The following is a 288,358-nucleotide window of genomic DNA, read 5'->3' on the forward strand; positions in this document are numbered from 1 at the left end:
CCCCAAATCTAACAGTCTGGGGGAGGGGCATCTCCAGGAAGCTCTGATTTGGGGAAGGAATCTTCACCTACTCAGCTCAGGATGGGGTTTGGCTCTTTGAAGACCTCTGGCATGGCACTCTCCAAACAATTTGGGATCTGCTAGATTTTAGAAAATTTTAGAATGCAGACTTGGTTCATTGAGTATGTTGGGGAGGGAAGAACTTTATGCACATGGGAAAAAATGAGGTTTTTTTTTAAATAAAAGGCTTTGTTTTATGTGAGGCAGCTAAGAAATTGAAAAATTCCCACACCAGAGAAAAAAAGACAGTCACCTTTTTTTTTTCCTAATAAAGACCCTTGTCTTTGGAAGCCAAGACTTTCCAGCAAACAGTGTACCAGACTTTCCAAGGAAACAAACAAATCAAAAAGTACCCAGCTATTCCAGGCCAGCAGGAAAGAATTGCTCTCTGGATCTGGAGAGAGAAGATGCAACCTGTGGCCACATTTAAGCTGAGCCCAGGAGGAATAACTAAAATAACAGAACCAGAGGCCTATGTGCTGGCCCCAGGGAGTACTCACTGATCTCTGCCTTCATTTTCCTGCAAAGGGAATAGAGCAATTGGTATTTGTTTGCTTCTCAGAAGAGCATTCTCTGATGGAAGCCAAAGGATTGAAAGCCCTTCTTCCTTCGAAATACTTGGAAAAAAGAGTGGTCTTTCTAGGGCAGAAAGTCAGAGAACATCTTTCTTGCCCTACATGGAGAATCATTCTTCTATCTTTTTGTTATCTCTTTATAATATCCCCTCCACCACACCTAATGATGGTGCCTCGTACCCAGGAAGTACTCAATTTCAAAACGGTTTGAAATAAGAAGCAAACTTGATAATCATAACACTGTTATCCTCAAAATATCTTACCAGACATTAATTACTTTATACTCACAACACCCCTGTGAGGTAGGTAAGCAAAATTCTTCCAATTTCACAGGGAGAGACACTGGCCCCAGAGTCATTTGATGAGGACAGAGTCCCAGATTGTTTTACTTTCAGTGACATGATCTGTTCAGAAGAACATGTCTCTCCTTTCTCTGACCCTTTCATTTTAAAAAGATGTTTAACTTTGTCACTCTATAACAATCAGTTTCTTCTGTTGGAAAAGAATATGCTTTGCTGATTCAGCCGCAGAAAGTTAGAAGTACTGACTAGCTGATCACTCAGGTTTTCCTTCCACACACTTCTGAAACCCCTCCTCTTCCTTATCATCCCACCATCCCCTGAAGCTCACTGCTTCCTGTGGTTCCACATGTCCATCTTCTACGTTCTCATTCACAAATGCTGTGCAGTCCATCCACAAGCCAGAAGGTGGCCGATGAAAGTGAAGTTGTGGCTGAGGTCTCTGTGTTCCTTCCTTTAGTCACCATCAGAAATACCATGTGGGAATAAATAACCCCAGCAGGGTTTGGTCTTGCCACACACAGACAAAATCAAACAGGAGTTGCCACTGACTTCCAGACTATGACCTGGTCCCTTGCACTGTCACAACATTAACCTTGTAGACCAGAGTCAGAGCAGGTGGGACAGGGTTCTGGCCAGGGTCCCACATTTTAAGGGCAGGAGCTTTAGGCAGCAGCAACTAGGACTTGCCCTTGTAAGCATTTTGGGACATTCTCAGGAGGTGACTTTTTTTTCCTTTCCTTTTTTTTCTTTTTTGTTGAGAATTTCTAGATCAGAATACACCTGGCTAGGGTCAGGATGACTGATCCTCAAGAGGTGAAACTTCTAGAATTTTCCTTTCCAAGAATGTTCTAAGAGCCAATGGAAAATCAGTGTCATAGCTGGTACTCCTGAGTTCTAGTATCCTTGGTGGCTTCCACCTGCCCTCACTCTGGGTTAGGTCTTAAGAAGAACATAGAAGTTCCTAGGATGGATATATTTTCTTGCCCAAAGTATATCTTGGTAGTTGAGATGATAACAGTCAAACCATAGTAAAAAAGGGGGAAAAAAGGAAAGAATAAGAAGTTCAACTTAAGTTTTCCAATTCAAATTAGGAAGGGAAAAAATACTCCAATTTAGAACAAAAAATCTGTGATACATTCCCCAGCCTTGTTTGTCTCTGACTCTCTGCCTGCAGGCCCCACTCAAAGCACACCAGGGGTGATGAAGACCCATCACTGGGACCTGCACATTTTTGGCTGATGGGATAGTTGTTTAGAAAGCAAAGTTTTGTTTTCCATACTCTGCAGAGAAGGAAAGAGAAGGTGAGTCCTTTCAATGAGGTGAGCCTCAAGGTTTAGAACAAAGGCAAGAGATATTTCTTAAAGGGCTTTTGATCACCATAAAACCATCTTCAACATTCCCCACTTAGCCCGTCTCTTGTCTGCCCAAAGCTCAGTGAATATCAGTTTTCAGACTGATACTCCCATGTATTCTCATTCCTTTAGGGAAAATTAACATCAGGAGATTTGGTTTAAGAATTACAAGTGGCCGGCTTGAGCCAGGTGACTGGGGTCCCCTGACCGGGGTGCCATTGTACTGGGTTCACAGTGCTGTGAAGTATCTAAAGATTACAGTGCGGTAAGACTTCTCCCTGTCCACATGTCCTTCCTGCTCACTGTGGACTTCCAGGTATTGGTGCCCAGAAACCCCCTCTCCTTCCATGGTTCTACTTCCCAAGGAATGAGGTCAGCCCTCTTCCTATGAGACACTGTCACTACAGGCAACACTGACTGAATCCTCGCAGCATCCCTGAGCAGGAGAGAAAGCATGGGTTGCCTGCTTTCCCTCCACTTTACAGATGGAGAAACCAAGGCACCGAGAGGTGAAGTGAGTTATCCATGATCACAGTGGGGCCCCTGAATCAGCCTATGGTGTTTCCTGATCTTTCTGGGTCAAAGAAAAGTATCTAGGAGGTGTGCAGCTAAAATAAGTCCCCAAGCCTATTTTAGCATGGGGACCCCAGAGCTACACTGAGAATGGAACAGAGGAGGTCATCTAATAGATGAGTGCCCATGTATATCTGCCATGATAGATGGCCAAAGGTCACTTAAAGACAGATGTTCACCGGGTTACCAATTGGCATTATACCAAAGGGAAATCATAAATATCTTCATCCTCCTTGGTTTGTGGTTGATTTTTAATCGTCTTCCCTGGAGCCAAGAGCATAGAATTGCAGACTGACTTCATTTTGGGGTGGAGTCTTGGGATGCAGCAAGGGCAGCATCTCCTACTGGGACCTACACACTGTGAGGGACAGTCTGGGTCAGGTGTCCCTAGGTCCTGCCTGCTCATGTCCGCTGTGGTCTATTCTTAGCCCTTGACACAAGTGCTGGCCTAGGGAATGGGATCTCCTGCAGTGGTCCGTCTGCTACCCTCAGGAGTTGTCATTAATAGTACTCACGACCTTTGTCTCCAGAACACTCCAACCCAGTCCTGCCAGCCACTGCAAAGGAAGGCACAGGGAGCAAGAAGAAGCAGATGGTGCCAGGAGAGTCAAGTAAGGCAGAGGAGAAAGCTGCAGCCAGATCAAGGCAGTGTCTTTTGATATTTGGCCAATAGCACAAGATGCAGAGTTTCAAGCAAGCAGGAAACCAAACCTTTAAGACAGCTAAAGATGGGTGAGGGCAAGACGAGTGTTGCTGTTGCAAGAATTCAGAGTAAGATCATCTTTTTCCTTGGGAGGGGCCCAGACAAAAAAGCCTTTGAGAGAGCAGAGTGCCTTTTCACATTTTTACTTGCTTTAAAGGTGGGTCAGGCACATGTTGATTCAGGATACTCAGGGACGGTCCTCTTGCAATCTTGAGGGTTTGTAACCTGCAGTCAGGTACAACTACCGTTATTGTGTTCCAAGGCTGGGCTATGGGTCAGCATGGAAGGTTGCTTTTGTGACTTGGGATGAGGAGAAAGGGGCCTAGACTTGAACCTGGAGGAAGCTCCCATAGCACTTGTTCATTCACATCTGACCTTAACAAGAAGAGCCAAAGTCGAGTGAAGCTCATTTCCTATAGGATGCCTATGCTGGATGTTAGAGTACACCCAGAATACCCTAATCAGAGTACCCTATCGAGCTGTTTGAGCTGCAATGAATGGAATTGCAACCTGGCAGGCTGGTCCAGTGCCTAAAGGGGTCAGTCACTTGGGGTCTTCCCCTTCATATTCTTTCTCAGGACTCCCTGCAGTTCCCCCACATCTCCCTGGCAGTTTTCCAGCTGACACTGGGACTGTCACTTGGATCTAGGTGAAATTATAAAGAGCTTTAAAGTCTTCTAATTTATATCCCATGGGCCTTGCCAAACAAATCTGGTAGTGTTATTTTAATAGTTTTTTGTTTGGCAAAGAAAATGCCAGTCTCTGGGCCAAATGTATGCTAGCAGACCATCCCCAGCCTACTCCATCTGAGAGCCAGGACAGGAGAGGAGATCTGTAGAATTCTCTCCAGTCTCTCTCACCTTTGGATCAGACATTGTTTCTCTATACCAGCAGCCATTAGCCTCACAGATGGCCTCTTGCTCTGTTCCTTGGAAAGGGATATAGAAATTTTTGCTGAGGTCTGGAAGCATCAAGGCTTGGGGTTTGAGGTGGGGCACAGAATAGACAGGGAAAAGGAAAGTGTGAGCTTTCTATTGGCCCATAGGAACCCTGAGGCTGTTTGGAAGAAGTAGGGCATGTCTCAATCAGAGCTGCTCCAAAGGAGATCAGCATCCAGGTGGTGGAAGAATGGGAGAAATGTTGAAATTTGATGTCCTTTAAAATAACGCAAATTTTTCTGAGAATCAGGTTTGTATTGACTCAGGGCTTGAGCATTTGGCATGAGATGCTACAGGACCAGGGGAGTCACCCGCCTGGCCAGACACTCTGCCTTCTCTTAGCCATTGTGGTACTCAAGGGGCCATGGCTGGTTGGGGTGGGGGTGGAGACTACAGAGTACTGAGTGATTCTGTGCCTGTGGATGAGGGCATGGGCGTCCTCAGGAGGTAGGGAACATGCAACACGTGCAGTAAAGAGAGATGGGACCTGACTCCATGGTACCCCATTTGGCCTCCAGTCTGCTTGGGGTGTGATTGTTTCTCACAGCATCCGGGTTCCCAACTTGTTAGAGACAAGTCTGAGCAGGGTGACACCTTCCAGAGACAGAGTGGAGGAGTGTGTGAGAAACTCGGGGGCAAGTGAGGTCAGTGGGGCAGATCTGACTGATTTAGACCCTCTTAGCTCCTCCTTCCCCTATTATAGCCTTAAGAGAAATGAAGCTTCCATTTGGGATGTCACAGGCTGTGGCAATGAGCTCAGTGAACACCTCCCCCAAAAAGTTATCTAAGCAGGCTGAGGTTCCTCTTCATACAGAGGCTGAGAGAGAGGCAGACCTACATAAGCCTGAAGAATCGATGCTACCAAAACCAGTCCCAATATGGTGATATAACCTATTTCTTAGAACAAAAGGGAGAGCCAAATGTTTTATGTGGTTAGAGGAATGAAATATGAGAGTTTGTGGGCATACTCAAAGGGGGAGAACAATGAGGAAAGAAAAGAGGGTAGTTTTATTCTATAGCTTCTATACCAATAGGTGTACCTTCCATCAGAACTAAATATTAGGAATTGAGTCTTTGTCATCAGGGGTTCCTGGGAAAGAAATAGGTCAAGAGATTTCTTTTTAAAAAACACAGTGGACTGAGTACACTGGGAGTCAGTATGGTCAGAACGACCATAAAAGGGGAGGTTGTTGGGGATCCAGGCAGATGGCAGACTCTAAGCAAATTCCTAGGGGATGAGACCACCATGCCTCATTGGGTGCAGTTGCCCCACTATAGAGCACTCTTAAGAATATGGGTTCTCAGGATTCATGTCATCCGGACAGGCAGACAGACTTCCCAGATGGGCTTGAAGCACTGAGCATGAGTTCAGAGTCTATAGTAATGTCAGGATCAACCAGCAGTCTCTGAAGGAGAAGGACAATGTGGGAAGAGAAGATACCAGGAGGGGTTGAAGCCTAGGATAAGAGGAGAGAGTGCTTTCCTGGTGACTGGGAAGAGGGAGAGGTTATAAGATGAGGAAGACGCAGTGACAAAGGAAAACTCTGGTCTGTTCACTGACTGCTCCTTTTCCCGCCTCTGTGGCTTTCCTTGCCCACAGGCCCATTTACAACTGCATTACTGAGGAAGGTAAAGCATGATGGACGGCTGGGGAGAAGAGGTGGGGTTGCCATTGAAGAAAGAACAGCGCCCCAACCCAGGCAGGAGGAAAGGGCTGGAGAAATGCTGTGGGGTCACCTTTCCTCCCAGTGGCTGCTGCCTCCCTGAGCAGGAAGCTGTCCTCCCAACTCTGGGTACTCCTGGTCAACAATACCCGCAGTTTTCTTCTTAAGTTTTGTGTAAACATGAACACATGTGCAAGCATACAAGCACATGTGTGTGCTAAATATGGAATAGTAAAATAGAGGTGGAGAGTTCAAACCTGTGATGGGGTGGAAGCACAAAAGAAATAAAATGGACATGCATCCAAGAATAGACAAACAAGCTGAAGTGGCAGAGGTCCCCAGGGGACAGCTTCAGGGAGCTGTTCCAGTAAAGCACAGAGCCCCAGCGCTGGAGCAGACAAGAGCTGGGACCCCAGTCAGTCAAAGCAGATGCACCCCCCACCCCCACCCCTACTGCGCGGCCTCACCTTCCTTGACTTCAGCAGAGTAAGGATAGGCAAGGAGTGACAAGGAGATGCTGAGGAACTCAGCCCTGTCCAGGCAAACTCTCGAGGAGCTGAGGTGGCCCATGGGCCTGTCCCCTGCTGGGCAGAGGCAGCCGGTGGTCTTTACCATGGCCTGGTGTGCTCTGCTCTGTCCTGCTTTCTAGCATGGGGATCCCCGTCAGGGTGGGGCAAGGCCACTGCAAAAGTGACATAGCACATGAATCAAGGAGGTCTGAACAAAGGAGAGAGAGTGTGTGGCTTTACAACTGATAAATAGTTTTAAAAATCAAGATGAACAACGAAGGTGGTGGGAAGGAGAAGCCTCTTTAAATAATAACTTTTTTTAAAAACTCCACAAACATAAAAAAAAATTTCCTCAGTTTTTGAACTTCTTTTAAGAACAGTTCAATGTGAGGTCTTGCACCCTAAATGGTTATATCTGGAATTTTTTTTTTAAAAATCGCAACTACACACAACAAAGACTAACAGATTTACTTAAAAATATTGTGTGTGTGCATATATATATACTCATACATATATGTATATATATATATATATATATATCTTTTTGTGGAGATATTTTTCTTTTTTGCGATTTTTTTCTTTTCCTTTTTTTTTTTTTTTTTTTTGTGCCCAAGTAGAGATACAATGGTATTAAAACAATGCCCTAGAACACAAAAAGTTCTTAAGGAAACAATACTTTGAAAAATAAGCATGGTACAAATGATAGAACATACACCTCCAGAAATTCAAACTTGGTACAACGAGAAAATAAACAGTTGAATCAAATCCTCACCCACACAACATTGTCTGGAAGAGCTGTCTGTGCTTCTAGTGGGGACCCACTCTCCAGAAGGACTTCCACGCAGGCAGCACTGTCCCCCACCTCCCCGCCCAGCCCCTCGGGCACCCTCCATCAGCCATCAAGGGCGTCTGTCTCACATTAGTTTTGTGTATTTCTGGCAAGACCTTGCAGAAGGGACACACACATACATACATGTGCTATGGGGGCACACACACACACACACACACACACACACAATTTCCCACTCAACCCAGATGCACCAAGTGAGCTGAATGATTTTCAGCCAACCACAATGACAGAAGCACCAAACAGTCTTTGAAATGGGTTGGTTATTACAATTTGACTTTTTTTATATGTGTGTATATATATATATATATATATATTCTAGTTTTCCTCTTTTTGTTATTAAAAAAAAGCACAAATGAAAAAAATGAATTCTTTCCAGATCAATTTAAGGCTTCCCACGGAATGGAAACACAAGAGGCCTTACACACTGATCCATGTGAAACACATACACCATTCGCAGCCTTAAAGTGATGGAAAAGATCATTGTTGCCAGTCACCAATTAAGTATTGTGCCTTTAAATTGATGTCATTCTTTTTGCTACTATGCTGAGTTTTATTATTACTGATTCTCTTTGATGGAATATATGGAATTCTCCTTTATTTGCTTTTAGAATTTACCAAATTGCGAAGGTGCCTTTTTGTTTTGTTCTGTTTTGCTTTTCACAGGGAAACACATGTAATTCTTGCTAGTTGAATGCTAAAATGGCACATAGTTAGCCTTCAAGTAGCTGTTCCAGCCATTTGAAATTCAAACAGCCCTTTAGCTCCTAAAAGGCTCTGTGAAGTAGGAAGGGGCAGGAGAGGAAGAAGAGAAACTGAAGGACAGGGAGGTTTCTATGCTTTTGCTTTGGGTAAATTTGTTTTTGTCAATACAAATAATCAGATAGGAAGAATGATGCTTTGTATTGTATTTGTTGGTTGTTTTTTGTTTCATTGGTAGATTTGTTTCATTTGATTATTTAATTTTCCCTCTCCTGGTGCAAAAGTCACCAGAGAGGTTTGCATGAGAAAGTGTGACAGTACTTAATGAAACTCAGCACCTAAGGGCGTAAGGCAGTTGAAGGTTTGTTTGTTTGTGTTTGTTTTGTTTTGTTTTGTTTTGTTCTTTCAATCAGCACCAATCCCATAAATGATCTATACTTGGTGTAAGGTATAAAACTTTTTTTCTTCTGGAGAGGAGACAACTCCTTCTCCACCCTATGAACCATAGTGTGGGATTTTTCAATACTGTTTCTTATGTGTAAAAAACAAAAGAAAGATTTTCTTTTTGTTTTTACTTACAAAACATAGAGAATATCTTTGTATACATACAGCGACTGGAAAGAAAGCTTATCTGAAGGGGATGTGACTTATTGATTTGTTTTTTTTTTTGTAGTGTTAGTGTTGGTGTTGGTGTTGGTGTTGGTGGTGGTGGTGGTGGTGGTGGTGGTGGTGGTGGTTCTGTGTATTGGGGGAAGGGAGGGTTATATTTCTTGCAAGCGGCGTTAACCGCAACCAAACTTAAGGTCCCCTTCTCAACTTGGATCAAAATCCTCTAGAGCGAAGACTCATACTGCAGCAACTCATAGAGAAGCGGCCCATCTCGATAACGAATGCCCACTGCCGTGGGGGTGACGTACTGCAGGATGTTAATAGTCCTCCTCAGCCTCCTGTCTACAAAGTGAGCATCCCAGGCAGGGTACCGTTTTCTTGGCATGTCAATCTTTATGAGGGGTCCTTCTGGGTGGTAAGGACGCCCCGACGGGGTCAAGGGCCCCATGGGTCTCACTTGGAACACGGGCAGGCAAGTGTCAGCCGTGAGATCCTCCTGTTGTTCCGTCACGGCTCTGGTGGGCGTGACCTGGGTCCCCCGGTACCCAGGGGTCTGAGGTGCCATGGGCTCAACATCGGGGGGCAAAGGGATGCCCCAGAGCAGCTCGGCACAACAGGAGCTGGCAAAGACCTTAACCCGAGGCCCCATGGGATGCAACACGCCATAGTATAAGAGCATCAGCGCGATCCCAGCCACGAAACTAACAAAGACACAACACAGTGCTGGCACCGCATAGGAGTCAGTGGTCTCGGGGTTTCTGTAAAAATACCAAAGCAACGTCAAGGCAGCATTCTCAGTCAAGACTATTGCATAGTATGCAAACATTCGATATCGAGTCCGCCCTTCCTTGACGTTAAACCAGCAGAAAATGTACACAATCCCTACCACCATGTTGAAGAGGATCTCCTCCCACTTGGACATGCAGAAGTCTGTCCCGCCATGGATGATCCAGAAGGCCATGGCGCACCAATGCACCACCACGAAGATCCCGAAGTATAGCTGGAAGATGGAAGCAAAAAGGGCAAAAGAGATAACTCGGGATGAGATGGTGAAGAGGCGCCAGAAGAGGTGGATGAGGGCCCCTCTGTAGCTCATGCTCTTCTTGTCGTCCCTGGAGTCCCGCAGCAGCTTGTGATAGGAGGCTAGCACCCAAGCCAGGGACATCAGGGAAGTCACAGAGGAGACACCTGCCGGAAAGACACAAACCCACACAGTCAAAACCTTGGACATCAACCGTGGGGCACAGAAGGGCTGCCAGATGAGGACACGCCCACACACACCGCAATCTAAAGGAGGAGGGAGAAAGAAACACAAAATCAGGAACAAGACTTGAGTCCCAGCTGCTCCCTCCGCTGATAGCTTGGGTGTCCGGCATGGATTTCAATAGCTCTATTTGGAGTTTCCAGAGCTCTGAGGCTCAGGAATGAAGCAGAGGCACTGGGGTTGGCCTGGGGTTGAGAACTGGGGTGACAACTGTGATTGGCAGGCCCATAGATGCTCTACTTTAGGGTGAACCTGTTGCCAGCATTGGTGTTCCTGCCTCCAGTAGCCTGTGTGAGGGATTGCTGGAGATGATGGCTCTGGCTCCTTCCTCAATGGTTCTCCTCTGTGAGGAGGCCAAACCACTCTTGTGCCTTTTCCTGAACCTTCTTCCATTTGGCTTCTCCTCCCTCTGCTACCAAAGGCCACCCTGGGTGTCCTGCTCACTCAGCCAGCAGTGTCTGAGGCTCCTGCTTACCCTTGGACTCTGCACATACTCTCATTGCTTTCTCCAAAGACCCCTGCTCAAAGTCCTCTGAAGCCTCCTGTTGAGAGACTGTCCTCCTCTGGCTTCCCTTGGGCAACCCAGCTACTACTGTGGGGCCACCTCATCCTCTTCCTGGATTGGCCAGGTGTGCAGGGCCTCTGCACCTCATCCCTTGCACTTCCCCCAATGGACAAGATGTGGAAAGTTTGAACATGTCTCACCGCAAGTGCAACTTGAATCACTGTACAGCAACTTTCTTTCTAACTCTGCCAACCTGATGTTTGTAACTAAATCAATAGTTACTGGATTCTCTCCAGTCCATCCAGAAACAGGTTGTCATTAAGCTGAGAGTTGCCATACAATCTTTCATTGTCCCTCAACTCCTATGCACAGCGCCACTCAGTCTTCCTAGCACCTCTTTTATTGGTCCTTTCACCTAAAATTCAAAACTAAATGCAAGCAAAGACTTGAATGCTGTCTCACTGACTATCTCCTTACCAAATTGTCTACACTCCTCCCAACACAATTCCCCTATGACAGTCTTCCAGGTTGAAATCAATATGACCCATTCACTTTTTTTCTTAAGTGAAAGGGTGAGATTCAGGTGCTCCATTCATTCCACCCCCCCCCACCACCACACACACACACATGCTTGTCTTTCCCTAGGGCCCCTGTCCACCTCCCCTACAATGATCCAAACCTCAAGAAGGAGTCAAAGACCTGACAGTTGACTGTCCACAAATTCATGCTCCCTAACCCATCTCCCTAGTCCCGTCCTTCCGTCATCTCAAGTCTCAGCTTGCAGAACAATACATGCAGTAACAGATCCAGCATGTTGGCGTGTGCATAGAAATACCTGGACGATTGACTGGCACAGTGAGCATGTGGGGTTTTTGTTTGTTTGTTTTGTGGTACTAGGGTTTGAACTTAGGGCCTACACTTGAACCAGCTCTTTTTAGTCATTTTTTTTTTTCGAGATAGAGCAATTTACTGGGCTGGCTTCGAACCATGATCCTCCTGATCTTTGCCTCCGGGTTAGCTGGAATTATGGGCCATGAGCCACGGGTGCCAGGCCATGTGTTGCTTTTGTAAAAACAACAGAGATCCAAAACAAACAGGAGAGATGAGACACAGCCACAGTTTCTCAGTGGAAACCAATCTGGAAAACTACTCATGAGCAGCAATAGTAATTTTCCTCTCGCTTCTCTGGAAAGAACATGTCCTCTCTCCTGGGTCTCACAGGCTTTGCCTGGTGTGTGGGCTAAGAGTTTTGAGCCCAGCTGTGATCCTGCTGTTTGGTTGGGGCAGGGAGAGGAATGGTCCTCTTACTAGAGGCATGATTTAGGTTGTGGGTTTCTGGAGAACAGGAAACATCTAGTCACATCTTGGCAGCCTGAGCCAGGCTTATTCTCAACTCTGGGACAATCTCAGGGAGTTCCTTCAAATACCCTTGTGTCTCCACTGCTGCCCAGTGAACTTTTTTTTTTTTGTAGTACTGGGAATTGAACTCAGGGCATTGCACTTGCTAAGCAAGCACTCAAGCACTGGAATCATACTCCCTAGTCCTTCTGTTTTTTTTAAGATAGAGTCTTGATAACTTTGGGCAGGCTTTGAACCTCAATCCTGTCTCTGCCTCTTCAGTAGCTGATATTATAGGTATGTAGCACTGCAGCAGGCCCTTGAACTTATTTCTTGATGTTTTTTTGGTACATCTGCTATGAACTGTCAAGCGCTGGCCATAAGAGAAGTTTTATGGAAGCTGAATGGAAAGAAAGCTTGATTTTAGGGTTCTTTATTTGTTTTTCTGAGACAGGGTCTGACTATGTAACTGGCCTGGAACTCTCAATCCTCCTGCCTCAGCCTCCCAAGTGTTAGAATTACAGGCATGCACCACCACACTCAGACTTTGGTTCCTTCTAATCAAACAAAATCTATGACTGTCCCTATTATTTTCCACTCAGGAAAGCAGGAGTGATAAACTCATAAAGCAAGAAAAAGCAGCGTAGCTTTTGCAGAGTGTGGACTCATTTGGCTTATTCTGAGCATGGTTTTGAGTAGAATGGATGCTGGCGTGAGACAGCCTTCACTGTTCTAACTTCATTGTTCTGTGGGTTGTGGCATTAGCCCCACTCATGTCAATACAAAGAAACAGGAATTGAAATGTACATGGATCACCAGTAGCAGAGCCTATGTGTTCCCCTTCCTTTTCCCCTCTCGTCCATCTCTGTGCTGTACCACCCTTCAGGGAGGTGTTCCTGGAGCTGGTCTCATCTCAGCTGACCAGGCATGGCCTTGGTTCTTGGTTGGGGCCTCTGGGCTTTCTCTACGGAGCATTTCAGGCAGGAATAGTCCCCAAATGTTGTCAGACATTGCTGCTGCACTCCAGGAGGAAACAGTCCCACGCAAGAGGGATGCAGTGCCTTCCAGCCATGCTGACGGGTAGCCCTGGTCCCACCGCTCTGACTTGGTGAAGTAAGGAATTGCCGCAGAGTGTATCGAAGGGGAGCTTCCCAGACCACAGACCTCAACTGCTTGTTCCACGAAAAGCACAGGTACCAGGGTTTGGTGGCTTGCTCCAGAACACCCTGAGAATCACTGACCATTCAAACTTGGGCACAGGGGCCATGTTCTTTCTGACTTATGGTGCTGACTGAGGAACTTACTAGCTGGGCCTGGTAGCATCCATGGTTCCCCTCCCACTTACAGCTCCATCACTTTGTGCATTCTCCAGACCAAGCTGGACATTGTTAAGTGCTTCATGCTGGTCAGTGACCAGTTCCAGGCAGTGACCTTCACAGCTTACTCGCTTCCCTGATACTGACCAGGAGGGGAGCTTGTAGCTGTCCGTGTGAACAAAGCTGGGACCAGTCAAGTCAACTAGGAAATGGCTAGGCTGGAGCTTCCTGAGGACAATTAGCCTGGGAAAAGGGGAGGGAGGACTCCAGGCTCTGCTCACCAATCTTGGCTATAACAGCCGCTCATGGCTCCCCTCATGGCTCATTGAGGGGAGCAGGATCATCAGGAAGGTCCCAATTTAATGGATATATTCAATGATCACTACCACATGAAGTTTTGCCAATTGAGGAACAAAGCAAAAATGTGAATGTGGGTGTCCCAACAAGAGAGAAGCACAGTGACAGGGTGTTGGGGAAGGGTGGGACTCAACTCCAGATGGAACAAGTAAAGAGGAAGATACAGGAGATCCCATGCAGGAAGGGGAAGCAGGGTGCCCGGCCATCAGGAGAGGCTGAGATCTGGCAGGTATGGCTGTCACCCAGGAATGGCCAATGGGCCTGTGAACAGGAGCATGATACACCCTGGGAAAGGATCCAACGGAAAAGAGAATAGCCAGAACGCCTCTGGGGAAGAATGCACATGGGGCAGAAAGCTTGAGGAGCACCCGGGGATGGCCACCCAGCACCTTTGAGTGGGAGGGAATAGCCGGCTACAGAGTTTTGGTTTGGGCTTGTCATCATCAGCCCTTCCTATCCTCTGCCACAGAGTGCTGTGTCCAGTGCATGCAGAGTCACACAATGGAAGATCGTTTAAAGAAGAGGGAGGTGAGGGGGTGCTGAGGGCAGAGCAAAGGCCTTGGTGGACAAGTGGCTGCATAGAGACCTCTAGCCCCTTTTCCAGCTCCTTTCTATCAGCATGGAACCATGCCCTGGTCTCCCCAGCTCATGGAGAACGGCTCTCTGGCCCCACCTCCTCTCCTGATGTTGTTTCCTCTTCTCCTACCTCTCTGAGGGCAGGCTGGTAGCTCCCTTTACCTCCCATGCCTTTTCTTCCCCCATCCCAAACCCGGTCACAGGCTCTCACTGAGGGCTCAGCCAGTCCCTGAAAGGACTAGGGAGGACTGGCTCTAGGCCCTCCCAACCCTGTGAGGCACACGGTATTGGGCTCTGCTCTGTCCACCATTGTACCCTACAGTTAGCTTTGCCCCTTCTCTTCCTGCCCTCTGGCCACCAGCTCTTGAGCTCTCTATGGCAGTCTTCTCATTTTGAGCTTCTCATCCTCGATTTACAGAGGAGGGGAGTGAGACAGAAGCAAAGAGATTCAGATTGCTAACAGCCACACACTGACATTGCAAATCCATCTAATTTATTTGGTTTCCTATCCCAAAAGACCGGTCTCCTAGAGGTCACAAAACCAAGGCACATGCTTAAAGGCCAGTTACGGTGGCTGTGCCTGAAATCCCAGCTACTCAGGAGACAGAGATGGAAGGAATTCTCTGTTTGGGGCAAACCAAGGCAAAAAGTTAGCCAGATTCTGTCAAGGAACAAGTTGGATGTGATGGTGTGTGCCCATAACCCCAGCTGTGTGAGAGACAGAGGTGGGAGGATCGAGACTAAGGCCAATCTGGGAAAAGTTAGTAAGAGACCCTACTTGAAAAATAAAGTAATAAAGGACTGGGGGCATGACTCTTTGTTCTATTTCATAGAAGTATATAAAGTCCATAAACCATATACCCTCACCTTAATCTCCTTCATCCACCTCCCCCCCCAGTATACACACACACACACACACACACACACACACACACACACACACACACACTACTTATTTTACAGTCCTGTTTTTTGTTATTAATATTTAAGTTGATGTTCAAAGGGGTGTGTTAATGTATCCCTGCTGTGGGTATACCTTACTTTGGTCCATTTCTCTGCCTTACCCCTTTACCCCCCACCCATTTTCAACAGCTTTCAATACTCATCCTTACATCTTCTACCTTCACATCTTGTTTTAAGGTATTACTATGCTCTGTCGTTCTCTTCTCTTTTCCCTCTTTCCCCGAGTTCCACAGAGTAGTTCCACTGTTACAATCATGTTCTACATTTGAGTTTGTATATGATCATGCTGGTTTTTGTGTATATGTTTATCTTTTGGATCTATCTTCCATGAATGAGAGAAAACATACTGCCTTTGTCTTTCTAAGCCTGGCTCATTTCCTATACGTATATATATTTTTTAAAAAACCCAGACTTTTCTTGGAAATGTTCCCAGAAAAAGATAAGGCAGCTGTGCCCACCATCTCACCAAGTTTCACCAGCTGTCTCCTTCCTTGCTCCACCCAGGTGACATGGAGAAGCCCACTGTTCCAAAGGTGGGTAACTCTACGAAGGGAAGTAAGCATCATGGGTGGCTTCCATGAACCAGGCTCAAAGATGTGCAGTAAGTTGGCCAAGGTCACACACCCAGTAAGCTAGAGAGTGAAAACTGATACCTGGGACTTTTGTCATTCCCCAGAGTCACAATGTGTGTGGCTGCAGCTACCAATGGTTGAAATTTCAGGAATCCTGTGGGCTAGTTGATGTCATGTCACATGGAGGCTTGAAGTCACCATGTGGGAATATTTACACCACAGGAATTGTTAACAATACTTAGCAAGATTCCATCCAGTCCTGCTAAGGGCTGGTTGTTACACATTTATCAGCACACACCAGTCAGAATCAACCATCTTTCTCAGAGAACTCGGGGCATCTATGCAAATTAGAAGGGTTGGCTCAGAGGGGCTGACCTTCACAATCCCCATGACACACTTCTGGCCAAACCAGATGTGCTCTTTACCCACAATGCACCACCTGGCGTCAGTCAGGATTACATTGCTTAAGGCAAATAGGAAAACACCAATAAAGCAACCTCAGGTGTAAACTCTCACCAGATGTGGATTCGCAAGGAAGTGATCTCAGATCTGGCAGCGCCCTCTCAGTGCCCACCATCCTTCACAAGCACCTACAGCTTCGTTTTCTTCCCATTTCTGAATCTGGAGAAGTGTGGTTCCCTGTAAGGCGGCTTTTACATGGGGCAATCAACAGCACCTTGCACACTTCCAGCATGGCCCTTGGGAAGGATCAGAATGAACAAGACTGTCATCTGCAGCCAGAACCTTCAGGACTGATGTGCCTGTGTGGCTGAGGAGGGTGGGGTTGGCACAGGAGGAGGAGTGGGGTGTCTCGAGAAGGCTGAAATCTGAGGCATCATGTCATTACCTGGCTGAAGGAAATGCTCTTTAAAATAAATAAAGGAGAAAGCCCAGGGCAGTCCGAATTTAAATCTGACCTCACAGGGTGGTTTATATTGCAGAGCATCAGGTCTTTCCTGTTTATATGTGATACCTCACTTTTAGCTGGGAACCATGCATATCATGCCATCTGCTAATTTCTAGTAAGTTTTCAATGGTAATAGCACCTCCCAAGCTAGGCACTTGGCCTAAATTAATGCAATCATTCTTCCCTACATCTCTCTGAAGCAGTAGGCTGATTTTAAGATGAGGAAAGTGAGACCTGGGTGTGGTGGTTCAAGCCTGTAATTCCAGCTACTTGGGAGGCAGAGTTCAGGAAAATCAATATTCAAGTCTGGCCTGGGCAAAAACCTGAGACCCTATCTGAAAAACAAACCAAAAAGCAAAAAGGGATGGGGTATGGTTCAACTGGTAGAACACCTGCCTAGCAAGTGTGAGGCCCTGAGTTCAAACCCCAGTACTGCCCTCCCCGCAAAAATATGAGGAAACTGACACTCACAGGCTAAGTAACTCTTCTATACAAGGTAGTTAGGAAGTTGCAGAAGTAGGGTTTGAACACAGACCTGCTTGAATCCAAGATTCAAATTCTTTTTTAATTATATCTCACCATCCTGACCCACAAAATCATGGATTAGCATTCCAATTTATACATGAGTTTCCCATCAATCTGGCCATTACCTATTAGCCATCTGATCGGCTCTGTGAGTGATGACAAAGTCAAGTTTATGGGCCTGCAAAGTGGAGGACCCACTCCTCAGGGGCCCTGTCTGAGTGTTCCAGCAATGTAGGACATAGCTGTTCCATCTTTCTTGTCTGGATTTTTGGAATGGACCCCGTGACTGGTCTCCCTGAATTTGCATTTGTCCTAACACTGTTCACACTACAGCAGCCAAAGTGACTGAGTTGCAATACGTCCTTCCTTGTGGCTTCCCATTGCTCCTAGACTGTTGTTGCCTTTCATAGGGGATGACATGTTTATCTTCCCTTTTGAACTCTGGTACCTGTGACTTGCTAGGACCAGTGACACATGAGCAGAGTGACAAGTGACCCTACCAGACTGAAGGACACACAGGGTCTTGCTCAAGAAGAGGCTGCTGTACAGAGCCCTGAAGCCCAGGCTTAAGAGCAGAAGTGGGCAGGCCTCCACATTGCTGAGCAGCCCCTGCCCTGACTACGGGTCACGCTTCTCCAGAACAAGCAGAGGTCCTTAGATGCCTATGGGGCCTCAGAGTTATGCGTGCAACCTGGCAGTTCTCTGCCTCCACCTCTCAGTAGTCCATCTCCACCATGCTAGAATCTAAGCTCCTCCCATGGCATGGGCTCTTCAATCATGTCCTTTTGCCCTGTCACATCAGCCCCTCCCACATGCTCCAGGTACATTACTGCCCCAGGGCATTGGCACTTGCTAGTCTCCTACCTGAAGTGTTCTTCTCCAATATTCATACATTTGTACCTACATGTCACCTCTCTGAGACCTTTACTCAAAGAGCAGCTTCTAAGGCAAGCCACTCCCAACTACCACCCTTAAACCACAACCTCTACCCTCAAAACGTGGTCCTGGCCCCCTTCCTTTACTTTTCAGCCAAGCATTTCCCACTACCTGGACTTGCTCATTTACTCACTTGTTACTTTGGGGTTTTTTAGTCACTATGTTTCCAGATAAGAGTTAGCACTCCAAGCTCAGGAAGGACTGTGGTGTGGTCCTTCTGGAATTCTGTGCAAACCTGTGTGGGGACTTTATTCTTGGAGGAGTCCATAGCTGTCCTTTGATTCTGCAGTGGGTGCCCAGGAGAAGGGACGGACCCCCATCGATAGTTCAGGACTTCAGCTGCTCTCTCACTGTGGAGAGAAGGGAGGTCCCTGGGAGCCACCCTGTGTGCCTTTGTCCTTTGGGGAGGAAACCATAGAAGCAGAAGGCAGAGAAGCAAAGGAACTAAGATGAATTGAATGATGGCTTCCAGTGCATCTGATATGATGCCAAGACTCTGCAGGTGGTCTCACCCAATCCTGACCATAAGCTCATCAGAATGCCTACAAGTGACTCCACTTTGTAGAGAAGCTAATTGAGGCCAGAGAGTCAAAGAATTTGCCTAAAATTACTATACTAAGTCTGTCTTTTCACTCGGATGCTTTGACCTCTGAGGCCCTGATGGCCCTAAAGGAACAAGTCAATTCCTAGAGACACGCAATTTGCCTGTGAGCAAAGATTTCACACTGAACACCAACTCCGCAGAGCCCAGCCCAGCCATCTTCTCCACCCAGCTCTCACCCTCTGGGTCCCTAGTGACAGGCCCCAATCAACCCAGACAGAGACAGCTGCTATGCTCCAAGGCTCAGGGAATTATGCACACCAGCCAACTCCTAGCTGTTCACCCTGCCTCTGCCTGCCTTCCCTCCAAACCACGATAAAGTCTCTTGCCTACACTTCTTCCCCTCCCCTCTGCCTCCCCATTCACTCTTTTCCATGCATGCCTCGTGGTATCGTGCACCCCCTCCTCCCAGATCTGTGAGTCTTAAACTATCTTTTCTTTTTAAATAAATTATTTATTAGGATATATTCATTATATGAGGGGATTCGTAGTGACAATTCTGATTAGGCTTATATTGTACGTTATTTACATTGCCCCCATCGTCTCTCCCTCTCAGCCCCCTTCCCACCCCACATAAAGCAATTGCAAGAGGTTTTTTTAGTTCTGTTTCATATAGGTATATGAAGTCCATCAACCATATACTGTCACCTTAATCTCCTTCATTTACCCTTCCCCACCTACTAGTACCCCCCCACACACTGTGCCTGTTTTTCAGTCCTGATTTTCCATTATTAATAGTTAAGTTGACATTCAGAGGGGTGTCTCAATGTATGCCCTCTGTGCGTGTGCTTTACTTTGATCTGTTCAATCCCTTCAAATACTCTCCCTTACCCCTTTACCTCCCACCCCACATTGTTCAACGGTTTTCAGTACACATCCGTATATCCTCTACCTTCACATCTTACGGTATGTGATATCACTGATGCTCTGTCATTCTCTTTTCCTTTCCCTCTTTCCCCAAGTTCCATAGAACACGTTACAGACATGTTCTACAGCCGAGTTTGTATATGATCGTGTTTGTTTTTGTGTATATGACTAACCTATTTTTTCAATGACAGTTGTCTCCACGTCTGTTGTCCCCACCTACCTAGATAATAAGGAAAGCTGTGTTTCAAGGCAGTTGAATGAACAAGCAGTTGGAAAGGGGAAATTCAAATCCACTACACACAACTCCAGTGTCCCAAATGCCTTAGGCTAAAATGTGAAAACCATCCCGTACTTCCTTCTGCAGCAGGCTCAAGTTCAAGTTCATATTCGTGATGCCCAGGGCCCCTGTCTGGGCTCAGGACGAGTAGTCAAGCTGCTCAGAAAGGCAGGAGAGCAGAGTGTTTGTGAGTGCTCCACAGTAACCTGCCTGAAATGTCCTACCAGGCCTCATGCCCACCACCTGGACTGTAAAAAGGCCGTAGTGATCAAAAGCCCTATTATAGATGCTGTGAGGATGGGAAGAGAAATGGGTATAGCAGGGCTTAGCTCAGCACCTGAGCAAAGAGCAGTGCCCAGATGCGTGGGTGCAAATAGTCACACAAGCCCACGTACATGTGCCACATGGTCTCCAGTCTCTCGTCCTTGCTCATGCTGCTTCCATTACCTAGAGCAATTTTCCCTGCCCTCTTTCTCGGACATCTCCTGCTCATTCTCCAGGCGTTGCATTCTCCAGGATACCCCTGCCCCAGGGTACACACCGGAGACCACGTCTGAACTTATACCTGAGTATTTCTCCTGATTGCAGCTACTGCATAGACACACTTTTTGGGGACCGTCTCCCTCCCACCCCCTTAACTGTGATTCCCTTTGGACACAACTAACATTTATTCTTGAGGGTAGAGAAGCTGTCTTATTCATTCCGGTAAATAAGACCCATGCTTGCAGAGTAGTCACCCAACAAATAATTCTTGAGCAAATGCCTTACAGATGCCTTTTCCCAAGCAACAGCACAAATACAAGTCCTGGTAACGATGCTGTGGGTGCCAGACCACAGGAGGCTGTAAATGCACCCTGTGTCTGCTGTCTGCCCAGGAATTCTCCCAGGCTAGCAGAATACAGTTGCTTAGGTTTTTCAGTTATAGCTACCTTCCCCACCATGCTTATTTCCTATGGCTGCTGTAACAAATGGTCACACATTTTTTGGCTGAAAACACTGAAATTTATCATCTAGTGATTCTGGAAGTCAATGACTGGGCTTTGCATGGGCAGCAGAGCTGGCTGCCTGCTGGAGGCTCCAGGAAGGAATCTGTTTCCTTGCTTCTCCAGCTTCTGCTGCTGCCTGCATCCTTTGGCTCATAGCCTCTTTCTCCATCTTCAAAGCCAGCAGTGCGGCATCTTCGAGTCCTTCTTTGGGCTTTCATTGCCACATTCCCTTCTGTTCTCTGATCTCCTCCCTCTTTTGGATCAAGTCAAACTTGATAATCATAATAATCTCCCCATCTCAAAACCACATCTGTAAAAGTTCTTTTGGCATATATAGTGACAGCTACAGATTTGGGTTTAGGAGGTAGATATCTTAGGGAACCATATTCAACCAACACCATCCACCATCACCCACTTAACAACTAGGCAATCATCCTCAGCTGGGTGATTTTTTTACCACCACCCCCACTCCTGGGAGTAAGGGGCAATATCTGGAGACATTTTTTGTTCTCATAACTCAGGGTTAAGAGACCACTGGCACTGGTAGGTGAAGGCCAGAGATGCTGCCTACAGCACACAGGACAGCCCCACATGATTAGAACCACGTGGCTCCAGATATAACCATGCTGAGGCTGAGATCCCTTGCCATTGAAGCCTGCCTATTTTCCTCCATCTCTGTCAAGTTAAACAAGTTGCACCTGGCTGTGTCTAACAGCTGAGGGTTTGGGTTTTTCAGGAAGCAACCTGAGAAGTGGTGGACAGCCTGAAAGAGGCAGGGACATCAGGAAGCCATGAGCTACTATCTTTCCGGCTCCGATAGGTGGTCAGTTCTAAAGAAACTGCCATTGCCCAGTCTTAAGTACTGGCCCCAAATGCTGCCAGGACAGCAGGAGAAGATGGGAAATACTGCTGGGTCTTCTGGACATTGGATCTCATCTAAATAGCCCACAGAAGCCAAGACAGTCACTCAGGGAACATGGTGAACCTCAGGGAGGGACCAGCCCTCCCCTCAAATAGCTGCAATACCAGCATTTAAAGGACCCAACAGGAGCAAAGCTAGCTCTAGCCTCCCTTTCCCTTGTCTCTTCCTTCTAAGATGCTATTAGAGATATCAAAATACCATCTTCATAGCCAGCTGGAGAAAGGTAAGCCTTAGAGATTCTAGAACAAATGTCAACTATTCACTGCCATGGCACAAGGCTGGTGAGCACCTGGGTCCTGGTTGGCCTGGGTAAAATGTCCTGGAAGAGACAAGGGTTCTGCTATGACAGACCTGACTTGTGTCCTGCTGTGTGGTCTTCGGCAAGGGAACTGCTGATCCTCAGTTTATCATTTGTGAACCAGGGGTTAGAAATACAGACTTTGAGCATGCAATGAATTATGAATGCAAAGTGTGTAGGCACATCTTTGGTTATGTGCATATATATGTGTGTATATGTATATAAATACATATACACTCTATATATACACACATCATAGCATGCACACATGTATAGATCATGGAGTGTAAATATATACTCTCTATATATACTCAATGTATTCGAAGTTACATTATTCAAATATCAATTTATTTATTGCTAGTTTCCACTAAAACAGAAGTCCCGAGAGGCCAGACAGAGGCCCTGCTGCTCTGCCCAGCACAGCCCAGAGAATTCCTCCCCCCACCTTCCCACATCCTCATGAGCAGATAATGGGCAGCGATTATCCCCAACTTAGAAAGGTAAGAACACAGCCTAGAGAAGCTGGGCGCCATCCTTGCTTGGAGCCTGAGTCCTTGGAACTGTAGGCCCAGAAGGGACCACCCTGAAGGGGTCTGTGAAGAGCCACTCTGTGCCAGACCCCAAGGTAGGACTAAGCTGCCTGCTACCTGGGGGCCCTCTGGTGCCAGGCATGCTGGAGTGACCCCTTTCCTTTCTGCCTCCTGCTGCTCCTCAGACACATCCTCTGCCCCTGGTTTCCCTCCTCCTGCAACACTTTCTTCCTTATGTCTACCAGCCTACACCCTCTGCACTTCTTGCTCCAAGGTGAATTTGCAGGTGCATCCCTCAGCACCCCATTGAAAGCTGATGCAGTTCTGCTACTCTTCCCATGGCTCCTTCCAGCTTTATTGTTCTTTGTTACTTGTCATGCTCTGCTATAGAAACTAAGTGTCTGCTTTGTTTAGCACCCATTTCCCTCTACGAGAACTGTATCCTCCGTGAGGGCGGGGACTCTGCTTTGTTTCTTTCTGTATCTGTCCCCAGCTCCTATATCCATGCTAGCACATAAAAAGTGATTAATTAGTAGTTCTAAAGAAATAAAGGGTCCAATTGCAGTCACCACTCAGACTTCTGAACCTGCTGTTCTCAGTGGAAATCACCTTGGCCACCTATGCTGGCTCAGGAAGCTTGCATCAATGTCCCTCTTTGTCCCAGTATTTCATGCACAAACATTTCCAAATGACCAACTGCTATTTCATCTGAATCAGCTATGATGAAATCAAGTTTTGATTGATTTGTAGTTTTGTCGTCCTTAAGACCCTACCAGTCCCCAGCTGCCAGCGGAAGCCTGATTCCTGCTGGACTGGACCAGGGAATGGGCTAGACCTCTGTTTAAAATTGCTGCCAGTTCTGTTTAGCAGTGCAGTGTTTTCACTGTGATGGAACAGGAAGGCATCTGGCACTAGGAAGGACCAACAGCTGGAGCTGCCTAGCTAGGGAATCCTATGGGTTGACACCAACCAGATTCCTGGTGGCATCGACTCAAAAGAAGAAAAGGAAACAGTTGGAGAGAAGCCATTCTGGGAGAAATGAGAGAGGTCTGTCTGCATGCTGGTTGGAGCAAGACAGCCAGAAGTCAGGAGAAGGGGACAGAAAAGGGCCTGCAGGACACTGAAAATCTCCCCCTTTATTTATCTGCTTGGGGCCAAGACAAAGAAGTGTTGTGGGCAGCCTGGAAGGTGAGGTGAAACACGGGCAGATCTGTGCACCACTTGTCCAGAAGCCCAGAATGATCCTGGGGCTAGCCATCCACAGGCCAGCACAGCAAATCAGAGAGAAGGGCTTAGTTCAAAGGGGGCTCATCAGGCAGTGCTGGGCACTGGCAAGGGGTATTGGGCACAGAAATTTGCCATGACTCTGGATGAAGTGATTCATTATCCAGTGCTGTTTGATGTGGTGAATTGGATGTTCCAGTGGTTGTTCTTGTTCATGAGGAAACAAAGTGGGAGATTCAGGGCTCTGGTGGAGACACAGACACATGACCTTCAACTCTCACAACCAGATCAACGCTTTCCAGGTGGCAGCTTCACCCCATGTTAACCAAGACCCCAAGGGATGAAAGCAATGGTTTGAATGTTTGTCCCTCCCACCCCAAAGTTCAGGTGCTAGAAACTTAATCTTCAGATTTATATGTGAATGTACATGGAGGTGGAGCCTCCATGATAAGGTCATGAAAGCAGGGCTCCATGATGGCATGAGTGACTTTATAAGAATAGGAAGAGAGACCCAAGCTGGCATACTTGCTCTGTCTTGCTATGTGATGCCTTCAGCTCATTATAATGGCACAAGAAGAAGCTACTCACCAGATGCCAACACCATGCTCTTGGACTTCCTGACCTCCAGAACTGTGAGCCAAATAAACTTGTATTCTTTGTGTCTTTTAAATGTATCCTTGTATATTTTGTTATAGCAACAGAAAGTGGACTCAGAAAATGAAGTAATTGCCTTTTGTGACCTAGACTCAGAGGCGATAGCCAGTGTCCATGTGAGCAGGTCTGGAAGAAACCAGAGAGAATTTCTCGCATAAGAAAAAAGTCCCCAAGAAGACAGGAAAGAAGAGCAATGGCTGCTGATCCAATAGCCAGAAGCCAGGCTCAGCCTTTCCTCCACGTGTGGATCAGCGTGGGGAAGATCTGCCCTCCACCTGGGGAAGGCCTGCCAGGGAGACAGAGCAGTGCATGCTGGGCTTCCTTCAGGATGCTCTTCATCTGAATAAGGGAAGAGAGAAGTGCTGGTGGGGCCGGCAGCTGAAGAGAAAGAATTGGAACTTAATGGGAGCAGTGAGAGAGAAGGAACACTGCCTGGCTGAGTGGCTCAGGTGCCTCTGGGCAAAGCTTTGCTAGAAGCAGCAGCAAAGGTGGAGTTCCGGTACGAGGCACTAAAGTGCTTTTGATGTGAAAGGAGCCTGCAGGTGAAGTTAAGAAAGGAGACACCATCAGGGAGGTTGAGAGCAGAGGCAGAAAGACTCCAGTTGCATCTCAGACTCTCCATTTGTTTAAAGGAAAATCAACATGGAAATACAAGTTCAATAGTGTCTTAAGCTTCTTTGTCTTAGTAAAGTTGCTTGTTTTAACACAAATTTGGTCCTGTGGTTATTAATGGCTAGGTGGGGGGCTGGGAATACCCTGGGCAAGACACAATGTTTGTGCCACCTCCTCTATATGCCACACTATCATCTCAATGGCAGACCCAGGTGGCAAGAAGCAGTAGAGTCATTTGTGATATCCTTCCTTGCTGTGTGACCTAAGGCCACTTCCTTTCCTCTCTGTGCTTCACTTCTTGTATGTTAAACAAGAGGAGTGGGCTTGAATCATCCCACCTCTATTCAGAGTCCCAGGGCTCCTGCAATGTACTGGGCACAGAGTGTCACTTAAGAAAGTGTAACAAGGGCTGGGGAGGGCGCTCATATGGTGGAGCACCTGCCTAGCAAGTATGAGGTCCTGAATTCAAATCCCAGTACCACTGAGAAAGAGAGAGAGAGAGAGAGAGAGAGAGAGAGACTGCTATGAGCACCTTCAAGAGAGCAACTTGTCCTGGGAAGAAGCACATCCTTGGTGTGTCCCCCGAATAGGGTTGCTCTGCACTGCACCAACTGGCCCCATTCTGGGGGTCACAGGTCACTCTACCTTCAAGTTCCAGACTCCTAGCTTACTTAGAGGACTGAGGGGACACATGCAGCTCTTAGGGTGTCTGGCTCTTGTCTCAGGGGCACCCTGCTTCCTCAGGGCCATAGAACTCAAAGAAGACCCAAGGAGCTGGTACCAACTGGAAGTGCTGGGCACTGGGTTCAATGCTAAACCTCTCACTAATTGGTTGGTCACCTTGGATGAGTCCTCCAGTCTCTCTAGGCTTCAGCTTCCTCATGGATAAAATAAAAGTGTTGGGCAACATAATTGCTGGAAGTCTGGTGTCCCTCACAAACAGTCTGTGACTTTACATAAGGCCTCAGAAGACGCTGGATTCTTGCTCGCTCTCTCTCTCACCTCAGCATTTTCAGAGTTTTCAAGGCCAAATGATGGAGCAAGTTTAGGCACTGCCACTTGTCCAGCTATTTCTCCACACTAGGGTTTCTGAAGTCTTTGGGTTTGAACAAACCTTTTTGAGTCTCTAGGGTTGGAAGACAAGTAACCCCTGAGAAACAGACAGGCAAGAGGACATGACTCGTGTGTCACAGGTGGGGGTCTTGGGGAGCTGGGAGGAACCCCAGGTCTCAGACTTATTCCTTCCCTCTGGCTAGGTCAAGCTTAGCTCTGGAGCAAGATGGCAGGTCTTCTCCCACAGTCCCTGAGAGGTGGCTCAGCAAGACACTAAAGACTGAGCACATGTGCAAAATGTCACACTGCGGCACAGACTCAAGACAAGAGGCAGAAGCATCATCTTTAGGTCTAGCCAGTGATATGGCATCGGGGTCATGCTCACATGCACACAGGTGCCGACAGGTGCACCTCCATCTCCCTCCTTGCACAGCTCACACAGTCTGTCTCTGCAACACTCAGCTACAATGTCCTTGCTGCCATGCACACTTGGGAGCTAGACTGCCTAGGGAGACATGGACAACAGGTGGCCTTGTGTGGTACCTAACCTCAGTTTCATCATCCATAGAATGGGAGTAATAAAAACTGTCCACTTCACAAGACCGCTAAGGGCTTCAATGGGTTAATTAACCCACACAAACCTCTTACGTTATCTCCTATGCAGAAATCTTAATTAGCATTATTGGCATAACTATTGTTATCATCACCACACTCTGACACATCCCAAGCCTGAGGTCCCCAAAGCCACTCCCTGCCCACCCTTCAAGTGCTCTCAGGCCTCTGTCCATCAATACTTGTAGTCCTGTTGCCCAATCTTTTCCTCTGGGCAAGTTCCTATTCGCCCATCAAGGCCTAGATCTAATGTCACCTCCTCTGTGGTGCCCCCAAAACAGTTGCTCCTTCTCTGTTCACTCAAAACACCTGTACATGTATCTGTTACAAAATCTAAACCCAGAGTACCAGACCCCTAACTCTTTTTTTTTTTCCAGGTGCTTTTAAAACTTATGTTTTATTTTATTTATTTTTTTTTCATTTTTCTTTTATTATTCATATGTGCATACAAGGCTTGGTTCATTTCTCCCCCCTGCCCCCACACCCTCCCTTACCACCCACTCCACCCCCTCCCGCTCCCCCCCCCCAATACCCAGCAGAAACTATTTTGCCCTTATCTCTAATTTTGTTGTAGAGAGAGTATAAGCAATAATAGGAAGGAACAAGGGGTTTTGCTGGTTGAGATAGGGATAGCTATACAGGGCATTGACTCACATTGATTTCCTGTGCGTGGGTGTTACCTTCTAGGTTAATTCTTTTTGATCTAACCTTTTCTCTAGTTCCTGGTCCCCTTTTCCTATTGGCCTCAGTTGCTTTAAGGTATCTGCTTTAGTTTCTCTGCATTAAGGGCAACAAATGCTAGCTAGTTTTTTAGGTGTCTTACCTATCCTCACCCCTCCCTTGTGTGCTCTCGCTTTTATCATGTGCTCAAAGTCCAATCCCCTTGTTGTGTTTGCCCTTGATCTAATGTCCACATATGAGCAGACCCCTAACTCTTGACGGAGGTGTTTTTGTACTTTCCCAAGCTTGAGCTTGTGGGGCCCAGTAGGCCCTTCCTCTGAGCCCTGCCTTCACAGCCAAGCTCTAACCATTCTGGGTCCTTTTGCTTTTGGGAACCACCTCAGGGTCTTTGAACATGCTATTCCCATTGCCTGGAAGTCCATTTCATTGTTTATAATCATCCTAAATGGCAGCTTTCAGGAGGGGCTTTCTCTAACCTCTGCCTCATGGGGGCTTGCACCATCCCACCCCATCCTCAGTTAGCCTTGGCTTCAGCCATGCCTCAATACCATGCTAATTTGCAATGTGCCTTGGATGTGTGTGTGTGTGTGTGTCTTATTAGACTGCCCAAAAGTAGTTGTTATTCCCACTTTACGGGAAACACAGTTAGGAAATGAAGTTGCCCCATGTTGTAATGTCCATATATGGTGGAGGTGGAAGTTGTGCACAGCTCTGTCTGCCTTTCCCACTACACCAGGCTGATCCTGCCCCAGTGCAGAACATCAGCAAAGTCTCAGCAGGCACAAAACTCCTGGTGGTCAGGTAAATTCAACATGTCAGAACCTTATGCTCCTGTATCTTTTTCTAAGCTTTTAAGCCACCTGATTTAAGGAAAACCTGCAAAAATGTTCAAATGACTTAAGCATGGTATTGTATTATTATTTTACTAGAACCTGTATTTGTGGGAAAATTGGATACAAAGTCCATCTTGCAGGATAACTATCATTCTGAAAACCCAGCAATTAGTGAGGACTAGAGGGCAGAGAGATGGAGAGAGGGTGAAGAGGTGGGAGAGGTTGGCACAGGGCAAGATGGATGGGAAACTTGAGCAGTAAAACCACAGTAATCATAACGTTAGTGATGGTTCTAAGCCTATGGTATTAGTGGTAAAGAATGGGTAGGAGTTATCGCAAGACCCCCAATGCAGAGTAAACCTGTCCCCCAGCTGCCTTGCTATCCCAGGTCATGTGTGCTTCTGTGAGCCTCTAGGCCGAGTCGCTTCAGCCATTTCTCTGCTTGAGTTCGCCTAACGAAGAGAAACTCACTCACTGCCTTCCGAGACGGTCTTTCTATTGCTGGATGGAGTGTCTTGCACCTGCTGAGTTAATAAAAGTCTCCCTGCAGCTTGCCCTGCTCTTTAGGACGATTCTTATTTCCCACGGCTCTTCAAATGTTGGGATCCACCTATTCCAAGTCTTCTCAAACTAAAGATCTCATCTTCCCCAGGGAGTGGCCATTTCTGGCCCCTTCTCATCCTAGACCCTCTCCTGCTGCGTGGGGCCGCTAGGACTCACAGGCCAGGGTAGATGATTCCAATGAAAGTGCCTGGTCCCGAGGGCACAGGAGACGGATGGGGGCGTGGCCTAACGGGGGCGTGGTCTCGCGGGGTGTGGCTTGGCGGGGGCGTGGTCGGGGCGCGGCCGGGGCGGGCACTCACAGGGCAGCGTCTCAGCACTGTTCTTCTGGATCATTATGCAGAGCTGTAGCACCAGTTGCGGGGCGCTCTCCAGAAAGGTCTCCAGGAGGCGCAGCATGTTGACGTCTGCATATTCGTACATCATAGCCCAATAGAAGCGTCGCTGGTGTTCCTTCTGCCGCTGGCTCTGAATCCCCAGGTACATGGTGCGGATATACCTGTCGGGAGACACGGGACAGAACACAGAAGTGTCGGTGGGGGCGAGAGCTGCTGCAGAAGGACCCCAGCGGTTCTCCTAAAACCCAGATCCCCTCCCCGTCCCACCCCTCTTGGCGCGGAAGCTCCCAAAGACTTGGATGGGGCTCGGGGTTCTCCCAGCCCAAGGACACGGTGCTGAGGCATGAGATTCATCTGACCCTCTGGGGGACTCTAAGCAAGTCCTCCCGGTCTTGGCCTTCATTTGCTTATATGGAAAATGAGGGAGTGGGGTCAGATTGTCTCCCACCGCCTGCAGGTTAAGTAGGGGAGCTCAGAGAGGTCGGTAGGCGACCTTATGTTCCGGGGAACATTTTGGCAGGGTTGTCACCGCAATGGCTCCGGAGAGGAAGGAGGCTGACATTTATGACGCTCCTCCTAAGTGCCACACACTGGCTGGCTATACCCAGGTGGTGAGTAAATAGGTGCAAGTCTCAGGTATGGCAGACAGGGACCAGCTGGGCCTTCCAAAGATCACCTCTGCTGCGCAGCTGGATGAAGGAGCCAGTGGGAGTGAGCCCCAGGCCACTGCCCACCAAGGTCTGTGAGTCTGCCTCTACACCAGGGAAACCCAGAGCCCCTACGGCAGCCTCTGACCCTAGGCAATGGAATCCACTGAGCCTTCTCTTGGGGCGACACCCAGGAGGGAAAAGGGCCAAAGGTCAGCCTTACAAATGGTGGGACCTTGAACTACCTATTTCAGTTCCATGTCCTTGTACGTCCTCTTCATCGTGAGTACCATGTAGGGTGAGTAGGATTAGTGAGATGCCACACATAGTGGGCACTCACCCTGGGTGAGCCACACTTTCACCTGAACTTTCTGAACCTGGGTCTCTGAGCCCCAGACCAAGGAGGATTCAGAATACCATCTAAACCCAGCCACGGACTCTGAGGCAGGGCAGGGTCGGGGTGGAGGCAGGGTCCAGCCACAAGCAAAGGTCAGAATGTAGGGCTTTGTGGACCCAGTTAAGGTCTAGCACAGGAACCATGGTCAATGGGAGAGAAGCTGACCATCCATTGGGAGTGAATGTTCTACACACATTACCGCGGCTTCTGAAATGGACAGCCTGAAGCATAAAGATGGAGCACATAGTTGACACCCTACTGAGGCCCAGCTGTCCTCAAGCATTTCCAAGTGCCACTTGGGGCTGCTGGACAGGTCCTCTCAGTCCCCATCACTGCTGCCTGCTCCCCCTTGCCTGTATCAACACAGGAGCCTCTTGACTGGCACACAATGCCATTCCTGCCTCCTAAGAACCCCTCTTCACCCGACAACCAAAGTGCTCTTCAAAGGTCCTAAGTGTGGCCGTGCTACTCCCCTTCTGCCAGAGCTGCACAGCTTCTCACGTGTTTAGAATAATCCAAAGCCGTCCTTGCACTCAAAGTCCTGCCACTTCTCTAACTTTGCCTGCTGTTCTCTCACCCCTCTTCTGCGTCTGTCTTTCCTGTCTCTGGCAGGAACACATGAGCTCTGAGAACAGGGGCCCTGTTGATGGCACCCTGCCACAACTGAGTGCCTAGTGCAGTGTCTGACTCATACTAGGACCTTCAGTTAGCACTTGTCTTGGGAGCAAGTAGACACAGGAGGAGGCCTGTCCTCCACAGCTGAGGAGTCCAGACAGAACAGTCCTGTCACAACATGTCAAAGACAGACTCTAGACATATTGGCAGCAGATTTGTGAACTGCAGCAAAAGGTAAAGCACTGAGAGGGGCTCTGTGTTCCCAGGAGAGAGCTGGGACCTTGCCTGAGGACTGCAAGGATGGGTGCAGGTGCTTTAGAGGCTGAGATCTGAAAGAATATATTTGTATCAGAATTTAAAATTGCCAAGTCACGCTCCCCCAGCCCCAATTGCAAAAAGGTGGGCCTCACCCAGAAACACTAGGCATGTACTGAAACCCTTGATGGATGAGAGGTCCAGGACCCCTTCAAGATACCCCAGGATATATGCCCACTCAGTCATGGGTGTGGATCCCCACAAGCATGACAACAACAGTGGGCCCCCATTGGACGTTGGGAGAATAGCGCCATGGCTTTCCTTCTAGATTCCTGACAGCCTATAGGGGAGTCTTGGGGGACTGTATCCTGAGGAGCTCCACTGGGGATGCAGGGCGATACACCTCATTTCTCCCCACATACACACGTGGAGTGAGTAGAGACACAACCCTACTGAGAGGTAAGGGAGGAGGCTTTGCAGTGTCTGCTCTTCCGGGGACATGGAGAGAGGTTCAGGTGCACCAGACCATGCAGATTCAGCCAGAACGCCTGCCAGGAGAAGCCAACCTCATCCTCCTGTGAGCCAGGTGGAGGGTGTGGTAAGAAACCAGTGGAAAGGACAAAGCCAGAGACCAGAGACCATCCCCGCAAGACTAGCAACAGATGCTAGAGTCTAAAGCACACCAGATTACGCCAGGAATCAGGTTCAGATGCCATGCCTCCTGGGCACCAGGGCATGCAGCCTCCACCCAAGAGTAAGAGCTAAGTCAGAGTCCAGTGCAGGACTCCCTTCTTGATGACTCAGCGCGTCTCTCTGCTTCCATCCTTCAGTCCTAGGCCTCCAGCTGACTGACCCAAGCCAGCCTGCACTTTGTAGGAGAGGACTCAATGCCAGAGATAGGCTGACCGGCCTCAGTCACTAAAGGATGAGGGGCAGAGCAGGGTCTAGAACCAGGCTCTCTGACTCCCTGACCTTGCTTGTCACCCCACAGCAGTGTGAAGTCCCTCCCCTTGTGCCAAAGGGTTCTTTGGGGACACTGATTGCTGCCTTTTGTCCCCAAGGAACTGAGATGCTGCCTTCCCTGAATGTTCCCAGGGCTGCCTCCTCAAGACCTTAGGAGTTGCTGGGAAACAGGCTGTTGGGTACCCTGGGGGCGCTGCTCCTGTCCTCTCCTCTCCTTGCTCTCCATCCCAGGTTCCTGCATGTGGAATCCAGAGTTAGTTTGATGACCTCAGAGGCCACCCCAGCCAGCTGCTGCTTGCTGGGCTTCCAAGCCCTGTGCAGGCAGCCTTGGCCAGTGGCCACACGAGGGCGCCAGACCCCAAGCGTCGTTGCAGGAAGCTAGTGCACTCCGGTGATCTCATACCTACAGGCGTCCTCTTCTGCGACAGTGTGGGGTGCAGGGCGGTGGGCGAGCCCCCTGCGGGCCCAGATGTGCGGGGTCCCCAGGGGAAGGCACGGAGTCTGTAGGAAACACGCTGGTTGCTGTGCCTCCAAACTCCCATGTTCTCTCTCCCCTTCCATGACAGGCTCCAGAAAGCTTGCCTTGCCCCAAGAAGGTAGGTTAGGGAACACTGCCAACTCGCTCCTGCCAGATTTGCCTCCACGTCTTGTGTCACCTCCTGTCACAGCATCAGGTCATGCAATGCACGATGTAAAGGTAGGCTGCCAGCTGTCACAGAGCGAGGATTCAGGGAAGCAGGCCCTGGTCTTCTGCCTGTAGGACTGTGTGACCTTGGGCAGGTCCCTTACCAAGGCTGGGTCCTGGCTGTTCACCCATCTCAGGAAAAGCCAAGTGGGGCTTTCTAAGCTCCTGGCAGCATTTTATAACTTCATCGTTCTTCTAGGGAGTGACGTCACAGAGTACCAAGTGTGGCACTCGTATGCCAGGCACTGTTCTGAGCATTTTGCCTTTTTTTTTTTCCTTTTTTTTTTTTTTTTTTTTTCCGGTGCTGGGGACCGAACTCAGGGCCTTACACTTGCCAGGCAAGCGCTCTTCCACTGAGCTAAATCTCCAACCCCTGTTCTGAGCATTTTGTGTTCAAAAGGCAGCGGTATTAACTCACTCAATCCTCAGACACACACCCCTCTCCCAATGAGGAAAATGCACATTAGTCTCATTTCACAGATGGCAGAGCAAAGCAATGAGGTAGAAATGTGTTCCTCAGTTTACCCAGCTCTCTAAGTGACTGAGCAGGGCTTCACGCCAGGCAGGCAGCCAGTGCCCTGGACTCCTGCCTAAACACCTCTCAGGTAGACGATGTGTCTTGCTTTCTGTGACCCAACAGTGGAGAAGCACAGAGTTTGTTCTGTCCCAAACACATACCCCCCAGTTCTTCCATGTGCTGTGTCACCTTGAGGAACAGTTAACTTCTCTGAGCCCTAGCTTCCTCATTATAAGGCTACTAGTCCTGACCAGGGCCCCAAGAGATATTGAGCACATGAATGCATGCCATCTTGTCCTCTCCAAGGGACCTTTAAATGAGAGAATGCCATGAGTAAAGACCTAAGTACAAGGACAACTATGCAGGTGGTAGCCAGTCCTGCTCCCCCGGGCTCTCACCTCCTTGCTCCCCTCAGTTCCTTGTGCTCACTTCCTCCCTGTACCTTGAAAGCCATGCAATCATTGGAAGCTCCTCTGCCTGTGTCCAGGACCTCTCTCTAGTCCTCCAAGCACATTTTCATCTTTACACCACCACTTTGAAGAGACATAGTTGTCATGATCTTTTTTCTGTTGGCTCAGTGGAGACTCAGAGAGGCTGAGTGAACTCCCCAAAATCACACAGCCAGTCATGGTTTAGGCTAATCGGGGCAGGTCTTGCCTAGACTAGGTTAGTCCACTGGATTTTAGTGAGAGCTCTGCCCAGGACTGGCTAGGATGGAACAGATGAGTGCAGCAAAGGGCACTCACTTTTTGTGATAGTCTCAGAATGGCTTTTTGAAACCTCTGATTGTAGAGAACAGCCCACTTTCAAACCCCTGAACAGGGCTGAGTCCAGGTTTTAGGGAGCTCGAAGCTTAAGAGAACCCTTCTTTAAGAAAAATAGTAAATTCATCAACCTTCAAAGGATAGACAGCATCAACTCTACTCACTCTTTGCTGGTAAACAAAAAAGGAAGGAACCTCCCCATTCATTTTATGAGGCTGGTATTACTCTGATACAAAAGGCAACCAACCTCTGTATAAATAAGAAAATAAAACTACACAATACCCCTCATTAACAAAGACACAAAAAAATTAGCAGATCAAATCCAATATTATATGGAAAGAATAGTACCAAAGCCAAGGCTTGCTCAATATTCAAAAGTGTTACCTATGATATTAACAAACCCACACATCACATAAATTGATGCAGAAAAAAAAAAGCAGTTGACAGAATTCAACAACTCTTCAGGATAAAAACTCTCTGCAAACTAAACTTAGAAGGAGACTTCCTTGACCCAATGTCGATACAGGGCATTTACAGTACTCCACAGGTAACATCACACTTAAGGATAAAAAGGACTGAAGGGTTTTGTCTTATGATCAGGAGCAAAGCTAGATATGGTGTCTACTCTCTCTACTCCTAGTCTATGTCAAACTCTTCTAGCCAGTGTAGCCTGTCCCTATTTGGAAATGACACGATTACCTAGACTGAAAATCCTACGGAATCTGAAAAACATTCACAGACCTTGTTAGTAAATATAGCAGCATCTTAACATGTAAAAACCAATAGCATTTCTATAAACCAGTAATAGGTAAAAACTGAAATTTAAAAACATGTCCCATTTAAATTAGCTCTAAGAAATTAAATCCTTAGAAACAGGCCTAATAAAGCAGGCAAGATTTGTATGCTGACAAGGCAAACTGCTAATAAAAGAAAATTTTAAAGTCTAATTAACTGAGAGAAATACCATGTTCATGGATTGTATGTAGTTAAAATGAGAATTGCACCTAAATTGACCAATAGATGTAATTCCAATAAAAATCCAAGCAGGACGTTTTGCAAATACACAGATGCAGATTCTAAAACTTATATGGAAAGTTAAAGGACCTAGAATAGCCAAAAACAACTTGAAGAAGAAGAAGAAATTTGAAGAACTCACACTATCTGATTTTGGACCTACCATAAATCCATATTAAGACAGTGTAGTATCAGCAAAGAGAGAGAAACATGGACCGCTGGCATGGAACAGAGTCCAGAAACAGATCCACATAAATGTGGCCTGTTGATTTTTTATAATGGTGGAAAGGAAATTCAATGGACAAATGATATCCTTCCTTCTGGTGTGGGAATGATGAGTCAATCATGCATATGCAACAATTAACTTAAAATGTAGGGTAGGTTGCATTGTAAAGCTGACATTAAGAAGCAAATGTTTGTGACATTGCTTTAGGCAGAGTTCTTATATATGACATGAAAAGCATGATCCATAAAAGAAAAATTCCCAAGTTAAACTTCATGAAAATAAAGTTCTCTTGCTTCGTAAATGACATTGTTAAGGGAATAAAAAGACAAGCTACACACTGGGAGAAAATGTTTACAAATCGCATAGCTGACAAAGAATTTATACCCAAAATTTATAAAGAACTCTCAAAACTCGTCAGTAAGAAAATAATCAGCTCATTAAAAAAAAAATGGGCAAAAGATTGGAATGGATATTTCACCAAAGAAGATAAACACTGGCAAGTAAGCCCGGGGAGAAAGGCTCAATTGTGTAAAATAGGGAACCCCATGAAAATCACAATTAAACACACACGGTGAGGTAGCGCTTGGTGCCAACTGAAATGATTTTAAAACAGACCCTGTCAAGTGGTGAAGAGAATCCAGAGCACCTGGGCGCTCATAGATTGCAGGTGGAAAGCATACGACTCCGCCTCTCTCACAGGTGGCTGCCAGTCCTTCAAAAAGTTAGACATGCTCTCCCCACAGACCCGGGATCCCATTCCTGGGTGTTTCTTCTAGAAACAAAAACTTAGGTCCACACAAAGGTTTGGGCAATTCTAGTCATAACTGCCACTTCCCTTTGGCACATACAGTGGAGTACAACTCAGGAACAGTAAGGAACACACTCTCCATATGAAGACGGGGTAGTCTCAAAAGCATTCTGTGGAAGGAATTAAACCCGTAGCCACAGCGGTGTACAATGTGACCCCACTTTCATGGTATCTGGAAAGGCAGGGGACAGGGACAGAGGACAGATGGGTAGCTGTAGGAGCTGGAGCCAGGGATCAGCTTAAAGCTGGGGGCGGGGGGTGAGGGGTCCTGTGAGGCCTTTATGGTGGTGGTTATGTTATCTTTATGTGCAAGAAAATGCAAAGACCTCTACGAACACAAAAAGGTCAATTTTACTTTATGTCAGTGTTCATTTTAAAACTTTTTACAAAAAATAATTTAAAAAAATACAAAATTACAAATATAAATTAAGCAAAAGGACCCTGAAAATGAGGGGCTCTAAAGCTTAAGCTTAGTCAGGGTGACAGTAAGTCTGATTGTCCCTGGATGCCACAAGGGGGCCTCTCCCTACTGCTCTCAGGCCTTCTTACTGCAGGCTTCCCACAGGCCTCACTCCTGGTCCTACTGAGCGCAGGGCTTCACAGCTTCTGCACCCAGGGAACAGGAAACAGCCACCACAGGCAAGAAGGAAGGTGGGGAATGAGGTAGAGGGAGGCTTCCTGCCCACCAGCCCCTCGTGCTCCTCTCCCACCTGACCAAAGTCTCTTTGGGTCTGGCCCCGGGGTCTGGCCACAGAGGAGACAACTTCTTTGGAATCTGGAGAGACGGCTGGGTAGGGAATAAATGGGTAGGGGCTATAACGATTTAAGGAAGAAATGGCCCCACGGCCCTATGCTAAAGTCTCAGGCCCCTAGGGCCAAACCAGCTCTAAGAGGGGGGCCCCTGTGCTGTGTGGACAGCTGACATGAACTAAGTGGCCTCACCACTCACCCAGTACAGGCCTCCTCAGGAGCCCAATTCTGTGAGCTCTGGGTTACTCAGAGGATGCCAAAGTCTCCAGCCTGGCATTGGTCTTTAAGCTTCCCTAGGTAACCAGGTGCCTGGATTTCCTGCTCTAACCCAAGTTCAACCAGCTATCTGCTTCTCGCCAGAGGCCTTGCCCACCCTCAGGTCTCTAAGCACCCAGGCCCACAAAGCTCTAAGGAAGACATCACACCTTCTTGGGCTGAGAATGATCAGGTGTCTTCGGCAGGGCCAGTCCTGGCTGCTCGGCCCTGCCTTCTTCCTGGGCCTTGGAGGCCAGAAGCAAGAGCTCCCCACCTCCTTCAAGGGTGACCCCCTGGTTCCCTGCATGCCAGAGCACAATGGTCCTCAACCTGTTGGCGCCCAGAAAGTACCTAGGTACTGCAATAAGTCCTGAGAGTACAGGTGCCTCCAACAAGCAGTGACTCTTGCCAGCATGTGACTCAGCGTGCACTTTTTCAGGGAGGGCCTGTCTGCACAGCAGCGTGCCTGGCTCCTGGTAGGCTCTGGTACCATATCACAGGGGGTCACATCCTGGTCAGCTGGTCTTGCAGTGAACATACAGTAAGTCACATAAGCATATGATGCACCTGACTTGCCAAACCTCACGCTTAGTGCCACTTACCGCACTGTGGAGGGTGGGCTGTCTCCCCAGTGCTCGTGTGGCTGACTGGGAGCTGCCACTACCCAGATCCACCAGGGGAGAGGATGCTACTGCATAGCCTTAGCCAGGGAAAGACCAGGTTCAAAACTCCAAGCACAGTGTCTACTGATTGCTGATCGATTTCACACCACGATAAAGTCAAAACATTGTAAATTGAACTGTCGTTAAATCTGGACTGTTTGTAGATAAAGGAAGGAAGAAATGAGGGGAGAAAGAGGGAGGGGGAAACAGGCAGAGAGACAAGGAAGGAGAGGGGGAGGGGAAGGACAGCAGGGAACAGAGGAAGGAAGGAAAAGAGAGCGAGGGGGAGGGAGGAAGGAAAAATGAGGACAGACAGGGAGGGAGGAACCTGAGATGAGAGGGGGCCTCAGGGGGCAGGAGATGAAAGGTGCAGCCCCAGGCCTGCCTTCCTCCTCTGCCAACTTCACATTTCCTTGCAGAGAGTGGATGCTCCTGACTCAGGACCTGCAGCTGCCACTGCGAGAAGACCTACAGCTTTCCCTCCAAAGCCCATGGGCCAGTCAGGTGGACATGTGACCTAAGTGGCAGGCCCTAAATTCCACCTGCAATCCCCAAGTGGCAGAGCAAGACCCTGTAGGAAGCTGAGTTCTGCAGAGGAGCCACCTGCATTTCTCCTCATCTGGGTACTTACACACAGGATCCTGTGAACAGAGCTGGTACAAAACCGCACTGAGAGTCCCTGCCCTCTTCACGGGGTTCCCGGGGTCCTGCCAGTCACTGGCTTCCCAGCCCCAAAAACATCTCAGTCAGAACACAGGGGACTTTGTAACCTAAGAGGTCACACGCTTCCCCTTTTGCAATAGGTAAGCATGCCACTTTGTTTCCAAGCTGCCTGGTGCTCCAGCCCAAGGATTCTCTCCAATGGAAAGCAATCCGAAGAACCCATTCCTTCAGCTCCCCAGGTCATTGGCTCCTACCTGTCCTTTGGGGGCCTGGACTACCATGCAGTTGGCTCTGTATGGACAGGGTATGAGGGCTGGAGTGGGCAAGGTCACAATTCTGGTCCTGGCTGCCACAGTGACTGGGTCACCAGGCCAGACCTCACACACCAACCAAGGTGGTAGGCTGGATGACTCTCAGGGTTGGATCTCAGTGGCTTGGGGACCGTGCCTCAGGCAGTCCAAAACCCTCCTACCCTCTCCTCCTAGAGAAGAACTGCCTGCACCACCTCCATGGCCGGCATCATGACCCCTCTTTGGAGATTGGGAAACTGAGGTAAAAGGAACTGCTTAGGTCATCAGCTGGTGTTGGTGACCTGTGCACCATGCCATCACCAAGGATCTCTGTGAGCCCGATGTCTGTGTCTCCCCTGAGGATCCCTAAGCCCCTGAGGATGGGTCCTCGCCTGGCACTCCTCCCATGAATCCCTTGCCCCTGCCAACATCCAGCGCACAGGAATTGACCAAGGTGGCAGAGCCAGGCTCCACTTCCAGCCTCCTGACTCAGAGTCTTCAGTCTGGTGGCTCCTTAGTCTTCTGAGAGCTATGGAGGCTATGGGGACACCAGGCTGCTGGAGCTCCTGCAAGACGCCTTCTGGGCTGACAGTCGGAGACCACCTGGCATCACCCACAACCCTGTGGGCGCCCCAAGGAGGCCTTCAGGCCACAGCAACACAAAGACCCCCAGTGACAGTCCAATGATGCCATCCCCAGCAGCAGAGCCTGTGGGGCTGTGCTCTGATCCTTTCATGGCAAGAACTGTTCAAGCTCTTCCCAGAAAGATTTGGAAAGCTGACCTCAAAGGCAGGACAGGATTTTTCTCTGAAGCTAATGATAGTCACCACCTGCAGGGCACCTTTCTGTTATAAAAATGCCTTTATGCTTTGTTGCATTTGAATACAGGCAGCCAGGTGTCTGGGGCCACCCAAAGATCCCTAACCTTATGCTGGATGGGTGTGCATACACCGACTCTCTCTCACACACCACACGTACACACCCCCCCAACACTATGCACACACTTTGCACATGTGCTGCTACACACAAAGTCCACACACTCACACGGTCACACTACATAGACAGGCCATGTCCTACACAGCACACCAACTACCAAATATACATCCATGTGTCACACATTTGCATCCACCTGTATAGACACCTATAGACACCTGGTCACATCTGCGGACCCTGCCTCCAGAACCACCTGGATTACAGATCTGTCTGTCCCCTACTGCTCCCCAGTGGTACCCTCTTCTGGCCATTCACTGTCACAGCGGCTTCCACCATGAGGAGAAGGGACAGATGAGAAAAGTCAAACTCTTATCAAATTGCTGGGCCCCTTTCCACAGTTGTAGACCCCTCAGAGAGAAGAGTGGGTGGGGCCTCTTGCTCACTAGTCAAGGAGAAATTGAGGATCAGGGCTTCCAGATTCAATGACACACTGCCCCCACTATCAAAGACAGAGCTGAGCTAGTTGCCATCAAAGCACTGAGTGCTTCCTGATGTCCTGACTTGCAGAGTTTGCTGCCTGCCATCCCTGGCCCCACCATTCCACTTCCCTTACCTGTGCTGGGTGACTTGGAGCCCTGGCTGGTCACAGCACAGAGGTGCTGTGATGTTTATTGGCTGTATCCTCATCTGGTGGTCCCCTCCTACAGGTGGAGGAGTTGCCTTCCTGTGTAGCCTGTCCATTTGTGACCTCATTCCAGGTCTAGAAGGTACTGCACATGGTTCACTGCACAGCCGTGTGTAGTGGTAGTAAGAGAGAATGGCCCAAAAGAGGGGACGGAAGGTTTGGCGGCCCACAGGTGTCATGGCTCAGGTAGTGACCTTGTGTGTCTGTGGATCTTCACCATTCCCATTTTACAGGTAAGGAAACTGAGATCTAGCCTAGATCTAGTCCCCTTGCTGGTCCCAATGTCCCCATACCCTGGAGTGTGGGCCTCTGCCAACAAGTCCTACCTGCCTTCCCACCCCTCTCCCATGCCTGCTTGCTGCTCCAATGGCTATCCATCCCCAGACCTTCCTGGACATGCTCCTCCTGGGGGTTGACTCCTCCTGTCCCCTCTGTCAGGGGACCCTCCTTGTGCTTTACCCCTACTCAGGTTCCTGCCCCTTGTCCTTGAGACACTGGGGATTCAGTGTACTAGAAGCTCCCATTTATTGGGTTCTTCCTATGTGCCCAGCACAATGAAAGTACTCTACATGTACTAACTCAGGTACCCTCCTGAAAGCCCTAGAATGACCTCCAATCAAGAAACCAAGGCAAGGGGACGTCAAGGAGATAACTGCCAGTACACACACAGGCAGGCCAACTCAAGACTGTGCTTCTAGCCTGATGCAGTATATTCTCCTGCTTTTGTTCTCTCTCTCATTCTCTCCTCCCATTCCTCATTTACCCTTTTAAACAACCCTATAGATTAGAAAATCCACCAGCCCCACATTATAGGTTAGGAAACTGAGGCTCAAGAGGGGTTTAGTGGCATGTCATGCTACAAAGCCAGACGTAAGCCTCTGTCTGCTATGTCACATGCCTGTGTCCTACCCTGGAGGTCTCTCTCTTCTGCTGTCACATCTCTTTGCCCCCACCTCCCACTTTATACCCACCCTGTCCCAGACCCAATTACAAATACAGACGCCTCTCCAACTAGATTTTAACCTCCAGGAGAAGCGTCTGTATACCCAGGGCCCACTGTGATAGACATCCAATCAGAGTGTGCTAGAGTGAGCCTCACCCCCACTCTGGTGGGCAGCTGGTTTCACTTGATCACAAGATGGCAGCAGCCCCAGCTTCAAGAACGTGAGACACGCGTCCCCAGACGTAGACAGCCATAGCAGGGTAAGAGCTCAGCCAGAGCAGGAAAAATGTGTGGCACTCTTGAGGACTTAGCAACCAGCTATGAGGAGACTGGCTTTCTCCCCTCTCTGGGCAGCTTAAGAAGATGGAAGCCAGTCTACTGTGTTGTCATGTACCCCGGCTCAGAGGGCAGGGAATGGAGTCATCAGCCTCTCCATGGCTCTCCCAGCTCTGGCAGTTTATCACATGCTGAGAACCATGGACCCAACACCCAACCTCCTCAAAAGCACCCAAAAGGTCTAGATGGCTTGTGGGCCCGCATAATCAGGAATAGTCACCAGTGTGGCTCCAATAAGAGGCCACAGGCCCCAAGACTATGAGCTTTTTCTGACTATGAGAATGGATTCTAGAACTTCCATGACCTAGCTGGCCCTGGAGGACTTTCTCTCCACACACCAAACTCTCCATCTGAGATGCTGTCAGCACAGAGGGAAGGTGGAGGGGCCAGCTGCCAGCTCCGTCCCTGGGAGCAGCACATCTAATCGAAGCTATTTTTAGTCTTTCTGTCCTGAGTCCTGACATCAGCTGAGAGATGGTAGTGGGCTCAGGGCACGTGGTATGTATGACAAAGCAGCCATATAGTGACATTTCCTCCCCAGGGCTTGGGAGCAGCGGAGAGCACCTTGAAGCTTCAGTAGGTGTGGCGCAGTCGTCTTTCTGGATGTAGAGTCTGGATCATGGGGTGAGCTGAGCCCTGGAGCAGGCCAGACATCCTTAAACATCCCAGGCTCAGGAGGTATAACTTGGTTGAGCACGGCCCCATCCCACCTTGCTCCAGCCTCATTTCCCACCAGCACAGTGGGGTCACACTGCTGTCCCGTTCTGCAGCTGTTCTAAAAACCTTGAGTAAAGACAGGTGCCTGTGGCTCACACCTGTAAACCTAACTACTCATGAGACAGAAATCAGGAGGATCATGATTCAAAGTCAGCCCAAGCAAATAGTTTCTGAGACTCTATCTCAAAAATAACACAGAAAAGGGGTGGCAGAGGAGCTTAAGGGGTAAGAGCACCTGCCTAGCAAGCATGAGACCCTGAGATCAAACCCCAGTACCACCACCACACACACACAAACCCTTGAGTAAAAGGAACCTAGAGCCAGGTATGGTGGTGCATATTGTAATCCCAGTTACTCAGGAGATGGAGACAGGATGATTACGGTTTGTGGACAGTCTAGACAGGTGAGGAGGTTCTATCCGAAAACAAACCAAAAGCAAAAGGATCGGGGGGGTGTGAAGTGATAGAATGTTTGCCTACAAGCATGAGGCCCTGGGTTCAATTCCCAGTATTGCAACAACAAAAAGGCCCCAAATGCCTTGGCAAATCCACATGTAAGAGAAGTGCCTTTTGTTCCCCCACTATAGCTCCTAGGACAGAAAGCAAGTTTGGATTTCTTATTTGTGTGTGCCTAGTAGGAGGCACTTAACAGGTGTTCAATGGTCCTGTAATGAATGACTGAATGAACAAATCCGGCAACTCAGAAGTTCCAATGTTCACATTGCAAGTTCCTTGGCAGCTGAGGAAGCCCCACCCTTTCCCATGCTCCCTACCAGGAGCAGCTCATGGGTGCTTCTCTCGTTCCTTCCTTCCCTCTCTCATCCTTATGCCTCACTCTTGCCCCATGGAGTCCCTGGTCCTGAGTGGCAACGGTGACAGTTTTGATTCCCCCTCCTGCTAGCAACTTCTCCATGCCTCCCCTCCCCCGCAGTGACACAAGCCAATCTCAGGGGCTTTGCGCCTGGTCTGTGAGTTGTCATGCCCACGTGGGAAAGGCCTCTTCACCTGCATGCAGTCCCGGGCTAAGGACTCTCACAATAGAGTGGCCCTGCTACGTCTGCTGAAGTGAGTTCTCATAGATCCAGGCAGCCCACTAGCTGTCCATGACACTGGGGACATGGGCTCTGCATGTCTGAGGGCAAACACCAACGCTATCAAGAGCACTTCACATCTTCCTGAGGGACGTGGTCCTGGGTAAAGTCCCCTGCACATTGTCAGGGGTTTGAATTACGAAACAAACCTATGAACAAGAGCTGCCCAGTTCAGGGGCCAGAGGGAACCCTGGGCACCAACGGGAAAATGTGATGGAACCTTGTCCTAAGTCTCAGAGGCAGCCTGTGGCTGGAACATTCTAGTGTCCCTTGCCAACCCATACTGCATCTGCCATTAATAAATTTCCCTGAAATGCTGAAGTTGGTCTTTCATCTGGCTTGGCTCTTCTCAGGGTAATGCACCCTATGGGTTATTTTCCCCGTGGACTATGCTGTCCTTCCGTTTGCCTCAAAAGTGCCCCTTTCACACCCTTCTGAACACCCTATCGCAGTGTCCCAGGCCTGATCTAATCTAAGCCAGGCATCCAACAGACACAATTGAGCACCTGCTGCATGCCAGACAGTGTTCACAGACCAGTGAAGAAGTGCCACTCACCAGGAGCTGGACTCAGAGGAGGCTTCTCCTTCCAAAGTCAGCACACCGAATACATGTAAAGGGGTCTGGAGCTGAGTGTCCAGGAGGTGTAAGAGCCTGGAGCAGCTAAGAGAGAGGGGACATTCCAGGAAGATGGTCACAGAACAGCAAACAGTCTGCAGGTCTGTGTGGAGAGGGGAGAGAGAGTGAGGGAGGTAGGCTGGAAAGGAAGGGTCCTGGGGTCACCAGGAGGCCAGGGAGCAGGGGACTGAGGTACATGTTGGAACGTTCGCTGGCTGCAGCAGGAGCGTGGACTGAGGCAGGGAGACAGCACCCCAGTGACTGCCAGTGAGGACAGTGTGCCAAGGGGGTGGTGCTGGTGGTGGGAGTCACAGCTCTGAGCTGCAGAGGAAAAAATGAAAGCAGAGCTGAGGGCGGTTCAGTGGCCAGATAGGGGGCCATCACTCATTGAGGGGACCCAAGAGGAACAGGGAGACAGCAGATGTGATCCCCCAGAACATGGTCGTGCCAGGACCCCTGTGACGGAATGTGAGATATGGAGTGGAGATCGAGGCTGGAGGTGCAGACCAGAGAGTCAAGAAGGCCCACGTGGTAAAGCCAGAGGTGTGGCTGGGGCTATTCAGGGAGATGTGTGGAAAGCAAGCAGTGCCGGGGCCTCCTACAGCACAGAGCATGGGCAGGAAGTGCCGGAGTCAACCCAGGACCCATGTCCTCCTCAGGGCTCGGGCCTCTTGCTCTTATAGCCAGGAGAGCACACCTGTACATGGACAAGTTACCTGAGAAGAAGAAAGCCAGGCCTCCTGTGTGCCAGGCACAGAGCCAGGGCCTTGACTAGCCCCGCCCCAAAGGAACAAACCCCAGTGGGAGACACCATTTGTTCTCTGCTCCAGTGACGTAACTATGCCTATTGGTACCCTATTTTACAGATGAGGAAAACCAAGGCAAATGGTGCTAACTCACCCCAGGTCATAGACTCAAAGACCAGAGCCTACAGACTGTGCTGTCCCCCAAGCACAAGGGACTCTTCTGGCACAGAGGCGGGGTCTCCTAAGCAAGTGGTGGGGGACAAGGAAGAGATGAAGTCCAGGCAGCATCTCAGACTCTGAGCAGAGATAATTCTACACACCATGGCCCCAGACCCAGTCCAGCCCTCCAGGCCTCCCAGGTTCACAGGCCAAGTTCAGAGCTTCCCTATGCCCTCTCCTATCTCTTCCTAATGACAAATCACTCCCAGGGCTGGCCATGCAGTCTGTTGAGATCAGGGACCCTTGCCTCCCATTCTCTCTATCCCTGGAGTGGAGGAATGCAGGTGTGAGTAGGATGGATGGGCAGAGAGGGCAAAAGGTGAGAGGAGGAGCAGATTAGGGACAGAGCAAGTGGACCCCACCCTCTGTGCTCCTCTCCCCAGCCTTGTCTAGGGCCACACTGAGTCCACGTGGTAGGATAGCCTCCCTGCCCAGACCCAAGCTCAGGGGCCTCCTCTCCCCAGGGGCCCAGATAGGAGATGGCACCTCCCTAGCTGCTTTCTGGGTAGGGAGGCTGCTGCGCCTGGACCTCGGGGCCAGGTCCTCTCTGCCATGCCATGGACCAGCCCTGAGATGCCAACAGCTGCATCCACACCTTGGGCCTCCATCACCTTGTCCGTAAAGGGAGGGTGAGATCTACCCAGGATTCTTCTGCCTTCTTATGGGAGCAAATGAAGAAGACAGCAGACCCCACGCACTCCTAGAATGGAATGACAGCAGGACAGAAGGACAGCCAGGCTCCTCCTCAGACAGAGAGTGCTCAATAATTCATCCATCCACACCTCAGCATATTCTGAAAACCTGAGATGTGAGCGTATCGATACCACTGGCAAGCTCCGTTGGCAAGCCCTGCCAACCTCTGCTGGCTCGCCAAACTGTCCCCTCCCAAGGTCACCCAGGAGTCATTGTGGGACTGGCTGAGGCCAGCAACTCTCTACGAGTTTCTTAAACTGTCCCATCACAGCTACCATCCCGTGCCATTCACCACCTGAGACACCTGAGGTCCAAAGACAGCATGTTACTGCCCAAGGTCACACAGCGAGGATGTGGGAATTGGAATCCATGTCCAGGACAGAAACCCAGCACCCTCCCTCTGTCTCCCCGAGCTAAGTGTCACATAGAGTCACATCCATCAGCTTCCCCAGAGTAGTAATCCTGGGCCAGTGCCTCATAGCAGGTGGCTGGAAGTCTGGATGGCTGTCTGTTGGAACTTGGGTTCCAAGTGGAACAGAAAACAAGCAGAGGCATAAATACTGAGATGGCATCCTACTAAGATGGGGAAGGGATGGAGGGGGAGTGTGGGGCAGGGGAGCCCTGAAGAGGTGAGCAAAGGTAGCAAGAGGCTAAGCAGGGGGTAGGGGAAAGGCAGTCAACAGCTTGGAGAGCGGCCAGACTTGAGGATAAGAGCAAGAACAATGCCAGGCCAACTGCAGGGCGGGCAGGGTGGAAACAGAGCCAGCTGGGCTGTGGTGTGTTATGGCTGCAGTCTCAAGTAGCAGTAGAGGCCAGTTAGGCCTTGACCTGCATGGCCTCTCTCTGAGTTTTTGTCCCTGGGTCTCCCACTGTTTGCCCTGGCCTCACTGTTCTCACCTGTCAAAAGGGAAGGCAGCTCTCCACATTTCATGCCAACAGTGATGGATGGACCTTTGGGACCAGAATCTGATGGGCCCTCTGAGGGAAAGTTGCAGCTGTTTGATATCCAGACTCCCCTGCTCAGCCACTCCATCTAAGAGCTCAAAGACTTCCATTTGGCTACAGCCCAGCAGGTGTGAAATTGGGTCACATAGGACCCATTCCAGCCCTTGTGTGGTGGCATTCATGGGTGGGAGGGAGGAACAAGGTTTTTTTCCTGACCCAGCCTGAGCTGGGCATGGTGAGTCTGGAGCCCAAGAGGAGATAGGAGTAAGGAGCAGCCATCAGGTCCCTGCATCAAGAAGAGTGTCCTGCAAAAGGGAAAGGCTAAGTGGGAGGTGACAGGAGAGGTTCCTTGCCCTCCTTAGGGTTCAGCAGGGTAAGACTGGGCCAGCAGGTAGGGGCTCGGAAGGAGAAGGGTCAGAGATAAAAGTGTCCCTTTCCCTGAGCACAGCACAGGTTCTGCCACATGATCTTCTCCCAAGTCCTTGCCAGACTTTTCCGCGCCTCATCCCCACCCACCTTCAGAGCAGTCTTGGAGCCCCAGTCCAGGAGGCAGGGCCCGAGTTCACCCACAGGGCTCGCTGGGAACCTGCCTTCTCAGAAGGGAGCAGGCAGTGGGGTAGGAAGACACCCATAAATCCCCAATATAACAGCAAGCTCATGCATTATCCACACAGCCCATGAACCACCCACGGAGCACTAATAAAATAAATAAATCAGAATCTCGTATTTTTAGCATGCTGTGACATTCTGAAGTGTTATTTCCTTACATTAGGATATTTGAATCTTGCAGGAATTCTGTGCATTTGGAACTGTTTGTCTCATTTTACAGGTGGGCAAAGAATCTGGGAGATTGAATTCCCTCCTCCCCTTCTTTAGAAATGGCTGTATCAATTCACCCTTTACGATGCATAATTCAGCAGTTTTAGTGCATTTGTGAAGTTGTGACCCATCACATGGTCTCCTTCCAGAACACTTGCATCTCCAAAAAACATGAAATCCTGAGCCCAGGGCCTAAAATGGCAGCTCACTTCTGCAATCCCAGCTCTCTAGGAGGCAGAGATAGGAGGATTGTGGTCAGAGGCAAGCCAGACAAAAATACGAGACCCTATCTGAAAAACAAACTAAAGCAAAGAGGGTTGGGGGTGTGGATCAAGTGGTAGAGCACCTGGTCTAACAAGGGCAAGGCCCTGACATCAAATCCCAGTACCACATGCACACGACACGCACACATGCACGCGCACATACACACACGCACACTCCTGACTCCATCAGCAGTCAGTTGCGTTCTTCTCTCTTACCACAGCCCCTGGCAGCACTCATCGACTTCCTGTCTCTATAGTTTAGCAATCTGGATAGTTCATACAAATAAAATATGTGCTTTTTTTATGCCTGGCTTTTCACTTAGCACAATGTTTTCAAGGTTCATCCATGGGTATCAGTATTTTATTCCTTTTTAATGCTGAATAATATTACATTATAAGTATATACCACACGTGACTCATCCATTCTTCAGCGGACAGACATTTGAATTTCCTCCACGTCTTGGCTATCACGAATGATGCTGCTATGATACTCACGCATACATTTTTGTGCGGTGGGTGGGTGTGTTTCTGTGTTTCCTGGTTATTTCCCTAGTTGTGGAGTTGCTGATTCACATTGGTAACTCTGTTTAACATTTTGAGGAACTTCCACACGTTTTCATATTGGCTGTGCCATTTTCATTCCACCAATAAGGGATGAAGGCTCCATTTTTTCCATATCCTCACCAAACCTTACTATTGTTTTTTTTTTTTCATCATTTTAACCGTCTAGTGGATGTGAGGTAATATCTCTCTGTGGCTTTGATGCATGTTTCCCTAATAATGGAGGACATTACGCATCTTTTCGTGTGCTTTTTAGCCATTGTAGATTGTGGAGAAATGTGTATTTGGAGAATCGTGTACTCAAATCTTTTGCCCATTCATTAATTGACTTATTTCTGTATGATTGGTGCAGTTTTCTATTCTAGATACAAGTCTCTAATCAAATATGCTTTGTAAATAATGCCTATCATTCTGGGGGTTGAATTTTCACCTTCCTAATTGTATCCTTTGGGGCACAAAAGGTTTTAGTTTTGATTCATTTAATTTGCATATTTATTGTTTTGTCACTTGTGTTTTATCTAATAAGGTTTTGGCTAACCTAAGGTCATGAAAATTTACTCCATGTTTTCTTCTAAGGGTTTTATAGGCTTCACTTTTACTTCACTTCAGTCCACGGTTCATTGTGAGCTGATCTCAGCGTCTGCTGCCGGGTAAGGACTCGCGTGTCCATCCACCCACGTGGGAATTTCCTTGAGTACTTGAGCTCCACTGGCTTACGTGTCTCTTCTTACATCAGCATCACAATGTTTTGAATACTTCACCTGTCACTGATCTTTGCAAATGGGTCGCAGATCCTTCCAACTCTTACCTTTTTCCAGGATTGTCTCTGCCTGTTTTAGCTAGCATTTATGGAGTGAAGACTCCGTCGAAAGTGTGCCACGTGCATTCATTGACTTCACACGACCTGTGAGAATGCTCTCTCATGGTCCCATTTTACAGGTGAGGAAACTGAGATACAAAGAAGTCAAGTAGCTTTGCCTGAGGTCCCACAGGTAGTCAGCAGCAGAGCTGGGAAGAGGTTCTGCTTCTCCTGAGAGACGTCATGGAAAATGCCAGAAACATGGGAAGGAGCCATGAAGACAGAAGAAACTGGGGTACAGAGAAGCCTGTCTAAGGCTCATGGTGATAGGCAAGATGAGATCCGGGTCTACAGATCATTGCACTCGCAGGGCCATGGCCTCTTTCAGGCAGCCCTGGATGTTCCTTTCAATGGGACATTGCCTTGACAAAATGCGGGGAGGAACATGGTAGCCATCCTACCCCACCCCCACATTCCCCCAGCTTCCGTGACCACAGGGTGAGAGGCGGGGCCAGGTCCATCAGGGCATCTAAGGTCACCAAGTGCCGCTGGCTGTGACACGAGGTCAGACCCCACCTAGGTCTGTGGACCTCCTCCCATGGAACAGGCTTAGGCCCCACACCAGAGGGAGGAGGCCCAGGACTGGGACCTCACTGTTCCTACCTCCTGCACCCAGCACCCATCCTCGGGGCTCATCTCTCTTCCCCAGAGTTGAAGTCCAGGAGGACTTTGCAATGCCACCCTAGGCCACGGCAGCTTGGGGTGAACCTGGGGACTTCCGCATGTACCCCCGTTTGGGTTCGGGTCTCCCTCAGCAACTTCATTGCACAAAGGTTTCCTGGATTGCCTTGGGGTCCTCCTCTAGGGAGGAGCCCTCCCTACTTGCCAGCCCCACAAGAAGGCTCTGGGGTCAGGCAGCCGACAGTCCCCAGCTCCTGGCAGGAGAGCACCCCACTTTTGTCCAGTTCTTGGACCCCTCAGATTTCTCTTCAGCTCCATAAGTCCCCCCACTGCTCAAGCCAGTCGTGACTCCTTCCCCACCCCCCACTCCCTGGGCATTTTGGTGCCTTCCTTGGCAACCCGTTCCTGACATGACACCTGTCATGTCACTTGTCCCACCACCATGTCCCTGTCATTTCTTGGTTTGGGTTTCTGATTTGTTTTTCTTCTGCCTCTTGCACAAGACTACAAGCTCTTAATGAGCGGACTGGTGTACCACGACTACCTTTCAGCTGAGATCCAGCTACTTTCTAAGCGAATGAGTGCCAGGCCCCATGGAAAGCACTGGAAGAGTCCCCCATAGGTTGACCTCTTCTTTCTGTAGTTTTCTGCAAATTATAGCTGCCTAGTTTCTGCCACCTGTAGGACATCTATTGGGCCAGCCTGGAGCCTACAGTCCTATTCTCAGCCCTTCTCCTTCCACACAGCCTATGCTCTTCAGTCCCTCCTGCCACAGAGCAGAAAAATGGACCAAGCTAATTCTCACTAAGATGGTAATGACTAACAGTATCATCCCACCAAACAGGAGAAAGAAATGCTCAAGACAGAAGAACCAAGGTTGACTGGCGCACCACCCACAGCAATCTGACCCCACCATCCTCCTCTACAGCAAAGACCACTCCTACCTCACTTGCACACAAATCACCTTTCTGTTCTTAAAATTTTGTCTGACTGGCCACCAAATCTCACAAAGATGTCCCAAGAGCATGTCTTTCCCCCAAGCAGATAGAAGAACAAGCAACTGTGTCTCATGGTACCTTCCCATGTGCTGTTCCCTGTGTGTTTCTGATGTAGAGGAGGCAAGTGTTCACTTCCACTTCACAGATGAGGACACGGAGGCCAAGAGAGGTCAAACGTCTCTGAATTTCACCCATGAAACTTCTGAGGCCCTGCCCAGCAGCCCAGCTGGCCTCTCTGGAGTCCCTAAGACCAGCCCTAAGCCAGGTGACCTGGTTCCCTGCGCCTGCTCACTCTCCCCAGCTTCGTCCTTTCTAGTCGCCCTGGAGTGTTGGGTCATCCCATTCACTTAAAAGTCACCCCCAGAAACATCTGCCCAGTCATGGACTGAATTGTGTCAGTCCCCAGCCCTCCTCACATTCATACATGGAAGCCTTCACCCCCAGACGCTCAGAACGTGACTGTGTGTGGAGATACGGCTTCACAGAGGTGATTAAGGTAAACTGGGTCATTGGAGTGGCCCTCATCTAGTATGACTGATGTCCTTATGTAAAGAGATTAGACACACACAGAGATTAAAGGACAACTGTGTGAGGACACAAGAAGGAGGCCTTCTGCAAGCCAAGGATAATTGTTAGAGGAAACCCATCCTACCAGCACCTTGATCTGTGCTGGTAAGGTCTCCAGAACTGTGAGACAACAAACTTTTGTTGGTGACACCTGTCAGCCCATGTTCCTTCATTATCAGCTGAGCACATTAATAGCCCTAGGACCATCCATAGAGAAAGGGGTCCTCCAACGATTCATCCAGCAAGCGGTCACTGCACAACCTCTGGGCCTTGTGGTCACTGCCCACCATTCCTTTGACAAACACCAAGTGAGGTCATACAGCACCTCCCTCTGCACAGAGTGACAGAGGTTGGAGGGAGAACGGGCAGGGACCAGCTTTTCCCTTCACAGATGAAGCCGTCAATCAGAGGCATGAGTAGAATGTGTCTGATGGGACTGGTTCCCAGCTCTCCTGCCTGCATTTGTCACGACACCCTGTTGCCTCCCCAAGGGTCCACTACTGAGGCCAGGTAACACCCCGGGGAAGAGGCAGAAAGCAGAACTGGGCCACTTCACTCCTGTACTGGGCTGACCCTCAAAAGCCAACACAGTTGCTGTTTGAGTTTGATGGGGTTATGTCTCAAACTCATTGGAAGTAGAAAATACCACAAGTTGAAAATTCATTTATTACACCTGACTGCCTTGCACCTGAACTTTACAGTTTAGCAACACAGCACACTGCAAAATGCTGGTTGTGTCTCCTGTTGATTGCGGAGCTGCCTGGGAGCAACGCTCGCTGCTGCTTCCCAGCATCACGAGAAAAGACCATACTGCCTCTTACTTGCTGGAGGAAGACATGAATTTAAAATTCAAAGTAAAATTTCTACCTAATTCTTATTGCTCTAGCACCATCATAAACTAGAAAACTCATAAGCCAAACCACCATCAGTCAAGAGCACCATACTCAGAGCCTCACTCTGTCCCCTGAGGACCAGACGACATTCCTTGTTCCAAGCTCACTGGCCTCATTTCCCCTCACTTTCTGCCCACCTGAGAGGTACTGGTGGCTTCCCATGCCTCTACCCTGGACCCTGGGCTCATCCTCTCTACCTGGAGTACCAGTTCAATCCCTCCCCCCACAAAGCAGGGAGTAAGCCTGCCCCACAGTCTTGGAGAGAGAGGTCCCCAAGAGGCTGAGAGCTCACCCAAGGCTGGAGAGGGTGAAGGACCACCATTACCAGAGAGCTCAGCCAACTCTCACAGAAGGGAACACTGCAAGCAGCATGCTCGGATGGCACCAGGGGGCACCTCTCCTGCTACAGCAAGGTACAGCCCACCAGGCAGCTCCAGGAACCAGCAGTCCATGGCCACACAGGCTCTGCAGGGGAACTGGCGCATAGGCTCTTCAGAAACCCAGCAGATGCCAGCAGGGGCATGTGAGCCAGTGACTTCACAGGTGGTGCCAGGGACCACAGCAAAGGGCTGACTGCCACTCTGCACCTGGGCAGCAGCCGTGGATGGAGAAGGGACCGGACCAGGTCTGAGGATTTCTGTGCCTTCAGCTTCCAGACACAGGAAAGATGGATCCTATCTGTGTCCTCTTGGAAGGAAGGAACACCTGGCTGCAGGTCCTCCTCTCCCTGGTCCCACAAGCAAGTCCCTCGCTGAGGAGCTTTGGGCCTGGGCTTCACAGCGTGACCCCTGACCACTCAGCTCTTTGGCATTGCTGGGCTTTCTGTGACTGGGGGCAAAGGGCTGGCCTCCTGCAGCCTTTGCAGCCACACAGGCAAGTCTGGGTACAGATGGTGCCATCTCCAACAGGAAAGAAGACACACAGACATGGCAGGACACACGGACAGTTCGCCTGCTAGCAAGCACCAACACACCACCTTGATGCCCAGTCTCTGTCAGCACCTGTTCCTGCGCCTCCTGGCCTCCCTGCCATCACAGCAAGGAGTGGGCTCAGCAGAGGGGATCCTCACCCCATCCCAGCACAGGTCTCTAAGCAAAACAAACCGGACAGCAGGAAACCTGTGCAGTCCCCAGATCTGGAACTAAAAACAAAATTAGGGACCAACACAGGTACGCCAAATCTAAAAATGACCCTCAATGTGGTTATTTTTAAAAACGGGACCAAAGTGTCAAGAAAACTACTTTTTTTTATTTTTATTTTATTCATATGTGCATACAATGTTTGGGTCATTTCTCCGCCCTCCCCCCGCCCCCTCCCTCTCCCCCCCCTCAATACCCAGCAGAAACTATTTTGCCCTTATCTCTAATTTTGTTGTAGAGAGAGTATAAGCAATGATAGGAAGGAACAGGGTTTTTGCTGGTTGAGATAAGGATAGCTGTACAGGGCATTGACTCACATTGATTTCCTGTGCATGGGTGTTACCTTCTAGGTTAATTCTTTTTGATCTAACCTTTTCTCTAGTTCCTGGTCCCCTTCTCCTATTGGCCTCAGTTGCTTTAAGGTATCCGCTTTAGTTTCTCTGCGTTGAGGGCAACAAATGCTATCTAGTTTTTTAGCTGTCTTACCTATCCTCACCCCTCCCTTGTGTGCTCTCGCTTTTATCATGTGCTCAAAGTCCAATCCCCTTGTTGTGTTTGCCCTTGATCTAATGTCCACATATGAGGGAGAACATACGATTTTTGGTCTTTTGGGCCAGGCTAACCTCACTCAGAATGATATTCTCCAATTCCATCCATTTACCAGCGAATGATAACATTTCATTCTTCTTCATGGCTGCATAAAATTCAATTGTGTATAGATACCACATTTTCTTAATCCATTCGTCAGTGCTGGGGCATCTTGGCTGTTTCCATAACTTGGCTATTGTGAATAGTGCCGCAATAAACATGGGTGTGCAGGTGCCTCTGGAGTAACCTGTGTCACCTTCTTTTGGGTATATCCCCAAGAGTGGTATTGCTGGATCATATGGCAAGTCAATGTTTAGCTTTTTAAGTAGCCTCCAAATTTTTTTCCAGAGTGGTTGTACTAGTCTACATTCCCACCAACAGTGTAAGAGGGTTCCTTTTTTCCCGCATCCTCGCCAACACCTGTTGTTGGTGGTGTTGCTGATGATGGCTGTTCTAACAGGGGTGAGGTGGAATCTTAGCGTGGTTTTAATTTGCATTTCCTTTATTGCTAGAGATGGTGAGCATTTTTTCATGTGTTTTCTGGCCATTTGAATTTCTTCTTTTGAGAAAGTTCTGTTTAGTTCACTTGCCCATTTCTTTATTGGTTCATTAGTTTTGGGAGAATTTAGTTTTTTAAGTTCTCTATATATTCTGGTTATCAGTCCTTTGTCTGATGTGTAGCTGGCAAATGTTTTCTCCCACTCTGTGGGTGTTCTCTTCAGTTTAGAGACCATTTCTTTTGATGAACAGAAGATTTTTAGTTTTATGAGGTCCCATTTATCTATGCTATCTCTTAGTTGCCGTGCTGCTGGGGTTCCACTGAGAAAGTTCTCACCTATACCTACTAACTCCAGAGTATTTCCTACACTTTCCTGTATCAACTTTAGAGTTTGTGGTCTGATATTAAGATCCTTGATCCATTTTGAGTTAATATTGGTATAGGGTGATATCCATGGATCTAGTTTCAGTTTTTTGCAGACTACTAACCGGTTTTCCCAGCAGTTTTTGTTGAAGAGGCTGCTACTTCTCCATCGTATATTTTTAGCTCCTTTGTCAAAGACAAGTTGGTTATAGTTGTGTGGCTTCATATCTGGGTCCTTTATTCTGTTCCACTGGTCTTCATGTCTGTTTTTGTGCCAGTACCATGCTGTTTTTATTGTTATTGCTTTGTAATATAGTTTGAAGTCGGGTATTGTGATACCTCCAGCATTGTTCTTTTGACTGAGTATTGCCTTGGCTATTCGTGGCCTCTTGTGTTTCCATATAAATTTAACAGTAGATTTTTCAATCTCTTTAATGAATGTCATTGGAATTTTTATGGAAATTGCATTAAACATGTAGATTACTTTTGGGAGTATCAACATTTTTACTATGTTGATTCTACCAATCCATGAGCATGGGAGATCTCTCCACTTTCTATAGTCTTCCTCAGTCTCTTTCTTCAGAAGTGTATAGTTTTCCTTGTAGAGGTCTTTCACATCTTTTTTAGGTTTACACCTAGGTATTTGATTTGTTTTGAGGCTATTGTAAATGGAATTGTTTTCATACATTCTTTTTCCATTTGCTCATTGTTAGTGTATAGAAATGCTAATGATTTTTCTATGTTGATTTTATATCGTGCTACCTTGCTGTAGCTATTGATGATGTCTAGAAGCTTCTGAGAAGAGTTTTTTGGGTCTTTAAGGTATAGGATCATGTCTTCTGCAAATAGGGATATTTTGACAGTTTCTTTACCTATTTGTATTCCTTTTATTCCTTCTTCTTGCCTAATTCCTCTGGCTAGGAATTCCAGTACTATGTTGAATAGGAGTGGAGATAGTGGGCATCCTTGTCTGGTTCCTGATTTTAGAGGGAATGGTTTCAGTTTTTCTCCGTTAAGTATAATGCTGGCTGTAGGTTTGTCATATATAGCTTTTATAATTTGAGGAACTTTCCTTCTGTTCCTAGTTTTCTTAGAGCTTTTATCATGAAATGGTGTTGGATCTTATCAAAGGCTTTTTCTGCATCTATTGAGATGATCAAGTGGTTTTTGTCTTTGCTTCTGTTAATGTGGTTTATTACATTTATTGATTTTCGTATGTTGAACCACCCCTGCATTCCTGGGATGAAGCCTACTTGTTCGTGGTGAATAATCTTTTTGATGTGTTGTTGAATTCGGTTTGCCATTATTTTGTTGAGGAGTTTTGCATCAATGTTCATTAAGGAGATTGGCCTATATTTCTCCTTTTTGGAGGTGTCTTTGCCTGGTTTTGGGATAAGTGTAATACTGGCTTCATAAAATGTGTTTGGCTGTTTTCCTTCCCTTTCTATTTCGTGGAACAGTTTAAGGAGGGTTGGTATCAGTTCTTCTTTAAAGGTCTGATAGAATTCAGCAGAGAATCCATCAGGTCCTGGACTTTTCTTTTTGGGGAGACGATTGATGCTTCAATTTCATTTTGTGTTATAGATCTATTCAGGTGATTAATTTCCTCTTGGTTCAGTTTTGGATGATCATATGTATCTAGAAATCTGTCCATTTCTTTAAGATTTTCAAATTTATTTGAATATAGGTTCTCAAAGTAGTCTCTGATGATTTCCTGGACTTCCATGGTGTTTGTTATTATCTCCCCTTTTGCATTCCTGATTCTACTAAGTTGGATTTCTTCTCTCCTCATTTTAGTCAGGTTTGCCAGGGGTCTATTGATCTTGTTTATTTTTTCAAAGAACCAACTTTTTGTTTCATTAATTCTTTGTATGGTTTTTTTGGTTTCTATTTTATCGATTTCAGCTCTTATTTTTATTATTTCTCTCCTATTTGTTTGGGGGTTTGCTTGTTCTTGTTTTTCTAGGAGTTTGAGATGTATCATTAGGTCATTGATTTGGGATCTTTCAGTCTTTTTAATATATGCACTCATGGCTATAAACTTTCCTCTCAGGACTGCCTTTGCTATGTCCCATAGGTTCTGGTAGGTTGTGTTTTCATTTTCATTGATTTCCAGGAACTTTTTAATTTCCTCTTTTATTTCATCAATGACCTATTGTTCATTAATAATGAGTTATTCAGTTTCCAGCTGTTTGCATGTTTTTTGTCTTTATTTTTGTTGTTGAGTTCTAGTTTTATTGCATTGTGATCGGATAGAATGCATGGTATAATTTCTGTTTTCTTATATTTGCTGAGGCTTGCTTTGTGCTCTAGGATATGATCTATTTTGGAGAAGGTTCCATGGGCTGCTGAGAAGAATGTATATTGTGTAGAAGTTGGATGAAATGTTCTGTAGACATCAAGTAGGTTCATTTGCTCTATTGTATATTTTAGATCTAGGATTTCTTTATTGATTTTTTGTTTGGATGACCTATCTATTGATGATAATGGGGTGTTAAAGTCTCCCACAACCACTGTGTTGGCGTTTATATATGCTTTTAGGTCTTTCAGGGTATATTTGATGAAATTGGGTGCGTTGACATTGGGTACATACAGGTTGATGAGTATTATTTCCTTTTGGTCTATTTCCCCTTTTATTAGTATGGAATGTCCTTCTTTATCTCGTTTGATCAATGTAGGTTTGAAGTCTACTTTGTCAGAGATAAGTATTGCTACTCCTGCCTGTTTTCGGGGGCCATTGGCTTGGTAAATCTTCTTCCAGCCTTTCATCCTAAGCCTATGCTATTTCTGTCGATGAGATGAGTCTCCTGTAAGCAACAAATTTGTTGGATCTTCCTTTTTAATCCATTTCATCAAACGGTGCCTTTTGATGGGTGAATTAAGTCCATTAACATTAAGTGTTAGTACTGATAGGTGTGTGGTGATTCTTGTCATTTAGTTGTCATAGTTGTTTGAAGGTTTGATTGTGTGTACCTAAGTTTAGGTTACTCTCTTCTTGCTTTTTCTTTTCCTGTGGTTTGGTGCTGCCTGTCTTTTCATGGTTAAGTTGGGTTTCACTTTCTGTGTGCAGAATCCCTTGAAGAATCTTTTGTACTGGTGGCTTTGTGGTCACATATTGTTTTAGTTTCTGCTTATCATGGAAGACTTTTATTGCTCCATCTATTTTGAATGATAGCTTTGCTGGGTAGAGTATCCTGGGGTTGAAGTTATTTTCATTCAGTGCCCGGAAGATCTCATCCCAAGCTCTTCTTGCTTTTAATGTTTCTGTTGAGAAGTCTGCTGTGATTTTGATGGGTTTACCTTTGTATGTTACTTGTTTTTTCTCTCTTACAGCCTTCAATATTCTTTCCTTAGTTTTGAACTTGTTGTTTTAATGATGATATGTCGTGGGGTAGTTCTATTTTAATCTGGTCTGTTTGGTGTTCTGGAGGCCTCTTGCATCTGTATGGGAATAGATTTCTCTAGATTTGGGAAATTTTCCGTTATTATTTTGTTGAATATATTACGCATTCCCTTTGCTTGCACCTCTTCTCTTTCTTCAATGCCATGATTCTCAGGTTTGGTCTTTTGATGGAGTCGGTGAGTTCTTGCATTTTCTTTTCACAGGTCTTGAGTTGTTTAACTAATAGTTCTTCAGTTTTTCCTTTAATTACCATTTCATCTTCGAGTTCTGAGAGTCTGTCTTCTGTTTGTTCTATTCTGCTGGATTGGCCTTCCATTTTGTTTTGCAATTCTGTTTCGTTCTTTTAAGAGAACTACTTTTTAAAAGATGTTTTCTAAGTTTACTGGACCGAAACAAAAAAGATGCCCATGGTGATTTGGAAAGTGTGTTGCCATTGGCTTGCTTGTATGCTGTGTTGCCCTGGGTAAGTCACTTGCCCTCTCTGGGTCTCAGTTTTTTACTCATTTTTGTCAGGCTAGAAAATCTAAATGGCTCATTTTGCTGTTTACCTAATCCCTGAATCTCAAAATAGCCTGCAAACTGGCTCTGCAGCCCTTCCATGACGTTCCAGAACTGTCTGGATGGTGCCCAAGCCAAGTCATCTGGAAAAGGAATATGCCATGCACACCATCTGTGAGGAACCTAGAAACAGAGGCTCAAACCCTGGGACTCGGGAACCTGCAGGCCCTTGGCACGGATGTAAATTATGTGATTAGGACATTCTCTCAGTTTGCACTGCGCTTCCTTTGGTTAAATCCAAAGTGACAATGAGCTGCCTAGAGGGGGCCCTTCTGGGAAGCCATGAATTGTATATCCTCAGGTCTGGCTGTCACAACTAGGTGGCAGGTTCAGGGACTTCTGTCACTGTGGAAGTGGCATCCCAATGACACTTGGGGGGTTAGGTCACAGAGATGGGGGTGGAGTACCTGTGACGCCCCCAAGCCAAGCTTTTTCTACAGAGAATGAGCCAGACTGCAAGACTGGGCTCAGCCAGCCCTGGTGTCACACGCCATGGACATTTTCACCTGCATCTCTCAGCTTTGGAACAGAGTCACTTGCTCCTGCCTCCCAGGCCACAGGGAGGCCCAAGATCATCCCTGGATGAGAAAGTGTGTGTTTCAAGAGCCCTGCAGAAACAGCAAGGCTGTTATCACAGACAGTCAGAGGCCTGGACCAGGTCCCTAGGGGCAGGGCTCTCTCCTTTTGTGCAAAGCCTCCTTGTTGACATTGGGAAAGCATCAAGCTAGCCACAAGGCCTAATCCCATGAGCTGGGGTAAGTCCTCAGGGGTGCAAGTAACCAGTGTACCTCTTGTACCCTGGGTTGTGACCACTGCTCCTGGGTCACCTTGGCTTCTGGCTTGCTCTGAGGGCCCCTGAATGTGAGCTCTTACTGAGAGGAGGACGTTCATGCAGCTTTCCCTAAGCTCCTGGCCACAGGGTCCCCCACTGCCTCTCCTTGCCCTACTCAGACCCCTTGGCCTGCCACACAGAAGGAACCCTCATCTTCCATGGCCCACGTGTGGAAGGGGAACAGTGGTGTTCCAGGGGACTGGCTTTGCCCAGCACCTGAGCCAACTTGAGCTGCTACAACTACACACCGCAGTGAGAGCAGCCTAGACAATGGACGGACTCTCAGTGCTCACCATCTGGAGTCTGGAAGTTCAAGATCAATGTACCCACAGACTTGGTTCTAGGGAGGCCTCTTCTGCTTGCAGACAACCGCCTTCGTGCTGTGTCCTCATGTAGCAGAGAAAGAGAGAGAGAGAGAATAAGCTCTCTGGTGTCTATTGCTCTTCTATAGGATGAAATTTCTATTGTCAGACTCCACCCTTCACTTCCCAAAGGCCCCAGCTCCTAATATCAGTGACACAGGAATTGGGGACACAAACATTCAGTCCACAGCACACAGCATCAGAGAAGATGCAGGAATAACCACTTGTGGATGGTCCCCCTGTGGACCCCATCCTCTCTGTTCTCATGGCTGGAATACTCTGGAAGGCATCCAAGAATGATAGGATGTGTATCACAGTGATACTTTCCCAATGCATACTTCTGTGACCAGGGCTGAAGCTGAGGTGATGGGGGTTTTGGGTGCAGGATTGAAGGTGGCACTGACTCTCAAGGGTGTGCACACATCTGAAGGTGAGGGTCTCCTTCCCACATACACCCACCATCCTGCCCAACCTAGCTCTGCCTCATCTGTGACTCTCTTCAGCTTGCCTTGGTCCAGTTCTCTCCAGTCAGAAACTCACAAGGGCTTCTCCCGGATAGTGGGTTCAGGCACCCAAGTGATCTCAGGCCTACTTCAGGATGTCATGAGAACCATCAGTCCCGTCACCCTATACACCACAGTCCCCATTGGAGACATTGCCCTTGCTAGAGGTTAGCCCCAATCTCTGAGGGCCAAGTGCAGGGGGAGCTTCCCCATAGGCAGGGGAGGATGGGAGCAGGCATTGATTGACAGGAGAGCCTAGGCCAAGGCCTTTCCTTTGATCAGGGGATAAATCTCTGGAGGAAGAAAATGAAACGCCCTGAGTTTCCACTGGGGGTCAAGCTGTCTTATTGAATCCTAGACACAATCCAGTGAGGGCATGCTATTCTCAGTTTACAAGGTTGCTAGATGTAAAAGGATTTGCTCAAGGTCACAGACAACCTGTACTGTGGGTCTGACAGCCAAGCCAGTCATCTTAAAGTCCATCCATTCTTCACTTCCTCATTTCCTCATCCACTCGCTCCTTTAGCAAATACCATGAAGAACCTGTCACATGGCAGGAATGATTCCAGAAAACAGGAGAGAACCCAAATTGTAGTTGGGAGTGACAGGATGTAAACAAAGCAAACAGGCAAATACAAACAGCTATCAGGAAGAAACCAAGATGGGCTGCCTGGAGCAAGGCTTCCCTCCAAGACCAGGAATGCTGTCCTGGACTAGGATAAGAACTCTGGGCAGGGGACAGGGGGTCTTGAGCTAAGTAGAGACAGCCAGTGTCACCTGAAGTCAGAGGAGAGGGTGATGTGAGCTCATAGAGCCCAGCAGAAGAAGCTTAGGTGCTCCCTAAGCACCAAGGGAGGCCACTGATAAGGTTTAAACAGCACAGCATCCAGATCCACTTTGTCAATTAAGAAGATTGCTCTGGCTTTGCTGTGCCGACCAGCCAGGAAGCTGGTGGCCATGTAGCAGCCAACTGGCTACTGGCAATACTCCAGGTTGAGGCGATGGGAGCTTGGATGACAGTAGAAGAAGCAAGTTGGAGAGACGTTGGTGACACAGACTGTCTTCTGCACAGAGCTTGGGTGGAACTTCCCAACTGGCTTGCAGTGGCTGGTAGAAAACACAGGAGTGGACATGGGCCTGGAGATCAGAACCAGACGAAGTGTTGGCATGGAAGTAAGTGAGTGGCCAGCAAATGAGATGATGAGTGAAGACATCCGAAGGGAAAGGTTTGTCCCTCTGGGTAGAACCTCATGCCTGTGGACTTACCCAGGTCAGTGACACAGGTGCAGCAGGGCACCAGCCTCCTCCTAGCCAAAAACCACAGCCCAGAGGTTGAAGAATTGACATGGGAACTCCAGTGTGCCCCCTTGTAGCCTTTTCCTACAGAACCTTGGGCACTGTGTTTGCCCACTACCCTTGAGCTTCCTCCAGGCAGTGGTGTTCTGTCCCCCTCCCCCAAGGGCACTGTCCCCAGCGTGAAGGGAGATCGGAGACAGAGGTGGAGACTTTAACCACACCCGGGCCCCAACAACCATCATTCAGCAACAAAAATATGGGGGCGTTCAGTGTTCACTGAAATGTACATCTGATTATACCTGCCTTTCTCAGAGAAGAAGCCATCCCTGATTCAGGGAGGGCATTGGCACCTCTGCCACTTAGGATGCTGATGTCACCGCGTGGGGCTCTCTGAGGCACAATGGAAGAGCAAGAGCCTAATCCTGGCTTCCAGCAGGTGCAAGAGCAGGAGGAGACATCTCCTCACAGCACACTGGGGAACTGATTCTCCATCTTAAGAAGTAGGAAAATGCAAACCCTAAACAGGCTTAAAGTCTCTTTTCTGCAGCATAATATTATCATGCAATAGAGGGGTTACTAACTCTCAAAACACAACCTGTTCCCTAGCCAGCTTTGGGGACATAATCGTGAAGCATTTCTGGGCACCTCCCTCCCCACCCCCCCAACTTGTAGGCCAAGTCACCACAGTGGGGCTGCTAGTTGCCATGATGAGGTGCAGGGAGGGAGAGACGCCCCTGGGGTTCTGAGAGATGGGCATCCCTCTTCCCAGAGGCGTGGCCCAGGGAGGAGGTGCTCCAGGAGATGTGAGTATATTTTTGTTCATAGTTTGGAACTTGGAAGGGAGATTCAGATACAGTTCAATGTCCCTTGCCTCCCCTACTGCATTCTTAGGTTGATATTCTGGTTCATCTGTTTTTGAAGTCACATAGGATCTCAATTTTGGACCTTAGCATTCTCTCTGGTCCCCTGTCCCACCTTGGGTCCCTACAGTCAATAATATATTGAACACCCTGCTTCCTCCCTCACCTACCGAGTCTCCCTCTTGCTCACTTAGCTTTGGCCACATGGGCAGCCCTTGGCTATATCTAGCCTGTTCTGCCTCAGGACATTTGCACTAGCTGTCCCCTTGGCCCACAATACTGGTTTCTTCAGATACACACATGATTCTCCCCTTCAAACTCCTGTTCAAATATCATGTGTCCTTTCCTGAGTACCTGTGGGAGAAAGAAATCCCTGCCAAAGTCTCCTCTTCTTTTGTTTCCTTTCTTTGACTCTACAGCTGTTTTGCCACCTGCACTGTCAGACATGGTTTTCCTCAGATTCCAGGGTGTGGGCTGTCTACCCTCACTGAGATGGCCATACCATCAGGCAGGGCTTTCTGCTCTGAGTGAATCCACAGTACCTAAAACAGATCATGGCACAAAGCTGGCTCTTGGGAAGCACTTTCTGAGGGAATGAATGAGTGAGCAGTGTCCACTTCGGGCCAGTCCTGGGATCAGATCACAGCTCGTGCTCAGGTGCCTCTCTAAGCCTTCCTTTCTGTGTCTATGACACAGGTGATGTGACTGCCCCAGAGGGTGGCGATGAGGAATATATCTGAGCCATTAACATGTAATGACTAAAAAGGTCAACAGATGCAAGCATTCAACCATCTCCTGCTGGACCCCACTGCCTCAGAGGCCACAGCACTGGTGTTGTGAGAGCCAAGCCTCCCAGAGGGGCCACAGGAGATGATGGCGCGTTGGGGACCACCCAGTGCCTGGGAGCTGTCAGGGCCATGGTCTCAGCAGCCTCAGCTGGGACGGGTCTCGCGCCAGGCCTCCCCTCCCTCTCTCCCGGTGCACAGGGGCAGAGCCCTGGACTTGTGCCTGCAGCATTCTCTACAGCCCTTTTCCCTCTATGTGTCAAAGCTCTACCTCAGTTTCCCTAAAGTGTTGCAGGGCCACATGGTACACACACCTTGCACATACAGTACCCTCCCAATGCTCTTCTGTAGGCACAAGTCCTGCGTTTCTCCATTGTTTCTTCCTGGGAGGGGATACCAGCCAGAAGTGTCTTGATACCCCCAGTAAGCCTGCCTGGTGGGCTGTCAGCCATCCACTCCGGGAACCTCAGGGCCAAGGTCCCCAGGACCCCACAGCGATCAGCAAGCTCTGGTCTCATGGATGGCCATCGTGTACACACATCCATGCTAAGCCTGCCCCTCAAGTTCTGAGGAAAGCCAGGTGGCTCACCTAAGTGCTGACCATGGCTTTGGGTTGGACACAATATCTTGGTCTGCTCCCGCAAAGAGGATGGGGCAGGGGACACCCTGATGGGGTGCGGTCTGGAGGCAGTTGTTCTGCTGTGGCCTGTACCTAGCACGGCACCCAGCACACACAGAACCAAGTGCAGCATGGGGGCAGGAAGGGGAGGACAAGAATGTTTCTGGTCCTTTTACAGGATATGACACACAGGGCCCTGCGGGAGACGTTTCAGAATAGTCTCTTTCCAGAAGGAAAATGGAGACTGTGAACATCTCGCTGGGGAGTTGGGGAGTGGGGCCCGTGCGTGGAAGCACCGGCTCTCTCTTTCCAGCAGCTGCGGGTGTTCTCGAGGCACCAGACGCTGTCTGACAGGATGTGACAGGTAACTCACTCCGCACCAGACACCCGTGTGAGAAGCCTGAACAGATGCTCCTGCTTCCTGCCCTTCCCGTCTCAGAGAGGCTCTTGTGACGCATCTGATCTGGGCCCAGGTGAGGCACTTCCACCTTCCAGGTCACCAGGAACCAAGGAAAGGTCTTCAGCATCCCTGGTACTAGGCCCCAAGTTCACTTTTCAGCCCAGGCCAGGGAGGATGAGCTGGGATTCTTTTCAGGTGCTCTATGCCAAAAGGTCTGGATGGTTCTCAACTTCAGGTACGTCCAAATTACTGGGGTACAGTGGGGGTGGCAAAACACTGGGTCTGCCCCCAGAGTGTCTGCTTGAGCGTGTCTGGGATGAGGCCCAAGATTTTGCCTTACTAACAAGTTCCCAAATGATGCCGATGCTACTGCCGGGAACCATTCATTAGACCACGGTTCTGGCCTCGCTTCTCCGTGCCTGGTGCTTGTACAGGCAGCATCAAAGTCACCTGGAAATAACTCAGGGAGGCAGGTTCCCAGGCCCCTCCCTCGGGCCTCTGGGACAGAATGTCTGGGGTGAGGCCCAAGAACCTGGGTTTTCACAAGGGGATCTGACCCTCACAGACATTTGAGAAGTGGTGTAGGTCCAAAACTGCACTGCCTTTTAGAGTTCCGTGGGCAGTGCTCAAATGCCAAGGTAGCACACCACAAACTGGAGGTAAGACTCGAGCCTTAGTCATTTCTAAAGCTCCCCAGGTGATGCCCATGTGTGGCACTGCTGGAGAACCCCAGCTCTACTCCAAGGCTGGTCATGGGTACCAGCCTCCCTGGAGAGTTACAAACGTGACTTCTCAGGCCCTCCAAGTACCGCATCAGCATTTGTGGCACCACAAGACCCTTGAGTGGGGGAAAGTATGATAAAGTGTGAGCTCCACTGACCTAGAGAGCCCCCCTTTGGCCCATTCCTGCTGAGTACGTCTATGAACATGACATTCACCTTCTCTAAAACAGGCTTGCCTCCTACAGTGGTCATGAGATTCAGGACAACCCCTCAAAATGCTTGGCCAGGTGCTGGGGGAAAATTCCCAAACTTCCCAGAGGCCTCTCATGCCGCCCCCCAATCTCTCTTGTTCCCCTCTGGCTGGAGGGGTTTTGACCTCTGTGTCCTTTTCCAGGAAGAGCCCCTCCTGTGAGGTTGGGGAGGTCTGAGGTAGGAGCACAGCTGGACAGCACAATGGGGGGTCAGAGACATGGCCCTGAGGCATGCTGGGGCAGGCAGGACCCTTTTCCTTTCTGCCTGTCTTGGCTTCCATCAGACAGAGCCCCAGAGCCTGCACCTTGAATCTTAGAGAGGGCGAGGCCCCCACTCCCTAATGCTTCACCTGGCCCCATTTGCTCAGAGGCCTGTCCACTGTCAGCAAGGGTCCTTTGCTCTTCCTTCTCGTCCAGAGCTTGTCTCCCCAGACCTAGGGCTTGGAGCATGGCAGTTACTTCCTTCCTGTCCTGCGGTCTGGCCCACATGGGTGATTAAGCAGCATCTCTGGCTGATTCTCAGGCTTCTCTGGTCCTCCTGCTTCCTTCCAGCAGCTGACCCCATGTCCCATCCACCAAAGGGACAAGTATATTCGCAGGCAGGACGCAACTCGCCCACTTAAAAACTTAAGAATGGGGAAACTCTCATTTTCATCAACAGTGTATAAAAAAAACAGCCATGTCTTCCCCTTTCCCATGGTGCTGGTTTCCCCATGGCCTGCAGACCCTTTCCCTGGTCTGTGCCCCAAGGGCCACCAAGGAGGGAAAGTGTCCATCCTTGGTCTCGCTTGACTGGATTTACCCAATAGGAGTGACAGAGAGAGGCCTGAGAAGGAGCTAGAGAAGGAGGGAAGGGGGTTGGTTGTGTCCTCCTATCATGGTTCATGGTCTTCTCTGCAGGGCTGCCCTGGATTGTTATGACTGACGGTGTTCTGTCCCCTGCCCTTGCCCTCTGGGTATTAGCAGCTCCCATTTCCTGACCCAGTCCCAGGGCACTGCACCATCCCCTGGTGTTTTGCTTCAACCCTGTGTGCCCTTCTCTGCCTAGTCCTATGGAGTGAGAAAGAGAAGTTGATGGGAGAGTGGGAGGGAAAGGAACGCAGACAGTGCTGAGTAGGGACCTGGGGACAGGTGCGGGTACTGGAGGGTGGGGGTGGCTCAGCAGGTGCTTGCTGCAGCATGTACACCATGGAGGCAGCTCATTTCCTCCATGCTTGTTTCCTTCACTCTGCCACCCTACAAAGGCCTATGCCACAAAGGGGAGCATGGCTGCCAGTCTAAAAATGTCCCCAAAGGGTCATGTCATGCCCACATCACCAAACTAATGAGGTTTTCTGATTTCTGGGCCTTTCCATCCCCAAGAGCCCAATCTAGCCAAAGTACCCTTTGGAAGCAGGCTCACCACCTCTCACGCTGGCTGGCACCCAGGTTGTTGAGGTTACACCCTTGTTTCACCAACATGGAGCCCAGGTTTGTACCCATGGCTCTAGGTCACCCTGGCCTCCCCGGGGCCACTCTGCCCTGTGGTGGACAGCTGGAGAATGATGTGATTTCTCCAGTTCCTGAGTAGGTGAGGAGATGAGCACCTCCAAGTTGTCCATCAGTGGGTCTGGGAGGTGGTGAGTCCCCGGTCACTGGAGGGATTGGGTGAGACTAAATTACAAACTTGAATGTGACTCAAAATATGTGACAAGTGATACTGCATCTTCAACAGCCAATCAACAAACAGTCTTCAACAGCCAACAGCTGGGAGGGCACACCTGACTGAATGCAGCTTTGTCACCATGCTGATGGTCCCCCATCCCCAAGGACTATAATTGAGGGTGACTCTGGAATGGGCATGGTGTAGGGTCATGGAAAGAGGAAAACTGGAAGTTTCGTTGCTGCTGTGACTGGAGATAAAAAATTTACCTGCCAGGTTTGTATGAAGATCAGATAGATGGGTTAATTTTTGAAAAGTCAAAGTGCTTGGAAGTCCCTCAGTAAATGGCAGATGTCACTGAAGCAATTGGTGGCAATGCAGCTCACGACTGTAGAACACAGCTTTCTGGTCACTGTCATCCATGTCTCTCCAGCTTTTGGATTTTCACGCTTTGGATTAACATCACAAACCTAAAAGGCGTGCCTGGCTTAGCCTCCTTCTCATTCTATTAGCAGTAAAGATGGAAAAGGACCATCCCCAAGGTCCAAGTGACAATCTAGTCCCCCACCCATAATACCAGCTAAACTGTAACTTACCACCATTCAGAAGACTTACAGGAGAGAACAGATTTATTGCCTGATATGCATATTTAATGACTTTCAAAGATAGTTCATAAATATACCATGGAATTTATTGGTATTTAATGTTAGGCCTTAATGAATAATTTTTAAGCCATCCAACACTGGCCAATTTGAAAAACTTAATAGAACATTCAATAACTCTTGTCAAGACTTAATAAATTCCCAAGGATTTATATATCCTGTGAAGTGCACTCTATCTCAAACAAATTAAATAATACATGTGATATTATGGGGGAGGGGAAGACAATTTGTTGAAGCCTGATTTACTAGGAAGTAGGTATATTTTATTGCTTGGGCTTTTTGGGGGGGTCTCTGAAGCATGGTTCTCCAGACAACAAGAGACAGGCACCCCCAATACTGGGCTCAAGGCAACAATGCTAGGAATTTTGGTCTCTGACCCTGAAGGACAGACAAAGGGGCCTCCCTCCCCTTTCTTCTCTGCCCTTGTTATCTGATTTGCAAAAGGCACTCACTTACCCTCCACTTCTGCTACTGCCCACCAGTCACCCTTCTGGCCTTAGAGGCAGCTAGACAAACCCAACTTGAAAATGATGCATGACCTTGTCCTATGTTATTCTTCTGCCTAAGAAACTCAGATGGCTCCACGACCATGGGCAAAGCCACCCTCCTCAGTTGGCCTTGAACACTGTCCTGCTCTTTCTGAGCATACAGCAGGTCCCCTCTAGACAGTGGCCCTACTGCCATGCCCAGCCCTGTCTGTCTCCTTCCCCCAATTCCCTGGTAGTCTAACTTCTCTCATCAAAGTCCTGCTTGACTTAGGGACCCACCCTGTCATTAGTGTCACTGCCCCTGCAGACTTTCCTGGCCCTCTGGCTGGAAAAGCACTCGCTTTACATGTGGAGTCCCTGGCTCTCAGGTACACACTGCTCTGCTCTTTCTCTGCTCCTTGTCTCCCACTCTTGAAGGGCCCAGTGGAGTGCCGTATGCATTGTTGAAGGAACAAACATGTGCCTGTAAAGCCAACTCATGTTCCTCTGTCTTTGCAGAAAAGCACCACGGTCTTGCCTCAGCAGGTGCTGAAGCCTGAGTTGCCTTCAGTCTATTTGGTCCTTCAGGCAGCCTACAAGTTTCTGGTTCCTGGAGGAACTTCCTGAAACCCAGGCCACCACCCAAGGGGACAGACAGTAAGGCCACTTTAGACAGGTTCTTTATAAACACCCGTCTGGCACAAGGTCTGGGAGGCACTGGGAAGGAGGAAACCAGCAGGTTCAAGGAGGCCTGGCTGTGGTCTGAGGGCAAGCTGGGCAGGGACATTGGAGGCTGCTGACCCCGGTGGGACCTCATTTCTGCTCCTTTCTAGCTGTGTGGACTTTTCTGTTACATAGGGGCCTATGAACAAACTCCCTTACAGGATGTGAGCATCACATAAAAGGACAGAGACACGGAAATGCTGTGCAACTTAACAGGTTAGGATGTCACTCAGTGGTAGAGTGCTTTCCTAGCATGCACAAGGCCGTGCATTTGATCCCAATGAGAATAATAATAATAATAATAATAAAATGTACTACAAATATAAGCTCTGATGTTCCTGTGAAGAGAAAAATAATGCAAGAAAATAAATGTAGAATGACAGGTGCTGGGTGGCTCCCAAGTAGCAATCCTAGCTACTCAGGAGGCTGAGATTGGGAGGATCTCAGTTCAAGGCCAACCCAGGCAAACAGTTCATGAGACATGATCTCCAAAATAACCAGAGCAAAGTGGACTGGAGGTGTGACTCAAGTAGTATAGCATCTGCTTTGCAGGCACAAAGACCTGAGTTTGAATCCTAGTCCTGCCACAATAAAATAAAGGTAGAGAAAGAAACAGGGTAGAAATAATATGATAAAAAATCTTAACGAATAAAAAAAGTTTAAAAACATTGAATTGATAAATACAGGATCTCCTTCTTTGGGGAAAAATAAAATAGTTAGTTACAATCAAGAAAAGAGGAAGAAAAGACAAATGCACAAAACAAGAAATGGGATGGGGGTGGCAAACACAGAAGATATTAAAAGAATCACACAAGAGTTATTTGGTCCACTCTATAGGGATAGATCTGAGAACCTGAGTGAAATGAATTACCTTATAGGAAAATACAAATTATCAAAGCAAACCTCTGGAAAGATTAAAAAAAACAAGAACAATTACCATAAGGGGGAAATTGTCATGCAGCTGAGCTCACTAAAAGCAAGTGGGCCCAAGTGATTTTTATAAAAAACTTTCACCTAATCCTTAAGCAACAGATAACTTGCAAAACTCTTTAGATTGTTCCAGAACCCAGGGAACGAAGGAAAGCTTACAGAGCCATTCTGTAAAATTAGCCTAACGTTGACAGCAAAACCCAAAGAGATAAAACATAAATGAAACCATAAGCCAACCTTAGAAATATTACTGCAAAATTCTTAAATAAAACATTAGCAAACAGAATCCAGCAGCACAGTAAGAGAATGGTACATCTTAGACAAATGAGTCATGTGTTCCACAAATATGGGGATGTATTAGGAAATCTATTACCATAACTTTCCATATTAATGGATCCAAAGATAAAAATCATACAATCATCTCCATGGATACTGAAAAGGCATCTTATAAAATTTGACATCTAATATCAGTTTAAATATGTTTTTATTTTAAAACACAATAAAATTCTTACCCGGATATATAATCCCACACAAACACACACATCAACTCATAAGGCCATACCATGCGTCTTTGGGAAACACTAGAAGTACCCTAAGATTTCTGTTATCAATAAATTCCTTTGGCATTGGTCTGAAGCTACTAGTCAACTCAACTTAAAAGGAAGAAGTATAAAAACTAGAAAAGTGGAGGTAAAATTATCCATTTCATGTGAAAACTCCAGAGAATCAACTGATAAGTGATGAAAACTGTAAAGGGATAAAACTAGCTTGTGGAGTACAGACTTAATAAGCAGAACTCTTCAGCTTATCAAATAAAAACAGTCAGGAAGGGCCAGGCACAGTGGCTCACACCTGTAATCCCAGCTACTCTGGAGGCAGAGCTAGGGAGGACCTATGTAAAGCCAAGCCCAGGTAACTAGTGAGGCCTTCGTCTCAATAATAAAGCTAGATGTAGTGCTGTGCACCTGTCATTTTGGCTGCATGGGAGGCGTAAAAAGGAGGATTGAAGTCTAGTCTAGCCCAGGGGAAAAACATGAGATGCTACTTGAAAAACAACTGGAAGCCAAAAAGGATGGGAGTACGTTCAAGTGGTAGAGGGCTTGCACAGCAAGTGCAGGACCTGGGTTCAAATCCCAGTGCTGTCAAGCTAAGAAAAGAAAAGAACACATTAGAACCCTACTCTGGGAATAATGGATTTAAACAGTGGAAAATTGTGTTCACAGTAGAAAATCCCAATGCTGCAAAGATATAAATTCTCCCTCATTTCAACCATAAATTTAGTGTGACCCTATTAAAAACCAATGGGTTTCTAGATAGGCTGATTCTCAAATTCGCATGGAAAAATAAACAAGCAAGACTGTTTAGGAAGTTTCTGGAAAAAAATAAGAACCATAAAAGATGGTTCAGATGATAAAATATTACATACCTCCAAAACAGTAAAACCATGTGGTATGGACAGACAAGATACAGACAGATCTACTGAATATATTAGAGAAGTAAGAAGTATACTACATAGCATACAAAAACAATAATAAATACAAGAATAAAATAAGTGAGAAAGCTGAAGAGAGGAGGGGTTATTCAATGTGTGACGGAGATGCAAATCATCAGCAATTCAGAAAAACGAACAGCGATCTCGACACTAAATAAACTTCAGCTGGTTCAGATATTTTAACATAAAATGAAATTAGCATACAATTAGAAAGCCCAACAGGGGAATAATTTTATAATCTCACCATATCTTTCTAAATTAACACTGTGCCTAGAAAAAAAGATCTAGAGATGTGATTTTTAGAAAATAATTTCTACATAGCAAAAAAACAAAAGGTACCATGAAACAAAGACCATGGGAAAATGGTCAACTCTTCGGTCAGTGAGACGGTTCTATTAGTTTCTGTGCATAAAAGGGACGTGAAGGGAGTCAAGTGGGGTTAAGAGAACAAGTTTTAGGATTAGATGTACCACATGGCTACCGAATGATAGTGAATGACATTCCTTTTCATTTTCATTTCAGTGTCCTTATCTCAGAAGTAAAAATTTTAAGATCTTTTCCATAGGTTTGTTGTAAGGATTAAATGACACGTATATGGTGAGTTAAACAGATTGCATGGCATACGGCAATCTATAGATATTACCTGTGTATTTAAAAAGTGACCATTATTTAAGGAGCTTCAAATTTTAAAGAAATGACAGAAAATGGTGAAGAGATGCATTTATCTACAGGTGGGACAACTGGGTGCCACACTACTGTAGCCTGAATTAGCACTTGCTGTTCCGGGACTCAGTGGCACTACTAGTTGGGCAATTCACACAATAATCCATTCAACAGGAAGCAGGACTGGCACCAGGGTATGGCTGAGATGAATGGCAGTCACAATGGGAAACCTGTGCTCCCAGCTCTTCAGGCCCAGACCCTGGGGTCAGCCCTGATTCCTCTCACTCACACCTCATGTCCAATGTGTGACTAACACTGTGGTTCAAGTTCGTATTCAGGTTTTGGCCACTTCTCACCAGCCCTTGTGGGACTACACACTATCCAGTCCCCTTACTGCCTTACTCAATCACTGCCGTGCAGTGGATACACCCAGTCTTCACTTCCACCCATGTCCCCCCCAGCCCCACCACGGGGACATTCTTCACATCAGTCAGAGGAATCCTGGTAAACTAAATCTGACCTCGTGTCTCCTCTGTTCAAAACTCTGCAGTGACTCCCCATCTCACTCAGATCAAAGCCAATGTATAATACCGCCCCGAGACCTCCAATAATACAAACCCTAATTTCCTCTCCTTCCTTCCTTCCTTCCTTTCTTCTTTCCTCTTCCGTCCTTCCTTCCTCCCTCCCTCCCTCTCTTTCTTTCTTTCGCAGTACAGGAGTTTGAACTCAGGGCTTTGCACTAGCAGGACAGGTGCTCTACCATTTGAGCTACACCTGCAGCTCTTTTTGCTCTGGTTATTTTGGAGATAGGGTCTTGCCCAGGTGATCCTCCTATTTTAAGCTTCCTGCCATCATTAGGTGTGAGCCACCAGCACCCAGCTCTGATTTCCTCTTTGACATCCTTTCTACTGTCACCTTCTCCCAGTTAGCCCAAAGGACCACCTGCTCGTCCTCAAACACTCCAGGCAAGGTCTTGCCTCTGAAGGAGCTGGCGCTGCTCTTCCACCAGCACCTGCAGGGCTCACCCTTCACCTCTCTCACATCTTCGATCAGGAACCACCTTTCTGCTGGGCACATGGTGCACACGTCATTAGTCTCAGCTACTTGGGAGGCTGAGGCAGGAGGATCACTTAAGCTTACAAGTTCAAGACCAGCCTGGGCAACATAGGGAGACTCCCACCTTCTCAAAAACAAACAAAAACACCACCGTCGCTGAGTCATGGGTACACAGAGGTTAATCCTTTCTGCTTGGCATATATTTAAAATTTTCCCATTATAAAAAACCAGTGGGACTTCCCTGGCCGTCCATTTAAAACTTCATGTTCCATACTCCCCAACACAATAGCTTCACATCTCCATCTTTTTCTTAAATTTTTGTTACTTATCTCCGAATAACATTTTTTCATTTATTTGTCTATGTCAGTATCTGACTCCCCTCTGAATGTACATTCAAGGGGCGCCCAGACTCTTGAGCTGTGTTTTTTTGGTATTGTTTCTTAGCCCCTACCACAGCACCTGACCAAATGTAGGCCCTCAGTGAATTTCTGCTAAATGAACCAACAGAAGCATGAGTTCAGTAACTCGCCCTGAGGAGTCAGCCATTTTCTTTGGCGAATGCTGGTCTCCTTTGCAACCTTTTACTTTTTGTTCTTTGGAAATTCCAAGCAGACCTAATAGATGTCATACACCCCCCAGAAAGTGAGTGGAGACACCCCCATTTACATTCAAATGTAAGTGAGGATCAAGAAGAGGGGGCAATCCTTCCCCTATCCCTGTTTTGCTTCTCCATGCAAGGCACACAGAAATGAGAGGTGTTGAGGTGCAAGACCAGATTCCATGAGGTCCTGCTTATGGAGGTTGTCACTCCAGGCCTGCTCTGGGATTTGTCAGAAGCTTGGAGCCAAGAGGGTTAAAATGCATCATAGATAATCACAGAAATTGCACCAACTTGGGATGCTAAAGAAGGAAGAGATCAGAGTTGCTGGCCCCAATCCTTCTTCACAGAACAAACCAGAAAGTGTGACCTGTGACACTGGACTCTGTCACAGGCCCACTGCAGACCGAGGGTGAAGATTTGCCCTTCCATACAGTGGCTGATGAACAAAAGTCAAAGCATTCCAGGTCACAGTAAAAGGCAAAGGACAGCACCCTGAACACACAAACACTAGCAGTGGGACTCCATCCCAACATTCACCACTGCGGGGAGCTACATCCATCTACTGACTCACCCCTCAACTGTGTTGGGTACCAGGAAGCAAACAGCTGGGTGACCGCCTCAGCAGGGTAACGGGCAGAATCTCCAAGAGAGGTGATGTGGGTAGTTGGGTACTGCCCACAAAGGGCAATATCCAGGTGAAACCTAGAGAGCCCAAAGTTCAGCAGTGTGAATAAAAAACTCATTTGCTTAATTAAGGGAAATGAATAGTGAAATGCTGACAGAAATTGTGCATGGGTTAATACTTTTCTTATAATTCCTTTCATTGTCTGTGAGAGAACAAGACAGCCAGAGATCATTACACAATGATTTACAACAGTACAGTTAACCATGCTGAGACACGAGACCACCAACATCTGCAATAAGTTTAACTCTAAAAGCCAAATGTATTTCAGTAATTAAAAGCAGTAACGGGAAGAGAGGAAGAAAGTTCAAATGACAGTTCTCGATAATAGGGTGATTGAAAGAAGAGGTTCAAATCCTGACTCCACCACCTAATAACTATATAACATTAAGTAAGTTCCTTAGCCTCTGTTGAAATTTGCATAAAATGGGCCCACAGCAATATATACCTCTCAGAATTAAAGTCATGAAAGTTAAATGAGAAAATACATGTACAACATTTAGTATGGTACTTAGCATGAACTAAAAAAGTTATTTATAATATTGTGATGATGCACACAGCAAAACACTCATGCAAACATCCTGCCTGGGTCACAGACTATTTCCAAAAGTGTACTCCTGTATGAATGCAAAGCAATCTCTCAGATATCGGGTAAAGAAATGATCTAGGCAGACCAGTTCCTCCCTCCTGGTGTCTACTGGCTGACTCCATCTGCCACCTGTAACAGAGTTAGATGAAGTGTCAGGGTTTCGTCTTGACCCTCCTGTATTCAGGTGATCAGAGGTCTGCAGAGCAGATCCCTGCCTGGGACTCAGGTCACGTTACCACTTCAGCATGTGATCTACAAGAGATGGCCATTCTCTTTGAGACAGTGACACTCCTTGTAAAATACTGAGATCATGAGTCTCCCAACCTTGTGTGAGAGACTGCAGAAATGACAGACCCAGTCTATTAACATAGAAACTTTTTGCAACAGCCAGTTTTGTGATTGGGGAGTAGTTATACTTTCAAGTGCTCTCCAATGCAGTGGTTACAAGGAGGTGCTCCCACAAGAAGGAGTCACCTTGGAGGGGCTGTTAAGAAGGTAGAGCTACTGCAGAGTATCTTACTGTATTCTCACACCAGTGTGTGGGGTGGTGGGGTTGCTGGCCGTGGTCCTGAAATCCTGCTCTGGGCTATACAGTAACTGTCCATGGTCACAAACAACTATGGCAGGAAACTTGAGTGTAGAGCTGCTGCACATTTTACTAGATCTTCACACCAGTTGGGGAGGAGGGGTCGTGGTGTGCTAACCATAGTTCTGAAATCCTGCTCTGGGTCCAACAGTAGCTGTCCAGGCTCAAAATCTACTGTGACTCAGACCTGGTCTCAGAATTCAAAACTTTGCTGTGTCTGAAGTTGCCTTCCTCTTTCTCCTTGAATTCTAGTTACTTCTTCCTTGTCCTTCTTTCTAATGCACTGGCCTGGGGCTCATTATGATTCAGAGACTATCCAAAGAAACAGGTTCTAGTTCAATATTAATTTGAATGTTAAGATCTGGATAAGCTGAGTCTGTCTTTTCTGAGTTCTCAGAGTTGCCATAGGTCTTAATTTGTGGGGAAACAAGAGCTCGACTCAATATAAATGCATACTCTTGGAAACCCTCCACACAAAGAATGACCCAAGTTAAGGAAAGATTCCCTATTCACTTGAGCGGGCAGTTGGTGAGCAACTCCAGACACAGATCAGACTAAAATTACTGTTTCAGTGTAAATCTTACTAAAGGTGGAGTTGCAGAGTTATTGTGCTCAGTAATTTGTCTTTAGTATTTATTTTGGATTCCTTCTCAACTTTCCTTTCCCATCCTGTGCAAGACAGCATTTTTCTTTTTACTCTTGACCATACATACAGACTGGAATTGGTTCCAACATAATGGGTTTTGCTTCCAAACGTACAAAATGGGTAAAGCCTAGTGAAAAAAATAAAGATTGGAAAATAGAACTGGATAATTCCTTTCTCCACATAAACCCTGGATCCACATTTTAATTTCCTGTCTATAAACAGGTGGTTAAAAACGGATGTCATAAGACAGCCATGTGATAGGTACAGCAGGAAACACAGAACTGGGCATGAATTCTACCCACAGGCCTTCACAGCCTAAATATCAAGCTCTGTACTCTTCAGGGGATGGAGCTCTATAAATAGCAAAGAGATGATATCATCATCTTCTTGCCTGTTGCTGTTCAGCCGTCAGTTATTGTTAAAGAGGTTACAAAAATGAATAGACGGTGGTTAATTCTATAGTACCATTTAATCATAACTTCTCTCTCTCTCTCTCTCTCTCTCTCTCTCTCTCTCTCTGTCTCTCACACATAGACCAAAAGATTTTAGCAGTTACTTATTAGAATGAAGAATAGAATTCATGTATCTAAAAGCTTGCCCCTCTGATTCTGCCACAGCCCTTGTCTATAACTAGTCTCTAATGTCCTCTCCACGTAGAGGGGCAGACTGTTTCTCTCACCAACTCATAGGATTGTCTCTAAGCAAGGTCTCTATTTTGTTGGATAGTGAGAGACTCAGAGTTTGACCTTGAATGAGTAGCAGCCTGCCAACCTAACATGCTAAAGGGAACTCTCGTCCCTCTTGCTCTTATCATGGAGGAAGACCTAGATTGGACACCAAGAGAAAGGACCTAGAGCTGGAGTCTCTACTTGTCATTGACCTTGAACAAATTCCTTGACATCCTCCATCCTGTTAGTCAAGCAGGAACTGTGTACCAAGTCAGTTCTGCATCTGAAGAAAAAGTCTCCAAAATGACTCTTGCTGCTGTGACTGTGACATGGGAGATGAGGGGTGGTAGAGAGGCTGCTCCTTGAGGTACAGCCCATCTCTGGGACAGCACCCCCAAATGGAGCTCCATGGTGGAGCAAACAAACTCCTATACTGACTGATGTAGTGAAGCCCCTCAGAAGGTCAGAGAATGTCACCTTTTTCCAGGGGCAGTAGGTCCTTTACATGTCTTTGAAAAAAATCAGCATCTGATCTCTGCTAGCAAATAGCAAGGAGAAAGAGAAGGGAGGTGGGAAATAGAGACATGATTGTTTTTTAAAACATATATACGTGTGCATCTACATTTATATAAATAACAACTGAAATGGAATGTGGGGGAGGGGCACTTGCTATTTTAAGGATAAACTCCAGTAGTAAAGTCATCTCCCAAGTGACGCCACTTGCTGGCTGTGTGCCCTCGCGTCCAGGCGAAGCGGTGCTGCTTCTTATTCAAGTCACATTGAATGCCTCTTACCAATCCATCCATCTTAATCAGCACCTACCACTCGCAGCAGCGGCCTCACAGCCAGAAAGCCAGGGGATGGGGGTGTGAGGGGAGGGCAGTGGCGAGAGGTGACATCACAGAAAGGAGGAAGGGAAGATGGGATGGGAAAGAGCTGGTGAGGAGGCAAAGGACCAGCCATCCACACCTCTGAATGCCTCCTTCATCTATCTGACTCCCTCAGCTAGGTGGCTGACCGGCTCAGGGTCTATGTCTTCTGGGATGCTGCACCGCACTGCTCAGTGGTGCCAGGAGCCAGGGCCTCACATCTGAAGCTATTGGTGCAGGGGGCGGAGGGGAGCATAGCAGGAGAAAGGACAGTGGCTATCCTGAGTCTCCCCTCTGCTCTGCTCCCTTGACTCATCTTGTTACCCAGCACCCCTGCCCTAGCCTGCTGGACTCCTGCCCCTTTCATACCAACCCCCCACCCCGACACACACACACTGCTGGTCTTCTTCTGAAATACTTCTCTTGAAGTTTCAGTCAACTGAAATCCCAGCTATCTCAAAGGAGTCTGGGCTCCCTGCCTCTCTCAGACACAGCTGCACAGCCCACACCTGCAGCCTTAGCCCACCCCCATGCTACTCAGGGTAGAGTCTGCAGGGAGTTCTGCAGCTCAGCCAACCCCTGCGCTCACTGAGCCTCAGTCAGCCTCAGCTCCTACAAACTGTTGGGCATCTCATCTATCTGCCATAGCTGGAAACTGCAGAGCCTTGGCTGGGACCTGAAAGCCCTCCCCAGCCCCTGGACCTGGACACCCACCTCTAGCAGGGAGCTGAAGTCCCTCTGCAAAGCACCCTAACACAATTGCCACATGGTTGTCCACGATCTCCTGGCCAGGGGCCTCCTAAGAACCAAACCCCTGGGGAAATCAATTGCAATGTGGATCTAGCCTGCACTTGCCATACACCTTCAGACCCTGTCATGTTAAGTTACTTCTCATCTGCAGGGCGGGCCTCAGCTGGGCCAGTCCTGAGGCTGGTTCTGGGCTCCTCTCCTGAGGACAGCACTGAGCTGAATCCTCCGCAACTCAATGCTCTCCTGTGGCTCAGTAGGACTTGGGCTTGTGGGGGTCCAACCATCTCAAAGCCCAGGGTTGGGGGAGAGGTCTGCAGGAAGACTTTCTGTCAGAGGAAGGGCAGAGGGGGTGCTGTCAGGTGACTGTCCCCATTCCTGGTCACCATGAGGTCACATCTGCCCTAAGAATCAAGTTTGGAAACTGGGCTCCATGATCAGGGCTGGAAGCGGCTTTATGTCATTTCGCCATCACCTCCACCAGATGCACCCCAGTAGCTTAGGAAATAGTGAGGATTCAGTGCCTGTTGACTACTCACATATGCACTGCTCCACTTAATCAGCAGGATGGCCACAGAAGGGAAACCACACCCACGTAGAGATGAGGAAACAACTCAGGGGACTCTGGTAAACCAGACTCACAAATGCTAGAGCCAGAATGCAACTGAAAACCTGTCCAATTCCAAAGTTCTTGCTCCTCTCTCCTTTCAGCCCAGGAAAAGGACCACAGGATGACAGAAACATGGGGTGGGGACACACAGAAAACACCCACTGGATGCAAACCACAGCTGAAGGCCCTGATGTCCCCACCACCTAGGGAAAGGGCTGTCCCTTCATTGCCACTGAAAGTGCACCCTTTCCCCTTTAGGAAGTCACTCACTTTTGAGAGTCCTAGGAAAAAGCAGAGCCTCTTCAGGATCACAGATTTCAGCCCAGATACCTAAACTCTACATTCCATGCTTGGGTGAGAGCCCCTGCTTCACAGAGAGTCCCTAGACCAAGCCGAACTTCTGCTTGGGAGGCTGTCAGTCCTTGGGGTAGCGATGAGAACAGATTTCAGTTCTATCATCGGACCCTCTATGGGGGGTAGAACCAGGTGCTTCCACAACCTTTGCCCCAGCTTATCTCTCTCTTGGCATCCGCCACAGGTCCCAGACAGGTCTGAGAAACTCTTGACAATGACTTTCATCCTAGCTAGGATGAAGGTCAGCACCAGGAGCAACCTGAGCCAGAAGTTACCAGGCTGGTGCTAGATGTTGTGATTGGGCTAGTATGATTTGTCCTACCTGTTATATGGGTACTTGTGAGGATTAAGAATAACTGTGTCTATAAATGTTGGTTTTGTCATAGAACCATTCTCCTCTTGTGCCGGCTCATTACTGCTTGGGTCACTGGGAGCAACAGCACTGGTCATCTTGACCACTGACCCAAGTTAGTATGTTATTCCACCATTTAATGGGATTTTGACAGGTTCTACATCCCCACTCATCACACTGCTGTAATCTGAATGTCTCCCTCCAAAATTCATGTGCTGAATGAAATCCTTACTCCCAAGGTAATGGTATCAGGAGCTGATGGTATCGGTGAGTGGTAATTGGCTCATGAGGATGGAGCCCTTGTGAGAGGAATTAGTGCCTTAAGAAAGGGACCCAAGAGTTCCCTTGCCCTTCTGCCATGTGAAGATAAGGCAAAAAGGCATCTGTCTGTGAAACAGAAAGTGGCCCTCACCAGACACTGAATCTGTCAGCATCTTGATCTTGAACTCCCAGATTCCAGAACCATGAGAAGGAAATTTCCATTGTTTATAAGCCACCCACCGTGATATTTTCTTACACATCATTCACCCAAATTACCCACAACCCTCACACCTTTGCTTGAGTTAACTTTGCTCCGAGGTTTGGAACCTCTCTGACATCTCTTCTCCTTGGTGAGCCTGGTCACCTTGGCCATGGCCTGAATGAAGGCAATAGGCCATTCACACTGGCCTGTGTCCTTGGGCTAGTCACTTCCTTTTGGACGCAACTTCATTATTTACATGACACAGGTGGGTTGAGATAGGTCCACTGGAAACCTCCTTTCAGGGCTAAAGTTACGGGATTTTATATTATAGAGGTGGAGAGAGATTTTAAAGGAAGCAATGCTTAGAAAATTAAATACTCTTCTTCAGTAATCATTTTCTGTTATCAACGTCCCAGATCAATAGTATTTTTCATAGATATTGACTAAAATATTCTTTTGACTCACCATGAGTTTTTACACCCTATTAAGGGGTAATTGGGGGGGGTGGCTCCTGGCCATCCTCAGCTGCCTCTTAGCTGGTGTCACATGCCCAGGAGGGCACTTGGCCCCTCTGTCAGCGATCTCTGTCCTCTACTGACAATATTTTCTGACTACTCCCAGCTAATCTGAGGAATGGCTTCGTGTTGCTTTTCTGTTTTCTGGGTTTTTTTTTTTTTTTTTTTTACATTTTTCACATGCAGTACAAGTAAGAAGGAAGAGATCCCATCTCTGTACTGCTGAGAGCAAGAAATAAATTCCCCATGTTCCAGGGAAATTTAGGAAAGGTTTCCTTTGCAATTTTCTTCTTTGAAGGAGAATAAAATGTGACATCCTTATCCCCATTCTCTTTGCTTTCTGTCCTCTGTATCTAAGATGGTGTAAACCGAAGTATGTGTGTGTGTTGTTAAGGTGTCTGTTGTGTGTAAAGACTGCTCTGGTCTACAAGAAAGGGACTGCCCTCAGGGCAAGAATTGACTACTGATCAGAGTTTGCCTTTAGCTCTGCTCCTGACTTCTCACCAACCAGACACCTATACTCAATCACACACTCACACCCCATCCTTTCAGATCGTATATACTTCCTCCCCAGGAGGACACCAATGTACTCATATTTCTGTCTTCAAATTGCCTCATCTACACTGACCTTCATCTCTTTTATACCTACTTTTATAAATGGCTCCACTTCACAAAGACATATATCTAGCTGTTCAGCCCTGGGCTGTAACAACGGCATCTTGGGAGTCTCCAACTCTCTGTGTGAGTCCAGTGCCTGTTTGAAGTCATTTGACCCTCAAAACAACTCCAGGAACCAGAGCTGTGACTGTCTCCACCTGAAGGTGAGGAGATGGGCACCCACACTGTGTGGAAGTAAGCAAGAGAGAAAGATGAAACCCAGAGATGGCCTGGGGTTCTGCTCACCAACCTCATCCCTGTCTCCTCCTTCTACGTGGTGTGGTGGCCAAATGAAAGACAATTCTACCCGTGAAGAAATTCTTAGCAAGGAGCAGAGGGTCAAGGAAGGAGGTCATTACAGGTGGGGGAAGAGCAGGAGAGATGGCCTTCATACATGCACATCTGCAGGAGGCAGGAAACGGAACTGAGGTAAAGAACACTGGGTAGAAAGTGTTGCTTAATGGCAGATTGGTCCAGGTCACCCAGAGTAGCTTAGATCAGGAGGAACAGAAGCTATAAAGCTAAGCTGCCTCTTCCACAGTCACAAGACATGCAGTGAGTGCAAGAGGAGATTATCAAGTACCATCATGGGGGAGATGGGGAAGGGGCTTACAGAGGCCATCGAAAGAGTAGGCCAAGAGGCACTCACACCCCCAACCCCAGGTCACCTTCAAAGCTGAAGGATTTGCCAAGGTCCTGTATTTCTGGAAGGGAAACCAATTTTGTGGGGGAGGGGGTGGGGAGGTGGGTTGCTAACAGATCTGAGGTGAGACATGTGTGCCCAGTAGGTAGTGGGGACACATCCAATGCTCACATCTCTGTTCTCCTTTGTCCCACTAATGCTGGTCCCACCCTACACCAGACATTTCCAGGAAAGCTTCCACACAATGTAAGAAGAAAGCAGAGGACTGGTCCCTCCCACACACATGCTCAGCCCTGGGTTGTCATTTGGAGCCTAATTGTTTTAGCACCAGCTGTCACGTCTGCAGAGTTCTTCTCTCGTACTGGTGACCCACAAGTTCTTGAATAATGAGAATGTGTCTAAAAATAGCTCAAATTCCTAGAATTCACCTCTCCTTCTCACCCGCCCTTCTCCATCTTACTGACAGGCCTGGTAAGAACTCCACTTCAAATTGAGGATAAAGCCAAAGAATTCTGATTCAGATTTATTAGGAGGGCACAGCAAAGTGGTGGACAAAGGTGGGAATCAGGAGGCCAGGGCCTGAGCTCTGTCTCCAGAAAATCAGGTTGTGAATCTGGTGGACACTCCTCCCCAAGCCCAGGAGCCCAGTTCCCTCTCTCAGGTCTCCCACCAGGCTGCTCATTTCCTCCATGGCCTGGGGCAGGCCCCATTTCCTCTGGGCTCTTCACAAACAAGCCCCACGCCTACAATCTCATCACCCTCAGACCCTGCTGATTTTGTGCCTCCTGCCTGCAGAAGCATGGCGGTAGGGGACCAGCCAACCAAGCAGTTGGACATGCCCAAGGTCAAATCTAGATGCAGTCTCTGACTAGCTGAGTCATGGCTGGAGTCAAGCTCTTATATCCCAGGCTCAGTGTCCCACCCATAAAACCGGTCCCATGATTGTTCTGTGAGCATAGTTGGAGCACAAAACACTCCACTCCATTCTTGGAAGAAGGCAGGTAACTCTTAAACTCTTGCTCTTTTCTTACCTCTCCTAAGTCCATCAACAAGCTTTGGTTTCAGCCATAAGAAGCTGCTGTATTTCTTTAAGATTCCATCCTGGCATTGTTCATAGCATAGAGAAAGACGTATCAATTTCCAGTGCAATATTAAAGAAGTGACTGTTAGGATTCATCCCCTCTAGCAAAATAGTGCATGGGCCTTCCAATCCGATTTTATTGACTGAGAAAATGCTCATAATAGCATCTGAAGAGAAAAGGCCTGGACACACATTGTATTTACAATATGTTCCCATTAATGTGAATGAAAATACTAAAAAGAAATTAGGTAAAATGTTGACAGGTGACTTTAGGTAGAGCGCTTGTTAGTGAAAGTTTCTCTGGATTGATATCTATTTCTGGAGCAAAAAATTTTAAAGAAATATATAAGCAGTTACTAAATTCCAGTTTCAAAAGAGAAGCATTTGGTTAACATTAGAGGGCTTAAAAAATGTCTGTCTCATCATCCAAAAAATTCAGAGTTCTGAGAAAACCTTCATTGGCTCAACCTTTGCTGACCTGGCAGCCAAGGTCCCTTGAACTACAAACCTCCACTCTTTCTGCATTCCACACTGGAATTGAAGAAAAATTATGGCGGCCTGTAGCCATGGTCCAACAGACACATGCAGGGAGCTCTGTGCCCCTAAGGGCTATGGGGAGGTCATTCTGGCACAGGAAGGCCCTGGATGGCCAAGAACTGGCTTGTTTTTGCAACAGCAATGTGTGGCCACAGATTCATTAAGTGAGAGACTTAATATATGCCCCCTGTGTGTTACATGGCATGGCACAGACCTGGCCTGGAGCTGCGTCACCAGTGCAAACCACACTATTCTTAAATCTAGCGCTCCTAGAACTGTGGATCTCCCCAAATTGGTATGGAAGCTCATATTTGCATCGATCTCTACCCGTGCTTTGCAAAATGAATTAAACAAAAATCAAAACTGGCTTCTGAGGGGGTCTCTAAGAAGCAGAGATTTCTCTAGGAAATGCAGGGGCCATGCCTCATCCATCCCTCTTTTCCAGCTCATCTGAACCACAGCCACTCGGTGGAGGTCTCTATGAAGCTACCACTCCCTCCAGCATCTGCTCTCCCATCCGGACCCCAATCCATCCTGGACTCAGCTGAAGACAGCCTTGTACAAACCCACCCTTCCTCTCCCCGCCCCACCCTAGCAGGCAGACAGGGCCAGAAGGGATTTGGGAGGCTCTGTAGATCCATCATAACCAGAGTGCTTAAAGGTCCCCAAATGCCCCTTACACAATCCACGTTTTCTAACAGCCAGTAAATACTCCAGACCTGGTCAGCATTTTTAAAGGTCCTTAAATAGCTCATTTGCATAATCCATATTTCCAGAGCCCTGAGCATTTGTCCTACCTACCTAATCTCAATCTTTATTATGAGAGAGGAAGAAAAGTGAGGAAGGAGTGAGGCAGCCCTTCGCTCCCCTTCTGGGAAAATTGATTCTTGTGTTTAAAACAACCACATTTCAAAAGCAGGCACAGAACCAACCACAAAAGGAAAAGATTTAACGGAAGCCATTAGCCTATGTAGGCCTGCAAATAGTCTCTCCTGGAAGGCCAGAAAATCCCCTGTGGGCTCCCTGAGGACCCTCATCACCCAAGCAGTCCCTGCAAAACACTTGCAGCCAGCTTGGAGTCCTCCCTTTCCCTTCCCCCACTAGTCCCTTTCTGGAGGCCCTGGGGAATGGCAAGCAGGTTCACCTGACATCTTGTTCAGTGTCCTTTTCCAGGTTTGGTGTCAGCTCAAAATCTGTCCTAGGAGAAAGGAAGGGCAAAAGAAAGAAAGGAGAAAGGAAGTTGCGAAAAAACGTTTGGGTCCCAGGATTGTGGGTCAGTCAGCAGAGACCTAACAGCCTGGCCACCACAGAGAAGCTTCAGGGCACAGGGAGGAAAAGAACCTAGTGAAACGTGTCCAAAATGAGAAAGTCCTGCATTGCTTCCCCTTCCTTGTCTCTCTGGGAGAGAGAACATGTCTTGTTCAGAAGGCAAAATTCCAAACCATCTGAAACCACATGCAGAACACAGATGATCCTCACCAACGTAATGTGAGCCAAAGAAGGCAGACGTGAAAGAGTACAGACTGTACAGTTCTGTTCTCCAGAGCTCCTAGAACAGACGCAACCACAGAGTCAGGATTTCGGTCACCCTGGAGTTGGGAGGACGCAGGTTGGGAACACTTCCAAGATGCGTGCTGGGTTCTGGGCTTTTTAAAAAAGCAATCCAAAATTTCCTGTAGTTTGTTTCAACTCCTCAGCATTTCTTTGAAATCTCCTTCTGCTGTACTTGGATTTTTATTCTTCTGAGCACATCCGGGATGCCCACCTATCTAGAAAGAGATTACTTTCCTTTGTCCAGATTCTTGAGGGTTTTTATTTTTAAAGGAAAGCAGAAGGAAGAGGGGAATGTTTATAGCACAAGGACATCTCTATAAAAGGGGCTTCTTTGCTCCCCCAAAACTCTGCACCTGCTAGAAGCCCACCACCTTTGCAAGGGCACCTGGTGAGAGGGGAATTGGGGATGGAGCCAGGTGGGAAACGGCCAGATTTGGCAAAGACAAATGTCTCCTAGTTGAGTTTCTGAAGGTGGCAATGACAGACTTCAACCGCCCCAGGTAGACTGCAGAGCTGTCTGCCTTCCGATGCTACCTCCAGCCCCTCCGCACCCCAAAGACTGGCTGAGCTCAGACAGAAGGAACGCAACGAGAGGGTAGAGAAAGCTGACTGGCTGAGATGCGGGTGAAAAAGTGGGGGTGCGATAGGGGAGGAGGTCCTGGCACCCAGCTCTGTCTCCATCTACCGCACAGCCCCTCCCTGCACCAATGCTCCCGACACCTGCACAGGTAGAGGTAGCTGAGCAAGCAGCACAGCCCTGTGCCTGAGACACCGCTGGCGGGCGGTGGTGCCACAATTCAGACCCAGCCTCTCTCCTGTGCAAGTTGGGGGCCAAGTGGGCGAGCAGAAATACTGGGATAATTTGGCTCTCTCCGCAAACCTGAACTGACAACCCATGACCCCATTCTTGACCACGACGTCGGTGTTCCTGGGGCGCCCCCCCGCCGGGGACCCCACGGTGGCGGGGGCGGGCAGCTCCCCTGGGAAGCTGCGCATGGGTCGAAGGAGTGAGCCTGGCGGTGGGGCAAGCGCGGCCAGCTCTGCCAGGAGCTGCGACCCGGGGTGGGTCTTCGTCCGCTCCACCCTGGACTGTGGGACCCAGGCCTCCACGTCCCCTTCGTCCCGCTCGCCCCGATGGGGAGGGTTTGAGTTCTGCGCATTGAGTCAGCGCCTCGGTCGCGAGTGACGCGACGCGTCCCGGCTGGCGACCCCACGGTGCGTGTGCAAGGGCAGCGCAGGTGGTGCGGTGGACACGGGGTAGGGGGTGCTGGCGCCACGCCCGCTCCCAGTTCCTCTGCACCAAAGCAGGAAGCAGGAGACGCGCCTTGGCCGGCGCCTTCCCACCCGGTGTGGCCCGGGCTGTCACCAGGAAGTCCCAGTCCTGGAGAGCGCCGCCCGCGGGCTGGCTGCGGACGCGCGGGGCCCTCGTCGGGGGCGTTCCGAATGCCCTCCACCTCGGTCCCCGCCATGAATGACATCATCCCCCTGGAGCGCCCGCCCCCGCGCCTTAGTCCTCTGCAGCCCTCATCTGAGCTGCTCCTGTGTGTCCACAGCCTGCTCTTGGCCCCCACCCGGCCTGACCCCTCCCCCCCTCTACGCCAGCGCATCTTTGCTTCCCCACCACCTCATCTCTTCCGGTGCCAGTCCTATTAGGCCCCCACGCCTGCAATTCTCAGACCCTTGTCACCCAAACCCTGCACAACTCACATTCCTTTTAGATATGGTGATATGATATGATAGTGGGATATAGATGGTAGATACAGGTAAGCATACAGATAGATCATAGAAGGATGGATATAAACAAATGATAGATAATTAGAGAAGATAAAAAAGCATCATTTGCATAGATGATAGATACATGTGGACCTCAGGTGACAGAGAGACATAGATGATAGATATACCTTAGATAGATAGATAGATAGATAGATAGAAGTGCACTGAGCCCCTCTGTAACTACTCACAGTGGCACCTGGAGGCCCAAGGGCTGACTGCAGGTTTGAACACAAGTCCACTTCTGTGAGGCTTGCCTGGCAGTGTATCCTGAGCCATTCATTCATTCATTCACTCACTCACTCATTCAACCAGCACCCATGGAGCCTCTGCAGCAAAACACTGCTGAGGCCTGCCACCCAGAGACCAGGTGGGCACATGCCTGCTCACACGGGGCTGACATTTTGATGGGCATTAGAGACGCCCACATGGTACTCTGAACCATGTGAGGGGTGCCCTGGGAGAGGTTAAGAATGGAGGATTACAAAACACACAGATCTTGAGGATGGACTGAGGGCCCCAGACGGAAAGGCAAGTCAGGCAGAGGCACCCATATGCACCCATAGAAGTAGAGGCATGATCTCTCCTGGGATGAAGAGCAGTTTTCTGGGCTGGATCACAGGACCCTGAGGTGGCAGTGGCGATGGACTGAAGAAAGTGCCAAGAGAAAAGGGAGGGTCAGCTGAGACCAGATTGAGAGGGACCTTTAGAGCCATGCCTGTCTCAGCCTGTGTTCAAGCACCCAAGGTGACAAAGGGTGTCCTCTGAGGCAGGTTTATAGCCTCAGGGATGAACATGTGACAATCCAAGAGGAGGTCAACCCCCTATAGGAACAGCTGCAAAAGTCAAAGGGTGGCACTGCTGCCATTAACCGTTTGTCTGTCTGTCTGTCTCACCTGAATCCCCTCACCCACTGGTGGACAGCCTCCCCCTCAGGATGACTCAGCTCTGCTCAGAGCTCTCTTTCTGCCTCCAGCAAAGATGGGACTGGTTACCATGGCAACCCAAGGAGGCAGGTTCATACCTACCCGGAGAAGACCTGGATGTTGAAGCTGCTCCTGGGATGCATGCCGTGCACAGCCACTCACCTGCAGAGGTGTTAAACAAGCAGCTTCCTAGGGTCTTCCCAACACACCACAAACTTGGGAAGGAGGTAGTGGAATGGAGGGAAAGCCTAAAGACAGATCCTCCACCATGACAACGCTAGATCAGTATTCCTCGCTGTAGATGACAGGGTCCAGAGAGAAGGGGCACTAGTCAGCTTTCTGAGACTATACCAAATGCCTGAGGATATCAGCTTCTACAGAGAAGAGTCTGGCTCACCGTTTGGGAGGTCCAGTCTATGACTGGTCAGCCCCAGTGCTTATGGTGAGTCAGAAAATTATCACAGGAGTGTGTGGCAGAAAAAACCTGTTCACCTCGTGGTCAGGAAGTGAAAAAGAAGAGGAAAAGGAAGAGAGCAGGGCCTTACTCCTCCGTCACCGCCAGTGATGCAAAGGCCTCCCATCAGGCTCCACCTCTTAAAGTTTTCACTACCTTCCAGTAATGCCCCTCAGGGACCAAGCCTTTAACACGTGGGCCTTTGGGACATGTTCCAGATCCAAACTGTAGCAGAAGGGGATGGATATAGAACAGAAAGGCAGGAGCTCCAAAGCGGCTTGTTGTGGGGAAGAAACTGCATTCTGCTCAGAGTTTCCACTCTTCCAGGCCATGATGTGTGTCCCTTTTGATAATACACTAGGGAGAGACAACATGCATACTCATCAAACGCTACCATTCTCATCAAAGCTTCACACACAGACGCACTCTGCAACCATTGCTATGCTAGTCAGCTACCTGTCACTGTAACAAATACCTGAAACACTCAGCCTAAAAAGAGGAAAGGTTTACTTTGGTTTATAGTTTTGGAAGTTTTGGTCCATGACCACTGGCCTCACTGCAAGAGTATATCAAGGAGGAGGCATGTAGTAGAGGCCTGTTCACCCCATGGCCAAAGGCAAAAGAAAGAAACAGGAAGAGACTGGTATCCCACAGTCCCCTGCAGGGACACACCAGGCCTCACCGCTTAAAGGTTTCCACAACCTTCAAATCGTGCCAAATTCAGGACCGGGCCTTTGAAACCTGGGCCTCTGGAGGATATTCCATAGTTGAACTATAGCAATAACTGAAATAGGTCTCCTGAAACATGATCTGTTACTCTCCTGCCCCAAATCATCAATACCTCCCCACTGCCAAGAAAGAAGATCCAAACTCCTCACTGTGCCCCTGCTTCCTTTTTAAATCTCTCTCTCTCATGATTTACCTGTAACCTGCTTTGCAGCCCCTGCAGAAATCCCCTCTCCAGTGTCACCACGTTGGCAGACCAGTTCCTGTTTAACAGAGGGCTGGCTCTGCTTCCCTGTGCTTGTCTGGAGCTGAGACTCTGCTTGGCCACTCCTGTTCCCAATCCTCAAGTCATCTTCCCCCTCAAGACTCAGCACCAGTCCTCAGGTCCCCTCACCTCTCTCCTATACCATTTAATTCCTCTTTTCTCCTTCCTTGCGTTTTTGGACCGGGTCTACCATAGATCATGTAGACTTCAGTGTGTCCGTCACCACACGGCATATAGCCCCTGAAAGGCAAGAGCCAGGCCTGTATTTTTGGTGTCAGAGGGTCTGGCATACAGTCCAAATCAGTGTGAAGAGCATGACCCTGATGCATCCTCCCTTGCCTCTGGCTCAGTTTTGAAGCCCTTCATGAAAGGTAAACCAGGAGATGCTGGATGGACAGTCACCCCACATTCACCCACAGAGCTTCCTTCCCTTGGGACAGAGATGGGGCCAAACGCTTCATTTCTAGACTCTGATCACCACAAAATTAGACTCCTCCACCCCTACTCTTCAGAGTGACAGCTGGGCGGACGGAAATGGACTGCTGGGCCTTCTTCTTCTCTGGATTGAGGACAGGACTCCCTGACGTCAGACAAAGGAGGGCAGTTAGCAGATGACACTCCAGCTACGCCCAGGCTCAGTGCCACCTGTCTGCCTGGAGGTAGAGCCAGCAGCGGTGTGGCTGGTAGAGGCTGCAGGGCCCTAACCTCAACAGGACCAAGCCCCCAGCCAGCAGGCCCAGCCTTCAGAGGCAGAGGTTAACTTCATTAATTGGCTCCTACCTTCCACTAAGAGCAGGAGCATTGATCGGACACCTGTGGGGCTCAGAAGCTGTGACCTCTGAGGATGCTTTACTTCCGAATAAGCGTGAACCCAGAAAAGAGAAATCCAATCTGAGGTCATGGAGCTCACGTCCCAGCTGGGCCCAAGCATGGCAGAAAGGCAGAGGTTATAAATAGCAGAGGAGCAGCCACTAAGAAATCAATGTTGAGCAGGGAAAATGGCTCTCTTCCCACGGGTGGGGCACAGCATGCCTGTTCATAAAAGGACCAGACCCATCCCAGCAGATGACAGGAGACAGACAGTGGGCCAAATTCTTCCCCACCAGACTTGTAACTCAGTAGGACTTGCATTGATCCTGATACTCTGGAACACAGGGACTTCCAGGACAGGGACAGGATGAGGTGGTCCCCAAACCAAGGTCTTGGGAGTGAGGTAGAGCCAGGGCTTAGCCTGAGTCACTGTGATTCAAAAGCAGGAAGCAGATGCCAGGCACACTCCACACACAGACATTGGTACCTTTTCCTATCGCTCCTCTGTCCGGTCACTCCTCCATCTGTCCCTGCAATCATCCACTACCTACTCACTCTAGAGATAAGAATGCATCCCAGCTACAAGCCAAGTCCTTGTGCCCTCACTGAAAAATGGCTCTTCCCGTGCCTTGTAGGGCATTTGTGAGGGGCAAACACAAAAACAACAGAACATGTGTAGCCTGGGAAGTACTGTGTGCGTGTCAGGGGATTGAGCCCTTGACAGGTAGAAGTCTTTTGTGTGCCCCAGCTGATCCCTCAATTGGATGGGCATTCCCCAGGCTGCTTTCCAGGGAAGACTGCACTGCAGCAGCTCCAGTGAGGATGAAAGAGTTAGTACACATGAAGGTCCTAGAACCATGGCTAGCACACAGCATGCACTATGGAAGGGTGAGCTTCTTATGACATGGTACAATCTGCCACTGAGAACTGAGGATTTAGGCAAACTTTCTGTAGAGGAAGCCTCATGGGCAGACACTCCTGGCTTAAAGACACCTCAAGCCCTACCTCCCCAGGCTTAGTCCACCTCCACATGTCCATCTCCTTGGAGAGGTGACTTGGGCATTGCTCCAAACCGTAGACCAGAGGCTCAGTGTCCAAAGACACCAAGAGAAGACAACAAAGGAAAGCATTACAGGTGTCACAGGCAGGGGAGTCTACAGAGAGAGAACCCTGACTTCTGACAATCAGTTGGGTAACAAAGCTGGATTTCTGTGGGGCTGGGAGTAAAATGCGGGTCAGCTTCAGTGACGGCGGCTGAGTTTCCAATACTGCCAGCTTCCATTAAGTTCCATCAGATTAAGGATGCTCTTAACATAAACCCAAGGGCAGAGACACTGCCTTGTTTAAGTAATGGCTTCCATTCATAACACAAATATAAAGAGACAGCAATTTCTTTCTTGAGAGCCCAGCACAGTTCATAGTGGCTTCTAGCCTTCTGCCCCTTGCAAGCAGAAAACACTTCAGCTAAAAGGGAACAGGTGGAAACTGTGGCCAGGAGCCCAAAGTCTCACAGGATCCCCTAAGCTTCAGAGTCTCCAAATAGTTGCTCTCTTAATGAAGTCCAACCTTTCTGGCTCATGTAAACATAAGAAGTAAGAAATAGCAGGGGCTAATAACAAATGATCCAGGAAGGAAAGACATGGAGTAGAATTCTCATAGCCCCCTGGGAAAGGTCTATGGGTCAAGACCAACATTACTGACTACTGGGTTCCCACCACCATCATTAGCAACAACAACTTTGAATGGACACCATATTCCTGCTCTGCCTGCCATGGACCAAATCTCTCTTGTTGACCAAGTGGTCTCGGTGTGTCCAAGGCAGAGGGGCCACTGCAAGTGGACAAGCACATAAGAACAATGCTGGGTGTTGGGTCTTGGACACATGTATGGGACAAAAACTGTTAAAATCCCTTGAGTGGTCAGATGATGAACAGAGTGGGTAGTGGGAGAGAACATGTGTGCTTCCTCCTGAGTTGTTTGTTTCAATCTTTAGGACCAAGACCAAGGTTCATTGTAAGTCCCCTTTTGCCAGTGTAGAAACTGAGGCTCACAAGGGTTCTCTTGCTGGAGGTCCCACGAGCAGTAAGTGATTATTCCTAACATTTGGGCTTTCCCAAGTGTTACAAAAAATAGAGAGACCATTTCCACACTTATGTTCGTCATTCACCATTAGTTAACCAATATTTAATTCCTCGGGGACCTCTGTACCAGCCTCCATATCCTTGGGTACAAGCCCTTTAATCCAAGGACAGGATCTGAGGGAAGCCTGGATCACAGGTGCAGAGAAGAGTCACCTCCTCCTTTTCCCTCCACACAGGGCTGAGCTGACAGTCAGAGCTCCTTACCCGCTGAGGCAATTTCAGCTCCAATTTGTTCAGACTCCAGACCAAAGGCTTAGCCTCAGCCTCTGATGTGCTGAACAAAAAAATGGAGACTGGAACCATCTCAATCACTGGGGTGGCAGGGAGAAGTGTGCAGACTGGTGGGGAGGACCTGGGGGCCTCCCTCGTGTCCCCATTTCCCAGTTCCCCAGTAGGGCCCCAGCATACTGACCCAACCCTGCCTCCTGGTGAGGCCTGTAGAGTGTGTTCTAGAACCCTAGGGTTCCCTGTCCCCACCCCTTCCTTCCAGCATGGCTTATATGGTATTAGCTAGAGCCCTGGGCTCCCTTTCCCTGTGCTGGCTCCCAGAGTGACTAGACTGTCTACAGGTCATCTGACACTGGTGGTCCATGGACCACAGTCTGGTCCTAGGCTGGGCAGGTGTGAGGACAGGGAGGACCCTAGAAGTGGGGATCACTTCCTCAAGAAGTTCCAAAGGTCCCTTTTGCATAGAAGTAGCTCCCTCTAGAGCTGAAGAATCCTATACCCTTCCTTTCCCCTAAAAGCCTTTGAGTGTACCTGAGAGCACAGTCCTCCAGTTAGAGGTTCCCCAGGTACACTGTCCTCAAAAGCACCTCCCTTCCTCAGGTCATGGTTCCACAGCTGAGCCAGTCACCTGAAGCTCTGCCTGTCCTCTCCACAGGTGTCTTCTTTCCAGACCTGGGACAATTGTCTTTCTCCAACAAGGTGGATTTGCCTTCCAAAGACTCTGGAAGTGGGAGCATTTACAGAAGAACTTAAAACCTTTCAAGAAAAGAAGGATAGGGATGAACCTAGGAGAGTCCTTAGGAGTCTTCACACCCACCACAGCACAAACAGGCCCCCTCCAGACAGTCATCATCCTTAGAGTAGTTATAAAGGCAAGAGACAGCTAGTTTCCAGTTCCCATCTTTTCTGGGTAGAAGTGGTTCAGGGATTCCCTACCCTATAGTCAAATGTTAATAAATTATCTTTGCCTTGTTGCAGACAACATACCTAGTAAGAGGTGTGTGTGTGTGTGTGTGTGTGTGTGTGTGTGTGTGTGTGTGTGTGAAAGAGAGAGAGAAAGAGAGAAAGAGAGAGAGGGAGAGGGAGAGGGAGAGGGAGAGTGAGAGGGAGAGGGAGAGGGAGAGGGAGAGGGAGAGGGAGAGGGAGATTCTCCAAGCATCTGCTTTTCTCATTTCATGACTTTGGGTTGTTCACTCTTGCTTTCCCCCATACCACTCTAATCCCATCCACCCAGCTGGATGACGGTCCCTCATCAGTGAGATGAGCTGTGACATCACCCATGTGGCACATATGCTCTGAGGCTTAGATAAAGCAGCAGGTAACACATGCAATACACTATGTGTTATAATACACAGCGCATGTTAAGCGTTCCATAAGTGGAGCCACTAGTTTGTCATCATCCTTATTAATAAACTCAAATACTGCTGCCTCCTTAGTGCCTGACTGTCTTCAAAGGACTTTGTTCACTTGCACACTAGTGCCACTGCACCTCTGCCATGAGGCTGAATCACTGACTTATCTGCTCACCTTCCTTCCTACCTTCCCCAGGCCTACTGAGAGGCAGGGTGCTCTGAAGGGAGCAGAGGACAGGACAGCCCCCAACATTTCACGAGCTGATTGGAGTGTGTCACACAGCGGTGAGCAGAGTTGATTTCATGACAAGTTCAAATACCTATAACAAGTTTCCAGACACTTCCGCTCCTGCCTCAGCTCCCAAACACATCCATCTGTCAAGTACCCTATACTCACCCCAGCCAGATTCATGTCTATGGAAATAAAATCTTCAGTGGCTACCTTTGATGTCCCTGCAGCCTTTCAACACGTTTTTACATAATCTGACTTCAGAGCCTGGTTTTTTCTAATATGTCTCCTTTCTGAAGGAGCCGATGCCTTTGGTTGATGGAGTCTATTCACGACTGAATACCTATTGAAGGCCAGCTGAGGCCGGCTGAGAGCTAGACATGGGGTACAAGGAGAGCAGACAGAGAAGATGCTGGAGGCACAACTTTCCTCCAAGAGACTTAGAGCAGGGGCCACGTGGGGAGAGACAGAGATTCACACACCTAATCTGGAATCCATGCCAGGCTCTGTAAGTACATGGAAGGAGGTGAACACAAATTGCTTCTGGAGCAAAAGACTAATTCCTGTGTTAGCATAGGCCTGTGACTGCAAGTTTGTAGGTTCACGAGTTAGACTTTGTGAATATACATCATGGTGTGTGGAAACGAAACTCTCGCTCTAATAGTACTAATGCATGCCAGACAGAGCGTGAACCGGCTGCGTATTTAGTGAAGCCCTGAGGTACAATGTTGTTTTCCCCACTTGCAGAGGGAGGAAGAGAACTGCCTATGTACGTACAGCTGTGCTCTCTAGCACGGCAGCCACTGGCCATATGTGGCTGGTCCAAACTGAGTTGTGCTGTGTGAAATACAACCAGAGAGCAGAGAATCAGTACAAAAGATAGAAAAGAGGTCTGTGGTTGTGACTCAGTGGCAGAACGCTTGGCTAGCATGTGCTGAGTTCTTTCTCCAGCATCACACACACACACACTCACACACACACACACACACACACAAATAAATAAAAGAGCTCATGAACAAATGTTTAAATGATATTTTTATATTGAGTTAAATAAAACATAACGTGTAATTAAAATTAATTTCAACTACTTCTTTTTATTTTTTTTAAGTGCAGTTCCTAGGAAATTTAAAATCCCAAATGTGGCTCACAGTTATGGTCCACATTCTACTTCTTTGGCCAGTGCTTTCGTATCCGTTTCACTATTTCATCCCCAACACCGTTCTATAATGCAGGCACTCTAAAGACTAGGTAACTGAGTCTCAGAGACATGGTAAATTGTCCCAAGTCACTCCACATTAGGCTTTAGCAACTTACTTGAGTCAATGGCTAACTGGAGTCAGTGGCTCAAGGTCTTGCCACAAGATGAAGGACAAGATAGCCATGTTTACTGCATGGCCTTGTGCCAGTAACCTGGAGTTCACATCCCCCTGACATGTTGGGAACAGAAGGAGAGTAGTACTGGAAGTTCCTTATCATGTCAAACATCATAAAATTGTCCTCTCCACCTACTACCTCCTACCTTCAAAGCCCACGGTTATAGACTCACAGGCTGGGTTGGGAGCTTCCTCCCTCTCAGTGCTGCCCCCAGTGCAACACCGCCTGGTTGCTCCCCATCCCATTGAATTGGAGTGTCGATTGGTGCCAGGCAGTCAACACACAGTGTCAGAGCCTCTGGAGTGCAGGGGCCCACGGTCCTGCTGGCATTCCCTCTGGCTGATGCTGGGTCCTGAGCAAAGTCAACGCTCAAACAATTGCTTCATTGATTTATTATCTGACATGAGGCCTGGGCTTTAGAACAGCCATTTTGTTGTGCTTTTAATTACAGACCTTATTTTTTTAGAGCCGTTTTAGTTTCACAGCAAACCTGACAGGAAGGGATCCTCTACCTCCACACATGCATGGCCTCCCCCGTGACCAGAGTCTCCCCTGAAAGTGGGCACTTAGCATAACTGATGAATCTACATTGGCACAGCATTAGCAGAAGTCCATATTTTGCATTCGGGGTCACTCTTGATGTACAGCCCATGGGTTTGGGCAAACGTAAGATAACACGTGTATACCATGATCTTATCACATGGGGTATTCTCACTGCCACAGAATCCCCTGTGCTCTGCCTACTCATTCCTCTTTCCTCTCAACCTCTGGAAACAACTGATCCTTTTATTGTCACCATAGTGTTGCCATCATTCCAGAATGGCATACAGTTGGCATCACAGGACATGCAGCTTTTCAGACTGGCTTAGTAATACACACTTTTACGATTCCTCCAAGTCTTTTCATGGCTTGATGGCACATTACTTTTTAGTGGTGAGTAATATTTCATATGTGGATATACCATAGGCTGTTTATCCATTCACCTGTGAAGGGTGTCTCAGTGGCATCATGTCTTGGCAGCTATGAATAAAGCTGCTGTAAATATCCATGTGCAGGCTTTTGTGTGGACATACATTTTCACCTCCTTTGGGTAAATGTTGGGGAGCACAACTGCCTGACCACATGCTGAGGATATGTTTAATTGACCGTAGCATTTTGTGCTCCCCCAGCAATGAATGAAAAGCCATACTGGTTTGGATGAGCGCATCACCAAGTGAAGTGATTCTGGGTGTGCCCAACCCAGCCATCCAATCTCACCAGGGTTCCCACAGGTAGCATTTAACACTCAGAGTATGCACCTAAATCCTCAATAATAATTATAGCTAATGGCAAGTGCTTAATGTAAGCCAGGAATTGGCCCTTCCATGTGCTGCCCACCAAACCTCACAGCAACCCTAGCCTTGCCACTGTCATTCCCCATCAACACATAGAAACCTGGGCAGTGGCTTGTCCAAGGTCACACTCCTCATGGGAGTGTAGGATTTGGAGCCTCTGGATTTACCCCTAAGCTGGGCTGTTCCTGGCACCTGTCTCTCCAACCTACTCAGCTGGGAGCTTCTTAAGGGCCAAGACTCACTCATCTGGATATCACCAGTAATGCTGGCCCATCCTGTCCTGTGGGAGGCCCCTGGCCTTTCCTCTCATGTGGGATGTCCCCAAGAACACACCTGTATCACTACCATCCTTTTCCACCCCATCCTCCCAGGCCCCTTCACCCTCACAGTCCCAATTTTCCTTGTGGCCGGGGAACCACCAAATCCCATGATAAACCTAGCCCTGTACAAAGTCCTCCATCTCTCTTTTTACCTCTGTATGCCAGTGGCACTTGCCCCTCTGGGGGCCTTTCTCCCCTCATAGTCACTGGTACACACTGAATGTCTGTGCACCCCACATCCATATGTTGAAACTTTAGACACCAATGAGATGATATTGTGAGGTGGAGCCTCTGGAAGGTGATTAGGTTTAGATGAGGGTGGGGCCCCTGCAATGGAATCAGTGCCCTTATAAAAGAGGAGCAGCAACCAAAGAAGGACTTGAGAGGAAACACCAGGAAGAGGGGACATTCTCTTGCCCTCACCAAAACCCTAGCCATGCTCGACCTTGATTTTGGACTTCTAGCCTTCAGAACCTCAAGTTGCCTAGTATTTGGTATTTGCACCCCGAGCTAAGATCTTTCTCCAGTCAGAAAAGGACCTCATGTCTCTGCTCAGCTGATTCTTTGCCCATTTCCTTATCTGTATGTATGGTGTTTCCTCTATACTTGTGCCAGTGCCCAGAAACCTGGGACTCCAACTCCTCTCATACTCAGACCATCACTTCTCAACGTCCCCTTCAAAATTTCTCTTGGGTCATCTCTTTCCTTTCCATCCCTGCTCCACGACCCTGGTTATAGCAGTCTTCCATCCATGACAGAAGAACTGTAGTATTCCACGTGGTCTCCATACCTCCAGACTCCCTTTTCCAACCCTACATGCAAATCTGTGATAATAATACTACTCAAGCCACACATACCACTCCACAACCTGCCATGGCTCCCCAGTGCACACCAGATAAGTCCACTCTATTCTAGCACCTGCAGGAACAAGGGCTTCTACCCTGTGCCTGTCCCAGAGCACACTGCAAAGACTCCTGCTCTAGCTAGCTCTCTTGTCGTTTGCCCAAGTTAAGCTCATTTCTACCTCTCAGTGGCCCTGTGTCCGTCCTCTGGTCTGCCCTCATCCCTCTTCCCTTTCTATCTAATAGGTAACAGGCTTTCCAGAATGGTCCCAAGCCCAGCCACAGGACCAGTCAGTTGATCCTTATAAACCAGGCAAGCTGCCACTGTTTCTCTCCAAGTACCATCACACCACAGGCTGGCAACCACAGGCTGGCAGCTGGCATCTCTACTGCACCAACAGGATGGCCTGTGGTAAGGAGATGGCCTCAGGTCACACACCCTTGATCAGCTTGGAAGTAAAAAGTAGTCCTGGTGATGCTCCAGGAGAATATAGCTTCCTCTTGAGAAATCTGGCATGTGGCTGAATGCCAGCCCACTCACAACGAGCCCTGCAAGGTTCTTATAGCCTGAGACCCCTCGAGTCCTTGGGATGGTGGGGGATTTCAGTGAAAGCCTTGTGACTGTGATAATAGGACAAGGTTCCCCCAGCCCCTGCTGGCCAGTCTGTCAGCAGTCTCCTGAGCTGGAAGGTCGGGCTGGTATGAAGCAAGAACTCCTCACTTAAATGCCTTCATCTGAAGCCATCAGGTGGGAAGGACCAGCTGGAAAAAAGCCCCCTCACCCACCCAAAATCCATCCTGGAGCACTTATGTTGCCACCACTGGATAAATATGGCATTTCATTATTACAAGAATCTCATGAAGTAGATAGTCTTGTTACCATTTTAATGATCAGGAAACTGAGGCTCAGAGGAGTGGCACAGCTAATAAAAGCAGAGCTGGCATAGTGGGCACCCTTGGTGCTTTCCTGGCTCACAGTGTCCTCCTTCCCTAACTGACCCTTTGATTCCCAGGGGTGAGACCTGATGGCCTCGTTTGAAATGACCCTGTGCACTGGCTGCAGTTGAGTATCCCAGAGATGGACCCAAGCTGAGCCAATCAGAGGCCCTTCCATGGACCCTGATCCCTCACCATAAGAGCGTCTGATTCAAGCTGGGCCAATCAGTACTGGGAGAGAATCTGCTGGAGAGATGGAGAGACAGGGAAGGCAGAAGTGCCTGAGGTCTTTTGAACTTCTCCTTCCTGATCTACGGAGGTCGGAAGGCCTGGCTGCATTTGGCCTGGGGTCTCTTGAGATGCCACCCAGGGGCTTGTGGCAGCTGCATGGATTTCTGTTTATCTAGGAGGAGGCTAAGCAGGAAGGTCTGAAGAGGCCAATGGCACGAAGCTGCAAACCATGCATGCCACCAATCCCAGCTCTGGGAAGCTGAGCCTTTAGTGGAGAGCAGCACTCCAGGAGATGGGCCCATGGCTCGTCCATGAGGGTCTTGTAAACAAAGGACTCCATCCACCTACAGAAGGGGTGCCCTTGGGGTGGGTCCAGGGAGATGAGGGAGGCCTGTGGGCCTCGTGCAGGTGACAGATGAGGCCCGAGCCCAGTACGTGAGAAAGAAGAAACTTGGTAGACAGTTCAAGTGTCACCACCTCCACCCGACCCCTCACTCCTCTGCCCAAATGACCTTCCCATGTGAAACAGGGATTTCCTTTACATGTCCCCACCAAATACATTGACTTTCTACGCAATGTGATAATAATTCCCATTCAAATCTTCCTCTGTGTTGGACAGAAAAGTTTAGGGCAGAGTCCATGGTTGGTTGGTTGAGAAAGCCCCATAGCAGCTCCGTCTCCAGTCTGTAACAGGAAAGTCTCCACGGGTGTTTGCTGAAGGAGGGCATGTGGGGAATCCCAGGGAGTGGGAAAAAGGGGCTGCACTGACATGCTCTTCCCAAGCAGGTGTGTCCTGAGTCAGGGCTTCCAAGAGGGAGCCCCCTGTGGGGAAGGAGCCTGGCCTTACCACAGAGGCCCGACAAGGCCTGAGTTCTGGGGTGCTGTGCCCTTCTGAGAGAATCTTGCCTTTGCTCATCTAGTTTTTCTTCTGCTTCTTTTACAAGTTGGCACTAGACACAGGGCTGAGAGCCAGATTAGCAACAAAAACTGTCAAAAAATATCTCCCCTCCAGAAAAAGCAAAGGAAAACAACATCTTGGTGGGGTTTTCCAGGGGAAGAAAAAGTGAAGTCGTCTCTTTTGCCTTCTATGTATTGCCCAAAAATGGCAGTTTTGCAAAGAGAAAACATATTTTTTCCTGAGCAAAGCCATTTGTGGTGTGAAAGATAGAGTGTGTGTGCTAAGCACAAAGACACAAATTGGCCTGTGGCTCAGCTACACATGCTATTTTCACAGGAGTTTAGATTGGGCAGGAAGGCATTGGGAGAGAAAATAAAATCTTTGTCTTGTACATGGAAAAAACAAAACATTGGTCTGGATCAGATGCAAACCCAGGGTCTGACAGGAAGCAGGCCTGCTATAGAGAGCTGACTAAGGGCACAGAAGGTGGGGGTCGTGCCCTGTCTGCCCTTCCCAGCAGGACAGCTCCGAAGCCCAGGTCTGCAGACCAGGTGTCTCTCCAAGTCATCTTCCTGCCTTCTCAATACTGACCACAGGTTCCTGGGAAAACTGGAGGAGGTAATGGCCATAAAAGTGTTAACACAAGCCCTGGCCCTAGTAAGCACTGAGGAACAGTGGTGGCTTTGCTAATGAAGACAGTGATGGTGATGTTGGCAATAATGGTAACGGTTATAAAGTTTATCTTTTATAATGGTGATGGCAATGAATAAGATGGTGATGATGGTGGTGGTGATGGTGGTAGTGGAGGTAATGGTGGTAAGGAAACAATAGTAATGACGGCAATGATGAAGACGACAATCATGATGGGGGTGATGGCTATGGTAATACTGATGGTAACGACGATAACCGTAACAACGATGATGAAAATGATCGTGATGGTAGTGACATAGTGAACACTCCTTCCTCCCTTCTCAGCTCTGCCAGCCCCTCAGACCTGAGCTGCTCGAAGGGCAATCTGAAGTACCTGCTCATTAAACCTCCAGGGCATGTGGTTTATGCAGACACCCAGGCCACCCCGGCCTTCAGATTATGACCATCTAGAGGGGCTCCAGGAACACTCATTTTACACAAGCCCCAGGGTCGTTCTATGAATTTGGAGGTCGAGTTCAACCCCCATGGGGTCCAGTCCCTCATTTTACAAATGAGAAAACTTGGATCCGGAGAGAAGCTGGTTGGCTAGCCAGAGAGGGCAGGTGCTCCAATTCCAAGAGCAGTCCCTTGTCACTCTACTGTGGCCTGTCATTTACCCAACAGCTATGAGGAAAGTGCCAACTGTCTGCAGAGCACTGTCCAGGACCAAAACCAAATGAGATAAATCCAATCAGAGTTGCTGCCAGCCATCGCAGAGCACACCACCTGGGTGGAATGGGAGGAATCATGGAAACAGTGTGTGCTAGACGAGGGGGCAGAAGAAGGGCTGGGGGCTCAGTGGGAAAGGCTGCACAGATGGGGAAGCAGGAGGCATGAAGGACCTCCAGGATCCAAGTGGACAGTGTGAAGAAGCCAGACCTAAGCTGGAGCTTGGAAGGATGAGCACAGCTTGGCCAGACACAGTAAGAGGAGGGCTCTAAAGACAGAGAGAGAGCAGCATGTAAGTAAGCACAAGGTGGGCTGTGAAAATGGATTAAGGTATTTCTCAAGGAACCCTAGTTAGCTGTTACAGAAGATGGTTACAGAAGCTGGAGCCCAGCCCCACACAGCTCTCTTGATTCCTGCTTGGCAATGTGATCACTTCCTCCAACACATGCTCCTGCCATCTGCATGGTTCCTGCAACAGAGTCTGCACCATTCTGTTTGGGATTTCAGCCTCCACCCTGTTAGCAAAATAAACCTCTTTTTCTTCAGCAGTAGTTTGCCTCTGATATTTTGTTACAGTAAGGAAAAGCAAACTAATACGGGTGAGTAACTGATTCTTTCTGAGCCTGGGTTTCCTCATCTGTACAAGGGGAACTCAAGGGGCTGCCATGAGTTCAAAAGACAAATTATGACAACCAGCCCTGTGTCCAGTCCAGCACGGTACAAGCTATCTGGTGGCTGCTCTGATGATGATGATGGTGATGATGACGATGACGTAGCACCTCATTTCCAGCTCACGCCATCAGCATCACCACCAGCATCATCAAGTCAACAAGCTGAAGTAGTTCAGCCCCCCTCCCACTCCAACCCCTTAGCTACTCAGGGGTCCAGGAGGGCAAAATGCAAAATGTGGCCCAGGAGAGTCAGGGCTCTGGTCAAATCTCTGCATCCAAACAGGCTGGTCTGACCCTCAGGGACAAAGGGTCCATGTGGGGTAAGCAGGGTCCCAGTGGATTCACACAAAGTGGAGAAAAGACCCCACGTTGTGGCCTTTGGCAGAGGGGACCCAGAGCCAGAGAGCAACTTTCACTCTGCAATTCAACTTCCAGAACTCAGTGCATCTTGAAGTTCTTGCCAAATGTCCTGGTCTGCCCAACAGGTACCAATAGCAATGGCTCCTTCCACAGTACAGAGGTGGATCGTTTACAAAACATTTTCAAATCCATCCTCCCTGTAGGGAGGCAGGAGGAGATGAGCAAGTTGATGTTGCAGATGAGGAAACTGAGGATGGGGAGGTAAGTGGTCTCCCTGAAATGCCACAGCTCCCACAAGGAAAATGGCAGGTCTGATTCAGCCTGAGTCCAGTCTTCCTCAGTGTATGTCTGACTGGACTCGTGAGAAATTTGACAGAAGTTACCAGAAAAAGTCCTTTCCTCCAGGGCGGAGAGAGAAGAGCATTTCTGATCTTAAAGGATTCTCAGAAAGTTTCCAATCTAATCTTTTGTCAGAGGAGGGCAACTCAGAGGAAGAACTGGGCTCTGCCAGAGTTATATTTTTTAAAAATAAAAAAGACCCCATAGACCTTTGGTCAAGAGCTTTTCAAATTGTTGAACTTGAATCTCTACTAGCAACACCAGCACCCCTGGGATCTTGTTATAGAAATGAAAATTCTCAGGCCCTACCTCAGTCCTGCTGAGTCAGATTCCTTGTGGGTGGGACCCAGGAATCTGCATCTTCACCAACCCTCCAGGGTTTGAGAATTTAGCAAGCTAAAATTTGAGAAAAATTGCTCTCAAGATTGGGAAAAGGGTGTTTTGGGACTTCCTCAGAACTTTGAGGCAATCTTCATTAGGTCAATATAACTAAGTTTTTAAACCACAATTATCCCTCACCCTCAAAACCACTTACATAGCTTTCACGCCATGGAGGCCAGCATGAGCCGCCAGCTTAGCCACGTGCTCATGGCTGAATGGTCTCTTCTGTGAGCACAGAGCAGGGTACATCCCATCCTCTTATAATCACACCAAGCACACCTAGGTGGTCCCAGTGGGCTCTGCTTAGTGAGTGTGGGCTCCCCTCTGCTGGGGACATCCTCCACACCGGGTGACAACCCGCAGAAAGCTTTGTGCCTTCTGTAGGTTTGGTATCTGTCTTGACCAACTCATGCTAAGGCAATGAATGATGACTCGACTGTCCAGTTTCTAGATGTGTTTTTTCCAAGAGAAGATAGAAAGCTCTTTGCCTTTGATAGCTGGTACCTAGATGAATAGATCAGAATTTTCTTAACACCGTGCTCCACCCAGGTAAAAAGGAAATGATTGGATCCTGACAGAGACATGACAAAGTATTAACCACAATCTGTGATTTCCAATGTGTGTGGTCAAAATGCACCCATTTTTCACATTTACTGATTCAGTAAATTCATAATCTGAGTATTAACTTCCGGGATCCTTTATATGAAACACATCACTTGTATCTATTTTGTGTGTGGGACCTCATGTAGGATTTAATTTAAGAACAAGATGCTCCTGCTTTCTAAATGGTAGAAAATTACTATTTTAGGCAAATCTCTCGGGGAGATGGAAACCCTATGAGATCATGTGACTCAACCAAGGTCAAGCAGATATTTTAAGTACGATTAAACCAGACAGCAGGGAAACACTTGTCATGTGGAAGGACACTAATTGATATCTAGGAGTGGGGAGAAAAAGGGAGTATACTTCAGGGGCTCAAAGAAGTATTTTTAATCACTTAACAAATGTGATTTTCAATCTCTCTTTAGGGATTTGGAGAAATAACTGGTTCTGCTCAATTGGGCCATTGGTGGCCACATGGTTTTGGCTCCCTGGTCATGTTCACTCACTTTCCACCAGGAAAGCCCCCGCAGCTCAGTTCTCAACTCCATTCCAGAGCCCGTGAGGGAAGGTCACTGAGACTGGCCCTGCAGAGTTCACGTTCTGTGACCACAAACTTAGTTCAGCAAGGTCCCAGATCCAGTAACAGCCAGCTGGAGCCGAGGGGACCTGGGCAGGGAGAGGCCTGTGGTGTCATTACTACCATGGAGGCCAGGAAAAGGAAGAACATGTCCCCTCCATGCAGCTAAAACAGTACTCAAGTCCTAAAATGCCACCTCAGGTCAAAAGTGCAGAGTGACACAGAAAAGGGATAAAGTAAAGAGCACGAGGTAGGAGGAGTAAGATATGAGGAGAGATTGAGGGCCAGGGATAGCTACAAACAACGATCAGAAGTTGATCAGAAGTTGATCAGAGATGGGGCCAGCCTCCCCTCTACCAGCTTGGCCTGTAGTGGATGAGGACTGACTGCCCAGAAGAACCATGAAGGACTTCTGTGCATCTCTGCCCTTCAGAGATGAAACCAGGGGCCCAGACAGACACCTGGATGGTATCAACAAGGGACCTGGAGCAGAGACCACCACCTCAAAGGTGAGCAGGAGGAATAAGGCTGTTGGAAAGGGGGAAGGAATGCCATTGGTAGCAGTCCCACCCCAGCCTAGTGACCCCACACCCTCCACAAGGACTCTTGTCAACTCTCATGCACATATGGAGTACAGCTGCAGGGACAGCTAGGGCCTGAATAAGTCAATAAATGTCCAGCCCCTACCTCTGCATATAGCCTCACCCGATGAGAGGGCCAGGTGGCCATGACAGTGTTTCAAGGAACACAGAACATGGAGAGCCACTCTCCCCTAGCAAAGGGTGTAAGCTACTCCCTGAAAACAAACTTGCTAACTGCTGCCACGCTGAATTAGTCATGTCACCCTGCTGGGGTTTCCCACCTTTCAATCATCACTCACCTTCCTGTGAGCTGGCCCTGCATCTCCCCAGTCACAGAGACGAGGAATACAAAGAAAAGGGAACTGCAGTCAGAACAATAAGGCTTAGCAGGATAGCCCAAGATGGGAGGCAGACAGGCAAGGGCACCCACTTTCCTTCCTCAGAAATAGGGGCTATCCTGCCCAGGCCCCGGGCCAGCCTGGTGTGTTCGGACTGCTGAAACACATGATCATAGGCTGGGTAGATTGGAGAGGACAGTCATTTCTCGTGGCTCTGGAGGCCAGGAGCCCAAGATCAAGGTGGCTTTGGTGTCTGGTTAGGCTGTCCTCCTGATTTGTAGACCATACCTTCTTACTGAGAACAGCCTCCCTGGGGCCTCTTTCAGAAGGGCATGAATCCCATCCCTTGGGCTCCACCCTCATGACCTAGTCACCTCTCAATGTCTCCTCCTCCTTACACCAGCTCCTTGAGGTCAGGATTTCACCATATTAATTTGGAGGGACACACATTCAGTCCATGGCAAGTGGCTGCTATAAAACCAGAACCACCGTCCACAGCTGTCTCCTCACAGGAGTAACTGAGAGATAACTGAGATCTCTCAGGCTTGAGGCCGGAAGGAGCCTCCTAGATTCATAGTTGTCCTGGTCAAGCCAATGCTTGGGTCACTTTTGAGCACCTTCTGCATGCCCAGCAGAGACGTGGGCACCTCTGGACTTGATGGTCATTAGCACATCCCTCCACCCACACAGAGAAGTGAAGTCATGGCTGCTGCTTAGACATGGGGAACAGTACAGTGTACCATCCATCTCCACAGTTCGTTTTAGAAATGTAATTCTTGAGGTGTTTATAAAAACCTGGAGAATGCTTATAAATGAACACTAGGGGAAAACAAGCAGAATAGAAAATTGTACGAAGAGCATGATACCAACGTAGGATTTGAAAATCAAGTTAACAACACAAATGTGGACAAGGCAAAGGAACAGAACCAAAAGAGTAAGTACCTGGTGATCTCTGGGTAGTGAGGCTGTGGGTCATTTCAATGGGAGCAGACAGAGTCCAGGGGCTCATAAAACCTCAAAGACAATCCCTTTGCTTTGTAGCCCAAGGATGGGAAGGAAAGACCTTGGCGCCCCACACTAATGGTGTCGTAAGACACTCAACATGGTCTTAGTACATTGAAATAGTTAGGAAATCTCTTTAGACACACACAGATGTACAGACATACATCTACCACATCCATACACAAGTGTATCATACATACCTGTGTATGAAAGTCCTCTTCCCACCCTACCAGGTCCCCAACGTAAGCCCTGTACTCTAATGTCACAGAGATCCTCTGTGTACACACGAGCAGAGAACACACTGCACTTCTTTTGGCCCATGGGAAGCGCTCAGGGCATCGCTCTGCCTTTTCCACTTCACAGTCTGCTTTGCCAGTTTCCAGCCCTTAGAAGGGGGAAGTCCCCCCTCCAGGGTATTCCTAGACTCCTCCCACTCCTCTCCTCATCAGACTAGGGAGTGCAGTGAGGGAGCGCAGGTGACATGGAAAGTGGAGCCCCTTGTTCAGGGCAGAGCTGGCCCAGCAGCCAAACTGCCCTCCAGGGGCATTGCCGGCCTGTAGCCCGTCCTGCGGGACTGTGGGTGCTGCAGCAGGGCCCCTCCCTAGCCAGGGTTGCTGAGGATCCCCAAAGGGTCATTGTCAGGCAGACTCTGCCTGCAACACCCAGACTGGCTCCCCCAGAGACTTGGTGCATTATGGGAGGATGAAATATTTAAACCTATAAAACATAAAATATTAAATTAATTACCATAAATAATACATGCTCAATGTATTATTTGAAGGAGAGAAAATAGAAAGATAAACTTCTGACAAGAGGACTCAGAGCACTGCAAGGATAAGTGGTGGGGTGCAGGGAATAAGAATCTCAGGGCACAGCAGGAACTCAGCAAAGCATGCTGGGAGTCAGGCTCTAGGAATCCTGTACCCCACCCCCAGGCTTCCCAGGCTTCTCCTCTCGCTCCTCCAAAGAGCTGGCCCTCATTTCTCCTTCCATTACTCCTCAGGGTTCACTGGGGTCTTCTGCATCCTTCCACACAGTCAACGCAAGAACTCTCTGCTAAACGAATGGACCCTCGCAAGTGTGGGCTTTCTCCATCAGTGTCGTCAGCATGGACCGTGCTGGAGGCTCAAAGCACACCTGCAGCCCTACCTCCCTGTCAAAAGAGGAATGGCTAAACAAAACGGAATATTATTTGTCCATAAAAAAGAAGGAACTTTTGACACACGCTATGACATGGATGAGCCTCGAGGACATTATGGTGAGTGAAACAAGCCATTGCTTGTTCACAATAGCTAAGACATGGAGTGAACTAAGTGTTCATGGATGGATGGATGCAAAAAGAATCTGATATGTATATGAACACATATATGGAGAGATGGATATGTGATGGAATACAACTCCTCTTAAAAGAGAAGGAACCCTTTCATTTGTGACAACCTGAGGACACTGTGCTACAGGAAAAAATAAAACAGGCACAGAAAGACAAGTATTGCATGACCTCACTTCTGTGTAGCATCTAAAAGGTCAAGTGTACAGAAGCAGGGGGCAGGGAAGGGGCAGAGATGATCAGAGGTACAAGGTTTCAGTTGGGCAGGAAAAGTACACTCTGGAGATCTAACGCACAGCATGGGAACTTCAGTTAATAATAATGTAACGTGTACTCGAAATTTGCTAAGACAGGGTTAAATATTCCCACTATAAGGAAAAAATGTAACTACGTGAAGTGATGGTAAGTTAATTAGCTTGATTACGGTAATCACTTCACAACGTATATGTATAAGAAAACATCAGGTGTGTACCATACACATGCACAGTTCTGTCAATTACACCTCAATGAAGCTGGGGGAGGGGAATAGAGTTCAGAAAATCATTCGTAACCCAAAAGGGATCTTGAGAACATCTGGGTACAAGGTTTTTATTTTTCAACTGTCAGTCAGAGATGAGCAAGACTTTCATGGGCTTCCAGTAGTAGAATAGTGATTCTACCACTATGGACATTTTTTTTGCTTTAATGAAAATATGGAACTAAACTAGAAGTATATCATTTGCCAATTTTCCATTTAAAAGAAAAGCCAGTCGCAAAAAGACAAATACCATGATTCGTCTTATATGAGATCCTCAGAATGGTCAAATTCAGTGACAGGAGTTAGAAAGGGGGCTGCTGCGGCAGGGGTAGGAGAAAGGAGTTAGTATTTGGTGGGACAGAGATTCAGTTTTGCAAGATGAAAAAGTTCTAGACATGGATGGATTCGTGGCTAATGAATGTAGACTGAAAAGTGGCTGAGATGGTATATTTTATATTACATACATTCTGCCAAAAAATTCTCCACAATGGCAGCAAACAGAATTACAGGATCTTCCTACAAGACCCGCAGAACATGCTAAGTGGATGGCATTTTATTCGGTTACTCCTTACAACTTCGTGATTAGTGCTGGAGGTCCCAGTTTTACAGATGGGGACACTAAGCCTTGTCACTGCCTTGTGACAAGATTCTCAAACACAAGCCTGTCACACTCCAAAGCCTGTGTCAGCCTGGTGATCACATTGTACAATACCACCACTTCTGCAACCCAGACGGTGACCAGGGGACCATCTCTGCCAGTCACACGCCCCATGCTCAGTCTAAGCAATAGCCACGTGGTCACATGGTGAGCTGAGCACAGTCAGCATGTGGAAGTTCCCAGGTGTTCTGCGGGGCTGAGCTCCATTCCTTCTTGGCTGGTCATGTCATGTCACTTGCCAAAGCAACAGACTGTTGAGGGCAGATCTCTCAGACAGGAAGTTCAAGTGTCCCCTGGCGTGGAGAGGAATGACTGACTGTCTTTGGAGGCCTTGTTTCTCTCCACTCCACTCCCCGAATCCTATGCCTCTTTGATGAAACAGCTTCAGACTTGCAGGAAACAATATTGAGGTCTTTTAGTATGTGTCTTACAGAGCTGAAGTATTGGCTTAGCCTACTTTCTGTTGCTATAAAAGAATGCCAGAGGCTGGGTAATTTATAAGGGAAAGGTCTACTTTGGCTTGTGGTTCTGGAGTCTGAACAAGAGCAAGATGCCGGCAAGGGCCTTGTGCTGCTTCCAGTCATGGTGCAAGTGGAAGAGCAAGAAGGCCAGCATGAAAGAGACAGAACACGAAGAGTGCTGCCCTTTACAACAACCCATTCTTGGGGTAATCAACCCAGTCCCATAAGAAATGAACCTAGGGCTGTGAGAAAGGGTGAATCCCTGTTGAAGGCCCCACCTCCCAGCATTACCACAAGGGCAAATTTCACCATGAGTTTCAGAGGTGACAAACCATAGTAGGTGTGGACTGTCGGAGGCCTGAGTGATGTGTATGAGTTCCAGAACGCTGTTGAATTTGGACTTGAATAGGGCATATATTGTAGGCAGATGCCTTTTAAAACACCCAAGTAAGAGTGCCCAGGCCCTGGGTCAGGAAATCTGAACTCCTACTGGGGTTGAGATGGTCTCTCCATCCTCTACCCCTGAGCAGAGCCGAGAGCAGGGAGGAACCTGAAATGTCAGGAGCTTTTCCCCCAAAAAACTGGTCGGCTTTGAGGGTGTTCCTGAGAACCATCTGTATCTTATAACTTATATCCAGCAAAAAGAGGAATCACGCACTGAGACAAGGCGGCTAGGCTCTGGGTGTCAGGTAGACAGCAGGAAACATGACAGACGACAGGCCCCTGTGCTCAGGAAAAGACAACTTAGCAAAAAACAAGCAGTGGGAGAATCCAGAAGGTAGAAGACGCTATCTACCACTGATGCCGATATGTATGATATATAACATTGTACGATACGCACAACAGTGATAGAGAGGAGAGGGGCTGAACCATCTTTCCTGCGCCAGGGTGCTCTGTACCCTTGTCCACTACAAGAACCAGAGAGGGCTGAGAGCTCTAAAGTGACACATCTATAGGTCTAGCAGTGCAGTCCACTGGGCAGTGGGAATCAGCAGCCTTCTGAGCTGGCTTTGATTCAGTTCCACGAAGGAGGCACAGTCAGCTGCAGAGCTTCCCACAGACCAGGCCAGTAATGCATGGACATGAGACTATGTCCGAAATAAATTCTTGGGACTCACTCCTAAGTGTCTGAATTTCTAGGTGGAGCCTGGCCACAACTCACCAGGAGAAAGGAACCTCAGAGGCCATGTCTCCCTTTGGCTCACTCTAGGCTCTTATCTTCAGTATTTAGGCTTCTTGTCATATGGAGCCCTAGAACTCTAGTGGCAGACTTCTGTCCAGTGCTCCTGGCTCTACCTAGGCCTTCTTTAGGCCTCTGCTCTGTTTCCTCACTAGTCTGCAAGCACTGCTATTTCCTCTACTCATCCCCAGGTGCCCTGTGTGCGAGCGGATGCTGCTGGCTCAGCTGGCTGCCCAGGTACTCCATGGCCATAGGGTCACAGTTCTCATCAGTGAGGACACAAGGCCTCCACTGAGGACCAGCCGGGACATGTTCCTGTGACTGCTGTCCTGGCTGGAGTGTGAAGGTCACCCTTGGTGGTGGGAAATGTCTCTGGGCCGGTGAATGGCTGTGAGCCTCGGGGAGCTTGGGAGGCCTCACTGGGCCTGGCACTCTGTGTGCCCTTCCTGCAGGAAGCTTATTCTTGAAAAAGCCTCACCTCCGGGTCTAGCAGCTACAAGGAAGTCTCAGGCTTCCCGAAACCTTTTCCTGGCCTCTCCTGCAGTGTCTTGGTTCTGTTTGGAAGGAGCCCCAGCCTGTATCTTCCCCTGTGCTCAGGATGGGTCCAGGCAGAAGGGTTCCACACTGTTCTAGATGGTGCTTTACTTTAGTCTATTTCTGCACACAAATCAATGCCTGAAGTGGAAGCAGAGCCTGCAGCATAGCCCACGGTGGGCACAGCGCCTGTCTGCGGGGGCTGCAGGGTCCTTAGGTGGCCCTATACTGAGGAAAGGGAAGGGCCGGAGACCCCAGTAGTGTGGGGCTGGTGGACCAGCTCCACCACAGTCTTTCCTGGAAGCCAGAGATGAAGAAACTAAACAACATGCCGGAGTGGCCTCAGCAAAGTCCATCCTCAGGGCAGCTCAGCGAACATGGCTGGCATTCCCTCTCCAGAATCCAAGAAGAGGCCCCAGGGTCATCAGTGAAACCACTCTATTGCCAAGAACCAAAAGGGTTGTAGCTATGGGTGAGTTAACCAGATCTGCCAGAAAGACTTTTCTGTCTTTAAAAGTACCTACAGGGTGACCCAGGAGCAAACGGTAGAATTGAGGACAGGGCAGACGTACATTCTTCTCTTCCAGGCCTCAGTTAACCATTGAAAAAAAGGAGCTGTGGTATTCACTGCCTTTCTGTGGCCCCTTGTCACAAATAACAGCACTTTCACCATCCAGACCGCTCCTGTCTGCCAGTTGTGACCTCGGTAACATGCCGTGTCCCTAGGTTGTACTTGTGAAATGTGAACACCAGCAGAGGAGCGTTAGAAATGGCTCCCATTCTGCAGTGGTGGCCAGCATGGTGTCTACTCTGTGAGACAGCAGTACAGTCTTGTCTGGGGCAGCCCAGAGGCCAGTCTAAGTCACAGAGGAGCACAGCAGACACAGACTGGGGCCAGAGCACACCATGCCAGGGTTCAACCACTGGCCAGTCTCAACAGTTGTGCCAATCCCATAGAGTCCTGGCTGGAGCCTCTCCAAGCCCCATCCCCTCATCTGTATAAAGAGGTTGGGGCAGGAAGGGTGGTCTGGGAGACCTTCTGGCTCTGACAGTCTAGAACTCTACCAAGAGCAATGAGAAGACAAGTTTGTGGGTCAACCCACTCCCAGCCATGGTAAGTCTCTCCAGGGGAGGCTTTTCAAGCCACTGAAGATCCAGACCTGGCCAGAGTAGGGAGAGTTAGTCACAGCACTGGGGGCTAAGTCAGGAAAAATGGACAGCTTTGAGTGGGGCAAGCTGAGTCACTGAAGGCTTCATGTGCAACATGCCCTTCTCCACTACACCCTGTACCCACGGTAGGGCTGTCACTCACTGCCCACGGGAGTGTGTTTCCTCCTAAGCCCACAAAGCTTCCACGTGGGCCTCAGCACTTGGGTCCCCCATCCTAGGGATGCCGCCTGTGGTCTTAAACACATCATCTCCTCCTCCAGGCTTCATCGCACAGCCATTTAAAAAGAGGAAGGACAAGGTGGGAGGAGAGGGTTCATTTTATTTCCAAACTTCACTAAGTAATTCTGCAATCTCTGGCCCCACATGCTTCTCCCTCCTTTGGGTCTCCCATTCCCTGCTGACCTGGGGACCCAGCAGTCACAGCACAGATCAATCCTGGATCTTCCTTGCAGAAAGCAAGCTGATTGGGGGAACCTTATCCCTTCCTCCTTCCCAGACACAGAGGCAATAAAAGATTCATGGGCAGGAGGAAGGCAGTGGGTATATCTTCCAGGGTGAGGCAGCATGGGGATGGCACCAAGCTTGCTTCCTTCCTTCCTTCCTTCCTCCCTCCCTCCCTGCTTTCCTCCCTTCCTTCCTCCTTTCCTCCCTCCATTCCTTCCTCCCTCTCTTCTTTCCTCCCTCCCTCCTTTCCTTTCCCTCCCTTCCCCTTCCCCTCCTTCCTCCTTCCCTTCTTCCCTCCCTTCTTCTCCCTTCCCAGTTCTCTCCTCAGAAACAGATGAGCCCTGGTGACTGGGTAGTGCTGGAATTTATCAATGGCTTGTTCTCTCTGGAAATAGCTTTCATTGATCAAATCTGTTTCTAGCCTTCTGTTCCGGAGAATTCCCATGGGGACCAAGATTCACTTGCACTGCCCTGTGGATAAAAATAAAAACATCCCCCTGTGCACAAATTTATTTTTTTCCTTCCATTCCCTCCAGCCAACAGCCTCCACCAAGGGGACAGGAAGCAACCCCCAGCCCCACCTAAGCAGGGATGGGGGGGACTATTCTCTGGTCTTTCTGTTCACTAGAATTCAGTAACTTTGAAAGTGTGTACACAGGGTTTTCAGCCACGCACAAACATGTGTGCATGGGCGAGCAGCAGATGGAACGTAGGAAAACAGAAAGAACTACTGAGCTACAAAGAAGCAGGTGCAGTGATGTTTTTTTCTCCTTTAAATTCCCTCTAACGATGCGATAATACTGTTTTATGAGAAATAAAATATGTTGGGAATGCTGCATGGAAAATCAAGAGGTCCAAGTCCAGAATCAGTCAGGCCTGGTTACTAGAGAGTAGTACTTGCTGAGTTCATGATGCTAGTAGAGACTGACTATGAAAGGAGCCATATCCCCTCCTTCCTCCAAACACAGCCTTCCCCATTGGCCCAAGGCAAGCTGTGTCAGGGCAGTGAATGTTAAGCAGGACCAGAGGTAAGGCAGACAGTTTAAGGTGACTTAGTCTCAGCTATGGACTCTCCACTAGATACCATGAAGCTCAAGTGTGAGCTATGGTTCACAGGTTGTGTGCCTGGACAAGAAATTCATCCATATTCCATTGTTCAGGTTGTACATTGCCCCAGTATGCAATGTCTTGGGGATGGGTTCTGCTTACATTGTAGACGTATACCAACGTATCTGAGAGTGTATGGGTGGTCACAGAGGTTCCAGACTTCCTGGCAAGTCCTGCAGCAGCAGCAGGATATGGACCTTGTACATAAATCCATCTGGTAAGGTCATCAGGGCATAGACAGGCTGCATCATGGCGCCTTATTTCAACCATGCTCTGGGAAGTAGGTTGTCTTTCCTGCCTGCTCTTTAGGAAGCACAATTCCTGCCCCCACAGAGGGAACAGCCTGGAAGAGCTGTCCCACCTTGGAGGTAGATAGGAAATAGGGCAAAGGATCATGGGATGATACAGCCTGACAATGCTGGTGAATGAGGGTCGGAGAGCATGCATTGCCCACGAGTCTTGAGGGTTTCCAGGCACAGGTGGGCTGGCCCACCTCACCCAGGCGTCCAGGATGTACAAGGAAAGCATCTCTTCATAAATTCCTGCAAAGGCACCAACAGGCAAGGCCTGTTGTCCCCACTGTAGACAGGGAGAGCCAGAGGGCAGTCAATGGAAGTGCCCACAGGTTTAACTTGGATGTTTGTGGGAAGACATGTCAGATTTGCTAAAATGGTAAGGCAGTCTTTACTCAGGGGGCCATCGTGAGTGGTGCAGGGCTGGCCACACAAAGTATTATGGTGGGGGACAAACTGGACCCAACTCCAAACATAACCAGGGCAAGTGGTATTTGTAGCCCCAGAACTGGGTGGGATCGGAGGATGGAAAATGCCGAGGAGGAAACACAGTGGTGAGGGGGAATTTTGCTGGACAGACTCAACAGGATTCCTACTGAAACCTGAATAAGAGCCAGAAGGGCTCTTATTCAAACTAGAGTGAGTGCGCCAAGCACAGAGCCCAGGTTGGGTGGTGAGGGCTTAGAGTGGCTGGTCAAGGCTCTGGGTCTGGATGCTGCAGCCTTTCTCAGCTGTGGCAGTGAGGGTTGCAAGCTGCTCCTTCCACCTGAAATCCATACCCCAGGAGCAGCTCTGTGTGACAAATAACCATACCACGTGCTTGACACTGATCAACCTATAATTCCATCAAATTGGCCCTGAAGGACAACCAGATAGGAGGGACCTCTTGGATTCACCAGTACTTGCCTTACCTGAACACATGGCATTTTCTAGAAAGACCTACATGGCCATGTAATGAGTTCCCCAGAAAGCGGCAGCCTGGCAACATGGGATGCAGGAAGGCTTCTTTCCTGCTTGGCCCTGGCCTGGAGACCAGGGACCACAGTTCTGCTCACACAACTACTGGTAAAACCTTAATTTTCTTCACATGCCCCTCCATACACTCAGTGTTCCCGTCAAACAAACAAACAGGATCAAGCAACCGACTGGAAATCCCCTCCCTTGCTTTATTTGGTGGGTCCCTATCCGTCCCTAAACACTGTTCATTTCACCCTTGCTTTCTCATTAGCGCCCCCTACTGGATGCCCCACAGCAGGATCTCAATGAGGTCCAGCTCCTAGGGATTGTGCTGTGCTCAGGACTCAGAGGGTGTTTTTCCTGGAGGTAGCTGCTCCTTAAAGATGGATGCAGACAAATTTCAGGAGGTCCCTGCTGCTCACCTCCAACTTGGGAAGGCAGAGCAAGCTGAGCATGATTACTGTTCCCAAAGGATTGCTGCCTGCATTTTATTTATGCCTTTACTGGGAAGCTCTTTATTTACACTGCTGTAATTTCCATTTCCCACAAGTTCCTTCCTTCCCCATCTCCTTTCCATTCTGCACTTGCTAAACTCCTGAGCTCCCCAATTGCTCCCAAATGCCAGCCGCTCACAGGCTCTTCTGAGAACTACTGGACACATCTAGAGTGGGCATGTCCCACATTTCTCTGCACGGTCACTGTGCTCTTGACACTTGACTTCAAGATGCACAGCTGCCCAAGGCGATGCCCGGAGGAGAATTAGTCTCACCAAGCTTCCTGGTGGCTAGAAAAGGACAGGTGGCTGGGACCCCTGAGCTCAGGAGCCTGGTGGCACAACACAGGTGTGACAATTGATATGCCCATTGATTCAGAACTCGCTGCCTTTTTTCCATGGCAAAGAGAGCCATTTATCCCTTTCTCATGTCTGCCAGCCTCCTGGACATCTACCTTCCCAGGCTCCCGGCAGGTGATCAGCTAGGGGATGAAATCTCTGCTTCCCTGATCAGGCCCTCGGATGCACCCTTGACCTCACTTCTCCCTGCTCAGGCCAGTCTGGCCATGCCAAGGAACCTCAGGCCAGGTAGATTCTGCCCCATGTTGGTGTCCACCAGCCTAGTTCTGAGTCTCTTCTGCATCTGCCTGACACCCACGCTCTCCCTTCCCGGTGCCAGTGTCCTCCCTACGGCCTGACCTTACCGTTTTCAAACCCGGTGTCAGGAGCTGTCCTCTTACTCACTGGAAGAATGGCTTAAACCACACCATTGCTCAAAAGCCTTTCTTGGCACTCCTGGACCAAATCTATTCACAAACCATCTTCTTGCCAGTCTCCTCCACTTCTTGTGCCCTGCTTTCCATCCACGCTAAACACAAAACAATAACTCTAATTACTGTATGTGAACCCCGCATAGTCCCTATGCCCTACTTTATCTCTAACACACTTGTCACTAACTCACTTTAAAAAATTACTTCTCCTACTGTCTCCCCCTCCACTACAGTGTTAGCTCTGCGTGGGAGGGATTTCTGTCGCTTTGTTCACTGCTGAGAAACAAACAAGGCCTGGCATAGTAAGGGCTCGAATGCCACATGTCGGACAAATGACTGAATAAATGAACGAGAAGTGACATTTGCCCTCCTCACACCTACCATCCTCTCATCCTCATGACAGCACTGTGAGGTCGCCATTCTTGTCCTCATTTCACTCATTTGAGAACAAGGGCTTAACTAACTGCCATGGTCAGGCGTAGTCACACACCATTTGCTCTGCTGCTAAAGCCTCACTCTGATGCCATCTCTCAACCCTCTTCTCCTGCTCATCCTGTCCTCACCTAGCACAGCTGTCAAATGCCACCTCCTCCACGAAGCTCCTCCTGATCCTACAGTAGGACCTTGGGCTTTTTAAATTTTGCCACTGTTTAAAACCTTTCCTTACATTCACACCTGCCTTCTACTACCAAATGTAGGCGCTCTGGAGGACTGGGTCACAGCCCTGAATTTGCCACATCTTACAAATAATGCACGTATAATAAGTACTTATTAGTCTAAGACAGGGAGAGAAAATGGTGTGAAGATCATTTGTCTGTGACTTGTCATTCTTATAGCACATGGGTTTTCCTTAACTCTGAAGGGCCACCCTCATTCCCTTGACCTGTTTCATTCCCATGAACCCTTCTAGAATATTCCAGGACTGAAAGTTCCTGCAGCATGGAGAGATGTCCCTGTTGGAGTTACTCCAGCAGCACATTGCACCAGCTTTAATGCAGGCAGGACCTTGAGGTGGGACGGGGTGGTTCGTTAAGTAGGCACGGAGATCAGTTGCTGATTTTGGAAGGAATGTATGTTCACCACCGGACTCTTGCAAAAAACAGGAAAGCATACAGAAGAAAACACAGATAGGTATCTCAGGGTGGCTTCAATTCCATTGTCCTGGGGCAGGTACTAGAACGGTGAGGTCCAGGCATCAAGGATTCTGACCCACCCTCTGCCCTCAGGGGCTCTCTGGCAGGGATGCCTCTGAGAGGCTGGCCTGGGAGGGCCACAGAACACAAAGTGGTCCTGAGGATCCCTGCTTTTCCACAGAGCTGCAGCCAGCCAGGACCTCTACTACAGGGATAGGAGCATCCATGCAGGTCCATGTTGTACAATTCAGTGTACAGACCAAAAATGTAAGGCACAGTGAGACCAACTGAGAAGTTTTTTGTGACACATAGTTCTCAAGAGTAGAAACAGGACAAGCCATGCCACAAATGGCCATGTGGGGAAGTGCCAGACCCATCAACAGGATCAGGGAGAGGAAAGCATGGGTAAGAACCTGGACTATGGCTTCTGCAGAAGAACAGTGTGGCAGGCTGTGTAGGCTTACACTGGCCAGTGTGACAATTCAGCACCCTTGGGCATGAGCTGTCCTCGAGCTGTCTGTACCTATCCTGAGGTGATGAGTGCAGGTGGATAGTGGTCCAGAGTGTGTGAGCTCCATGGAGGAAGTGGTTAAAGTGAGTTTTTATGTGCAAAGTGTGCTTATGGGGAAGTTAGACTATCTCTAGGAACCTGATGACCCTTCCAGAGTCAGTGCAACCCAGAGGTCAAAGCACAGTAGGGCTGAGGGCTCAGGGGTGGGCTCCTCCATGCCTGGACTTCCAGACTTCTTGTCACACCAGTCTGGATTCAGTTCTCCTCCAGGAAAATGCCCCATGGCCCGTCCCACCAGGGGCAAGGATAGCTCAATCACACACATGACCACAGTCCTCAGCCCAACTCTGGGAGGAAGCAGTGGCTCAGAGAAGTAAAGGGACTTGGCCTGGCCACACAGTGAATGGCAAGGCTAGGGCCCTAGGGATGAGATATAGCTGGTAAAAGTCCAAAGTCCTTTTTTGGCCCTGAGACCTGGGAGGAAGGGTCTGGACCTGCAGCTAGCCCTCGGTGCTTGTTTTTCAGGAGGGTACTGTCTGTGAATGACTTATAGGATCTGAAGCAAAGCATGTTGATGCCTGTGCTCTGCTCTGAGTCATTCAATAGAAAAGTATTATTTTATCAATGGGAACACAGTTGTCATTGTTATCACCATCATCTTCCCAGTTTTCATGTGAATGGAAACACCCAACTCCTTTTTCCCTAGTGCAATAAGGAAGCATAGGCACCCCAAGCCCAGAGGGATACAGGGCAGGCAGCCAGGACATTCAGGTCCAATGGACCTGAGCACTGGTGAAGTCTGCTTCTGATGAACTGAGGCCTCTCCAATGGAGAGAAGGAGTCAGCCCAGAAGGTGTGGAAACCCAGAGGCGAGGGAGCTCTGTGAGAATGGAAGAAGCACAAATTCAGAGGAAAGGAACCTGGCATTAGGTGCAGAGCTGTTCTTCAAGCAGGCTTTCAGACTTTACCTTTGCACCCTCTCTGTCCTCCCCACCTCCACCTGCCGGGGAGGGTACTCCTCACCACCCCTCAACACCCCATGGAACTGTTCTTATCTATGTGCAGCTTTTATGATGTTCCTCCCCACTCAACAGGAGAGTCCCTTGGGCTGCCAAACGCTGTCTGTCTGTCCTCTGGGATGGCCTTCTGCCGAGGACACAGCTAGCAGTTATTACAGCCAGGAGGGGCAAGTCACATTCCTCCCAACCTTGCAACTGCACCTTGCAGAGAAGAAATCTGGGCTGCAGTGAGCGGCCGCCTTTGCACCAGTCAGCCAGTGCGGGGACAGGGCTAGCTTCCGCAATTCCACTCCCAAGGTCTGGCCATCTGGCCAGATCACGGGCTTCCTATCATGCAGGTGTTAGGACGTGGGAGGCCTGGTTCTGGCTAACGGGTGCATTTCTTGCCACGCCATCGGGGCTCTGTCATGGCGCTCCCGGCCGACCTGCGATGACCTGCATCGTGGAGGCAGGGCCCAGCCCGGTCCTCGCACCTTGTAATGTTGGTCGAGTGAATAAATGAGCACACGATCGAAAGACATAAACAGGATGGCGCTCGCCCTCTCCGCCAGCCCGCGGAGAGCCGGAGGAGGAGGCGCCCGCAGCGACCGCGCAGCGCACGCCGCGTCCCCAGGGCCTGGCCAGGCGCGCCGGCGTCGCCGCGGAGCCCGCGCGTCCGCTCCCGGGGAGGCGCCGCCCGGCGGGCAGCTGCCGAGCCATCTGCTGCGAGGGCGGCGGCGGCGCCCGCTCCCGGCTTTGTTTACAAACCGGGCTCTGCGTGCGACAGAAACACCGCTCCTCTTCCAGCCGCCGCGGCCGTGCCAGGCAGGAGGAGGGGCCGCCCGCCGGGACCGCGCATCCGGGGGCGCAGAGCTGGAACCGCGACCCCGGGCCAGGGCAGGGTGCTGGTTACCTGGCCGCCGTCCCCTTCCTCTCCACTGCCCTGGTTTCCATCGCACCAGTGACCCCAGATGGAACCTGGGCCACCACCACAACACGTATGTAAGAGAGTGCTCGGGATTAAGTGAAGTGACACACGTAGTGACACCTAATAAACGGACGCTTGTGGGCACCACTGTCGGTGATTCGTCTTCAGCATTTTATAGAATATCTCCGTGGTCCAATTTCTCCCCGCAACCTGGGGGATTCCCCTTTCTGGCCATCGCTAGATACAGGTGATAATGCCTGGATTAAAATTCCTTCAGGAAAAAACGCATTTAGAAAAATTAAAGCAGTCTGATGTGGGTGCATTTCTGATGTGACCACTTTCACTGCCATCTTCCCTTTGACCAGCAGCAGGGGATGGAGGGTCAGACTTGGGGAGGGTGGAGGTGGAGAATAGCCCCCAAATGCTAGTCTTGGGGGGCAGGGCGTGGTGCTGGCTTCTGACTGCAGGTACAGGGTGGACACAGGTCGGGAAAGGATCTAGGCAGGGACTGCTAAGAGCAAGTGACAGCTAGGGAGGAGAGGACAGCAACACAGTCCTGCTTTCCCCATCTGCTGTCCCCCAACTTCCCCTGAAGCCTTTCTTGGACACCCAGCAGTGCCTCAACAGGCCTCTACCTGGGGGTGCTCCTGATACACTCACAAGGGGACAGTCATAGAAACCTGGCCTGGTTTCTCCAGGGGGTGTTTCTACACGAGTGTTGGTCTGTTTGGTTGTTCTTCTGGTACAAAGGATGGAAGATGTGGCACAATGCTGACATTCACGAGTCACACTTGATGTCCACCAAGGTGCTCATGACTGCTACTCATTGCACTGCACACCTACTATGTGCCAAGTGCTAAATTCGGTGCTTTCTAGCAGTTCTTTTGAGAAATACCTGTTGTGCACTGTGCTGGGCCTTGAGGATAAAGCAGAGAACAAGCGCTGAGGCAAGGAGAGACAATTAAAAATATTCCAATGACAACATAGGCACCATAGGAAAATACCTCTTTTTGTCCTGATACCAACCTATTCTCATTTAATAGATAATAGACCAGAAAGGAGAAACACTTGCCCAAGATCTCTGAGGCAGGGTCAGGAGCCTAGTCCAAAGCCTGTGTTCTGATTGCAGCGTCCACTCATGGGAGGGGTGGGGCATGACCCACCTGGCCCAGACTGAAAGAGCTGGCCTATAGCACCACTATGGAGTTTGACCGCACAACACTGTGGGCAGTGAAGATTCCCTGTTGGACCAAAGGCAGAGAGGCTTCTATTTGTAGAGCCCTGTTTTAGAATTTTTGAACCAGTAAAAATGGGAACAGACACTTTGCCTAGAAGCCACCACCTAACAATCCCATCTGGCAGAAGCAGAGGCCCATTGAGGTCACCCCAAAGTCTAGGGGAGACCCCCCTCAGTGCAAGTCCAACCACTCATTCCGCATGCCCTGAAGATGGTCCTGACCTGGAGAACTAAATTCCAGATGGAAACACCCTGCATAAAAAGGGCTGGGAGAGCTCTGTCCAGGGTGCTGAGGAAGCACGAGGAGGTGAGGATTAAAATTCCATCCCCCTCTTCCTGGAGCAGGTAGTCTAGGGTAGGACAAGCCCAGTAAACCTACTTGGCCCCAAGATAGAGGAAGAGGAGAGAGACTGGGCAGGCAGGGATGGAAGAGGGGGAGGTGGCACCTGCCAACCACCCTCAGTGCAAGGACTGTACCCGAGGCCCTTCAAGTGTGTCTGGTGTGGGTCAGGCCAGGACACGCTAGGAGGAGCTGCTGCTCTGAGCTCCTGGCCAACCAGCATGATCCTTGACTGGACTCCTCCCTCTGAGGAGCAAGCAGGAATCGTAATGGGGTGAGACCAGGACAGCAGCAGGCAATGCATCCAGGGCACAGTGATCTGAAAACACAGAATTTCATGGAACAGACAAGCTGGTTTTTGAAAAGCAGAAAGCTGAGAGAAAGCAGACATGACAGCAGACAACAAGTGAGATCCAATCTGGAAGTGTGACAGGGCAGCCTCTCCTGTCATGGCCTAGCAGTGCCCAGGCACTGGAGGAAGCAGGCTGCAGACAGCAGTGCAGAATAACATACCCCAAGCAGTCTACCGAGCCAAGGCCAATGGCAGGGAGAAGCTGTAGGCTTCTCAGAAGAGCAGGGGCAACTGTGACCTGTGATGCATAAACAGCATGTATAAACGGAATCAGATCTCCTCATAGACCAATGCCTCAATTTGTATGCTCCTTCATGTACCCTATTTCCTCTGAACCCTAGCAAAACCTTGTAATATTAAATGTGCAGACCAACACCCCTATCTCCATGGGGTCAGGAAGCACCTACTTCATCAACACCATCACTCGTCTTCATGCCTTCTCCAGCATAGGACCCAAGCAAAATGGGAATCAGTCAATTAAAGGCACTATAGTTTAAGCAACTATCTGTATCCTTTAGAAGAGGAAAGAATGCCACAATGAGAAAACAATTACCCTTCTATGTGATATGTTTTTATTTTTTGGTGGCACTGGAGTTTGAACTCAGGGCTTCATGCTTGCTTAAGTACACCCCCACCCTTCTGATGCGGCATGTTTTTAAAGCTGGTGTTTCATTTATTTTATGGAACCACCTCTTTTTTAAATTCTGTGATATAAACCTCTATGTATACGCCTATCAAAAAATGTTCCCTCTTCTACATGGCCCAGAGACAGAACACATTTCCCAGCCTCCTTAGTAATCGGGTGTCCGTGTGACTGAGTTCAAGCCAGTGGACATGAGCTTCCCTCCTAGGTCTGGCTGTCAAATTCTCGCATGAGCAAGTCTCCATTTTCCCACGCATCGGCTAGCGGTGCCATCCCTCTGGAGATGGAGTAGTCTGGGCTCTTGAACCCCTCACATGGAAGGTACCCATAACTTACACACACTGCACTCTTACGCGAACAAGAGCTGAGCTGAACTCCTACTAAGCCACAGAGGCCATGCCATTTACCAACCCTAGCATCCAGCATTAGCCTAACACAAGTGCACTCTTCACCTCAGCACATGGCAGTCTGGGCTGGGTCGGGTATGTACAGAGAAGGTCACATTTGAATGTATGGGGAAGGGACATCAACTAAGACAGAGGTCCTGGTCACTTAGCTCGGTAAAGATTTGGGGATCATCCCTTCCTTTCCCTCCATTCCCATCTATACCTGCAATTTGGACCTGAACACAGACTCTGAAATCACTGCTCGTAACTCTCCCCCTTCATGGCCATTCTGCCAGCGATTTGGACTTAATTGATGGCCCCAGGTTTTTTTCAATTAGAGATTGAGCAAATGCATCTCTTTCTCTTCAAACTTTGTCCCCTGGCTACTAATTTCCCTTAATCTTCTGAACTTGCTGCTGGGTTGTAACAAAAGCTTACTGAATGCCTTGCTGTACCCCTCTATTTCCTGCGACCTTCTCAAGTTCTCTTTTATAGCACCATCCATCAATCCTTCCATTTAGACTGCATTTTGGGTTCTCTCTCTTTCACGCATCACTTCCCAACATTGCCTTTTCAAGTCCTCCAGCTCCTCTCTGCTCTGCCCTGTTTCCTATTTCTTTTCCAATAAATGGTTTCCTTCATCATTCATGCATTTCCTCCCTTCCCAGACCTCCAACCACAGCCTCACTTATTCTCTGAGGCTCCCTCCCTCCCCATCAATCTTTCAACGAGGAGAGAGAAGTGCAAGCCGCCCTCTCCATTCTTCCTCATCTCCACCTTGGTTAAGTCAGCAAATGAAGAAATGAGTTGGCTGTAATTCTTACAGAAGTAGCAGCCTCCTGCAGGAGCAGCCCATCTCCTGATCATGTATGTCCTCATATGTCTCTCTCATGCTAAATAGGAAAGCCCCAACCTATATCATCTTTCAGGAAAGGAAGCACAGTGATTTATAGGAAGAAAATAAAAGTATAGTTTACCTCTTTCAGCATTCCATTTCCTGCCATCTTAACAAACATAGGTTAAATTCTATCAAGTTTCCTTGTATGTTTCAAATACTTGCATATTCTATTTTTTTCATTCATTTTTCTTCCAAGTGCTTATAGTTCCTCTTCATCCAAAGAAAACTGTGATAGCTAACTATGGAAACCAAATAAATAACAAAACAACTTATAACAGGAAAGAATATGAACCAATCAAGGAACTGACAAGATTCATGGGTCCATGGATCCTAGATGAAGGGTACTTATTGACACTGAACATGAAGTAAGCCCAGAGCTTCAGTGCAAATAGAATCAAAGAAAACAAAAAACAAAAACAAAAAAAGGAAAACAGATGAAGAGACAAAGATCTCAGCGGTGATACCAGAGAGCACACAATATGTGGCTGCACTGTGCTACTCTTAAAGTCTTCGAAACACTTTAAAAATATTTCTATCCCACCTCTTTGCTAAAGAATATGACACAGCATAACATAAGAAAATAATTAGGACATAATAAAGACAAGAGACATGGTAAGTGGGGATACGTGTGTGGAAGGAGGAGTAATTACAATTTTCTTTTAAAAGGTGAAACTCAAAAGAATGAACTATGAACCATGAGAGCAAGTTGTCTCATGAGTCTTGTCAGTTTCTTTCTTTCTTTTTGTTTTTGAGACTGGGTTTCACTACATAGCCCAGGCTGGCCTCAAACTCTCAGTTTTCCTGCTGAGATTACAGGCATGAACCACCATAACTGGGTTTGTTTCTATATTCTTTAGAAAGAACTTTCCAAGGGTTTGATCAAAATCCTTGTCTAACTCCAGTGTCCCATGGTTCCTTCATATTACCTAGCTCTCTGTCTCAGCCATGGACTTTTCTTTGTCCCCTGAGGGAGCATATCCTAGGCATCTGGGTACCAATGTCATGATGTAAGATAGGTACAAGGTACCCCATCAGCCATACCTACTGCATTCTTGTGTGCTTATTTCTGCCCTTCACTCTACTCACATTTCTGCTTAACAAATTCTGTATTATCTTTGGAAATCCAAGCTTGGGGACGTTAATAGCCTTTGAGAGCATTTTCATCCCTTCCTGGTTTGTGAATGACTTCTTCTTCACATTCCACATAAACTCCATCTCTTCCTCCAAGCCCAGGTCAAGTCTCATTTCCTCCATAGACATTTCCTGGCAACTCAACCTTGAACCTTGACTGTCCTCCACAAACTCAGAGCACTCACACTGCTCCTACCTCATCACTACACAGCAGCTATCCTCAAATAGGCTAAAGTTCTTGCACACTCTCTACCAAGTAAACACACCACAGATGCCCAAAAACCATGACAACAGGTCCAGCACCAAATGGGAGTCCAGGAGACCTGGGTTCCAGGGCAAGCCCCCTTCAAGTTCTAGTTTTTCCAACTATAAAGTGGTGGAGGGGTGAGATGGTAAGGGGACTTTGTATTCTCCAAGACCTCTGCACCTGGAGCTCCCATGTTTAACTCCTGCTGTCTTTGGCATCCCACAGCTATCTGTGTGGATTGCCCCACCTGCATCCTGACTTGGGTTCTTCTGTAACTGGGTTTTCCTACCAGGGAGCCTTCAGCTATTTTCACTCTCCATTTTTCTTTGCTTGATTTCTGTATTGTATCTTTGGGACTACACTTATGTTTTCATCCTAGCATCAGCCATTAGTCTACTTTTCTTCTGCATATAAGTCACTGGATATTGAACTGTCCCAGGACAGAAGCTCTCCTTTCAGTCCCAGTTCTACTTACTTACAGGTTCTGTAAATTTGGGATCATGGCTTCACCTTTCTGAGACTTGGTTTCCACATCTATACCATAGTTTCTAAATGAAACCATGCTGTTCAAGGTATACTCGTCATCCCCATTTGCCTCGTCTTCCTTGCCACTTCTCAAACCAGCTCTGGTGGCCTCCACTATCTTCTCTAGCAGCCAGTGCAGCCAGTCCTATGAAGAACTTGTTCTCTACAGCATGAGCAAAGCACTTTAGAGTTTACGTATTATTTTCTCATGCACTGTCCTTTGGTCCTCAAAGAAAAGCGAGGTATTACAATCATTGTGGCCATTTTTCCAGATGAGGAAACTGAGGCTCAGAGACTCATGAGGCATATGCACCCAGATATTTAAAACCCAGACCTCATGATCTCCCCTCCCCATCAGCTGGGGGAAAGCTTAAGAGGCACACCTGAGCCACAGGTGTCATCAGCACATGGTGGCCCTCAGAGACCACATGCCTGTCCTTCTGCACTGATGGACACGGGAAGTTATCATCTCCGCTCCAGGGATGGGGCTGCACAGGTACCTGTGGAAGGCTTGATGCAGGGGGGTGTTGTGAAGAGCAAAACCAAGACCCCAGATCAAGCTGAGGGCAGGGCAGCAGGACATGGCTCCTCCAGCAGAAGAGAAGGCCCATGTAAGCTGTGACACAGGATACTGACAGTCATGGGGAGACATCACAGAGACTGGCGGCAAGTGGGAACAAGTCTGTCTGCGGAGGATTATGACACAGGCATCTGAGTCATTCTGGCTGTGGAGGTGGTGGCTCTGACTCTGTAAGCAGTGACAAGGGGAAGAGCCTGGGTGGTGGCTGGAGACTCTAGAATAAACTTGCATGTGTGGCTTGAACTTGCATCCTGTGGATTCCCTTGATTCCCAGACACCTGGACTAGCTTCCACTTGTGGGCAAAGTGCCCACCTGGGAGTCCCTCGGCCAGTTCTTCAGACATCAGTAGCCTTTCTGGTCTCTATGACAACCCTCTCTCTCCTTGCTCTCTGTTCACAGCAGATATAATCCAGCATCTCAGGCAGGCTCTGTCTCTGGTGATTCTTCTCAAACTGGCTATGGCATCTGTTCACTGTTAGCAAACTGCTAACAGCGAGTTTCCTCTTCGTCCTGGGCCCATTTCCCCAGCTTCCACACAGCTGGAAGTGGCCACATGGCTAGATCCAGAGAACGGTATTGGAGTTGATGTGGTCTATACCACTACCAAAAAAACATCTAAGAAGCAGATTGGAATCTGGGACTAAAAACTATAAATACTACTGAAATCCAAATAAACTCTAGAGTTTAGTTAATAGCAATGTACCACTGCTGCTTTCTCAGTGCTAACAAATGTACAACGTCAGTATAAGAAGTTAACATGAAAGGATACTGGGCAAGGAAAAATATGTGAAGTCTGTATTATCCTTACAATTTGTCTGTTAATCTAAAATTAATTCCACAGTAAAAAGTTTTTACTGTATATGGACCAGCCTCTCCTCTCTCTCTTGCCTCATCTGTCAATGAATGCAGATGACAGTGATGCAGAACGGAATCAGCTTGGGAAGCCACCATCAAGTAGGAATATGCTTGAGCTTGCGGGCCTTATTTGTCACTGCAGCTGCCCCTCTGCTAGCTTATACACTCATATTGTACTTCCAGCCCTGCACTGTGAATGCTGTGCGTCCACCTGCTGCTCCTCTGCTCCCTTGCTAGATTCCTCGATGTCCAGATTAAAGGTCTACTTTTCCTCATGTTTCCAGTGCCTGTCTAAGAGCCAAATTCAATGGGTGGGGGGTAGATTTGGAAAAAAGATTTGCACTTGAACAGCTTCTTGTGGCTGGTGAGTATGGCAGGCTAAATGTCCCACTGGCTGTCCTTGCTTCTGCTGAGAGGGACCCTTCCAGCTCTGCCATCGCAGACTATTGGAGATAAAAAAGCCTTGTGGCCACCCTCAGCCAGAGGCACCTGGGGATCCTGGAGATGTGTGGAGTGGTTTTGGCTGTCCTGATGACAGGATAAGAGGTATTCCTGGTATATGGTGGGAGGAGATGGGACAGGCTAAACATCTCTCAGCAAACAACAGTCCCACAGTGAAGGATTGTCCCATCTGAATTGCCATTAGTGCCCTGACGTTGATGTTGACAGTGCTGACACTTCTCGTGCCATTTCCCATTTGTTCCTGCCCTTCTTGCCCTGCCATCTGCTAAGATCTTTCACAATACCTTCTTCCTTCTCTCCAGCAGCCTCCGCAGGGACTGGCTGCTTCTCGAAGCCCTGAATGGCGACTCAACACGGTCCTCACACGCACATGCTTGAGTGGACACGGAGCAGTATGGCTTCTTGCATACATACAGACTGTCCCTCAGGCCTTTCCCCCAGAGGAGGACTTCACAGAACAGCATCCTGCTCCCAGCTCCTACTGGGGCTGCTGCTGAGCCATGCTTTAACATGACGCCCACCTGGGATCCCTTCAGCAAAGTGCTGACTCCTGGCTAAGGCAGGGCCCCTCATGCCTCCCTCTCTTCAACATTCTCATGTGCTGGCCAGGAGCACAGAAATTTGCAGCAAATCCCTAGGTGCCCACCACACTGGCAGTGATTGATCTCTCCCCTCAAGAGAGACATCTGCCAGGCAGTTACCTCCTTCTCCCTTTATACTCATCAGCTCTTATGCCTACATCCACCATGGGTCACCCACCCCAGGCTGCTCTTTTTCAATGGGCAGTTCTCCCATTGCCCCATTTTCAAACCAAATTTGGAGTCCCTGATCCTGGGTAACTTAGAAGAGCAATTCCAGACCTTCCATATTGGCTTCCCTGCTCCTCCATCCACAGAGGGAAGTAAACACTATGACCTTGGTCACCAATATGGCATCTCAGTAAAGAAACATGGCCCTAGGATTTCTCCCTACTGAGATAAAGTGTGGAGATCCCAGTGTCTTTGATGAGGCAAGCTTGTGCTAGTCTAATAGAGAGGGGATTAGCTACGAAACCTCCACCTGAAGGCATCTTGCTCTGCCCCTCAGCATCATAGAGCCCTGGGCTTCCTTCTCTGTCTGAAGCAGAGCAGCCCCTGGCCCATCTCCCCTTGGAGGAAACCAGCTCTCCCGTCTACCCAGACTCGCACCTGCAGCATCTCTCCTGCAAGGCCCTCCTGGATCCCTCGCTGGAGCTGGTGTTGGCAGACCTCAGGGTCACGCAGGCTTCAGGATGGTGGCTGCTCACAGAAATTCTCCTTTTCCACATCTTCTGATGGCTCTAGTTCTGAGTCATCTACATGCCATACCCCTTCACCCCAAGCCAATCTTCCCCAACTATAATGATGAGCATAAGGAAGACTGCCTAGGTACCATCAGCTTATTGACCTTTCCCAAAGAGTGTTCAGTGCAGATCAAGCAGCAAGTGACATGAAGGCGAAGGGGTAGAGGTACGAGGTCAAGGTTTCTTCACTGCATGGAGCCTTCAATGCGTAGATGTGCACTAGGGATTTCCAAGAGGAGGAATGGCTGTGGTGATGAGAAGCAGGCTCCAAGTCTTAGTCTTCACCCACAGACGGGTGGCCACTGCTTCCTGTGTGTTCACTGGAACAGGATCATGGGAAAGTGAAAGCTGGTTCATGAACATTCATGCTCCCACTCTCAAAGCTGGGCCCTGAATACACAATGCTGCAAGAATTGCCAGGTTCACAAAACACAGGTCCAGCTTCGTCACAGGTGTGTGTTCTCTGTCTGGCAGTTAGGGCCCTGGAGGGTTGAAGAAATTAAAGTTAGGTAAGGACCGTATGGGCTGAACTGTGTCTCTCCAAGATTCATGGTAAAATCTTAACTCCAGTGGCTCAGACTGTGACTGCAGTTGGAGATTGGGTCTTAAAGATGAAATTTAGGTAAAATGAGGTCACGTGGGCCCTAATCCAAGCCTACTGGTGTCCTTACAAGAAGAGATTGGGACAGAGACACACCCAGAGGGAAGACCATGTAATGACACAGTGAGAAGGTATCATCTACAAGCTGAGAAGGGATAATCAGGAGAAACTAACCCTGCCAACACCTTGATTTTGGACTTCCAGCCTCCAGAAATGAGAGGAAGCAAGTGTCTTTTGTTGAAGTCTATAGTGCTTGGTACAGAGGCCGGAGAAAACTAACATAGGCCCAAGATCAGGCTGGAACCTAAGAGGGAACTGTAAGTTTTCTCCAGAGAGGCACACTCCGCACACACATCCTCTCTGTTAACATCATAGGGCATTCACACTTCCTTGGCCAATACTGCGTCCTCTGAATATGTGCATTATTCCAAGAAAATCAGACCAAAGCATCCATTCCCTCCATCAAAAAAGCTTAAAATCTAGTAGAATAGGATAGAAACATGTCATCAGAATGAATACAGAGAACTCATTCTCTCTTTTTTTAAATACATGTCCAAAACTCAGTTTAAGAATTAATTATTTGAGCTGGGTGCTGGTGGCTTATACCTGCAATCCTAGCTACTCGGGAGGCAGCGATCAGGAGGATCGTGGTCAAAGCCAGCCCAGGCAAATAGTTTGTGAGAACTTATCTTGAAAAAAACCCATCACAAAAAAGGGCTGGTGGCGTGGCTCAAGGTGGAGGCCCTGAGTTCAAACCCCAGTACCTCAAAAAAAAGAAAAGTTAATTATTTCAACCCAGAAGGCATTTCTCTGTGGTGGCTTGATCTCCAGCCAATTTTCTGGCACTCAGTCAGCTGACATCAGTGACAATAAACAACTTGTAGCACCCTCTCACACATGCCCTTCCTTGTGGTCAAGTAATGCTCACTGGAGAAGCAGGAGGGCTTCTCTCAATAGCCATATTTCCTAATGGGTCTGGGGGCTGTGCCAGAGATTTGGGACTGTCCCAAGGTCACACATCTTGCACAGGTGAAGGGAAGAGTCCCTGAGTGCACAGAGGAGGAGAGCTCTGTGTGCCAGCCCAGCCCTGCGCTCTACTCCTGTAGAAAGCATGAGCCAACACCCATCAGCCAATAACAGGTGTGTCAGGGCGGGAGGACACAGCTGCTGGACAGCTGTGGCCAGAATGTCCAGATTATGCCAGGGGGCCACCTGTCAAAGTCGCCCCCACATAAAAAAGGGACCTGGGACTAGCACATTCTGAAACTAGGATACTTTCTGCATGTTTCTCGGAAGGGTAATTGCTGATCAGCTAGTGTGACTGATTCGGTATCTTCCTCAGAATCCTAGGGCTACAAAATTCATGTGACCCTGCCTGGTGGACAATAACTAAGGGCTGCAGTGACTCTGGAGCTCTGCTTATACCTGCTAGCTGAGTGTCACTTTCAGGCTAGGTGCTGCGTTGGCTCTGTGAGAGTCAGGAGGTTAATTTACAGACACATCCTGTCCACAAAGACTTCACTGTCAAACATGGGGAGAGGCTGGTACATGAAGAGCTGTCATAAAAGGTAGAGTGGGACATGCCCTAAGGTGACAACAGTTCTGGGATGATGCTCCAAACTCCAAGACTCTGTAATAACTAACATTCCCTGTTCACCTGAAACAGCCCAGATTCAGTCTTCCTCTGTAACATATGCACCGATCAATATCAAAGATGAATTAAACTGATGAAAATCAATCCCAAAGCCAGTTTTCCTTTCCAGACCAAAAATTGTCATCAATAATACAGAATTAAAAGATGCCACTTGCTTCAGATGCCTGCTCTGCACATAGTTCAATCACAGGTTGTGCAAATAGATTAAGAAGTAGAAAGCCTTGCCAAGAAGATGTTCGGGCCTTGGGCAGACTCAAAGGAACTGGTACAGAATGCAGAGTTCCAGAGAGGAGAGACAATCCCCAAGGTGGACTTTCCAGTCTAGGCAGCCACCAGCAAGCAGCTCCGAGGTAAGCAGCCCATGGCTCTAGTGTACACTCGGTGGGTTGGTAGACCAGACCATGCTGCCAGGAAATAAGGGCAACAGACAGAAAACTCAGAGGTGAGTGTGGCCGGTTTGGAGAAGAGGACTGGAAAATAGCTTTGTGATATCACAGAAGGCTAGGGATTGCAGACTTTCAGTGGTTGAAGGTTTTTGAACAGGAAAGCAAGACTCTTAAAAGCAGCAGCCTAAGGCTATTCTTGGGAAAACAGGGAACCTGGGAAGTTTTTCAAATATCCTCCTTCTGAGATTCATGGTCACAGCAATAGGGATGCACACCGGCTCCAGAAGATGCAGAAAGGAGCCAAGGCATGTATTGCTACAGAAGCTTTGCTCAAGCTGGTCCTCCACCTTGGTGTCCTTTCTCCCACCACGGGTCTCCCCCATTTTGAGAGCTCCTTCACAGTCCCACATCCTCTATCAGGTAACTGTGGTAACTGTTGAGTTTAATGACAATAATAATGAGGCAGCAAGAGCCTCCCTGAGTACTGCCCAGCCCTACTCGTGATCTGTTCACTTATTCATCTACCAATCAATCATTTCCTGAGTTCTGGCCATATAGCAGGTACTCAGCCAGATGTGGGGAATGGAGAAAGAAATGGAGGTGATCACCCCCGTTAGAATAGCCATCATCAGCAACATCACCAACAACAGGTGTTGGCGAGGATGCAGGGAAAAAGGAACCCTCTTACACTGTTGGTGGGAATGTAGACTAGTACAACCACTCTGGAAAAAAATTTGGAGGCTACTTAAAAAGCTAGACATCGATCTACCATTTGATCCAGTAATACCACTCTTGGGGATATACCCAAAAGACTGTTACTCCAGAGGCATCTGCACACCCATGTTTATTGCGGCACTATTCACAATAGCCAAGTTATGGAAACAGCCAAGATGCCCCAGCACTGACGAATGGATTAAGAAAATGTGGTATCTATACACAATGGAATTCTATGCAGCCATGAAGAAGAACGAAATGTTATCATTCACTGGTAAATGGATGGAATTGGAGAACATTATTCTGAGTGAGGTTAGCCTGGCCCAAAAGACCAAAAATCATATGTTCTCCCTCATATGTGGACATTAGATCAAGGGCAAACACAACAAGGGGATTGGACTATGAGCACATGATAAAAGCGAGAGCACACAAGGAAGGGGTGAGGATAGGTAAGACACCTAAAAAATTAGCTAGCATTTGTTGCCCTCAATGCAGAGAAACTAAAGCAGATACCTTAAAGCAACTGAGGCCAATAGGAAAAGGGGAACCTAGAGAAAAGGTTAGATCAAGAAGAATTAACCTAGAAGGTAACACACACGCACAGGAAATCAATGTGAGTCAATGCCCTGTATAGCTATCCTTATCTCAACCAGCAAAAACCCTTGGTCCTTCCTATTATTGCTTATACTCTCTCTACAACAAAATTAGAGATAAGGGCAAAATAGTTTCTGCTGGGTATTGAGGCAGGGGCGGGGGAGAGGGCGGAGTGGGTGGTAAGGGAGGGGGTGGGGGCAGGGGGGAGAAATGAACCAAGCCTTGTATGCACATACGAATAATAAAAGAAAAAGAAAGAAAAAAAAAAGAAATGGAGGTGATTATGGAATCACATCCTGCCCTTGAGAGCATTTCTAGGAAGGGAGATCTTCATTCCATCAATAAATGCTTGAGCACTTGATACATAACAGATCCATATCATAAACTGGGGACACCTTCCCAGGCCCAAGAATCTCCAAGACCAGGGAGGCAGGTGACAGGGAGAGAGGTGATAAAGTGAGATGGGATACAAGGGGTGGGAATGTTAGGGTTTGAATATGAAATATCCCCCACAGATTCATGGGTTGACACGGTGCTCCTAATCCTCAGGCTTTCAAACTTAGACCGAGGTGTACCACGGGCTTTCCTGGTTCTCCAGCTTGCACACAGCACATCGTGGGGCTTCTTGGCCTCCACAATTACATAAGCCAATCCCTACAATGAATACCTTTGTGTGAGCATGGGTATGAGTGGGCACACGTGCATGTATGTGGTATGTGTGTTTGTGTGTACACATTCTGGTTTTTTGTGGCACAGGATTTTGAACTCAGGGCTTCACATTTGCAAGGCAAGCACTCTATCACTTGAACCACTGCCCAGCCCCCATTCTGTTTCTTTGGAGAACCCTGACTAATGCACTGGACACAGACACAGAGCTTGGACTTGAGTCTGCTCTCCATGCCAACTATTTCACTCATGCTTTAGTCAGTCTCCTCTTCAGCCAAATGAAGTTTCTTGTAAGGCTGGGGGTTACGGAAGAGGTACCCAGCAATACCCAGTGGTGCTGGATTTCTCTTGGCAAAAGCTGACTCTTCCCTCTTCCCACGCAAGGGTGATGATGGCGGGGGACTTTAATGACCCCACGTTGGACACTTCTCAAGGCATTCCTACCCACATTCACAACTTAATCCTTGCAACAGTCCTAGGAGATACACAGAATGTTATTGCTGCCAGTTCATCAATTTTAAAAAGTGACTTGATCTTCAACAGATAAAGCAGCATTGCTTACAATAGCCAAAATATGGAAATAACCCCGTGTCCATTGACAAATGAATGGATAAGTAATGTGTGTGCATGCCCATACAGTCACATCTTATTCAGCTTTAAAAAGGGAATCCTAATACATGTGACAACATGTACGAATCTTGAAGACATTATGCCCAATGAAATAAGCCAGATACAAAGAGCAAATGTTGTATGATCGTACTTGACTGAGGTCTCCAGAGAAGTCAGAGTCATGGAAACAGAGAGCAGAATATGTGTACCCATGGGCTGGAGGAGACAGCAATGGGGAAATGCTGTTTGATGGGTTCGGAGTTTCAGCTGGGGAGGATCAAGAGTTCTGGATCTGGATGATGGGGATGGTGGTCCAACAATGTGAATAGACTTCAGACCATTGAATTATACACTTAAAATAGCTGAGACAGTAAAATATGTATTATATGCATTTTACTATATTTAAACATTTTTAAATATGACTTAAACCCAGATATGCTGCCTTGCAGATCACTGACCTAAACTCTGTCATCAGCTGAGGTTTGATGGTGCTATGTGACATTAAGAAGAGCTAGACTAGCAACAGGGTGAGCAACTGGCCATGGGACCTTAGCCTCCTCAACTTCTCTGAGTTCCAACTTTCTAACCTATAAATTGACAGTACTACATATCCTGACAGGGAAAAATGTAAGGAACAGGGAGGCTGACAGACTAGGAAACCATCGCCATTGAAAAATAGTTTGTGACTCACAGTTCCCAAGAGGGGGGGCAGGGCACACCAGGAAAATCCCAGAGGACAGCAAGAGGAATGGGGTCCAGCTATATCCGGCCAGAAGCCAGGGCCTTGTCATCACCCAACTACCTCTGCGCCTGAGAGAGGATGGACAGACAAGAGTCCCTGCCACTGTAGCCTTGAATCCCAAACCTCAGGACAAAAACCGTCCAGCATCACAAAAATAATAGTTCGAGTCCCTCCTCCATTTTGAGGATGGAGAGCTGTCTCCAGCTGTGGGGAAACCCCAACAACACTGTGTGCAGTGCTTTGGGGTCCAGCTGGCTCACAGCAGCCCTTTCTTCCTGGGTGGCCGTGGGGGAGTGGTGTCATTTCTTAGAGGACCATCAAGAGGTATAGGGACTCATGACTTGGAGGGGGTGAGATGGAGACGCATGGGCTTGGCACGAGACATTGGCAGTCTCAGTAACGTCACCTCCCTTACTTGTGATCGCCAGCATTTTCAGTGAAGGATGGTGGACCTGGAAGAATGGCTCCTCTCCATCCACACTGCACTCCAGGAGGAGGATGTGGGAGGAAGCCGGCAGCTCCCAGTGGATGGTGAAGGGCCCAACACTCCTGTGCGCACTGAACAGGGGCACCCATGGTGCAAACTGTGGCTCCCCAGGAGGAGGGGACCTTGAAGATCCCATCCTCCTTTGGTCACCGTTGGCTGAGGCAGCGAGAGCAGCCTGTGGCTCTTTTCTCTCCAAGTTCCCCTACAAAGTAGGGGTGAAGTAGGGAGAGATGAAGCCTCATCTCTCCAGGGAGAAGCCCCATCCTGTCTTCTCAGCTCTAAGAACGCATCTGGGCACAGATGCTGGTCCCCATAGCAACTGCTCCAATCTGTGTTAGCACGAGTGCAAGCTGCTGCTACTGCAGCTGCAGGAGAGACAAACCCTCACACACTCCTCAGAACCAGGACTCCAGGGGACACAAAGGAGAGAGCTAAGCCTGGGAGCAGCCTCTCAGCATTCACTGCACAGGCTCCAAGCTGGCCCTGAGGGTGGGGGATGGAAGGTCCAGGTGGGTAGATGGGAGGTAAGCTGACCCTCCAGTGGCAGGGCCTCAGTGCTGACCTTGACCCCAAACCACCTTAGGATGTCATTCAGCCAAAGCTCTCTGGAAAAACATACTGCAACCTTTTTTGGTACCTTCTTGAGGATTTATCGAGTCTCCCTGAGTCTACTGGGAAGACAGGCCTATTTTTAAATTTTCATTTGGAAGGGTATAAAGTCAGGGAAGGAATTCTGGAGGGAAAGGAGAGTGGACCCTTATTGAATTTCTTACTCTGCACCTTGAGGCTTTATTGGCATTGCTAACATTTGTTGGAACCACAAGCCTGTAGATAGTTCTGTCACCATTTTACAGATGAAGAAATGAGGCTCAGAGAGTGCCAGTCCTTGAATATTGGTGCTGGGATCCAAATCCAGAATCAGTCTGCCTTTCTGCCATGCCTCCCCACTATTCCACCACCCAGCTGATCCCATGTGAGGGAAGCTACTTCCCATGTGCCAGGAAACTTGAGCTATGGATCTTTCTGAGTTCTAAGGAAACAAAAGGAGTGTCTGAGCCTCAGGCAGGGTATTACAGGGCAACCTTGTTGGGAACTGGATGTCCTGATCCCCTTCCTGTGAGCCACAGGACTCTGGGGCACTCCATAACGGCTGGTCAGGCAGAGGCAGACCAGAAAGCACCTAGCAGTCTGCCTTTAGGGCTTGGTTTTCTTTTGTTGTTTGTTTGTTTTTGGAGGCACTGAGGCCTGTGCTTGCTAGGCTAGCCCTCTACCACTTGAGCCACTCTACCAGCCTGGCCTTCACGACTTGGGCACAGAAAGAAGAGTGACCCCACCACCTCGATGGGCTCCATTTACAGAGTGGAAATCCAGCCCCCAAACCAAACACACCCTTCTGAGGGCAACTGGATGTCTTGTCTTCATGAGCAGCTATTCCAACTGACTTAGGCTGATGACCAAGGCCCAGTGAGCTACACAAGGACCTGGTGGAGGAGACAGGGAGCTAGACCAGGACACTGGGCTCTGGTGACTCTTTCATCCCTCTTGTAGCCTGACTTGGCTCCTTCAGGAGCAGGAACTGAATGTGAGGACCCAGTACAGTTCCTTGCCACCTGCTCCCAGACAGAAATGTTCTTCCACATGAGCAAAAGTGATCTTGGGATGGAGAGTGATAATATGTGCAGCTCTGCGCCTCTGCTGACTTGTCCCAAATTGGGAAAAGGAAGCACATGTGTTGGAAGTGGGGAAGGCATGATGTCTAAATTGGTATCAACCACGAAATATGTGAACACATTTAGGTGTGCTGTGGAACATCAAACAATCGAATAAATGCAGCTTTTAACCTTTATGAAGCAGACCTCTCCTTACAAATTGAGAAACCCACAGTGAATAAAGCAAGTCAATATGTCTACGATCATTCAATTTTTGTAACGTAAGAATCTATGGCTGGACATGAGTTTGATTAAGCATCCATGTAAATAGACTAGAAGTCTATACCACACTGACAGCTAGGCACAGCGGGAGCCAGGAAGAGGACAAGGAAGACAGGAGAGAATGCTGATTTAATTTGCACACTTCTTGGAATTTCACTATAAAGGTCAGGTAACATTGCAGTAACAAAAGACCAATAAAGGTGGAAAACAAATAAAATAACTACAAAAGGTCTCCCAGCCCCTAAATGAGAGGGCATGTTTGAGACCAGTGTCCTCCCATGTGGGTGACACCTTAAACTGTTTGCAGAGACCACCACCCGAGAGGCAAGAAAAAATGCCTACTTTCCTTAAATTCGAGAGTTTAATTATATACTTTTTGGTTTTGCCTGTTTAGAAAATCCTTAGCTTCTCCAGTAATTTGAGTCCTCAAATAACTTTCAAGCAAACCAACAGAGATCTCTTCTCCACAATTTTTCTAAGCCACAGCCTATGCCAAACTTGGGATCTGACTCTTAAGAAAGGGCAGATTTCAGAAGGAAGTCTGGAGAGAAAGAGATCATTGCATCTCAAAAGATCTCTCTTCCACAGTTCTATGGACCTGACTATTTGGACTCATCATACCCATTTCTTTCAACAACAGAATTGATGATTAAAACTTTGGAAATGTAAAGTCAACTCTTGCCACTGCTTGGAATCTCTCCCCAGTTCATCATCATAGTAACAGGCTAAGCAGCCCCTCCTCCCCCGCCAGCTGGTATTCAGTGTCATTTGCACACCCTGCTTACATCCAGCCAGTCAGCCAGGAAATCTCTGCTGAGCACTGGCTCAAGCCAGGAAACAATCTGGGGGAGAAGGCAGACAGTCCTTGCCCACAAGAAGCTTATCATCCGATTGGAAAGAGAAGGAACCCACACACACACACCCGGCAGAGCATGACGACACCAGAGATTGCCATGTACACCTGCTCCTTGCTGCTCACTCAGGCCTCGCCAGGCACAATCTGCCCAAATGATCGCCAACCTCCTTGTAAAGGAGACTGGACCTATGATCATGTCCCTTTAACATGCCAGGAGGCTGAGGATTGCAGGACAGGGTTGTCACGATAACACAACACACGCAGGACATGTTAAGGGCAAATAATCACAAAGAAACCCAGCAATCTGTAGTCACTGGGACAAAGCTCTCACTGGGACACTTTGGGGACATGTGAACCACACACTTCAGACACCAGCAGTGTACAGCTCCTCTCGGGACTGGGAGAGGCGGTCCCCACTTCCTGGACTATCTGCCTCAAACATGGCACAGTTTCTGTGCAAACAAGTCCAAATTTTGAGAAAAATAAGGATTATTGAGAAAAATATTAAAATGACCCTCTAAAAGTGGTTGTTCCTACTGAAAACCAAAAGGTGCCAAGAAATCTTTTAACTTTAGCATGACCTTAGCTTCCTAATGCATTAATCACTCAAATGGAATAAATCTATTCCTGCAGAGGCCGAATTACACAGTTATCTGTGATCCAATGTCAAATAGGTTATCCCTTGATTAAGGTCTTAGCATGGATGAGAATTTTATTGAAATGATTTCCATTATCTGCACAGCAGTTCATCACAAATATATTTGGCCCAGTGTATTTCAAATATGATTTGATCACACATCAAAATGTGGTCTTTTAACTTGTTTTAATGGAGAAATTAAATGTATCTGCCTTGCTTCCTCTCCTGGAGCTGCTCCCTCTCAGGAAATTCCCACACTGGCGGGTTCAGACAAGGAGGTGGTGGGCCCATCCCTCAGTCAGGACTCTCTCCCTCTCCTGCAGCTTCCCAGATCTCATTCTGATGTCAAGCTGAAAGGGAAATTTGCCATCAAAAGAGATGTAGGCAAGATTCGGCTCAGGGGAGACAAGCTTTAACAGGCGCTAATGGGAAGGGCTCACTCTGCAATTGTTCACCAGGTACAGTGGACGTTCCACTGTTTTCCTAGTGTCACATAGGCTGCTACCCCACTATCTGCATCAAAGGCAACATAAGCAAATGGTTCTTGCCCTTGGTGGTGGGAGTGGGTGGCAACCAGACAGAGAGATGGTGGACAGTTTACTGTGCTGATCCTGTTGAAGCATGCTTGAGCCTGCCTCGCCTCTCTGCCAAGACCTGGAAGGGAACACGGGCACTTCAGGCTTTGCTGACAGAAATAGCAACTTCCACTGCCAGCATAGGCCACTGTCTCAGAAGCAGAGATCTGGACACAGAACACTTGAGGACACAATTTCTGCTCAGAGCACAGAAACAGTGGTCCACTCCTTCCTGTCCCTTGTCTCCAAAGCCCAGCCCCCCTCCATAAGGTCTTGCTAACAACTGGGCTCTGGAACATCTCACAAAGTCACTCTGTGCCCTGTTACAGATGCAGGAGCAAGTCACTTGAGATCAGAAGCAGCTAGCTTAGGCAGCTGGTGCACTTTGAAATCTAAGCAGAAATAATATAGGTTCCCCTTGCAACCTGGGAGAAGGTAAAAAAGAGTCCTCACTTCCAAAAGTGGCCCCCAAAGCCAGCACTCTGTTTCCTCACTGTCCTGGCTTGAGACAGGTGAGTGAGGTGTGATGAAGCCTGGCACTGGACAGCCTTTGCACTTTCCTGAAATGATCAAAAGTTACCAGATGCCGACTACAAAGAAATTACTTAACTGGAGGAAAGTTCAAGTCAGGCTTCCATAACCTACTTTAGCTAGTATAAATCGCCCTGGTGGAATAAACTCCCATGTGACCTTAACGCCAGCACCAAAAGCTCTTGGTGCGCCTTTCCTCCTCTCTCTCGCTTGCTGCTCTGTATTACTTGCCTAATAAAATCTTTGTCCACTTCCTACTTGAAATTCTTGAAATCATCTTGAAACTCTTTTCCTTGATGCATTCAAGGAAAAGGTGCATCTGGGCTCAGGGGTAATGAGTGAAGGCCTCCCCTCTCTTTATTGGAGACGTCCTTATCCCTCACCAGTGACAATTTGACAGGCTGCAGCATCCTCTTTTGGGATCAGTCATTATTTAAGTTTATTATACTCCTGTTAGGTTATTTATTCCCCAACCTGGGTAAAAAGTTCCCCTATCATCAACCCCCATCAACCAGAATGCAAAACTCCACCAGAGCTGGTTTGGGGCCTGGGGATGCTTCATGTAGGAGAAAGGACAAGAAAGTAGTTCAAAGTCAAATGTGTAAAGACATTCATACCAGCACTGCACGTAAAGGTAAAAAATGCGAAAGCAACTTAAGTACCCAAGAAGAAGGAAATACTTAGTAGCAGTGAGAGCTCTGGTAAGCTGTTATAAAAGTGATTATGAGCACAGTGCTGGTGGCTCATGCCTATAATCCCAGCTGCTCAGGAGGCAGAGATCAGGAGGATCATGGATCGAACCCAGTCCAGGCAAATGATTTGCAAACCCCTATTCTGAAATACCCAACACAAAGAAGAGCTGGCTGAGTGGTTCAAGTGGTAGAGCACCCGCCTAGCAAGCATGAGGCTCTGAGTTCAAATCCTAGTACCACCAAAAAAAAGGATTATGAAAAAACACATAACCATTATCAGAAGGAGATTTGAATCTATTAGTTAAGAAGGAGAACACAGAACTGTTGTCCACTATGACTACAAGTATGTATTTTACATTTTGTAGAGGAATGCAGAAATAACTACCTAAATGCATACATAAACCTCTTAAGATAGGGAGTTACAGGTCTGTTTTTTGTTTTAAAAAAAAAACTCCTTTCATACTATATTATTTTTATTGTAAATAACATTAAAAACAAGGAATCTAGGAGAAAAGGATCCTTAATGAAGTTCCTATATCCCTTCTAGCCTGGTCTCTTCTCTATCTCACCATGTGGTCTTGGATATTCCCCAGTACACCTCGGATTTCACAAATTACCATGAAGTTGCATGGTGTGGTTGCCTGGCATCTTTCAGATCTGACCTCCTACATACTGTTCACTCATCCGCAAATAGCGCTTAGACCTCATTACACTATGACTTTGACCGTCAGTATTAACCAAACCAAGGGTATTGGTGATCTGGCGCCAGCACCATGTGTGGAATTTCTCAGCAGGGCAGTAACCCTGTGCTTCACATGGTTTCAACCCCACAGTGTGGCTTTCCAAGCACAAACAAAAGCTACTGTATAGTTTCCAGGCTAGATCCCAGAATTTAGATATGATCTACACCGCCATTTTAAAAGAAAACTTGCCTGTGTCAAAGAACTGCACTATTTTCCATAGAGCATATCCTAATTTTGGAAGGGGGAGAAAAGGAAAATATTTATTCATAAAGTACTTCATATTTACATAGCGCCTAATGCTAATGAAACATCTTATCCGATCTTAATGATGTGATTTAAGGTGTAATTTTAGAGCTCCACCCACCAGCCTGGCCTGTTCCTTATTCAGTCCAAGTCTGTTTGAAATAAGTTATCAGGCTTCATCAGCTTTCAGAGTTAATGTGTGGGATCTATTTTTTCCCTTCTACAAAGAGGCACTTGCCAGTAACATTTTAGCTATTCCACACGCTCAGGGAAGGGTCCTCCATCCTTTCTGTGCCAGTGCTGGGCCTGCTGCTGGCTGGAGGGAAGGAGAGGTTCCGCACACAGGGGATGGGACTTTGCCATGCTTTGTCTTCCTCTCACATTTGCAATTGGTCTGCTCCTAAGAAAACCTGGCTTGCTCCTGTGCAGTAGCATAAGAGAGCCTACTGCAAGAGTAATGGAATCCAGAGAATTCCCTTTGTCTATCTGTCTGTCTCTGGAGTCTCAAAGGCTTCCTCCAAGCTGCAGTCTGTGCTCTTTCACCTCACAGCTCCTCACCTGCCCAGGTAGCTTTTCCCCAGTCTCCTCTGGTCCCTTTGGTGACCTCCATCTCCTCCTTCCTGGTCCCACCAGGTGCTGCTTCCTCTTCCTGTCACCCTAGGTCATCCTGCACAAAGCTGGAGTTAGCACCAGTACTTGCCTCTTCCCATGACCTCTGGGTCCTCTGGGCTGGATTGGGAGCCACGACTCCATGTCTCTAGCAATAGACCAGGTTCATGCTCTCTTCCAGCAGGTGTCCCTGGGGTCCTTGTTTTGTGTGCTAGGTGCTGAGTAACGGGGTCCTACTCTCTCCAGACACACTCACTGCCATGTGGGGGCCAGTTTGAAGAGTGCTATGCGCACGCATGTCAGAGGCAAAAGGTGTGCATGTGTGATGGTGATGACTGCATTACCTCACACCTCAATCTCATTCCTCTCGGGAAGAGCTGGGTCTACTGTTTCATAGACAGGATCACAAGGGTCAATGATGTCAGTCAGAGGCAGGAGGCTGTGGAGCTGGTGATGGTGGAAGATGGAGGACACAAGGGTGGAAATTAGCCCTTTGAGGCCTAGGAAGAGGGCCTGCCCGAGGTCAGGCTCTTGATAATGGCTCCCTTCCGCCCAACCTTGGTTGGCCAAGGGATCAAGCCAGCATACACAGGTCCCCACAGACCTTTCCATGGGGGTCTCACTCACAGCCTGCCAGGGTGGAATCAGTGACAGCCCCAGTGTCCATGCCACTGGTTCTCTCCTTCCTTCTGTATAACCCAGCTCAAAGCCATGGCTGCGAGAGGAAGGCCTCTGGGAGCACACTGACCCCGACTCTGTTCCCTTCAGCATGCTCATAAGCCCCCATCTCTCCAGAGTACTTCCTTCCTCACTTGTCCTGGTTCAGCTGCTTGGTCAGAGGTCTCTCCAGCCATGCCACAGGCAGGCATCTTGCACACCTGGTATTGCCCACAGTAGAGTCACAGATCCTCTGCCTCATGCTATTTGGGAACCTGTGAGGATGCTGGTTCCAGCTTCTGATTCTCTGCAGGGGACTAGGAATCTGCTTTTCATAAAGTTCCCACATGATTCTTGTGCTTGCCAGAGTCTGAGAATCACTGCCTTAAATGCTAAGCCGCATAGTCAGAGGGCATGCATGTTCTCTTTGGTGCTGCCCTAGACTCCCTAGGGGACACCTCAGAGTGCTGCCAGCTGCTCCCATGTTCTCAGGTGAAGAATAAGATTCAAGTCATTGTGTTCCCAGAAAAGAAAGACTCTTAAACACAAAAATTCATATCCCTGATCCAGACTCTGATGAATGCCCTGGCTCACTGGTTTATGAATTATTGCTTAAATATAAATTAGTTATTTAGGAAAGGAAAATCACATTGAGGAAACAGAGAGATGGAATTGGCTGAGCCACTAATGAGACCCAGCCTGAAGCCTTAGCTGCAGAAGTACCCGGAACACAGTAGGTGCTCAAGCAATGACTGGGTTTGTTACCCGTAAGCAGCAGCCTGAGGCAGTGGGGAACTTTAAACATGAGTTGCTCATCAGAACTGCCTCTTGTCACTTCATCACTGCAGTCAGAGAAAAGCACCCTAATGGGCAGAACACCCTATAACCACACCCAGCGCACAGAATGGCAACCTTAGACCAGTAAGTCTAAACTGTCAGAAAGAAGTGAAAGCTTTCAATGACAATAAAGCAAGTTGCACATACTAGAAAGAAACGTGGTGAGGTTAAGTGACTTGCCTCAGCTACAAAGTCACTCCTCAGCAGAGGCCAGAAACTAATCTAGGTCTCCAGTGTCCCACTGATCGGATCTCTTTGCTAGATCCTGCTGCCTCTCTAGTGAAAGGGGAAACTTCAAACAAAAAGTAGGCCTAGTAAGCTTGGTCTGCTGCTAATAAAGCAGTGGTGTGTCTGTGGCCAGTATCTTCTGAAAATTCTCAACTCCAGAAATACCTGAAACAGAACAGAGGCCTCGGAGGTCACCTGGCCAGTGCTGCCCTGCAAGGATTGGTCATGACCTTCTTAGGAATCTCCAAGAGAAAGTCTCAGTAGCCAGTTTTTTGAAAGTTGAGACTGTCTCCCACAGACCTCTACCTTATTCTGTGGCTAGAGTGTGAGAAAAGAACCCCTGAGCCCCAAACTCCCCTCTCTACTCACTCTCCTCAGTCTTACCCTCACCCCGTTTTGTTCTAGAGTCTGAAATCTTGTACACCCTAGAAGTTTTTCTGCACAGCTTGCCTCTTTTTCCATGACCCAATCCTATAACAGCATAGCATGAATTTCAGTATTTAACTCTTAGAAATCTACCCTGGGGTGATGCACTCAAGTACTGTCTCAGTGAAGAGCACTTTGGGCTGCTATACTGGCTAACTGCTCCCATCCTTCTTCCTTGCTCACAAAACCCTGACCGTGCTTTTCCTCCCCTTTGGGAAGGTGACTGATAATAAACTAAAGCATCTCAGCAATCCCATTTCTCTTTCTAGAGATTCACTCTAAGCAAAAGTAACATGCAAAAGTCTGGTGGGTGTTCATGGTGGAAGGGGTTATAGAAAAGATTTCCTACATCTTAAAAAAGAAAGGAAGAACTCTCCCCTCCATTCTCTAGACACTGTCATATCTCAAGATGACACTGGGAATGACAAAAGCCATCTTGTCAGCACACAGGGAGCCAGCCTGACATTCTAGGGATGGCAGAGCAAAAAGATGGAAGGAGCCTGGGTCTCTGATGTCACCTTTGAACTATTAAATTAACTAATTAATTCTAGAGTCACATTACTTAGCAACTTCTTGCTAAGTGATGCCATACATTTTCTTTATCTAAGTTACCAGGAAGCACATTTTCTATATTTGTAGCCTAAAGCATCCTAACTGATTAGTAATCTTTCTTCTCAATATGGTCTTAGCATTTAATTAATGAGACAGAATATTACCAGCACCAATTTCCAAACTACACGTAAGATCACCACATTACTCATTAGCATAAGGTTTAGCATTTCAGAAATTCTTCTTGAGTGAAGGGGATGTAAATTGAACTCCTTTGCCTTTTGCATTTAGAACAAAATAATGGCCCCATGGTAAATGGGAAGGGTTTTCATGACGTTTAATGACTCTGGGGAAAGGACACTCATGTAGAGCCACTCTGCATAAGCATAAACCAGCAGGATCTCTGAGACAGGGAGAAACTGTGCAGTAACCAAAGGCTGCGTGCTTTTCACGGTGGGATTGCTTAACTCAAATAATCTTTTCTGAAGTGAGATAGTCTGGAAGGCAAACCATGGCTCCAAAATTAAAGAAATACAAATAAGCAATGCCTCTGCAGGCGCCAACATAAGCAGGGGTGCAGAGCAAGCCACATGGATTTACATGGAGTTGTTATCCTCTTTGGACCTGGAATTGGCTTTTCACTGTGGTATATCTTAGTTCCTGATCATGGAAACTAACCAAACTGTGACCAGGCAGAAAGTCACTGACATTGGAAAGTGTAGCTCAGGTTTTCAGGATGGGGTGGGGGACTTCCAAAGTAACCCTCCAGGAACTGCAACTAGGCCTCTAAGAGAAAGTTTCTCTGATCACTCCAGCCCAAGAGCTCTTATTGTTCCTGAACCCTCATACCACCTAGTATCTGGGCCACAAGACTAAACCATAAATTCAGCTCTGCAATATATTTTTAAATGTCCATACCTTACATCTCTTTGTATTATGCAGTAGATAAAATAGTATGCAATAGATACATAGTAATATATATAATAGATACAATAGTGTTATATAATGTAATATGAAATAGATACAGTAGTATATGTAATACATGTAGTAGATACAACATGTAATAGATACAATAGTAAATAAATGACAATTAGCAATGCTACATTCATGAACTTTACAGAAGAGATGGACCAGAGGGTAGAATATGACCAACACCTGCTCACAGTAGGCACCTGGTCAAACATCAGTAATAAGTGATGCCATTGTGGTATTGGGTAAGGCCACTGCATCATCTACCAGCAGAAGTACAGGAGTCCAGACCATCCCTTCTACATCAAAGATGACGTCATTCTGACAGGCCTTGTTGGTGATAGAAGTTTGGGGTACAATTAGGATCTAGGAAAACAGAACTAAGGACTTTGGATCTGAGGGCTAATGGCTCCCAGACCCTGAGAATATCAGCTGGTCCACTCATGATAGCAGGTGACACCAATCCGTGTGGATCCACCACAAGCTTCTGTCCTCTTCTTGAGTTCTCTGGAACTCCTAGAAAGACAGAGTCTCCAGCAGGTGCAGGAGTCACATGCAGTTCCAGGAAGGAAATGACTTGGGCTTCCTGGATCATGGATCCGCAGCCTGCTCCCATGAGCTAGGTGGTTAGTCTGGGTCCTGTCTAGTGGGAGGAAAGCCAGAAGACTAACTGGCCTGCTATGATCTCCTGAAAGGAAAACTAGGTGGTCATTCTGCAGCAGTGATGGAACACTTAGCTCAAGGTAGGAAGCAACCTGCAGGGACAGGAGGTTCTTAAACAAAGAGAGGACAGAGGCTGATTGCCAGGGTTCACATCTAACCTCTGCCACCTTCCAGCTGGATGGCCTTGTGCAAATTACCTTCAATGCTTCCGTCAGCCTTTGCTTTCTCATCTGCAATCAGGGACAACAATACTAGCACTTAGATACCACCCTCCATGGAACAGGCAATGTCAAGCATTTTACACAGAAAATCTTTGCCCAGCTTCACAGGGCTGTTTGTGAGGCTCAAAGGACAGGACCGGACAGGGCTTGTTGTTCAAGGTAAGGGTAAGTTAATTCAACTGGGGCCTACCTTCCCATTTTTTTCTCAGGAGGGTCTGTCCTGGGGGAATCTCTGTGATAAAGAGCCTAGCTGCTCTAGTCACAAGATGGTCTTCCGGAAAGTACATGACCTTTATCCTCTATCAAGGAAGACTGCTTCCTTGTCTTGCTCAGGGACTGTTTGTCTGAGGCTCCATTCGTTCATTTACTACACTGACACATATTGAATACCTTCAGCATACCCATACTTCTGATGGCCAAATCTAATAACAGAGAGTTGCAAATGACAGCACAGAGAGTGCCCGAAAGATTGGGGCTGGGGGAACTGAGCCTCAGAAGAGCCTGAGACCACAGAAAGAACACTGGGCACAGTGGGGCCACACTGAGCAGGAGTCTTGAGAAGACTGGACTCCAGCCTCAGTATCATTCACATGGAGGGGCAACCCCCACTCCATCCATGGGACATCTGCCCAACAGTGAAGGAGGGGAATTCTGAACTCCACTCCAGATCAACACTTCCATGGAATGGTTCACCACCAACTGACCATTCACAATCAACAGACACTGTGTCCATGGAGAGCTGCATACCAGGGACCTGGGCACTGCAAGGACATGGTAGGGAAGGAGATGCAGCCCTTGTTCTCAAGCTGCTCATTGGATGGACCAAGGCGTGCGAGGAGCTGGTGGTGCCCTGGCTAGACCTCCAGAGGAAGTTACGCTCTGTGGCAAGAGGAACAGGAATAGCCAGGGAAATTGCACCCAGATTGTCCAGCTTTATCTGGAAGTACCAAGAAATGGTGGCATGGCTACTGTGTAAGAAGCTCAGAGAGCAGCACTTCCAGCACATATATGAGGAGCACCTGTGTGCCTGACCAAGGTTAGCCAAGACAGTCCTCTGTTTCCACAGGTGAGGGGACCAGGAGTCACCCCAGAATAGTGTCTTCTGTCCTTCACCTTGGAAGGTGTCTAATTATTGTCACAGTGAACTGTTCTTCAGATAGGAACAGAAGTCCTACACCACAAGTGCCCGGGGTCGCTCGCTAAGTCCCAACACTGCTCTGACCCAGACACTGAGGGCGAACAGTGCCATAGTGGAGGAGTGAAAACCAAGAAGTTCTGCACCCTAGGCTTCCCAGCCGACTGCTCTCCCTCCTCACAAACTCAACACACTCCATAACACCCAGATGCAGACGACAGTTCCGGTATCTGTATGGCATCACAACACAAAAGGCACTTAAGCCTTGAAAACACTGTGCATAGCATCCACCAGCTCAGGCCAGTGTGCACAACGGCAAGGGGAAGGCAAGACACTACCGTGATTGCTGCCATTTACTGATCTTCATGACTCCGCGACACAGGCAGAAATTTCATTTTTAAGATAAGGAAACTGAGAATCGGAGAAGTCAGCTTGTCTGGAATGGCACAGATAATGAGGGGTGAGCAGGATTCAAAGCCAGGGTATCTTTCCTTAAAGGCCATGCTTCCTCCCACATATAAGTGAAGTGGGTGGCACAGTGCCAGATTCTGTACCTGTCCCTGAGCGGGCAGTGCCATCAGCTCACTCTACACAGAGGCTGGTGGGTTGGGGGATGACACACGGGTGAATGCCATTTTTCTCACTCCTCATAACTAGAGCTAGAAGGCTGAGACTGGCATAAGAGAAAATTCCTAAATTGGTGCCAGTTGGCACTCCAGTGCTTCTATCATCCAGCAGAACAGAGTAGCAAACCAAAATTTTAAAACACCAAAACCAAAACCAAACCAAACTGCAGTTCCCTGAAAAAGCAGAATTAGAAATGGAGACGGCATGGCAAGCAGGGCTGACATTCAATAAGTATGATTCTCTTTTGCTTGGTAAACTACAAGTGTGCCGGGCACTCCCTCATCAGCCTGGCCAGCCTCAGCACCCCTGGAACCGATCACAGCCCAGCCACTGAAGGGTTCTCCAGCCTACAGCGACATTTCTTCTGATGGCTGGGGCCTTGCCTTACGGGTCCTTCAGCAGTGTGAATATCATGCCTGCCTGGAAGGCCCTTCCATTAAAGTGGCCTGTGGGTATTCACTACCCAGCAAGCAGCCCCACTCTGCTCCTGAGAAGGCTGTGAATCCATTACTTCCTTGCAGCTTTGAAGCCCAGTTGTGTTTACAATTGCAGTCTTTAAAAAACATTTCTGGTGAAATGTGCACCCGCTATTTATGTCTATGTCCAGTAGACAGCCAGGACTGGGGAGCCAGACTCTTTCTAGAATCCAAATTGCCATCTCTCCCCACCTGAAGACCTATGTGTTAGGACAAACTGGTGAATTAAACACCTGGGAGGCCCTGAGAAGAAAGGGATAAACAGATGCAAGGTGGGCAGAAGGGTGAAGTTGGAAGGGTTCTAAGAGGATGCAAGAGGCTGAGGTGTGGGCCAGGCATCTGGACCAAGAATGGGCCTAACTAAGGGAGGGGAAGGGATCCACAGCTGAGGTATGTAGGACAATGGTGGGGCATCCTGAGGTTCCAAGGGCTCTGCTGTCACGTACACATAACAAAGAGATAGGTACAACATACTTCAAGGAGTTTTGAAACTCACATTGTGATATAAATTCCACCAGTGTTCACTGTGCTTTGAGGTCACTGGAGAAGAGAGAGAGAGGAGAAAGAGAGAGAGAGAAAGAGAGACAGAGAGCGAGAGGGAGAGAGAGACTGTGCTGTATAAGTGAAGACCTCCAATCATAGAGGAACTGGATTATCCTTGGAAATATCCCCCAAAGCCAAATCCAGCCTCTTCTTGGCAGGCAATCACTGGACTCTGTCAGCCAGGGCCCGGCTGGCTCTGGTTCCATTACTAGCTCCATTTACCTCCCCAGCCAACAAAACGGGCATGCCAAATCACAAACCAAAGAGCGGGAAAGAGGAAACCAATTTACCTTTTCTTCTTTAAGGGGCAGAATCATACCATTCAACATAGTGACCCCAGGACTTGCTGGAAGTTGTCACCCCTGTGGTTTTTTGGCTGTTGAGGATCCAACTCCCCATTCCACTGGGTCCCAGTCCCCGGCACAACAGTCTAGGCAAGAGTAGGCACACTGGCCCACCTGGAAGTGAAAAGTTTCAGATACTCCTCTTTGGTTTTTTCCACAGGACATGACAGGGGGAGGGGACACGAGGATCCACCTGGGCCAAGAAGAGAGGCTAGGGGATGCCTGGAGGGTCCAGGTCCCACCTGCATCTTACACCAGCTAAGTCCTGCAGAGATGACTTTCTAGGGCTTCTGCAGTGCCTCACTGGTCATTCGTTCTCCACTCTGATGTATATGTGGGCCCCTGAATTCTCCCTAAACCTTCAGGCTCATACTGCCCACCCCACCCCCATATGTAGAGAACCAGAACTGGATCCTGTTATTTGTCACCCAGAAGGCTGGTTAAAAGATGCCATTCATAATGGTCTGAAAAGAATACAACCAGCATTCTTGAAGACAGGACTGTAATAGTGCCATGGCTTAGAAGAAGCCAGTGAACAACTCCCTATCCCAAAGACTGGGATCTGCTGGCAAGTCCTGAACCTTCTAAGTTGGATCTGAGTCTTCCTGGAAGGCTATGTGGATCTCATTGCTGCAGAGAGCCTAACTCACCCACAATGTTCAGATAAGCTGTGAACCAACATCTGATCTCACACACAGAGTCACCATCTGTCAATGAGAAACGGTGAGTTCCCTGCCACTACAAACACCCAAGGGCAGGCAGAAGGCAGAGTAGGGCGTCTATCCTGGAAAGAGTGAAGTCTATGTGAAGATGCCATCCAACCCACAGTTTTCAAATAGCTGACCTGAATAGGAAAGACCACTGGGACAGAGAACCTGGGACGGATTGTTGGAACACAAAACAGAGACACTGCAGGATGAAATCTGATTTCCAGGAATGTACTAGAAAAGAAGGGTCAAGCAGGTTAGTAGCTCTAAGAATTCACAGACACCTGTTCGAAAGAGTGCAAAGAAAATTCTATTGTCAGGTCAGAAAGATATTTCAGACTCACACCTCATAAAACTTGGTATCAGAAGACATCTTCAAATCTGCACCTGTGTATCAGCTTACATATAATAGAGATGTTTTTAAATATCCACTTGAGCAAAAAAAAAAAAAAGAGGATGTTACAGAAACCCAATCTGACATAAAATGATAATTCTGACCCAGATCCTCTTGCAAAAGAATGAATCTCTCAAAACCAGTCTTACACAGTCAAGCATAAAACAAGCTGTTTTATTATGGATGATTTCAGATCATGATGCCAGCAACATTTATTTGGCCCACACCTCACACTGCTTTTGTCGTTTTACTAATTTTTCATGGCACTGCCTTCCCTCTCCAACTAAATGAAAAGTCCCTAGAGAGGCGAGATCATGCCTGAAACAGTGGAGTCTAGATTCTCAGTAAATGTGAGCGAAGTGGGGCCTGACATCCTTCAGGTAACAAAGACAAGAGGGAGTGTATAGTACACATATGAAAATCAATGAGCTACAGACACTAAATATTTAGATTCAAGTGATGAGGATTAAACCATAATCTTAACATTGATCTCAGCATTTGGAATGTACAATCTGAGACTCATTTATTTCTTCAGACAGTATTTAATGAGCTCCTGTAAGTACAAGGCATTAAAAATGAATAGAATGGTATCAGTCCTTCAGTGCTTAGTCTAGCAAGATAAGATAAAATAAACTTTAACATGATTATACTCCATGTTAGAGGCAGAAGGCAATACAGGAATTTCGTGCGCGTCGTGATTATTTGTGGCAGGGCAAATCACATGTGCCTTGCATATTGAAGATGCTCAATGAATGAATGGACAGATGGATAGACTAATGAATGGATGGAAGGGTGGGCAGATGAAGGAGTGATTGGATAAGTGGATGAATGATTGGATAAATGGATGAATAGATGGATGGATGGATGGATGGGACAATGGAGCATTTTAAAAGGCTTTGAAAGGGGAGTTGTGTTTGTATAGTCAGAGTAAAGGGACAAGGAGAGTCCAGCCAACAAAACCATATAGGTCAAAACCCTGGGGGCAGGGAAGTACTGAGCCTGACCTGGTACTCCATGACTGGAACATCAGGTCCATTGAGGGAAGTGCTAACACATAAAGCTAGAAACAGACTGGAGCCAGTGTCAGGGTGCCCCACTAGGAGCTTAGACCTTGTTTGATCTGGATTTCCAAATGGAGGGACTGGGATTCCAAGGAAAATCTTGGAAGCCTTTTAAGTGGAACAGAAGGAATACTTATGTACTCACTATAAGTGCTTTCTAAAAATGAAATATTTCAAGCATTTCAGGGTAGTAATAATACAAGGGACATATATATCCATCAAGAACACTTTGCACTCATAGCTTCATTTTGTTTTTGGGAAATAAATCACTTAACATTCAATTGATACTTTCTCTGTGCCCTTCTGCTTTCTATTCCCCTTCCTGAGGCCAGTAGCCATCCCACGGAATTTTTTGTTAAATGATCCCAAACATATATATGTGTTACTGGATATATACTTATACAATGTATTTACATACATTCACAACACATGTAAACATCTACCAAATAAATGTCTTGTTTTAAAATTTTATATAAATGGCTTTATGGTGTAGATGTTTTGTAGCTTTTCTCTTTCTTTCTTCTTTTCTGGTGGTACTGGGGTTTGAACTTGTGGCCTCACACTTGCTAGGCAGGTACTGTACAACTTGAGACACTCCCCCAGCCCTGTAATTTTCCACTCAACATTTTTTCAGACTTCTCTGTGATGATACAAACAAGGTTTTAACTTATTTAAACGCTATATTGTCCCAAAAGACCCAAAATCGTATGTTTTCCCTCATATGTGGACTAGATCAAGGGCAAACACAACAAGGAGACTGGACTTTGATCACATGATAAAGCAAGAGCACACAAGGGAGGGGTGAGGATAGGCAAGACACCCAAAAAACTATATAGCATTTGTTGTCCTCAATGCAGAGAAACTAATGCAGATACTTTAAAATGACAGAGGCCAATAGGAGAAGGGGACCAGGAACTAAAGAAAAGGTTAGTTCGAGAAGAATTAATTTAGAAGGTAACACACATGCACAGGAAATCAATGTGAGTCAACTCCCTGTATAGCTATCCTTATCTCAACCAGCAAAAACCCTTGGTCCTTCCTATTATTGCTTATACTCTCTCTACAACAAAATTAGAGATAAGGGCAAAATAGTTTCTGCCTGGTAGCAAGGGGGGAGGGGGTGGGGGGACATAGGTGGGGGCGGGGGAAGGGGGGAGAAATGACCCAAACATTGTATGCACATATGAATAAAAGAAAAAATAAAAATTAAAAAATAAAATTACAAACTTAAAAAAACAAAGCTATATTGTATTCTACTAATGAGTATCTACTATTTGCTCAGTTAACTTTTAATGGATATTTTTATTATTTCTAATGGTTTTGCCACCAAAACCAATGCTATGAAGCATATTCCTAGCAATGCAATTGCTGGATGGTAGGTGTAGACACAGCTTCGATTTTATTATATGTTGCTAACTACTCTCAAAAAAAAAAAAAGAAAAAAGAGAATAAGCCAGTTTCCATATCTACCAGAAATATGTGTATTAGTACTGCTTGACACACTTGCCTCATATTGTGCCATACAAATGACAAGAAAAAGTGTGTCACTGTTTCAGTTTGCATTTCTCGGGTTATTAATGAGTTAATACACCTTTTATGTATTCATCGATCTTTTCATTTCCTCTTCAGAAGTGTCTTTTGCCCATTTTTTTTAAATTGGGTGTTTTCTTTCTTACTGGTTTGAAGGAGGCCCTTTATAAATTCTGAATACTAAACTTTTGTTTAGTATTTGTTTAATAAGCAGTCTGTAGCTTACCTTTTAATGTTGCCTTTTGTCTTCATGTGCCCTGGATATATTTTGTTTCTAACAACTCACAAAATACTTATTACCAACTCATTTTACAGATGGGAAACTGATCCTGTGTGCTAAGGTCCCTCAGCTGGAATGAGGAAAAGATACCACTTGAGCCAGGTCTTTACAACCCGAAGTCCCTTGCTTCTCTGATTGCCTGTTAGTCCATTCTATCTTTCAGGTGGGAGGTAATAATGAGCATCTGTACTGGCAGGTGGCACTGAGAATGGACAGAAGGAAAAGGAGGCCAGGGCAACTGCTAGGGGAAATTAAAACAGGAGTTAGCCATGGTCAAGATGGCAGCACCAAGGACAAGAGTAAGGCCGTGTCTGTGAGAGGGTCAGTGGTGCCACTCGAGATACAGAAGTGTAGGTGGGATCCAGTCAGGAGTTTAGCAATGTTCTGAACTGAAGCGCTGGCATGGATTCCTGCAGAGGAGGAGGCGTGGTGTGGGAGACACGGAAAACACGTGCAGAGAAACCCCTGCAGCTGTGAGTCTGAGCAAGCTTATCAAGAATGTGAAATAGAAGCCCAGCTCTGATGGCGCCAAACCCATCCCCCCATGAGACTTCTGAGTCCCCCAAAAGCTCAACTCACACTAACTTTTCTTCCTTCTATAGCTGTCACCCATCACAATGCCAAGCTCAATACACAGTTCCCAAACAACTGAAAACTGTTAAATTCCTCATATAGATTCACAATTCCTTATGCAACAACCCTTGTGGTTCAGAATTTCTTGACCATTAGGAAAGTAATTGGGTGTAACACACCCACTGGGGTCAAAGGTACAATTTCATTCTGCAGCCGAATGTACAAATGCAGTAAGTACTATAAAGGAAGGCTATAAATAACCTTAAACCATATTAGGTCATGTTTTGCTGCCAAATGACCTTGAACCAAAGTTAAGAAAAGCTTTCAGGTTGTGAAATGTGGAGATGCAGATAAGGGACTGTGAGCCCATAGCATTGCTATTTTCATTTTTCTTATTGTGACTCAGTAAGAAATGCATTTTCCACTGTAACTCACGGTGTGGTCAGGCACATACACACATGTCCAACGTAAAACTGAATAATGTCTCATTAAATAATATTTGCCCTTGCTGTGTATGAGATACTTTGATTTGCTTTATTCTATTCATTTTACTTTTAGAATTCTGGTTGTAGCCCACTAAACTGACGCCATAGCCATATGGAACACTTTCAGCTGACACTCCCTTAAGTTTTGAAGAGTTGGTGAGGACCCTAGCTGGAGTGATTGAATCCTCTGGAGGCTGTGGTGTGAGGGATGCTGCAGTGGGGGAGGGGCAAACTGGGTGACAGATCAGGAGACACAAGGCTCATACACCAGTTTGATAGGAGCTGTCCACGGTGCTGCCCTGCACAGATTAGCAAGAAGACTGAAGGTAAACAACCTCCTGGTGGAGGACGGAGCTTTTCACTCTGCTTCTGGAACCTCAACCAGGAAAGAGCTCAGACTTCCTTTCAACCTCTCTTTTTCTGGCCTGAACTAATCAATAAATACGTTTCATTGTGGAATGCCAGCACTGGATGAGGCCTGAAAAGACCAAACAATCCAGCCCAATCGGACCCTGTTATGGTTGGATCTGAAATATTCCCCCAAAAGCTCATGTGTGTGAGGGTTTGGTCTCCAATGCTGCAGTGTTCAGACATGGGACCTTTAAGAAGTGACTGGATCAGGAAGGCTCTGACCTCATGCCCACTGACGGATTCATAGCTTAACAGGCTACTAGGAGGTGATGGAAACTAGGTGGGGCCCAGCTGGAGGAAGGAGGTCACTGGTGACATGCCTTTGAAAGGTATATCTTGTCTCCAGCCCCTCCCCCACCCCACTTCCTCTCCACCATGCTGTTCTTCCTCACATGACCCAGAAACAATGGAGCCAAGTGACCATAGACTGAAGCCTGCTACCACGAGCCAAAACAAAACTTTCTTCCTTTCAGTTGACTTCCTCAGGTATTTTGTCACAGCAATAGGAAACTAACACAGGCTTCTCTTCTTAGGGAAGGCAATCGGGCAGAGACATTGAGCAATCAGCCCTGGGCTTGTAGTTGATGGGACACCTGGCTAGGTTGCCTGTCCACCTACCATGTGTCCAGCTGACCTGGTGGAATGTTCCACCATCCCAGCATTTCAGTCCAGCTCTCAGCTCGAGTTAAACCCTCCACATCTGCCCTCTGCTCTGAAGGAAACCCTGCTCAGCCCAGGCCCTGCTGCTCCCGTGGACGTGGAGTCTGTTCTCAGCCCCCATCACAACTTTGTCTCCTATCTACAAGCTCAGAGATCTTGGGGAGTGTGGTCCTTTCCTTCTTGACCTTAAAATTATTACCTAAGATGTGTTAAAATCTGGCTTAAGTAGTTTAAACATGAACATGATAGAAACGCAGTGATAACTACTTCAGGCCATTCCTTGCTGTCTTTTTATTTTGTATATGTAATACTTACTATCTGTGACACAAAAGTTTGCACTTTACACATCAGTGTCTTCATATTATCCACCTTTTGTTTGGGCATAATTTTTCTGCCAGAAATCTCTCTGATCAGAGGACCTAAAAAGCAGAACAGAACCTCTCCTTGGGACCCTCTGCCCTCCCCCTCATCCCTCTTTAAGTCACCCACTGTGGTACACAGAATGGACCACACTCTGCTGGCACCAACACTGGTTGAGCAACTCACAGCTGCTGGACACCAGCCTTGAATGCCTGCAATACCCGTCACCGCCAGAAGTGGCAGTGCCATCCTCCTCCTTGTCACTGTCATCAGCATAAGCATTTCTGAGGCTCTGAGACTAAGTCACTTGCCCAAAGCCAGGGTCTGCCTGCACCTTCCCTCTCACCTGTTATTGCAGGCACACTAGCTGCCCCTTCTGCACAGAATGCTACTGACCAGGTAGACACTAAAAAATAATAATAATAAGCTGAGCCATAGGCAAATTTCCTTATAAAATCTTTAATGAGCCAGTCTGCAATTCAGCATAAAGAAACAGGAGTTTTTCAGCAGTCACTAATGAGCATAGATCAACTTTGTATAAGTATGTGACAAATTTTTTATCCAATTCTTCTCCCAGGTTTCAAATATCTGCAAGTTTTACACTCCATTTTAAATGCAATTCTATTGTACATTAAAGAATCCACGGTCCAAAAGATTAAAGTTCAAGTTATTAATAAATATATTGACTATTATAAGTTTTTTCTTTCTTTGAGCTACTGGCTGCAGTGTAGCAATACCAGGAGCAGTCATGGGACTGGGAAATAATCATGTGTACATCAAATGATGCTGTAGTGTGAGACTGGTGGTTTTGGAAAACCAGTTTACCCTGTGTAGGGCCCCTCAGCACACACAGTGCTGGGTCCCCTCCCCATGGACGCCAGAACAGCACTCTGATCCTCACTGCTGACAGAAATGAATGATTATAACAAATCACAGCTGCTACAGTGATAAATCTATGGCACAAACAAAAAGTTTAAAAAAAAACCACCTGCATCTTGGCTCTGTGCTTTGTGAGTCTGCAGACTTGTGTAAGGAATTTTACAGTGGCTCTTCTGAGATGTGACTCAGGCATCAATAATTTTTAAAAGCTCAGACAGATGACTCTGGTATACACATCTGGTTTAGGAGTTAACTGTATTTAATTGAGGGTTGTATTTTTCTTCTCTGCCAACTAGTAATTCCATCAATTTCTGATTAAATCTACAGTTAAAAATAACGTTAAGCTAGGGGCTCACATCTGTAACCCCAGCTACTTGGGAAGTTGAGATCAGAAAGGTCGAAGTTCCAGCACAGCAGGGATAAAAAAGTTCTTGAAACTCCACCTCAATGAAAAAAGCTGGGTGTAATGGTGAGTGCTAGTCACCCCAGTGACAACAGAAGCTTAAAATAGAGGATCTTGGACCAGGTGAGCCTAGGCAAAAAAATTGAGACCCTATCTTGAAAATAACCAGAGCGAAAAGGGTTGAAAGCATGACTCAAACAGTATACCACCTGCCTAGCAAGTGTGAGGCCCTGAATTCAAATCCTAGTACCACCCAAATGCTTCTGTGGTCCCAGTGGATTGCTTAATCACCGATGGCTGAGAGAAGCAGTTTGGAAAAGGAAGAGGATAGACAAACCTCCATAATCACACAGCCTTTTCCTGGAGAAAGTAACTAAAAGTCAAAGGCCACGAGAGTTTCACTGCCTCACATCCCATCAACCTGGCCAGCCAGGTCTCCTGTGGACAGTGAAGTGCAGGGGCCCAGCCCACGAACACCACACTTGACTGCCACGCTGGAGTCCTCAGCTCCCTGTGTGCAACACTTAGCTACTTCTCAACATAGGTGAAGAATAAGCATGGTAAGAACTCGCAGAACACCACCCAACACAGCCAGAATTCAGGCATTTGGTCTCTGGCTGGTGAATTTTGAATGAGACTGAGCTCACTTACACATGACTTGCACATCCCTCATGCCATCTGATAAGGACAGTGTTCCATCCACCACTGCCACCAAACTCTGGGATTTGGGTTCCAACTGGAAAGTGGAAGGCTGCCTGTGATCAAGCCAACTTTCCCAACGTCCCTTAACTATGTCGCCAGCAGGACACTCACAATATACTGTGCCTTCCTGTTTACAAATGACACTCTAGGAACCCTCACACAAACTATGTATGATCTTCGCTCAATAAATAGCTCTCACTCAGTAAGACTTTAAGAGATACAATCTCCATGGTAAAAAGCACTCATATACTTTTCCCTATTGGCTTTCCAAGACTGTCATCTTAGTTCTACCTCTCCCAGTGATGCAACGAGGAAACCAGAAGTGGCCCAATGGCATCATCCCATGAGGGGCGACTCTGGGTTCTAGCACACCTCTGGCCATCTCCCTCATTAAGCTGGTCTGTTATGTGCATAAGTAGGTCATATCAACAGGGCCAAACTCCCAGGGCAGTTAGTGAAGCCAGAGGTATTGGCAGAGGAGCCTGGCCGGTATGCTGTGCAGCAGCACAGGCCTCCCTGAAAGCATCTCACATGGAGGAATCTGAGACATTCTCCAGAAAACTGAAAGACATATCTAGAAAGACTGGATTCTGAACAGATTCCATAGAAGTCTGGCCTAGAAAGAAGAATCATAAGAACTTTCCTTATTAATATGGTCTAAGAAAGCAAGAGTAATGAGAGCTGCCTCCAGTCCCTGAGCCCTGGGGCCACAAGGCACCCCTGGATAGGCTGGTTCTCATTCTCTCCTCTGCCTTCTGCTGCCCAAGCCCCATGACTACACCCAGCACAGCCTCTACCTCCATGACTAGCCAGGCAGAGGACAACTCTCTGCCCATGAAACACAACTTCCCACCCTCAGAGCTCTGCACTCCATCCAGGAGGGCAAGTGTCACCAATGTCACACTCGAGGAACCATCATGTCATTCGGGTGGCTTTGCATGTTGACCTCCAACTCCTTGCCCAGAACCAGGGCTATTGCTCAATAAATGATGCCCTATGTTATCCCAAAATAACCTCCAATGGACATGTTAGGCTCTGGTTTCCAGCAGACACTAAGGCTGAGAGCACCGAGGGCAGGAATGGCTGTGCAGGGCAGGGTACCCCTCTGGTGAGTCCACCCTGAGGCAGAATCCCCTGAGGTAGCTGCTGCTCCCCTATACATCCTTTACTTCTAAGTCCAGATTCTTTAAGATCTCCAAGTTTCTTCACAACTCCCTGGGTAGAGACCGTGGATCATTAACTCATTCACTTCTTCAATTAACAGATACTGAGTTTCTAACATATGTCAGGGACTGTGCAAGGCCTCGAAGAAACAACCATGAACAACCTGCTCTCTTCTCTTTCTGAGTATATATTTTGGTGGAAAGGACAAATTTAAAGTCAGGTGGTGACCACTACTATGAGGAAATAGGGAGATACTGACAGGGTTGCTATGTTGGATAGGCTGGTCAGAGAAGGCCTGAAGACAACACCTTGGCAGAAAGATACGTTGACACCAAGCGAGCCTTGAGAGTATTCTCAACAAAGGGAGATGCAAAGGCCCTGAGATGGGGAGGAGGGAGTGGGTGCTGGAAGATGGTATACTACAGTTATTAAGCAGAGCTCATTTCTAAGGAGAAGAGAATCAATGGCTTCAACAGAAGTCATTTGGTGTAACAGGATCTTAAGTGTTCAGTAATTTAGTCTAGAAACCATCCAAAGGTCTTATGATCAAAAGGTGGCTGGGAAGGACAGTACGGGTAGGCCACCACTGAGTGCCCAAGTCCAACTAGATCCCTTCCCAAAGGCACCTTCCCCTAAAACAACAAAAATGAAGTAACATTCACATTTAGCCTTTGTAAAGACTGGCTAGATTGAGAAATACATCAAAATCTTGTTGCATGATTTCCAACTTCCCTGAAATGTGTTGTCTCTGATTTGCCTGATTAGACTAGCAGATCTTGGAATCAAAGCAGTTTCATGGGAGGAAGCTAGATTTTGTTTTTAGTTTGGCTACAACTGATACTCATCATTTTATACACTAAGACCTTCTGTTGGCAGTGGCCTTGGAGCACTGCTTTGAAAGCTGGCTGCAAAGAAGCTTCATGAGCAGGAGGTACTGAGTGAGAAGCTGGGAGCACTGGGGTTCCCTTGCCTGCAGTGCAGAGGCCTCCATCTATCCCCCTTAAACACCCAGCAATGCCATCTGCAGATCTGAAGTGCCACTGAAAAACACACAAAGCACTCAAAGGTAACATCTCGCAGTACTTAATCCCAGAACTGCACATCTCAGCTATAGAGATCCCAACTTTCCAAGGGTGCACAATTTCTACCAAGGAGATAATTGGCTAAATGCAGAAATCATACGGAAGGGCAGTCACTGAAACTGGTTTGTAAGAGAAAAAAAACTGCAAAGAACCTGAGTAATGAAAATTGTAACCCATTTAATTCCAGTGATAGGAAGCTGGTTACATGCATGCAGAGCAGCCATTACGAAGGAGCTGTGAGCACCGAGCACTGCTGAGAACAGAGGTCTGAGATGATGAGGCTATCAACAGCATCAAGACAGTGAACGTGCTTTATTTTTCTGCATCATTTGACATTTTTACAAATCCTATCATTTTTACAAAAAAAACAAAATGATGTCCACTTTGGAAAAACAGGTACTGAAAGATGGAAGAGGAGACTAACTAACCATCTTTTCTGGAGCTCACTTGCCAAAGACTGTAAACTGAGGACCTGCAGGAGCTGATGAATATTTGCTCCTGTGGAAATTTCCATAGGAAGACGCCCCAGACGACAACTGCCGGTTTCTGCCCATGGAATCGAACTCCTGCACTCAGCATGACGTGTGGGGTCCTACATGATCCGATTCTAATATTCCTCACTCATGCATGCCTGCTGTAGCCCAGGGTGTTTCCTGGGCCTGGACCAGGAACTGTGGCTTGCCTCCAAGGTCAACCCAGCAGCCCTTCCCCCAACACACACACACACATGCCAAGGAGCGTCTGCAGTCTTAAATATCAACACCTTGTGGTGCAGTCCAGTTGGTTACAGCCAGGCACCCCTGCCACCAATAATGGCATGGAAATGCCACCTGAGAGTTGGGCCTTGGGGTAAACTGAGGCAGCAGGACATTTACAAACAAGAAGGAATGTGCAGGGCTGCTCTCAGCTGCCATGGGCATCTAGTATAGGCTGAGGAACGGCTGCAAAATCAAGTGGATCTTTTTTGTTTCATTTCTCTTTCTTCCTTAAGACAAACCCATTGGTCAGCTCTAACTTACATCCTTCTCAAGTCTCACCTGTCAGTGGCATCTACTCTAATGCATACAATTAAATACATGGACCTGCACCTCCACCTCACCCAACAACCTGAGCACAGTCTCCCTGCTTCTCCACTGGTTTGCTCTCCACAGTTCAGTTACCTGTGGTCAACCAAGGTCCAAAAGATACTCATGGAGAATTTCACAAGTAAACAATTCACAAGTTTTAAACTTCCCACTGTTCTGAGCAGCATGATGGAGTCTCATGCCATCTTGCACAGGCAGGACAGAGACCATCCCTTTGTCCTGAGTATTCACACTGTACCTTTGCACGTTTGGGGGAAAACCATGGTCAGCATAAAAGGTAGGTACCACAAATGGTTTACAGCATCCACGGGGGTCTTGGAAGGGACCCACAGATAAGGAAACACAGTACTTGTCCTGCTGGATCCCACACTACCACATTCAAGTTCACTTAATTTTGTGCCTACCCTTGCCAGAATGCAAACCTCACATTTTATGTCTTTCTTAAGAGCCCAGGACAGTGCCTAGTATCTTGGAAGCACCACTGCTAAGCTGAAGGGATGAAACTTTATTTAAAGCCACGACCAGCTGAATCATACCTGTCAAGCATTCTTTACCATATAACTTTATGGAAAAATGAATTTGGTGGGGACTTATAAAAGGGTGGGGAGAATCAGGATGGAAAGTGCCAACTTTCAGCCGTTGGGAGCCAGCATTTTTCCATCACTCAGCAGAGCCCAAGGATTCTGTGCACTCGCAGTCTGAAGGCCACCGAGGTACCAGGGTAACTGCACTGGTGGAGCAGATTAAGGATTCCCACTTCCTTCCGGCAAAAGGGAGATGCTGATTGGAACCCAGGAGCAGGAACCAGAAATGGTCCCTCATAGATACTGGGAAACTCACCCTGTGCAAAGCTTCTGCCTGCCTGCTCAGGGTTCTCATGCCATCCCTATACACTGCCTTTCCTCTCCCCTTGGTTCTGGTGCTCTGCATTCCAAACCCACACAGTGGTCCACCACTTCCCTCCGAAGGGAGCAGACTGAGGGGCAGGAAGACTGGATGTGGGAAGGGTGGGAAGGGGTGCAGAAGGGCTTTTCCACTGGGAGTTCTCCACTCAAGACCAAATTTTTTTTTTCAGATTTTGACTGATGTATTATATATAACAATGAGTACCAAGGTGGAGTTTTAGGTCAGCTGCTGATGGCAATTTTTTTTCGAGGAAGACTGAATGAATCCTACTAAATTTCAGTTTAAACAGATAAAACTAAAAAGATCAAATCTAGAGGAAGGCAAAAACTACTATTTGCTACAATGGCTTCCTTGGAAACACTATTAAAAAAAAAAAAGACAGGAACTGCTTATGTTAGTAAACAGATCAGGCAATGTCTGCGGCATCAGGAAATTCAGCCACTCAGCCCAGTCATGCCAGCCAGCCAGCAAGACCCACAAAGAAGGCCACACAGGAAATGACAGACGAGGCCAGAGCCACCATGAGGTGTACACTAGCCTGAAGTTAGCTTAGGACTTTAAAATAAAAGTTCATTTTTCAAAGTGGGAAAACTATCCAACAGTGACTTCAACGTTTTAGTATGTTCTAGAAGATTTTACAAATGGGGTTCTTACAACTGCACAGTAACCCCATTCTGTGATGTGTATTTCCATAGTGAACATCAGAACTGAAAAGACCACTGACAACCACTCAAGGGGTGAAGAAAAATCCCAGCTTCTGGGAGGGAAACCTGATATGTTATTTGAGCAAGAAAGTACATGACTCTGGAACAAGAGAAGCTAAGTGAGCTCCCTGCTCACAGCCGTGTCCCCAAGGACCCAGTTGGAAACTTCAGCCGTCTTCAAAACACACAATAACAAATACATCATTTTTGGTTATATCATATTTTAAGTAAAATTATTTCAATGTGTATTGATTTATAATCTTTTCTCTACTGCAAAACTGGAAATGTTTGAAACATTTCATTCAAATTTTAATGGATGAGATGTAAAAACCCTTGCTGATGGTCCTGCACCCACAGGAAAGATGGAGCAATCCCATCTCTGGTCCAAAATACCCCTCCAGCCAGCTTCAATTTACTTAGTAATTTCATTCTTTCTCTCAAGTCCCAGTGAACACAAGAAGCAGATGTCTGCCTCACTAATCATAGCCCAAAGTTTAATAGTTCAATGTTGGGGGTGTCAGGGCTCCTAAGAAAAAAATTCCAAGGAAAACACTTGGTTTAGAACATGGCACTCTTTGCTTAATGAGCAATTCAGTAAGGATTCACATTGTTCTGGGAGATGGGGAGGTTGCTTTGGAGCACTGTAAACCAGGCCAGAGATCACCAGTCTCCTCTGAACGTCCTGGCTTACTAGCACTCAGAGGAGGGACACCAACTCTACTCTCAAGACAAGGAAAAGTCCCTGGACATTTACTCCATAACACGTTAGATATAAAGGATTTAATAGCACAGTGGCTTTGGCCTGTTAAGTGGATATGATACAGAAATTGGGATTATTCATCTCAAATTATTCTGGAAAATGTCCTCCCACTGGAAAGATGAAAGTGACCACACCAATCAAATACATCATGGACTCATCTTTAGTGTCTCCTTCAGAGTCCTTTTGTTCAATTCTTTAAAGCTAGTTAACAAAAACAGTTCAGTCATAAAAGACAACAACATACAAAGTCAACTTTAGACTTGATATTATAGGTGAGGTTATACAGGAATAACCACATAATTATAGTAATTTCTTGACCATTTATCAGTATACAATTTTTTTTTTTTTTGCAGGGTGGTGAATACTCTGGAGGTTAGAAAATTATCCTCAAGGTAGTGTAAGATTTCCTGAAAGTCTGATGAATCATCTGAGTGTTCAGCTCTTTCTACATGTAATTACTGGTAAACTTTTCAAGACTTTTCCAGAAAGTTCTTGGTCAATCTTGGTTGAAACAGGATGCTAGCCATCCTTCTGACAGCATGCTAAATTTCTGAAATAATGACTCCCATTGTACAACAATGCTGAGTTAGAAATCTAAGCTTTTCCAAACTGTTCTCACACACCCCAATTGGTGACCAGTGAGCTACGGGATAAACAAAATTAAAGGGGTGCTTTAGGTAGAACTGAGACCTCAGCCTGCTAATATTTATTGTCGAATTCCAAGAAATGACAGCTTTCCACCTTTTGACTTTACAGACCAATAAGAAACATTAAAAGTATCTTTAGAAAAGTAGAACTATAAAATTTTAACTTTATAAAAGAAGCGCATACAGAAAAGAGAACAACAGAAAAGTTTAAATACAAATTTTTTATTGAAAACAATGTTTGAAGTTCCACTTGCCCTTGCTGCAGAAAGGAATCCATCCTCCGTGATCGGTCAGGCAGGACTATGGGGCGAAGCTCCCTTGACTGGGTTCAGGCTCACAGGATGCAGTGTAAACAGTGAGCATGCCACTGCTGACTCCAGGTGCCACGCACACCTCCCAGCCTACCCTACTCCTTCTGACTCGCTACCACTGTAAACTTCAGGTAGGAAAGTTGCAAATTCTGACTTCGATCACCGTCTTGTTCATTTCCTTCCCTTTAACTCACACATACTTTTTTAAAGACAAAGCTTATTAAAACTTCCTTCAGAGTACAAAGCTATTTTATTTGGACCAAATTTGCTACATGTATGGCAAGTCTTCATAGGTACTTCCAGTTCCTCAAGTACTTGGGAACTATGCCCACAGCTCAGAGACTGTCCCTGGAGAAAATGCATGGGCCCTGATACAGTGTTTTTATATGAGGCAAACACAGACGTAAGCAGCTTCTGAGAATACCCACACATTATGGAAAAGCAAAAAGTTTCCCTCGAAAATAATTAGGTTTTTAAGTAATTAGGCCATCCAGTTTTTAGTACAGCAAGAGTCAGAAAATTTATATAGTATATCCTCTTACACAAAAGTTTTGTTTTTGAAACTACATTAAAAAAAAAAACAGCATAGTGTCCCACCCCCACCCCAGTACAGGGGGTTTGAAATCAGGACCTCTTTGCATTTTGCTTTGCTTTGCTTTTCAGATAAGGTCTCATGCTTTTGCTCCAGTCTACACACAGACCATGATCCTCCTACCTTCACCTTCCCAGAAGGTGGGATTACAGATGTGCTCCACCACACCATGCTGATGTTTTGAGGTAGGAATCTAACTTCTTGCCCCTGCTGACCCTATGATCCTTCTGAATAGATGGCATCACAAGCACTGCCCCTACACCCAACCTGAGTAGTATCTTATTTTTAATGTCAGTGCAATATGATAATTTTTAAATACTTCTATTTTTGTTTATAAAATTGCCTGGACAGTCAATGTGAGTTGCATGTGGAGTCCTGCGGGCCTACAAAGTTAGTCTAATATTTGACAAACCTTGCCTTCAAAATCATTGCCTTGATCATTTTCTCTGCACAGAATTTTGTTTTTACTGCACCAAGGGAAACACATAGATACCTACCTTAGGCCCTAGTAAGCTTCCACAGACATCAGCTCTAGGTAGTCCTGTGCCCAAGGCAGGCTGGGGTCCATCCTGGCCTCAAGAGAATGCAGTAGTGGGAAGGGAAATTTCAGAGGAAACACTCACAGAGCAAATGTCCAAGAGCATAACGAAAGGCCACTTTTAGGGTGCGATGCCGTGAAGGATTCTACTCCCCACAGGAAGAGAAATGGACATGCAAGATGACAATCAGACTCTGATTTTACAATAAGGTAACTGCAAGGCTCCAGTCTTCAGCAGAGCAAAAGCGGACAATGGGAGGGGCAAAGAATGACCATGTGGTGACACTGCTACTGTGACTTAAGAGGAAGGATCTGAATCAGGCATCGTTAGAAGAGCTAGACAGGAAATGTAGTGAAATTGCTTGGGAAGGATAAGCAGGATAGATTAACAGGACTTCAAGCCGTTTTAGTATCCCCTGTGCTCAATGTTTTCTCACAGAGCACATTTACCTGAAGCAGGGACCAACTCGGGCTCCTCTCTCAAGGAACTCTCTTTGCAGATGTGAAATTGTAAGGCACATGTTGTAAAAGCCCCAAACACCATAAGCTAAAAGGAAGTAAAAAAAAAAAAAAAAAAAAACCTCCAAATCTTGAATAAATGTATCTAACTTTTAATCAAGATGACTGATTCAGGCTCCCTTCTAACACTATAGGACATTAACCACAAACTACACTAACAGAAATGTTTTAAGCTGGACACAGTAGTTCATACTTGTAATCCCAGCTACTCAGGAGGATCGTGGTTTGAGGTCAGTCCTGGGGGCGGGCGGAGTTCATGAGAACCCCATCTCAATCAATAACTGGGTGTGGTGACACACACCTATCATTCCAGCTACAGAGGAAGCATAAATAGGAGGGTTGTGGTCCAGGTCTGCCCAGGAATAAATGTGAAACCCTATTCCAAAAACCACTAAAGCAAAAAAGACTGGGGGTGTGGCTCAAGCAACCTGCATAGCAAGCACAAGGCCCTGAGTTCAAACCCCAGTACTACCACCAAAAAAAAAAGTTTCAGAGGTGAGAGTTGCATTTTGCTTCCATCAACAATACATTTTATGAGGTATTTTATGTCTACAGGTCCAATTTGTATATGACAGTCCCATTCTGTCTCACACACAAACAGCAGCCGCCTTAAGATGCTTTGCTATGTTGTCACCCTGCCAATACTTGTCTAAGAGTTTCTTCAGACTTCGTGATTTTTCAAGGGTGACCTTCAGAGAAGCTGTACTGTGCAGCAAAGTTCCAGTGAATGACATCACAAGCAGGTGATCCGAGTCCACAATGGAGGTTAGAGATGCTCAAATGGACTTTATTAACAAACTACATTTCTAACAAGGAATCAAAGGCATCCATCCTGTGTCAAAATACAAACTGAAGACAGTCTTCTTTCATCTTAGATTAATAAAATTCAGAAATAATCACACATTCAGGAACTCTAAAAGACTAAAGAATCTTGACAGTATTCCTGAAAATGTGCTGTAAGTTGAAAAGTCACAACAGAATCCCAAAATTCCAGTCACTATTATAATTTAAGTACACATTTTACATCACGAATTTGATATTCTGAAGACACGAGAAAAAGTAACACTTAGAAAACCTGCATAATTAAAAATGTTAGAAAAAAGTACACCCATTTCAAAATCCAGATATGAATATTCACTTATGAGCTAAAACCCCTGCTGCCTCCGCAAGCACTCTAGCACCTTGGGCTCCATTCTGAGCATTTACACTTTACTGAACTTTTCCAGTGTGCTACTGGGTGTCACTAGAAGTACTGCTCTGTGGCGCAGGTATCCTCTGCGTGGAGAGGCTTCCATGGAGACAGAGCCACTGATGGAGTAAGGCAGAAATAAAACAAAGAAGACCTCTTAGTTCAGGGCTTCCTGACACTTGCTAGAAGCCGTCCCTGCGCGTGCAGAAGCTATGTGCAAGCATGAAGTCTGTGCGGTCTTTGGGGGTGGGGGTGGGGTGGGGAAGGAGCCCCAGCTTTCTTAGGCCTTCTAGGCAGAGTTTGTGTAAAATGTCCCAAACCAAGAGCCATAGTTTACCTCACCTTCTCTGGTCCCTATGTACTTACGGTGCTTCTCTCGCAGATCTGTTTCTGCTAGGTCTCTGTAGTCAGGTGTATGCCAGGCTAGGAAGGGCAGGGGCCCAGAAAGGGAGACTTGCCAGAAGACCACACTAAAATGTTCTTGTAAGTACAACTAAGGCCAATGTGACATCTGACAATAGATTTAAAGTTTTATTTAGACGTTTCTAGGAAGCAGCTTGATTGTTACTCACATCCTCAACTCTCCATCGTGCTCAATGTTCTACATTATTTTCTGAAGTTATACAATGGGGACAAAAACGTCATTGATAATATGTTCTCTAACATTAAAGACACTTATCTGGAATTAAGTTAATTTGTGAGTCGTATACCCACTCAGAATATACTAGAGCAAAGTCAACTCACTGTTAGGAAATGCATCAATATTTCCACAGGCCACATCGCTACCCTTAGTACTGCAGTGAGTGTGAGCTACCCAAAATAACATAAGATGCCACTGCCTCACCCACAGGGAGGTACCTCCCTTCCCCAGTCTAGCCTCACTTTTTAGTGTTAGGCTCTTAAGTTGTTCCCTTTCTTGGATCTCTTTGATTTGTACTCAGTTTTTAGAATCTAAGAAGGCCTTTAAAATATTCATTCTAATGGGAACAAGTTTTTTCCTGCCTAGCTAATTCCTTCTGGGTATATCAAATACCTAGGTCCAGTCAATACTGTGGCTAGAATTGGCTAAGAGGAAACACCTCTATTGACGAAAGTATCACAGAAGGAGAGGTTTTTCAAAGCCAGTTGTAATCGGAAAATAGCCAAATAGGCAACAAACATTCAGATTAAAATGTAATTTGATTTTTAAAACAAGCTAATGTTTTCAACGTGCCTTTTATTAAATATATGAGTCAATACCTTGTATTGATTGGGAAGATCACAGTTTGAGGCCAGCTTGGGCAAATAGTTCATGAGACTCCATCTCCAAAAATAACCAGATCAAACATGGACTGGAGGTGTGGCAAATGGAGTAGAGCACTTGTTTTCCAAGTCCAAAGCTCTAAATTCAATCCCCAATCCCAACACCACCCCTCCAAAAAAAAAGTCAATTCTTCTTGTAAGAAACAAAACAAAAAAGGAGGCAAGAGTAACGGGGAACCGCTCAGATTCTAAAAGCCGTCTAATACAAGTCAAATGGAAACTTCTGCTGAAGATGCATACTAACTTCAGAGCACTGGACGGACAGGCCTACCAGTAATAAACTTGTAATAAACTCCCACATGGACATTCTCTTGTGCCTCCCTAACTCTGTCTCTACAGTTCCCTGCATTCCTTTCATCTTTCCCCTTTGATCCTTTCCCAAGTTGTTCTGGCTGTTGTCTTAAAAATCAGTCTTCCCCAGTTTGGGTCAAAAGAGTGGGGAAGCAGTCATAATACTGACCATCAAAATAACTATGCCCAGAATGTTCCTCAGGTCTCTTAATCCCAGCAGGAACCAGCAAGGTTGGCCAAAGACAACCACCAATTATGGCACCATGGCTTGACTTAATCCAATACCAGCCATGACCACAAACACCCTTGCCTGCATTTCTGGTCTACGTGAGAATAGTCCACAACTGGCAAGTGAGCAGGTGCATGGAAGGCAGCCAACTTTTGATTTTTTTTTTTTTTTTAAGAGAAACAAATCCTTCCTGGAAACTGAGGTTTTTCCTCCTCTTCACTCACACTGCCTACCCTCTGGCCACTTTATTTTCCATCAATTCATTCACCCAAAAAGAAAGAGGGAGAGGGGGAGGAGGTGAAAGTCAACAGCTCTTTTCCCTCCTCATTAGCACTTCTGTTCTACATAATAATGCCTAATTTTGAAAACTGGCAGCATTTTGCCACAAGTGCATCTGCATGTAATTTGGGTGGAATTTGCATATTCTAATAACAGTCCATTCTGAAACCATTTCCAGGTTGAAACTTTGCAATTACTGAATTTAAGACTGTAGCTTAATGATTTTTTTTCCTCTTCTTTATTCTTCTTTATTCCTGATCAATAATTATCTCTGCTCTAAGTAACTTACACTGCAAGGTAGCTAGAAAAGAAGCTAACCAGACAGGCATGGGAGGAATTACACACACTGTCTGGGAAAACAAGAGGTCCCTAAGAACCCAAAACCTTCAAAAGGCGTCTGTCTCCAGATCCTCATACCGATACTGACGACCTGAGATATACCCGCCAACTTAGAAGCATAAAGTTTTTTTATACTTTTATTTAAGCCTACTAATTTACCTAGATAGTCGGGGTATGTACAAACACCACATAATTTCCAAGAGTCCTAAAAATTTCCAACATATTCAACTTAGGGATCCAAGATTCTGAACATGCCATCACCAAAAAAAATTGCAAACCTAAAAAACAAAAAAAAAAAGGAAGAAATTAAACAATGATAAAGGAAAAGACTTACTCAGAAAAGGTCTGTATTTACTTTTATAGGTCCAAAACATTTAACATTAATGCTTTTTCTCATTTATTTACTCAAGTTTAACTTTAAAACATGGCAGTTTACATATAGCAAAATATTAAACTATACTCATATATAACACCTATTTAACTATCTAATATTTACACGGTCAAAATATTTTCATACTTATAATGAGGCTTCAAAATGGCATTAGTTCTATTTTCTTTTAAAAGCAGTCATCACAGTGATAGACATTCAGATGCATAAATGAAATCAGATTTTGTTCTTGAACAATTCATGCCTTTTGAAAGTACTTTGTAAGCCAATTAACAGTAGCAAAAGTCTTTGTCTTTCCAATACATTAATTTCTAGCACATAAAATAAGAAGGATGTTGTTCAAAGTTCTTCTGACCTCGAAAAGGCCCAATCAAGTCAGGCTTTTTATGAAAAAGAAATAAAAAGTTGCTTGAGTAAAAAGAAGAAACTACAATTTCTGAAAACACAGACATCAATAATTGTTTCTCATTATGACTTCTTTTGGGGGGTGAGGACAGGGTCTCACTATGTTGTCCAGGCTGGTCTTGAATTCCTGGGTGCTGGACTATAGTGCACCACTGCACCTGGCCTGATTAAGACATTAATATGCAAAAGTGAACTACATGAACAATTCTTTTACCCTGGGCTTACAGACCACAGTACTTAAGAGCAGTGGATTAATTATTCTAGAGAAGATCAAGGGGCTGGGGTATGGCTCAAGTGGTAGAGTGCCTACCTATGAAGCATAAGGCCCTGAGTTCAAACCCAAGTGAGAGAGAGGGAGAGAGGGAGAGAGGGAAAGAGAGAGAGAGAGAAATAAGAGTTCAGTTTCCAGAAGTACAAAAGTACACATGGAAAGCTTTGGTAAAACAAAGAACAACTCCTAACTCATTGCTTTTCTTTAGAACAAGATTAGACTGGCCTGTAAGCACAGCTGAGAGCATGGGCATCACATAACTGTACTCTCAGGCAGCCCAATAGGGCAGAGTTCATTGGCCAGCTAATGAGTGACTGTTCCTCAGTGCATGTGAACATTTGTCCCTATCATTATAGAATGTCACATACATGAAGAAAAAAGACAAGTTTTATAATTTTAAGTCACTCTAACATTTAAGATTAAGGGACAAGGAAATACTGCAGAGAAATGGGGCAATACATAGAATTATTGTGACAAGTGAGTCTCTAAAAGAAAACATGGAAATAAACATAACTTAAAAAAAATACAGTCCACTGAATAGATTTTGGAATTAGCTTTCTGTGTATTTACCCTCCAGCTCTGGATTAAATTTAATGTTCTCAGCATCTCATCAAGTAAACAAATACATAATTTAGGTTAAAAAGAAATAAATTTGTGGTGTTATTTTTGCTATTAACGCTAGCTGTAACACGTACAGGAAATGAGGTAACATAAAGAACTACCTATTCTGAACTAAAGGCTTATAAAATCTGAACTTGAGCAAAGAACCTTACTGAGGTTCTGTTCCTGGGGAGCTAAGCCCAATGCGTGCTCTGCAAGCACTGCTTCACCAACACACTTCACTGGACACGGTCCATCAGAACAAACTTCAAAATGAAGAGAAGGCACACCCAAAAAGGTTTACTATAATGAAAAAAAAATGTTATTACCCTCAGTTTTAAAATGTATTTTACATATAATTTAATAATTAAAGCAGAGTTAGCTGATTCTCAGTAACACTTTCCATTTTGAAAAGTAAAGCAAGCACATCCACAAATATAAAAAACATCAAAATTCTTCATCCTAGGTAAAAATTGTGGCAAGATCCTTATTTTCCAGTCTGGAAAAAATTATTACACTTAGATTCCCTTTTGTTTAGGAGCAAACCCTACTCATTTTCAAATAAACAAATCATTTCAATCTTCTAATTTCCAGAGGCTTACTTTTTTTTTTTTAATATGGTATATATTTTGTTGCTAGTTAAGTAGCTCACAGAGCTCATTAAAAAACACTGTGTTTAACACATTTAAAAGACTGGATTAGACCATGGTTTATGAATGCTCTTGTTCAACACCTGAACAATTTAGGAGAAATACATCAGCATACTGATGCTTTTTATTCCTGTCTTGAAAGATCTGTTACAGCTTGTAAAGGGGAACCCTGGGATAAGAACAGACATGGTTACTTGAGGCTCTCTCTGTCCCTCAGGTTTTGCCATTACCATTCTGTGTGAAGTGGTTTCAGGACGAGTTGACCGCACACTTCTAGCCAGAAATCGGATGACCTCAAAACCACCTCATTTCAGCTGAGGCCTCATGTCTTTCACTTAGAGCTAAAAATAAAAATACATGTGAATGAACAAATGATCATGGAATGAAATCTCTAACATGACACTAAAATACAATGTCAGAAGCCATTTTTATCACAGAAAAATGAAAACACATTTCTACATAGAGTCACAACCCAATTTTGAATGGAAAGATGTCCTTTTAATCCTGTTAGCCATTGGGTGTAATATGACAATCTAATTGCATATTAGATTTTTGTTGGTTTCCTATGATTATGACACATTTACTTTTATAGTTCAATAGAACATCACTAATGAAACATTCTGACACATATATGTATGCACACACACATAACCAGGGCCAGAAAGCAAAGTGTAATGCCAAGATGTAACAATGGTCCAGTCCAAAGAAATATATTTCTATGTATTCAGAATGCCTAATTCCAACAGCAATGCTGCAACTATATGAAAACTATCTTGCTTCTGCAACCAAAGTAAGACACTCACTCCTTCAACCAACACTGAGTATTTCAAAGTGCTGGAAGTCAATGCCAAGGGCAACAGACAGTGTATCACCGTCACTGGGAGGCCTGGAACCTGAGGTGTCTGGTTCCGATTCTGTGTCTCAAGTCTGGGCTGTGATGCTAAGAGAAAGACAGTGGTAGACTGCTGTTTCCATCAGAGACCAGAAGATAGCATTCGTTAAGTGACAACAAAATGAGACTGCAGGACTGAGAGAAAAGCCACCTACAACCCTGAATCTTTCTGTTGCATGTAACTGACGCCAAGTCATCGTGTGTCTCTTCAATACCAAGCTTCGGTTTTCTGCATTAATCCCGAAAGTTTTTCAACTGGAGAAGTTCCGAAACATAAACCCTCTGACTATTTTGAAAGATTAAACCAGCCAACTACCTTTAAAAAAATCACCAAATGTACAATGACTTCATTCAACTGAAGCAGTAATTTATAACTGAGAAATTTTACTGTCAAAGTTACACCTAATGAACTGGCCCTGGCTATAGTATACAGAACACAAACATCTTACAAAATTTTATACCATTTATATATGCCCATTAAAATAAATGTAACATAAACTGCCAAGTACAGTGTATACCTACATTATTCTTCAATGATTTGCATTTCCTGCTCAGACCATGTATACCAATGGAAGTTTTTAATCTTGTGGGAATATGAAACGTCCAAAAATCAAAAGATATATTCCTGATTCAATTTAAGCCTATCTTCTTCTTAAAACAAGAGCAATAAACTCATTTCGGAGCTGGCGCATCTTCCATAATTCTTCATGGAGTCCAAATAAACTTGTATCTAGACAAATGACCTTCACAGGTCTCAAAACTATGCTTTATATACATTATAATACATTGTAATTTATGTTTAAATATTTAAGAGAGCTGTTTGAGTCTATCTAGGTTCTGGTCTTATCCAGGTTTCAAGCAAATAGAAGCTTGGAAAATTCATTTCCTGCCCATGTTCAAATGGTGGTTCTATAAGTTCTATGTTTTGATACATTCAAATTGTGATCAAGGAAACCTGCGTGCTGGTAGTATTTATAAAAGCAGCCCATCCTTTCTCCTTCACTGTGTGTATCCCAGAGCCCTGCTCATTTCAGTCTGTAATACATTTCAGAGAAAACATTACTAATAGGTACACTTTTTCAACTTTAAGCCTTAAACATTTGCTTACCTAAAAATCCCAATTTTGCCCTGCATCAATGAGAGAGACAGAGAGAGAGAGAGAGAGAGAGAGAGAGAGAGAGAGAGAGAGAGAGAGAGAGAACCTCTTCTCAACTCATAATTGCTATCATTCTTTATCAAAAAACAAGAGCAGCCAAGAGGCTTTATTCACGTCCTCAAAGGTCTGGTCTCCAGTCTGTGGAGGAGGGCCCCCATTTTAAGAAGACCTGGCAGACAAGGAGTATCCAGCAACAGGTGGGAAGTGGGAAATAGATCATGTCCACTGAGGAACCCAGATGGACCTCAGAAATTAAGCCAATCCTGAAGAGATGTCCCTGTGCATGAAATTCAAACTATGATCCCAGGAAGAGACAATCAGTAAGGTCCACAAAAAGGGAGACAGCCAATCAAAAGTGACCTAACCTGAGGTATAAGACCTATTCAATCCTCTCTGCATGCTGTGCTCCTCTGCACAGCTGCCTGCCATTCTATCCCTTTCAGTGGCATCCTAACTCAATCTTTGCTTTCTCCTACTCAGTCTTGGTAAATTATTTTACCAACCTGAGGCTCCCAAATCTGTGACACACTCCATGCTACAATCACAGCTGCATTACTCCTCCCCCCGGCCCCGCCGCCTTTTACTTTTGAGAGTTTTGTGTCTGTTACACAGCTACAGCCTACACCAAAATGCCTGTGACAGTTCCTCAGTGTTCCAATTCTACAGTTTTCACTGATTCCACTTTGTTAGACACCTTTGATAGTAAGGAGATTTTAATACTCTGAAGACACATTTTAATTTACTAACTGTATACTTAGACACAGGTTACACTGATAGAAAACTCCATTTGTTGCTTAGGATATGTGAAAACGAACTCTTCCACTTAATAGGATCTGTAAGTTCTAGAAAGCTACTTCTAAATTTCAATAAATTACAGAATCAAATTTCCATAAAAACAATACCCAGTGTCAAACACATTCTCATGAAAACTGCTTCTGTAGTTCAAACTGAAGCTCTTCTGCAGAAGCAGTATGCCTCACAAGGGAGGGGTGGACCTTCAGCCTTGACTCTGGAGCCCCTCATCAAAAGTGGGCCTTTTGCTCCCAGCAGATTCCACGACATCTGGCTGACACGTGCAGCTCTCATCTCTTCACCCACGCAGAACTTCTGTCAGAATCCTGCAATGTCGCACACAAGTCAACTTGTCCTTCAACATCTGGGTGCCACTCTAAGCACATACATTTACCAGTCACAAAATCTCAAATGTAAGAATTCTACGGGAGTCAAGTGCTCAAAAACAGCTGTGGAGACAATGTCCAAGCATTTGGAAAACATCAGGCTGGATCTATCTGTACACCTTCAGCCAAAATACATTTCTGATACACCATATTTAAAGTAAAAACATGCAGCCATAAAAATATTTCAGGGCACCATTAAATTTTCAAAAATACATTTAAAGCACAGGAAGGACTTTAATTAATGATGACGTAAAACCTAAAATCCAAAAAAGAAAGTTACAACTGATTTTAAAAAGAGGCAAAAATGAACCAACTAACCACACAGAAAACAAAGGATGAACAGGATAATATTTATAGCAATGTTAATATGGATGGAATTCTTAAAAATTACAAAGGAAAAGACAAACAACCCAATGAAACCTGGGCAACAAGTATAGATAATTCACCAAGAATAAAAGAATGACCAATGAAAGTATCTCCAAGCCCACTCAAAACAAAAGAACCAGAAACCAAAAAAAGACACCAACAGCAGATTGACAGTCATTTTCAAGAGCAAGGGGCCAGGCATTCAAATACACCTGCAGAGTTGCACATTCTGTACCAATCTTTGAAGAACAGTGGCATTTTCTCCCCAAAATGTAAAATCCATGCAATTTGTCCCAGAAATCTGACTTCCAAGACTAGATCCTTGAGATTTTTTGATGCATGTAATAAAAACATTTTACAAGGAGATTGTTTACAAGTCACATTACAGTAGTGTGATTCACACACACACACACACACACACACACACACACACACCAAAAACAAAAACAAAAAAGCCCTGAAAATCTGGAAAACAATCCTAATGTCTATCAAGGAAGCAGGCTAAAATAAGTTGCCTCTGGTGTAGCTGTGGAAAAGTGCCCAAGCCATGTTACTGAGTTCATAAATGATGTTGCTGAACAGATCTGTGATGACATTCGCTCATTTCAAAACAATGATGTGGTTGGGAACCGAACCTAGGGCCTTGCACATGCTAGGCAGAGTGTTCTGCCACTGAGCTATCATTCATAGTTACTCAAAAAAAAAAATTTTTTTTTATGGCTGACAGAGTAGGTCAAGTGGTAAGAGCACTTACCTAGCAAGTGTGAAGCCCTGAGTTCAAGTGCTGCCAAAAATTTGTTTTAAAAAGGAGGACACAAGACAAAAGGTAAGAAGAGGAGGCAAAAGGCAACAACAGGAGGGAAACAAAAAGATGCTAACACATATGAAAATAGAGGAAAGGACTCAGGACTTTTTATTTCTCACTTTATACTTCTAGAGCAAACTTCCTATACCAGGAACAGTAACTTTTACAACAAAAATGTTTTTCAAGGACAATTTCCTACTTCAGGATTTCAGAATTATGTGGACTAAGTTTCTGAAAATGGAAAGGGATTGCTGGCTTTGAGTGAGGTCTACCTTGAGGCACTGTAAACGTGAGAATTCACTGGCAACCAGAGCCGCCAAGGAGCTCAATTACCACCAGAGGGGAAATGTCCATGTGGCCTGGGCACTATGCTTCTCACACTTGGCCCTTGTCACTGCTTGCTTCTTCCAGTTTCCTTCAGTCTATACACCACTTGCAAAGTACACTCTCCTCCTGACTCCTCACATTGCTCGGCATTTACTTTAAGAGCACAATGGGATATCCATTAGCAGCATATGTGCTACAAAGTTGGTGACAATCAATTGTTCAGCAATCTTCCATCCAAAGACATGACCAATTCAGTAAACCTGTGCCAAGACTTCCTCGTGATCGGAGACTCCAAACCCAGCTCCCTTGAAAGTTTGAAGCAGAGCAGGTCAGGCACACGCACATGCAGTCCTGATGGGTCTCTGGGGAGAAGGAACATTTGGACTGAGGTCTAAGGCTGGACGGGAGTTGGCTAGGCAAAGAGTACAACATTCTAGGTGAAGAAAGCTGGACCTGTAAGCCCTGGGACAGAAGCATGGTGTTTTGGTAGAACAGAACAGGCCTACCTGTACGTGGTTGACTAGTATCAAACTGCACAATGTACTCTTGCTGTTCTTGTACTAAATCTCCCCATATTCACTTTCTTTTACAACCAAGAGTATGGAATGCTATAAAATTTAAATGTTACTGATAAAAAGTCTTATCTGCAGTCTGCACTATTCTCTGTCTTAAAAATGTCTTGAAGATCAGATTTTGCACCTTGTGAAATTCAGTGAATACACATCAAAATATTTCTATTTTCATGTGTTTAGTTCTCTTAGTCATAAACTGGAAAGTTTTACCAGCCTTTGATGCCTGCTATGGGAAAGAGACTGTATCTAAAACAAATTATTAGCAATGACTAATCATTGAAACATCTTCTAAACAAGTAGCATACTCCAGCCATGAGGAAAGCAAAAACTGCATGTCTTTAGGTCACAAAACAAGAATTTCTTTTTTTTTTTTTTTCAGTATTGGAGTTTGAACTCAGAGCCTTCACTTGACCCACTCCTCCAGCAGTTTTTTTTACATGTGTGTGATGGTTTTTTTCGAGATAGGGTCTCTAACTATTTGCTCGGCTGACTCTGAATCACAATCCTCCTGATCTCTGTCTCCTGAGCAGCTAGGATTACAGGTGTGAGCCACTGGCATCCAGCTCCAGCTTTCTTAATATGGAGAGGTTCATGATAAATTCATACTCTGCAAAGCATAGGTGTAGTATTTTTAATATTAACTTTAGGTTGGGTAGCTGAGACACTGTGTGTGATTCTCACAATACTAACAAGTAAAATGCTACTGGGGCACATCGAAAGAATTATTCAAGTAACAGAGAACATTGACATCCAGCAAAAGCATTAGTATTTCCCCAGTCTCAGCAACTGTTCTAACGTATGATAGCAGTTGAGAAGACTCATGTACTTGAACTTTCTGTACAATACTGCGACACCAGACATGACCTATCCCCCTTGCCCTCTAAGCCACACTGCCTTCAGCCTCCTGCAGGATAAAGAGCTGCTGCTGTTCTGCTGTTCTGCCCATCAGAAGCAGCACCTGCCCCATTCCGCACTAGCCCACACCTCTCTTCTCTGCATTGTCCATTAATTACGGAAAAGGCAAAGAGGCCACAGTAAACCCACAAATGACAAATGTAGTCTTCTAAACTAAATGACAAGCAGGAATTCTGTCCATATATTATATACCCAATAAGCAGAATAGCGCAATGAACCCCAATGGACCCTCCAGTTTCAACGATTATTACCATTACCATTCAGCCATTTTTGTCTCAATCCGTATCTCCACCCACTCATCACCCCTCAATACCATGATTTGCCTTCCCCACCAGAGGTAAAACTTGAATTCTTTGTGTGTGTGTGTGTGTGTGTGTGTGTGTGTGTGTGTGTATATATGTGTGTGTGTGTAAAACCATCTTAACCATCTCTTTAGTATTAAGTACATTCACACTGTAGCATCACCATCTCTGGATTTTCCACCTTGGTAAAACAGAAACTCTATATCTATGAAACACTAACTCCCCATTCCTCTTCTCTCCAGCCCTAGGCAAGTCCCATTCTACTTTATGTCTCCATGAATTTGAGGATTCTAGGTACCTCATGTAAGTGGAATCATACAATAGCAGTCCCTCTATGATCAGCTTATTTCACTCATCTCAGCAATATGTGTAGCATGTGTCAGTATCTCCTTCCTTTTGACTAATACTCCATTCATCCATCAATGGCCCTTTGGATTGCTTCCAGCTTTCGGTTACTGTGAGGAACAATTCTACGAACACAGGTATACTGCTATCTCTTTAAGCCCTTGCTTGCTTTTCCTTTTTTTGTTGTTGTTGAAATATACACAGAAGGGGAAATATTTCTCACTTTTTTGAGGAATCTTAGTACTATTTTCTCTAGTGGCCATACTAGTTGACACTCCCACCAGTAGCGCACAGGGGTATAGAGAATTATTTTTATGGCAACTAGCACTGACTGGTAAGCTAACTGTATCACACAGTATTATGTATACAGCTAAACAACAAAAATATTAGTAGTGTATGGCTTAAAAAGTCACAAATGAAAATGTAAATATAATGGAATGAGATCTGAAGCTCCCACAGGGACTAACCTGCATCAACTCTGAGTATCTTCACAGGTGGCCTTCACAAATGCCAGTGGGTTATTAAGCCCTTGGATTTACTGCTGTTCTTATCAAAGGCAGAAAAATACAAAGTACTTCTAAATAACAAAAACAGCCTCATGGAATATCAGTAAGAACTCAAAATCCAAACAAAATGTTTGGGAAAGCTCTAAATATCATACACCTACAACATCCTAGAGGACACAGTCCGTGTTGGCACACTACACCCAGAGTTCCTTCAAATTCCCTGGACAATCCTCGAAAGTTTAGAAGTATGAGTGTGTTGATAATGTTACTTTCCTAGGGGAAAACCAGGCAAGAAAAACAAACATGCATAGCCAGCAGTAAAATAAACCATTTAAATTCACTAATACTCTAAGTTAAATTTTAGTAAACTTAAGTTTATGCTCAACACATTAAGTATGTATAGTAACTACACTATGTGATCAGTGCCGACTGTATGCATGTTTAAATACCACACTGCACCCCATTAATATGTACAATTATTCCATGATACATATTTTTTTTGGGGCGCTCAGTAGGTTTTTTTTTATTATTGTTTATTTTTATTTTTTTTTTACCATCCAAAGCCTCCTTTATTTTTTTTATTTTTTTTTTTTCATTTTTCTTTTATTATTCATATGTGCATACAAGGCTTGGTTCATTTCTCCCCCCTGCCCCCACCCCCTCCCTTACCACCCACTCCACCCCCTCCCGCTCCCCCCCCTCAATACCCAGCAGTAACTATTTTGCCCTTATTTCTAATTTTGTTGTAGAGAGAGTATAAGCAATAATAGGAAGGAACAAGGGGTTTTGCTGGTTGAGATAAGGATAGCTATACAGGGCATTGACTCACATTGATTTCCTGTGCGTGGGTGTTACCTTCTAGGTTAATTCTTTTTGATCTAACCTTTTCTCTAGTTCCTGGTCCCCTTTTCCTATTGGTCTCAGTTGCTTTAAGGTATCTGCTTTAGTTTCTCTGCGTTAAGGGCAACAAATGCTAGCTAGTTTTTTAGGTGTCTTACCTATCCTCACCCCTCCCTTGTGTGCTCTCGCTTTTATCATGTGCTCAAAGTCCAATCCCCTTGTTGTGTTTACCCTTGATCTAATGTCCACATATGAGGGAGAACATACGATTTTTGGTCTTTTGGGCCAGGCTAACCTCACTCAGAATGATGTTCTCCAATTCCATCCATTTACCAGCGAATGGTAACATTTCGTTCTTCTTCATGGCTGCATAAAATTCCATTGTGTATAGATACCACATTTTCTTAATTCATTCGTCAGTGCTGGGGCATCTTGGCTGTTTCCATAACTTGGCTATTGTGCCATGATACATATTAATATGCATTAATAAAATAACAAAATAAGACAAATACAAACATTTGCTTTTAGAGCCTCAATTCCATTGCACTGATGTGTATATTTATCCTACCAACCATAATATTTAGTGATTATTTCTAAGAAATGTAAATATATATATAGATATAGATAGATAGATAGATAGATATATAGATACGTACATATACCTCTGTATCTTCTTCTTGACAATTTGCTTTAAGTTGCCAACAACCATCTCATTGCAGACCTTATACTCAAGTTGTAAAGTTAAACTTGAAAAGATGATAATATATTTTAAACATAAACTGAAGATTCTTATAGGGAATTTTTTGACAAATTTGTCACCACAGTAGCAAGGCCAACTCAGCATGAACACAAGGACATGTCAATTAAACATATCAATTGTGGCAACTGGCCACAGATAGGCACAGCCAGCTTTTGAAGTACAGCAGTCATCAGAAGCTGAAGACAATTATTACAGAGGCTGCTCAACAGAATTAGAATACAAGTCTCTGCCAAAGCTCCAGAAAGCACTGCAATTGATTGTTCAACTGGTCAAGCAATTATAAAAACCAAACTCTGTGAGCCCAGGGTTGGCTGAGGTGAAGAGAAATTAAAAGGAAGCAAAGAGAGTTAAAAGCATGGAGCGTGGGGGGTGGCACAGGAAGACCACAAGGGGAAGCTGGGCAAGAGGAGGACAGAAAGTGGGCAGTGAAGAAAAGCTCATGACGGGGGGACAGGGCCTAGTGCACAGTGAGTGTGCAGGGCATGTTTAACAATTATCACGGACTGCAAGGCAGCGGTGGGAAACTGTTAATCTGGCCTGCGTGAGCACAGCAAGAGGCAAGGAGGCGGAGGCAGCCGCCCACATCCCAGCTCCGAGTGGAAAAGCCAGCACCAGGCACAATTTTCAGGACCTAGCAAGGCTCAACCATGTCTTCGAACATTTCTGGGGCTGGAGGTAGCTATTTTTTTAAATAAAGAGGAGAAAGAATAACACATTAAGATCTTCAAAACACAATTCCATGGTTGCATATGAGATTATCACAGAGCAGCTGGAGCTTCCTAGTCCAGAAACCCAGAAGTGATAAATTCTGTTGCAGGGTCATGATGAAGATACAGTGGAGTCTGTCACCCAGGAAAGATCAATATGGCTTCCTGAGAGCAAGAAAACAACCACCCTGTCCATTAAATAGCTGTGACATCTAACAAAAAGGAACAAGAAATACCAAAGACAAAATTTCCCCTATTTGTTAATTGCTCAAGGTTACCCATGGTTTAAAACAATTTTAAAAAACACTGCTAGGTAAGGAGTTGAAGAAACCTGGGGTGGGGCAGCCAAAAACCAAAACCTTTCATAACAGAATGGGTCTTAACAGAGCTAAAGAATTAGACATGTAAAACTAAAGCGCAGCTATGTCTTGTTCCAGATGACACATCTGTCTACTTATGAAATACTGAGGTAATGTGGAACACAAGATTGTCATTTTTTTAACCACTGCGTTCATTTATCCTTCTGATAGCTTAAGTCAAATAAGCTTTATGAGAAAGAAAAACCAAGGCAACTTCAATCTAAGTCTAAAGGAAACTTCACAATACTACATGGCTGGCCTTCCCTGCATCCTACGCCCTGCACTCACTGTCACTTAGGAAGTGACATGTAAACACTGCAAATTTTGGTTGCCCTTATTTCTAACACGAAACAAGACAACCCAATATTAAACACGGAGAATGATTTTAAGTATTATATTTCTGCAAAATTCGTAATAAACAAACTCATCTGCATTTCATTTTTGTTTTTGTCATTACAGAGTGAGTATCCCTAATGCAACTATCTGGAATCTGAAATGCCCTGAAACCTGAGGCTCAAAAAGCTTCAGATTTAAGAATTTCAGATTTCTAAAAACAATTTTTGGTGGTACTAGGATTTAAACTGAGGACCTCACACTTGTTAGGCTTGAGCCATTTCACCAGCCAGATTTCAGACATTTTACATTCAAAAATCCTCCAAAATCTGAAGACTTTGTGGTCCCACACATTCAGCTAAAATGGGTCTGTCTTGATTGGCTGAAATCAATAGTGACTTATACACACACCTCTTGAAAAACAAGACATGCAAGGAAGGCAGATTACAAAACTGAAGAGAGGTAGAGGAAGGTACAGATGACAAAAAATTTGCTACAGATGTACGATGGAGTCAAAATCTTGTCTTTCAATAATTTCTGCCTACTGACACAGCTTCTGATCTCTCCACCTAATGAACAAAGTCCTGTTTCTTAACTGTAACTCTGCACACGCAAAGGACTACTGTATTCCCATCCTCCATTCCCCCTTCCCTTCTTACATACGGTTCTACATCTAGAACTTTGCCCCGCATGCTTCACCAGCCTGACTACTCTCTGGCTCAGCACTGCCCCTCATAAAATGTCTGGAACAATTATGAGACCAAATGTCCACAGTGTGCCCAGCCACACTAATTACGTGACATTCTGAATGTCACACTTCTATCAATAGAGTCTGCCACTCTTACTTCTCTGGTGTTACCATTTTAGTGACTCACAATGAACTTGCTGTAAACTATCATCCTTGTGTTTCCTGCAAGTAACAGATAGGTCTGACTGTGTACAGGCTCACTTGGGAGTTTTTTCAAATAACTGATAAAATATAAAATTCTACATTCAGTTTTCCTATTTCTCCTTGTTTTATGCCTATTTCTCCAGCCTATCCAGGTCTTGAAATTCTTTTACTTCTAAAAACCACTGTTTGGCATTTTCCTGGTTTCCAGTAACAGAAATTCAAACTTAACTACAAGCTTGTTCATGTTTACTTCTCAGCTTTGCAAAGAAGGGTCACAACTCCTGAGAAAAACATCTTTATGTCTCACAGAGGCCTCCTAGACTTGTAGTAACTTATTGAACTTCCAAAAATCCAGAGACTAATTCAAACAGGATCAGCAGAATGATCCATTTTAGATGAATCAGAGGCATCTCTGGATTCACTTTCAAGGGACTGAAAGCAGAATGCTGATTCAACAATGCCTAGTGAAAGTCATACTTACCAAGAGGATCAAGAAATATCAGAGTCCTGTGACCAACAAGTACCTGCTCCGCACCAGACAAACTGATACATACTGGAAACATACATATCAATATATGTTTTCATGCAGGAATGCCACACAGGAAGCCACATGATAATCAAAGATTTTTTTAGTGGACACAGAAACCAAAGCAACCAGTTCCCTAAAATGCATTTATCAATCACCAGGGTAAATTAATCTCTCTGCAACAGGGTAACCCCATAATATCAACACAGTATTCTACAGGGCACTCCAGTACTAGAATAAGCACTGTTAAAAGCTGCCTCAATTACATGACTAACCAACTCCCTTTCCTGACAGTCCACTTTTAATGAGATACAATGTGTTCTACCAGGCAATGGTCAAGTTCAGCTGGCCAAATCATTCTGTCTTATAGGCTCAGTGATCACACTGATTGAGTTCAAGGTCAAGCTCCATCACTTTCTTTTCTAATTATGTGCTCTTTAACAAGTTACTTACCTTTTCTAAATTTCAGTACTAGATTCACTATTGCTGTGATAACAAACTTTCACAAATGTATTAGTGGCTTAAAATAACACAAATCTAGTATCTAGTCCTAGAGGTCAGAAAGTCCTACATGAATTTCATTGGTACCAAAGTGTCAGAAGTACTGTATTCCTGGAGGCTCTAAGAGAAGAATCTACCCCTTTGCCTCTTCCAGCTTCCAGGGACCCCATACATTCACAGCTCATAGTACACTCCTCCATCTTCAAAGCTACCAATGCAGTATCTTCCAGTCTGTCTCACCATTCTGCCTACTTCCCTCTGTCACTAATAAGGCCCCTTTGTTTACACTGCCCCCCACCCTTGACCATCAGGACAAACACTACATCACAAAACCCTTGAATTAATCACATCTGCAGAAATTCTTTTGCAATGTAAGAGTGTATTTACAGATTGTGAGGATTAAGACATGGACATTACCAGGGGTCCCTTATTCCAACCACCATAGAACTAAGGTATTATAGTTAAATTAACCCTGACTTTATGTTACCCAGCTTCAATTTGATTAAAAAATTCTATTTTATAGAAAGGGAAGGAAAACTGCCAAACACATTTTATAAAGCCAGTATTACACTTATCCCAAAACCAGGCAAAGACACCTCCAAAAAGGAGAACTATAGGCCAATCTCCTTAATGAACATTGATGCAAAAATCCTCAACAAAATAATGGCAAACCGAATTCAGCAACACATCAAAAAGATTATTCACCACGAACAAGTAGGCTTCATCCCAGGGATGCAGGGGTGGTTCAACATACGAAAATCAATAAACGTAAAAAACCACATTAACAGAAGCAAAGACAAAAACCACTTGATCATCTCAATAGATGTAGAAATAGCCTTTGATAAGATCCAACATCATTTCATGATAAAAGCTCTAAGAAAACTAGGAATAGAAGGAAAGTTCCTCAACATTATAAAAGCTATATATGACAAACCTACAGCCAGCATTATACTTAACGGAAAAAAATTGAAACCATTCCCTCTAAAATCAGGAACCAGACAAGGATGCCCACTATCTCCACTCCTATTCAACATAGTACTGGAATTCCTAGCCAGAGCAATTAGGCAAGAAGAAGGAATAAAAGGAATACAAATAGGTAAAGAAACTGTCAAAATATCCCTATTTGCAGACGACATGATCCTATACCTTAAACACCCAAAAAACTCTACTCAGAAGCTTCTAGACATCATCAATAGCTATAGCAAGGTAGCAGGATATAAAATCAACATAGAAAAATCATCAGCATTTCTATACACTAACAATGAGCAAACGGAAAAAGAATGTATGAAAACAATTCCATTTACAATAGCCTCAAACAAAATCAAATACCTAGGTGTAAACCTAACAAAAGATGTGAAAGACCTCTACAAGGAAAACTATACACTTCTGAAGAAAGAGATTGAGGAACACTATAGAAAGTGGAGAGATCTCCCATGCTCATGGATTGGTAGAATCAACATAGTAAAAATGTCGATACTCCCAAAAGTAATCTACATGTTTAATGCAATTCCCATCAAAATTCCAATGACATTCATTAAAGAGATTGGAAAATCTACTGTGAAATTTATATGGAAACACAAGAGGCCACGAATAGCCAAGGCAATACTCAGTCAAAAGAACAATGCAGGAGGTATCACAATACCTGACTTCAAACTATATTACAAAGCAATAACAATAAAAACAGCATGGTACTGGCACAAAAACAGACATGAAGACCAGTGGAACAGAATAGAGGATCCAGATATGAAGCCACACAACTATAAGCAACTTATCTTTGACAAAGGAGCTAAAAATATACGATGGAGAAATAGCAGCCTCTTCAACAAAAACTGCTGGGAAAACTGGTTAGCAGCCTGCAAAAAACTGAAACTAGATCCATGTATATCACCCTATACCAAGATTAACTCAAAATGGATCAAGGATCTTAATATCAGACCCCAAACTCTTAAGTTGATACAAGAAAGAGTAGGAAATACTCTGGAGTTAGTAGGTATAGGTAAGAACTTTCTCAATGAAACCCCAGCAGCACAGCAACTAAGAGATAGCATAGATAAATGGGACCTCATAAAACTAAAAAGCTTCTGTTCATCAAAAGAAATGGTCTCTAAACTGAAGAGAACATCCACAGAGTGGGAGAAAATATTTGCGAACTATACATCAGACAAAGGACTGATAACCAGAATACACAGAGAACTTAAAAAACTAAATTCTCCCAAAACTAATGAACCAATAAAGAAATGGGCACGTGAACTAAACAGAACTTTCTCAAAAGAAGAAATTCAAATGGCCAGAAAACACATGAAAAAATGCTCACCATCTCTAGCAATAAAGGAAATGCAAATTAAAACCACGCTAAGATTCCACCTCACCCCTGTTAGAATAGCCATCATCAGCAACACCACCAACAACAGGTGTTGGCGAGGATGCTGGGAAAAAGGAACCCTCTTACACTGTTGGTGGGAATGTAGACTAGTACAACCACTCTGGAAAAAAATTTGGAGGCTACTTAAAAAGCTGGACATCAATCTACCATTTGATCCAGCAATACCACTCTTGGGGATATACCCAAAAGACTCCAGAGGCACCTGCACATCCATGTTTATTGCGGCACTATTCACAATAGCCAAGTTATGGAAACAGCCAAGATGCCCCACCACTGACGAATGGATTAAGAAAATGTGGTATCTATACACAATGGAATTTTATGCAGCCATGAAGAAGAATGAAATGTTATCATTCACTGGTAAATGGATGGAATTGGATAACATCATTCTGAGTGAGGTTAGCCTGGCTCAAAAAACCAAAAATCGTATGTTCTCCCTCATATGTGGACATTAGATCAAGGGCAAACACAACAAGGGGATTGGACTATGAGCACATGATAAAAGCGAGAGCACACAAGGGAGGGGTGAGGATAGGTAAGACACCTAAAAAACTAGCTAGCATTTGTTGCCCTTAACGCAGAGAAACTAAAGCAGATACCTTAAAGCAACTGAGGCAATAGGAAAAGGGGAACAGGTACTAGAGAAAAGGTTAGATCAAAAAGAATTAACCTAGAAGGTAACACCCACGCACAGGAAATCAATGTGAGTCAATGCCCTGTATAGCTATCCTTATCTCAACCAGCAAAACCCCTTGTTCCTTCCTATTATTGCTTATACTCTCTCTACAACAAAATTAGAAATAAGGGCAAAATAGTTTCTGCTGGGTATTGGGGGGGGGGAGAGGGAGGGGGCGGAGTGGGTGGTAAGGGAGGGGGTGGGGGCAGGGGGGAGAAATGAACCAAGCCTTGTATGCACATATGAATAATAAAAGAAAAATGAAAAAAAAAAAGAAAAAAAAATTCTATTTTATATACTGAAACTTCAATATTGTTAATAAGAAGGACTTGGCTACCTCCATGAATAGCTCATACTAAAACCAGGTTACATTTTCTAGATCAATTTTCAGAGAAAATGATGTTTTATTTACTAATGGAGGAAAAAATACAAAAGCTAACTTTTACAGGTTGTGTCGATTAATATGGGACAAATCAAATAAGAAACTAACTAGAAGGAAGTTAATAAAGAATCTCAACATTTGAGTTTTTTCTTTTGAAAAGAGCAAATGTGCAAACTGACTATCCTGGTTTCCTTCTGATGACCAGAGCTTCTCACTCCTCTTTGCTGGCTTCTTCTCGGTCCTGGACCTCTGACATTACTGTGTCCAAGGCAGGGCTCGGTGCCCAAGCCTTGGTGTCCTCACTCACTGCTTGGGGAAAGCAGTTCATCTCAGGACTTTACCACCCATGCTGACAACTCCAGATTTCTATTTCCAGTCCAGATCAGATTCCTGAACTTCAACTCGTCCACGGCTTGTCTTAAATGTCAAACAAAATTCCCGATCTTCCCTACAAACCTGCTCCTCACAGTCTTTCTCAGCTCATTAACTGCAACTCCACCCAATGAAGACAGTCAAGGCATTCCAGAGCTGCCTGGGCTAACACTGCTTTGGGCACTTTGCCTCCATGTTGATCACTGAGAACTTCCTATGAAACAATGTATCTGTCTCCTTCAGACTAGCTAGGAGTGTGGACTTTCCATCACCAGCCACAAGAGGCCCAAACCAAATGAGAAGTACTGCAGAAGCTAATAGGTGTACACACCTGCTAGAGCCACCAGAATATGAGACCCTCAGTCCTTTAAGTATATTCCACTTGAGTGCAGCCATGTTAATATTCAGCGTGTACAGCAGCACCTGTGTTCAAAAATGGTGGGTTCTGAGCTGAAGGCCAAGAACGAATGCTATGACATCACACCATGTTAAGGACATCTTACACAAAAGCTAGTTACATTAACTAGCTTTAAGATTTAGAGATCTTGTCCCAGAGGGACTTCTTGTTTTGCTGTGGTAATTCTTGTTCACTGCCATAATCTCAATGGATAAAACACTCAGACTCCACACTGTATTGAATTCAGCGTTTACACACTGGTTCATCTCAGTGAGCATCTTTCATTTTCTGTGGCTTCACAGGCACCCAGCTTTTCTCATCATTTGCTGCAGACAATTTAACTGCACCTGCTTTTCTGTTCCTTTAGATTCTTAATCTGGATTATGTCTCTTTAGAAATGTGTGTGCACAGATTTAAAAATTGAAATGTACTAGAATGCAGTATAGAAGGTACAATGGAAAAAATTCCTTGAGTTCTTCTTTTACATTTATGACAATGAAGGAGGAAATTCCTTAGAAACACAGTTAAATTTCATGATGGAATAACGGCAAACAATTTAAATGCTGAACAGGATACATGAAAAGTCTTCCTCTCATCCAGGTCCATCCCACCAGGTCTACTCCTCTGAAGGAGCCCAAACAGTAGTGTGCCTTTTATACTTAGCCACCCTAAAGTGCAGGAGAATGTTAAAAGATCTCAGAAGGTCTGAAATCACAGATAGTACCAAACCCTGTATGCAGTATATTTTTTTCTATATATACAAACCGATGTAAAGTTTAACTTACAAATTAGGTGTAATAAGAGATTAACAACTAATAATAAAGTAGAACAATTAATTATCCCACTGTATCATCATAAAAGAGATTTCACCAAGAACACCGTTATGATCTGGATATGAAACATCCCCCAAAACTCATGCTTTGAAGGGGCCTAATGCCATGTTCAGATGTAGAACTCTAGGGAACTGACTGGGTCATGAAGGCTCTGACTTCACCAATGATTAATCCACACACAGGCTCATAATCTAGCGGCATTATTCAGAGGTGATGGAAACTAAAAGGTGAAGCCAAAGGAAGGAAGTCAGTCACTGGGGGCATTCCCCCAAAGGTTCTCCCACCACTTATCCCCTGTCCCCAGTACCTCCCCTCTGCTTTCTGGCCCTAGTGAGGTGAGCAGGTTCTGTTCTTCCACATGTTCCTGCCATGATGGTTCTGCCTCACTAAAGGTCCAGAAACAACTGAGCCAAGCAACCATGAACTGAAATGCCTAAAACCATGAACCAACTTTTCTTCCTTTACATTATCTTTCTTGTGTAGTTTGTCACAGTGACAAGAAACTGACACAGTGGTGCACGGTTTAAAACACGGATTATTTCTAGAATTTCCCATACACTATTTCTGGACCACTGCTAATCATAAGAAATGAAACTGTCAGAATGCAAAACAAAGGCTAAAGGGGGACTACTGCATACACTTTCTTTCTGGTTGCCCCAAAGACCCATTTTTTATTGCATTCTATGCTTTATTATAGTGGTTCTCAAACTTCAGCACAGCTGGGCCCCAATACTGGAGGTTCTGGTGAAACAGGATGGGGTGGAACCCAAGAATCTATATTTTTCCCTTTCTCTCTCTCTCTCTCCCTCTTTCTCTCTCTCTCTCCCCCTCCCTCCCTCCTTTCTTTGTCAGTCAGATGATGGGGATGTTGCAGATGCCCAGGACCACACTGAACTAACTTAAAAAAATCAACTAACTAATCATAGGCTCTCGATGTCATCAAAGTCAAAGTAAGCACATCTCAATCACAGGTGACATAGCTACTGTCTAAGCAATTCTATCTTGCGATCTGTTCTAATTTCCTCTAAACAAAACCAAAAATAAACTACTTAACCCATGCTGCTGTCATACCTGGTAACTCCCTCATCTTCAACTTTTCTTCATTGGAGTTTTATCCTACACACACATTGTGTGTGTGTGTGTGTGTGTGTGTGTGTGTGTGTGTGTTACATGTATGGGTATGTGTCATTTTTTTCTTGGAAGGCTTTTTAAATTAGTAACACTTCTCTCTACTTGTAGTATTTCTTACTATGTGCAAAGGAAGATGAAAATCTTTCTATGAAAATGCCAGACAGATGCCCTAAGGACAAAAGGTGTTTGACTTAAAAAGATGCAACTTAAAAAGTGCAACCAGAAGTAAATTTACACCTCTGAGATTAAAAAAAACCTACATGAGAAAACAAGAGAAAGAAATTCATGTGGCATCCAATGTCATAGTGAGAATTAATACTGAGCTACAAATGGCACCGCAAACACATTAACGCCATGGGCTATAAATACAACTGCACAAGGGAGAGGCTGCAAACAGGTACCAGGAATTGAAACTGAAATGCATTTTCATTAAAAGCTTAATTGCTTTTAGACATCAGAACTAACATATTGTCACTGCTATGTTTTTAATGAGAATCACATTTTGACAGACTGAGAAAACTGTGGTGCCGACTTTGTGAGAGGCAAGGTTTTTGGTATGCTGGAAAAATACATCACTATTATACACTGGACCTAATTCAGAGGATCCTTGGGCCAAGTTGTGAACACTATCTTATGACTTATCTCCTGGAAAGAGGCAAAAGCTGTAAGCATCCCACTTCCTCCTGCAGATCATGGAAGACCTTTCAGAGTGGACCCTAGGCTGGAAAGAAAGGTGCTTCTCTCAGAACATACATTCTCCAGGAAAGCTTAAAAAGGAATAAATGTTAATGCAGTACAAGCTAAGACCCAGCAAAGGACTCAGTGCCTACAAATAGATCAGCCTTATGAGAAAAGCATGCAGGTAGGGCTAAACCCCCTCTTTGGAAAGACAGGCAGCTAAAACATCTATACCCCAAACCATCCCTTGTCCCCAGTACCTGATTCCTTTTAGGCCAATGTTATTTCCAAGGAAATGTCTGGTCTTCAAACTACCCTGCACCCAAAACATAATTAACTCTACTCAAATCATGTTACTTTCTACTTCAAAACTCAGCAAGGACTTCCCCTCACTTACTGAGTGAGTCTTACAAGTCCATTCATGACCCAGTCTCTTTCCCTTTTGACCTCATCCTTTGTCCTATCCTCAAATCGCCTCTACCTTCCCTAAGGCATCCATCAGGCTCACAGCCCCGTGTGTTAGCACATGCTGCTGTTCTGCATAAATGTCCTTTATCACCACTCACCTGGGTCCTGGTCCATCTGGAGAACTCTCCCAGTCAACACACAAATCAGTTGAGCAACCCATTCTTTCTAATGCCTTCCTTGTCCTCTGTCCCAACGCTCTCTCCTCTGGGTCCCCAAGCACCTTTCTCACTTCTCTCTCTCTGTGCACTGATCACACTGTGTGATCTGAATTGTTCCCTTTTGCACACTCTATCCCAATACCTTAGGGAACTAAGAACAAGGATTTTTATCATGTGGATCTTTAACCAGTATTAGCAAAAATCACAGTGATCTAAACTAATAAATGTAAGGACATAGAGAAATGGTCGCCTCCTACACTGCTGGACAACTTGGCAGAAACTACTGCAAGTGAAAACATTGCATGCCAGTTCTGTATCCCAGCCACAACAGCAGGTATTCAGTGAGTGTTTTATGAATGTGTGCGGAATAAGATGCTAGCTACCATTTTTCATTTGTTAAATTTTTAAGGAAATGAAACAGAAAACCTGCACCTAGCATATTTTAATTTTTTAATTTACTTTGAAAAAAAGGTAATTGCATGGATTTTTTTTTACCATGATTTGAAAGGTAAATTTGTACCACCCTTAATGAAGGTTACTTGAATTCATATTCATTCTCTTTTTCTTTCTCTCTCTCTCTCTCCTTCCCCTCCAAACACAAATTATTACCCTAGGGAAATAATCATGGATATACATGAGGCAGACTCACAAATGTTTTTTGCTGTAATTGCAAAATTTATAAAGGGCCTACATGAGTAATAGTAAATCAGCTAACTAAACTACAGTATAACCCTAATAAAATGCCATGCAACCATGAAAAAATTATGTTGTAGGTAGAATGAGATGTAATGATATAAAAACGTTATTTTTATATCATTATATAGCAGTAAGAACAGCTATAAACTTTGTTTTTATTTAACAAAAACTACATGTTGAAGGTGCATAGAAAAAGCACTAGATTTTTTTATTTAAATGTTAGCTATATTTGATACATTGCAAGAACCTTTGTAAATGCTACAAATGTACCCACACCCAACACAATATTAAAAAAAAAGTATAGTGTTTCAAAAACAACAAAAAACGAAGCTATTTTAAGCCAGGCACCCTAGCTACTCAGGAGGCAGGGATCAGGAGAATCACGATTAGAAGCCAGTCCCAGGCAAATAGTTTGCAAGACCCTATCTCAAAAATACCCAACACAAAACAGGGCTGGTGGAGTCACTAAGAGTGCCTGCGTTCAAATTCCAGTGTCGCCAAAAAAAATAAACTATTTTAAACTAGATAAAAATACAGAGAAGTACATTTTAAAACAGGAGAAGGACGTGGGAGTGTGGTTCAAGTAGCAGAGTACCTGCCTAGTAAATATTCAACCCCTAGAATCCCCCTCAAAAAAGGAGAAAGTTTTCTTAAGCTCAAAATATATAAGATGAGTGATATAACTGAAAATTACCAGTATTTTAACAATTCCAAGACATTCCTTTAACTATGGGATTAGAATGTCACCACAGTGGATACTACCTTAGAAATAACTGTGTATTTTTTTCTTTCTTGAACATAAAATCAGTGCATCCTTGTCACCCACCTTCAAAATTATCTGAGAGACAATGAGTCTTTGTGTGTGTGTGTGTGTGTGTGTGTGTGTGTGTGTGTGTGTGTGTGTGTGTGTGTGTGAGAGAGAGACTGGGGTTTGACCTCAGGGTTTCACACTTGCAAAGCAGGTGCCCTACTGCTTTCGCCATGTCTCCAGCCTGAAAGGGTCATTTTTTACAGGAAAGTAAAAATTTAAAGATTTATGTGTGGGATTTAAATGTTTATTTCCTCCATCATCTTTTAGCCCACTACTGTGGACTAAAAGTTTGTGTCCCCCAATGCCTACGTTGACTCCTTAACTGCCAATGAGATGTTACTCCAAGGTGGGACCTTTGTGTAGTCATGAGGGTCCTCAGGAAAGAGATTAGTGCCATATGAGTAGCAAAGAGAAAGATGATCTCTCTCTCACCACCACTGGAAGACAGCAAAGTATCTCTCTGCTAATCAGGAAGAGGCCTTCAAGAACCAACTTGACCTGCACCTTAATCTTGGCCTTCTCTCACTTGAGAACTATAAGGAATAAGTTCCTATTGTTTTGACTACCAAGTCTACAGTATTTTTGTTGTAGTAGCCCAAAATTACTAAGATACCCACCGTGAACATCTATGCAGTGTGGTTATGGGTCTGATCACTCCTTTTTCTTTTTGTATATTTTCAATTATCAACAATAACCACATGAATTCTTCTAAAAGAAAAAAGAAAGACAGCACTGAAAAAGAATAGCACTAAATGTTCCCACTTAAAAGGAAAAGGACAGTTTTTTTAACTGCTCCCACTTTCTTTTCTGGTATTTCTGAAACCAGGGCATGTATGAAACCAACATGTACTAGAAGAAAGAAAAGGCTTAAAAACAAGAAAGGATTCAAGGATAGTAGAAGTCTTTTTTGATTTGCATTTGCTAGCCAGAATAGTTAGGCAGAATTCTCTCTCAAACATAGGATGGTGCCCCTCCCCACTTAAGATTTTTCCAGTCTTTTGTGAGACTAGATTCTCTGCCACACCATAGGTAGGAAAACTGCTACCATTCTCTCTCCTATGCCAGCACTCCAGAGAAGGTCTCTCTAGCACCTACTCTTCTAGACCAAATGAACTAGGGAGACAAAACAAATGGGAATCCCCTGCTGTACAACATGAGTCATGTACATATGAAGCCCCAGCAGCAGAGACTTTACTGAAAATTTTGCTAACCTGAAATCATGAGAAAATGAGTTGGCTATGTGTGTGTGTGCATGTGCGTGTGCATGTGTGAGATACTGAGGTTGAACCCAGGGCTTCGCACTTCTACCACTTGAGCTACACCACAAACCTCAGGTTTTCTGAAGAATTGCACCAGAATTCCAAAATCTTTAAAAAGACTGATATAGTAAACCGACTAATTAAAGCACAAGTCTTAACCCCAAAATCCTACTTCTTGACACAACTTGACCTTGGCTAACAGTAAACACACTAAGGTCATCTTCTTTAATGCTCTGTCTGAAAGTAGCCAGCAATCCCTTCCACCTGTGAAGACAGAAAAACAGCAAGGGTGGGCTCTTAGGTCAATGTACTCAATGTAAGCAACTCTCAAGGACAATGTCTGCCTTACACAGAAGCCAACCACATGGAGTAAACACTTGCTAAAACCGTGTCCTGAAAGTCCATCCTAGAAGAGTGTTGTAAATGCAGGAATCCGAAGGAGATCTTGCAGGTATTTCAACAATGAATTACCCATGATGAGGAGAGACTTGTGCAGTCAGGGCAAATGCTGGCAGATGATGAGGGTCTCCACCACCTTCTCACATGAGTGTGACCAACTAGCAGTTTAAGTCAGAACCATCTTCCTGGAGGAACAGCACACCAGTGATGCATGTAATGTAAGAAAATATAACTACATTTCATAAACAAGCTTCTACCAATCTATCCAGTACTGCCACCGAATTAATGCTATGAGTTAATGTTGCAAGTATACTATCAGTGCTTGGATAGTTTGCCTACATTAGTTTTTCATTTTATATTTGATTTCAGGTTCTTATTGAAATAATTAAGCTAAGAAGGTCGTCATTAGCAGAATTATCTCTTATTTTTAAATTTTTAATCCCCTCTCTTGGGCCCATACAACAAAGGAGGCAGCCAGTGTTAACAAAAATCAAAATACTCTTAGAACCAAGAAGGTCTCAAGTTGATGAAAACAGGAAGATTATGATTGGTACAGCAAGCTTTGAATTTTCATAAAATGACTAATTGTGTTCTATATTCTCAAGACAAAACTATATAAAACAGATAACTTCGTGTTCTAAAGTGAGAAGCATTTTTCACACTAAATTATCTGAACCACTTCATTAACTGATAATAAAAATTGACCTCAAGACGAGGTTTTCAATAATGTGCTAATATCTATTCAGCTAGCTGTCACATTTTGGATAATTTTCAGTTACTTGTTAGGGATTAATAAAAGCAATTAGTTCTCTAATACACTCTATGGTAATTTCACAATAAAATAATTAACCTTTAATATTAAATGCAAATTATAAAGCTTTAGCTGGCAATTTTACACTCTTGGCCTTTATGACAAAGCTGTTATTTTATAAAAGTAGATCCTTGTCTCTACAAAATAAGATAAAATCTTCAATTCTCTGTACAGAAAATTATAATTTTCTCTAAATGAAATATAAAAGCAGACTAGGTAGGTATCATTTGCAACATGAATCTTCAGAACTCCAAACAAAGTACCAGCAGATGGGAAGAACTACCACCAAACACAGACCATGGTCTAGTGACTGTGCAGAAGGAGGCAAAGGACAGCAAAGGTGCAGAGGTCTTACTTCAGACCAGGAGAGCCCCAGAGCCCAAGCTAGCCCTGGCACTCACTGGGAAGCTTAGTGGAGGCTTCTGCCTACTACATACAGCCTGGAAGCACAGTCCTGTACTGCTGGACCATGGGGCCTCTTGAGACTGAAAACTGACCTCCCAGGCTCCCCCTTCCAGGACAAGGCTAGCACTGAGGAGGAAGGGCTGTGAGTGCAATCAGTCAGGAACACAGAGAATAGGAAGACAAAGGAAAAGGGAGAGAAAAAATTGGAAAGGGGAAGCAGAAAATCTGAGGGAGCATATAACCAAGTCTCCTTCTGAGAACTGAGGAAAAACCTGAGCAATAAAAAGTACTGAGATCAAATTCTATTCCAAGTTGTTAGAGAAGGAAATATGTTAAATAGTAGATACAACTCCACAATGAATGCTACACAATTTCAAAATAAGCCAAAAGTTGCTGAAATGATACACAGCATAAAAGAACTCAAGTCAGAGTTTTTTTAGAAAAATTTCAGACAAGGTGATTAAGCAAGAGCTACAAATAAAAGAAAAAAACCTTATTTTAAAAATGAAGATCATACAGAAAATGGAGAAGTGAAAAGGATACAGGAGTAGGAACAAATAGGAAAGATGGGCTAGGAAGAGCTAACACAGGTAACAGGAGTCTCTGGGGAAACAACAAAGCAAGAGAATAGAACAAATGCTAAAAACTGCAACTCAAAATTGTTTTCTGAAATGAAATATGATCTGAAGCTCTATGCAAGGATGTACCATGCATCTGAGCCTACGTGTCACAACACAGCCCACAAGTTAGTGGACGTGAAAGAAAAAGTCCTTTGAGCTTCTAGGCAAAAAGACCACATGATGAAAAGACCACTGGGCATTGCCAGCAACATTTATGCCAGCAGAAAACAGAAGCAAATTTAAAAGACTTAAGGAAACAAAACACAAGCCAACAAATTATAACAGCAAATGTGACCTTCAAGTATCAAACAGATAGTGACCACCAGGCAAGAGCTCAAAAAGTATTGTTTCAAGAACCCTTTCTGAGGAACGCCAGAGACAGTAAGCTCCAGAAAACCCAAATGACGGACAGACCTATGCAACCCCGCATGAGCATAACCTATGCAGTTACTAGCACAGCCAAGATAAAATGAAAGTGAAGAAGGAGAGATTTCAATACGTAATGACTCCACAGTGTATGAACACAGTTAGACATTAAAGACAATAAAGGGAAGGGGAAAAATAATATGCAAAAGCAATTAACTATATTCAGCAGTCACAATGCTGGTGTTAGCATCAGTGTTGCTATTCAGCGACATCAGACACATATTGTGAGACAAAGCACATGAGTAACTAGGTATTCTGTCATCCCAGGTGTTACACACGGAATGTCTGGGTCCCTTCAAAAGTTGTATAGCAAAACCCTATGGAGTCGGGTAGTAGGACCTTTAGGAGGTGGTGAGGGTGGCACTCCATGATGGGATAGTGCCCTTATAAAAAAGAGACAGCTCATTCTCTGTTAGCCAGCTTTCTATTATTGTAACAAAATGCCAGAAATAATCAATTTAAAAAGAGGAAAAGTTTAATAAGGCTCATGATTTTGGAGATTTCAGTTCTTGGTCCAGTAGACACACTGCCTTAGCCCTGTGGTCAAGGAGCACATTATAATGTGGAGTGAGAGCAGAGAAGACATGTTCACCAGTTGTGAAAAGAGAATAGATGAATAGGAGCTAACATCCCAAAATCTCTTTTCAAGGGCATGCCCCCAATGACCAGAAGACCTCCAACTAGGTCCACCTCTTAAAAGTTTCTACCACCTCCCAAAACCACCACACTGGGGACTGAGCCCTAATACATGGGCTTTTGGGTGACATCCCAGATTCAAACTATAGCATTCTATCTCCCCACCATATGAGGAAACAGCAAGATGAGACCATATGCAAACCAGGAAAAGATCCTCATCAAAAACCGAATGAGTTGGCACCTTGATCTTGGACTTCCCAGCTTCCAGAGTTGTTAGAATTACCCATCTATGATATCTGTTATAGCAGCCCAAACCAACTTAAGATAGCATGTTAAGCTGAGAAGTCAGGAATCTTAGAGTAGGAACAAACAGAGATGTAACACATAAGTGATTATGTAAACTTCCTACAGTTCCTGGGGAATAAGTGACTTGCCAAGACAAACAAATCAGGTGCACACTCACTTAGGGCCCACCTCCAGAACTCCTGGTTCAGCCTCAACTTCAGGCTCCAGTTGGTTATATCACTGAGGTATGGAGGAGAAGGCGAGAGGGGTTCCTAGAGCTCTCACCCAACACAATCAATTTTGTGAAAGCAGTTCTAGTCGTCCTTTATGGTGGCCCTGGTCATATTCTTAAAGGGATAAAAATGAAAATGGCCCAACAAGAACATCCATCTGTGCTATCAGAAGTCAGGACAGTTAATTTCATCAGGGGATAGGGTGGTGGTAAAGAGTGGGCAGTAACTGTGAATGGGCTGGGGTGCTGGTAAAGTTCTGTTCTTGATCTGGAAACTGGTTATAACCTGTCTGGTAAAAGTTCACCAAGCTGGACATACAAAATTTTATACTTTTCTCCTTATATTTTATACTTCAATAAAAAGTAAACATATAGTTCTGAATTTGAATTGTAAATATCAGCATGAACTCGAGACTTTGACATACATACACTCCAGTTCTGTCCTCTGGGAAGGCTCAGAAACAATGACCAACTCAACAATGAGCAGTAGAGGGCCATTCAGCTGCCATTTCTGCCTAAACACCACCTATTCATGAGTGAGTTTCCAGAAGCTCCTACTGGCCAATGATGGCACAACCTGAACTTCAATGAAGAAAGAACTGAAACAGGTTTGAAGCTATCATTTTCATTGAAATCCTCTGAGATCATAATGACCTTCAAGTAAACCTAGGCATTGAGCATCAATAGTCAACATTAAAAAAAAAAAAAGTGAAAAGCCAGACATTACAAGCTTTTTATAGTTTAAAAAGAAACAACAATATATTTTTGCTGAGGGGAAGGAGGAGTAATAAAACCTGAACCTGATCAAGCATCTGGGTTCAGCTGCCAACCAGCAAGAAAGATAAAAGCACATGCTGCATTACACCAGCAGAGCACAGACTGAGAAAATGGATGCCAAATGGCTGGAGCACAGATACATACAAGTTAAAGGGATTTTTTAAAGTCTTAAGTTTTTAGTTTAAAAACTAAAGCTGGATGAATGACTCAATTCTATAATCCTAGCTACTTGGGAAGTGGAGCTAGAGATGATCACTACTGTAGATAGAGCAAAAAGTTCATTAGATCCCATCTCAACCAATAGTTGGGCATAGTGGTACATGCCTGTCATCCCAACTATGCTGGGAAGCACAAATAGAAGGACCATGGTCCAGTCTGGCTTGGGCATAAAGAAAGACCCTATCTCAAAAATAACCTACACAAAACCTACTACAAGAAGGCTGACAGAGTGGCTCAAGCAGGAGCATCCCGCCTAGCAAGCGTGAGCTCCAGTACTGACCAAACAACAAAAAAGGATCCAACTCAATTATAGTCTTGGAATGTACATGGAGGTGAAGAAACTATAAAGAAACGGGGGGGCTGGGGGCAGAAAAGCAATACAGTGCTTGCCTAGCAATCCCCAGAACCAAGGGAGGGAAAGAAAGGATAGTGATTGGGATGGGATGCTGTCCAAGTTTGTAATTTTCAATTTCCTGGTGTGGTCTAGAGTGGTGGCTACAAGGACATTCACTTATGGTCATTCCCTAAGCTGTTGTATTAGTATGCTAAGGCTACCAAAACAAAATACCACAGATTTTTACCACCAACAGTCAAAACAGACACTTCTTTTCTCCCAGTTCTGGAGGATGGGAGCTCCAAGATCAAGGTACTAGCAGGGTTGGTTTCTCCTGAAGTCCCTTTCCTTGGTTTGCAGACAGCCTGCTCCCTCTTATGTATACATGTGGCCTTTCCTCTGGGCACATGCATCCCTGGTGCCCTTCTCGTGAGGAAACCAGTCAGACTGGGTTGGTGCTCCATCCTTATGACCTCACTTAACCTCACTCACCTCTTTAAAAGTCCCACCTCCAAATACAGTCACCCTGGAAGCTAGGGTTTCACATTTGAATTTGGGAAGGAAGAGAATTCAGTCCCTAACTACTATACATATGTTGGATGCACTTTCCTTTTACAATAAAAAGGGTGTGTACATATGCATAAAGTAGGCTCCACAGGTCTTCTCTGCTCCCTCCTGAAACTCCACTCTAACACAGGAACAAGAGGGTATAAATCTGGAAAGAAAGAGAACAAAAGACCCATGGTACCAGATGAGAGAGGCTGCACTGGAGAAAGTAGAAAGTGGTTAGAAGGATTTGCTGAGGGAAAGTCAAGAAGAAAGGAGACTCAGAGTGAAAACACCAAGAAGTTCGGGGAAATAAAACTGCCAGACGCTCTAGCCCCAGGGGATGGATGGGCTAAAACCAGGGTTGCTAACAAGTCTGAGTAATGAACATATTCCCAAAGATTCCCTCCAGAAATCACTCACGGGAAATTGTTCCTCCCTTGCCCAGGAAGACATCTCAGAAATGACCACAGGGCAGGGTGAAGGCAAAGTCCCTTCCTTTCTTCAACCTGCTTGAGACCCAAAAACTCTTTCATTCTGTTTCCACAAGAGAATTAAATAAAAGTCCTTATCCTCAAAGATCTTCCTTGTTCATACCCTAGAACACTAACAGGCTTGGCAGTCCAAAAACACAGTAAGAAAGAAAAAGAGATAAAGAAAAACATACTAGAAAATTCTCCCCAAAATAAAGATATCAATTTTCTTTGCTTAAAATTCCAAAAATCAGAACACAGGATGAAAAGGCACACATCACAGTATGTTATGAAATTTACTTATTGATGAGATGATCATCTACATGTAAATTTTCACAGAATCTACAAAAAAAAAAATTAGAGTGACTTAGAAAGGTTGCATGATGTCAATAACAAAAACAGTATTTTTATAAATAATCTGAAACTGAAATTAATGAAATAATTCCATTAACAAAAGCATCAAAAATATGAAATGCTTAAGGCTAAATCTGACAAAAGGTAGGAAAGAACTTAACTCTGAAAACTATAAGATGTTACTTAAGAAAAATTAAAGACCTAAATAAATGGAGATATATCATGTTTATGGACTGTAATATTGTCCAATATTCAGACAATCTCAGTTCTTCCCAAACTGATCTACAAATTAAACACAATTCCAATCAAAATCCCAGGAACACTTTTTTGTAGAAATTGACAAACTGATTCTAAAATGCATATGAAAATGCAAAGAACCCAGAATAGCCAAAACAACTATGAAGAAAATAATAATGTCAGATGTGAGGACTTACATGACTTTCAGACAAATCCAAACATCACAGTAGTCAAGACAGTGTGGTATGGCCATTAGAATACATATTTTGAACAGAAGAGAACTCAGAAATGCAAATTTATGGACAACTGATTGACAGGTACAAGGACATTCAGCAAAGCCTTTTCAACACAGAACTGCTGAATATTCATATTGGGAAAAAATGATCCATACTTCAAATCATATTAAAAAAGTAAGTTAAAATGGATTTTAGGCCAAGATGTAAACCCTAAAAGTATGAAACTACTAAGAGAAAATCTCTGTGCTCTTGGTTTGATAAGATAAAGAAAAAAAGAAATTGACTTCATTCAAAATTTAAAACCCACTTGCTACAAAATACGTTACAAGAATGAAAAAACAACCAGAGACTAGGAGAAATATTTTTAAAGTATCTGGTGAAGAACTTGTAATCCATTATTTGTAATATCAAAATTATGGAGACAATTTCAATGTCCATTGTCACCAAAATGAATGAAGAAAATGTGATCTACACATGTAACACAATTATTCAGCCTTTAAAAAAAAAAAAAAGGAAATACTGTCCTTTGTGACCTCAAGTCTACCTGTGCTAAGTAAATTATGCTTAAGTGAAATAAGCCAGATACAGAAAGGTGATAACTGTATGTATGATCTTACTTATAGGTGGTACCTAAAATAGTAAAATTATAGAAACAGAGTAGAATGGTGGTTGCCAACAGCAGGGGGTATAGTAGGTGCTTAAAAGCTGCTTCTGCTGAGGAGCACTGACTCCTTACTTGGACCCATGAATCATTTAAAGGCAGGAAGCCGTTAAATGACTGCGAGGCCCCTTTCTATGCTTGTTGTTCAAACTGACATTTTTCCCCTTTATGTCTATCTGCCTGTCTCTCCCACCCCTTACCCCTGCCATCCATCCATCCATCCATCTACCCATTTATCTATCTCTACCTCTCTGTGCTGAAGACACCAAGGTTAAAACTCTTTACTCTCCAATTAAACCAGCCAATCTTCTCCCCGCTATCTCTCTCTGACCACCAAGGGGTAAACCTGTCAACTAAGACATACAACTTCCAAGATGTGGTGCCAGTAACCAGTGAGAACCAAGGTTCTGGGACAGGCATTCTGTCATGTAGTTAAGCTGAGCTCCTGAACTTCCGTTTAAAAAGCAGGTATTTTCTCAGAAGTAGGATGACAAAGTTTTGAGAGGTTGACTCTCTCCTGTCCTCCTCTTCATCTGAAGAATAACACACTTTATTTCCTTTTCCTCAAAACCCTGTTCTGATTATTTGTGAGCTGGCACTGAGGCCAGGGGATGGGCTTTCCAGTAACAGGGGAAGAAGAAAATGAGAAAGTGATGGAGATAGGGTACAAAGTTTCAGTTGTACAAGAAAAGCTCTAGAGAGAGCCCTAACATATAGCACAGTGCCTAGAGCTAAAAAAGGCTGTATTGCATGCTTAAAATTTGCTAACAAGGTACATTAAATGTTAACCGTTCTTACAAAATAACTGTAAATAGTAAAAGGCTGAGAGTAAACTTTGGGAGATGCTGAATATGTCTATGGCCTTCATGATGTAATCATTTCAAGAGTGTAAAGTTAACCTCAAACTTATCAAGTTGTATATACTAAATGTCCCACTTTTTGTATGTCATGAAAAAGCTGTATATGAAGATTCCTCAGAGTTCATTAGTTAAAAAAAAATTTAAATATGGGCATGCAATCTGAATAGGTACTTCACTGGATGAAAATATGCTCAACATCCTAAACTATGACAATGTGAGTTAAAACTACACTGACATACTATTAAACACCTATTAGAAAGGCTAAAACTGCAAGTGATCACATCAAGTGCTGACAGGTGCTATGAGCTAACATGTGCCTCCTTCACAAAACTCACATGATGAAGTCCTACCACAGAATGTGACTGGATTTGGATAAAGGGCCTTTACAAAGATAACTGAGCTAACATGAGGCTAATACAGTGGACCCTAATCCAGCAGTCAAGTGTTTTTACAATACCCAAGAAATTAGGACACAAAAAAGAAACACCACGAATATGGATGCACAAGGGAACAGAACATCTGAAGGGGTGGGCAGAAGAGGCTATCTGTAAGTCAAGGAGAGAGCCTCCAAGAAAGCCAACCCCACTGACACCCTGATCTTGGACTGCTAGCCTCTAGAACTGGGAGAAAATATATTTCTGTTATTTAAGCCAGCTGGTCTGTGGTATTTTTAATGCAGCTCTGGCAAACTATATAGCAAAGATATGAAGCAACTATAAATTTTCACACTGCTGATGAGAATTTAAAATGGTCCAACCACTTTGGAAAACAGTTTGGTGGTTAAAACTAAGCATATAACTACCATATGCTCCAGCTATTCCACTCCTATTTATACTAAATAGGAGACACTTGGGAAGGAATTGAGAAAGCACAAAATCAAGTCCAAATGATTCATTAGTGATCATTTATATCATCAAGTGACCATTTATATCACACTAAAGCTATTTAAAATGTTCCTATCAGCATATAAAATTGTCAAGTTCTTGTACAAAGAATAACAAAACACTGAAAAAGAAAAGCCAAAAGCACATACACAAATGCACATCAATCTCATTTATGAAAACAAGTACTCAATAATATCCAGCAGAAAGAATCTAGCAGTACATTATATATGCCCATAGTATCCCAATTAGAAGACAAAAAAGTTGAATAATTCTATTCATACTTTTAAAAAGTGTAAAACAATGATGACTCACTTAGTAAGAAGTATATTTACATAAGGAAACCAAACAATTCAACTATGGATCATAAAAAAAACCTCAAATTAACTGGAAAAACCAGTCTTACTCTAAATCAGAAGGCTCATTAATGCAAATTCATACCAGTATAACTTAAACTCAACAAAATTCTAAACAAAATTCAACATAATTATCTTGTAAAGTTTGAAATGATCTTAAATTTACTTTGATGAATAAACAAGCAAGATTGACCAGAAAATTCTGAAATTAAAAGTCTGTCTTTCCTTGAAGGAAATACAAATTAGTACCTATTTTAGATTGCATTTTTATCTTTGTATCCTAAAATACTAACATACTTATCCTATTAAATACTCACACCAAGAAACTTTTGTATTCATATGTACTTTTTTATATTCATGAAAACAGAAATCAATAGTGTTTTCAATTAGAAATTGTTGTAACAAACTACAAGGGAATACACAATACTGTATATTATTGTATTCCATTGTACCAACATACCTCTACATACACATCAAATATAATCAGAGCTATATATACTAATACAGAAAAACATGCAAGATGTTATGTCAATATCAAACTGCAAAATATATAAGCCCATTTCTATAAAATTAGAGTGTATAAGAAAAAACATAGCAGAACAGTCACTAAACTTAATAGTGGTTATTTCTGCATGGGTGAGACTGTAAATAATTTTTGCTTTCTGTATTTCACAATTAGAATGGTTCTAGATTTGAAATACTGCATCCAATTTTTGTGATATGAAAAAAATGAAATGAAAATAATTCAAGAATAACTGTGCTTCAAAATGGTTTTTAAAAAGTTACTTTATCTTTTATGCATAAGCCATTTGTAGAAAACAAGAAGATAAATGTGATTACGGGAGTCCCTCCCCCCAGGGGTTTTGGTTACTTCTTCCCTAGCTCCCCCATTTCTTAAATTGAAATATGTAACTCAGAAAATAAGACCAAGAAGAGAATGACCTCTTAAAATTCCTTCCAGCCTTGAAATCTGTTACTTTTTCCCCTTCCCTTTTCTTCTATCTCCTTCAATCAATAAAGGTGTACACTGTTCATTATACTCACTGAATGTTTTATGTTATTTTGCTTTAACTTCAAATTACAATGTCAGAACTCTCCCAAGTAAAAAAAAGAAACCCAAGTGAATTTGCTTCATAAAGAGTCCCCTACGATGTGCATAATTCCCTAACCCTTTCAGAATATTCCAGATAATTTTTGTTCCCAAAGTACTCAAAACTGAGAATTTCTACTAGTAAAAGTAAGCAACCTTGAGACTACCTATTCAATTTTTCTTTCTCAATTTTTTTTTTTCAGTGCTGAGGATGGAACCCAACATTGAACATGGTAGGCAAGCACTCTACATTCCACTTACTTGGGAGTCAGAGATTGGGAAATTTACAGTTCAAGTTCAAAAGACCTCATTCTCAACTAATAGCTGGGCATGACTGTGCACGCCTGTTATTCCAGATCACGATCCAGAATGCCCAGGCCTAAAGAGAGACACTATCTCAAAAATAACCAAAGTAATGGCTCAAGTGGTAGAGCATCTACCTAGCAAATGCAAGGCCCTGAATTCAACCCTAAATACTGTACCCAAAAAACAAACCAAACCAAAAAAAAAAAAAAAGCCCTCAGTTTGGCTAAATCTGGGAAGGTATCAAGTGCTTTTTCAGTTTCTTACTATCAATTAAGTAACAAGATCTGCTAGAATGCATATAATCTGTCCTTTTCTTCTGATTGCTTCTCGCCCCTCCCATTTTGTAAGAGAAGAAAAAAGCACCCTCCCCTCGTATGTCTTTTCTTTCCATTCACTGCCTCCATCCTTCTTTTCAAATTTCTTCGTACAGCAATCTACACTCCTGAGGGACACAAAACTAAATTCTAAAACTCTGTCAGACTCTCATAAATCTGCTAAGGTTCCTACTCCTCCTAGAAGGGAAAGACGAATGAAGGAATTCGGAAGGTTTCCTAGCAGCACAGCCTTGTATTTTTCTAGTTGCTCTACAGGTGAACACAGCATCCTCTGGCAGGACCCCGGGTTCCTCCTGAGGTCTCAGCCATGGCACGTGCTCCCCACCGTGATGTGACATACTCCCATGTTCTGCAGAACTGTGCTTACTTTACAAGTTGATTTTCTTACTCAAAAAGATTCCTCTTGGCTTGGCAACAATCACAATAGTCTTACAGTCTTGCTTCAGGTTTCCAAATTTTAAGTGGTACTATAACATTTGGGGAGATTGAACTCATGCATTGCACTTAATTAAGGGTCAAGTATTCCAGAATTTCAGTCTAACATGTTTAAAACTGAAAGGAAAAATCTGTTCTTAATTCAGGATGAGTGAAAACTTTGTAATTGCAGTATTTAAAAATCTCAGTTCATAAAGGACACCCCCAAGAGGAAAATATGAAGAAAGACTTCAAAATAACTGTGCACTGCCTTTAGGATAGGGACCCTTAATAGAATTTGGGGTCCTAGAATGGGATTCAAGAACTAGATATTCAAAAATAAAACCTTCCGCTTCTCAAAGGCAGTGCAGGCCATCGTCAGATGGGCTTTCCCTGGCCAGCTGCGACACTCTGGAATGTGGCTTGCACAGTTCGCAGTAAGCACATACCCTGGCCTCTGCAGAGATGCTACAGAAGCTCACTGGCCCCCCACCAACTTGTTATACACCCTACCCCACCGCAGTTTGAGTGATGGGACTTGAATTCAACTCTAATCTCTCGGCAGTGGCTTTCTGGCATCTTCAGGATAAAGTCAGAATCCTGCCAAGACCTCCTGCCACAGGGCTGAGTTCTGTGTCCTGCCTTGCACACACTCTACTCTTTTCTAGACCCCTCATCCCTTAGGCTGTACCACCCATGATCCCAAAAGCAGGTCACTGTCACAGCCCTACTTCTAACACTGCATACTTGGGTGTGCGACTCCCTTCTTTTTCACCACTAAAGCACAGCACTGTAGAGATCTACTGAGATTAAAGGAGTCCAGAAGCCTAACACACACTGGTTCCAAAGGCTTCACAGTCTGTGATTTGTACAAGTTATGTAATTTGATCAACATTTCTTTGCAAAAATCCATCACACAAAAAAAATAAGTTTCTTCAAAGTGAGAGTTGTTATTTATGGTACTAGACTGTTTTCAACAATAAAACTTCAATATGTAGTTTCTGGGTGCTCTGAATAAGGAGCCGATGTTTCTGTTAAGGATTAAAAGAATAACATAAAACCTAATGAAGGCTTATTTTAAATTAATTTCCAAAGTCAATTAAAGTCAATTAGTATTGAGCTCAAAAGGCTTTGCAACCATGACCAAAAATCTCATTTTGTGAAGCTTGGGGTCAAACCTATGTTCAACACATGCTAAATTTTAAATTAGGAATAATTTCTCTGGTGAAGGTTCAATTCCTTTATGAACAGGATCTGTCAGACTGGGAAGCCACAAGAAACACTGGTCTAAATTTAAAAAAAAGTGGCCATGGTAACAATTAGTCCCCTTAATAGCACACAGTTAAAATTGCTAAGAGAAAAGAAAACTATCAAGTGAGTGCAGAAACAACTTACTTATTTCTAAAGAAGAAACTACTTACAACAAGAGAAACAACATAGACCCTGGCTTTATTTCTTCAGCATCCCTAGAATGCACAGACGGAGCAAAGCAAAAGAATCTAGAGGATTTCTCACACTGCACTTAATTTCTGACTTTTTTTTTTAAGGCGATTCTACAGCCTTAAATTCAATCTCAAGTTCATCAAGGGCATGGACTCTGATGATAATCCTATCACAGAACTTGGGGAAGACCTTGAATACATTAATAACAGGAATTTAATAAGCACAGTGAACATGTTAACAGCAAGATCAAAGTTCAGGCCATAGCAGAACTCACCTACAAGCCACCTACAGTTTTAAATGTCTGTTCACTATACGCAAGCAGTGAAGTAGCCTGTTTCCCCACTCCCCCTTGATACAATGGGAGAAATATCTACTCTAGGTCTGAGCGACCATGTCACCTTCTCTGGAGTCTCATTTCCATCACCTGCCTTCCCTTCTCTCACTGGACCCACCCAAGTCTCTACCACCTCTAGGCAAAACAAACTTCTCTGGATCCCATCATCACTTTGAGCTCCCTTTCTCTCCAAGCCCCTTCATGCCCACATTTCTTCAAAATATAGCCTGCATTTCTTCATTGCCCACTCAGCTCATGCACGCATGGTGCAAGTAGTAAATTACTGAGCGATGAAACAAGATGAAATTTATGTCCAAAAATAGTAACCACTCCTTTAAACATTTCACAGTTCCTCACCTATTACAAAATCACCGTGTATTTCTGGATAGGTCTTTGTTGGTTTTGTTCACACTGTTTAGTATTTTCTCCAACCTTTTGTTGACTTGATTCTTCCTCATTTCTTTAGGCCGAATCCCAGTGACATCTGCTCTCTCCAAGTTTCCCTATCCTGGCACTCAAAGGAAATCTATTCTCTTGAATGTGTTCGCATGGCACTTTATTCAAAGTTCCCTGAGGACACACAAATTGCCTGTCTCTTCAACTGGGCTGAATTGCTGGAGGACAAACACTGTCTTCTTAATTAAAGTCCTTAAATATTGTGAAGCCCCTGAAATCATAGGCAAATGACTTGGGTGAGGAGGGAGGAAGTCTATGCAGTTAGTTTCTCCAAGAGGCATGTGACTATGAAGAAGTTAAAAATGACTGCCTTCTCAGCACAGTATTTGGCACGTAGTACACACCCCTTTAAGTGTCTATTAAGTTGCCATCAATATCCTACAAAGTGACTACAATGTGGTCAATCAAAATATCTGTTTCATGTGAGGAGAGACCATGACAGCCTGAAGTATAACAGTAACAGAGCGATGCTGGCTTCACAGTTCAAACAGGTGGACCATGGTAACATCAGATGGCAATGAGAGGAAACTGGAGGAGTACATGGTAACTCTGTACCACTTTTACGACACTGCTGTAAACCTAGCTTCATTCAAAAAGAAAGGGTTTTACAGTCTCTTCTTGAGTGGGTATAAACCTCCAATTCCCAGTTTCTCTAAAGAATTACTAGCAAACAGGCCAGCTGTCCAATCTCCATTAAGTAACACTGACATGTTACAAAAGTGTCATACTCAACCCAAAGCAAAAGCTGCTGAAACAATTATAATGACAGAAATTATAAATTACAACATAGAAGTCAACGGTTGGCATTTATTCCTTGATAATGAAGCTTGCAATGTGAAACTGGTGACTTAAAATCTGAACCACCCAGCTCGCTCCAGTCTAGCATCACCCCAAGCAAGGCACAGGTATGGTGAGGGACGGGAGGCAACCATCAACTGTTGACTCTACACGCACAGAACAGAGTGTGCTGGAAGCAACACCTACCTCTGACATTCCCAGGAAAGGTTCAGTAAAAATTTTAAGGTAAAATTCATAATGAGGCCTAAAGACTGAGGGGCATTAGCCAAGAAAAGAGAAGGACTGAGTATACCCAACGATAGGACCAGAGAGGACTCCAGCAGTCAGAACAGCCACAGCTGAAAGTGCAAGGTGGACGTGGCAAGAAAAGGAGCACAGCTTTTCAGTCAGCTTTTGGGCACCATACTTAGAATCTTGGTCTCGAGTTGCTTTAGCTTCCCCCAAATTCTGAAGCAACTAAAAACATTTATGCTTCATTCAATGTTTGCCATGAAGACCCTGACAAGCACAATCGCTCGTATGAAGAAAATGTGCCTCCACCATAACTTTCAACAACAAAAAAACTAAAATTTAGTTGGGTATGGTGGCTCACACCTGAAATCCCAGTTACTCAGGAGGCAGAGACCCGGAGGATCAAGGTTTAAGGCCAGTCTCAGCAAAAAGTTAGTGAGATCCCACCTCAACAAAGGTGGCAGGGTGGTTCAAACCTATAATCCCATCTTCTGAGGAGGCAGACATACATTGGAAGCTGCCCCCTGGCAAAAGTGAGATTCTACTAAAAAACAAATTGAAAAAGCAGAAAGGGCTGGGGGTGTGGCTCGAGTGGTAGAGCACTTACCTAACCAGCTCAAGACCCTGAGTTCATTCAATGACCAGTATCACCCTCCCACCATCTCCCCCAAAACCACTCTAACAGTTTACATTAGGTTTCTGTGCTCAGTCCTACTTCTATCGTATTTTTCTTTTTTGAGACAGAAATTATATAGTCCAGGCTAGCTTCACACTTGCAACCCTCCCTGCCCCAGCCTCTTGAGTGCTGGGACTACAGGTGTGCACCTGTAGGTACTTCTTCAATCTTACTTGCCACTACTTCCAGGATGTGCCATGAAGACAGGGACAGCCAGCCTATAAAATGCAGAGATGACAGACAGAGTTCCCATTTTAAGTCCTAAACTTATATTCAAATATATCAGCAGCAAAATATAAGTAGAGATGAACCAGAGAAGGAGGGACTCACTTCCAGACACCCAATCCCACCCTGCTGCACACAAACCAGAAGAAAACAGCAAACCTTTTTCAAGCTTAACATGTCTCCGGGTGTTCAGTAGGACACACGGCCAGAAGCATGGGTCATAATGTCAAATCACACAGTGTTGAAATTCAGCTGTAACTTTTACTAGCTAGACAATGATGGGCAAACTCCTTGACTTCTTTGAACCTGTTTCCGCCTTTGTGAAGAGTTTATTTACAGTACTGGCCTCATGGAGCTGGAATGATAATTAGATGAGCTAATATATGCTAGCTATTATTTAAGGGCACTGTACTACCACATGTATACTCAATTCTCTGGGCCCTCACAGACTAGCCACCCTTTTTTCTCCCCCTCAAGAAAGCATGACATCAAAGAGCAATAAACATCATTTTCAATCTACTTGATCTACTGTATATGACTTAAGAAAATTATTCTCAAAACTTAGTTCACTGCCAATAACTTTCTGCACAACCATAAGGTATTACAACACCTAGGACAACCACTGACCTAAACTGCAAGAGGAAGGGCAGTGTCCACCTCACTCTCTGGTTTTGCTTGGCTGTCATTCAGCTGCGTGCTCCAAGGGATGCTTCAGCATCATCCAGGACTCTGTGAAACACTCACAGTCCCCAAGCAAACCTTACTAAATCAGAGAGCCTGGGGTGCCACAAGTACTCTGGGCTTTCGGTTTGTGTGCAGTTGGTGCACACAAACCAGAACATCGAGCTACTAACTGTAACCCACAGTTCTTGTCAATGGCTAGCTTAGAAGTCACTGGTCAAGGAGGGCAGCTCCTGGACAACTACTTACTCTTAGAAATTAACCTGAACAAGAGGCCTTAACTCTCCCAGCCTTTAGACGCAGCTGACTGTGGCCTGATGCTTAGAATGGCTGCAGGCATCTCTTAGTCCCCAGAGGGCAAGCCCAAGGCACACCTACCACACTGGGTCCTCAAAATAACTCACTGTGGATCCACCCATGCACAGTAACTCCTGAGATTTGAGAAATTATCACACTTCATCAAACATGAAACTCATCAATGGAAAGATGCATCGTGAAGGGATGAACCATGACAGGTTTGCTGCCAAACTAACTGACATGCCATTCACTTAAATGCACCATATGTCTCCATTTCAGGAACATTTAAATATGAAGAATATGTACATCTCAAAATTGAAAAAAGAAAATTCCTTATCGTTTAAACCAGATGAATCGAGGTTTTCTGGTTTTGCTACTAAAAACATAATTGACTTTTTAAAGCAACAGTCTGTCCAATTCTGGGAATTCATTAAGATCCAGAATACACAAAACATAAGCATGAATAATGGTGGGTGATCTAGCAAGATAAAGTAAGAGTGAAATATGTAGCCTGAGAAAATAAAAGTGCAGAAGGAGGTCTCCTAATTGCCTCAACGACCTAAGGGCTGGACACCTGAAAAAGGTATCCGATGAAGATAGGAAAGGCGGTTTTTAACATGGGCACCAGTCTACCAGCATAAAGTGCTGCCTTAAAGCTGTGGTGTGCATTTAGGGAGAAACCAAACAAGCTCTTCAGAGACTAAGGGTGCTTCCTGTACTGACTGGGAAGATGGATCACTCAAGCTTCGTGGCCTTCATTTCCCAAATGGAGATTTAAGATTCACAGTGCTTCTGATCAAATATGGAAGGGGGAAATCCTGACTTTCTTGTCATAATCAGAGTATTAAATGGTTTATTTCAAATTTCATTCAAAGGCAGCTAAATTAGATTTGAAAATTCTGATAATGTGGCAGTAAAAAAATTTACAGCTCATACGTTCTTCTTCATAAAATATGAAAGAGAAACTTCTTTTGCTTTCTCTTTTGGCAGTACTGAGGCATGAACTAAGGACACCATGCTTGCCAGGCAGGCACTCTACCATTTGAGCTATGACCCCAGCCCCCTTTTGGCTTATATAAAAGTCTGATTTACAGTTTTTTGAAAATTCTTAAGCATCACTACAAAGGTCTACTGGTTAACCCAGAAGCACTGGACAGACCTTCAAGTTTTAAGACAGTCTATCTGATGACACTTGAAGCCAGGATGTTTCAGTAGCTCTTTAAACCAATGTCATTGCTGTGGCTTAGATATGAAGCATCCCCCAAAAGGCTCTAGTGCTAAAGGCTTGGTTGACAACCAATGGCCTTTTAGGAGGTAATGGATCATGACAGTTCTGACCTAATCAATGGAAAAATCCACTGATGGATTCATAATTTAGTGACATTACTGGGAATGATGGAAACTTTTGGAGGGGGGTCTAGTTGGAGGAAGGAGAACACTGGGTACATGTCCTTAGGGGCTATATCCCATTCTGGGCTTCTCTGTCTTGCTCTCCGCTTCCTGGCCACTTCACCATGAAGTGAACAGTCTCTTCCTCCACATGCACCCACCACCATGGTGCTTTGCCTCGCCTCAGGCCCAAAGCATCAGAGCCAGGCAATCATGGACTGAAACTGTGAATCAAAATTAATCTTTCCTCCTTTTAAAGTGTTTTTCTCAGGTATTTGTCACAGTGACAAAAGCTTGACTAACACAAGCACCAACAGTGACATCACATTTAATGGCTGAAATCCAGCAGAGCAAGAGCAAGTTAATGACCTCACAGTGAACATTTTTACATGTTCACTACCCTATGTCACTTGCAGTCCCGCTAATGTTTCCAGGCCATGAGCCTCCAAAAATATCGAGTGAGGAAAGAGAAAACAGCTCTTCTTTAGAGACAGACTATTTTATCAATTTGTTCCCCTATACGTGAACACAGGGGGAGAAAAGGAAATTTCGCTAAATATAAATATAGTATCATACCAAAAATAAGTGATCATAACCTAAAATTACTTACTGATAGTCAGAATCATGTAAAATGGCCATGAACCAACAAATTTAATAAGAACTGTTTAGAAAATATGAAATCATACTATGAGTCAGTGCTAATAATCACCATTCTTTCTAACTTGAAAGGGTTGTAACAAAAAAGCATAACCAAAAAGAAAAAGAAAGAAAGAAAGGCTTTATTAAAATACAGTTTTGAGGGTTGAGGACATAGTTCAAGCGGTAGAATGCCTGTTAGCAAGCACAAGGTCCTGAGCTCAATCCCTAGTACAGCCATAAATAAATAAATAAACAAGCAGTTTTATGTACAGCATAATCACTGCACAGCTTGTGTTGCCCAGGATAATATATTACCAAGTGTACTTCCATATGTGCTTATTTCTAATAAATAATTACTGGTGCACAGAACACAAGCAGTGTATCAGACTACATTTTTAGTCACCACTGTCATTTTCCAAGTCATCGTTTAGGTTAAATCTCACAAACTGTACCCAAAGCCACATCTTCTATGTCTTTCCTTGGCCACATATTTAAGTATTTTCCTGAATGTGCTGGAGACAGATGTCCATAAAATACAATTAAGTCCTATAATAAAATCTAAGGGCAAATATTTAAAAACTAATAGTAATGAAATGAATACCAAATGTGGCAAAGGCACAGAGGTGGAACAGAATACATCATTCTGTTGCTTGCATGCTCTGTTGCTCCTTTTTTCTGTTTCCAACAACATTAATACACAACTTCCTTTATGCTAAGCACTAAGCATATAAACTCATTTATTTTACCTTTGAAGTGGGTGTATTATTGTTTTCTTGTTTAACAGCTGAGGAACTGAGGCAGAGGGAGTTAACTAGCTTACCCCAGTCCACAGAGCTAAACGCAGGGTTTAAATTTCATTTTGTTCTAAATCTTCTCTGTGATCCCTGGCCTACCCCTCACTGAAAAATGCAGGCAGGCAGGACAAAAGTTCAAGAGACATCAAAAAGACAACCATCTTTTTAGTAAGTTACACTCGTGAGCTTCAGAGCACTAATGTGAAAATAAGTGTGCTGGTGTTGTGTCTGCAATGGGGAGGGCCAACGTGGCCAGACCAGCACTGTTTTCTACCTGCTTCCCCACTGGGCCTACCTATTCAGGGCCAGAAAGTCAGATCATCCCCCAGGCTTCTGCTTCAGTTCCAGTAGTGCAGTGAGGTTTGAAAGTGCCTCAAGCAGAGCCTACAGTTCTCTGATCCTTTACAATATGGAACTCTACAACTGAGTGTCATAGCATCCATGCTAGGAATGAGGTCAATTACTCCACACACTTGCTAGACTCTCTCCTCTTCTCTTCCCAGCAGCCATTCAGTGCTGTCATTACCCCTTTCTTCCCAGTGTAACTGCCCCTACATTTATGCTATTCCATCTCTTCTCCCCACAGATTCCTATAGGGGAAATGAAAGATGTAAAAAGAAAAAGATGAAGTGAACACTCAAGAAGCTCTCGTTTTAAATCACTGTTCTAAAAGACACATGGCCAATATATTAAAAACACACAGAAAGACATACACATACATACATAAATAATCCACACATAAACACATATTTCAATAATGAGGGTCTTTGATTCTTAGGATCACCCTTTTCCATCCACAAATTTCTAACTATACTGTTCTTTAACCACATAATTGTTTCTCAATGTCCACTTTTCAGATGTACAATTTTAGAAAGAACATTAGCTGTGGACAACATCACCACTTACTCTAAAACCAACACACTGAAGCTTTGTTTACTGATCTGTGACACAGGTACCTCCACCTGCCTACCCTTGCAATTTACCTCACTAATGGGAGGCTCAAAGGACATAACATGTTTAAGTACACCAAAGTCCTTGAGGTCCCAGTAGGGTTAAGGTACACCTTGGAAACAAGAAAACCCTCGGAACCAACATGTCAATATTAAGTTTTCCCATCTTTCTCTTGACAGAAACTTTTAAGCAAGGAAGCGCAGGTCCGGGATCGGCTGTGGTTGTGGGGATTTTAAGCAAATTATGTTAGCATATGCACTTGTGGCAGCAGCACCCTTACACTGCAAGTAAAAGAAGCCATACATGCAATTATCTACTCCTCAACTCAGTTCTCAGAACAGATGTAATGTTTTAACCCTTACTCTGCGCTCCTGAAAATTAACTATGAATCTCAATCCAGTATCAAAATGTTTCAAGGAGAACAAAGACTTTGTACCATTCTTTCATCCAAGGAGCTCAAACTCTTAATTGAGATGGACTTAGTCCATTTTCTGTTCTAAAAGAATAGCTAAGACTGGGTAATTTACAAATAATAGAAGTTTACCTGGCTCATGGTTCTGGAGGCTCATGGCAAGGAACTTCTTGCTTCATCACCCCATGGCAGAAGGCAGAAGGGCAGGAGAAAATGCACACTAGACAAAAATGAAGCAAGCAAGAGGAGGCTGCTTTTCCAACAAACTCACTCCCACTAATCCATTCATGAGAGTGGATCCCTCATAACCTAATCACCTCTTAGATCTCCCCACACCATGATGGGAGCAATTAAGTTTTAACATGAGTTTTGGAAGGGATATTAAAACCAGAACATGGTTGTTTCTCACTCATGTATAACGGTAAAAGGTGTCTGCTCCTAGACATACTCAGTCTTTTACTATCTCCTGTTACCTGAAGGATATTAAGTTCTCAAAAAGTTGCATGCAGTGGTAACTGTTTCATGTTCAGCTAAGTGACTCACACTTTCCACATTTGTGAACTAATTACAAATGCATATTCCCCACTAAACAGACAAGAAACTACTTTAGCTATACTTAAATTTTTCCAATAAATGCATAGCTATAAAGTTGTATGTAAGTCAAATCAGATTTATCACTGCCTTGGGTCATTTTGGAAATGTACTTTCACCAGGGAAAAGAATCCAGAAACATAGCCTTAAGATGCCACAACAATCACAAGGTACTTGCTATGGTATGAATGTTGATGTCTTTCCAGGGTTTGTAAGTAAAATTCTGAACTATTAAGAGACAGGGTCTTTGGGAGATGATCAGGTCACAAGGGTGGAACCCTCATCAATGAAATTAGAGACCTTATAAAAGAGACCCAAGGGAGCTAACCTGCCATTTCTGTCATGTGGGGACAAGTGAGAGAGAACTCACCTATGAACCAGAAGGTGGGTCCTCACCAGACACCAAACAAATGTGCGAGCACCTTGATCTGGACTTCTCAGCCTCTGCAACTATGAGAAATTAAGTCTCTTCTTCCTAAGTAACCCAGAATACAGTAGTATTTTGTTATCATAGCTTGACTGGACTAAGACAGAATCAAGCTTTTACTTCTAATATCCCATAATTTAACACTGAAGAAAGAAAATCAACACTAGTATTCAGCTAACAGCTATATCGAACATAGAGTAACAGACAATTGCCATGGATACAAGAAAAGGATCCGTGACAAGTACAGCATTTCTTAACTGCACAATATGTACAAGTGGTAGAAGGAAAAGCTTTCTGGGTTCTAAAATGGACTCCTGGAGGAGTCTGACAGAGTGAAGTGGGGACAATGGTAGAGTAGGCATTTCCAGGTGCTCAGCTTCCCCTTGTCTGCAACTCAGAAAATAAGGACCAAATATCAGAATTTTGTCAGAACTCTGGAAGGCAGTGAAAGACTTACAGCAACCAAGAAAAAGTCAACTACAAATAGTAGGAAGCTTTATAGCATTCTTATCTGTCTCTACCCTTCCTAGTGCAGCTGCAACCCACGTTCCCAAAACAGGACTCTACGCCTGATTCCCAAAGGAGCAGAAAAGACCTTATTCTCAAATTACTGGGTAACTCTATTCTAACCTGACAGAGATATAGGACGGTTGACACAGGTGTATACTTGTTTTCCCCAACTCAAAACTCACTCTTGCTGGAAAAATGACTAGCATTGCTCAAAAACACTTGAGGTAAAACATCACAATTAAGACATAAAATGGACCATTTGACACTTAGGAAGAAAAAACAAGAGAGCTTCGAATTAGGGCAATCAGGTACACCACATACATGGGGGAATTTCAAAAGCCACACATGTGCCCAGGGTGATACATGCTTAGAAGAAACATGAGAAGATCCTAAGCTTTTCCACCCCAAGTTGCATATTAAGTGTGCCCAGCAAAGGACCAATCTACAAAGACTGGTAGAAGCATTTCTATTTACTTGTTTGATTTTTTTAGTTCCTGGCATTCCAGGGTATCTCTATCAAAACAGTACTGGAATACAGCTACAAAACAGTCTTCAGCAACCATGTATGACAAGGAATATGATCCCTACAAAAATATTTGGGAAAAGTCACTTCACAAAAATAGGACTACTATAGCCTCCAATGGTTAAAAAAAAAAAAAAAGCTCGTCTTGGGGAAGGGAGAGAATATTATTTTCCAGGTACCTGGGTTTTCAACAACAAGTCACAAGACATACAAAGAACTTGGAAGTATAGTCCACTCAAAGGAACAAAAATAACTGGCAGAAAACATTTTGAGAAAGCCAGACACTGCATTTAATATACAAAGACTTCAAAGAAACTTTAAGTATGCTCAATATCAACATGCTACGAAAAATGAATTGAGATGTAGAATATTATATATTGATAAAAGGGCCAATTTATCAAAAAGAAATCATGCACCAAAAAATAAAGCCTCAAAATGTAAGGCACAAGCACTGGCAGAAGTAAAGAAAAAACAGAAAGCTCCATAGTAGTAGACTTCAAGACACCCATTCCATAATACAGAATAAATTAACACAATATACATAAAGAGCATTTTATGACACATAAAGCTAGATCTAATAGGTATACAAAGACACTCTTCTTCTAAAGTATACTTGGAATACTCTCTAGGAAAGTCCACGTTCGTCCACAAAATAAGTCTCAATAAATCAAAAAAAGACTGAAGTCACACAAAGTATATTCTGTAACCACTATGCATGAAGCTAGAGATCAAAAGCAAGAGAAAAAAGTGAAAAATTCAAAACTGTGTGGAAATTAAACACCTTTTAAAAACCAGTGAGCCAGAAGAAATTATAGAGAGATTTAAAAAGAACATTCCACTGAAACTTATGGGCTGTAGTAAAAGTAGCACTCAGAAGGAAACTAATAGCTGTAAACATCACATTTTTTAAAATGTCAAATCAATAATTGAATTTCATACAATAGAAAACCAAAGAAACAAAGAAAGAAAAGGAAAAAAAATCCTGAGGTTAGGAGAAAAAAACATGATAATAGAAAGGAGACAAATCAAATGAAACGGACAACTGAAAAGGTCAAACCATTTGTTACAATAAGAAAAAGATGCAAATAACTAAAATCAAAAATGAAAGTGGGGATATTACTATTATCCTTAAAGAAATAAAAGGACTATAAGAGAACATTATGAATTATTAATTGCATATCAACAAATTAGCTAACCTAAATGAATGGACAAACACCTAGAAATACAAATTACATGAATTGACTCAAGACAAGAAACTAGAAAAAACTCAACGGACATTTAACAAAGAAACTGAATGAGCCACCAAAAACCTCTCAAAAAAGAAATATCCAGGTCAATGGCTTTCCCTGGTGAATTCCACCAAACTTTGAAAGGAGACTTAACACCAGGTTTTTCCTAACTCTTCCAAACAAAGGAGCACTTCCCAACTCATTCCATCAAACCAGCATGACCCTTGTACCAAAACTAAAACAAGACATCAGAAGAAACTTAACAAGCCAATCTGCCTCATGAAAATATATCCTAGACCCTCAACAAAAGACTAGTAAGTCAAATCCTACATTGTATTGAAAGAATTAATATGTACCACAACCAAATGAGATGCAAGGATGGTTCAACATATAGAAAAATCAGTGTTAACACACAACACTAATAGAATGAATGTAAAAATACGACCTCAAATGATACAGAAAAGGCACTCTGCAATACCTAACACTCTATCATGACTTAAAAAACACTCATAAATTAGGAATTAAAGGAAACTTCCTCAATATAATAATGTACATTTATGGAAAAACAGCAACTCAGAAACTGCAAACTCTCCCCCTAAGATCAGTAAGGAGATAAAGATACGCTTTCACCACTGCTGTGCACCAATGAACTGGAAGCTCTGCCCAGATCAATAGACAAGGAAAAGAAATAAAAGGCATCCCAACTAGAAAAGAAAAAAATAAAACTTTATTTGTAGATGGAATGAGCTTATATGTAAAATATGCCATGAATTCACAAAAAATGTCACTTTAATCTAAAAGAATAAGATACCTAGACATGAATTAAACCAAGAAGACAGAGAATGTGTACAGTAAAAACTATAAAATATTGCTTAGGAAAATTAAAGGCCTAAAACAATGGGGCGGGAGGAGCCTGTATTTATGGATTGGAAGACTTACTTAACATTGTCAGGATCACAAAACTACTCAAAGCAGCCTATACATTCAGTGCAATCCCTGTCAAAGCTCCAACTTCTCTGGCAGAAATTTAAAAGTCATCCTCAAATTCACATGGAATTTCAAGAGTCCTTAAACAGCCAAAATAATTCTGAAAATGAAGAAAAACAAATGTAGCATTCACATTACCCAATTTCAAAATTTACTACACAAGTAGGGACACAGCTCAAAGAGTAGAACAGCTGCCTACCAAGCAAGAGGCTCTAAGTTCCAACTTCAATACCACCAAAAAAAACCTTACTACACAAAGGTACAGCGATCAAATCAGGGTATGCTGATGTAAAGCCAAATTAATATAGTCTAATGGATTACAACTGAGTCCAGAAATAAACCCACGATTTCAAACAAGGAAGCCAATTTCATTCTTTGGGGAAAGAATAGTCTCGTCAACAGATGGTCATAGATTTCTACATGCAAACACACAATGCTACACACCATATGCAAAAGTGACCTCAAAATGAATCAACAACCTAAATATAAAAGCTGAAACCACAGATTCTTTTTCAGAACATAGAGGTATATCTTCATGACCTTGGATTTAGCAACAGATGTTTAGATGTTGTTAGAAATAAACGCCGCTCATAAAGAAAGCTCACGAGAAAAGCCTCACGTCCATACAGCAAAGTTTAATGGCAGGCCGGGAGAAGATGGCGCAGCCCAGAGTCTGGGCCAGGCGTGGCTTTTACAGAAAGGGGAGGGTAAGGAAGTTAGCGCATGCGCGATAGGGGTGGGGCTGTCTTAGAGTGCAGGAATTTGTTCAAGGGCAGGGCTGTCCCTAGAAGTTTCTCAAGTGAGGTCTGAGGATAAAATGGCCACCGATTTACAAATGGCAACATTACTGTTCTATCAGATATGACGTAAACATCACAAGAAGCAAAAGGCATTACCAAGAAAATTAAAAAGACAACCTGCAGAATGGGAGAAAATATTTGCAAACCACATATTGAAAGGGATTTAGTATCTGGAGTATATAAAGAACTTCTACAACTAAACAACAAGACAAACCAATTAAATGGCTTAAAGAAGAGCTATTTCCCCAAAAGATACACAAATGGCCAACCAGTGAGTGAAAAGATGTTCAACACCATTAGGTACTAGGGAAACACAAATCAAAATCACAAGCAGATAATCTTCACACCCACTAGGATGGCCATAAACAAAAAACAAAGAAGAAACAGAAAGAAAAGGGAAGGAGGGAGAGGTGGAGAGGGGGAGAAGGAGAGGAACAGAAGAAAGGGAGGCAGGCTATTGGAGAGGATGCAGGGAAATGGAAATGCTCACGCAATGCAGGTCAAATATAAAATCGCACAGCCACTGTGTTTTACTCAAAAAGTTAAACATAAAATTACAGTATGACTGACAATTTCGTGCCTCAGCATATACCCAAAAGAACTGAAATGATTCATTCACAGAATGTGTTCACAGCACAACGCACAACATATGTGGCACAGCTAGTTCAAAATATATTCAGTCCAGGTCATGCTGCCTGTTTCACTACTAACTACCACAGGTTAAGAACTAGTTGCACGCTCGGTGTGGTGGCACACGCCCATGATCCCAGCACCTAGGAGGCTGAGGCAGGAGGATTTCAAGTTCCAGGCCAGCCTTGGCTATACAGTGAGACCCTCAAAAACAAAACAAAAACCGAGTTGCAGCTCTCAAAGTGCTATTATTGCACCATGGCACATGCACTGGCTTGGCATCCTCAGGTTTTTCCTCCATATTTTAAATCTGCACAAGCTCCCTTTCCCAACAAGCATTTCACATTTAAACCACTTGGTTATCACAGTGGCTCTGGGTGCTTTCCACACACCCACGCCTACCCCAAATAAAATAGGTCTGGTTTGCCAGCTATGGTAAATGCAGAAAGGTCAATTTTTGTCTTTTTCTTTTTTGAACTCCAGAGAAAGCTCCCACATAAATCAATTTTAAATTGTGAAGCTTTTTTTTTTTTTTTTTTTACCCTTATGGTTGTCTCCAGATACGTTTGCTTCCTCAGCAAGAGCAAAAGCTAGGAAGCATGCAGGCCCCAAAAAGGTATCAGAATACAACCCTACACAAGATTCATGGGGTGATGCTCACCTAACAAAGCAAAACCCAAAGGGGACTGAATCCCACAAACCATCTGGCAACAGTGAGGTGGTTCAAGTGGCACATTTAATCAGTCACATAAAATCTCTTATCTAATATGTAATACTACTTTGCATTTATCTGATTTGGTGACCAAACGGTATGGAAGTTGTTTCTAGAATCACCAAAAGTTGGCAGAGCATTGTTGGAAGGTGATTCTCGAGTGAGACTGGAACCGCTTAGTAAGCTGTGAGATGCTGGCAGGTTGCTAACTTCTCTGTGCTTCAGTTTCCACATCTATAAAATGGGGCAACACCTGCCCCCTCGCCCAGGTTGTATCCTGTAACATCCACACAGAGCACTTGGGACAACTGAAAGCCATTACTACTGTTACTCTAATTACACCTGGTCCTCTTCTTTCGCAGGGTTTCTTCTACTCGAGCCACCCCCAACTCCTCAATGCCACTTGTCTCAGGAGAATGCACGTGTGACACTATTACGTATATAACACAGGTCACTACTAGAACCAACGTTTTTGCTGGGACTCAAAAATAATTAGATGGCTAATTATTTCATGGGATGCATGACCCGCCCCCTCAAAAAAGGAGGACATAGCCCCTTACTGCTGATGGCAGTTATCTCAGGTGCTGCAGGATGAAAGCACTTTCTTCTTTTATTCTGTATATATCACTATTTCTGTCTGACTTGTTGACGTATATATTCTCCTTTGTTTAAAAAATGCTACGTTATTAAAAAACTCCATCAAAACCACTAAGAACAGTGCAAATCATACCTGTACAACTTACCTTCCCTGTAGCTCACTTGCTAAGACTCTGATGAGCAAATCGACTACAGCTTCCAACTATCCCCCCTCCATGGAGGATGAAAGAGCAGGAGACTCCAATACCGCTTCTCTGGGAGCAAGGACTGGCTTCAACTCTCTCCTCTACATGGCAAAGCCCACACATTAAAGCTAGGGTAGAGATGTGGACTGTGCGTCCCTCTGCAAAGCAGCTGCTCCAGAGTGCACTTGCGCTGAAGTAAGGGAATCAGACTGGACACGCAATTAGTGAAGTGAGCAGAGCTGAGCCCAGCCGAGTGCTGCACAGACTCCAGCACTGCTAGCTGCCAGCTGCTGCCTAAATACTATTTTCCAACATCTTCTGACGGCTAGTAGTTACTCAAATAGATTTTTAAAAGAAAATGAATGCAAAATATTGTAATTATTAGAAGATTATTATAATTAGGCATTCTGTTCTTTCCTTTGATACAAGGAACAAAGTGGCTGTGATGGCTGCAGAGAACACAAAGTGCCTTCCTTTGGCTGGGGTCACTGACTCACAGGGCAGACAGAGACCCTGACCCCAGTGTTCTTCCAACTACTGCTCTCACCTGAAGTCTCAAGCAGGTACTACCAGACTTATGATCTCACTCCACGACCACCACTGAAGCAAAGGAGAACTAGAGAACAAGTCACCTTCTCAAACATCCCACAAGCACCTTGTGGCTACCAGAATATTTCACCAAAGTTCCAAAGTTACCTAGACCATCTCCTTCTCTAAGACAAAGAAAAAGAAAATAATTTCTTCCTAATACCTAATCCTCAGATCTCTCTGATTAAGTACTCAAAAAAATTCTAAATTCTGATTATTATATGTACTTTATGTCACTTTAGAAGTAACACAAGATTTTTCAGCCCTGTACACGTTCCTTCTCCTACCAGACCAATGATCACTCAATATAATCTTATAACCATTTTAAGATTAGTAAAATAGGTATAATCACTTCTAATTTACAGAATCGCTGTCCTAGCTTATGAAATAAATAATAAATGAAGATCTGTTGTACTAAAACTGAGCCAAGAATAAAGTTCTCAAAGAGAAAATTATGTGATGTTGATACTTGAGAAATGATTTCAAGTACACTAACAAATTGATGTCTTTATTAAAATATCCCTTTATTTATGAAAAATACCTCTTTAAAATTTACGTTAAGCCACTTTTTCTCAGCCCCTTTTTCTCAGCATCAAGGTGCTACCCAACAGCACTCTCCATTCCCCAAATCCAATGCAAAACCACTCAAACCTTGGGTGGGGAGGCAGTGAGGTGGCTGCCAGCAGAGTAAGTGTCATGGCACCCCAGCACTGCATCACAGGGACTCTGAAGATCCATTAATTAGTCCATCCTCGTAAAGCTGGAGGACCTTTCTCAAAGAAACCACCAGAAGCTTCTAGATCAGAGCAAAAACCCTTCTCTTGCTGAGTTCTTGGGGACTGTTTTTAAGTAGTTGAGTGTTGGGCAAAAGTCTGGCACCCCTAGCAGCAACACATTCCTGCTGACAGAACTGCTGGCCCCTTCCAATGAGGCCAGCACTGAGAAGATAGAGAGGAGGGAGCCAACATGCACAGGCACAATGGTGACTCAAGGCCCCCATTACATCCAAACCTGTAACAAGCCTGCCAAGGAGGGCAGGCTCTCATTCTAAAGGTGGGGAAACTCTGAGAACTCAGCGATGTGTTCTAAACCCTGATCTGCAGGGTCAAAGTGACACATCAGGACATCCACTGTGTTCTACTAGGTTCAGCATGGAGCTGAGAACATCTGTATGACCTCACATGAACAGTCTGGCCAGAACTCCTTACTGCTTATCCTACAGCTAAGCTGGAGATTTGCCTACTTCAGAACCTGCATTACATAAACCTGTTTTCATAAACCCAGTTTGCTTGTCTGAAGGGTTACCTATATCCAAGTTTCAGGATAACAAACTGCCTTAAATCAGTCAGCCTGATGCTGGGTCAACTATGAGAATTTCACAACCTATGATGCCAAAGGAAAGAACATAGGTGTTTCAGGCTGACCTATGTCTGCCAAGAATATATGTGGAACTCCTAACCCCCCCCTTTCCATCCCTCAGAATGGAACCTTATTTGAAAATAGGGTCATTACACAATGATGAAATAAATTACAATGAATCTGATATGACTGGTTTCCTTTTAGAAAAGGTTAAGTTTGGTCCCAAACACAGGGAAAACACCAGTGACAGTCAAGGAACACAATTGAGGTTCTGCAGCTGCAAGCGTTAAGCCCATTCTAAGATGGACAGATACCTCCTTTATAAAAGCAAGTAAATGACTACTATTAACTTAATATTTTCTACCAGATAGTAACCAGACTTTAACTACCACAGATAAAACCAGAGTAAAATAAACCTCTTCATATTTTTAGTTCAACTAACATTTATTTCAAAGTAAAGAGATTAAAACCACCACCTGAGCCACCAGACCCTAGAGAACTGTCACAAGCAAACCCCAGGCAAGCTGAGGCTATTCTCAAGGCCCCATTAGAATTAAATGCTTCCCTGATACCTACAGACACACATATATGTATATTTACACTTCTATATGCCTAACAAAATCTTGTTTCCTTCTCCTGCCTCAAAACCCTGAGGGTTCAAGTCCTACCCTTCACTTGAAGCCTGACTCAGGCATCATCTACAGAGCCTTCCCTTCATGTCCATGTTCTAACATACTCACCCTCCATCCATCAATCAGGTGCACCTGGTTTAGGTGCCCTATGTCAAAGTGCAATACCATGTTTGTTCGCTCATTCCAACAGATAATGCATCCTACTATATACTTTGCAGGAAATGAAGATAGAATCTACCCTTAAAGAAGTCCAGCAAGGGAAAAAAAGAACAGATCATAAATTAGATGAAAATAAATAAATAAAATGACTAAGAGCAAAAGGAACTTTGGGCAAGTTCAAAGTCAAAAGTGATTGTTTGCACAGAAAGACCCAGACCAGCTTTAATGGAAGGTTAACAGTTAAAAGTGGTCATAAAGAATGACTGGAATTTACACAAAGAGCAGTGGAAAGTATTATCTGGGCTAAAGTTTCCTACTCTTTGCAGTAGGGATGTCAGGACTGAAAGCTCTGTGGTCCAAGGCTGTCCTAGCCATCATAGGATGTTTCACAGTATCCAGAGCCTCTTGAAACTAAATGCCAATAGAAACCCCTTCCAACTGGAGGCAACCACCAAGTCTCCAGACACTGGCATGTAACCTGGGGGAAGAAAGGAGCCAAACCATCCCTGGTTCTCAAAACGATGATACGGTACTAACATCCTCTTCCATAAAGCACCATTTTACATGTGAGGAAGCTGAGGAATAGACAAAGTCAACCCAGTTAGCTGGTCCATGACAGAACGTGGGCTCCAAGAGACCTCTCGCCTTCCTTACGAGGTGGTGCTGTGCCTCCTCACCACAGGTCATGTGGTAATAGGTGGAATTTGGAAGGCACTCTTTGGATTTAAAATACCACATCCATTTTTAATTGTGGTAATTTCACACTTTCAAACCTGTCATCATGGGTTGTCATCATGGAGCAGTAACACCTGGACTAACTTTTTACCTGACGATGGTCACACTGTGTACAGAAGTGGAAGTGATCAATTTAAAAATATTTGTAGATAACAAAATGGCAACTAGTCCCAAATGGACACATACTAAGAAGACCTACGCCTTGAGTTAGGTAAACTGGCCCCAGGGACATAATCAGTACCAGTTTTGTTTTCAAATAAAGACATTTCTGGTTCAGCTCTATGCTTAAATCATATTTAGATATTTAATTATCTTTGAGGAAATTTTAGATAATTTCAATCCATTCCCATAGGTTATTAATACATACGCAGAATTCAGTATGTTTTAATACATGAAGTTTTAGTGTGTTTTCAAAATTTAGTTATGAGTTTGCATGGTTTTTTAGGTAATGCATTTGGTGGTCTGTACAATGAACAAATGAGAGACAGGGAGTCACTTTTGGGGGCAGTACATCTAATGCAGTGCAAGGAGGACTGCATCTAATAAGGTTCCCACATATGGATTCTGTCAGTTACATTAGCTGTGGTGATTAATCAAGATCCCTTTCCTAAACCAGATAAACTGTGTTTTAAGACATGAAACATGCCAGGCACCCAGTGGCTCAGCCTGTAATCCTACTGAGGAGGCAGAGATCAGCAGGGTCTCAGTTCAAGGGCAGCCCAGGCAAATAGTTTGAGAGTTCCTACCTTGAAAATATCCAACAAAAAAAAAAGGGCTGGAGGAGTGGTTCAAGTGGTAGAGCACCTGCCTAGCAAACATGAGGCCCTAAGTTCAAACCCCAGTACTGCCAAAAATAAAATAAAGTAAGAAGACTTGAACATTTGCAAGTTTAGGCATATGGCCACAATACTTTTTATTTAGTCTATGAAAGCCATTTTTACCTCAATACAATTTCAAATATGAAAACTTCTTTAAAACTCTAGCTGTGGGGCTGGGAGAGTGGCTCAGTGCTAGAATATTTACATAGCACACACAAGGTCCTGGGTTCAATCCTCTACGCACCCCTCCCCCAAAAAAAAAGTTGTGTTGTTTCAATGTTTTAATTTAGTACAGTATGGCTCACACTTCAAATAATTAAACTTAGATACTGTTTTTTAAACCTTCAATAGTTACCTGTTTTCTAGACTCATGAAAACAGAGGCAGTTTGTTTTTGTATAATTTCAGGCTAAGAATGGGTTTTAGACTTTTAAAGGGAACTGTGCAATGGAAGACTTACATGACCCCTCAAATCCTAAAATATTTCATTACAGAGAAAGCTCCACTGACCCTCGCTTTGAAACCGAAATCAAAGTTTTAAAAAGCAATTACCTATTACCCTCCCTAATTAGTAGCATTTTCCATACACATTTGCTTCCTGTAATGTGGAAGGTACTAGTCTGAGAACATAGCTCTTTCTTTCTTTCCTCTCACATGGGGTAAAGCTGGTGCACAGGCAGGGCCTGCATTTGCCAGCCACCCTTACTCTAAGTATGGCCACAGCTAGTCCCTGCCCCTGGCATGTGAGCAGAAGTGCTCTGTGTCATGCAAGCCAGAGCTTTAAGAAGCAATCACCCTCTCCTTTCCCTGGCTGGATGCTGAGGGTGCTGGATGCCAGGGGGCTGTCACAGCTACCACCGGCTAGGACCAGACGCAGCAGGCCATGCATTTCTATTGTAATAAGCTGCTGATGGTTTTTGTTGTTACAGTTATTGAGGAAACAAACTGTAATAGTGAGTAACATACACGTGGGTCTGCTGCCTTTCCCATTTATGTAACTTCTACTTGATTTGGAAGTTCTCCCAATCATCCTTCAAAAAAAGAAAGGGAAAAAAACCTATGAAAACAGATTGTTTATATTGCAGAAAGCAGTCTGTTTATTCTACTCATCAGTCTCTTCCTTGACAACTGTCTGTTGCGCTTTTTGTTTACTGTATGCTTAGATGAATTTTAATATAAAATTTCACTAAAACTTCATTTGAAATGAACCAAAATTTCAAACCTTTCCTGTCCCATGCAAGTCACTTAAGTGCTGACACATCAGGGAGCCATCAACACATCCCAACTAGTGACAAGGTCACAGAAACAGATGTTTAAAACAACCCCTCTTCACTTATTTATTATACATAAGGATCAACAAAGCATAAGAGTAACAAATTTCACTTAGCCTTGAAACACTGTAGAATATCTTGTAAACTCTAATTTCCCAAAGCAATAGAACCTTGAGTTTCAAGGAGCTGCATCCTGACACCATCACTGATTCTAAAACACATACCATGCTAGAATGCGTGCTTCTGTAACACAGGTCCCTCCACACAGTCAGGTGAAATGGGAATGGCAACCACATGTGAGGAAGGTGTTTTGGCCAAAGGCATTCCTTCTCGGCATGTTAACGTTCTGAAGCTATTTTACAAACAATGGGAATGAGAAAGGCCAAACAGAAGGCCGAGATGACCAGGACTACTTTAAGAAAACACTGAGACTCTATCTCAGTGTCTTCCTTTCGGATACACAGTGGCTTAGGAATCCAGTTTCTGCTATGCAGTCAGCTAGCCAAAGATGCCACTGTGGGAGCATGTGACGGCTGCACCCAGGAGCAGAGCTTTAATGGTGCTGATGTCGGCCTCCATCTACGAGAATCTATGTATCCCAGGATTTAACAAGACCCAGAATCATTTGAGAATGAAGCCAAGCTAAACGCCAGTGCAAAGTTAACCCTGCTGATATTTTCACTTGCATTTCATGGTTTTGATTAGTGCTCTGGTTAGAAAGTTACGTAGTTTTAAGTAGTCTGGCCTTATCTGATTTTTCCCCCACAGCCCCATTATTTGTAGTGTGTGATTTTGTACAATGGCAGGTTTTTCAGGAATACATCTATCAGTAGCTGGACGTATCAAGAACTGAGAAGGTGAGTTGCAAATGCCAAGCAATGAACAGAACAACACCCTCAACCTCACGGGTCACCATTCAAAATCGTAACATGCCTGACAATTAGATCTCATTTAACCATAAAGTCCTTATAAAGGTACACGCCAACCTGTTCCCATACATCTCAAAAACTATTAAGAACTATCAATCACGTGGTTCCTATCAAATAGGAAAACCCCAAATACAGTCCACAAATGCTACAAGCATATTCTCATCCTCGCCTTTCCAAATTTATCTGCAACTGAACAGTGAATCCTTTATTATCATTTTTTGTTTCTACCAATCCTAAGGCATACCATTACCCACTAGGTCTAACCCAAACCATGAGATGTTTAATATGAATGTCATTTTTTATTGAGGGCATAACCTTTTCTCTCAGAGCATCTTAACACACCAGCTACTTACAGCTGTTTAGTTGAATACTCAGAGCTGCACTACTTTTGACCAAACAAAATGACAAATGTGGCAATTTGCTCATCTTGATCAAGAGCACCAAATCAGGAGTGTATCCACTCCTACTCCTACTCCGCCTGAACAGCCCAGCCCCCGCCTCCCTAGAATGGCTCACCCTCAGCTACCAGGACACAAGGTTCTTGGATTTCCTGACAAACGCCACAGTACATTTCTAGATGGGATTCAGAGGATGTTATTTTGGCATGAGCAGGTATGAGATGAGCTTGCTGATCTACCGTGCTAATAGCCTGGCAGCCTCATCCCTCTCCCCAGCTGGTCTCCCAGGGGATCTAGCAAGCAAAATGCAGGCAGGCCGTTTTTTCTTCTCTGCTCCTTTCATTCCTGTTTTTAGTGACACTCACTACCTATCAGGTCACTTCTACCCTTTCACACACCAGTTTCTTTTGGGGAAATTCAATCCTTGGCACCGATTTCAACAAATAGAACATTTCTGAAAATCTGAGACGCTCTGAAATTCACTCTGGACTGAGGATCAGTTTTCACAACATAATAAAGTGCCTGTACCCTGGGCACATGTAAGCTCCAACAGTGACCATCGGTATTCACAACACTTGCATGAAAGACTTCAAGATTCCAAAGCGGATACTGGATCAAAGCAAAACTCAGTTCTAAGTCACAGTGTTTGAATGTCAAACGTCTTTATAGTATTCCTAATTTTAGGCATAGTATATGGTAACAGCATTTGATTAATTCACATTTTCACCAGCCCATTCCAGCTAAAAGTAAGATTACAGTCAGAGATTGTTTCAACATTGAAGTTTTGTTAAAACCATCTGCAGAGCTTTTTTATATAGTCCACCCCTCTAAACCTAATCTGCCTAGAGCTTAAGTTTACAAAAATAATCCCAAGTAATTCTAATACATACTTCTGGAAAAGAACTTCTATAAATATTGGTAGAAATTACACTATACAACTGCAGTTCTTATCCCTGCCCAGACACTGAATGGGGAACTTGCTGAAAACCTAGACTTTTAAAATATTTAAATTCTCAAGCCCATCCCGGAACTGCTGGACCATACATAATTTTTGTTGTTGTTGCTTTTTTTGTGGTACTGGGGTTTAAACTCGGGGCCTCATGCTTGCTACGCAAGCACTACACCACTTGAGTCACTGCACCAGCCGATGCATATTTTCTTATGATGGACCCAAATACCCAATTCCCCAGGTGATTCCAATGCATGGCCAAGGTTTGGAAGCAAATGCTTTGTAACTTTGAGGACAAATTTTAGGAAACAAGGCAATGACACCTTGCCGAACCAAGTAGCCCCGTCCTTTCCACAGGTGATACGTTCCAAGACCCCAGTAGATATCCAAAACCTTGGATAGTACCAGTCCCTATGTATACTTTTTTCCCTATGATGAAGATTAATTTATAAATTGAGCACAAGAGATTAACAATAGTAATTAATTACAACAATGTACTAAAACAAAAGTTGCTTAAAACTTACTATAAAACTAAGTCTGGAATATGCCATTTAGTATTTTCAGACTGCAGTTATCTGGGGAACTGAAATCAAGTATAACAAAACCTCAGATAAGAAGAGACTACAATACTTACTGACTGCAAAGGGAAATGAACCTTTATGTGGAGAAATGTGGCAATGACAACCTTAACCAAAAGACTAAGCACAGTGTCACTAACAGGACACACCAGGTGTCGCATACCTACCAAAACAATGCAAACATGGCAGAGAAAGCAGCACTTCTGACAAAAAATATGGGGCCTGAATATAATCAAGCCCCTAGACACAACTTCAAATTTACCAGAACTACTGAGGGCAAACAACACCTGAAGGAACAACTAGGGAACACACAAGAGAACTGCCTGGACTGTGCAAAACAGTCAATGTCATGAGAGGGAAAGGGATTTGTTCTAGAGTTAAACAAAAATGTAGTATAGGAATTTGGGTTAAATGCCTGCTGGGGGGCAGGAGGGACCTATAAAAGACACTGTTGGGGACTACTAAGAAATGTGAGTGCTCTTATGTAATTTTATAGAATTAAGGAATAACTATGGAAATCCTGCTTATCATTTTAGGAGGGATAATGGTACTGTAGTTACATGGAATAGGAAGTAGTCCTATATGAGGTGAAGCATTCAGAGGTGCAACGCTGTGACAGTTGTTAACACACAGCAGAGCTACTTGGTGTCACCAACAATCACTGAGTCCAGGGAACAGTAACAAGGGTTCACTACACTGCTCTGTCTTCTCTGTATGCTCAAAAGCTTCCATAATGAAGTCCCTGGCCCAACTCCCCAGTGCTCTGGTCCTGTAAGTCTGAAGTAGGCTGGAATCTGCTGTGTCAACAAGCTCAGAGGACTATCCTAACATGGAAGATCCTGGCTCCACCTGAAGAAACACACCTGGAGAGAAAAAGCACGCCTGCACTCTGGAAAGACCTCTGGAATGACTCTGAATCTCCCTGACTGCTCAATTTTACTGGTTGGTCCCAAAGCCATGGGTTTGGGGGTCTTCCTCATTGTTGCTACCTTCTCTAGTTTGTGCAGTTCATTGAAAACAGAATGAAAGGGACGGGAAAATAATGGTGACAGAGGAAGTGTCCAGACCACCATCTATGACTCTTTGTCAGCAGGTGGCCAGGACAAGCGCAATTACGACTCCACCTCCCTCCAAGACTGCTGTGAAGAAAACCGTCCTGTTTGCTGTCCTGTGAATGGACTCAGTTTCTTCCTGGGAATGAGTGACAAGCAGCGTATATTCTGTAAAATCAATGACCAATACAACACAGAAGTAGTTTCCTCACATTTAAAAAAAAAAGGCAATACTGCATTCAAAACAAAAATTATCTTAAAAAGCACTCTGTTGTTTCAAACAGAGATATATAAGAAAAAAACTGTGTCAGTAATATACAAAAAAAAACTTAGGGCACCATGGTTATCTTAAGAAACATTAAAGCAAGGCAATATACCAAGATCTATCCACATTACACAGATATAAAAGAAAAATCTAAGGTTGAATATAGAAATATATCATTGTAATAATATTCACTCAAGCCTCTAAGCAAATATAACTTTCCTAAAAATTTACCTTATGGTTTAAGTTAAAAAAAAAAAAACTATCTTAAACTAAGGGAAAAATTAAAATTCACTTTAACAGCCTTCCTAAAAGCCCAACTGACATGGAAGCTGACACCAAAAACAAAACAAAATGGGTTGGTGTCATGGTTCAAGTAGGTAGATCACCTGCCTAACAAGTCCAAGCCCTGAGTTCAAACTCTAGTAATACAAAGAACACAGAAAAAAGAAAAAAAAAACAAAAAAACTACGAACTTTTCAAAGTTAAGTAACACAGAATATAAACAATAAATCCAATAGGTGATTCTGGGGTTCCCCTCCAAAGGAAATTAATCTTGATAAACAATTTAGAAAAATCTCCAAAGTAGATGGCTTAAATAAATATATGCACAGCTTTGGCTTAATCTAACTATAAAAATGTATACCAAAATTACAAAAATAACCACTTTAAAATATAACTTTAATTTTAGCTGAATTACAAAGTCACCAAAATAACTGATAAGCCAACTTGACAAGTCACTCAGGAAGTTTAGTCTGCAGTAAATTTCAAATTAACTAGTGAAAGATAGACCAGGCTTCTATAGGCAGAGCAAAGTGACTAAAAGTAATAAGAAGTCTAAATAATACACATTAGTACTCTGAACTCTTCTATTTCGAAAAGTTCCTGAGAAACAGACACGTTAAAAAAAAATTTAATGTTCAAATCAGAGCCTGAAGTTCCTTCCTTAAAAAGTCTTTTCAGAGCACTTTTGCTCTAAAGCACAATGGACTTTTGAGAGATATTAAAGACAACCAACTAAAATCCTCATTTGATAAGTAAGAGGAGAATGAATCAGTGGTTCTAACTTGCGGAATGGTAAACCTGACTCTTGGTACCAGCATCCATTCCCTGTATGCCACTCTCTGTATCTTGTACCCCTTCTCCCAACAAGTGGGACTGAACCCAGGGCCTCATGCTTGCCAGGCAAGTGTTCTACCACTAAGATACATGAGCAGCCTTGTTGGGTTTTTGTTCTTCTGAGTAACTATGACAGTGACTCAGGTTTTAAAGAGGTTTTCTTAGTAATTCCAATAGCGGTAAGTGGTTGATCATCTTCAGGCAATTAGTCAAAAGTTACTGAACTTTTTAAATGTGGTTATAGTTTCATGATTTTTTTTAAAATACTTTAACTTTCAGATCAAAATAAGAATCAGAATTTCTGACTAGAACAACCTCAATAAACAGAAGATAATTTGCTAAGAGTACAGATAAAGCCAACCATCTCATGGAAAAATGATGGTGCTTGTTAGTTTATTTCTTTGTGCATCCCACAGAATCTTCCCAACATTCCACAATTTATCTATTACAGAAGGCAAATAGGTTCACCTTACAGATAACATTTGGAAAATCACACAGCAAATGATGTTGGAGATAGAAATAAACTATGGGTTTCTGACTGTGTCTATTTGAGCTCTGTAACACAGATTTGGATGTTTTGTTTCTGGGTCTCTGAAAATACTATGTTGCAATTCACTCCAAAGCATGTCTTTTTTTCATCATGATGTTCCTTGAATATCCACCATACAATCAGGTTTTAGTTACCCAAAAGCAAAAAATAATCTTCAGAGACACTGTCTTCCTGTTCCTTCTCCTTGAAGAAGTGTCTCTATCCAAATTTACTCTCCTATCCTACCAGGTTATTTCTAGGTTTTTAGGTGACAGGAGAGAGAAAAGCAAAAGCCAAATGAAGCAACAGGTAACTACTTTATGTAGTTAAATCTAACCCCTTTTCCCTTGATGGTACCATCAAGGGATGGAAGATTATTTAAAAAAACAAACAAAAAAACTTCAGGAGACCAAAGCAGGAGGATCACAAGTTCAGAATGGCTTGGGTTACACACAGCAAGACCACATCTCAAAAAAAAAAAAAAAAAAAAATCCTTCTTTTCTTTATGCTTCCATTTTTAATCCTTTCAAATTTTGTTCTTGTCCAGTAAATGTCTATTGCTTTTTTCAAGTGGCAGTAAATTGCAACAATATCATTTGTTAAATAATTCTTTTTTCATTCCCAGATGAGAAAAGCCACTTTTACTATGTAGCAAATTTTCACAAATTTATCAACCTGTCTGTTTCACTAGTTGCTTAATTATTCTTCCAGCAATATTAGTCTAATTATTGACACTATATAGCACAAGCACTTTTCTGATATTTTCCTTTTCCAATTTTTTCAACCACTAAAACACACTGCTCTCAATTTTATTCATTTGTCCTCAAAAACAAAAACAAATCTCATTATCTTTTTAACCAAAATTCCATTTTTCATGGATAAAATGGGGGGTGCTATTTTTGCAATAGACTCCCCCCAGCAAAGGCAGATATATATAGACACACACACACACACACACACACACACCCCTTCTACTGCAACTCTGACTGGTTCTCTGTTTCCACACAAATGAATTTGCTTATTTGTAAGGTATAACATTCCATTCTTTTTTTTTTTTTTTTTTTTTTTGGTGGAGCTGGGGTTTGAATTCAGGAGCTTTCACTTGCTAGGCACGTGCTCTACCGCTTGAGCCACGCCTCCAGTCCAACATTTCCATTCTTAAATTACAAAATCTTAAGAGCTACACAGTCATTACTGGTCACCTATTCCAGCACTATCTGTAATCCCAGTTATGTTCCCGAGGCATACTTAAAAGAATAACTTCTGAAGTAAACAGAATTATTAAAACTTTGACATGCAACAGCCATGACAGTATTATCTGTATTACACAAAAGCAAAGAAGTGGTCTACATTTTTTTGTAGACTACTCTGAAATCCGGGAATCCTTTTAGAATGAGTATTATACTTGGGCTTAAAGAAATAGAAAACACTGAAGCCAAGCATGGTGGTGTACACCTGTAATCCCAGCTACTACAGAAACAGAAGCAGGAGAGTCTTGAGTTCGATGCTAGTACAGGCAAAGTTAGTGAGACCCTGTCTCAAAAGCAAAACAAAAGCTGGGCTCAAATGGCAGAGCACTTACCTAGGTTATGAGAGGCCCTGAGTTCAGTCCCCAGTATGGAGGGAAAATAAAGGAAAAGAAATAGAAAACACTGCGACACGTAAGTGCTTGAAAGAGCTGAGCCCAAGTCCTTTTGCACCCTCGTTTCCAAGGGAAAGTCACTTTGTTATGGCATTGCCCAAGGACTAAACTTCATAGTACCAAATGATCCTTTCCTAGCGGTTCGATCTCTTTTATTAAGAACACAGATCCAACATGCATCCTCCAGTGAAAAAGCCTTGCTCCTCAGATGGCCAGGACTATGAAGAATTTAAGTGCCTTTCTCTTCTACTCTGTGAAGCTGAAATAACAGTGATTAAATTCCAAGGGAGATTAATGATTTGGTGGTTAGATCAGACTTTGATGAAAGAACTGTTGCTTTCTGACTGAACAGAACTGCCAAGCACCCCCCAAAGGTGGCACAAGGCAAAGAAAGGACAAGACGTGAGGGAACACTTCCCAACAGCAGCACAAGCTGCAAACTCAAGTACACTGTTCTGAGTGTCAAACTCTCCAAGAAACTGGTCTCACTTTCTAATAACAACCACACACTGTACTGAAGTGAGGCTAGAGTGACTCATATTCCTGCTACCAATGACTAGCATGCATGCCCCTTATCTCTAAGAGGAGCACCTGAAAAGGAGAGCACACAAAACTGCATAGCAAGCTACGTGTTTAGTAATTAGTGCAGGTAGGACACACACTAACTAGCTCTTCATCACAACTAGGGCTCTGTAGAAGCAGCTTGTGATATAGCAAACCACTGCACACACAACTACCCTTCCATGCTCCAAATTCGGCCCAGCCAAAAATACTCTTACAATCTGTAAAATCATTTGGTGAAAGAGACATCAAGTATTTGCCATCCTGAGAGAAAAAGTCAACACACACAGATTGGTACCACCTTAATGTCAGGAGAAACTAAATTTTCTTAAGTAGGCATTTTGTCCAAGCAAGACTCACATAATTCTACATTTTAAAAAAAAGTAAAGAAAAAGCACATAAAGACACAGGTAATCATGGCTTAATGGAATTCGGCTTGTCAATGTACAACTTCACTGACACCTTTTCTTAGAGATGTAGTCCAAATCAAATGATAGAATTTTAGACCTTTAACCTTTATGCCACGTGAGCACATGAAATAGCAAATTTTGAGTCACAAATATGATTAAGGCAATGACCATAATCCCAAAAGATGTGCAGTCAAAACTGAGTCGACGTGTGTTCACGCCTGTTGACAAACCACTGTTTGCCAAAAGATGAAAATAAGGAAAGAATAAAGACCTTTCTCCAAGGCTCTTGCATGAGTGACTCATGCAAGCAAGCACCATGCCTAGCAGGGAGGAAGGAGCAGACCTGGCTCCTGGAGCATTTCAAGCAAAGCCAGTCTACCAGAAAAATAAAAAGCAAAATCCTGCCTCAGTAAATACTGCTTCTGAAATAAAGCAATGTAGATGACATAGCTTAGCTGAATTAGCATGTCTTTTAATACCTTAACTGGAGATATTTAGAGATATATTCTAATCTTAAAAAGAAAATTAGACATATTGGAATCATAGGCATCTTCCAAAAATACATATATCTCTGCAAATGATACATATATCCACATTGCATACAGATATAGACATATATATCACATATAGATATTTATCTCACGGATGTATCACTGCACCTTGAAAATAAAATGAAGAGCAGGGAAAAAAATGCCACCCCATTTAAATAACTGCAAAAGCTATGTTTACACTTAAAATGTACTTTTCAGTTTGCCCAAAACATGGAGTTCTACTTTGCCCAAACACAATTAAGGATCAGGTAATGTGGGTGGGCAGATAATTCTGCCTATAAAGGACCGCAACTAAATGATGCCCCAAAATCTTACTGCTAATAAACGTAATTCTCTCAGGAATTTTACCTTGACACACACATTCTTATTGCTCACACTCAGAAGTCTAAGACATGGAGACAGGGGACTTCAACCTGTTCAGCAGAAGCCTAGTTATTAAATGCACGCTGTTCAAGTCTACTAGTACTTCTAAATCTCTCCCTTCTCCAAACTTTCTGTCCCTCTCCCTGTTTACTGTTTGCACCTTACCAGGCTCCAAAAAAGGTATCCCCAGGCCAACACACTATCTTTAATTCAGTATGGAAAGGGGGTGGGGAGGAGTGAAGATTTAGATTTCAAATTCAAAACATACTTTAACTATTTCTTGACCTCAAGCTATGCTCATAACAGCTAAAAGGCAACCAATCAGCACTTTTTCTATTTTATTCCCCTACTCTTATAAGCTTACCAGCAGGAATTAAATTATCTGCGGCCAATGCAGCTAGATATGGTTGCTTAACCTAACCTAAGAACACCAGTAAACAACTCTGGGAAGGCCAGGAAATACAAGAGCCACCCTCACTTCCTCTCTCCTCTGTCAATTCTGGATGAGAAAGTTCTTGCATCCACTCTCCTGATTTGACTTCATTCAATTCCCTCCTTTTTCTGAAATGTTTTTTAGATTCAGAATAGAGATCTGGTCACACCATTCAAAACGAACTTTCTTACAGCTAACCCGAGTACACCTTTGTAACCTGAAATACTGAGGCCTAAAATCTACTACCAGGCATCAGAGCCAGGGCAGGTCTAGGTGATGTACCTGAGGGCGCTTCTCTGTATAATACGTCTTCGATAAGATTTTTCCCTCCTGCAAACGCTCTCACCTACAAGTTTCCAGAACACATCGAAACTGATTTATGTTGCAGGACGCAGGCCGACTGAGGTTTCAATGGGATCCTTTCCTCACGTAGCCAGTGAGGCAGCCAGAAAGTGAGTGGTCAGTGAAGGCTGCTGGAAGCAAGAGCATTTGCAAGTGGTTTTTGAGGGATCACCCGGCACACGGGGACTTCACAGACAGGCAAAGGGCCGAAAGGCCAAGCCTGGGTCTTGTGTAAACAGAAATCACACACCGGCCTGGCGAGCAAGAGCAGAATAGGTGCGCAGGGGGTGAGAGTTAAGACCAACCGCTTGCTGCCATCACATACCATCCAATTCTACCTGTCACCGAGAAAAGGGCATGTCTACTCCAGCAACAGTCATGTCCGCAAGGAGGACAGCGGAGTGGAGTCAGTCGCAGGGGCGGGGGCTGCGGGAGGGGGAGGGGCGAGGGATGAGGGTGCTTTAAGGAGAGGCAGCGAGGGTTTTTCCTCAGGGCCCCACGTTGGCCGCCGCAGAGAGAAGGTGGAGAAAAGGGGAAAATGTCTTACCGGGGGGGGCAAAGCCGAGTACAAACCGGCTGGAGGAAAGGTCCCCCCAGGACACAAGCTGGGGTGCAGATAGAGCTCCAGCAGCTGTTACCTTGGGATGTGGGGTTTAAGGGACAACCGGGATAGAGGTCTGCAGAGGAGGAGGGGAGCGGAGGCTGGAATAGGGTCCCCGCTAAGTGCGAACCAGGGAATGGAGACAGGCAAACAGCAGGACCTGGGCCTCCCCGGGCCAAAAGGCGTGGCCAGGCATCCGAATCGAACGACAGACGCTGTGCGGCCACCCCTCCTACCCGCCCGGCGGGGCCCGTCCAAGGACCAGCGCACGAATGGGCGGGGGACTGGGGAGGGGGAGGCCCCGCGCCGCCGCCCCCAGCCCCGCAGCGCTCTTACCTCCACACCTGCCCCATCTGCAGCAGGTGGATGACCGACTGCCAGATCCACACGGAAAGGCGGCACAGGCGCTGCGCCCCCGGCGTGGCCGCGCCGTGGCCGTAGCCGGCCCCCATCATGGGGGGACCCCGGCTGCTGAGCCCCTCCACGGCGCCCAGCCCGCCGCCCGTGTAGTCCTGCACGAACCAGCGGAAGCTCAGGCTCTGCACCAGCAGCGACGGCACCAGCACGAAGAAGAGGGTCAGTCCGAAGTAGCCGTAGTCCCCCTTGCGGTAGTAGTCGAGGGCCAGCCACAGGTCGGTGCCCACGTCCCCGAAGAACACCAGCAGCGCCAGCACGATCCACAGGCAGTCGAGCCACGGCCGCTCCGCCTGCGGCGGCAGCGGCGGTTGCGGCTGCCCGGCCGAGGGCGTCGGGGGTTGGCCGCCGGCCGCGGGCGGCTGCAGCGGCTGGTCCCCCCCGTCGGCGGCGGCGGCGCTGCGGCGCGGCTTCTTGCCCAGGAGGGAGCGCAGGCAGGCGGAGCGGCAGCCCCAGTAGCACGAGGAGGTGTTGCAGCAGTGGCAGATGTGCAGCGAGCTGCTCTCGCCGGGCTCGGTGCCGTCGCCGCCGCCGCCGCAGCCGCCTCCCCCGGGCTCCCCGTCCTCCTCGCCGCCGCTGCCCACCGCCTCGTCCAGGTTGTGCAGCTGGGCGAAGCCCACCCCCACGCCACCGCCATCGGATTTCGCCGCCATCTTGACTCTCTTCCCAGCTCCGGAGGTTGGGGGGGGAGGGACGGGTGGGGGGAGAAGGCAGGGACCGGGGAGGGGGGGAAACGAATGGAGAGGAAGGGGGGCGGGGAGGAAGCGGGGGAGCAAACGAACGGGGGGGAGTGGGCCAGGGAACCCCCTCCGCTTCCGGGTAGTTGGCGTCACTTCCGGGCGAGCCCCCCAATCGCACGGCGCCCGCAGCTCCCCGGCCCTACCCTCCCGGCCAAGATGGCCGCCCTCCTGTGCCTCAGCTGCTGGGCGGGGGACCGGGGGGTTCTCCCCGCCAGGGCTCCCCTTCCCCTCTTCCGTTGACCCCGAAACCCATCAGGTTGACCCCTCGGCGTTTCAGAATCCCGCTGGGCTGAGTGAGGCGGTCCAAAGTGGTCCCTGGAGGGGGCAGTGCCAGACGTTTTGGGGTCCCCTTCCTCAGCGTCGCAGCTCTCCAGCTTTCCTCTTGGAGAAACGCCCCCTAACACCCTCCCGGCTGCTGGCAGAGGGGCGGGACCTCTGAGGGAAGGGGCGGAGCTAGTGCAGAGCAGGTGATTACGTGTCACTTCCGGGAGATAGGATGACCTCATTGTATAGTTAGACCCCCCCCAGTCAAAATGGCTGTGTCTCACCTCTTTGGCTGTTTTTGTTTTTTCTTTTTCATTTCACTCTTGGTGTTTTCTTGTTTTGAGGAGCTCTTAAAAAATACCTCAGTTTAGATTCCCACAAACAACCTTTGAGTCTCACCTGCTTTGGACCTCTCTCTTACCTCTGTTGACCCCCTGATTTCTTGTCACTGACTTTTCATCTTTTGTAATAAAGTTTCCACCATTGCTTTAAGAAAATTCCAGGCAGAATCCTGTTAGAAGTCAGCCTACTTGTGTCTTGCATGTTGCAGTAAGGATTGAATGGGCATATTGTGACCTTGAGTGTATTTTCTGCACTATTAAAATATACTTTTACCAACACTTTTTTAAAGTGTGTGATTTAAAATTCCATGACCTTAATTTGGAAAATTAAGAGCTAGCCAGGGTTTACCTGGCATGTATCAATTTCTTGTCCAAGCTATTTGAATGTTCTAAGATTGTCTTTTAGAATTTTTTTGGTGCTGGGCTCTGTTAGTAAACATGGCTTTAAATGAGTGAAAATGTTATTAATGTGCTATATCATTAAAATAGGTGCAGGATATACTACTTGAACTTAGCTAACAAACTGCATAAGTGAAGCAGCACTGAATGGATTTGAATTACAATGATTTTCCAGTGAAAGCCAAATAGAGCAAAATATTATTGCAGTTCTTACTGATCACGTAAAATGAGAATCTCAAAGATTAAAACTAAAAGAAAGGAAATAGCTGGACTTTCTCATCAACTTCCCTAAGTTGTTTTAACTCAGTTTTCTGACTTAGTCTACTTTCTTCAGTAAAATCTTCTAATAATGGCAACATTCTTTAGAATGCTAAGAGGTCAAATTAGGTAAAGTTTATATGGGATTGAAGTTCTCTGAAGAAAGTAGACTTTGATAGTGGCAGGGCAAGGTAAAGATGGGGATACCACATTACAGTATAAAGCTTTTCATGAGTATATATGCCAAGTTAAAACCTTTAGAGGTTTATAGACATTGAGAAAATACTTATGGAGGATTTTTAACTCAAACGTTTGAGCAGGAAAAAGTGATTCCACATCTTTTTATTATGTCCTTTTGTTTCATATTTCTTATCATAGTGAAACCTAGAACCAACAGGTATGGATTATTTTTACATATAACTGGAATTCTGTTTCTTTACTAACTTTGAAATGATAATACCTTAGGTGGCAAAAGTATGAAATACGATTGCTCCCAGTTCCCCTAAAATGATATCATGAATGATGTGAACAAGATAACCTTTAAGCCTCACTTTCTACCTTTATGTCATGGGAACAATAATGGCGCCTTCTTTGAAAATTTTCTCGGTGGTAAGCCATTTAAAGCTCTCAACATGATACCTGATAGATAGTAGCCACTAGATAAGTGGTAACTTCTATTATTATTGTTACCATTTTTGTTGTTATTACATTTCCATAGTACCAACGTGTGTGCTTAAACTCCATTGAATAGATTTGATATCTCCAATAAAAAAGCATTTTGAAATACTTCTAAGAAAAGAAATATAATTAATTTGTGCTTTTAAATATATTTTTTCTATTTAAACTGTGAGGCCATGAAATAAGATACAAACCAGGCAGTAATGGCATATTTATGAATCATATTTCTCCATACCGCAAAAGAACATACTCCACTAGTGAAATTAGCTAAGTAAATTATACTCAACTAAGGCTGACAAATGAGATTAGGAGTCAAAAGTGTTAGCACTTTTGAAACTACTAAGTTTCAAGTAGATATATAAGAGTCAATCTGTCACGTGATTTCAACTTCATATCTACTGGTTAAACAATTTCATCTTTCTATCTTCTTTGGAAGGAGAATATTTAGTGCCCAGAGGTTCTAAAATTAGAATCAATTACAATGATAATAAACCTATTATGAAGACTCACTGAATGCTTATTATGAATTTGTTAACATGGATTCGTGTTAACATGAATTGCACAGTGCTGTGAATGGTACTTTTTTAGCCTAGAATTTTGGGACAATTAAATGTTTCAAGTCCAGCACTTAGCACAGTGTTGAATACATTGAAGGCACTCAATAAATATTATGTAAGCAAATGAGCTGATGATTAATTTTCTAGACAACTGGCATTTAACCTCAAGTTCCAAAAATTTGTTATTTTATATTTTATGATGTAAATCTGAAATAAAACTCATTAATGTATTACAGAGATACCTCAAACTTGAGGTAAATAAGGAGAAATAAATTTAAAAGAAATTAATTACCACTGACCTGTTTTCTTGACATCAGGTAGGTAGTCAACTTTTTATTTGTTTATTTTGGCGATTGACCCCCAAGGCCTCTTGCATGCTAAGCACATGCTCTACCACCAAACTGTACCCCCAGCCCCAGTTAACCTTTTCTTGGCAGCTTGACCTTGAGATGACCTTGTGTTTCTTAGCTGTGACAGTGTGCCAACCCAGGCCTACTGGGCATCTTTGGTGCTGGTAGGTTTTTTCCTAATTATGTTTTTTTTTTTTAACTCTGCTTTCTATAGTTCAGTCAGTTAACAACTTTGGCCCCTGTAGTGCCGCTTCTCTATAGGCTGAGAAGCCAAACAACAAAGCATGTTGCAATTACTAAATACATTCTTAGAGCATCTATGAGTATAATAAGATAGTTTTAACATATGGACATTGTGACATAAATTTTAGCTGTTTAGAAGCCTGTAGGGGTTTTCTTCCCAATTCTCAGCTATTTTCAGAAAGGCAAAAGGGGAAAGTTATTGTTGAATGCTATTTTGTATTAACTACTCTTCCAGTCATTATTACCTTTAATATTTCAACAGTCCAAAAAGGCATAAGAATAAGTTCCCCATTTTTGTTTGTTTGCTTTTTGTTGTTGTGTTTTGGGTGGTACTGGGGCTTGAATTCAGGGCCTCACTCTTGCTAGGCTTGCTAAGCAGGCTCTCTACCACTTGAGCCACTCCACCAGCCCTTAAGTTCCCCATTTTAATGGTCTAGAAAACACCATTAGTTCTGTCTAATGAATTACCCTGAGTTCCACCCTTGGGAGATAGGGTAGCCATAGGTTTGAATCCAGGTAGGTGTCATTTCAAAGCCTATGCCACCTACCCTACCAATGTTCTGGCCCGAGCAGCTAGTGGCACCTCTAAAGTTACTGTGTTAGTCACAGAAGGGACCCTATTACATTACAATGCTGACACACATCTAGGAGACAGAGCACTTGAATTCCTGTATGGGGGTGGGCCTCATTTTGAAGGCACTCCTCATAAATTCTTCACCTTATTTTAGCCTCTGGAAGTAAAGCTTCATATCAGTAGGTGTGAATGTCATCTTCATCAGTTCTGTTCCTTATATCTTACTGACTTCTGTAGAAACAGGACTTCTTTGAGCACTGCAGAGTAAGCTCAGAGAACCTATTATATCTAGAAGCTACATTTCTCCATTTGATGTTAAAAATTGAAGTGTTACCAAGCACTCTCAAATATTGTTGCTGGTGGTACAACCATCTCTACACAGGGTAACTAGACACTATCAAATTACAATTGCAATTACTCTCTGAGACAACAGTCCTTATGGGAATTTATAATACAAGTGATTATGCACAGGTCAGAAAATACATGATTACTCGTGGGTTTTTTAAATAATAGTAAGAAAAACTAGAGGGGAACTAGTTTTTCTTAAATACATTATGGTGCATCCACACAACAGAATATGATGTAGTGATGTTGAAAATGATAGTTTTCCTTTTAATGATGTATAATGAGTTGCAAGATGTTTTATTATACAAAAAGAGCAAGGTGCAATAAGGGAGCAGTTTATTACCTATTCCTATTTGTTCACATTTGCATAAAGCAATTCTGGAAAGATACCCAAGAAAGACATTATTTACCTATAGGATGGTGGTAGAGATAGGGAGAAATTATGTGAACAGGAGCTGCAATGAGTGAAAGATAATACAGCTATGGGGAGGCATGGGCTGGTGATGGTGTATGCACATGCCTGCAGTATCATAGCTATAAGCAGAAATGAAAGGGCAGTCTCTGATAATAACACTGCTGAGGAGTGGTTTGTAAAGGCATTTTTCTCTAAGAACTAGTTATAACTGTGATACCTGGGAATTGATGTAAACCTTTCTGGAGCTCCGTTTTATCCACTACATTGTCTAAGTAAGAATAATGAGCTTCATGAGTTACCTCCCCAAAGACCCCAGTATGTTATAAATTCATCAGATATCTACTTAACCTGTGTGAAATCAACTATTCATGCTCAACTTAAAGAAAATCAGGAGCAAGCAGTAACAAATCATAAAGGCCATTTGAAGGTGAGCACGGAGCATATGCCCCTGGGTTGAGCATGAGATTCAAAATGGAAATAAGCCCTTTCCACAGCACACCTCTGTTCCTTAGTTTCTCATATGATTTTGTTCCCAGGAAAAGTGTGATTCTGGAACTTAAAGATTTGTGTTTGTCCTACTATATGACCTCCAAATTCAAGCCAAATCCTTTCTTTGGTCCTCAACCAAATATTTAAGATTTTATTTGATCCAGGCTGAGTTGGTCTTTTGGCCATAGCAATATGGTGTTTCCAATGCAAAAAAAATATTTGGGCATACAAGTTCTTATGCTTAGTGCTGTCCTTAGATACAAACCATTTCCACAGTACCCCCAAGTAATATGAAACCCATCTCAGTGTCTTCGTCAAGTTTTAGGCATATTTCTTGGTTATAGTTTTTCAGAATGTGTCAGCCACGAAGTTTAAGTGAATTTAGCAAGTGTTTACTAAAAACCTACTATGCAACTAACTGTCTTTGATACAAAGGAATATGAAATAATTTCTACAAATTATAGATCAACTGAAGACAGCAAATAGACATCTAGTAACATGAGTTAATGAAACAGAGTTTTAAATAAGTCATGAAGTCATGTTAAAATTTATAGGACAATTAATTATCTAGAGATTATAACATAGAATGTTTATCAGTAAATATTTAAGTGCCTATTACATGTCAGACACTATACTCAGAAGCCAATTACATCTAACAATCTTCTGTGTGTTAGGAAGGTATTGAATGCTTTCAGATGATGATTAAATTATGCCTTCCTCCAGCTCTTCCTTTTTGTTATTAAATGTTTTTAGTTTAGCATTTTAGTCACAGGAGGCAGGCTTTGTATGTACATCCCAACCCTGCCATTAACTTACTATAATATTTTAGACAAGGTATTTTCTTATTTAAATATCTGTTCCTTGACCACAAAAATGGGGATAATAAATTTATCTCACTGTATAATTTACGACAGTCTAATTAGATAATGTATATAAGAAGTACCTGCTACTAATAAGTGATTTTACCCAGCCATTCCCTTCCTTGTATTATAAAATGTCTATGAAGTTCTTCCCTATGTAAAGTTTTTGGTGCTTTGATTTATATCATGTTTTTTCCTGGGTTTTGCAGCACTGTGTGGTTAAGTGACTGTGCAGGCCTCTTGTGGACAAGAGTCTGAGTCCTGACAACACGAGGCTAATGTTGTAGGACCCAGTTTGAATCTGAAGGGTCAAGAACCAGAATCACCAATGCCTGAGGGCATGGGAATATGGATGTCCCAGCTCAAACAAGCTTGCTCTTCCTCTGCCTTTTTGTTCTATTCAAGCTCTCAGCAGATTGAATGATGTCTACCAGCATTGATGAGGACAGATCTTTTCTCAGTCTATCCATTCAAATGCAAATCTCTTCCAGAAACACCCTCACAGAAAAAAACAGAAGCAGTGTTTTAGCAGCTTTCTAGACATCCCATAGTGAAGTCAAGTTGATACATACAATTAACTATCACAGAAGCTAAACAAAATGTAGGTTTGAGTTCTAATGACATTTACCAGACATCATTTACCAATTATATGACTTAGATTAATTCAGGGTGAGTCTCAGTTCTCATGTAAAATAATAACTTCTGCCCTACCTTCCTACAAGGCTTGTGGTAAGAAACTCTCTTATAGGCTTATTGGGTGCTTTCTAAATCATAAAGAAGCATAAATATAAGGAACTATTTTTATCCAAGTTTTATCCAACTTCTACCTAGTCTCTCCAACTTCTATCCTCTTCTTTTCCCAGCCAGCCAGTTTACCAATATCAGACAATAAACCTAAGATACTCCCAGTCCATTTTGATAAGATGTAATGGCTCACCATTGGTTGCTCTACCAAAATGTAAATGTCACCCCCTTGTCTTCAGATCTTCGATAACCTCATTCCATCTTACACAACTGGTATTAGTTTCCAGTGTTGGCCAGCACACACCCTGGTCAGGAAAATGCCCTTCTTGATCACATGTACCCCACATATTCCTGTACTGGAACTTATGAGCTTACTTTATATTCATTTACAAAGTCTTTCTCCTCTCTGCCTACCATCTAAATTCAAATCAATAAGCTTTAATGAAGACTTACTATGAAGAAAATGTCAGGCTAGCAAGGGCTCAGACTCCCTCTCTCAATTCATATTTCAAATCCCACCTCCTTCAGCAAAAATGTCCTTGACTATTCCAGCACAGAATGACACCTTCTTCCTTTGAAACTCTGAAGAATTTAGAATCTCCACCATGCATTTTAATTTATTCATATGCAATCTTACATTCTCTTAATTCATGTAATGATTATTTTAAACGTCAGAACAATAAGGAACCATCATTTCACCCAATTCTTTACTTTAAATAAGAGGACTCTGAGAAGTATGTTCAAGCAGTATTTATTGAGTAGTTACTATGGGTCAGGCCTGTCCCCAAGGACCTATGAGAAAAATCTCTGGAACCTCCAAAGAGAGGGAGTGGACGTATGCCAAGTAGAAGGTATAATGCATGCAGAGGCAGGGACAGGAAAGAGCAGTGAGCTCATGAAGACACACTGCACAGTGTGCCTACAGCATCAGATGCATGAAAGGAGAGGAAGATAGTAAATGGTGCTAATTTTTGAAGATTCATAAATGTCAGGCATGAGACTTGAAAGTTGATCCAAAGGTTTTTATCAAAGAAGTGACTAAATTAACTGTGTTTTAGAAAAATAGCTTTGATGACAGTGTAGAAGTTAGATCAAAAGTTGACAATCAGTAGATGCCTTGGGCTGACTAATTACCTAGTGACTATAAACCAGTATTTTGGGGTTTCAACATTTATTTAGTAGAAGCAAAAACTCATTTTCTTTTGATGAAAACCTTCTTCAGAAACAAAGTAATTTTTCCTCAACCAAATGGAATCAACTGTCAGTTTAAAAATTAGCCAAATAGCTCCTTCTTTTATATAGTCCTTTTTCTCTCACCAGTTCTATTTTTTGCTTTTCTAAACTAAAGCACTTTGGGAAGCATATTTAGGAACTTAAAATTCGGATAATAAGTCACTCCTTCCAAATAGTCAGCACTACAAAATGCTTCACTTGGTTTAAAAATGTCAGCAGAATGCCAACTTTCAGTTAATATAGTCAACCATAATCTTTGGGAAGACACCCCAGCAAGATAAGCTGCTGACTCAGATTTTTTTTTTTCCTACCCCAAAGCACTGTCTCCTTAGGCATGGGTAGTAGACCAATTACTGGGATGACTCCACTGACTCTTGTTAAGGAGAAGAGGCATACCGCTGTTCAATCTCCATATCCTCCCTTCCCCTTGAGTGTGGGCAGGACCTGTGCCTTGATTCTAACCCAGAGGATATGGCAAAAGTGACAGGTTGTCACTCTTGTGACTTATGTTATGTAAGACTTTATCCTAGCAGACTGAGCTGGAGATTCTCCCCCAGGGCAAGTGGCCATGTGGGAGAAGACCTGTGGGGAAGAGAACCTGGAACAGCCCCCCAGGACTGGGCAGCAGCCTCAGCCTCAACAAATAGCTGGGAACTGCAGTGACGTAAACACAAGAAAATGAATTCTGCCAGTGACCTGAGTAAGCCTGGAAGAGGATTCTTCCCCAGTCAAGCCTACAGGTGAGAATACAGCCTGGCAGCACCGTTATATCCATGAGAATCGCTGACCAGAGGCCCTAGCCAAGCTGTGCTTGAATTCTCCTACCCCACAAACACTATGGGATAGTAAATGTGCATTGTTTTGAGTTACTTAATTCATAGTAATTTGTTATAGAGCAGCTGGAAACTAACGTAGGTTCAGCAACTCTCATCCAAAACTCCAAAATCAGAAATGCAACAGAATCCAAAATTTTTTAAGCAAGATACAAGATACAAAAGGTTCAGATTTTGAATTTTCAGATTAGGGGTACTCAACCAGTAAATGTCTGTGCAAATATGTGCAAACACTGGCACTTTATTTCTAACTTGGCTCAAATATTTTCCTGTCTCTATAGACTGAATCCCTCCCATTTCCCATAGGTGCCCTAGAGGACTGTCCCCTCTTCCCCCCATATAGCTCCTAGTTCAACCTTGGGTGAAAATGGAGATGGAAACAAATGAGGGGCCACTGTCATGGTTGAAATGAGCTCCTCAGAGCCTGTGCCACAGCCATGGCATCTGGGAAGGAGAAGAGGCATACAACAGATGCAAGTGACAACTCAGAAGCCTATTTCTTGACATAATGGATACTCATTGAGTTTCTCACAAAGCAGAATTGGCAGCCCTCTGAGGAACACTGAGTAACAGACAAGAATATCAATAACATTTTTAGTGCTCTAGTTTCTAAGATGGGTTCACAGGTATTCACTGTATTACTATGCCTTGTAGTTTGTATGTACAAATGCCATATAATTTTTTTGTATTAGTCTAATAGTGCAGAACTTAACATATAAATGTTAAAGCCTAAAGTACTTCTTAATTATGCATCTATTCTAGGACTGTCACCCACCAGGGAAAGGTGGTGCCATTTGAAGGAGTAGAATGTCAGTTAAACACAAACTGTGCTATCAGCATATCCCACGCCCTGAGGCTCTCATTCATGGAGACTGGTGTTGTCACCCATCTTTGCAGCACAGGTATAATGAGAAAAGGACAAGAGCAAAGAGTAAAACAAACCAGGGATGAGAGCACAGACAAGGAAAATCAAGCTGAGAAATTCCTTTTGAGAATGCCACACGGAGGAGAAAGACCTGAGAGGAAGAAAGGCTGAGTTTGGTAGGAGGAGCAGACAGGAAATGCAGGCTTATACATAACAGAGACAGAAATAATTCACACAGCCCATGCAAATTAGGTATGGTGAGGCTGAGTTGAGCATGGAACTGGCATTTGGGGCCCACGCACAGCTCTTTTAGACATTCAACTCCAGACATGGCCACCACTGCATAGCAAGCACTGCCATCCTTAGTCACATGTTCTGCTATGTAGAGCACAGAATTCCTTCATTTCAACATTTTCAGCTAATATAACTGGGCAAAGTCATCTCCTACATGCAATACAGGCAGATACATGACCAAGAAAGACATAGCACTGTGTTCTAGGAACTCTCAGATCAGGGAGAAAGCCAAAGAGGGTTGTAAAGCAAAACTTCTTAAGTCATGGATCTACATTAGTGGCCTATGATCTAAAATTAACAGTCATGGTGTGTGTGTTTATGTGAATCGAAACCCTTTAAGCAGTTTCCATTCTGACCTAGTTCCCACCATGCCCAAATGTTTTAACAGGATAGTTTCACACATTCACTTCCTGGTTGGCCCTTGAAGGCATCGGCATGAGTCCCCCTAGTGTAAGTAGATACACTGGATTCTCAAAGTTTATCATTCTTTTATCACTAGTTTGCATAGTAATTGCTAACATGACAATATTCCTAACTAGATCAAACAAGTCCTCTCAGAATAGCAGGTGCCACCTTCAGCTTTCCGGGTGTTCTTTTTGCTAACACCTTTTACCTTTGTCCCTAGAACTCTCTACTAGATTGATAGTTTTAATGATTATTCAAGAATAATCCCTAAATCCTTTTCTTGATCTGTGTGCTAGAGGATTATTTTCTGCCCAGACACATAACTGTACTGGCTTCCTTGCTCCCCAATTAATTATTAGTTTGTATACATTGAATTACACTTGCCATCTGCTGATAAAATCACAAAAGTCTGAAAGTCTCTTGCATTGCTTTCACTATTTACCATTGTTTTTTTCTGCTTCCTATCAACTGAATGCTCTAAAAACTAGACGATTATGTCTAGTTTTAGTTCTTCCCGGTCTCTTCTCTATAGTGGAACTTCTTTGTGAAGATTTAGTACATACATGCAGTTTTGAACACTTAAGGCAAAAGTCAGTATAGCCAAGCTTCCTGAAAAGAATAAAAAGAATTGAGAAATGTATTCATTGATTTTGAACAACTTCACTATGGGTCATAAAATAATGAGCTCAAAGAGAGATGCATTTAAAAAAGGAAGAATAATGGAAATAAAAAGATTCTTCAAAATATAATACAGCAAAATCAACATGAAACAAAATAGCATGGAGTAAGTTTGAATAAGAGCTCAAGCTTAGTTGTGGAAGAAATTAGGCATTGTTCTATTTTCAGTTAACCAGTTGAATTCCTAATCCAAGCCCTAATGCTCCAAGATTGGCAAGCCTTCAGCCCTTTCAGTGACAAGGTTCTGGCAGCTCCACTAGAGCCAATGCTTGTGTGTTAGTTTGCAAGGACTGCAATAATAAAAAACTGGGGAGATTAAACAAGGGAGATCTGGAGGCTCGAAGCTCAGCGTCGTGGTGGCAGCAGGGTTGGTTTCTTGTCAGGCTTCTCTCCTTGGCTTGTGGACAGCTGTCTTCTCCCTGTGTGTTCACATTGTCTTCCCTCTGTATATGTCTGTGCCCTGATCGCTTCTTGTAAGGATACCAGGCATATTGGATTAGGGCCCACTCTAATGACCTCACTTAACTCTAATACCCTTTTTAACAGCCTGCTTCTATATACATTTACATCCTAAGGAATTGGGTGGTGGAATCATAACTCAGTCCATAACAGTATGGAGCAGAGTGGCTCTTTCTGGCCATCAACCAGTCATCCATAGAAACAAGAGTCTTATCTTTGGTGTTGGGGTGTTATGTCTCTTCAACCCCACTACTTTCTGCTACTTTCAAGCAGTATGGGGGTATTAGGACACATCTAAAAGGCTAGGACCCTCTAGTGCTCAAGGTCCTATATCCCAAGCATACCATACACAGTGTAAGACACCTCCCCACCACCATCCTGCACCCCAGGGTAACAACAGAGGCCTCTGCTCTTCCAACATTCCCAGTGTTCCTCTCTTTCCCAAATGGGAAATCTGTCTTGATTTTAGGAAGATCCTTGCTGCCTCAGACCCTGTAGTCCTTAATGGATTAGCCTGTTCAAAACAAATGCCCAGAGATCAAATAGACTTTTCTGCTTCCTGTGTGCAACAAGCTTCCCTGGGGTGACAAAGAACCTGCTTAAAGTGAAAGAAACAAAAACATGGGAAAAAATAGAGGTTCGAACTACTGTTCAGTTTCATAGGCTCAATACTTAGACCATGAATATTTGTGCTTTTTCTAATTCCAGGGTTCTCAGAGTTCCATTTAGTATTTTGTTATTGTATTTTTTTAAATCAAGAATGACAGCTTTGGGCTGGGAGCATAGCTCAAATGGTAGAGTGTTTGCCCAGCAAGAGCAAGGTTCTGAGTTCAAACCCCAGTACTGCCAAAAAAAAAATTACAGAACTTTATAGGAATGGGATATATATTGTTAACAAACATCATGAAAATAAGTATTCATTGAGTATCTATATTAAATTTTATTCTAAGGGCACACAAAGGAAAATATTTACTTATTTTGGGATACAAAAAGAAAAGTGAAATAAAACCAACATTAGATCATTATTACATTGGAGGTCCCTGTTTTCTCATTTAAAAAAAAGAGATGCATGTTCTTGGTTAAAAACTTGAAAAACATGAAGTAAAAATTATTGATACAAGACAGTCCCAAAATAGCCTCCATTAAGTTTTCAGTCTCTATTGTAAATTGAGTCTTTGTAACTAGTTGCTGCTCACTCATTTATTCATCAATCATGTATTAGATTTTACCATGCATAAAAAACTTCCTACAGAATTCTGCAGAATATCTCACACTGGAGTCACGAATGCCCCTTGAGTTAGTTAGGTTGTTACTTCAAACCCCAGGTGATGATGGACAAACAGCAGGGATCCCCCTGGGGGCGGGAGCAGAGGTCATAGCGCTCAGGAAGTGCCTTATACTGCATCTGGTCATAAAAAAAGCCCAACATCCATGTTCCACAGACAGAGCAAGGATTCTGAAAGAAGATTCCTCGCTTTCACTCCTGGTTCTACTGCCACGCCACTTGTGTGAACTTGAACCTCATACTTGTGCCCTCTGTGCCAAGTTTCTTCAAACATAAAATGAAGATGATGACTATTAAAACACAGACTATTGTGAGAATCAAATGGGCTAGTACATGTACAGTTCTAGAACAGTATAGAAAGCACATAAATATTAGCTACCATTGCACAATTTTGAAATATTGTGCAACGTATGTCCTGAAAACACACACCCACACCCCAATACACACACACACACTGTCTTTATGTCATCTGATACTTGTTCCAAAAGATTAGACTGTCAATGACATTGGCCAATTAGTTGAAGAGAAGTCATAGATTATAGTGAGACGACAGACCCAGGAAATAGTTGATTGTGAGTTGTAGTGTACAGACTTTAAATAATTACCCGTGGTGATTGCTAGATTCTGTTATGAATAGAATGAGTGATTTTAGAATAGCTACTCCAGAGAGGATTTTCCTAAAGGAGAGAGAACTTAGTTTCCCTCTCCTACCCCTACATTCAAAATGTTTTATCTTGGGACTATAAAAAGCAGACCCTAGTGGGGCTCTCTGCTGAGAATTACAAATTCACTTGGAGGAGGTGTGGCTGCTGGCACCTGGGACTTCAAAGACTCCCTGTACGTCTTTCTTCCCTACTTGTTCCACCAGATGTACCCACATAGTAGGAAATATGTCTCCCATATCTCACAGTTTGTGTCACCAGAGAAATGCTAGTTGACCTCTTTTGCCATGAAGTTAGAAATTATGAGAAAATCTCTCTGTTTGTGCTTTCAGACACCCTCTCTTGGGCCAATCACTTATGGTTGAAGTGGAGGTGGAGGCTTTGGGGGGGTCAGTCAAGTCAGAAAGTTGGGCTCCCAATAGAAGGAGAATGTTGGGCAGAAAATCCCATAATAGTCTAGGACAAACAGATTTTTCATTTATACCCAGGGTGATAGTCCAACTGATAGATCATCTTTAATATTTACTACTCAAAACAACAAACATTTGACTTGCATAAAAGTACTTCAAATTGCAATCAAATTGACTTTTAAAATGTTTGTTTCAAACCCCAAGATTCTGCAGTCTGATGTGGAAGTTAGTACTTCCCTGAGGAAAATTGCCCCAGTCTTCCAAGAGAATGGAGATGAGAACCAGTGCACATACATGGACATTTGAAAGTGAGATTTGGCTTAAAGAGGCTGTGAATGTGATTAATGCTTCAGAATTGAGGAGCTAGGAAGACCAGTACCCACGATACGAAGATTTTGTCTGTTTGTATGTTTGCTTATCTTCTGCAGAAGACAAAAACTCACCTCATGAAGAGCTCCCTCTGTGCCAGGCATTGGGCTAGGAGTTCTACATTTGCTAATATTCAGTGTTTACCACTCTCCTGAAGGTAAGAGAGTATTCCCAGAGCTGGGAATGTGCCCCAGAGGTAGTGCATCTTCCTGTCATGTGCAAGACCCTGGGTTCAGTCCTCAGCAACACACACACACACACTCACACACACACACACACACACACACATTCTTTTGCCCATGAGGAAACTGAGATGTAGAGAAATTAAGCAACTTGCCCAAGCCACATAGCTGAAAAGTGGTGAAGCTGGGATTCTAATTCATAATTCTGAATTAAAGTGCACGCTATTTCCAAATACTCAGCAGTTGAGGTACAATAATAATAAGATAATCGGTCAGGTTTGGGGGAGGAAATAAGGTGAAAACCTTAGTACTATTCTAGGTAAACTTTCAAGTTTGAAAGTGTAAAATAAGAAGTCAATGAATTACACAGTAGCTACTTTGATTAAGAAAGTTACAGGAATCATTTCTAATATTTATTAGGAAGAGGAAGACTCATTGCATAAATGAAGAACAGAAATGAATAAAAAGGGAATGTATTAATGTATCTATTCAATAGCTCAGAAATTTTGTGTTGCTTTTTTTTCTTTATTGTATTTCAAGAATGAGTTGAGATATAAAGAATCACAGGCTCTCTTAAGGATATAAGAATTTTTTAAGGTACAAAACAATGGTTTTGGCTTCATCAGAAGGATTCCTTATAGTCTACAATTTTAGTATCATGCTATTTTAATATTTTCAAAGCACTTCAAAATTTATGATAGTTAAATGAAAATATAAAATCCTCACCACTGTTATTAGTACTCACATTTAAGAATTTCTAAATGTAAGTTCAAATCATATGGAAGTTAGTAGTCCCTAGCTCAATTAATACATTTTAAGCATCTGTAACTATAAAAAATGTTTTAAAAACATTTATTAGAAGACTTTATTAAAACATTTTGGTCTTTTCTAACAGGATGCAATATTTGGTTTGCTGCACTAAATACTAAAAACTTTACCAAGTTTCACTATTTTTTTTCAGCCCATGCTTTAAAAGCTTACAATATATATAATACAAGTGTCACTTTTTCTATTATAATCATGTCAATTATCAGTTGCCATCACCTGGTCAGTGATTCAAGTGTTGTTGAAACATGTCATATGAGGAACTGATTTGAAAACCACACTGAGGATAGATGGATTTTTTGGGTCCACTCCCGTTAACCTTGACCTCTTAACCCTTATGGCCTCAGTTTCATTACATTAAGGTATGAAAACAATGTGGTTCTCTACTTGTTAAAGTTACTAGGAAGAGTAAGTGTGCTCAGGGACTATTATTCATCTCTATGCCCCAAGGCCTAGGATATAGTGGGAACTCAACAAAAGTTTGAGGAACACATTGAGGAAGGAAAGCCATTCACAGAATCTAAAGAAGAACCAAGCATCTGTAAACCTCAGGTGCTCAGCATTCCTAACCACTATTAAACTTTCACTTCCATCTGGAGATGGTGTGTGCTTTAGTGTACTTTGTATTAACAGAGGGAAGGGGGATCTAAAAACATATATACAAATCAACATAATGTAAAGGTTTGGGAAAGCATTAAATACGAACTTGATTCATCTACTTTTCAATTTCAAGACAAAATAAAATTATTCAGTGAAAAATATAAACAATGAAAATAATTTCATGAATAACGAATATGCACTTAAAAATGAAGGCTAGAAATGTAAAACAGGTTCTGTGGGAGGCGGGTATTAGTGGGAGGGGGAGGTGCAAGGAGAGGGTAAGGGCAGGTGGATATAGTCCATGTACTTTATATACGTGCATGGAAATAGAACGATGAAACCTGTTGATGTCATTTTAAGTAGGGGGAGAGGGGGATGAGGGACAATGATGGTAGGGTGAACCTAACCAAGGTACATTGTAAGTATATATGGAAATGTCACAATAAAACCCTCCTGTACAACTAATATATGCTAATAAAAATGTTAAGAAAATAAACTTCAGTTTAATATTAAAGCCACTTAAGGAAGACAATGACAAGGCAAAGAGACGGAAGGAAGCCCATTTAGTGCTCAGCTGAGAATAAGGGACAAAGATCTAAGTCATTTGTTAAAACTGGCTATATAAAATGCCTTCCCTAGCCAGGAGTAGTGGTACATGCCTATAGTCCCAGCTATTCAGGAGGCTGAGGCAGAAGTACTGCTTGAACCCAGTAGTTCCAAGTCAGCCTGGGCAACATAGCAAGACCCATCTCAAAAGAAAAGAAAAGAAAAAGGCTGAGGATATAGGTCAGTGAGGCTGGAGATATAGGTCAGTGGTTGAGCATGCAAAGCCCTGGGTTTCATCACTAGCACCACAAAAATTAATAAAAATGCCTGCCTGATATTTAAAATATATGTTTGCATTACTTGAAACTGTTACAAAGAATGGGGGAAGGATGGACTTATTTCTGATTTGAAATCAAAAAATATTCCATGCTGGACACAATCACTCATGAGTACAATCCTAGCTATTTGGGAGGCTGCAATTGAACTGATCATGGTTCAAAGCCAACTCTAGGCAGATAGTTTGTGAGACTCCATCTCCATAATAACCAGAGAAAAATGGACTGGAGGCATGGCTCAGGTGGTAGAGCACCTGCTTTGCAAGTGTGAAACCCTGAGGTCAAACCCCAATCCCACCAAAATATGTATATATGTATATTCTTGAAATGACTTCTTTTCCTAATCTTCAGTAGCAGGAGGTGAGAAAACCCCATACTTTGGTACCTTGGAAGAGAAGTGAGCCCTGTTACTTTAAATTTTTTAGAAAGGAAGGAAGGAAGAAAGAAAGAAAAGAAAGAGGCTGGGAGTGGTAGACACTGGAAGAAGCTAGGTTTAAGGTCAGCCTGGGGAAAAAAAGTTAGCAAGACCCCATCTCAACCAACAAGCTGAGTGTAGTGATGAATGCCTATCATCCCAGCCATGTGGGAGGCATAAGTAGGAGAATCACAGTCTGAGGCCAGTTCTGGGCAAAAATTCAAGACCCTGCAAAAAAAATAACCAAAGCAAAGAGGGCTGGGGGCATTGCTCAAGTGGTAGAGTGCTTGTCTAGCAAGCACAAGGCCCTGAGTTCAAACTCAGTACCTCAAAAAACAAAACAAAAAAAAGGAAAGAATGGAGAAAGGGAGGAAGGAAGGAGGAGGAAGGAAAGAAAGAAAAAGAGTTTCCTGGAGAATTAAGATTATCATCTTTGTGGCTCGAAACATGACAACTCACTGACGTTGTCTCATCAGTGCAGCAGACACGCTTGAAGAAATGTGTCCTTTGGCAAGTTTATCATTGTGTGACCATCACAGAGTGCACTTACACAAACCCAGATGGCACTGCCTACTATGCACCTAGGCTTCAAACCTGTATAACGTGGTTCTGTACTGAATAATGCAGACAGTGGCAAGGACTGTACATCCAAACATACCCACACATAGAAAAGGTATGGTAAAAACGTTGGGCAATAGGAATTTTTCAGCTCCATTAAAATTAAGGAAGCCACTGAATTGTATGTGTGGTCATTGTTGACAAAAATGTTGTCATAATGCCTGTGACTAAACTATGGGCAAATTAAGCCACAGGTTAGCAATCTTTATCTATCTATTCACCTACCCCTCCTCCAGAGCTGTTGTTAGAAGCATTGATCTATCATTTCACTCTTCCAAAGTACTCATTATGGTGCCTTGATGCTTTTGGGATCCTCTCCTTCCCCCATTCATTCCTTCTCTTCTTCTCCCTTCCTCTCCCCTGACCATCCTCTTCTCCACCAACCCTAACTTCCCTTTGCAGCATCGTCCCCTCCTAACAGCCATACTGGCTCTCTCTCATTATTCTCCAAACCTGACATTTACTTCAAGGTCACTGCATCTTGCTCAGCTCAACTGTCCATTCCTTCTTCAAAGACCAGGGTCCCTATCACCTTCTATCTCTAACAGCCATTTCCTAAGGAGCTCTTTAAAAACATTACTATCTCCTGCTTGGTTAAATTGCTTGTTTGGAATGTGCATCCAGGATTGAGAAGGACTCATCTATATGTCTTTAGGCCTCTCCTCTTTCTCCTTAGGGTGACCATCCATTTCATGTGAATTTCTAGAGCTTTTTCTATGTTCCTCACCTTATCACACAGCACAGCATGCTACAGTGTGGGCTCACTATTTACTCCAAATTCAAGTGTGATCCCTTTCTGTCTTCCCTGGAGATGGTTCTGTCACAAGTCCTATCATTTCTTCCTCCATAATATGCCCCAATTGCACACCATTTCCCCTTTTGCATGGTTTGGGGTACAGTAAGAGTCATCCCTCAAGTGGTTTGCTCCTGCCACACCCCTTATTGGAAAACTGGATGGGTTTCAGACTGCGTCTTGAGTCAAATAAAAACTAATCATGAGCTTTGAGGTTTCCTTCTAATTTGGAAGAGTCCTCTCTCCCCAGGGTCCTGGGCCCTTTGTCTCTTCCACTTAGCCAGATACTAACTTCTTTCCATTTCCAAAGCCATCAGCATTCTGTTCTCCCCCAGGGGAAAAAAAAAGCCTATCCCCTCCCCAATATCAAATCACACTCCGATTTCCTCAAGCAAAAAAAGGAAATGTTTCCTTGGAAGTCACTGCTGAAGGCTCTCAGTACTCAAGGTGCTTTAATATATATTATATTTCAATATATAATTATATATATATATTATATAATATAGATATCTATTTATTATTTTTCTTGGTATATTTTGTTTTTTGACTTTAGTATGTCTCCATTTTTTTTAGGTTTGGTGGGAAAAAATGGGTTTGAAAGCACAGTCTTTTCCAGCTATTATGTTCTGTCCCTTTGCCTTCATGAGTCTGATGATCCTGTCCATGAAGTCCAGTCAGTCAGAAGAGCGTCCACCTACTCACCTCCATTCAGTGCTGCACTCAGGCGATGAAGCTTGTGGGCTGCACTTTGTGAGTTCCTCCCTGCTTTGCAAATTCAAGATTGTTACTGTTATTGAGATGGTTTTCTATCACCCAACTTCATTTCAGTGCTTCTACCACAGCTCTACACCAATGAAACCCTTACTCTGAAGCATTTTAAGCTATTTTGCAAGGACAGAATTTTTATGCTGTCCTTCATTACATTTTTATTATAATGGTTTTTACTTAGCTTCATTTTTCCAACTGGCTTTAAGTTCATTGCAAGTTCTTTCTGTGTCCTTCCTCAAATAAGCTGAGGAGTGGGCAGTGGGACCTATGAAGCCACAACAAGGCCGCATATCTAGACCAGGGGCTCACAGGAATAAGAATCCAGAATATGCCTCCATTCTTGGGGCCTTTCTCAGCAGAAGTTCTGTTTTTCTGAGGCAGCTGGAGAGCCCCAAAAGAAAAACACCACAGGCAGCAGCCAGCCTCCCACCTCTACCATTTCTTCAGCTCTGCCTAACAAGTCACAGTAATGCTGGGGATTGGCAGGGCAGCTTCTTCCCAGGGAGTTCACAGTGCCAAGGCTTTCCCTCATTACTGCACACAGCACTTGTGTGGAGGAGGTGGGTGGCGAGCAATTTCAAGTCCTTTTCTTCTTTACCTACCAAAGAGCCTTAGCTTTCAATAGCTCACACGAATGAGTGAACCATTTTGGTTATAAGATTATGACTCACCCATCACCCTACATTAACACCATTAAAACAACCTTTGTCCTTCTTAAAATCTGTGCAGCCAAGTGCACAGAGTTAGATAAAGGAACATAAAGACTGCCCCGACAATCAGCATGGGAGACCAAGCGTTAGATACGATTTTTCTTTGTCAGGCTGTGGAAAACCCCCATAGGACAAATAAGATTAAGTGTGACACTCTTCTTTCTCTGCAGTCTCCTAAGCCTCATCCCTTTTTATAACCTTTTATCCCCCACACAACCCTCCAGACCTCTGCCCTGATGTCATGGTGGAAACCCAGAAATTCCTCTCTCTCCCTTGTCATCTGCCCTACCAAGCTGAAGATTGAGTGCTACCGTTAGGTAAGAGGGCAAGCAAGCCAAAAGCTAAGCTACTGACTAGAGTGTAGCTCAGTGGTACAGCACTTGCCCAGCATGAGTGAGGCCCCAGGTTCCATCCCCCCACCAAAAAAAGTCAAGCTACTTCTCTAGGGCATCCATTAGCTTCCATTTCTGCATCCACGCTGGCCCTCTTGAGTTTCTGCTATGACAACCCATCCAGCTGACACTTAGAGCAATGCTGTGTGTCCTGAACCTTCTCTGAATCCTCCATCACACCTTCTTCCCAGGCTCCCTTCTGCTATATAACTGGATTTACTGATCACCAGTTTCAAGTTCACCACATGGGAAAATACAAAGGAAGACAAGAACTAGCATTTATAAAGCCCCTATTTATACCAGTCTCTCATCCTGCACAAGCTTGTCCTAGAAACCTAACTGAGGGTGACGGGAAATGTAGAAAAGACAACAGACAAAAGACAAAACATGCATAAATCTGGGGCCAGGTAGGCTGGGCGCTCGGATGGAGACACACCAGCAACCTCCACCTTCAGCAAGTTTATTATATACAGTGGCAACACGAAGTGGAGAGGCATTTCTCCAGGGAGGGGGCGTGACATTGCAATCCTTGGAAACAGGAGAAACCTGTGACAATTTCTCTCTGAATGTAAACATCAGGAAAAATAGCCATACTGCATCTTACACACTTCTGCAGCTGAGGCTGTGCCAGGCATGCAATTTTACTGGGCATAACTATACTTGCCCTCTTCTGTGGTTTGGGGCTGTGCCAAACTCAAACATGCAGCTTATTCTACACACCTGTTGGCTTCCAACATGCCAACACCCTGTTTGCTCACCAAAAAAATCCCAGCAGCTTAACACACCTCATCAGGTCTCTGTTCCACAGAACCACTCAGGTGCCCAGTGGATGGAAGTGCTGCCTTCTGTAGCTGCTCTGCCTAGACTCCAAGTTTGGCTCAGTCATCACGGAAAGGAAATCATGGTCACCACCAGGCTTTGCATTGCTACCAGAATCACTGGTACAATTCTCACGTGGCCCTGTGTAACTCACTGAAGAAGTGACAGAAAAATTTGTAAAAGCAGATGGACTGTTCAGTGAGAAGCTGTGGCCTTGCCAGGGTAGAAGAAATGTGAAAGTTAATAGCTACACAGTTCTTTTCTCTCCTTTAGATATGCATATCATCTTTTTTTAAAGTTATTTTTATTAATGTGTATTAATTGCACAAAGTAAGGTATTTCATTGTGATATTTCTATACATAAATATTTTGATCATAGCCACCCCTTCTACTACTCTTTCTTACCCTTACTCCCCCCCCTTTAAACTTTCTTGCAAATTTTCAAATGGGCTTTCTTATGATAGCCATACCTTGAGCACATTCTTCCCCAGTTTCCTCCCCTTTGCCCTTTCCCACTTCCCACTGGTCTCCCCCGCCCCTTGCCGTGGTCCCCGTTTAGGCACGTCACTTTTTTGGGGGGGGGCAGTACTGGGGTTTGAACTTAGGACTTCCTCCTTGCTAGGACTCTACCCCTTGAGCCACACCTCCAATCCTTTTTGCTCTGGTTATTTTGGAGATAGGGTCTTGATTTTTGCCTAAGCTGGCCTGGACCACAGTCCTCCTATTCAAGTTTCCTTCTGTTGTTGGGATAACATGCACTCACCGCCATGCCCAGTTACTGGTTTAGAAGGGGTTTTGGGAACTCCCTGTCCAGCCTGGCCTGGAACCTCCATCCTCTGGATCTTAGACTCCCAAGTCGCTAGGATTGCAGATGTAAGCCACCAGCACTGGGATACTAGCACATCACCCGCTATAGAACTGTATCATGCTGGATTCACCTGGGTTCCTATTTTGGACACTTTAAATGCTTTCCATCAATTAACACTCCTCAAACTCTTCTTTAGTGTTCAGGGTGCTGAAGCTGGGGGACCAAGAGGGGTTTACAGATTCAGAGGGGAAGTCAGACATATTCACTAGTAAATGTCATTTTAGTAAAAGATAGATTTTGATGAATGGAACAAGAAAACGATCAAGTCCTTTGGGACCACAGAAGAAGCAATCATTTCCTGCCAAGGAGCTAGGCCGGGACTTAGAAAGGATTTACACCTTTCAGTTGGGCTTTCAGAAGTGATTAGTATTTCCCAATAGGTTAAAAGGGGTGGGGGGAAGGGCTCAGGGGGAGTTGAGTGCACACATGCAGGCTGCTGTGTGGGAGGGGAACGAAGGAGAAAAGAGGCCAGAAAGTCTCAGGCACTCCAGTAGAGCAGGGGGTTGTGGGCGCCATGCTCGGCATGGTGGAACCCACACTAGACCCTTCTAGGGACAGCAGACCCCCGGAGTATTAACTGATGATTTTTGTTCTCCCTTCCCTTGGAAATCCCTAGTCTGCATGAACATATTTATTTTCCTTTTATCCTGGGATTTGTAATCAAACATGAATATAATCTGCCTCTAAACATTATCACAGAAACAGAGTTTCCATTTTATACAAAGAAGCTGCTAGTCAGGCATTCACACTTCCTCAGCTTTTGGGGTGTTCATTTTTTCCTCTTTGAAACAAATGTTCTGGAAAATTATTGCAACTTCAGAACCAAGATCAGGGCACAGAAACCAGCCCTACCCTGAAGTTTGCTTGTCACTTTGAGTTTGGCTGTGCTGAATTTAGACTTCCCTGTGGTGTCTAAAGGTCAGCTTACGATCTACTTGCTGTGTGCTTTAGCTAAGATGCTTTGCCTCTGTGCTTGAGTTTCTTGTTTAAGTAGGAAACAGTATGTATTGATTATTTTTTCTTTCCTTGAGCAAATATTGATCAAGTATCTCCTACGGACCAGGAACTGTAGCACTCATAAATGACCTCAGTAAAAACATCTTATCCACATGCAAAGGAAGGAGGCAGGGAAGGAAATGAAAGAATATGGTGTACACACCTCCTGTGCATTGAGATGTCTATAGAGACGTCACGTGCGCTCGTCACTGCGCACATGACAACCACCAGGCAAGCATTTGCCAAGAGACACCCACGATGACTTGATGATGGCATTCGTCGTTGAGTGACAGAGCCAAACTGGAGGCTGTGCAAACTGTCGGGTCCCAAGGCCCACGCTGATTCTGCCCTGCCATGGCACAGGCACTCCTATTGCTATAGAAAATCTTCATTGAACCTCTTGATAGCCATTTGAGGTAAGAGAGCACAATTTCTTGGCTTTCTTGGTGCACTTTTCTGGGTCCCATTCAGCTGTGATAGATTGATGCTTGCAGTTCAGATCCTCCCCAGCCTTCAGGGCCCCTCCCCCAGCAATGGAGTGCAGACTCACTGCTTCCATTGCTATCCCTGGATGCTTCAACTGAATCACCACTTGGTCACTCCCTCTTAATTATTCACAATTACCCAAGTTCCCAGTCCTACAATAAGCAAGGAGAAGGGTAGCATTTTCTAAGACATATGTGTTTAGTGTTGCTAGCAGATTGGTAAACTTATTAGTGCCTCTGCACACTATATAATTAAGATCAAATTATCTAAGCTCTTAAAATAGTGTCTGCTGCTATTGTGCTGATGATAACAACGCTATGGGGGGGAAGTGCCTTTTTAACACATACAACTCACCCCAGCCCTTTGGGTAAGATTTCCATTCTTGAAGGACTAACCAGTTCGCCTGGACTGATGGGCAGCTCACTGTACAGAGACATTTGCTTTTAGAAATATTACCACCTGTGTTAGGGACCTCAGAAACCAAGGGACATATTCTAGGACATCTGCTATCACTTCCCTTAGAAAGGGCCTGCAGGTGAGTCAGTAAGCAGAAGGCTGGGCAGGAAGTGGACACCGAGGCAGGTACTCAGGTATGGCTGTGCCTTGGTGAGGCAAGGACAAAAATGGCTGGAGGTTGCTACTTGAGGAAGGTGGTACTCGAGGAGGCTGAAGCTATGGATAAACTAATGAACACATAATATGTGCTCTGGGGACCTAGGAAGAGCTAAGAGACAGAAAAGGGAGAATCCAAGAACATGTACAAACTGCCTACTGTGAGACTATTCTGGGCTCTGAGCTCCTAGAGGGGATGACAAAGAGGCTATGCCAGGGTGGTGGTGATGAGTGCACTCTGCAGGGGGAGCTAGGGCGCATGGAGGGGATATATTCTCTGCTGCATGGGTGGAGAATGGAAAGAAAGAAGGTGGGAAGCCCAGACAGGTAAAAACGGTGACTGATTTCAGGCAAGAGAGAGAGAGGATGAGATAGAGCACTGTGGAGTCTCCTCCATTCCTATATCCTCTGCCCTGTCACGCACAGGCTTGGTGTCTGTGAAACCATCTCACAATGTTTTAGGAAGACATATGTCATCGCGGCTAAGAGCATGGACTTGGAGTTCATATCCTCTCTCTGCCGCCTACCGCACCTAGAATAGTACCGAGCATATGGTGCTGCATAAATGAGTGAGTGAGTCAATCAATGGCAGAGTACTAGTCAGGAAACCCAGGGCGAGTTGATCATTCTGAGCCACAGAGTCCTCCCCTGTGAAATGGGGGTAATTATAGCATCTCCTTCACAGGGCTGTGGGGAGAAGAACCACGCTGACAAGAATTTACATGGACAGAGGCCTCCAGGTGCTAGAAGTGGGCTTCAGTGTGGGGATGGGGGATGAGAATAGTGCTCCAGCACGGCTTCTCCGAGTGCTGTCAGAGCCACTTCTTCAAACCATCTGGAGTCAGGGCTGAGCACTTACAGGTATCAAGAGGGAGATGGCTTGGCCTCCATGCAGACCTACTAAAAAGGACCTTTTAGGAGGGAAGCACCTAGCTCCCCAAGTGACTGTCCACCTATATGAATGATCAAAAGTCCTACTACACCGATTTTTAGTTTATAAATTAAAATAGAGTAAACACATGAAAAGAGCAGTCCACAACTGAAGATGGCAGAGGGAGGACCCTCTGCAGTTGGGTGTACGATGCAGTGAAAGACTTTAAGATGTTATCTCACCATCTGGCACCAGAACTCTTCTTGGAGCCAAATTGTCTTGGATGAGTCTCTTGGTGCTAGAGAGTGAGATCTGGAGGGCATGGATTAGCCCTACTAAGGACAAAATGTACAAACTGGCATTTGAGGTCAGTAAGGGAGAAAGAAAATGAAAAGAAACAGAAGACCGGGCAACAGAGAAGCAGAGAGAGGCTGAAGCCATGGTTTGGCAACAGCTTGGGGACCTTTGGGGAATGGGTGTCTATACTTGAGTTTCAAACTATTTGCATTGTTGGTTGTTTTCCCAAACCCCAACAAGGGCTTTTATACTCAAATGATAAGTGTTAAGTACACCGTATCCTCTCCCTAGCAAAGGGCTACCTACAGTCATTGGCCTTTCCTGTCCCCTACTCCTCTTACTGGCTCCCAGGTCAGTGTATTACCAAATCTGCCATTGTAGATCAGTGACATTGATCAAATCCACGTCTTCTCCATCCCATCGCCATCGCTCTAATTTAGACATTTCCCACTAAGTGCTTTCTCACCAGTCCCTCTGTATTTTCTCTCCTCAAAGGCTTGACAAAGTTAGCTTTTCTGGAGAGATACAGTGTACCATGGGGACAAAAAGTATTGACAGACTCTAGAGCCAAACTGCTTGGGGTCTAATTCTGAGTCTCCGTCTGATAAGCTGTCTTCAGGTTGGGCAAGTTCCTTATCGCCTCTTTGTCTTAGAGTCCCCATCTGTGAAATGGGAATGATAGTAATCCCTCCTCTTAGTCATGAAGATTATGAATTAATACATACAAGGCATGTCATTTCCTTGCTTAAAAACACTGTGAGTAGGGGCTGGAGATATAGCTTAGGGGTGGAACACTTGCCTTGCATGTGCTAGGGCCTAGGTTCAATCCCCAGTGCTGCACTTACACAGAAAGACCACGTGGGATAAAGCTCCTACTTTAACTCAAACTGTCTGTGGCATTCCAAACCCAAACATTCAGACTGTCAATCTATGCTTCCTACCTCATCTGTCATGGTACCGTCCTCACTCAGCCTAAGCTCCAACCACTTCAGGTTATTTAACTTACTGGTGCGTGCTATGCCTGGTCCACTTGTATGATGTTATGTTAACTTGCTCCTTTTTATGGAATTCTCTCTCAATGTCAGCTCTTTCTTTTTCCTTCTTTTATAGGGAGGCAAATGTATCCTTTTTTCATCCACTGCTTGGAGAGCTCCTACATATGTTCTTATTGACTCAAAGGTTCACAACACACATTCACACACACACACACTCCTTGGTGGGATATGTTGAGATTATATTGAATGCTAAATCTTTCTTTCCAAGAACATAGTATATCTATTCATTTATTTTGCTGAGTTTTATGTTTTCTCAATAAATTTTCGCACTTCTTAGTGTAGAGGTTTGCTAGTTGATAGTTTTTATGCTACTGTAAATAGTAATATTTAGAAATATTTATTTTCTGTTTGTTACTGATTTATAGACAGTTGATATTTATATTGACCCTGTGTCTGGTAGTCTTGCTAAAATTATTATCCAGTCATGTTTGCAAATACTGGCAGGTTTCTTTCTTTCTCTCTCTCTCTCTCTATCTCTCTTTATTTCTTTCTCTGTCTGTCTCTTTCTTTTTTGGTGACACAGGGTTTGAACTCAGGCCCTCACATACTAAGTAGACATTCCACCACAAGAACCATGCCCATAGCCTAAAATTAAGAATTTCTATTTATCAAATGTCCTCTATTTTTTAATTTTTTTGTGCTTTTATTAAACCTTTTTTTAAATTTTTATTTTATTTATATGTGCATACAATGTTTGGGTCATACAATGTTTGGGTCATTTCTCCCCCTTCCCCACCCCCTTCCTTACCCCCCCACCCCCTTGCTCCCCGGCAGAAACTATTTTGCCCTTATCTCTAATTTTGTTGTACAGAGAGTATAAGCAATAATAGGAAGGAACAAGGGTTTTTGCTAGTTGAGATAAGGATAGCTATACAGGGAGTTGACTCGCATTAATTTCCTGTGCGTGTGTATTACCTTCTAGGTTAATTCTTCTTGATCTCACCTTTTCTCTAGTTCCTGGTCCCCTTTTCCTACTGGCCTCAGTTGCTTTTAAGGTATCTGCTTTAGTTTCTCTACGCTGAGGGCAACAAATGCTATTTAGTTTTTTGGGTATCTTACCTATCCTCATACCTTCCAAGTGTGCTCTCGCTTTATCATGTGATCAAAGTCCAATCCCCTTGTTGTGTTTGCCCTTGATCTAACGTCCACATATGAGGGAGAACATACGATTTTTGGTCTTTTGGGCCAGGCTAACCTCACTCAGAATGATATTCTCCAATTCCATCCATTTACCAGCGAATGATAACATTTCATTCTTCTTCATGGCTGCATAAAATTCCATTGTGTATAGATACCACATTTTCTTAATCCATTCATCAGTAGAGGGGCATCTTGGCTATTTCCATAACTTGGCTTTTGTGAATAGTGCTTCATAAACATGGGTGTGCAGGTGCCTCTGGAGTAACCTGTGTCACATTTTTTGAGTATATCCCCAAGAGTAGTATTACTGGATCAAATGGTAGATCAATGTTTAGCTTTTTAAGTAGCCTCCAATTTTTTTTCCAGAGTGGTTGTACTAGTCTACATTCCCACCAACAGTGTAAGAGGGTTCCTTTTTCCCCGCATCCTCGCCAACACCTGTTGTTGGTGGTGTTGCTAATGATGGCTATTCTAACAGGGGTGAGGTGGAATCTTAGTGTGGTTTTAATTTGCATTTCCTTTATTGCTAGAGTTGGTGAGCATTTTTTCATGTGTTTTTTTGGCCATTTGAATTTCTTCTTTTGAGAAAGTTCTGTTTAGTTCACTTCCCCGTTTCTTTATTGGTTCATTAGTTTTGGGAGAATTTAGTTTTTTAAGTTCCCTATATATTCTGGTTATCAGTCCTTTGTCTGATGTGTAGCTGGGAAGTATTTTCTCCCACTCTGTGTGTGGTCTCTTTAGTTTAGAGACCATTTCTTTTGTTGAGCAGAAGCTTTTTAGTTTTATGAAGTCCCATTTATCTATGCTATCTCTTAGTTGCTGTGCTGCTGGGGTTCCATTGAGAAAGTTCTTGTCTATACCTATTAATTCCAGAGTATTTCCTACTCTTTCCTGTACCAACTTGAGAATTTCAGGTCTGATATTAAGGTCCTTGCTCTATTTTGAGTTAATATTGGTATAGGGTGATATACATGGATCTAGTTTCAGTTTTTTGCAGACTGCTAACCAGTTTTCCCAGCACTTTTGGTTGAAGAGGCTGCTATTTCTCCATTGTATATTTTTAGCTCCTTTGTCAAGGACAAGTTGGTTATAGTTGTGTGGCTTCATATCTGGGTCCTCTATTCTGTTCCACTGGTCTTCATGTCTGTTTTTGTGCCAGTACCATGCTGTTTTTATTATTGCTTTGTAATATAGTTTGAAGTCAGGTATTGTGATACCTCCTGCATTGTTCTTTTGACTGAGTATTGCCTTGGCTATTCGTGGCCTCTTGTGTTTCCATATAAATTTAACAGTAGATTTTTCAATCTCTTTAATGAATGTCATTGGGATTTTGATGGGAATGGCATTAAGCATGTTAGATTACTTTTGGGAGTATCGACATTTTTACTATGCTGATTCTACCAATCCATAAGCATGGGAGATCTCTCCACTTTCTATAGTCTTCCTCAATCTCTTTCTTCAGAAGTGTATAGTTTTCCTTGTAGAGGTCGTTCACATCTTTTGTTAGGTTTACACCTAGGTATTTGATTTTTTTGGGGGGGCTATTGTAAATGGAATTGTTTTCATATATTCTTTCTCAGTTTGTTCATTATTAGTATATAGAAATGCTAATGATTTTTTATGTTGATTTTATATCCTGCTACCTTGCTATAGCTGTTGATGGTGTCTAGGAGCTTTTGAGTAGAGTTTTTTGGGTCTTTAAGGTATAGGATCATGTCGTCTGCAAATAGGGATATTTTGACAGTTTCTTTACCTATTTGTATTCCTTTTATTCCTTCTTCTTGCCTAATTGCTCTGGTTAGGAATTCCAGTACTATGTTGGATAGAAGTAGAGATAGTGGGCATCCTTGTCTAGTTCCTGATTTTAGAGGGAATGGTTTCAGTTTTTCTCCGTTAAGTATAATGCTGGCTGTAGGTTTGTCATATATAGCTTTTATAATGTTGAGGTACTTTCCTTCTATTCCTAGCTTTCTCAGAGCTTTTATCATGAAATGGTGTTGGATCTTTTCAAAGGCTTTTTCTGCATCTATTGAGATGATCAAGTGGTTTTTGTCTTTGCTTCTGTTAATATGGTTTATTATGTTTATTGATTTGCATATGTTGAATGACCCCTGCATTCCTGGGATGAAGCCTACTTGGTCATGGTGAATGATCAAATGTCATCTTTAAAAGAGTCAAAGATGGCTCATTGACTGTGAGAGAAGCTGTTTGCAATATGTATATCAGAAAAAAACTTTTATTCAGAATATCTAAGTAAGTCCTACAAATTTATATGGAAAAGGTATGTCATGCAATAGAAAAATGGGCAAAAGGCATGTACAGTGTCTTTAAAATAAAGACATCCAAGTGGGAAATAAGCCTATGAAAAGGTGGAAATTCAGTTGTTAGGGAAATGCAAGTTAAGCCTCGTACCGATCAGAATGGCTAAAATGAAAAGGACAGAAGATACTAAGTATTGAAGAAGATCTAGAACTTTCAGATGCTGCTGGAAGGAGTGTGCATTGCTATTGCCACTTTGGAAAAACTGTTCCACAGTTATAAAGGTCATTCTTCATGACCTAGCATTTCCACTCCTGGGTGTACATCCCACATAAAAATGTATAGAGTCACCAATAGACATTTGCACGAATGTCCACAACTACACTCTTCACAGTAGCCAAACACTGGCACACAGGGGAATGGATATTTCACTCTAGAGACTACTATACAGCAATGAGAAGGAATGAATATAGCAATATACATTAACACAGATAATTCTCATGTGCATAAGGTTGAGTGAGAAAAAAACCAGACACGAGCCCATACTATGTGACTCTGCTCACACAAAGCAGCAAGGCCATCAAACGTCAGAGACACACTCAGGGTACATGGCAGGGTTGGTGATGAGCTTTGAACAGCACAATCAGTTTCAGCTTGGGAGGGCTTGAGGTGTTCCTGAGAGCAAGCAATGCTTGAGCTGGTTCCTAAGAAAGCACTAGGAGTTGGTGGGAATGGATAAGGGGAATGTGAAAGCACTTTGGGAAGATAGAAGAGCCATGGCTTGAAACCACATGGACTGTTGGAGAAGACAACTGAGAGATGAACACCATGGCAGGGAGGTTGGGTATGTCCAGCAGGAAATAAGGAGCCACCAAAGAATGAAGCAGGAGAGTAGTATGGCAACTTTCAGTTTCAGAGAGATACCTCTGATGGCAGGTGAATGATGGAGGCAACTCTGAAGACAGCAGGACAGGTGGGAGTATTGCAATGGTCCAGGTGGGAGAAGGTGAGGTCTGACCGAAGTCAACTGTGCCTAAGGGGAGGAGGGCACAGGCAAGAACAGGAAGAACAAAGTAGGAGGGCTGGAGTCTGAGGCTTCCCCATCGTCTCCCGCAAAAGGGTTGAGGGGAGGGTGGAAAGAGGTATACGATGAAGGTAATGCTTTCTTTTTACATTGTCTGCCTTAGAACTAGAAAAACTGAAAAAGGAAAGGATGGGGGAGATGTAGGATTCTGGCGGAAACACAGTACATATGCTAATGTCACTTGGGAACTGTAACCAACTCACATTTCCATCTATTATCTTAGGTGAAAATGCATTTCCAGCCGGAAAGAATAATTTAAAACATGGGTGTGAAATAAGTGAGCACATGAAATAAGTCCCCAAGGCCCCAGCAGAATGTTTTCCTTGGAGAGCAGCCTTCGGGGTAACGCAGTCAGCAGACTGCAGCCCCAGCAAGGATCTGTGCTTCTGTCACTATGATCTGCAAATAGAAAAGACCCTGCTTACGGAAGAAATGCATCTGAAGTTCCCTGGCTGGCAGGTGCTTAAGAGCATGGAACAGATGTCCATTTGATGCGTCAACAGTCCTGTATGTATATCAGGAAGCACATACACACTAGCTCTCCGCTGCTGTGCTGGGGAAAATATCCCAGACACGCAGCACAGGCCCTGAGCATTTCCCTTGCTGCCATTTCTCCTTGATGTGCAGCCTGTGTTGGTTGTACTCAGAGACCTCTGCTCACCAGCACTGGGGAAAGGCTTGCTGACCGTATCCACTTTGTCACCTCTGAACAAGACTGGACCCAGCTCAGTAAGGGTTTCTGTGCAGTGTCTGCTAAGCCTTGGCAGCCTCACAAGCCCTCTGGTCCCTGGTGATAACCCTGCATTCTGAGTCCCTTTCTCGCTAGTCTCTTTCTCACAAGTTTTGGGCACTTACTTGTCATCTCTCAGGTTCCATCTCTACCTAGTCCCTCAGTCATACTGATAAGGCCCTAGGGGAACTTTGCAGGGGACAATGTAGTCGAGAGACAGGGCACTGGAATCAGGGTGACAAAATTAGACCTCCAATGCTGTCACTCAGCTGCTGGACCTTTGGTAGGTTCTTCAACCTCTCAAAGCCTTGGTTTCCTTGTCTGCCAAGTAGAAGCAATGACAGTAGTTACTTCATGAAGGTATGACAAAAATGATGACATCTTAATTTCTTAGCACACCTCGGCACATAGCAAACACTAAATAAGTACTACCCTGCAGCCAACACAGGGTGCTGTGGAACCAAAGAGAAGTATGGGCTGTTCTGGATCCAGAGGTTTGGGCTCTTTTCTTACTTGAAGGACTAATTACCCTAGCTATCAGGTGTGGCTTCTCAGGAAGCAGAGTCCCTCTAGAAAAGAGGGATGTCACCCACCAAGCCAGGGACAAATTACCAGTGCTTCGAGGTTAGAAAAAAGGTGCCCACAGTAGTCGCAAAGGAATTAGACAAGCCAGAAGGGACAGGAGTATGCAGACAGAGGGAAGAGGCTGTGTGAAGATGGGGGAAGGAGAGAGCAGAGTCAGGGTGGTCCAGTGAGCAGGCCTCACTGCAGCAGTCTAGAGGGGGAGGAGATGTGCTTAAAGGAAGCTCAGAGGCTGCTGTCCTGTCTTATCCCCTGTGGAGGGGACTGTTCCAAGGGCTCTGAGCTCTTCTGCCATATTGGCTGGTTCTACTGCGTGTCTTCTCCACACCACAGTGCAGATGGAACTTATGCAATCTGCTCTTCCCTGTCCTTCCTTTGAAGCACAAAGTGAGCAGTGGTTTTCATAAAAAAGACATTATGACATGAGGTAGTAACTTCACCAGCCAACAAATGGGAAGAAAATTGCAGGAAACCCACAGGAAGCCAAAGGGCTGCAATGTTTTCCAAGTCCTCTCTCCATTTGCATTCCTGGTGACTTGCCTTCTGCTTGCCTCCCCCAGGTGGATCTCTGGCTGAAGACCTGAGTCATGTTTGTAAGATGAGTGTGGATGTGGTTGAATTACTTCACAGAGATTTAAGGCAGCCATGGACTGAATTGTGCTCCTCCCTATTTTCATTTGTTGAGGTCTTAGCCCAAGTGTGACGGTATTTGGAAATGAGACCTTTAGGAAAGTAATTAAGGTTAAATAAGTGGGGCTTTAATCTGGTAGGCTGAGTCCTTACAAGAAGAGGAAGAGACATGAGCTTTCTCCCGTGCACAGATGAGGGAAAGGCCATGGGAGGATGAAGCAGGAGGTAGCTGGCTGTCTGCAAGCCAGAAAGAGAGCCCTCACCAGGAACTGGATTTGCTCCCACCTTCACCTGGGACCTCCAACCCCTGGAGCCGTCTGTTGTTTAAGATCCTGGGTCTATGGCATCTAGTCAGGTCAATCGGAGCAGATCTGACAGAGACTTTCCTAAAAGGAGTTCCTTTCTTTGCCTGGTTGTGTTGATGGTGGGGACGCAGTGGCTCATTTGTCAATAGCTTGTCCTTTGCACAAGCAGCCTGGCTCTGACTCCTTCTGCTGCTGTCTCTTCAGAGGTGCACAGATAGCAATCCCTCAAGAAGGCCATCCTCACTGACTAGTGACAGAGGAAGAAGCAAGCCCCTTTCCCTCCTGCCCCAAAAGACAGGTGTTGGTTGGGAACATCGAAGGCTGGGAAGGGTCTGGGATTTTACCCTGTGTGCAAGCTGGCAAGTTAGCCACACTTTCATGGATGCTGGCAGAAGATACAAGACTCAAGGGTCAGAGACAGAGGAGTTCATTACTCACAGCTATAGCAATAGCCAGGTATTAGGATTTAGGCTTGTGTCCACAGTCCCAGGTCCTGTGGGTGATGTGACAAGGACTGGGTACTGCCTAAGAGACAGTGAGTGGCTTTCCTCTGGAAGAAGCTTGAGCTTTGGGAACCCAAGTCTTTTATAAGGATCAATAAGCATGTCTCCAGAGGGGACATTATCATATTGGACAGTAAACACACCTGTCCTGTGCTGCAAATGGAAGCACCATTGCTCCCTTCCATGGCTGTTGGCCATGCTGACGCCCTGGTAATACCTCTAGCCAGCTGGTACTCTAGGGGCTCTGCTTCTCTAATTGAACCCTGACAGATCCTGGCACCTAGACAGTTTCAATAAACTGCACTATTTATTATCTGTGTGAAATATTCCTTCTTGATAATAGAAACTGTCTTGGGATCTACTGTTGAATGTAAATGGGTCTTGTATCCTGTGACTTCACAACATTTCTGATATACAACAGAGATCTCATCATTATGCTGGCATTATTCAGGAGATGATGGCCATCAGAAAGACAGTTTCTTACTCACCGTTCCAAGGGGAGGGAGCACACCATGCCATACAGGACTGCACCTGGTTGGTGCTGGTGACCAAGGACTCAAGGAGAAAAGCTGGCCAAGAGCCTGTACTGTGGCTTTGGTGGGAAGGAGAGGCAAGGCAGGGCGAGCAGCTTTAGAATTGCCAGTGTGGGTGACTCTAGTGGGTTCTGGGGTGTAGAGCTTGTCCATGGTCTTCTAGTGCCCAGACTTGCAGTGCTTGGAGCAGGCAGACAGTGGTCCAGAGGATGAGAGCCCCACACAGGAGGTAGCTGGAGAATGGACGTTGTGATGTTTAGTTAACATTTACAAAGCATGCTTGGCTTGAGAGAAAGTCCTTCACTATGTCTAGAATTTGGTTGGCCCTGGGAGGAGAGGACAATCCTTCCAGGGCCAGCAAGACCCCAGACGTCGCAGCATCAGAATAAAAAGACATGCTTAATGCATTGTGAAAAGAAGACAGTACCAAGAGGCTGGACACATCCTCAGTGGCAGAGCACGTATTTATCATGCACGAGGTCCTGAAGTTCAATACCTAGCACCGAAAACAAAACAGTACCTCACCTCCCTGTGAAGATTCAACTCCAGAAGAATGAGGGAAACAATCAAACACCATGACTTACATCAACATTCAGCCCTCTCCCTTCTCAGCTAACCCAGGGGCAACTTAGCAGTGTACTGGCCTGCAAAGGCATCTGAAGAATTTATAAACACATTTCTATCTAGGTAGAAGGCAAGTGTTCACTGAGTAGCTGCCGTGAGTGGGGCACGGTGCTAGGCGCTGAGGAGACAGGCAAACCAAACACGGTGGCCCCTACAGAGCATAGGGTCCAGTGCTAAGTCACATGGGGCTACCAGTTAGGTCCTGAGAAGTCACCTGTGGAGCACAGGTACTCTCCCCCAACCTGAACAGCCCTCACTTGTCTTCTCAAACAGGAGGCGTGTTTTTCTAATGGCACATATGGGCCTTGATACGCTTGAATATGGTTTGTCCCCAACATTCATGTATTGGAGACCTGGTCCCTGATGTAATGGCGTTGAGAGGGCAGAACCTTCAAAGTGTAATTAATTAGTTCACGGGCTCCACCATTCTGAAAGGATTAATGAAGTTCCCAGGAGAGAGGGTCAGTTATAACAAACGTGGTCTCACCAATCGACCTCTCTTGCGGGCACCCCTTGCTTTTCCGCTTTCTGCCATTGCATGGACACCACGGGGCTCTCACCAGAAGCTGAGCAGATGCTGGTACCATCTCCTAGACCTCCAAAACCAAAATCAGCAGTGCTGGGGTTTGAACTCAGAGCCTCACACTTACTAGGCAGGCGCTCTACCACTCTAGCCACCCCAGCAGCCCTTTTTTGTGTTGGGATATTTTTGAGACAGGTCTCATTTTTGTGTCCGGGCTGGCCTCAACCATGATCTTTTGGATTTCTGCCTTCTGAGTAGCTAGGATTACAGACATGAACGCCTGGAATACCACAAATAAATAACTTTTAAAAGGGAAGAGCACTTGCCTAGCATGCCTGAATCCTGGTTCAACCCCCCAGGAGGGGATGGGGAGAGAGAGAAAGAAAGAAATTATCCAGCCTCATTTTTTTTTTGTTATAGTAGCATCCCTCTGACCTCATGGCATAGTAAGCAGTAAGCAGGAAGGAAGACCTTGCCTATAGGAATCTCTTGTCCCTATCAGAGGCATTTTCAAAGTGTTCTCAGCAGCACTGACGATGCATCTAAATCCTCCTATCTGGGTCTCAGTGTCATTTCCTTGTCACATTGGATGAACTATGTCTGCAGGTGGTTCAGTCCATCAGTGCGGTTCTCTACTGAACATTTTAGGAGATTTTAAGAAAGTGCTTTTGTAGTTTAGAAAGGTATTCTAATTTGGTGATTCTCCTCCACTGTTAATCTACCACATTCTTTGGAGGTGGGACAGAGACCACATTTTTTTGGGTTTTTTTGTTTGGTTGTGAGACAGGGTCTTGCTATGAACCCCAGGCTGTCCTGAATATCACTATGTAGTCCAGGCTGGTCTCGAACTCATGATTCTCCTGCCTCAGCCTCCCAAATGTGTACCACAACATCCAGCTCAGAGACTGTTTGAACCATTGCCCTCTCTTAGACTGGACCAAGGGACAGGATGACTTGAAGCATTGACTGATACCCAAGAAAATGCCTGACACTCATAATTATGTAAATGTGAGCTTCTTGTAAAATATACATTTAAAGTCCTAGTTTTTAAATCATGTTGCAATAAAGCATCTCAATTTGGGTTTCTGGCCACTACGATGGTTATCTGAAGAGATGTGTGAGTACATAGAAAGACGATATTAACATGGCAAGATTATTTTAGATCATTTCCCATCTGCTTTGGTGCTATACTTGTGGGTTCTTGGAATCTGGCTGAAGCTCCGAACCCACCACCATCATTTGGGTTTGGAACCTGCAAGGTGTTCACCTCTGGAAGCAAATTTCAAATTCAGTTACAACACCTTGTGGTGCACCAGGTCAGATGCTGTCGTTTGGGAGTGTTTCCAAGGCTGGTTGCTTAGTAGAGTTACCTGCAGTGTGTGCGGAATTTCCAGACTCCAGCCTCGGCATTCAGAGGTTAGCATGGGAGAGGGCTGACATGGAGTGGAGAACTTGTGTTTTCAAAGGTTGCCCAGATACCTGTGATGATAAGCCTGGTTTGGGAACCTTTGGTGCTATGGGTTGAATACCATTTATTTCCTCTAGAACTCATTCCTATTAAGATCTAGTAAGAGGGGGGACCGGTGTGACCTTAAAGAGGTGATCAGGCCTCTGTCCCCATGAATGGGTTAATCCATTTATGAGATTGATGGATTAATGGCTATATCAAAAGTGGGCCTGCTATAAAGCCTGTTTGGCTAGGCCCCCCGCACACTTCTTGTCTCTCAATATGTGATTCCAGCAAGAAGGCCATCGCCGATGTGGCCCTTCAACCTTGAGTTAGAACCCTGAGCCAAAGTACGCCTTTGTTTCTTTACAGTTTACCCCATCTGTGGTGTTGTGCTACTAGCAACAGGAAAGAGACAACACTGTAGTCAGTTTAATCTAAATGTGGTCACCACCCTAGCGGGCTCAACATCACCAGGGGGCTTGTTGGAAATGCCAGATCTGCATTTCCCAGGGCCCCCAGTGGATTCCCAAACACAGATGCTTGAGAATCACCCATTGAAGGAGAAAATGATGATATCACTGTTAGGACAGGACACTCTTTATGGAGAAATTGAGGTGCTTAGAAGGTATAAAAGGCAGAGAGCAAACCATTGCTCCCATTTGATTAACAAAGAAGCAGGGAAGGCAGAGGGGTACAGGGAATGGAATAAGAGTGTCCCGCTTCCCTAGTTTTCCCAAAAGACAAAACGCACACTTGAATGTATGAGCATCTTGTTGTTAGTCAAATACTTATGGTTGGCCTTCATATCGGGGTGCTATCCTAGGTATTCATTTGAATGTATGCACAGAACACTTCAGTAATACTACTTTTTGAAGTTTTTACTCAACCAAGGAAACAGCGCCATATGAAAGTTTTGGGGTCCTAGGTGATTAGCCTGGAACCCATGCTGAATCCAATCCTTTGGCTAGCCAGGGCTGTGAGACTCTGGGAGAGTCATTTGGACTCCTTGGTTCAGTCTTCTCAGATCCTGTGCCCCATTCTGTTATAGATATTTGCAACATCTGCTCCCTTTTCTATTCTAAAGTGAAAACCATAGACATAACTGCTTGCGGGCATAAGTTTTAAAGACTACTCTGATGCTCTACTATAATTTAAATGAGAAAGTAAGTAAAAGTAATAACAAAACAGCATGTATTCCAGTATGTAAATACCGTCTCTTCTATTTTCTGTATGCTGATGCTTTGACAATTGAGGACGTGCTGGCCCTAGAAGGACTGCCCTTCACAGGGTTGCCAGTTCCTAGAGACAGTAAACTACTTGCCTAGAAGTCAATCATGCTTTGCAAATACAAACCAACCACACCCTTACCACCACCCTAGGTCACTATCCACCTGCCCTAATCATCCAGGGCCAGGTGCCATATGCTATGGGCAGTCCTTTTGGCCCAGAGTCAGCTGAAATGATTCTACCAGTGGTGAACCTGCTCACCCTGCCCTTTCTGTTTCTTTCTACAGAAACCACAGTAAATGTTCTTGCCCCCAGATGCCCTCTCTCTCACTGCTTCATGACCAATTCCCATACTTCCCCATGTGGCCCCCATGGCATGGAGGGCACCTTCTTCCTGGGAGTATGATAATTAAGTACCTTTTCAATATGGGTCAGCTACCTGTTGGCATTACTGTAACCTCCGATTTTCTAATAATAAGCCATATTTTAAAACAGGCAGGACTACACTACAGTATCTAAAGAAGTGGTTTCTTGGACCTGCTTATAATGAATAACCTTGGATTTAAGAAAATTCAGGAGAACAGGAGCCATTTTTCTAAAAGGACAGAGATTGAAGAAGCAGAGGATCACCTGGGCAGAAGGATTAAAAATTAGTGTTTATTAACAGAGTTGTCTGATTTGCATAACATAGGAGAAAGAGGAAAATCCTCAAATTTGAGGAAGGATAAGATACCAACATAAATTATAGATTATAGAGGAAAATAAGGAAGTAGGATATTCTTGCAAATCAGCCAGGCCTTATTTATCAGTGCAATGTCAAAACAATTCACTGTTATGACATGGGGTGTGGGAGTGATGACATATGACAGAAGCTGTATCTCTGATCTTGGCATCCTGTCACAGGGTATAGCATGCATCTGCCTCAGAATGTCTGACCGGATGGGGGAAAGACTTAGGAACATGGGTTAACTCCTCTGTGATCTGTCCTGGGCACAGCGGAACATCATTGTCCATCCCATTAAACACCTCTAGTGCTTTCCATTCTCACGACAACCAAGACTTCCTCCAAAGAGTTTCAAGATGCCTTGGTTGATCAAGCACCAACTTGGATAACCCCCAAGGTACTACCAGAACTACAGCATTTCAGTTCTGTCATTCTAAATTGCTGGGATGCACAGATGAAATATTTTACCAGCGTTGTTCAAAATTTGGGAGTTACTTTTGCTAGTCCCTGAGGACTATGTTCATGTTAAGACACAAAAGGAACATAAATATAAAAAGAAAATATGCTACCTGAGCCATTTGCTCACTTTTGTGAGCAAATCACAATATTCAAGAGAAAATTTAAAACTCTTTTAATGATCTTACTATCACAATCGAGCAAGTCATGCTACTGCTGGAAGTCCAATTTGGGATGGGTACTCCTGAAGTTCCCAGACTCTGAGGTGTTGAGGGGGTGGAACGCCATGGAAGCTAGGAGCTTGGGCTTGGGAGTGAATCAGACTTCATTTGAGCTGCAGCTTTGGCACTTGCTAGCAGTGTGGTGGTGGCCAATTCTCTTGAACTCTCTGAGCTAGTTCTTTAATTGGTAAATTTGAAACCAGACCTAATTTATAGGCAGTTGTAAAGAAGAAATAATGAACGCAAACAGTACCATGTTCATGCATGTTCAGTGCATGGTACTTAGTAAAAAATATGGTTAGCTATTACTAATTTGTAAGTCTGGTTGTTATATTTTCAAATTTTCCACCAGAGGGTGCCAAACTCTAGTTTGGAGCTTGAACCAGTTCTCTTCTCTATCCTTCCCTCTTCCTTCTTTCCTTCTTTCCTTCCTTCTCCTCCCTCCCCTCCCTCCCCTCCCTCCCTCCTTCCCCTCCTTCCCTTCTTCCTTCTTTCCTTCCTTTCCTCCTTCCTTATTTCCCTCCTTGTCTCCTTCCTTCCTGCCTGCCTTCCTGCCTTCCTGTCTCCCTGCACCTGCACAGGGATACAGAGTTTCTAAGTCATACTCTTACAATCTTAACCATCAATGTCTGAGAAAAAGAACTTAGCAGACTTTGTATTTTTTGTCCTCTTCATCCTTTGAGAAATCATGCACCAAAAATAAAAATGTTCAACTTCAAGATCATTTTTTTTTTTTACTTAAAACAATTCCCACAGATGCCAGTATAACTTCACAGAGTTGGCCATCACTTTAAACTGGTGGCATGGGGGGGTCAGAGCTATGGGACCAGCCTGCCCTAGGGCAGGCAGCAAGGGATTCATTGTTTGCAGAGGATTTAAACACAATAATACAACTGAGTAAAAGTCAGTTCACTTTTGATACCACCACATATGAGAGATTCTAAATGAGGTCCATGAGAAAAATGCTGCTTCATAAAAAAAGCTTTTAAAGTTCAAAGTTCTAAATGACTTCTATGTTTTGCTATTGCATTTTAACATATACCTAAGCCTCAACTGAACGTGTTTCCTTATTTCTTTTTCAATAATTGTGTTCTATCTGGGAGTTAATTCAAGGAACTAAATCCCTGATGCACACAAGGTTCTACATGGACTCAGCTACTTGTGTCTTCCTTCCAACCTTAACTCAGAAACGCGTCACTCTCGAGGTTTGCTCCTTGAGCTGACTGTCTGAAACTCTTGGGTTTAGATAGTGTATTCAACGTAAACCACAAGCCAGTGATAGGAAGATGAAAAAATAGACCTCGAGGTATTCTACTTTTGTTATTCTATGTGATAAAATTCAAAAGTTTTTATTTGTGCTTAAAAGTTAATACTGTAAAACAGAGAACTGTAAGACTGATATTCTTATTGGCAAAGGGCAAAGTTAGTTTGAATGTGATATGGTGCTAAATTTCAATAATATTAAAATTGAAACATATTCTTCCTTTAAGTTGTATGTGTGGGTTTTTTTGTTTGTTTGTCTGTCTTTGCTGTGCTGAGGATTGAACTCAGGATCTCAAGCATGCCAGGCAAGTTCTCTACCACTAAGCTACATCCCAAAACTTTAGACTGTATGTTTTGAAGCTATAAACTGAACCAAGGAAACAATGATTACTATTGGTTATTACATGATCATAGTTGTAAAAATAATTTTGTCGTATAGCAGAAAGGAATGTTAAAGCTATCATTGACTCCAGGTGTCAAATATTCTAGGGCAGCCCTAGTTGTAAATTCCACCCCATTTGGTTTCTGCTTCCTTTTCCTTAGAGGTTCTGACTGTGATCTGCCAGTCAAGAACAGGAGGATGGTGACCCCTCTGGGGAGCTAGATTCTCTAGAGAAGCTGGGAGGGCAGTTAGTACTGGGCTTCCAGAAGACTCTTAGAGGTGGTCCAGTGGGATCAGCTAACCCAGCCCCTCTCCAATCCTCTCCAAGGCCCACTCCTGTACCTGGCAGGCCCCTTTACTTATGGAGATGGTACGTGGGAAGACCCCCGAGCACTTCAAAAAACAGACTGGTCTGCAAGCTGAGCAAGGTCCATCTGTGTGTCCTGGATGGAGAAGCAGGCCCCAGAAGGGGACAACCTTTGGAAAGCCTCACTCGGAGGGTGCTTCCAAGATACAGGAATATTATTAAATCCAGACTTCCTCTTTAAGACTGGAACTTGGTCAGTTGTTAGCCAAGGAGAGGAAGTGATCCTTCTTGCTTGCATTATTGCAATGTTTCAGGATTCCCCTCCTGATATCTACAGTACAGTGTGGGCTTCTAACAGTGTAGTCAGTCCCATCCCTAAGCTCCCAAACTAGTAACAGCTCTCACCGCTTAGTAAGTGTGGTGTGACAAGCCAAACTGTTATTCCTGCTTCATTTCCTTCCTTCCTTCCTTCCTTTCTTCCTTCCTTCCTTCCTTCCTTTCTTCTTTCTTTTTTTGTGGGACTGGGGTTTGAACTCAGGGCTTTGAGCTTCAAAGCAGGCACTTTAATGCTTGAGCCATAGCTCCAGTTCTCTGCTTCATCTTTAATTCTTGCAATAATTTCAAAACTGAGGCCCAGAGAAGCCAAGTAAATTGTACAATGTCATCCAGCTAATGTTATGAAGAGCAAGCCCTCACAGAGGGTTCTCAGATTGCCACACACTCTTTGGGGCACACATAGAAATGAGCTCATTATTCCTCCCTGAAGGGATCCTGCTGATGCCCACAGATGGATCCTTACTGATGCCCACTAATTATTCCTTCCTAACACTAGCCATTAATATGACCGCCCTGAGGAAGAGCAGCAACACTGCGAGAGAACTGAAGGAGGGGAGACTTTCCAATAGGGTTGACAGTCTTCTTGGAGGGACGGAGCTTTGAAATTCTGTGTGGAATTTGCCAGCACACCTGGGAGCTTTACTCAAATAAACCCACTACTGCCCTGTGCTCACTTTCCCCACTGCCCCATGGTACCTCACCTGGAGGGAGCATGGCACCCTCTCTTTCCCCCCTGAACCTTACTGCTTGCAGGCTGTTTCTCACAAGCAACCAGAGGCAGTCTTTACCATGTCAGTCAGCTTGTCTAGCAAACATGAGGCCCTGAGTTCAATTCCCAATGTCATCATCTAAAAACAACAATAAAACCAAAAACAAATAAAATGAAATGTCAGTCAGACCCTTCACGATCAGGAATAAGACAAGGATGCTGGTTCTTGCCACTCTTAGTCAACTTTGTACTGAAAGTCTTACCAATGGGAATTAAGCAAGAAAAAAATAAAAGGCATTCAAATAAAAAAGGAAGAAGTCAAATTATTTCTGTTCAGAGATAATATAATCTTACATGTAGAAAACCCTTAGGATCCAGCAACAGCACCAACAAAAAAAATTGGAACTAATAAACAAGTTGAACAAAATTTCAGAACACAAAATCAACACCAAGGACTCAGTTACGTTTCTATACACTGACAATGGACTATTTAAAAATAGTATCAAAAAGAATAAAATAGGAGGACCATTATCAAGGAGGCAAACGACTAGTACATTGAAAACTATAAAACATTGAAAGAAATTAAAGAAGACACATACTTATGTTTTCATGGGTTCCAGGACTTAATTTTGTTAAGATGTCAGTCCCATCAAGAGCAATCTAAAGATTTAATGCAATCGCTATGAAAATCCCAACAATGTTTCTTTTTCAGAAATAGAAAAATCCATCTTACAATTCCTAGGTAATCTCATGAGACCCCAAAGAGCCAAAAGAATCTCGAAAAAGAAGAACAAAGCTGGAGACCTCACATTTCTTGATTTGGTAATGGCATAAAGACAGACATAGAGACTACAGAGCCCAGAAATGAATCCTTGTGTATTTGTCAAATAATTTTGACAAGCATGATCAATGGAGGAAAGAATGAAGTTGGACTCTTGTTTATAACCATATATAAAGGTAACTCAAAATGGATGAAGACCTACACATAAGTCTAAATTATGAAACTCTTATAAGAAAACACAGGGAAAAACAAAGTCTTCGTGACATTGTTTCACAATGATTTCTTGGTTATCACACTAAGCAGCCAACAAAAGAAAAATTGGATTAAAAAAATTAGGCTACATAAAAATGTAAAACTTCTGGACATCATGGGCTGGTGGAGAGGCTCAAGCAGTAGAGCCTAGCAAGCATGAGGTCCTGAATTCAAACCCTAGCATGGCCAAAAAAAAAGAAAAAAGAAAAAATCTAGACATCAGAGTATATGACCAACAAAGTAAAAAGGCAATTTTTCAAACTATGTGAATATTCTTAACATCTATAACTGTACACTTAAAATGGTTAATATGTTAAAATAAGGTACATAATACCCTAGTCATTCATACTAAATAAACTTTTAAAAAGTCTTCTCATTTGAAAATCTCCTTTTCTAAGGTGTAAATTATTAAAGGTTTCAGTCTCCAGAAGATTGATTTCCTTAAACTACTTCAAATACCCACACAGGGGCTGAGGGTATAGTTAGGTTGTACAGACCATGCTTAAGTAACATCAGCAAGACAAAAAATAAAATAAAATAAGCAAAATAAAATTAAAAAAATAAAATACCTGTACAAGTGGCTATAGTGTAGAATTTGCAGCTTGACTCATTCAGATGAATTTTACATTTTACTTGTTATGGCTAGAGAGTTTTTCCTAAGGGCCCACACAGTTAAAGCATTATGTGTTGACATAATTTCTTAAACCCTTTTTGTGCTTGGGATGTCTTTGAGAGTCTTTTCTTAATCATTGATGTTCTTTGTAACTTCTAGAAACTATCAGCATAAGAGCTATATTGAATTTGAAGACTTTCCAACTGTTTGCTCCTTCCCCGGGGAGACAGGACAGCCTGTCTCTTCTTGCTCGCATTTTGGCACCATTTCCTTAGCTGTACTAGGATGTAATTAGTCCACACATCTGGCCTTGCATGAGTTAACGTGTGGTTAGAGGTTTCACAAATTAATACAAACTTTTTTTTTAAGTTGAAGGTTTCTTAATTAGTTTAAAAATAACTCTCAACACTGCGTATGACCAGAACTTTACAGATTACAACTTAGTCTTTTACTAAGGGAGGGCTCCAAATAGGGAAGTGAGGGTTGACAGGAGACCATCTGCCTAACAGGGATTCGGGAAAGGGTACTGGTGGTCAGAGTCTGATTTCTAGTCATTTTTTCTAGGGGTGAAAGGGGAATTCCATTCCTGAAGCAGAAGTTCCCAATGTGACTTAAGGCAACCATCAGACACATTGGGTGTTTTCACAAGCTTAGATCCAAGAACCTCTAAAGGACTTGTGGAGTGGCCTGAGTGGTAGAGTGCCTGCCTAGCAACTATGAGGCCCTGAGTTCAAACCCCAGTACTGACAAAAAAACAAAATCTAAAACATGTATCATTTTAATCAGATCACGTTATGCCTGTGGAGGCCATGACAAGTTTAGGTTAATTAGTCCACTAATTCCATAGTTCTAATTAATTTTAAGAATGTCTCCTATAATGCATGAATGTGTGAAAATCAGGAGTTTCTCAGGTTCCTGAACCAGAACAACCTGTAATACAAACACACACAGACAGATTTAAGATTGAGTCTCTCCGTCTCTCAGGGAGACAATTCAGATGTTAAATACCCACATGTGACTACTGGTGACAGCACTGACTTCACAAAATTTCTGCTGGTGACAGATAGTTCAGATCCTCTAAAACATGGCTTTCTGTAAGTTAACCATTACCCTTATATCAATTCTAATGTCTGCTCTTAGCAGCTGCTCCTGTTGCTAGGGGTAGGGCTCCAATGGTAGAGTGCTAGAAGCCCTGGGTTCAATCCCAAGTACTGCAAATAAATAAATGTCTGTTTAAAATATATTCAAAGAGCTGTGCAACCATTGTTGCAATCAATTTTAGAATATTTTCATCACCTCAAAGAGAAATCTCTTGTCCCTTTTCTACCATCCCCTGTGCAGCCACATACCCAGCTATAAGCAACCAGCAGTCCATTTTCTGTCTCAATACATTTGCCTATTCTGGACATTTCATATAAATGAATTATACAACATATGGGTTTTTGTGACTGGCTTCTTCCACTAAACAGGATATTTTCAAATTTTATCCATGTTGTAGCATGTATTAGTACTTCAATCCTTTGTGTGGCCAAATAATACTTCATTATATTGGATCTATCGCATTTTGTTTATCCTTTCATCAGCTGGTGGTTATTTGGGTTTCCAATCTTTTGGCTATTATAAATAATGGTGCTATAAACATTCCTGTGGAAGTTTTTACGAGGACATGTTTTCATTTCTGTTGGGTCTATACACCTAGAAGTGGAATTACTGGTCAAATGGCTCTGAGGAACTGCCAGAGTGTTTTCCAAAGTGACCTCACTATTTTGTGTCCCTGTCACAAGTGTATGAGGGTTCTGATTTTTCCACATCTTCACCACGGCTTATTATCAGACCTTTTGACTCTCATAGTCCTAGTAGTTGTGGTTCTTATCTGTATATTCCTGATGACTCATGACATCCAGCATCTCTTCTGTGCTTACTAACTTGTCTATATCTTTTCTGTGGAGAAATATCTATTCAGATCCCTTGTCTATTTTTAATTGGGTTTTTTAATTCTTCAGTAAATATTCATTATATTCTCAGTATAAGTCCCTAATCAGATAGATAATTTGCAAACATTTTCTCCCATTCTGAAAATATCCTTTTCACTTTTTTTCCTTTTTTTCCAGTACTAAGAATTAAATCCAGGGCCTTGAGCTTGCTAAGAAAGGTGTTGATCCATGCCCCCAGTCCTTTTGCTTTGGTTTGCTTTTCAGATAGGGTCTTTCACTAATTTTGCCCTGACTGACCCTAAACTGTATCCTCCCGTCTCTGCTTCCCAAGTAGCAGGGATTTGGGGCATGTGTCACCATGCCCAGCCTCTTTTCACTTTCTTGATATTGTCCCTTAAAGCACAAAAGTTGTAAATTTTAGTGAAGTTCAGTTTATTTTTGATTTTGTTGTTCATGCTTTGGGTGTCAAATTCATGGTCAAATCTAAGGTCATGGAGTTTTGTACTTGTTTTATTCTAATAATTTTATACTTTTATCTTTTACATTTAGGTCTTAGAGTCATTTTGAGTCAAATTTTGTAAATCATACTAGAAGGGTTCCAACTTTATTCTCTTGCGTTTGGCAGTCTAGTTATCTTAGCACCATTTGTTGAAAAATGATTATTTTTCTTCACTGAACAGTCTTTGCATTGTTGCTGTAAATCAATTTTCCATGTATTTGAGAGTTCATTTCTGGACTCTCAATTCTTCTCTACTGATCTAATTCTCAACCTTTATGCCAGTAACACACTTTCTAGGTTACCATTGCTTTGTAGTAGGTTTTCAAATTGAGAAGCGTGAGTCCTCTGACTTCATTCTTTTTTTTAACATTGTTAATTTCTACAAAGAATGTAGCTAGAATTCTATGTTCAATCTGTGTATCACTTTAGGGAATATTGCCATTTTGACAATGTTATGGCTTTCTGTACATGAGCATGGGATGTTTCTCCATTTACTTAGGTTTTTAATTTCTTTCAAGAATATATTAAAGTTTTCAGAATAAAATCTTATACTTCTTTTGTTAAACTTATTCTTAAGTATTTTATTCATTTTGATGTTATTATAAATGGAATTGTTTCTTTTATTTTTAAATTGGTTACTACAAATATATAGAAATGCAATTAATTTTGTTAACTGATGTATCCTGCAACCTTTTTGAACTTGTTTATAGCTCTAATAGATTTTAGTGTGTTCCTTAGGATTTTTATATACAACATCATGTTTTATATGAATGGGGATGATTTTACATCTTACTTTTTAATCTGAATGTATTTTATTTTCTTGCTTAGTAGCCCTACAAGAAACTCCTACACAATGTGGGCCGGAAGTAATGAGTGTGGACAAGTGATTCTTGTCTCCTTCCTGGTCTTAGGGGAAGTGTCCAGTTTTTTTTAACCATTAAACATGATATTAGCTCTGGATTTCTCATAGATATTTTCTATCAGGTCTGATTGAGGAAGTTCCTGTCTATATAGCTTGTTAAGTTTTTGCCAAGTAAGAATGTTGGATTTTGTCAAATGCTTTGTCTGCATCTATTGAAATTATCATGTTTTTCATTTTTTAAATTCTATTGGTATGGAATAATTGACTTCCAAGTACTAAAACAAACTTGCATTCCTAGGATAAACTCCAACTTGGTTATATAATTCTTTTCATGTCTTGCTGGATTTGGTTTACTAGTATTTTATTGAGGATTTTTGTGTCAATAGTAACAGGAGATATTGCTCAGTAGTTTTCTTGTGATATCTTTTGCAGATTTGGGTATTGGAGTAATACTGACAATTATAGGATGAGTTGGGAAATGTCCCTTTATCTCCTATTTTTTTGGACTAGTTTGTGAGGAATTGCATTGATTTTTTTTTAAATGTTTGATAGGATTGAGGAGAATTCATCAGGTCCTTGGTTTTTTAT

At 44.7% G+C, this 288,358-nt stretch overlaps 1 protein-coding gene and 1 long non-coding RNA gene across 3 annotated transcripts; both read right to left on the minus strand.

Annotated features, from left to right (window-relative positions):
- Window positions 1-7,568: 7,568 nt before the first annotated feature.
- On the minus strand, window positions 7,569-240,564 carry Xkr6 (XK related 6). Its single transcript, XM_074055274.1, has 3 exons — window positions 239,826-240,564; window positions 29,107-29,303; window positions 7,569-10,022 (listed from the first exon to the last, which is right to left on the minus strand). Exons 1-3 carry the CDS (start codon window positions 240,554-240,556, stop codon window positions 9,058-9,060), a joined length of 1,893 nt encoding a protein of 630 aa, XP_073911375.1. The 5' UTR covers window positions 240,557-240,564; the 3' UTR covers window positions 7,569-9,057.
- LOC109678355 (uncharacterized) lies at window positions 163,942-239,815 on the minus strand. Of its 2 annotated transcripts, XR_012441581.1 has the most exons (5): window positions 216,980-239,815; window positions 216,151-216,238; window positions 172,504-172,614; window positions 171,797-171,926; window positions 163,942-170,237 (listed from the first exon to the last, which is right to left on the minus strand). It is a non-coding gene; the product is annotated as an uncharacterized lncRNA (long non-coding RNA). The 2 variants fall into 2 exon arrangements; XR_012441580.1 differs by having other exon boundaries at window positions 216,151-239,815.
- Window positions 240,565-288,358: the final 47,794 nt, after the last annotated feature.

This window comes from Castor canadensis, chromosome 14, assembly GCF_047511655.1.
Source record: "Castor canadensis chromosome 14, mCasCan1.hap1v2, whole genome shotgun sequence".
Taxonomy (NCBI): domain Eukaryota; kingdom Metazoa; phylum Chordata; class Mammalia; order Rodentia; family Castoridae; genus Castor; species Castor canadensis.

Excerpts from the sequence above, each read along its gene's own strand:
- Xkr6 (XM_074055274.1), bottom strand. The coding sequence starts at position 240,556 with ATGGCGGCGAAATCCGATGGCGGTGGCGTGGGGGTGGGCTTCGCCCAG. Across the intron at positions 29,304-239,825 it reads CAGATGGGGCAGGTGTGGAG|GTATATCCGCACCATGTACC; the intron begins GTAAGAGCGCTG and ends GTCTCCCGACAG. Across the intron at positions 10,023-29,106 it reads CAGTGCTGAGACGCTGCCCT|GTGTCTCCTCTGTGACTTCC; the intron begins GTGAGTGCCCGC and ends TCTTTCCGGCAG.